This window comes from Zingiber officinale, chromosome 3B, assembly GCF_018446385.1.
Source record: "Zingiber officinale cultivar Zhangliang chromosome 3B, Zo_v1.1, whole genome shotgun sequence".
Taxonomy (NCBI): domain Eukaryota; kingdom Viridiplantae; phylum Streptophyta; class Magnoliopsida; order Zingiberales; family Zingiberaceae; genus Zingiber; species Zingiber officinale.
In genome coordinates this window covers 70,859,495-71,147,852 of record NC_055991.1, presented here as the reverse complement: position 1 = coordinate 71,147,852, position 288,358 = coordinate 70,859,495, and the positions used below count along the sequence as shown (strand labels likewise).

The 288,358-nt window shown below is 39.6% G+C and overlaps 1 protein-coding gene across 1 annotated transcript; it reads left to right on the top strand.

The window, feature by feature from the left end:
• The first annotated feature begins 225,275 nt into the window (after positions 1-225,275).
• LOC121968349 (probable WRKY transcription factor 40) lies at positions 225,276-227,511 on the top strand. The gene is made up of 4 exons (XM_042518773.1): positions 225,276-225,509; positions 225,834-226,178; positions 226,267-226,383; positions 226,820-227,511. The coding sequence occupies exons 1-4, from the start codon at positions 225,435-225,437 to the stop codon at positions 227,156-227,158; spliced, it is 876 nt and encodes a 291-aa protein (XP_042374707.1). The 5' UTR covers positions 225,276-225,434; the 3' UTR covers positions 227,159-227,511.
• The last annotated feature ends 60,847 nt before the right edge of the window (positions 227,512-288,358 follow it).

Below are 288,358 nucleotides of genomic sequence, written 5' to 3'. Positions count from 1 at the left end.
TTATAACAAAATGCCTTGGCATTTATTCAAACACTTAGTGTGCTTTTAATCCTAAACTTCTGGAATTTTAGGATCAATTTAAGACCTTGGTCTTTTCTTACTTATAATCACTCATAACCCCTAAAAGAGTTTAATAGAACACTATATGCATGAAAATTCTAGAGTTTCACAGAATAAACACAATTATTAATACTTGCTGTGAAAGTAAAGAGGAAATACAGTCTTTTTAAACATGTTGTACAAGAAGACCATTATCACTACGTAAGCATGCTATGAATGTAAAAACAATTCCATCTACAATAGGAAGCTATCTAAAGTAAGCATGCTGCAGCCACCATTAGACAATAGGATTGTTCGGGTTTCATAAAACTATAAAATTCCTTAAGCAAAATCTACAATGTTATACTTATCAAAAATCTGCGTACATTACTTGTAAAAATCTGCACTTAATGGGTCAACTCTTCTAAGCTGTTTCCAACAAGGCAAAGCATGAGGGAAAAAGGTAATTACTCAGTATTGGCACGGAAAAACTAAAAAACTAAGCTACAAATAGGCTGTTAGAAACTAAACAATTTAAATTGAGTTTCATGGCAGCAAAGGGAATTACACAAGAGAAAAGGAGCTACTGCTGCCTACCTCATGCTAAACAAACAACAATCAACCAAACCAACCTTAATTCCCTTCTTTGAGGTGCACGACAGCCACATCAATCCAACCAGAATTAACTAAACTACATGTTCAAATTTCTTAAAATCATATAATGAATGCTGTGCTAAAATCCCTAAAACTAAGGGAGCAATTCCTCCTGGAACTGTGGCATGGCAGGTAACCAAAAGGAGCTAAATGCTCCTCACACCTATCCTCTTTCGTGTTCTTTTCCTCCATGAAAACCAGGAACCATCAAGTAATAGACAACCACTATTAATATCTATATATGTTGGCAGTTTAATTAGCAAAACAGCTTTCATGAATGCCATACATAGCACAAAACAGACCAAATTAAACTTGCTGAAGACTTAAAACAAAACTATATAAACTGATTCATTGCTTCAGCAGAATTGCAAGGAAGAAAGAAAAAGAAGCTTGCAAAATCTAATCTGAAACCTCAACCCACGGTAGAACTTCAAAGTTCAATCCTTTCTCACGGCATACCCAAAAAAAACACAAGGAAAACACCGAACCGAACTCAAACAACTCTTACCGCAGGTGAGTAGCGACTTACCCTTGCTTTTAGGACTTACAACCGTATGGGAAAAGGCTTCTAGGGTTTTCGGCAGTGAAGATCTCGGCGATCCCTTCCTATCCGCGTGTTCTCCTTGACGAGGAGACCACGAATCCGTGAACGACTCCCAAAAAGAAATCCTCGTCGGCCGCCGAAAGTGGAGCCCTAACACCGGCTTTGGTTTCGCCCAAGCACAAGTCACCGTCGCACGCAAAAGAGGAGAGGAACGGGATTAGGGTTCGGGAAAAACCTAAACCCTTTTCTTATAACTAGGGTTTTTTATATTACTATACCTTAAATATTATTCCCTCGTTCCTTAATTAACACCACCCGCCGGCACACTTGGTTGACTACGTTTTCGTTGAAACCCTTGGTCATGGTTTCGAATCCTCAGCCGTGCCTTTTTATTCCAATTTATTTCCAATTTCTTAACTACTGCTTAAATATATTTCACTTCCTAATTTACCAGTAATGATCGCCAGCACACTTGGTCAGTCGGGTTTTGACCGAGTCAAAGGTCGCTGGTTCAAACCTTGGCTTGGACATTTTTTTGTCAAAACTTCCTTCGTTTAGTAAAAATACCAAACGACCTCCAAAAATTACATAAAAATACTCTAAAAATTCCCAAAAATCTCTAGAATATTTTAAAAGCATTTCAAAATCTTTTTTAAAGATATTTAGAACTCGAAATAGGGAAAAATGGGTCGTTACAGTATGAATAGAGACATACCTATAAGTTAAGGTCGCCTTGATAATTGTGTCAAGATGAGATCATTTATGTAATGATCGAAGTAAATGAACCCACCATTTACTAAACCTATTGAAAGCTTAATTGGAATTTATATATTGAATTCAGGATTAGACATTAGGTATGTCTAGATCGAAATCTGTACGATGTTAAAATTTGAGAAAAACATGCACTCTTTTTAGTAAAGAGAATTGCATCGTAGCATGTGATTCATACCACATGTGCTATGACAATAATAAGGATAGTAGGAGAATGAATCCCTGTTTCTCTACTATGTGAGATCTTTGAGATTATAAGTTAATCTCAGTTTTTGACCTTAGTGACTATTTAGCTGTATGACTATAAATGCTATGTGCCACCAAGACAAAGAGGCTATGTGTCATTATGACGATGTCTCTAATTCATTGCTCAAAGAGTGGCTATGTAAGGTGTAACAATCTTCTTAGCATCTATCGCTCAATGTGCTTGTTGTCCCACGAACCATTTCCCTAAAGTATGAATTGAATGTTCTTATTTAGTCTTTGTGACTAATTAGTGTTTTGGTCTGGCCTTCGTATAGTCTATGTGACTTATTTGGTCTTTATGACCAATTAATATTTGGCTTTGACCCTGTGACATGATCATCTTGTAGTCTATGTGACTAGATAACCTTTATGGGTTGACTTGGATGAGTAGAAGATGTTGGTGTTAAGAAGGTGAAAGGGTGCCTCTTCCCCTTCACCTTCCAACCCTTTGTCATTCCTCCATTAATGGAGGTAGAGGAAGATGAAGAGTCATCTTCCTCTATAAAAAAAAAGGCATCCAAGGCAAATGGTGCACAAGAGAGAAAGGAAGAGGGGGCTTGCTGTGTGCGAGGTTCGAGAAAGGGCTTGCCCCATATCGAAAAGGTCTCTGTGCAAGGTTCATCTATGTGAACAAGATTGTAAGTGGGCAAAGAAGAATATTCAAGATTGGTTTGTCCAATCTCGCAAGAGGGATTTGGTTTGTGAACCATGAAGAGCTTTTCAATTCTGTGATCGTTCTTCCGTCAGCAAGTCTTGTCGACGTCGATTGCAGATCTATAGGAGATCACTGTAAGTGTTTACTATTTTTCATGCTTTAGAACTGTCAACAGATTGTTGGTATCCCATGGTAGTTTTGATGTGATCAACCAAAGACATGTTAGGTCTTGTTGGTGTTTAACTCTGTGTCTAAGTGTGCAAGAGCTTAGGAGCACAAGAAGTCGAGCGGAAGACGCGACTAGCAAGAAGGATGGTACGGGAGAGAGCCGACGGGCTCGGTGCATCTGAGGGATGACGTACTGTGGAAGAGTACACCGGCGGACGAGAAGGATGCGCGTGACGGTCCAAGGGACGAGAAGTTGGAGCGGAAGGCTGCTCAAGGAGAAAGTCAGAAAATGGGTCCGGGTGAGCCCTATTTGTTAGAGTGTATACTAAAAGCCTAGCTTTTGGTATAAACATTAATCTAGAAATAAGAATCACATTGGTCAAATGTCTACATTTATGATAAATGTAGTTGCTCAATTAATTTATATTGTAGATAACATGGTGTGTGGTGTCACATACAGAAGATCATGTTATCGGTTCCTTATAAATTATAAACAGTAGCTCACGACCAAGATGGAAAGGAATAAACCATTGGAAGGTCGTAGTGTAATTAGGTATTAGTTTATCTTAACTATATGATTACACTAGTACACTTAGAGTGTATTGAGTAGGACCATTTGAGGTCGTTCCTTTTATACTGACTTTATAAAAGAATAAAGACCTCAATTATTATGGAAGTGTGTGCTCTTAATCCTAATATAATAACAAGCACATATATTTGATATTTATTTCTTTAATTTATCAATGGGTGAGATTTAGTTCGATAAATCAATAAACCCGATAAGTTGGAAAATGATATCACTTATAGTGTGTGTTGTTGATTATAGAAGGAAACTGTGTCCTAGTGATCTAGGTTGAGAATGTCCCCAAGAGGAGCTCATAAGGATTGTCATGTTAAACCCTGCAGATGGACTTAGTCCGACATGACGATGAAGTTGAGTGGTACTACTCTTGGAGCTAGATATTAATTAAGTGAGTTGTCAGTAACTTACTTAATTAGTGGACATTTGTTATCTTAAACACAGGGAGACTAACACACTCATAATAAGAAGGAGCCCAAAATGTAATTTGGGATTGGTGCGGTAGTTCAATAATAGTTCTTTAGTGGAATGAATTATTGTTGATGAAATTAAGTTGTGTGTTCGGGGCGAACACGGGATGCTTAATTTCATCGGGAGACCAAAACCAATTCCTCCTCTCGGTCCCTATCGTAGCCTCTAGTATATTGAGATTTATACCCACCGCATACCCACCTTCTTACCCATCCAATGGGGCCGGCCAAGCTAGCTTGGAACCCAAGCTAGGGCCGGCCAAGTCCAAGTGGATGAGCCATGAAGGTGGCCGGCCAAAGCATGGGTCCCAAGCTTAGGTGGCCGGCCACTAGAATATTAAAAAGGATTTTATTAAAATTATTTCTTATGTGGATATCATGATTTTAAAAGAGAGTTTAAAAAATTAAAAATTTCCTTTTATAGCTTTCAACAAAAGATTAAGAGAAGAGATTAATCTCTTTCCTTATTTGTAATTTAAAAGGATGGTTTTAATTTTTGATAAAAAATTTCTTTATTTGTAAATCATCTACATGTTTAAAAGAGAGTTTAAAATTTGAAATCTTTCCTTATTTGTTGATTAAAGGAGGATTTTAAATTTTAAGAAAACTTTCCTTTTTAATTATGTTCATGATTTAAAAGAGAGTTTAAAATTAAATATTCTCTTTTATAAGTTTCTACAAAAGATTAAGAAAAGATTTGATATCTTTCCTTATTTGTAGATTAAAAGAGATTTTAATTTTTAGAGATAACTTTCTTTTTATCCACATGTTTAAAAGAAAGATTTTAATTTATTAAATTTCCTTTTTATAAACCAATCATGAAGGGATTAAATTATTGGAGAAATTTTATAAATTTCTGGAGACAAATTAGGAAGTTTTAATTAATTAAAACTCTCCTTGTTTGTAGCTTTGGTGTGGCCGGCCATGTAAATTGAGAAAAGGAAAATTGTTTTTAATTAAATAAATTTTTCCTTTTCATGGCAAAAGAATTAAGGAAGTTTTTAATTAAATTTCCTTATTTGCCAAGACCAAGGATTATAAAAGAGGGGGTAGAGAAGGCTTTTTGGGTGAACAACCTCTATTATTTCTCTCTCTCTTTTCCTTGGTGTTGTGGCCGGCCAACCTCTCTTCCTCTCTTCCTCTTGGTGGTGGCTGAACCTTCTCTATTTGCTTGGAGCTCTTGTGGTGGCCGGATACTACTTGGAGAAGAAGAAGAAGAAGGAGAGAAAGCTTGTATCCCTTGGAGCTTGGTTGGTGGAAAAAGATCTTCATCTTTTGGAAGCTTTGTGCTTGGCCGAAACTTGAAGAAAGGAGAAGAAGGTGCTTTGGTGGATTCTCATCTCGGAAGATCGTTGCCCACACAACGTCCGAGGTTAGAAGAGGAATACGGTAGAAGATCAAGAGGTCTTTCTAAAAGGTATAACTAGTATTTTTCTTTCCGCATCATACTAGTTATTTTTGGAAATAATACCAAATACAAGAGGCTTACGATTCTAGTATTTCGAATATGTTTTTCGAAGTTGTGTTCTTTTGTTTTATTTTTCCTTGTGATTTGATTGTTCTTTTCGGTTAACCTAAAGTTATTTTAGGAAATTAAATATTAGATTTCTATAAAAGGTTTTGTCTAGTCGGTGGTGGTTGCTCCCATATCCAAGAAGGCCATGTGCCTCGCCACGTCAGTACTGGGAACCAATTATGGAAATTAATATTTAATGGAATTAATAACTTAAGGTGATTTGGGTCGAACGTGTTAAGTTCCGCAGGAGATCCAAGTCAAAACCTAAAAGAACAAATAGATTAAGTTTTGGATCAAACGTGTTAAGTTCCGCAGGCGATCCAAAATTTAATTTAAAAGAACACATGGTAGCTAGGAAAAGGTTCAGACCTTTGTACAAAATTTTTGTACAGTGGAACCTCTAGGCTTTCCGAGTAGCAACCAACACTATTCTGGATAGCTGTGATCACCCATGCGATTGGAGCAGTAGAAGAGTGAAAGGAGGCTAGAAATGATGCTGGAGACGCCTTCAAAGGGAATTGAAGGTGCCTCCAAGGCATCTGCGCCATGCCTCCGCTCCTCATTGTGGAAGGCGCCTTCCATGGCTGGAAGGCGCCTTTGATGAACAGTACGAAAGCGCCTTCCAGCCTTATGGAATGGACCTTCGACAAGTCAGAAGTGAACGTTGGTTAGAATAAAACTTTATCCTCGCTTGCCTCGCTGGAGGCGCCTTCGAGCCCTATGGAAGGCGCCTTCCAGCTACGGATAACTTTTCATAGGGGCTATAAAAAGACCCCTGGACCTAAGAAATAGTAGAACAACTCTTGTAATCATTTCCTAGCAATTGTCTGAGTTTTTCATGAGTGTAAGAGACTTCTCCACCTTCAAAGAAGGAGACTTTTTAGTGCGCTTACCTGCCTTGGATTAATAACCATCTAGGTTGTAACCAAGTAAATCTATTAAGCTCTTTAAATTATTAGTTGTTCATTTCTACTCATTCTAATTGTGATATTGCTACTAATCTAAGTTGGAGAATGAGAAAGGTTCGTCTAATTTTTGTTTGTAGGGCTATTCAACCCCCCCCCCCCCCCCCCCTTCCTAGTCGTCCGCTATCGGGACCAACAACAACAACCCTATAAAAGAGGATTTCATGGTAGATTTCAAATGTTGATTCTTGTAGGTTTTGAGGGGAAGTGTTGTTGTATTCTAGACCTTCAAGAGACATTCTAAAGTAACCACAATATGATCAAAAGTTAAGATCTTTTGTGTAAACTTATTTATTTTGATTGCATTTGATATCATTTGTATATTTGTGTTTGGCTTATATTGTTTTATCTTAACATGATTGTAAATGATTTCTTTTCCTATAGAAGGTGTCCAAGTAAAAAAAAACATAGTGGTGATACCGCTAGGATGCTTGGCCATGGAGTAGGAATTGGTGGTTTCGAACCATGTAAAAATCAAGGTGTCATTCTTATTCTGTTTTGTGTTTGTTATTTGTATTTTCCACTATGTGTTAATCTCTTCATAGACGAGGACAACGAACATGAACATAGTGAATCACTATTCACCCTCCTCTAGCAACGTCGATCCCAACACTATGAACCCTTTGGTGGTATTAGTAAATATGACAAGTCTAAGCCCTTTAATGAGTTTATGTTAAATTATCTTAAAATTGTGAAAATTTTAAAAATCCACATCTCTCGATCTAGATTATGGAATTATGTCTTAGTACATGGTTACACTCAAGAGGCTCTAAAAGTGTAATGGTCTTGGTTTGAAATGATTCTAATGTTCCTAAGACCATTAGTATGTTTTGATCAAAACTTATTGATGACATTACAATGTTCAAAATTTTAAATATTGATATGGTCAGAATAATGGGAGTATTATGAACGCTTTTATGGTGTTGGTGAGTAAGCATGATAGATCTAAGCTCTTTAATAAGCTTGTGTTAATTGTTTTAATGTTGTGAATATTTTCAAAATTCACATCTCTCAATCTAAGTAGTGGAATTGAGATTTGAGGTTATAATTACAATCAGGAAATTATCGGGAGTGTAATGATATTGGTTTGAAACAATTTTGATATTTTTAAGATTATCAGCGAGTTTTTGCCAAAACTCATTATTGATTTAGACATCTCAAAATTATTTTTAAATCAAGTTCATTGCATTCTTTAAATCATCTTGAATGTTATTATGCCCTTAGATATAGATTTCATAGCCTACATGGAGAGTTATACATTTTTAAATTGATTCAATTTTGAGATATTTTAAAAGTTGTGTAATCGTCCGATCATAAAATGGGAGCACAGAAAGTTTAGCAATCGACTGATGAGTTATAAGTAGTTGACTATAGATCATAAATTGAGTACAATAATTTAGGAATTTATTGGTGAACTCGACTATCATATAACAGTAGACTAATAATTATAAATTGAGCATAATAAACTTAACAATTGACTTATAAATTGGACTATTGCATAGTAATTGATTGATAATACATCATCTGATTGGTTTAGTTAATTGTTCTCTTTACGGAGTATCCAGTTGGTTAGAGAGTGATAGATTTACTATAATGGGATTGAAATTAATTTCTGGAGGATATATGTCTTTGGAAAAAAAATTCCTCCCACTCTATAATCACTTGACAGTCGATCAAAAATTGATTATATGATTTACATTCCTTTTGTATAATTTAAAAATAGATTATAAAAAATTTCTATAATGAATATAATTATTTTTTACTATACTAAGTACGGTGGTGATTGTTTCTAATATTTAAAAATGATTATATATTTTAATAAATATAAAAGTTGAGTAATTTTTTTGAATATTATAAAAATTTGCTTACTTATAATATAAAAAATATAAAACTGGTGGGTTCGGTATTGTGAAATTAATCGATATGAGTTTCATTGATTCGACGTTTCATTAGTTTGTAAACAAATCTCACCCGTTTATTCAAAGCTGGGACTCACAGAAGAGCATCAAAGCCTCTGGGTTCACTGTGCGTGTGCGACCATTAAATACAATGACGCACAACATGAGCTCACGTACCACTAGACAAAATAGAAAAATAATCCTCGCCTCTGTCCAGCTGCCGGAAATATGTGCTCCATGGAGAACGCTAGCCAATCACTATCTGTCTGCTGCGGGACCCACACAGTTCTACCTCCCTGAGACACGGATAGAGTCGTCCTCCCGGTTCCCGAGGCTGTCGGAAATGACGCAGCGTACGATTTTCCGCTCAATCAGAAGTCGACAAGTCAAGCGACGGGAAACGCCATTAGCCGACACGTGCTTACCGTTACGCATTGTGCAAGAGTAGGGTCGAGAGAGTGTAGTAGTAGAATTGTAGAACCCTAACGTTGGACGAGACGGCGGAGGCGATGGAGCGAGCGGCTCTCGATCTCTTCGATTCGAATTGGTTTCTTCTTCGTCTCGATCATCCTCCTGATTTTTCAGCTTTGGTTTTTTATTTTTAGTTCACGAGGTTTCGTTCGTGGCGTCGTCGAGGGGATCGATCGGGTTGACAGAAGAGAGTGAGCACGTAGCGGCAATCGGTGGGTCGCTGGCGCTCTGATGCGTGCTCACTGCTCTGTCTGTCATCGCAGGCGATCTGCCCGGCGTTGCTCGGTCCTGATCAATGATTGCCTCGGAGAAGTGTTCAGCCACCGGATCGGGGCGAACGATAGGAAAGAAACGAGCTTGACAGAACAGAGCTGCAGAGCATGCAGAATCCCCTCCCTTTTCTCATTTTATTCAAAATTTGATTCTTTTCTGATGTCACGTCTACGGAGGGGTTTCATCTTTTTTTTTTTTTTTGCTATTTTAGGTGCAAGTGGAAGAGGCAAACTTAATAGGGGTACCGTCGCGCCAAGGAGCGTGACTTTTGAGATGAAGCTTAGTTCCCGCTTCGATTTCCCTGTCTTCATCCACTTTCCCGATTATGTAATTACATCCCTCCTCCTCTCTCTCTCTCTCTCTCTCTCTCTCTCTCTCTCATATGTTACAGTAGATATGGGGCCGGATCCAGGGGTCGTTAAGATGGTGATTCCACTTTTTACAATGTTACAGTATATATGCCCGTGTCTGTGCCTAATGTGCCACTACTTGTTTCTGTTTTTTTCTCATTAGATGTACAATTTGCTCTTGTTCCCATTTCGGCAATTTACCATAAGATGTACGTGGTATACTGTATTTATCAAAAGGAGCATCACCGTTTGGTATTTACCAAAAGACGTAGGTAAGTGATGTGTAATACTGAATATAACCCTCCCGTCAATCTCCTCTGTTCAGTCGTCATTTCCTAGGCATCCGAACTACATTTTTGAATAACTTTGATTTTTAAAAAATAAATTCGATCATTAGTGTACCTCCCTCCTTCATGACATGCGAGTGCAGCTCTCTCTTGTGAAATCCTAGTTTAGTGACCTCGAGTGTTTCTTAAGCGGCATCAAGCATTTCAGTTCAATTAAAAATCAGGATTGTTCGCGAGCCACCAGTGAAGGTTTCTAGGGTTTACGTCAATCATCTAGTATCATAATGGCGCAAAGACGTTGATCGGGTGTATCATCATCCTCTCCACATCAATTAGCTGTAAATGTTATCATTTTACAAACTCTGTGATCTTGAGAAGCAGAACTAGTATGATTTAAATTTTTTTATTTTTATAAAGTATAGGGTTCAGTTGATATTGGTCAGAAACTGCATTGGAACAGTATCCTCGGTCACTTTAAAAGTTTTTTTCAAGCATCCACGAAAAAAGGCACGCATGAAGGGTCTGTTATTTTACATGACTGACATATAGTGCTGATCAAACAGTCACCATTTCATATTTTTTTGGACATAGAAGATATGCAGCACATCAGTGGGATTTTGGTAAATATATTTCAAAATTGGGATTCAAGTAGTCAAACCTTTAGATTCGCATGTACAATTTATAATTTCATATTTTAATCACAAAATAGTTGCATGGTAAAATTTAATTTTTGCTAAACCTGGGCCTGATACGATGTCGTATCAGGCCTAACGTGTGCTTGATATGGCATCGTATCATGTCCACGGTGTTCCTAATACTTTTGTATGTGTTGTTAGAAGTCTAATAATAATTTAACTTGGTCAGGTGTTCCGGTTGGCTTCACAAGAGGAGACGTTTCATTGCTGCTTGGTACTGCAGACCGAGGAGCTTCAGTTCCAATGAATTCAGCTAAAGCATCTGGTGGCCTCTTTCTAACTTACTTCTCAAACAAAAAAGAAGCTACTAGATCAAGAATTGAGGAGTTGCTTAAATTTTATGACAATCGCGTTGAAGGCGAAGATGATGTTTTATTATTTTGTAAATTCTATATTTTGTATATATTTGTTTGTGTCTTATTTTCTTCTAGTACATATAAGGTCCCGTTATGTCTTATAGATATAGTAGATGATTTTGAGAATCTTGATAGATTCAACTAGGTTGAAGCAATCCATGAATTTATGACTCCACAATTACCTAAGATTGGAGACATATTTTCATCAACTGAGAGACAAAACAATCTAACACCAACCTCCCTTACATAAAGGGATTTGCTGGTCTTTTGGCAATAAGTGTATAATTTATGTGAAATTTATTAATATTTTGCGGACATTTTTAAATAGTTAACCCTTGTGATGGTGAATCAGGCATGGTTTTTGGAGCATGTTCCAATCCAAAAATCATACAAAATAAACAGAGCAAGAATAAATAAGTGGAGGAATATTCCTTCACATATTAGTAAGGTGAGGGAATTGATTAACCAAGTCTCATCTGAAGAGGTAAATTTTGAATACTTTGACTATAGTTTGGTTAAAAAGTCTTATTTTAACATGTGATTTAATATTCTTACAGGTTGTGATTGACCTAATCCCTAACCAAGATGAAAAATCATTGGTTGAGAACCTTGATGGCGTTGATGACAGTCCACATGCAATGGAGGCATCACAAATTGAAGTCACTGAAGGAGGAAGGCAGATTAATAAGGAGTGTTGTAATTGTATTATTCAAGCAAACAGAATTAAAGAGCTAACAATGGAGAACATGCAATTGAAGGAGAGGGTGAAAGAATTACTTAAAATAGTTGAAAATAAAGGCATGGAATCTCAATATAGAGAGCCTGTAGACGATCGTCAAATTGAACCTGTAGGTGTTACAACAAGAAGTAGGAGAGGATGTGACAGAAGTCGCTATGATTATAGGGATACTCCAATTGATAGTCCATTGTGGCTCAAAACTTTACCTAAGAGGCAGCGTAGAAATATACAAATAAGTGAACCTGCGGAGAAAGTTACAAGTCTAGGAGAAGGAAAAAAGTTGTCAAAGAATCTGATGTTGTGGGCAAGGGGAAAGGAAAATTTGATTTGGATGAAATGGAAGAAGAAATTAATATTGTACAATTGATGGAAGACAAATCTGATGAAGAGGCAGAGAATGATGTAGATATGTTTGCCAAATATGACAAAATGAGGAAACAAGCCATTGCTGTAAGACGATATCTGCAAATTTCATTATAATTTGTTAGATGTAATGGATTATCTAATTGCCTTTTTTGTTTGTGTGCATAGTATGTGAAGAAGTAATTTAAGTCTTCCAAGAAAAAAAAAACAAGACGAAGAGGTGGCGTACTTGTTAAAAGCCTTGGAGAAAATAAAGTGTGTAAATTACATAGTTAATTAGTCAAGACTATTATATGCTTCTCTAATTACATAGTTGAGCTAAGGTTATCAAAATTAAATTTGTAAAAATAATCTCTGATTTGTTTAATTTATAGGTTTACAAATGATATAGTTTGGGAGGAACCACCCTTTTGTTTAAATTTGTATTCCCTTTTATCTCGTGTGAATGAAGAGATGTTGACAAGAGGGGATGTAATCGACACGTATTGTAAAATTCTATTTAGGGGGGCATTCCCGTCTGGAGCACATACAACAAGTCAATATATTGTTCAATATTCTTCACAGTAAGGAATTGATTTGAGTATAGTAAAAATTAGAATTCTTTTTATTATTTGGTTATGTATGTATGACTTTGCATATTTGTAGTCATTAATGAAATCATCAAGTAAGTTTGCCTTCCAACACGTGATAAAGACAGATAGAGGAGATGAAGAGATAAGGTATATTTTTATACCTTTGTGCAGTGATAATGCACACTTTCACTTGCTGCTGGTGGACACCAAATAAATGACGTTCAATCAGTACAATTCTCTAGCAAGTGGAAGTAAATACAAATATGAATTTGAAGCAGCGATGAGCATCTAATAATAATGTGTATGGTTGTATTCTAATATAAATGCTAGTTGATAGAAAATGGAAATTTCCTCTTCAATCTTCAGGTATCAGATTTTAAACTATATAGTCGTGAGCACGTTGCTGCTATTGATCCAAACTTGGAAAGGAATTATGCGTTCGATAAATGGGTCTCTCGCACAATAGAATGTCCACAACAACAAGCAAGGTAAATCGAGCACAGAGTGTGAATATAAATTATTGATAAAAAAATATTGACCATAAAAATGTTGTTGTTATTTATAGCGTTGATTGTGGCTTCTTTGTGATGTAATACATTCAATGACTCCTATATGATATGAAGATGAACTTCAAACAAGGAGACATGAAAAAGATTAGAATTGATGTAATGGTATCAATTTTGAGGGATAAGTATTTTAAAACATTGGATTAAATATCTATAGTCTTGTAAGGCAAAAACTTGTATAGAATGTAAATGAATTTATTACATAGTGTAGGTAGTTTAATATCTTTGTATGTAGTCTTTGTTGTATAATACAGTGGTATGTAGTATATGAGAAGATTATAAATTGTCACTGGAATATTAATAATATTGCATAGTGATTAGTCAAATATAAGTCACAATATACAAAATGCGATGCTGGTGCTTATCAGTGGAAAGAGACATAATGTATATAAGTTATACTGCACACCATTTCTATCTTCTCAAAACTAAAAACATGGTAACGGTTGGGATTGTTTAAAAAATCAAATAGGCTCGGGCCAACACTGGGTTTCAAGAGCACAAGGTCACTAGGTTCCGTGCCAACTGGCACGGAGCAATACCTTCTTAGACATGGTGTATAAATACGTTTTGACACCAGAAATACCTTATCCCCAGTCAGATCTTCACAGGGCCTCCACTGATGGACTTAGACACCTCTGATTCGACCCATTTCAGTTCGAGTGGTATTATGGAGATGCAAGGACTCCAACTCTACTGGCAAATCCTTATTTAAAGCTCTATAGGTGTTTAGAAAAAAATAAAATATAATCAGCCTCCGTTGGGCCTGATATGCTTGAATGTCAAGCCCAACGTGGGCCTGATATGAGTGCATATCAGGCTCAACGTGGGTCTGGTATCGTATCGTTTCATAAAACTTGATTCTATCTCCCCCTAATATAAACTCCAAACATTCTAACAGGGGCCTGATCAAAAACATAAAATAAGATCAATTTTAAAAGGTGCTTACATAGGGTTAAAAAGAAAAGATGTGCATTGTTCCGTGCTAACTGGCACGGAGCAATACCTTCTTAGAAATGGGGTATAAATATGTTTTGACACCAGAAATACCATATCCCCAATCTGACCTTTACAGGGAACGTGATTTCAGGTAAATCCAAGTAGGGGAGGGTCATCAGTGGGTTTTGGTCAAAACCCACTGATGGACCTAGACACCTCTGATTCGACCCATTTCAGTTCGAGTGGTATTCTGGAGATGCAAGGACTCCAACTCTGCTGGCAAATCCTTATTTAAAGCTCTATAGGTGTTTGAAAAAAAATTAAAATATAATCAGCCTCCGTTGGGCCTGATATCCTTGAATATCAGGCCCAACGTGGGCTTGATATCGTATTATTTCATAAATCTTGATTCTATCTCCCCCTAATATAAACTCCAAACATTCTAACAGGGGCCTGATCAAAAAAATAAAATAAGATCAATTTTAAAAGGTGCTTCCATAGGGTTTAAAAGAAAAGCTGTGCACTGTTCTGTGTCAACTAGCACGGAGCAATACCTTCTTAGAAATGGGGTATAAATATGTTTTGACACCAGAAATACCTTATCCCTAGTTAGACCTTCACAGGGAACGTGATTTCAGGAAAATCCAAGTAGGGGAGGGCCATTAGTGGGTTTTGGTCAAAACCCACTGATGGACCTAGACACCTCTGATTCAACCCATTTCAGTTCGAGTGGTATTCTGGAGATGCAAGGACTCTAACTCTGTTGGCAAATCCTTATTTAAAGTTCTATAGGTGTTTGGAAAAAAATAAAATATAATCAGCCTCCGTTGGGCCTGATATGCTTGAATATTAGGCCCAACGTGGGCCTGGTATCGTATCATTTCATAAAGCTTGATTCTATCTCCCCCTAATATAAACTCCAAACATTCTAACAGGTGCCTGATCAAAAAAATAAAATAAGATCAATTTTAAAAGGTGCTTCCATAGGGTTGAAAAGAAAAGTTGTGCACTATTCCGTGCCAATTGGCACAGAGCAATACCTGTAGGAACGTTGCGGCCGGCTAGGAGGGGGTTGGATATCCTGTAAACACAAAAAGACAAACCCTCCTCGAACTCTTTAAACTAACACTTGCATATATAAAGTAAGCTGATAAATTAAAAGCATAAAGAAAAAGCGAGGCACAAAAGGTTTACTTGGTTACAACCGATGTGGTTGTTAATCCAAGGAAGATTAAGCTCACTAAAAACTCCTTTAGGAGGAGAAGTCTCGTACAGAAATGTAGTGCAGAAAATAGAAGCTAAACTAGAACTGAGGTGCACAAGTGTTTGGAATTACAATTTAGAGTTCATTGAAAAGCTTCTGGACCAAGACAATATTTATAGCCTTGGTCGGGGTGCCTGGAAGGGTTCCGGGCGCCCTGGGGGGGATAAAACTTATCCCCCAACATTCAGATCGAGTCAAAACTCGATCTGGTCAATTTTACTGCTCAGGGCGCCCCGGAGGGCTCCGGGCGCCCCGGACTGCTCCGGGCGCCCCGGAGGCCAAAGTCAATAGTTATTGACTTTTTCGTCCGGGACTTCTTCTCTGGTTCAGTCCCGCCTCGATCCGGTTCTTCTCCTTCGGATCCTCTCGCTTGGGTGATCTCTGCCATCCGAAAAAGGGCTCACCCGAACCCAACTTCCGGTCTTCTCGAGCAGCCTTCCGCTCCGACTTCTCGTCCATCGGAATCGCTGCGTGTTTCCTTCTCATCCACCAGCGTACTCATCCGCAGTGTTCGTCCCTCGGTCGCACCGCGTGCCGACCTTCTCGCTAGCTGCGTTTCTTGCTCCCCGAGCAATCTTCCGCTCCGTTTTTCGTCCCTCGGAACCACCGCACGCTTCCTTCTCGTCCACCGGGGTACTCTTCCGCAGCGCCTCGTCCCTCGGACGCACCGCGTGCCGTCCTTCTCGCTAGCTGCGTCTTCCGCTCGAGTACCTGTGCTCCTAAGCTCCTGCACACTTAGACACAAGGTTAAAACAACGCAGGACCTAACTTAACTTGTTGATCATACCAAAACAACCTTAGGGTTCCAACAATCTCCCCCGTTTTGGTGTGATTAACCCAAGTTAAGCTAGGGTTACAAATAGACATAGAATAAAAATAATTTATTGCAATAACATGCAACATGATAGAAAATATTGAATTTCAAAATTTTTAAATTTTAATTTTCAATTTTTTACCTCCCCCTAGACTTATACTTTCCCTTCTCCCCCTTTGATCACAATAAAAATGGGGTTTCAAGAAAAACAATCTAAGGGTTTCACACTTAGAAAAAATTATAGAAATCTATTTCAATGTTTTTCGGAGAAAAAATATTTCCAAGTTAAAGGGAAAAAAAAATTCTAAGTCAAAGAATGACTTTTGAAAATTTTCTAAGTTTTCACCAAAAATAAATCTTTCTAAGCCCAAAAATTTATGCAAGAAAATTTAAGAAAATTGATAGCATTAAAAAAAATTTTCTATGCATTTATTTATTTATTTTATACTGATACTTATATCAGCAAGTTTTAAATTTCCATTTCAATTTTTCATAACTTCTCAAATTACACTTTTTCAAATTTAAAGCCACAGATATTAAACATGCAATAATTTATATCATGTAAATTTCTATTATTTTTTGAATTTCAACTTCACAAAAATATTCAAATAGCATAGATTTTAACTTGATAAAATTTTTCAACAATATAAAAAATTCTTTCGGCAATGTGCAAAATTCGTTCGAAAGAATATTTTGTAATTTGCAAGAATTTTTTAACAACAAAAATTCTAATTTACAGGAATCTATTAACAATAGATTTCTTAATCCGAAACACCTTTTCGGTGACTCAATTTCTAAATCGTAAAATTCTTTCGAGAGAATAATTTGTAATTCAAAAAATTCTTTTAATTTGCATAATTCTTTTGTCAAAATATTTTTTAATTTGCAAATTTCTTTTGATAATATTTCTAATTTGCAAGATAAATTTGACAATTGATTTTCTAATTCAAAAAACTTTTTCGGTAATTCAATTTTTAAATCGCAAAAATCTTCAGGCAATTTTTCTATTGAATTAACCGGTTGTTCAGAGGGTAGAGACCATACCTTACTTACCTCGTTAGCCATTGGTTCTCCCCCTGTTGAATTAATTTCTTCCGAAGATTCTCCCCCTTCATCGATCTCGGGATGTACTTCGGCTGTTGGGGCTGTCTCGGTAATTTCTTCCGTCTCGGATTCTTCTGATGACGGCTCGATGTCTATTGAGGGGACGGCTTCAATTGGTTATTCGTAGAGTTTTAAGAACATTTCCCAAAGTTCTTTTGCGCTGTTGTATTCGCCAACTCTGTCAAAGTCTTCGTTTGGTATTGCGGTTAAAATGTGAAACTCTGCCCGACCGTTTGCCATTGACTCGTCACGTTGCTTCTTGTTCCATAGGCGTAGATCGAGTTCTTCTCCATTCATTGTCTTTGGTGCTTCATAACCTGTTTTCATTATTAGAGAAATACCAATATCAGAGTTAAGAAATATCGTCATTTGTTGCTTCCAAGAAGCAAGCTCCCCCTCGAATGCTGGTGGGTAGTCGCTAGCTCCGGCCATTGCTTTGTTGCTTCAGACGACGGTTAGTCCTTCTGAGGTCTCGACTCTGATACCACTTGTAGGAACGTTGTGGCCAACTAGGAGGGGATTGGATATCCTGCAAACACAAAAAGATAAACCCTCCTCGAACTCTTTAAACTAACACTTGCATATATAAAGTAAGCTGATAAATTAAAAGCATAAAGAAAAAGCGAGGCACAAAAGGTTTACTTGGTTACAACCGATGTGGTTGTTAATCCAAGGAAGATTAAGCTCACTAAAACTCCTTCAGGCGGAGAAGCCTCGTACAGCAATGTAGTGCAGAAAACAGAAGCTAAACTAGAACTGAGGCGCACAAGTGTTTGGAATTACAATTTAGAGTTCATTGAAAAGCTTCTGGACCAAGGTTATATTTATAGCCTTGGTCGGGGCGCCTGGAAAGGTTCCGGGCGCCCTGGGGGGATAAAACTTATCCCCCAACGTTCAGATCGAGTCAAAACTCGATCTGGTCAATTTTACTGCTCAGGGCGCCCCGAAGGGCTCCGGGCGCCACGGAGGCCAAAGTCAACAGTTGTTGACTCTTTCGTCCGGGACTTCTTCTCTGGTTTAGTCCCACCTCGGTCCGGTTCTTCTCCTCCGGATCCTCTCGCTTGGGTGATCTCTGCCATCCGGAAAAGGGCTCACCCGAACCCAACTTCCGGTCTTCTCGAGCAGCCTTCCGCTCCGACTTCTCATCCCTCGGAATCGCTGCGTGTTTCCTTCTCATCCACCAGCGTACTCATCCGCAGTGTTCGTCCCTCGGTCGCACCGCGTGCCGACCTTCTCGCTAGCTGCGTTTCTTGCTCCCCGAGCAATCTTCCGCTCCGTTTTTCGTCCCTCGGAACCACCGCACGCTTCCTTCTCGTCCACCGGGGTACTCTTCCGCAGCGCCTCGTCCCTCGGACGCACCGCGTGCCGTCCTTCTCGCTAGCTGCGTCTTCCGCTCGAGTACCTGTGCTCCTAAGCTCCTGCACACTTAGACACAAGGTTAAAACAACGCAGGACCTAACTTAACTTGTTGATCACACCAAAACAACCTTGGGGTTCCAACAATACCTTCTTAGAAATGGGGTATAAATACGTTTTGACACCAGAAATACCTTATCCCCAGTCAGACCTTCACAGGGAACGTAATTTCAGGTAAATCCAAGTAGGGGAGGGCCATCAGTGGGTTTTGGTCAAAACCCACTGATGGACCTAGACACCTCTGATTCGACCCATTTCAGTTCGAGTGGTATTCTGGAGATGCAAGGACTCCAACTCTGTTGGCAAATCCTTATTTAAAGCTCTATAGGTGTTTGGAAAAAAAATAAACTATAATCAGCCTCCGTTGGGCCTGATATCCTTGAATATCAGGCCCAACATGGGCCAGATATGAGTGCATATCAGGCCCAACGTGGGTCTGGTATCGTATTGTTTCATAAATCTTGATTCTATCTCCCCCTAATATAAACTCCAAACATTTTAACAGGGGCCTGATCAAAAAAATAAAATAAGATCAATTTTGAAAGTTGCTTCCATAGGGTTGAAAAGAAAAGCTATGCACTGTTCCGTGCCAACTGGCACGGAGCAATACCTTCTTAGAAATGGGGTATAAATACGTTTTGACACCAGAAATTCCTTATCCCCAGTCAGACCTTCATAGGGAATGTGATTTCAGGAAAATCCAAGTAGGAGAGGGCCATCAGTGGGTTTTGGTCAAAACCCACTGATGGACCTAGACACCTCTGATTCGACCCATTTCAGTTCGAGTGGTATTCTGGAGATGCAAGTGTTGGTGCAAGCTGCACCAGAATCAATCCTGAGTTTTGATGTTGTCAAAGGTTCAAATTAAATCTTGTTATGATCTAACAAGTTAACTGAGTGTGCAGGATGTTTACTCAACCGGGAAAGCCCTAGCTGGAGGCTAGGCAGAAAAGTCTTAGCAGATTGTGGAACCCAGGTGCAAATCCAAGCAGGTCAAGGGGACCCAATGCTTGGTGGTATGATCGAGAGGTCTGGAGGGCCGAAGATTGAAGGAAAGTCCTGGGGAGCCAATCAAGGCTAAGTGAAAAGTCCAAACTAGATCTGGAGGATCAGAATTTGGCAGGTGGGTTGAGGTAAACAAACTGGAGGAGCGACAGTGAGGTCGGGTTCCCGAAGGGAACAACCTTAGGTCGCTGATCCAACTGAAGAAACCGGGAAGGTTTCCAAGTTGAGATCAAGACAGTTCTACTGTCTATATTACTCATGCATTATATTCCTGTGCTAACATTTGTTTTGCAGGAATATTGTTTAAACTCTGTTTTGCAGATTCGGCCTAATCGGTCGACCGAACAGGAGGATCGGTCGACCGAACCAGCTTAACTCAGACCAGAGATCAGATCAGACAAAACTAAGCCCAAGTCAGATCAAAGCCTGATCGGTCGACCGAACTGTAAGATCAGTCGACCGAACCATGATGACTCAGCCTAGCCAGTTCATCAGCACTGATTAGCAGCAAAGGAAAGAAGGGCTGATCGGTCGATCGAACCATTAAAGATTAGTAAATGCAGAAGATTGAGCCAGCTTCGGACTTCAGCCAGAATGGAAGGGAGCAGGTTCGGTCGACCGAACAGAGGGATCGATCGACCGAACGTCCAAAATTCTTATAAAACATGCTCCAAGCCAGAAGTGAAAACAACAACTTTTTGATAAAAAATTCCTGCTCTGTGAACAACTCGTCTTCATCAGCTCAGCAAGCTACTGCATCCTAAAGTGTCGACCTAAGCTCCATCTACAATTTCGTTGTCGATATATTTTAATTAAATCTTGCATTGTAATTTCTTTTAAAGCAAGATAGTAGTGTGTTACTATCTTGCTCCATTGTACGATTCACTTCTTTCCGAGAATTTCGGGAAGAAGGATTATAGTGCCTTGCTCACCGGTGCGGTCAAGGACCGCGAGCCTTCGAGTAGGAGTCGAGCTAGACTCTGAATGAAGTAAATAACCTTGTCTCATTTATTATTTCCGCTGCACGACTTTGATATAAAAGAAAAGAAATAGTTTTTAAAAGGAGCGATATTCACCCCCCTCTATCGCTTCAAATGATCTATCAATTGGTATCAGAGTGGGTTAGCTCTGAAATTTCTTAACCGTTTTTCAATGCATTTTTAAAAACTTTTTCTCTTTTCTTCAATTTATTTTCTTTTAGAATATTTTTTTCTTCAAACACTACTAATCCTAAGACGAAAGTCTTGGAATTATTTTTGTTCTTTAACTTTTTTTTGCAAGGATGTCGAACTCATATCAAGAAGGCTATAGTACGGTTCGACCTCCACTATTCAAAGGAGAGAATTTCAGTTACTGGAAGAATAGGATGGAGTGCTACTTAAAGTCCGACATTGAGCTTTGGTTCACAGTCTTGAAAGGCTATACTCCTCCAATGAAGGACGGAACAATCCTAGAATCAGAAGAATGGACACCTCAGATGATCAAGAAGGCACAACTGAACTACAAAGCAATCAATACCATTCAGTACGGACTCACAATGGATGAGTTGAATAGAGTTGGTCCCTACGACAACGCCAAAGAATTATGGGACTCGATAGTCAAACTACACGAAGGAACAGACGACTCAAAGGTAAACAAACGAGATCTACTTTTAAATAATTTGTTAAATATAAAAATATTTCCTGGAGAGACGGCCTCGCAACTACACGCCCCGACTGAAGGACATCCTCAACAGTCTTCACCTGATCGGACACAATCTCGAAAATCATGACACTATAAGGTACGCTCTGAACGCCTTTCCTAGGAATACTTTGTGGGCATCAATTGTAGATGCTTATAAAGTATCTAAGGATCTTTAAGTTCTTAAGTTAGACGAGTTATTCTGTGAATTAGAATTACACGAGCAATCTAACATGAGCCATGGCGAGAAAGGTATTGTTTTGTATGCAGGATCGAGCAAGGAAACAAAATCTAAAAAGAAGATCGAGTCAGAAAGAGAACCAGACTCAGACTCAACAAATGAAGAAGAATTAGTCAACATGGTCCGAAGTTTGTTGACTAAAAAGAAGTTTAGAAGAAGCTCCAAAAAGACTCCACCAAACCAGATCCAAAACAAATCAGAAATGATTTGTTATGGATGCAATAAGAAGGGGCATTTCAAAAATGAATGCCCAAATCAGAAAGAAGAAAGACCCAAATCGACAAGACGGAAGAAGGCTCTTCAAGCGACATGGGACGAAACTTCTTCCGACAAATCTGACTCGGAGCAAACGAAGCACTCGAGTCACCTTGCATTTATTGCAAGAAATGAAGATTCCGAGTCTGAGTCCGACGAAGAATACGAGCCCGAGATCGACCTCGATTCCGAGAGAAGCCCCGGATCGGAAGATCCGAATATGGTAACGATTTATTCAAAGTCAAATTTACTTAAAGTAGTTAAATGTTTGTTTAAAAAATTAGCAAAATCGGAAAAACAAAATAACTTGTTACTTAAGGAAATAGACCACCTTAAGCAACAAGTTAACTTGAGTGACTCGACTAACCGAGTTCAAGTCGGAACTTCAACTCAAGTTGAAAAACTTGAGGAAGAAAATTCTGATTTGAAAGGTCAAGTTGAGCGACTCAAGAAAACGTTGGAAAGGTTCGAAATGGGATCCAAGTGTCTAAATATGGTACTTGGATCGCAACGAGCCGTGTACAACAAATCGGGGCTCGGTTACAAACCAAAACAAACAAACAAATCATACTTATCCTTAATCAGTCAAAATACTAGAAGGCAAGTCCAAGCATGGGATCAAACAAAACAGTTAATCAAACCAATTAAACCAAATTTCTACTTGGTTCCCAAGAGTCAAGTCCATTACTTAGATAGACCTTATCTAAGCTATGATTCAGGGGGAGCAACTAGAAAAACAATCCAACCAACTTAATTAAAACAAACTCAATACTTAGGATTAGGATTATTAGAACGGTTAGATGAAAAAGGTTTACCAAACCCTACAACATAGCACCGGAATGGATTGAGATGATAGTACGTCAAGGAAACTTTGTCGAAGGCATGTCTAGGCTGAATATGAAATTCTACTTGGTGCACTAGACTTAGTGGATCTGACCGAAGCTACCCCAGTCAAACATGGGCTAGTTAGACCAAAATTTAGTATTAAGTTTTTGAGCGGGAACAGTTTGGAAAGCCTTCAGCAAGTGGTCTAATGATATTCAAGTAGGCCGTATGTCTCGCCACTGAACTGAAAGTTTATTCTTAGGACGCCTGCTTGATTAACCCAAAGCTAAGTTTGAATCTAACATGGGTTCAATAACCTCTTTCAATAAATTCAAAATCTAATTAATTCAAAACTTAATTAAAATTAATTCGAAACTTAACTAAATTAATTCAAAAATTATTTTAAACTTATTAAAAATTATTTTAAAATTTATTTAAAAAATTATTGAAAATTATTTTAAACTTATTAAAAATTATTTTAAAAATTATTCAAAAAAATATATTTTAAACTTATTAAAAATTATTAAAAATTATTTTAAACTTATTAAAAATTATTTTAAAACTTATTAAAAATTATTTTATTAGAAATTATTTTAACTTATTAAAAATTATTTTATTAAAAATTATTTTAACTTATTAAAAATTATTTTAACTTATTAAAAATTATTTTAAACTTATTAAAAATTATTTTAACTTATTAAAAATTATTTTAAACTTATTATAAATTATTTTAAACCTATTAAAAATTATTTTAAACTTATTTTAAATTACTTTAGAACTTATTAAAAATTATTTTAAACCTTTTAAAAATTATTTTAAAACTTAATTAAACTTATTTTAAAAATTTATTAAAAATTAATTAAAAACTTAATTAAAATTATTTAATAATAAAAAAAATTATTTAAAAGTTCCGTCGACCGAACAATTGGTTTGGTCGACTGAACCCTGTTTATGGCACATAAAGACTGATTCAATTATTCGGTCGACCGGACCGGTTTATCGGTCGACCGAAAACATAAAATCTCATCCGTTCAACTGCCCTTCACCTTCCCTCTATCTGTGCCAAAATTAAAGTATCGGTCGACCGAACTGTTTTATCGGTCGACCGAACGTCTGCTCACCGGTCAAAAGGACGAGAGATTTAAGGAATCGGTCGACCGAACCCTTGATCGGTCGACCGATCATCTTCTATATAAGCAGAAGCGGGCAACCCTCACAACTCATCCAAATCCATTCCTCTACTCTTCTATCTCTTATACTATTCGCCGATTCCAGCCTCTTACCATCCGAAAATACCTCGGTAACTTCCTTTTATTCTATTCCTTTTAATATTTTTGCGCAAGTTACTTATTGCATTTTATTTCTTATAGTGAGAAAAGTAGAGCTATTGCACAAAGAGAGGCTAACTCTCTTAATCCTAGCCAAGATGCTAGGTTCTCTACCGAAGAATTGCGTCTATCTTTTCCTAATAAAAAATTTAAGGTTATAAGTACTCGTTGTTTGGATCTCCAATTCTATCAAACCTTTTGTCCTGAGGTCATAGAGATCAATCAACACTATCAACTTGATAGCATCATCTTTTGTAGACATGCATACAATCCTATTCTCTGTTCGGAATTTTACCACAACTTGTGCGAGCTTGACCCCCATCACTATAGGACTAGGGTCTCCACTAGAGATATGTTATTTGATCTGGACATGTTCCTTCGATTTCTACGGATCCGACCTTCGGTCAACCGTCTCTTTTTTAGTGCGTCCCTTCCAAATCCGTTACCTGCTCCTTTCTCTCATCTGACTCTAGACCTCATGTATGCTGACTTCTTTGAGGGACCTCGTCCTAAAAAGATGTCAACTGTACCCCTTAGTCCAAGAGACAACGCTTTTTATAAGATGATCGTGTCTTGCATTTATCCTTTATCATCTGGAGATCAGGGCATTTTGCGTCCAGTTCATCTTTTTCTGATGTACGCCCTTAGACATAGACTAGACTTTGACCTAGGCTACTGGGTATTCAGATCTATCATTTACTATTCAGGGTACAACACTTCATTTAAGGTTCATATGATTCAGTGTCATGTTCTCACTCTTATATTGCCAATCTCGGAGTAGGGGTTCATCGAGGCGAGTTGATTGAGTTGTCTGACTTTGATCTTGTCGGGGTTAGGCAATTATCCTTGGCTGGGATTAAGACAAGCGCCGAAGGGCTTGTGTACAAACGAACACATCCACACTACATCCCACCAGCTGTCGACGATCCTATTGATGAGGATGATCCGGTTCCCGTTACTGCGCCTCCTCCTGTGGTCATTGATCCTGGATTTGCCATGACACCCTTCTTCGATTTTCCTCAAAGCAGTTCATATGCTCCTCCTTCTCCTCCAACTAGTGACTTCTTTACCCGTCCGCGAGATGATATTTCCAGTCGCTTTGACTCCTTGGAAACAAAAATGGATGATCAGTACAGCTCTCTTCAGGGACAAGTTGCTGATTTTTGTCAAGAGATGATAGAGCGTACTGATGCTTTACAGAAGGAGCAGCAGAGGATTTTTGATTATCTGAGAGATGATGAGGACGAGGATGAGTGATTTAAGGATATATCTTTTGTGACTTATTGTATCTATTACTTAACTTGAATTATGACTATGCTTAATCTTCAGTGTTTTTCAATCTTTTGTAGCTTTTGATAAATTTTGTAGAATAGGTTCTTTGATTTTGAAAATTACTACCGAGTTTATTTTTCAAATTTATTTTTGTAAAAATTCCAATTTAAATTTTTTCAAAATTCTTTGAAACTATTTTTCATTTTATGAAATAGCCTAGGTTTTACCGTAGAATTGCATGATCCTATAGTTCTAGGAGCCAGCATCTCACAAGCACAGTAGGATCCCTTGTTTGATAACTTAGAATGAGTGAGATGCTTAGGTCCTAGCCCTAGATTTCAGATGCTTATGTCAGTGCATCGCTATAAATCTGGGCTTTAAATAACAAACATTGATCAATTTGAGTTGACTAGTAAGTAAAACCTTGCTAGTTATAAATGCTCAAATTGACCAACCTGAGTCAAATTGCTACTATCTTGTGATAGCTAGCCTTGGACAAGGGTTGGACATTTCATCATAAGGACAATTTTTCCTTAGTTTTTCTATACTCATGCTTGGACTTTAGGAATTTGTCAATTTTAGGGGGAGCTTCAAAACAAGATTTTTTAAGCTTATATTATTTTTTTAGTAACCATTTTCAAAATATATTAAAAAAAAAATCATTCTTTTCAAAATATTTTTTAAACTTCATTCTTTTCAAAATATTTTAAAATGTTATTTTCAAACTATTTTAAAATGTTATTTTCAAAATATTTTTTCTAAAAGTTTTTTTTTATCTTTCAATATATTTTAAATTGTTTTTCAAAATTCAAAGTATAATTTTTCATAATGTTGTTTAAAAATTTATTCTTTTCAAAATATAAAATGTTTTAATTTTAAATATCTTTCAAATTTAAAACATTAGTAAATGTTTTCAATTTCTTGACTTAGTATATTTTTAGTAATGTTTTTCAATATATTAGTAAATTCTTTGATAAGTCTATTCAAAATTTACTTGGTTTTTGGTTCTGCCCCTATTTTTAATGTGTGTCAAAGGGGGAGAGATAGTGAATTCAGGGGGAGTTAGTTAATTCAAAGGGTGAATTAAAAGTTAAATTGCTTGTTTATTTACTTATTGCATATTTTTAAACTTAACTTTGAACCTTGGTTGCCAAACATCAAAAAGGGGGAGATTGTTGGTGCAAGCTGCACCAGAATCAAACCTGAGTTTTGATATTGTCAAAGGTTCAAGTTAAGTCTTTTTATGATCTAACAAGTTGACTGAGTGTGCAGGATGTTTACTCAACTGGGAAAGCCCTAGCTGGAGGCTAGGCAGAAAAGTCTTAGCAGATTGTGGAACCCAGGTGCAAATCCAAGCAGGTCAAGGGGACCCAATGCTTGGTGGTATGATCGAGAGGTCTGGAGGGCCGAAGATCGAAGGAAAGTCCTGGGGAGCCAATCAAGGCTAAGTGAAAAGTCCAAACTAGATCTGGAGGATCAGAGTTTGGCAGGTGGGTTGAGGTAAACAAACTAGAGGAGCGACAGTGAGGTTGGGTTCTCGAAGGGAACAACCTTAGGTCGCTGATCCAACTGAAGAAACCGGGAAGGTTTCCAAGTTGAGATCAAGACAGTTCTACTGTCTATATTACTCATGCATTATATTACTGTGCTAACATTTGTTTTGCAGGAATATTGTTTAAACTCTGTTTTACAGATTCGGCCTGATCGATCGACCCAACAGGAGGATCGGTCGACCGAACCAGCTTAACTCAGACCAGAGATCAGATCAAACAAAACCGAGTCCAAGTCAGATCAAAGCCTGATCGGTCGACCGAACCGTAAGATCGGTCGATCGAACCATGATGACTCAGCCTAGCCAGTTCATCAGCACCGATCAGCAGCAAAGGAAAGAAGGGCTGATCGGTCGACCGAACCATTAAAGATCAGTAAATGCAGAAGATCGAGCCAGCTTCGGACTTCAGCCAGAATGGAAGGGAGCAGGTTCGGTCGACCAAACAGAGGGATCGGTCGACCGAACGTCCAAAATTCTTATAAAACATGCTCGAAGCCAGAAGCAAAAACAACAACTTTATGATAAAAAATTCCTGCTCTGCGAACAACTCGTCTTCATCAGCTCAGCAAGCTACTGCATCCTAAAGTGCCGACCTAAGCTCCATCTATAATTTCGTTGTTGGTATATTTTAATTAAAACTTGCATTGTAATTTCTTTTAAAGCAAGATAGTAGTGTGTTACTATCTTGCTCCATTGTACGATTCACTTCTTTCCAAGAATTTCGGAAAGAAGGATTATAGTGTCTTGCTCACCGGTGCGGTCAAGGACCGCGAGCCTTCGAGTAGGAGTCGAGCTAGACTCCGAACGAAGTAAATAACCTTGTCTTATTTATTATTTTCGCTGCACGACTTTGATATAAAAGAAAAGAAATAGTTTTTAAAAGGAGCGATATTCACCCCCCCCTCTATCGCTTCAAACGATCTATCAGCAAGGACTCCAACTCTGCCGACAAATCCTTATTTAAAGCTCTATAGGTGTTTGGGAAAAAAAATAAAATATAATCAACCTCCGTTGGACCTGATATGCTTGAATATCATGCCCAACGTGGGCCTGGTATTGTATTGTTTCATAAAACATTAAATATCCTTAGTCTTGTAAGGCAAAAACTTGTGACATCCTGTGACACTAGAATATTAATTATATTGCATAGTAATTAGTCAAATATAAGTCACAATATCCTGTGACATCCAAATTGTGATGTTGGTGCTTATCAGTGAAAAGAGAGATAATGTATATAAGTTGTACTGCAGACCATATCTATCTTCTCAAAACTAAAAACATGGTAACGGTTGAGATTGTTTAGAAAATCAAATAGGCTCGGACCAACACTCGATTTCAAGAGCACAAGGTAGGCTTTGAAATTTGAATTAGGCATGTAAATATGGAACACCAATGTAACTAAGTTATGAGAAAAAAAAAATTGGTTCTTAGTCCTGAAACTGCAAGAAACACATGGTGTTCCAAATGATACGGACAAAGAACTTCTTAGTCCTGAAACAGCAAGAGGCACTATTCTGTTCCAACTGGCACAGAGCCATACCTTCTAATCTATGGTGTATAAATTCTGTTTGACACCATATATACCATCTCCCCACCAAGACCTTCACAGGGGACTTGATTTCAGGTAAATCCAAGTAGGGGAGGGCTATCAGTGGATTTTGGTCAAAACCCATTGATGGACCTAGACACCTCTGATTGTACCCATTTCAGTTTGAGTGGGATTCTGGAATTCCAAGGACTCCATCGGTGCTAGCAAATAATGGTTTAAAGCTCCATAGGTGTGGTGGAAAGTGATGGAAAAAAAATCAGGCACCGTTATCAGGCCCAACGTGGGCCTGATATGAGAGTATATCAGGCCCAAAGTGGACCTGGTATGGTATCCTTTCTTATAAATTTATATTATCTCCCCCTTTCTATAAACTCAAAATGTGCTACCATGCTCCTTATCGAAAAATAAAAAAAATAAAATTAGAAGGGGCTACCATAGGGTTTAAGTCTATAGCATGGCCATAAGTGGAATATGTGTCAACTGGCACGGAGTCATACCTTCTAATCCATGGTGTATAAATTCTGTTTGACACCATATATACCATCTCCCAACCAAGACCTTTACAGGGGACTTGATTACAGGTAAATCCAAGTAGGGGAGGGCCACCAGTGGGTTTTGGTCAAAACCCACTGATGGACCTAGACACCTCTGATTGTACCCATTTCAATTTGAGTGGGATTCTGGAATTCCAAGGACTCCATTGGTACTAGAAAATAATGGTTTAAATCTCCATAGGTGTGGTGGCAAGTGATGGAAAAAAAATCAGGCACCGTTGGGCCTGATATGCTTAAATATCAGGCCCAACGTGGGCTTGATATGCTACCATATCAAGCCCAATGTGGGGCCTGATATTAAAGAGTATTATTTCAAAATAATAATAATAATTAATCTTACACATAAATCGAGTCGGTTAAATTTAAAATAAAATAATGGGATATCAGGCCCAAGTTTCAATCTGCAAAAGCGCACACTCTCCTGCTTGGGTTGTCATCTTCTTCTCGAAGCCATTCTACGCAACTCCGTTCGAGGCGTGACTCTACCTTCATCGGCGCTCGAGAATCAGTTTCGTACGTAGATCGGTTGCTCATTTAGTTATGCTTTCTATAACCGTTTAACCTAGGGTTTGTGTTACTGTTATGTGCATGTTAGAATAAGAGCGTAGTCGTTATTACGGGATCTAAGAGTTGTTTTTCTTGGTGTGGTTATACAGTAGCTAGGTTTGCAATGGCAACAAAAGAAGCGTTGACAAGTGTGAGTGTTGATCGACCAAATTATCCAAGTTATGTCAACAGAGGAAGATCTAAAAGAATGAACTGGAAAAGTACCATTTGCCACTTCAGAAAGTTTATCTCTTCTGTTAACCCGACTGCAGAACAAGAACAGAAGATTCGAGGCACACCTTTTTCGTGGATCCTCGATCTCCCTGATAGTTCTTTTATAAGAGCTCAGGTACAAAATATGTTTGATAATTGGGATCATGAGGAAAAAAACTTTATTTTCCATGGGAAGAAGCTCAAATTTACAAAGGTAGATGTGAGACTGATTCTTGGCCTACCCGACAATGGAGAGATAGTTCGTCTCGATTTAAATGAGGCTTCAAGCGCACTGTACAAGGAGTTTTTTCGAGATTCAGATTGTTCTACCAGACATTTGGAGAAACTGATTAAGAAGTCGAGATCAAATGACAAGCTGTACTATCAGCTGTATATCCTGTATTTTTTTGCAACTATTCTGTTTTGTGGGAGTAGCAATGTTCTCAGAATACCTATGCTCTCTCTAATTGACTGTGTAGATGATTTTGACAACTTAGCTAGGTTTAACTGGTGCAATGCGGTATACAGTTTCATGGCTCAACAATTAGACTCCATTGGATTGGAGCTTACATTAAGACCAAAACCACAGGTTGCTGATGCAACGCCCAAGGCCCCCTTGCTCAAGGGGTTTCCAAATATATTGGTTGTAAGTCTGATTACATATATATCACGATATTTGTAAAGATTATGAATTATTTTTATAATCATATTATAGGAATGGGTGTGTGAGCACATCAGCATTATTGATCCAGACCATCTAGAAAAATTGCCAAGAATACTACGGTGGAGGTGGCCTAACTATCATGTTGACACAGTAAAAAAAATGATAGACCGTGTAACTACAGATAAAATTTTAGTAGATTTAATTCCGACAGAATCAGAGTTGGATTTACTACCAAACCGGCCTCAGCCAACTGAGTCTCTTGAGTTGGTTGGGCAAGGATCTTTACAGCAAGCCGAAGAAGGTCTACTGTAGTGTGACGATACGATAGATTGTATTTTGTGCAAGGAAAAGGATAAAAAAATTGATAGTTTAAAGCAAGAATTACATAAAGCTACTCAAAGTTTGGAGGAAGCTAATAAAAACCTGGCAACGGTGATAGAAGAAAAGGATAGTCTAGTAGCAGCAAAGGATATTGTGATTGCTGATATGGAATCTATGCTTAAAGAAAAGGATCAACAAATAAGTGAACTACGTAAGGAACGGGATACGAGTGGCACCAAGGCTGACACTATAAATTCTGACGTGGATAACAGAATTTTAAATGTAAAAGACAAAATCATCGCCGATACCGAAAATAAGATTAAAGAGCTCCAACAAGTCATACAAAGCATATCAGGGGAGCCAAGAGCATCAGAAGGCATAGACCCTAATCTGCCTATAATTCCAACTAATTTTCGGGTAGGCCCCAAAAGAAAGAGAACTCAGAGAAGTTTGATATCCGAATGCACCAAAAAAAAAAGGCAAACAACATGTTGTTACTATCGAACCAGATGCTCCTGCACCATCAAAGACCGAGGATACAAGTTCATCACAGCTAGAAACAAAATGTCATGAACTGAACAAGGTCAAAACCAAAATATTGAAGGTACGATCGAGAGTAGGTAAGTTGTTATTTTATAAACCTTAATGACATAGAAGTATTTTAATTATCTCAGCAAGCGAAGACATTTTTAAAAAAGAGTAAAGATGGTGTGATAGCTGATGCATTATTGAAGCTCAGACAGTTAAGGTAACGTAGTTGCTAGCCTAAATACTTAAACCACATGTCAACGAAGGATTATTATTGGAGTTTAATGATATTTTTTATACTTTTAATTTATTAAATACCATTGACTGTATCCTTGTGTGTAGGGTGATGGTGCAACCAATATGGACAAATGATAATTTCTCTTTAGATTGCAATCTTTTATGACGATATTTGATTGGATGCAATACACCAATGAGGATTGCATAAATGTTTATTGGAATATTCTTGCTAATGAAGCCAAAAACTCTAACTCATCGTACCACCCATCCATATTTTGTGGGGTTGGATTCCGAGTATGTCCCTTATCTCATTATAAATTGTTTATAATGCAGTCACCTAAATAGCTCTATTATTTGCATAGGACTTGTTTGGAATGATGCACGTGGATGCATTGAAACAAACTGCAAAAACTGATGAGGACAAGGACATTAGATATATTTTCTGTCCTCTAAATAACCAAGATGATCATTGGCATCTAATGGTCATGGACCTGGAGGAAGGTCAAATAATTCATTATAACTCTCTTGGTACCACAGAAAATTACACTTCTGTTTTTAATCAAACTGTAAGTAATAAATTTCTTATATCCAATAATCATTGGTTATGTATTAATTACTATGGTTTGATATTTGTAGGTGTTGTTTTTTAAGGAGCTAAACTGGTCATACTATCACAGATGGCATAAAGGTTTAGGACCTTTCTCCAGGAGAGAGTATAAAACAATTCAAGTTAATGACCCCATACAAAGCAAATCGTAAGTATTTGTGTATGTTCCATAATAATTGGATTTGGCTTTTTTATGATGGATTGTGCTTTTGTTTTATAGGTTGGATTGTGTTTTTTTTTATAAAGCGCTATGCAGAGAGTTTGATGTTCCAAAGATCTGCTGACTTTGTACAAGCTGATATGAGAGCTTATAGATTTAGACTTGGACATAAAATCATGTCTGACAAAAACATTAAACTATAGATACTGAACAATTGTAATATACTATTCTTGTAATGATTTACTATTTGTGTAAATTAAAATTATGGTGAATCAATTTATTTTATTTTAATTTTTTTTTTATAAGGAGCATGGTAGCATATTTTGAGTTTATAGAAAGGGGGAAATAGTATCAATTTTTAAGAAAGGATACCATACCAAGCCCACGTTGGGCCTAATATTCAAGCATATCAAACCCAACGGAGGCTGATTATATTTTATTTTTTTCCAAACACCTATAGAGCTTTAAATAAGGATTTTCTAGCAGAGTTGGAGTCCTTGCATCTCCAGAATCCCAGTAGAACTGAAATGAGTCGAATTAGAGGTGTCTAGGTCCATCAGTGGATTTTGACCAAAACCCACTGATGACCCTCTCCTACTTGGATTTACTTGAAATCATGTTCCCTGTGAAGATCTTGGTGGGGAGATGGTATATATGGTATCAAAACGTATTTATACCCTCTGTCTAAGAAGGTATAGCTCCGTGCCAGTTGACACGGAACAGTACACAGCTTTTCTTTTCAACCCTATGGAAGCACCTTTTAAAATTGATCTTAATTTATTTTTTTGATCAGGCTCCTGTTAGAATGTTTGGAGTTTATATTAGGGGGAGATAGAATCAAGCGTTATGAAACGATACGATACCAGGCCCACGTTGGGCCTGATATGCACTCATATCAGGCCCACGTTGGGCCTGATATTCAAGCATATCAGGCTCAACGGAGGCTGATTATATTTTATTTTTTTCCAAACACCTATAGAGTTTTAAATAAGGATTTTCCAATAGAGTTGGAGTCCTTACATCTCTAGAATACCACTTGAACTGAAATGGGTCGAATAAGAGGTGTCTAGGTCCATCAGTGGGTTTTGACCAAAACCCATTGATGGCCCTCCCCTACTTGGATTTACCTGAAATCACGTTCCCTGTGAAGATCTTGGTGGGGAGATGGTATATATGGTGTCAAAACGTATTTATACCCCCTGTCTAAGAAGGTATAGCTCTGTGCCAGTTGGCACGGAACAATGCACAACTTTTCTTTTCAACCCTATGGAAGCACCTTTTAAAATTGATCTTATTTTATTTTTTTGATCAGGCCCCTGTTAGAATGTTTGGAGTTTATATTAAGGGGAGATAGAATCAAGCTTTATGAAACGATACGATACCATGCCCACGTTGGGCCTGATATGCACTCATATCAGGCCCATGTTGGGCCTGATATTCAAGCATATCAGGCCCAACGGAGGATGATTATATTTTATTTTTTTTCAGACACCTATAGAGCTTTAAATAATGATTTGCCAGCAGAGTTGGAGTCCTTGCAACTCCAGAATCCCAGTAGAACTTAAATGGGTCCAATCAGATGTGTCTAGGTCCATCAGTGGATTTTGACCAAAACCCACTGATGGCCCTCCCCTACTTGGATTTACCTGAAATCACGTTCCCTGTGAAGATCTTGTTGGGGAGATGGTATATATGGTGTCAAAACGTATTTATGCCCCCTGTTTAAGAAGGTATAGCTCCGTGCTAGTTGGCACGGAACAGTGCACCTCTTTTATTTTTCAATGACCGAGAACTGCTGTCCTATCTTATTTTGCAAGGATTACTACAATCCCTGTCCTATCTTATTAACTCATTTATATTTCACAACATATTTACGTGACTTTGAAATTACTAACTCATTCCTGTTGAATTGAAATGTATCGCATTTTTATTTTACACAATGGAGATATGGTGTGAAGTATTATTTCTGCCTTACAGGTGATGGTTTACACTTCTCATACATACAATAACACTGTAACACAAAATAAATACTCCATAAACCTATATAACAGAAACATCACTTTCCACAACTATTTTTCTTACAATCCTAGATATGTACTTCATACAAAACATATGCCTCAACTCCTCCAATTTACAATTCAGTCAATAACCAGGGGTTGGCGGCATTCTACAGGTCCTCCGATTATGGCCCAGTTGTTTGCACCTGCTGCATTTGATTTTTACCTTCCCATTATGTTTCGACTCGATCCTTGCCTTCTTTCACCTACCAGGCTGCACAAGGCTACGGGGATATAGCACTATAATGTTGTTTACTCCCCTAGGCCAAAATTCCTTGCTTCGACAGGGGTAAATACGATCCATGTATGTCGTTTTCTAATTCTGTGAATGAAAATAATGCTCACAATATGGGTGTATATCCATGTTCCGGTGAATTATGACGGCAATTGCATGTGAGCAAGGCAATCCTGAAATTTGAAACTCCCCACATTTACAATATTTTCTCTCCAAATCAACAATGTATGAAGCACCCCATGTCTCTACTTCCATTTCGGATTGAGAGTAGGGGTGGATTTTATATCGTTTGACTTTCTCCCTCCTTGATTCCATTTCTTTGGTAGCATGAGGTGTCAACCCAACATACCATTTCGACGCTTCCTCCCTATGGTTAAAGAACCATTGAGCTACCTTTCTTCTGGTATTATCAATTAACCTGTTTATGGGAAGTTCACGCGTCTCCTTGAACAAAGCATTTAAACTCTCTACGCAATTGGTGGTTAGCATTATGTACCTTCTGCCACTAAAGTGTGCATTAGCCCATCTTTTAGGGTCAATGTTCTGAAGCCACTTTTGAGCATCTGGATGTTTTTCAAGCATGGACTGCATTATGATATCATATTGTAGTGTTGTGTTTGCTCAAGCTGCTGCCCAAAACAACCCTAAACCTAACCTACTGGCAGTATCTGTTACCATATTGCAAGACATGTGGTGGCAACAAAAAGCATGATGGGCAGTAGGGTAGACTTTCCTAACTGCTGATATAATGTCACGATGTCTATTTGATACTATACTCATTGACTTTGGATCAACATTAAAGAATCTCTTCGTATGATTCAGAAACCACTCCCATGCAGACCCACATTCAACTTCAGCGATTCCAAAGGCTACTGGGAGGACATTGTCATTAGCATCTATTGATGTAGCCATCAACAACACACCCGGATATTTGCCTCTTAGGTGTGTGGCATCAATTCCAATTAATTTACGAAGATAAGACCTGAATACTTTTCTACAAGCTCCAAAACCCCAAAAACAGCGTTGGAACTGATTATCCCCATTCCTGTGTAGTGCCACATAGGTTTCAGGATCCCTGACTCTTAACTCACGCAGATATAGTGGAAGATCTCTATATGCTTGGTCATAATCTCCAACAACTTTATTCATCGCTTTCTCTCGAGCTATGTATGCTTTTCTGTAGGATATGGTCACTCTGAACCTAGCTTTTATATCTGCTATAATCATACTTGGCTTGTATTGTTCATTAGCAAGAAATTGCTCTTCAACAAAAGAAGCTACAAAGGATGAAAAGCATGCTTGATGATCATCACTTTCCCTAATGGTGCCACATTGGTGTTCCTTTATATATTTCGTAACAATGAACTTTACATCCCCCCGGGCAACTACTCTCCACTTACACGGTTGATTGAAGCAGACAGCTTTTACTTTATTCTTCCGAGTGTCAACTGGGTTATATCTCATATGTTTAACCATGACATGCTTCACAAGTTCATTCTTGAACTCTTGTCGAGACGGAAATATCTGTCCTACAAAAAATTTATGCTGATCTGTTGCCTCTTCAATTGGCCTTTGGAGCAATCGAGAATTTAGAATATATGGATCATCAGCTATTGGAAACTCCTCCTCTAAGTCACTGTACTGTTCTTGAGATATTTTATATTGTTTAATCTGCATATCATCAGCAAAAAATTCTTATACATCTGTATTGCATTGCATTTCCTCTCCATTTTGGTTATAATACCCTTCCTCCTCACTCCAAGTAGGCTCATAGTAATCAACAAGTGTTGCACACGGGTTCAGAACCTCATCTTCTTGAATACTAGCTTCTTCATTTAGATCAAATGTGAAATTACTTCTTGTATTTCTATTTGTGTTAGGTACACAACTATACTGCGAAGATGATGGAATATTTGTTTTAGATACTTCTCCTACATTAGCTACATGTCCAATGCTAGAATTTACATCAAGAGTATTCCATATCTCAGAGAGAATTTCTTCAGTTATATGATCATCCCTGATAAATAAATTACAAACTAATTTAGTAATTTTGCAACTACATAATCTATTGCTGTAGTTAAATTACAATTTTGCTCAAACTAGGAAGGGTTGAGCGAGGAAAAGAACTATCTAATGTAAAAGCAAAATTTTAACCACATAACACGTTGGACCTGATGTCGATGATATCAGGCCCAAGGTGGGCCTGATATCATAGATATCAGGCCCCTTTTGAAGCAAATACTTCTTGTAAACTAGGACCACCACTGACTAAACCCTAAACCATAAATAAAAATTTTTTAGCCCAACTAAACTATCAACGTCAGAAACTAACAAGACTTAAATCGATTAAGTCTTCTATTACATCATAATTCAGGTGTTGTTGAATATTTATTCCCCACGTAACCAAAATAAATCATAACAACACTTTTTCCCGCCATCCTTCCCACCAATACTGTCATATTTATTTACCATCACTACCCTAATTTACAGTAAAAAAAATTAATACATACATGTCTAAATCTTTAAATGTGTGCTTCTACTAATTTTCCTCTTGCAAGAAGTTTGTCATTCTCGGCTGACATTCTTAACTTAATTTGTCCTTGGTCTCCTCTAGCAACTCTTACGCCATTATGCCATAAACTTAACTGGTGTATTGCAATCCCGCCAATCAGCACGAACAGTAATGGCAAGCGCAGGGTTCATATTTCTTGCAAGTTTATAACACCACGCAGAGAGATGGAGGGAGAGAGACGGTAAGAAGACGTGCATCCGAACCACAAAATATTTTTCAATTCTAATTTCGGCTTGAATGCTTGGAAAATTGTGTTTGAAAAAGGCGGTTGTCAGGTTAGCCAGAGGGGTAATCTGGGAATTGATTTTTGTAAACTGTACCTTTTGATAAATACCAAACGGTGATGCGTCTTTTGATAAATTTAATATACCACGTACTCTTTATGGTAAATTGCCGTTCCCATTTTGTTCTTGTTAGGTAATCTGTTGCTTTCTCATTTCTGAAGACCTTGCGTCTTTGCTGGGTTAGAAAAATAACCATTTGTTGCTGCAGAGAACGTACACATTGATAAGCGAAACCTTAAATTTGAGGCGCTTTCTTGATAATATGGGATGGCAAAACCCAAACTTAGGTACACGTTCCATGCTTAATTACTTAGACCAATTGCTGTGAGTTTATTGCCTGGAGTTGAGGTGATTGCATTATGCCTCTTTATCTAAATATAAGTTGAGTTATCTAATTATAGAAACTTCAGCGTGAAACTTAGCTTAATGGTGATTTAGCACTGAAATTTTGACAACTTTAGTAGTTAGATTAGTTTGTGTGAGGAACTTAGCTACGTTAAATTACTAGTATATAAACCTTTAGCATATGTGTTTGTCTTGCTTTTTGTCTGATATTGATATCATCTCGAATTGTCCATTTATATTGCTTATTTCCTGGTTGTAATTTGCATTTGATCTCTACTCAGATTGTTTGCTTTTTCATATTTTTACCACAGTGTTTGGGATAGATCACACTACTTACATTCTTTGTTAATTTTCCCACTTAATCAACATGGTACGGAGAATTCCATCAATGATTTGGTTAATTTAGCTTTGTCTCATGGGGAAACTGAAATGCATCTTGGTCTCCCTTTTAGAAGATATAACCCTAGCTAGCAGAATGGGGTTCTTTATTAGGGTATATGCACCCTTGTATGTTCCATATAACCTACCTGATATGGAACAGAATAATTAAAAATATAATTTATTAGGTGAACAAAATATGAGAAATTTAAATGATATATATTTTTAAAATTTTCATTTAACTTTGTTGAGAGTTTATATATGTAAATTCATATATCACATCAGATATTCAGATCAATAGGCCATCTAAATAAGTTGGACGGAGGTACATGGAGTAGCTTAACTAATGCATACAATTCAACCAAGATAGTATAGCATTTATGACTACACAGTGTATTCATTTGTTTTAAATTTTGGGGGAAAAAATGTATTGCTACCGTAGTAAATTGTCCTAATTTCAAACTACGGAAAATCATATCATTTTACATACTTCTCATTTCATCTCTATGAATGAAGTAAAAAGTGATTTTGCCTCACCCCGAGCGTGAAATTGTATAACAATTTGAGAATAATTTCTAGATTTATGAGAATAAACCAAACTCATATAATTAAGTGGATTTCATTTCCATTCTCATTCTACTTTATTATCAAACTTATATACATAGTCATTCTCATCATTTAACCAAACGTCACCTTAATATTCAGAGGAATGAATCCCGAGAGAATCAACCTTTGTCAAATAAAGTAATTCTGTCACCTGAGTACAAACTCGACTACAAATTGTATATGTAGTTGATATCCAATAATAATATTTCTTATACTTGATCTCTTTCAGTAATCTTGTAAAAATCACAATAGTCTTAGCTTTGTTGTATATGTTTGTGTTTTTTATTGGGCATCACTCTGATCAATATAAAGCATAGAAGCTAACTCTTCTTTGTTATAGTTTTAGAGGCATTTTGCCATTGAATTGTTAAGGTATTGTAGTTGCATTTATTTAATCTGTATCTTTTTCTAGTGCTTTAGTTATTCCAACATCAACATTAATTTTGGTAATTCTAAACAATAAGCATGTACTTTTGATCTGCTCGGGTAAAATTGATTTCCATGTTTTTGTAGGAATGATTTTCTTCATCATCGACCTTCAATTGGTAAGAAGACGTTATTGTTTTCATTTTATTTCTTTATCAATTTTGCAGTCGTCATGTTTCATATATGAGAGTTTTCTGAAAAATTCTTACTTCAACTCTATCTTTAGATTTAAGAGTGATGAAAATTGATATTGAAATTCTAGTTCTTATGCTACGAATCATAAAACATGAAAAAATATATTCACTATCATATTGTAGCATTATTTAATGTAGTCCCGTGAATATAGAAAACTCAATCCCATATGTGTGGAATAGTAGAGCACTTAAGGGAATAACATCAAAATACATCAAAATTCGAATTCAGGATGAATATTTTGAAGGTCGGCCTATAAGTATGCATATTTTGTTCTCTGGACTTATCTAATATGTGAACCAAGGAGGAAAATTGTTTATCTCTAGGATTAATCAAGTGGTACATCTGAATTATAAAAGAATATATATAATTTTTTAAAAAAATATGTCCATTCAAGAAAAGTGAATATGTTGAAGGACCATGTTCCTTTTATTTTTTCTTTGATCTGGCCGTTTATAACACTAGAAAAAGAGGCTATTTGGGACGAATTCTATGATGAAATTAAAAAAATCATCACAAAAAATATTTCTGACAAAAAAAATTTCCTTACAAATAAGGCATCCCAAATTTTGCGACAAAAATATGTAAATTTGTTATCAATTCTATGACAATTTTTTCACCAAATATGTTGTAATTTTACAAAAAAAATAAAATTTATCATAAAATTACCAATTACAAATCTGTGATGAAATTCTCTTGTCATCCCAAATTTAGAGACAAACGATTTTTGTCGCAGGTTTGACAATGAAAATCCATTCATCGCAAGTCTAGGACGAATGGTTTCATTGCAAATATGCATATTTGCAATGAATACGGATTTGTCGTCAATCTGCTAATTCACTAAATCTGTGATAAAAATACGATTTGTTGCAGATTTGGCAACAAAAATAGGATTCATCGTAGATTTTGTGACAAATCCATGGCTTCGTTGCAGATTTTGTGACGAATCCACAGATTCGTCTCAGACACAAATTCTGTGCCGAATCCACAGATTCGTCACAGATTATGTGACGAATCCACGTATTCATCATCAATTCTATGACGAATCCATGGATTTTTCGCAAAATTGGCGGCGAATTTGTGGTTTCATCGCAGTATTATGATAATTTGGCGGAAAAAAGTTTTTGTCGCCAAATTTGTCTTAAAACGCTACTATTTTGGCTAGATTCTAGTCATTTTTGTATTCTACCATGTTAATACAATACATCATATCCAAATATAAACTTGTTTATAACACATTCTATTTATATACATCCAACATAGGGGTGCAAATAAGCCAAGCTACTCATGAGCGGCTTGATCAAAACTCGACTCGAGCTCGAAGTTGACGGAGCTCAAGCCGAGTACAAATTTGATCGAGCTCAAGCTGAGCTCGAGGAAGCTTGATTAGAAATCGATTTGAGCTCAACCTAATTATTACTAGCTCGGTGGCTTGTCGAGCCAAATGAGCCAGCTGTAATAATATATATTTTTCTTTTATATATATATATATATATATATATATATAAATTCGAGCTTGAGCTCAACTCTACCGGCTTGAGCAAGCTCAAGCTCGGGCCGAGCCAATATAAATCGTGTTGAGCCGATCTGAGGTTAGGCTGACTTGAGCTCGGCTTGACTCGGTTACATCCCTAATCCAATACATCCTATTTAAAATACACATCACATCTTATTCACAACATACACATTCTATTTATATTCCAAACCAAATCTACAATCATACAAGTTAAAAATAAAATTTGTCAAAATGAAATCATACAAACAAGTCAAAAGAAACATATCAAATTTGAAATCATACAAAGAAGTCAAAAGAAAAATATCAAATCCATACAAGTCATGGTATCGAAAAATATCTAACATTCTCCAAAAAGTTAAACAAGTCAATCCAAATGAAAATATTTGATACATAAACATCACCAAATTATCTTCTTCTTAATTGACAAAAACTTTCTTCTCCTTCTATTATTATTTTTTTTTTGCATCAAAATAAACAAACAAAAGGTATCATTTATAACTAGAAAGAAAATCCTATAAACTAAAATAAAACTTAATACTTATTTTCTCTGACATAGATTTTCAATTTGTACTAGCTTGTCATCACCAACCTTGTTTGAAATAAATTAACAATATTAATCAAAAATGAAAGATTGGTAATCAAATAATTAATATTCAAAAATACTAATTATATAACAAATAACATTCAAACATAAAAAATCATGAAGAACTATCATCACTATCATCGTCGTCACCATCACCAAAATCGGAATGGAGCGGAACTTAACTAAAGATGTCACATTATGAAGTCATGTTGTCAGCACAACTAGCTAATTTCATGATCCCTTTGCAATATTTGTTGATCCATTTGGGCCATTTGTTGATTCCTTTGCAATATTATCTCCTTCAAATGGCTAATCTCTTTAGTCAAGTTATTTATTTGAGCCCTTACTGCTAGTGGGGTGGAATAAGACGTACTAGTAACTTTATGGGTTTTGCTCAAAGAACTCATTCCCAATATCCTTCCCCCTTTAGGGCCCCCCCACTTGCCTCCAGCCATAACCTAATATTATTGCCAATAGATGGCTCAGATCCATTAGTATCATCACTGGCCTGTAAGTATCTTTGTTCTAGCTCTAGCTCATCATATTTATCCTATATTTTTAAAATGCATATAATATTAAGAGATAACAAGTACATAACTAATAAAATCTAATTTATAAATTCAGATCAAATAAATATTCATCCAAACCTTTATTGCTTTAGTTCTATCTCACCTCTAAGTCTTGCCTTTTTTCTTAAATGTACGAATGAAAGTATCTATGAATGCATACTCCTTCCCCATTTCTTTGGTCTAAAAAAATATGGTTAGAAATAATAAAATAGTTTTAAATAGATTAAAAAATAGTGAGAGAATTAAAATATTATCAATCTACGTGTATGATCATCGATATTAATAGAGCCTCTCATATATATATAGTAGATGAGTCTCCGGAATTATAAGCTTGATTCATTCTATTATGTTGTCCTTTGTTTGCTCTCCTTAGTTGCCCAAACATTAGAGATTCTGGCTCAATTTTCATCGGTGATGCAGAGTGTTTTTCTCCCCTATTCTTAATATTATGTAGTAGATGTGATCGTCACATTTTTCTTAAATATTTCCATCCCTTCAATGGTCCAAATTGAATGCTTGTTGAAATGAAAAAAAATAATTAATTATATATTCACTTTAATTTCATATATAAACTGAAAGGGATATATCTTAAATTCATTCCATCATAGCTCTTTAGTGGGTGTTGGAGTGCTTTGTATATGTCATTGAAACATCTCCCTAATAGTTATTCACTATTCTATTAATATCGTGAATAACCTGTACAGAATTTACAAATCTATCATTACAAACAAACAATGTTAAATAATTAAGATAGTTGAAAAAATAATTTTTTTTTTATAGTATTTACAAATCTCCAAGTGGGACTATAAACTCTCGAGAGTCTATAAACTCAGCAGCTGAGTTTCTGGCCAAAATAGGAAGATGCATGGTACTGGTGATGGTATTAGCGATAGTGAATAAGAAGGTGATGGCGAAGGTGCATGAGAAAGTCCTGCCTGATCAGGTGGCGTAGGTACAGGGTAGGTACTGAATCCGACTGTCCCTGAGAACTCCGTTGAAAGATGTTCTCAAAATTCAAATATAGGATAAAGTAAATTGCAAATTTGATGCATAATGAAGAACATTAAAAAACTTATCATATTTACTAATAAATAAAAAAATGCGCGAAAGAAAATACCAAGATGTTACCTTTAATCACCTATAAGAAAAAATACAGTACATTAACAGATAAAATATATAAATTTAAGAATAAGACAGTATATAAACAACTAATTGAGTTATTAGTTTGGAAAATTTGCAGATTAAAACTAAATTTACTTGTAAAAAAAGAGTATCATATATGAAAATAAAATATGATAATTTTTGTCATATTAAAATAACAAAACTTAACCATCGTCAAAAATCAAAGTCCTCATTGTCATTCTCATCCTCATCCTCATCCTCGTTGTCCTTGTCCTCCTCCTCTTCATCATCATTCTTATGAATTTTACTTGCATCCACATTTATTACTAATCCATTGGGATCTCATAATGTTGGAATAATATATTCCTCGATCTGAAATGTACTCGTAACTTTCTCTTGCTGATATACAATATCTTCCCAATGTTCCTCAATTTGTTCCCATGATTTCATTTTACAAATAGCCCACCATTCAATTTTGTCATGTTTCAAACTAGGATATGAAGTATAGAATACATGAATCGCTTGTTGTGATAATACAAATAGTTCATATCTTTTATACAATCTCTTATGATTTATTTCAACTAAACTATACCATGGATGCACTTTCATCCTTTAATAGAGTCAAACCAACGACATATGAATAAATAACTCATATTTCTGAACCAGAATATTCTACTTCTATACACTATATGAAAATGGACACTATAAGGGTCACAGCCTGCATGACCCTTATGCACACATAGGTGTAGACATATTTATTTCATTTACTTCTTACTTCATCATGCTAAGATTGATTATAATACTGATTCTTGATTGATACTACAAATTAAAATATTAACAAAAATTTATAGGTCAATACAAAATGACTTAATATTTCATTAAGAAGAAATTAAACTTCTTCACTATGGACTATGGATTAAAAACAGAATATATTGAAATTAACCAATAAAAATAGTCTGAAAACAGTTGCGGTAATTATATTCTACAATATTCTGATAATAGAATGTACAAATATTTGTTGCAGAAAGAATAATAACGTTTTGTCATTTGATCTGCAAAAAAAAACGAGAAGTTATACATATTAGGCAAAAAAAAGTTTATGTTGTTTTAAATATATTTTACTCATGCTAGATTTATAACTGACTATCATAAATTTCTTGAGGTAAAAAACACAACATGAATCATTCAATGACCCAGTTACCTTTTATTTCTCTTGTTTTTTTATCTTCATGTAATATATGTCATTTAATCTTTGTACTAGAGTTGGATCAAGAAATTTTTGTACCCCAGTATAGTGGAATTAAAGATATTAAGTTTTTTTAATAAAAACTTTAATAATGGACCTTTTAATTATTACTTTAATAGAGTATTGAGTTGTCCCCTATTTGAGCCTCTATCATCAATGGGCACCATGTAACTCAATTTCTGTATCCGCTGTCCCTTTACAAAAGCAATAAAGAGATTAATGTCTACAGCAAACATTTGTTAATAGATCATTTACTGTCAAATAAATATAGGGTAATATTAAACGCATATTAAATACACATTAATTAGATATATCAAGCAATCTGATTTTTCAAAAGAAAAAAAATAAAAAATAAAATATGCAGAGTTACTCTCAGGCATATAAAGTCATCTAGAAGAAAATTAATAATATAATACAGAGATTTTAATGCCAACCATTTAGAATTTTGAAATAAATATTAGTAAGACTATCAAATGTAATTATTCGAGCTAAATGTAGACAGATAACTCTCGTATATATGTATAGGCACCATTTTCCACTTACATATGATGTCTATTGTAATGAGTGAACTTAGAAGATGGTTTGACGGTCAAGGCCAAGATAATGTGATGATTAAAATTAGGGTGATATGATAATTAAAGTTAAGGGAAAAGAGTATTCCCCACCTGACTTCGTTGTTGGCCCAGCGCTAAGGCTTTCATATCCAGCCCGACCGAATTACAAGTCATTTGGCAGAGGCCGACTGTCCCTTAAACCGGTCGAATATAAGGGATTTAGTGCTTTTACTTTTGAATTGAAAGATAGCGTGTTTGGACATTTAATAGCCAACCGGGTTTAAAGATGATCGGCCTTTTAGGTCGGCCGGAATATTTGACCCACCTCACAATCAACCAGCCATAGGTATGGTCAGAATAAAGGTCGGCCTCCCTTGTAACACCCCAAATTTCATGATTTAGAGTCCCAAAAGATCTTATTAAAATCTAGAAATGCTTTAGAAAAATTCTAGAGATTTTTAGAAATTTATAGAATATTTTTATGTAATTTTTGGAGGTCGTTTGGTATTTTTACCAAAAGAAAGAAGTTGTGACAAAAAAATATCCAATCCGAGGCTCGAACCGGCAACCCCTGACCCAAGCAAAATCTAACTAACCAACTGGGCTAGCAATTGTTACTTAATCAAATAATGGTCGAAATTGTACTTAAGCCGTAGTTAGGAAATTGAAATTAATTAAAATGAAAAAGGGCGCTGCGGGGGAATCAAACCAGCGACGGTTTGATTTGATCAAACGTGGATGACCAGGTGATCCAACGGGAATTTCGTAATAAGAAGGAAGCGAAATAGTCTTAAGCTGTAACAAAAGTATTAGGTTATAAAAGGGGAATAAGAGGATGTTGATTTGGCCCGTGACCGAAAAAAAAAAACCCTCTTCTTCTTCTCTCGCTCGCGACAACAGGGCTCGGGCAGAAACAAGCCGGAGCTAAGCTCCTCTCCGGCGGCCGGCGAAGGGCAAGTCCCGAGAGTTCTTCACCCCCTTAAGACCCTCTCGTCAAAGGGAAGCCGTGGGCACAAGAGGGGTCGGGAACTCGAGCCAGCCGAAACCCTAGAAGTTCTCCTCCTCCGGTTGTGAGACCAAGAAGTCAAGTGAGTTGCTACTCACCTGCAGTAGGAGTAGTTCCAAGTTTTGATTTGTTTTCATGGCTTTCGGATTTTAGGTTGTAGAGATTTTTGGTTTTATGCTTACTGCCGTGAGTTAGATTTCTGAAGCATGTAGTAGTAGTTTTGGATTTTGTTCCTTCTTGACTTCAAGTTATGTTGTAAAGTTTGTTGTCTCGAAACCTTCTGCCGTGAACCCCAAAGAAGAAAAGATGATGGTTAGTATAGATTGAGCATGTAGCTTTGTGTTTCTTTTTGTGAATTCTTGCAGAATAGTTAGGAAGGAGTTTTTGTTTTGTTTTTCCCTGCCGTGGTATTGAGCATGAAGAACAGTTATACCTTCTTTCCCTTACTGTGGCATTGAGCATGAAGAATAGAGTATTGAGCATGTATTTTCCTTCATGTTGTTACCCTAATGGTTTCTATTACTAATAGATTTAATAATAGAAGAATGGTTTTCCATGCTAGACGAATGCTAGATGAATGTTACAGAAGCTCTTATTATGTTTAATTTCTGTTTAAAGTGTTCGGAGTTCTTGATCATGAGGTTTTAAGCATTGTACCATGTTATTTTTAGGCATTTCAGTTTAGTATGGCATGCATATTTTATTAAGTTATAATGCAGAATCTAATTAAGTTAGTATGCAGAATTGTGTTAGCTTAATATGCAGCATTTTAGTGTGCTGAACATGTGCAGATTTTTAGATTCCTTGCTATTGGAATAACATGAGCAGATTTTTATAAGTATAGTATGCAATGTTTCAATTGTTTTTAGTTCTTTTTAGTATGAGATAGTTTTATGCTTTTAGGTTGCTTGTGACCTTAAACAGATTCAGTTTTGTTGGTTTAGCATTGGAATAGCTAGAGATTATTGAGTAGTATGCATTCTTTGCTCTCTTTCTTTATCTCTGTTGTAGCAAGATTTAAGGTTTTAATTCCAACAAGTTTTAGATTTAGTTTAAGCTTGTATGATATGCAAACTTTCATAAGTATTGCTTGCAGATTTTAGATAAGCTTAGTATGCAGATTTTAGATAAGCTTAGTATGTAGATTTTGATAAGCTTAGTATGCAGATTTTAGATAAGCTTAGTATGCAGATTTTGTTAAGCTTAGTATGCAAATTTTAGATAAGCTTAATATGCAGATTTTTGTTAAGCTTTGCATGCAGATTTATGTTATGCTTTGTATACAGATTTTTGTTTAAGCATTTCAGTGTTAGAATTTGTTTAAACATTTCAGTTTTGTAAGAGACATTCTTTTATAAGAAAAGTATAAAAAAGATAAAGAAAAGTATAAGAAAGATAAAGGAAAGAAAGAAAAAGGCCAAGGCCTTAAGTAGATCCCAAAGTCAAGACTTTAGGGATTTTGGCACACAAGGTGCTTATTAAAATGCCAAGGCAATATATATTAGAAGTATTAAAAGATAACAAGTATTTTACCTTTATCAGTGGCACTGTACTGGACTCTCAGATGTCCTTGGGTTGGGCTCCCATAGTCGTCCCTAGGTTTAGATAACCTAGTATGCAGGACTCTCAGTAGTCCTTGGGCTGGGCTCCCATAGTCGGTCCCTATGTTTAGATAACCTAGTAAACCCTACTAGATTCGGGACCAGCTATCTCGGGTCTAGTTAGGGATGCGCGCATAGCAAGTACAGTTGCCGGGCCCAAAAAGAAGTTGATTATTATTTTGAAGTATTATAAGTATGAGTTTTTGAACAAACAAAATAAGTTTCACATAAGTATAAAAGTATAAAAGAATAAGTTTAGAACAAATGAATTAAGTTTCACTTTGTTCTAAAATCAACAAGTTTAGTTTCCTTTTATGCTAGCATGTTAGTTAGATTAGCTTACTGTTCGTTGCTATTAGAAGAGCATGAGTAGCTTTATATGTTTAGCACTTCAGTATGTTTGTTTATTTACTAGTAGATGAGCATGAGTAGGTTTCCTTTTGAGCATTCAGTTTTAGTTTTCAGTATATTCACATGCATATCGAGTTTTTGTGAGTTAGATAGCGCTTACTAAGCATTTTGCTTATAGATTGCATTTCCTCTTACTGCAGATACAGGAAAAGAAAAGTTTTAGCAAAGGAAGGCGACAAGGAGGTGCGGATGAATGTGTGATGCCAGGACTATGGAAGAGACTTGGGACGTTATTAAGTTTTCCGCATTTTAGTCATTAATAAACATTTGAGGTTGTATTTTATATTCATGTCATTTGAGATTATTTTTGTTTAGATTGCATGGAGATGAGTTCTGTTTAATAAGTAATTATTTTGATGTTTGTCATTTATTTAACTGCGTGAGTGATTGATATATATTCCAGCCGCCTGTGGCTGATGTATATTATGTATGTATGTCAGTTTAAGGTTACCGGTACAGGTGAGACTCTGTCGAAATTTTTCGGTAGGGTTTCCTTGTGATTTTAATCATACCGGTTAAGTAGAGTTAGTAGTTAAGTAATGGTCACTCTTAGGTAGTAGTAGTAGTAAGAAGGGTGGTCGTTACATCCCTGATGCTCATAAATCTCTCTATGCATGCCCGGCTAAATAAAAGGTCGGCCGGGCTTAAGGCACTTAACTTCATATTGACTCCCCCAAACGGATTTCCAACATACACAGTTTATCATATGGATTCTTGAACGGATTTCCAATACGCCCAATGCATCATATTATTCTCCGAACGGATTTTTAATAGCATTCAATATATAACAAAGCAGCTTAATACGAGGACAGACACAAAGACGGTTGGTCTTATAGGTCGGCCGGGATATACTTAGTCGATAACATGAGTAGAAAATCCTAATAATCTGTCAGAATAACAACCATATATCAAAGAATATTCTGCTAGAACCTTCTTCAAGAATTATTGTGTCTCTCATCAGCCGACCACTTATAACAACATATTCCTTCAACGGCCTCAGCAACGACATAACCTATAAATGATAAAAGTGGTATACATATAAGTAAATGGAAGATTCCTTGACCCTCCAGCTATCATGTTGATATTACCTCGAGAGGCATTACTGTAGTTTTCTTCATGCCGAGCGGAGGGTTGTTCTTGATGCACTCGAGCGGATGCTTGGGCCTGCTCGGCCTGGAGATGTAGGTTTCCCTGCTTTGGCTTGGTCGCCCGATACTCAATCTTGAGTGGGCTATTTTGTACATGTCGTCAGTTTGGGGCTAGTGAATGCCGACAATATCTAGGGTTATCATTTTTTCGATTCCGCAGAGTATAACAATCTTCCATATTGTGAGTGGTTGCCTGATGATACGTGCACCACTTTTATGGAACTTCCTGAGGAACCTCCACATGTTGTATAGCTTGCGACCTCGATTCTTGATGATGATATTGAGGACCTATTCGAGGTCCTTTGGGTGGAGGGGTAGGTAACGCTGGGCGCTCGGTGGCTAGAGCAAGAGCGGGTGTAGTACCCTCCTTCTTTCGGGTAGCCTAGGTTTCTTCAACATTGATAAATTCAGTTGTCCGCTCAATCAACAGATCAAAATTGGCTGGAGGTTTTCTAATTAGATCTTGAAAGAAATCATTATAAGCGAGTCCCTGAGAAAAGGCACTCACTAAAATCTCTGTAGTAGCCGTGGGAATATCTATAGCCACCTGATTAAACCTCTTGATATATGCTCGAATGGTTTCTTTGGGCCCCTGTTTAATGGAGAAAATGCTCCAAGGGATTTTGTGATATCGCCTGTTGATGGAGAAGTGGTAAAGAAATACTTTGAGGAAGTCCTTGAAATAGCGAATATCTGGCAGCCGTTTGAACCATTGTTGGGTTGATCCACCGAATGTAGTGAGATACATTCGACACTTAACGTCGTCCGTAAATTGTTGAAGGAGGCAGCATTCTCAAACTTGAGGAGATGGTCTTTTGGGTCAGTTATCCCTGAATACTCTCCTATATTTAGATTCTAATAATGTTTTGGCAATGGATTGTTGAACACCCATTGAGAGAATGGGGTGATGATCCGCTCCAAGGAACTATCGCTTGCTATGACCTTTCACTTGCACTTATCCTGCATAGGTGTTTCTCCAGAAGATTCCTGGAGTGCTCTTCCTTGGCCCAACTATTTAAATGGTGTACAAAAAAGTGCTCGAGGGTGACAAGTTGGCAAGAGGGGTGCTGGAATCAAGTGAACAGGGTCTTCCTCTTGAACTCCTCTTCACTTTGATGGACTGTTGTTGATGCTACCAGATTGGTGGTGGCAACTACCAAAAGTGTTAGATTGTTATTGTTGTTGAAGTAGTTTTTGTGCTCTAGTGTTGGTGAGCAACTCCAGATCTTCTTGTGTTAAGGTGACGATGTTGAGTTTTCCAGCCTCCTCCATCTCGTAGATTTAGATTTTGGCGAAGATTTCTACAGACGACGCCAAATTTGATCCTGTCTGAAGGTTAGGGAGATGGCGTGCTAGCTCTAGTCGATGATTTGTTGACGAATAGAAGACTTTTTGAGATCTAAAGAAACTCCGCAATGATCCTCCGCATAATTAGATGATCTAATAAAACATCAGTGACCTAAGACCGGGGCGGGGATCCCTGGCTAGGCTCTCCAACATTTAATTCAGTCTCTTCTCAAGAAGCTGGAAGAAGAACAGTAGGGGAAATGCTTTTGTGAAAGTAGGGCTCAAATGCAGATGTTTGCGTACCTTGCAGGCGAAGAAGATCCCCCTTTTTATACCACCTCACATAACCTCCACGATCGTGAGATGATCCTCGGTCCGTTAGAGTTTGTTAGAAGATAGAAAAAGTACAACCTGGGCATCGTGTAAATAATTCTTCGAGGAGTCTTTCATCTACCCCAGATGTACCTCTTTTGTCGTTTGTAACTTAAACCTTTTTTGATATCATTAGAGGAGAAAGCCGTTATAAGTAATTCATCAATGGGAAATAGAATAGCTTTCGAAGAAGGTTCCAAAGAAATATTCCCCGATAATTTTACTAGGCTGTTAGAATATTGTTGACTGCTTATCCGTTAGATATATCTCGATCAGTCATCAAGCCATTCACTTGATCAGAATGTATTCTGTTGAACATATTTAGGACGATCCTTAAGATGATCGCATGCTTAGAATATCTTTTGCTGCATGTATCTCAGTCGATCCATTAGGACAGCTATATTACTTGCCCTTGTGTCCATCTATTCTATTACACTACAAAGATCTATTCAAAAACTAATATAACGTCCAGGGTATGTCAAAGATTCATTCAGGAAATCATGTGGTAAATCATGTATAACATGGAGTAATTTATATTCGGTCAACCTTTATCCAGTCAATTGATTATGTAGAATCTCCTGACGATAAGGGTCCTTAATTCCTCCTAGTATGTTCGGGCGGGCACATACAGAGAGTCTCATGTTCGACCGGTCCTTGCCCGGCCAGTCTTCTACTGAGAGCTTTATGAAGTCAAGTGCTTTTGGACCCGGTTAGACCTTGTCCAGGCGGGCACATATAGAGAGTCTTATGTTCGACTGGCCCTTGCTCGACCAGTCTTCTACTGAGAGCTTTATGAAGCCAAGTGCTTTTGGGCCCGACTGAACTTTGTCCAGGCGAGCACATATAGAGAGTTTCATGTTTGACTGGCCCTTGCTCGACCAGTCTTCTACTTAGAGCCTCATGAAGCCAAGTGCTTTTGGGCCCAGCTGAACTTTGTCCAGACATGCACATATAGAGAGTCTCATGTTCAACTGGCCCTTGCCCGACCAGTCTTCTACTGAGAGCTTTATGAATCCAAGTGCTTTTGGGCCTGATCGGACTTTGTTCCGACTAGACTCCTTTAAACCTGTCCATCCATTTATCACTTGGAGTGTATTATTTCGTTAATTATTACCATAATAATCCGATAGTCCTTACCTCCGACCAGGATTACAACTGATTAACATTACACAAACGTCCTACCTTAGGGTCATATGTACAGGTCCCGAGATCCTTGCATTTGAACGGTCAACAGAGCCAAGTGTAGAATATTCCTTTATCTTGACTTTGACTAACGCATCATCTCCTGGGCCCATTTGATATAACCCATATCACCCCATCTTCCATCTTCTCAGGGTAAAAGAAATAATAGAAAAGATGAGCACTCAAAGGATGGCACAAAATAACTATTCTGGTAAAGATACAGAAGGAGTTAGGCCCCAATTAGGACAAAGGAATGCGGAAATATTATGATATTTCAGAGAAAAAAAGATGAATGGGAAAACATTGTCTGCTTATCATGTGATTGTGGAAGAAAGTGACATATCCCGGAGGTGGACGATTAAGATGATCATTACCATTAGGGAGTATTAGGGCATGGTTATCTGGAATCCTGTATATGGTCCTTTGGTGAGATAAGGAAACGTTACTAAAACTATACTCTATGGATCGATAGCAAGGAATACAGGAGAAGGAAGACCTTGTTGCCATCACAGATCGATGCTAAAATGATAGTAAAGAACCAAAGATAGACCGGTGAATGTGCAAGCAGCGGAAGAAGCTAAGAACTTACTCCAATATAAAATTTCAAGGAACTTGAAGCAGAAGTGAAGACTAAGGTTAGCGGACACAAAAACATGATTGTATAAAATGATGAGGGCCCTTCCACCATATTTATATAAGATAGCGATTAATCGGAACCCTTGGGATGAGATCAATTAAGAAGTGGAGAAATACTATTAGTTGTCCTATCAAGCTCGCATTACGAGGATGGAATAAACATTATGCTGGAGATAGGCGGTTGTTCTTCTTTGCCAAAGGTCACATTACATTAATTTGATATAACCTCGGAGATAAAGGTATTCTCTAGGATTGGAAGGTCGAGGCTGACAAGGTGTGTCTAGCATTTAAAAGACGTGTTGATAATTAAAGTGAGGATCTCATTAAAGATCGGTCATAATTTTTATTTTTTTGTCCACGTGTACAACAAACCAAACCAAGAGTTGGTCACATAATGCTGTAATCCAGTTGGTCGAGATCACACCTCCTTCGACTAGACTTAAAGAGAGGATTAATAATATAGGAGTATTCCCCAAAGGTCACGTGGCCAAGAAGGTCAATAATTGAGCTAGGATGGGAGCCAGGGTTAGCAAGGCCCGACTCTCGACTATGCTTGACTCCCAACTCCCGGCTACACCCAACTCCTGACAACGCCAGACTCTCAACTCCCGGCTACACCCTACTTTTGACTCCTGACTCTCGACTATGCTCGACTCTCGACTCCCAGCTATGGCTAACTTTTGACTTTCGACTCCCAACTACAGCTAACTTTTGACTTTCGACTCCTGGCTATGCCCAACTATCGACTCCCGACTTCGCCTGACTCCCAGATACACCTGATCCCTAGCTTTGAGATGCCATCGATTCCCGATGATCCTCAGACGAACTGTTATGAATGTTGGCATCATGGCAAAAGTGGTGGAAATAAATGGGCAATGATGACCCTTCTTCATCGAGAGCTTACTTGAGTGTCGGAGTGACCTCATCGGAGAAGTCCCTCGCCGTCACTCTAACCCACTTTCTTTAAGTATTCTTCCTCACAGCCTCCCCATCACCCTCCTAGCAGCCACTAAAAGCAGTGCATTACCGGTGAGTTAAACGTTTCTATTCTCAGCCAGGATCAATAACCAACATCAAAAATTCTTAGAGATAATTAACCATGAAGACTAACACATCGAAGGGAGTTTACAAATGTGGTGGAGATGTTGTGGGCTGTGGATGGATGAAGCATTCTTGTTTGGATCCGGATGAGGGAGCTTTGGACAAGTTGCTTTAGATAGGGGTTGTAGGTGAAGCTGTGAATGGATAGAAGAATAAGGAGCTGTCGACGGTTGGATGTGGATGGTAGCCTCTGATTAGGAAGGGAAACCCATTTCCTCAGATGGAATGGAGGCGTGCTTGGATGGAAGTTGAGATCTCTGGCTTCTTTCCGGTGTTAGAAAACCCTGAAGCTTTGTGAAAGATAGCTTGTGGGTGGTTGATGGCAGCTCCGACGGATGGATGTGGATGGATAGAGAAGGGAATCCCCTTACCCCGATGGTGGCATGAGGAAGATGGAGCTCCGATGGTGGCTTGCTGTGTGAGATTTGGATGGAGGAGGCATTGATAGAGAAGGAAGGTTTTAGGTGAGATGCTTGAGGAAGTCAGTGGGATGAGATCTTGATTTGTTATGTTGGAAGAAGGATGCCTGAGATTGCTGCATTCCTTTCCTCTTTAGTGAACCGGATCGGGAGGGAGGGTGAACCACCCAATTAAATTGAACCTAATCAAATTGAACTGGATTAAAGGTTTGAACCATTGATGGCTTGAGGAATTGAACCAACTCTTAACTTGTGATGTGCAAACCAATCCAATCAAGTTGAATATTATGAAAATATTAATATTTAGATTCACGATATATATATATACGCACACATCAATAATATAAAAACATAATTAAAATTTAATATAAAACTCATTTTCAATTCAAACAATTTGGAAAAAATAAAATAAAATCTAGATCTAATAAAAACGAAGGGCAATAAATAAAATGATAGCTCAATAATTTATAACAAAATAGAATATCACTAGCTTATATGTTTAGAAACATACAAGATACAACACCCAACATCCAAGTTTAGCTAGTTAAAAGTTTAGCTAACATTAAATTTCACAGTTCAGAAAAACAAACAAATAAAAATAAAAAAGTTCATACTCTCATTTCACTTCAATCTTCCATATTCAATCTTTCATTATATTTCCCAGTTCAAAAAAAAATAGTTCAACTACCAACAATCTTTCAGCAGCAGCAATTTACTAATAACGTACATTTCCTAACAATCTTTCAATAGCAACAATTTTCCAAAAACATACATTTGCCAAAACATACATTTACCCACAAAGAAAAACAGTTCAGCTACCAGAAAACTACAAAAATTGATGAAAATAAAAAGTTCATACTTCTACCTCTCTTCAATCATCCAAGCATTTCCAAGTTCTGTTACTAATAATTTCAGTTAGCAAAAAAATACAAAAGCTTAATAAAATTAAAAAGTTTGATATATCTGTAAGCACCTCAGAATAATTTTAATGTGACCAAATAAATTAAGTTATGTCCTATATTTTTAATGCCTTGTATCTGAATGTGTAGGGACTTAAGAACATAAGAAGTAGAGTAAAAGACGTAACGAGCAAGAAGGATGACACAGAAAGTGAGCCGATGGATTTAGTGCATCTAAGAAACGAAGAGATATGAAAGAGTACATGATAAAGTCATTTTCTTGTCTTGAAATGATATCAAAAGAATTTAAATACTGAACCCCTTTAACTACACTAATACAGTATAGAAATGACTCAGGGTGTCTCCCAACAAATGCAACGATAATATATAGTAATATAGAATTATATGTTATTCATATTTTTAGGAGTTTTTAATATGAAAATAGGGGTTTGAGTTTTGATTCTAAATTTAACAAATAAAAAGTAAAGCAAGTAGGAAACTAATCTAATACTGGAATAAAATCTAACTAAGTGTCAATAATTAATCCACAATGCATTGTCACTCTACGCTATTGGTTTCACCATCAACATAATTAAACTAAGGAATGAAATAGCAAAACATTAAATAAAATTTACTCTAGTAAATGAAAGACATGCAAGTAATGAAAATTAAGTCTAACTTAACTACAATTGCATAAACTAAAAGGGCAACATGAAGTAAAGCATTAACGAAACCTAAAGCATGTAACAAAACCTAAACTAACCTATCCTAATTGCATTTAATCAAAACTAGAACCTAACAAAATTGAAAGAAAAGGGAAAAACAAGAATTAAACAAACTAAAATGCATCAAATTGAATCAAACTATTTAAATAGATATTTCACCGAACATGTGACATGCATGAAACAAATGAAGCAAGATTAGTGCAATTCAAACATGGAAAATCAAGTTCAATACAAACATTTAATAAAAATTAGCAAACATCAACAATAAACATGAAAGAAACTAAGTATCCCAACCACAATCCACACATCCACTTTCAATACCAAAGACTGCCATCGTTATCACACAAAGGCCCAGAGAAAGAACTCCTAACTCTAGTGAGTAGTAGCACACTACCGGATTGCTGCTTGCTTCGACAACGATTAGGATGATATGAATCCTCTAATGAAGAAGCCCTCCGCTAGAAGTTGACTGGAGATGGAGATGGACTGCCACTGCTGCCTCCTTGCTCTGCCGCCTGAACCCCAAATAGTGAAGCTGTTGGAAGGAAGCTGGATGGTGGAGATCACACCGGAGAACCCCTTCGGTGAGGTAAAGTTGGTCGGAGCTTGCTGCCACCATCAAACCTTGAAGACCTAGCTTTTGCAACCCGCTATGGAGTTTGAGGAAAGAAGGTAAACACCAGAGAACCCCGTTAGTGAATTGAGCTTGACCGAGGGAATCATCACTGTCGCTTGCTGCCGCCGCTAAGAGATGGTTGCTGTCATCGTTGCTTGGAACTGAATAGAGGAATGGATTGTGGATGGCCGACTGGAAATAGTGAAGAAAAGTGGAGAAGTCACCCAATAGAGATGAGGTGAAAGGAAGAAGAAGAAGAAGAAGAAGAAGAAGAAGAAGAAGGTGAGGGAGGTGCTGTGTTCATGCCCTGACAAAAAATGCGAGGAAGAAGAAGCGTGGTCTTCTATGTTCGTCCGTGAGAGGAGTAAAGAAAGGGTTTTTCTCCTCCTTTAATTTGGGTCATCCAATTTGATGAAATCTTGGCCATTTGATTAAAATGATGAAGGGGATCTACATCTGAGCCGTTAATCTTGAGATTAAATTGATGTTGATTTCCTCTTTAGATCTGATGGTCCACATAGCTTCAGATTTGGATGGAGGGCTAGATGACTTAGATTTGAATGAAGAAATAAGATCTCTTTAGATCAGGATCAACTGTTCATATTGATTCAGCTTGATCTCCTCCGTTTGACCTCCAAATCAAGTCAAATTCAATCTGTTCAGACCATAATTCATGGCTCTTTGCGTTTCCTACAAAATCATATTTTATAATTAAGTCCAAAATAGGTTCCTACTCGTAAAACATAATATCAATGTGAAATTAAGCATATGAGAAGGTAAAACATGCTAAGTAAAAGAGTCGAAATAATGTATCAAAATACTCGTTATCAACTCCCCCCCTATTCTTGCTTGTGCCAAGCAAGTGAACAAAACAAGAAAATAACTAAGATGCATTCCCCTAGTAATTCTCAATTATGATTAGAAAATAGTAAAAGAAAGTTACCTAGGATTGTCAAATACAAATGGCCCAAGCAATCTTGGATTCAATTCATACACTAATTAACAAACATGATAATTTCAATACATATTAGATAAATTGAGACTGATAACAAAATAACCTCACAAGGTAAGTAATAGTGGCTCTCCTCTCATATACATGCAATAATGGAGCTCACTCAAACTACTAATGGTTCATGCACTACCATATGCTTGCTTTGCTTCTAATCTCCACCACTATATTACATAAGAGTGCACAATAAAATAATGAAGTCATTAATTATGTGATAAAAGAAACATGAATCAAATCAAATGATAGTATAAGAAAAGGAAAGAGGAAGATAAATCAAGGTAATGTGGAAGACATAGATATAATGAAATGCTACATAAATGAGTACAAGAAAACAATGTCCAAAAGATATTTCATCCAAATTTCCAAACTAGATTTTCACAACTCAATAAAATGTGAACAACCTCTACTATAGGTTTTTAATAAAAATCCACTCATGATATACAACAATATTTTAATATCGCTATAATGACAATTGTCACTCATAAAAAATTCTATCCCAAATATAAAATAGCACATGTCAAAACATTTTCCTTTTTCTATTTTTTTCTTTTCTTTTTGTTTTGTTTTGTTTTGTTTTTTTTCTTTGTTTTTCAATTTCTGTATCCTTTGTTTTTTTTCATTTCTTTTTTTCCCCTTTTTTCAATTCTGTTTCTATTTTTTTTGTTTTTTGTTTAATTCTTTTACCATGTTGTGCATTTTTCCTATACATCATCATCAATAGCTAAAATAATATAATAATAGCATGGTTTACCTATGATGATCAAGCATGATTTACCTATATCTCTCCTAAATTCTACTAAGTTATTTCTCTCCCCCACACTTAAACTTTTAGCTGTCTAGGGCAAAACACTCATCATGCAACATCCAAAATATCCACATCCAAAAGATAAATAAAGGAAAATAAATGGAAGAGAGAAACAAATGATATGATGGATGATATGAATTTTATTCAAGAAACATGTGATAACCAAAAGAATGAAGAAAAGCAAGTGAGATAGCCTTCATAAAAATCATGCAATCCTATGATAATGTAGTCTCGAAAGAATTAAGAAAGTTCTAGAGTAACATTAACCACAAATGTATCACACATCAATGGAAATAATAGGCTTACAAATATCCTCACTAGGTCAAAATTATCATCTCAATATACTAACATGAAATCCATTACCAAGTTATAACCACATGCAGTCCAAGAATCCAATCATGATAATAAATTTATTATCACTAGGTCAAAATTTAACTACCTTTTATAATTTCTAAGATGTTAAAAAGAGTGCATAGGAAATTTATTATGAAAACTGACAAGATAAATTAAAAATAAACTACTAAAAAGAAGCAAATAAAACAAAGAAATATATTCAAGCAAAAAGAAAAAGAGAAGGTGAGATGGAACATACTCCTCTGAACATCTGGTGGTCAGAGTTGATTCAGTTCTAGAAGCCAATCTAGAAGTGGAATGATTATAGGTGAAGTGAGACTTGCTCGCTTCACCATCGACTCCTTAAAAATTTGCTCTGGTGGCCAAAGACGGTTCAGTTAGAGTATCCACTCCAGAAGCTTTATTATTACATACAGTGTTAGGTCTTTCTTCAATTGGTAGAATGCATCCTTACGTTATTGATCACAAATAAAATGTATGTAGAAATTTTGTGCACTAAAAAGAAGATGTAATTCCTGCACACATGATGTATAAGATGGACTAGAAACAATATCAATATCAATAGAATATGAATCAAAAGATGTGTCACATTTAATATAATCAAAATGAATTACCTCCATGAAATTTTCTAAAGATTCTAAAGAAATATTGACCTTACCATCCTGATAGGTTCCTGGAGGCTCTAGAATAGTAATGTGGCATTATCTTGATCAGGTAAAGGTATTCTAGGGTCATCCCTACACTTCCATAGTCAAAAAGTAGAATAATAGGCTCAACTGGTGGTAGAATAGTCAAAGAAAATGATTCTTGGATCTCCCCTACACTTCCATTGTCATCAACAACACCTGCAACATCAAGACTATCTGGAACAACAATATCATCAACAAGAATATTATCAGGATTAACTACAACATCATGCTACAAAAAACTAGAAGAGTTATGCAAAATAGTAGAATTAAAGTCAGAAATATCACAAACTCTGCAATCCATCTCCTCAGGAATTGATGTAGTAGGCCCATCTGATAGCAATTGTAACTATGTCGATGAATGTGTTCTTGGCTATAACGTGTTTCTTGATGTTGCCAAAATTGTTATGACTACTCCCTAACATACTGCTCAGGCTAATGGTACTAAAAATAAGGCTGACAATACTGGGGTCACTTAGAAGTCCCTTGTTGTGTGTTCTCACACCCGAATCTTACCTGCTGATGGGTCTGATAATACTGAGGATCAGGTTGTTGATACTAGATCCTGGTTGGAAATACACTAGCAAAGGAATGAACATCTTTAGCAATTATTGGTCTAGTCCCAAACTATTGATAATTTACAGTCATAATCTCAATAAGTTCTCTGGCTTGAGTAGATGTCTTGTTAACTAGAGTCCCTCCACTAGCTGCATCAACCATACTCCTGTCCATAGGAAGCAATCCCTCATAGAAGTATATAATCAATAGTTGATTGCTAATCTAGTGTTGAGGGCAACTAGCAATAAGTCCTTTAAATCTCTTATAATATTCTTGAAATGGTTCTCTTGTGAATTGTTGGATTCCACAAATACTTCTCAAAATAGTTGTGATCCTAGAAGCACGAAAGAACCCTGCCGAAAATAATTTCTTCATCTCGAACCAGTTGGAAATAGAGTTGGGTGGGAGACAATACAACCAATCTTTTACTGAATCCGTAATGAGAATGGAAATGCTCTAAGTCTAACATCATCTCCTGATACACCAAGTGGGTTCTATGTAGAGCAAACTATATCCAATTCTTGTAGATGTCTATTGGGATCTTCACCAGATAGTCCATGAAACTTCGGTAATAAATGTACAATAGTCCATAACTCAAAGTCTACATCCAAATCAGAATAATAAATGCAGAATGAATCAACTAACAAGTCTAGTGCCCAAAACTATTTGAGTCTTTCCAGTGTTGTTTTCCATGTTACTCATCAAATCTGAGGTCCTGATCACATTGAAATTTTGGAACTGCTAATAACTCATAGGAGATTTCCTGGTCTTACCTGAAACACTCATACAAATACAATCAAAAGACACAAGAATAATAAAGTCCTTAACAATATTTTAAATTTTTTTTACAACAACCAAGGAAATAGAAATAAGAGAGAAAATAAAAAATAATCCTAAGATCACCAGACACCGCTACATCATCCCCAACATCAACGCTAATTTGATAAAGTCATTTTTTTATTGTGGAATAATATCAAAAGAATTTAAATACTAAATCCCTCTAACTACACTAATGCAATATAAAAATGACTCAGGTCGTCTCCCAACGAATGCAATGATAGGATAGTAATCTAAGATTGTATGTTATTCATATTTTTAGAGGTTTTTAATATGGAAATAGGGGTTTGGGTTTTGATTATAAATCTAACAAATGAAAATCAAAGTAGGAAACTAATCTAATGTTGGAATGAAATATAACTAAGTGCCAACAATTAATTCACAACATATTGTCACTCTACGCTATGGGTTTCACTATCAACACAATTAAAATAAGGAATGAAATAACAAAACATTAAATGAAATCTACTCTAGTAAATAAAAGACAATGCAAGTAATGAAAACTAAGTCTAACCTAACTACAATTGTAGAAATTAAAAGGGCAACATGAAGTAAAGCATTAACAAAATTAGCATGTAACGAAACCTAAAACATGTAACAAAACCTAAACTAATCTATCATAATTGTATTCAATCAAAACTAGAACTTAACGAAATTGAAAGAACAAGGCAAAACAAGAATTAAACAAATTAAAATGCATCAAATTAAACCTAACTATTTAAAGAGACATTTCACCGGATATGTGACATGCATGAAACAAATAAAGCAAGATTAGTGCAATTCAAACATGGAAAATCAAGTTCAATACAAACATTTAATCAAAATTAGAAAATATCAACAATAAATATGAAAGAAACTAAGTATCCCAACCACAATCCACACATCCACTTCCAATACCAAAGACTACCCTCGTCGTCACACCAAGGCTCAAAGAAAGAACCCCTAACTCTGGTGAGTAGTAACAACCTGCCGGATTGCTGCTTGCTTCGATAATGATGAAGATGATATGAATACTCCAACGAAGAACCCCTCTGCTGGAAGTTAAATAGAGATGGAGATGGACTGCCATCGCTGCCTCCTTGCTCTGCCGCCTGAACCCCAAATGGTGGAGCTGCCAGAAGGAAGCTAGATAATGGCGATCACACAGGAGAACCCCTCCAACAAGGTGAAGTTGGTTGGAGCTCGCTGACACCATCGAACCATGAAGACCTAGCTTTTGCGACCCACTATGGTCAGCCTCTAGGGTTCGAGGAAAGAAGGTAAACACCGGAGAACCCCGTCGGGGAGTTGAGCTTGACTGAGTCAATCATCACTATAGCTTGTGTTAGGACCCTTGGCGGCCGGCTAGAGGGGGGTGAATAGCTCCTGCACAAATCAAGTAAACAAAAACCTTTCTCGGATTTATAACTTTATAAATTTAACACTTGCATAAGTATAATAAAGAAACTAAAAGGAAAGAGGCACCGAGAATTTACTTGGTTACAACCAGGGAGGTTGTTAATCCAAGGAAGTAAAGCGCACTAATTTCTCCTTCAGGCATAGATGTCTCTTTATAGCAATGAAAGCATAGAAACGATGAAGCTAAAAATAAATGAAAGCGTCTACAAGTGTTGCTTGAGTATTTCTAGTTGTTGTTAGGTTCTGGGAGCAGGGCTACTTATATAGCTCTGTTTGGGGTTCCTGGAAGTGTTCCAAGCACCTGGAATGGGATAAAAATTTATCCCTGATGCAATGTTCAAACGCTACATCGAATTGACTAAGAATTGAGTTCTGGGCGCCCCGGACTAGCTCCGGGTGCCCCGACCTGGTCCGAGCACCCCGAGCCCCAAAAGTCAGCCTTTTGCTTACTTTTGGTCCTAGCCTCCTTCTTCGGATCAGCTCACCTTGGTTTGGGTCTTCCGCTCTGGCTCCGCTCGCTTAGGTCATTTCAGCCATCCGAAATAGGGTTCACCCGGACCCAACTTCTGGTCTTCTTCTCAAGCAGGCTTTCGCTCTGGCTTCTCGTCCCTCAGAATTATCACATGCTTCATTCTCGTCCGCTAGCATACTCTCCAGTAGCTCTTCATCCCTTAGACGTACCGAGCCTGTCGGCTCTCTCTCGTGCCGACCTTCTCACTAGCTGCGTCGTTTGCTCCTCGAGTAATCTTCTGCTTTGGCTTCTCGTCCCTCGGAAACACCACATGCTCCCTTCTTGTCCGCTGGTGTACTCTTCCGTAGTACCTCGTCCCTTAGACGCACTTAGCCCGTCGACTCTCTCCTGTGCCGTCCTTCTTACTAGCTGCGTCTTTTACTCGACTTCCTGTGCTCCTAAGTTCCTGCACACTTAGACACATGGTTAAACACAACAGGACCTAACTTAACTTGTTTGATCACATTAAAACTACCTTGGAGTACCATCTCCCCCTTTTTGATGTGAACAACCCAAGTTAAGTTAGGGTAAACCAACATAAAGTAAAAGTAATAAATTTTGCAATAAAGTGCAAAAATTGAAAAAATTATGCTACCTTCCCTTAGAATTAATCTTCCCTTCTCCCCATTTGATCACATAAAAAATGAAGTACCAAAAAAAATCTAAAGGTAACTTTTCAAAAAATTTTAAGTCGTTTAACAACCAAAATTCTGAATTTATAAGGTTAAAATGACTTTAAAAATTTTGGTCAATTTTAGACACAAGTCCAAGAGAAAAAAAATCGAAATTGAAAGCCTTAAAATAATTTTGGAATTCTTGAAATATTTTCTTAAAAATGTATAGAGCATGTATTTTGACAAAAGAAAATATATTTTCAAGATTTATAATTTAAAAATTCTTAAAAAGTTGTATTTAGATAAAAAACTCAAAAAACTTTTTAGAAAAATTTCTTAGATAGCAGGGATAACTCTTGAAAATTTTGAATATCAAAATTTAAATGTTGAGATTTTTCTATAGATGAATATTGAATTCCTCTTTCAAAAAATAGGATTTACAAGTTAAAACTCATGAGGATTTTTGTAAAAAAAAAATATTAATTCAAGCATAATTTTGGAATCCAAAATAGATTCCTTCCTACCGGATTAACAAGAAATTCTTTAGGTACATATTTTCTTGACAATTTTTTGATTTGTCCCTTATGATATTTAAATTTCCAATTTAGTCCATTATAATTTCTAAAATTTGAAGCAGAGACTTGTGAACATGCAGAAATTTGTAAGGTTTGTATTTGCTCCTTTAACATTTTATTTTCTATTTTTAGTTTGTTGAAATCCTCTAATCAACAAGCTATTGCTAAAGTTCTTTGTAACTCATTATTTTCAGTTAATAATTTTTTATTTTCTATTTTAAGTTTGTAAGAATCTTTCGACAATATTTTTATAAATTTAAACAATTGGTCAGGAGGTAGAGACCATACCTGACTTACCTTGTAGACTTTTGATGCTCCCCTATGGAGCTGCTTTCTTCTAAAAACTCTCCTCCTTTATCGATGCTCATCTGCGATAAGCTTTCTGTGTCCTTAGGAAGGAGTTCGGCTATCAGGGCTATCCCGACAATTTCCTCGGTCTCAGATTCTTCTGACGATGGCTCGGTGTCCATCGAGGAGTTGGATTAAGCTTCAATTGGTTCTTTGTAGAGCTTCAAGAACTTTTCCCAAAGTTCTTTTGCACTTTTGTATTTTCTGACTCTATCGAGGTCCTGGGCAGGTAGAACACTCAGAAGGCGGGACTTAGATTTACCATTTTCCATAAAATCATTACGTTGCTCCTCAGTCCATTGATGCTCCTCAAGTTCTTCTCCTTCTTTACTTTTTGGGCATATTAAAACCATACTCAATTGTTATATAAATATTAAAATCAGGTTTAAAAGAAACCTCCATTCAACGTCTCCAAAAAGAAAACTCCCCCTCGAATACTGGTGGGTAGATGCTAGCTCCGGCCATTGTTTTTGCTTCGATTGACGGTTAGTCCTCCTGAAGCGTCCTTTCTCTAATACCACTTGTTAGAACCCTTGGCGGCCGGTTAGATGGGGGTGAATAGCCCCTGCAGAAATTAAGCAAACAAAAACCTTTCTCAGATTTATAGCTTTATAAATCTAACACTTGCATAAGTATAATAAAGAAACTAAAAGGAAAGAGGCACCAAGAATTTACTTGGTTACAATCGGGAAGGTTGTTAATCCAAGGAAGTAAAGTGTACTAATTTCTCCTTCAGGTGGAGAAGCCTCTTTACAACAATGAAAGCATAGAAACAATGAAGCTAAACAAAATAAAAGCATCTACAAGTGTTGCTTGAGTATTTCTAGTTGTTGTTAGCTTCTGGGAGTAGGGCTGCTTATATAACCCTACTCGGGGTGCCTGGAAGTGTTCCAGGTACCTGGAATGGAATAAAACTTTATCCCTGATGCAAAGTTCAAACGCCACGTCGAATTGGCTAAGAATTGGGTTTCGGGCACCCGGAAGGGTTCTGGGCGCCCCAGACTGGCTCCGGGCCCCCTTAGCCCCAAAAGTCAACCTTTTGTTGACTTTTGGTCTGGGCCTCCTTCTTCGGATCCGCTCGTCTCGGTCTGAGTCTTCCGCTCTAGCTCCGCTCGCTTGGGCGATTTCGTTCATTCGGAATAGGGCTCACCCGAACCCAACTTTTGGCCTTCTCCTCGAGCAAACTTTCACTCCGACTTCTCATCCCTCCCAATCGTCGCGTGCTTCTTTCTCATCCACTAGTGTACTCTTCCGCAGCTCTTCGTCCCTCGGACGCATCGAGCCCGTCGGCTTTCTCCCGTGCCGACCTTCTCGCTAGCTGCATCTTTTTCTCTTCGAGCAATCTTCTGCTTTGGCTTCTCGTCCCTCAGAAACACCGCACTTTCCCTTCTCATCCGCCGGTGTACTTTTCCGTAGTACCTCGTCCCTCAGACGCACTAAGCCCGTTAGCTCTCTCCCGTGCCATTCTTCTCGTTAGCTACATCTTTTGCTTGACTTCTTGTGCTCCAAAGTTCCTGCACACTTAGACACAGGATTAAACACAACTAGACCTAATTTAATTTGTTTGATCACATCAAAACTACCTTGGGGTATCAACAGCTTGCAACCACTGCCAAGAGATGCATGCTGTCACTGCCACTTGGAACTGAGCAGAGGAATGGACTATGGATGGCCGGCTAGTGGTAGTGAAGAAAAGAGGAGAAGCCGTCGGCTGGAGATGAGGAGAAAGAAAGAAGAAGAAGGTGAGAGAGGTGCTGTGTTTGTGCCCTAGCAAAAAATGCAAGGAAGAAGAAGCGTGGTCTTCTATGTTCATCCGTGAGAGGAGTAAAGGAAAGAGTTTTTCTCCTCCTTTAATCTGGGCCATCTGATTTGATGAAATCCTGGCCATTTGATTAAAGTGATGAAGGGGATCTACATCTGAGCCATTAATCTTGAGATTAAATTAAGGTTGATTGCTCTTTAGATCTGATAGTCCACATAGCTTTACATCTGGATGGAGGGCTGGATGGCTTAGATTTGAATGAAGGAACAAGATCTCTCTAGATCAGGATCAACGGTTCATATTAATTCATCTTGATCTCCTCTGTTTGACCTCTAAATCAAGTCAGATTCAATCCAATTAGACCCTAATTCATAGCTCTTTGAGTTTCCTACAAAGTCATATTAAAAAAATGATATTTAATTATACAATTATAGGGAATTTATAATTAAGTCTAAATAGGTTCCTACTAGTAAAACATAATATAAATGCGAAATTAAGCATATGAGAAGATAAAACATGCTAAGTAAAAGAGCCAAAGTAATGCATCAAAATACTCGTTATTCACTAGTGGACTGAGAAGGACACGCGCAGAGCATCCGAGGGACGAGCAGCCGGGGAGGAAGCTTGCACAAGGAAAAGATTAGAGTTGGATTTAGATGAGCTCAACTCTGGATGACTGGAGCATCACCCAAGCGAGCACGAGGAAAATAATAGTCAATGCTGAGATTGACCATTTGGATGAACAGTACTCGAGCCATCTCAGATTGGATAGGAGACACCTCAAATGTCTAGCATAGTAGCTATTGTAAAAGAGACTTGAGCCATCTCAATTGATTGGAGGTGCCTCAGATGAACAGTAGCTGAGGCCCCTCCAGATGATCGAAGGCGCCTCCAATGCCGTAGAGACATTACGTAGCCATTGCAACATGGATAAATTTTTATCCACATGGAGGCACCTTTGATGACATTGGAGGCACCTCCATTGCCATGTCATCAACTATTACTTGTGACCAGAACACTATAAATAGCACCCTAAAGTAAGGAGTTCAATAACACACTAAGAATCAAATTTTGTACTTACTTTCTGAGCTTCTAACTGCTATAAGGGGATTCTCTGCCTCCGACTATTGTCGAAGGAGTTTTTCTTTTAGTGCTTTCATTTTCCTTAGATTAACAACTACCTAGGTTGTAACCAAGTAAATCTCCTGAGTCCCCTTCTATTTTATGTATTTATTTGTTTTAATTAATTGTGTGTCATTGCAAAGTCCGAGAACAAGAGAAATTTCATTTGATGTGTAGATCATCTATTCACCCCTCTCTAGCCAGTCCACCGATCCAACGACTTTCACCTCTTCAATCTATGCAAAACATCACAAGATAAAAATGTATGAGTGTTACACATATTAGTAAACTCAAATATAAAATACTAAAATTTCTTGGTATCCTATAGAATTAACATATCTTCAAGATCTAGGAATAAATTTCTCAAATAAATTTCATTTAAACGAACATTACTATAGTTAAATGTTGTGCTTAAATATGTAAAATTGTAAACTCCAAAAGTTATCAAAATCAATAATATTCCACTGAAAATAATGTTTAACAACTTCTATTTTTTTCAAAAAAAAAAAATAAAATGAGCCGAGAGATTAAAATAACAGCAAGTAATTTCTTCTAAAAAAATGATGCTAGAGACTCCAACCTAGAGTAATTCTTGTTAGTATTAGTCCTAGTACCAATTATGAGATGATTGTAAAGGACTCCTTTTATATTATATTTAATTATTAATAAAGGTAAAGTTGGTTATTATATTTACTTCAATTCAGTGTCAAATGAATAAGTATAATAATATCCAAGAGTAGGAGGTTCTAATCTACAACATATCAATTGATTGAATTGATAGTAAAATATTATAGATATACGTAGAACACTACTCTTAACTATTCCTAGTCAAGCATTAATATACAAGGACAATATCAATGCATTGAGACTAGTATGTAAGTCAATGGATGACTTAATCTCACAAGTCATGGATATGAGATATCAGGTTGACACATGTGTATATATTAGAGAATATGTATTGAATGACCCGCTATGAGAATATTTCATGGATCATTAAATGAGTGTCATAAACATTCACATGTGACTATTAGTATGAATAGTCCTTAAACCTGAAGTTACTACAGTTCCCTACATAAGGAGTTGTATACTTTGGTATCGACAAATGTCACCTGTAATAGGGTAGATCATAAAGTCGACCACTGGGTATGCAATAAGTTATGCGGAGGGATGTGAGTGATGTAGATGGGATATATCCCTTCCATATAACAGAAATGATATCTATGGGCCTCTTGATTAGTAGGACACAAGAATGCATGACCATGCTTAAATGAGTCAATATGTGATATTGAGCTTATTTTATTGAGTGAGTCTATTTAGAGATCAAGAAATACAAAGATTGATAAGATGATGCCACACTCTATGCCTCATTGATCAATTTAGATATTAAGGATAAAAGGATTGAGTCATACAAGATAATAGCCACAGAAAGGTTAAGTCAAATCTCAACATTCTTGTCACTTGGGTAGCAATGATGCCTTGCTAGATGCCATTTATTGCTTATGTATCTAAATATTGATTTGCATACATTACTAACGTTACAAGAACCTATTGGGTCATACACAAAGAACAAGTCAATGGAGATAGATTCATATGATAGATCATTGGATTAAATGTAATTCAAATTAGACTCAATTGGATCCAACTATTGGATTGAGTCCAATTTGAATTAGACTTATTGAGTCAATTGGATTGATGATTAATGAGTTGAACTTATTAAGTGATTTCATGAATTTGAATTCATGAACAAAGAGGAGTGTACAACTTGAATTACTCATGCATTGGATGCATTGGATGAAGAGTAAAAAATTTGAATTGCTCATGCATTGGATTCATTGGATGAAAATAAATATTAATATAAATAAAGGCAATTGACATTAAGGCATAAGACAACTTCATTGTGGCAAAAGGCGAATATGCTCGCCCCCAACGCCTCCGCCAACTCGTCCCAGGGCCAACACGGAGGAGGTAAATCACAGACGGCTACTAGCCTTTGGAATAGTGACTAGCAGACATAAGACAACTTCATGAATCTATAAAAAGGGGATTTTGGATTCATTTTCATGATGAGTTTTTCGTGTTCTTGCTCTTCTTCCTCCTCCTCTCTTCACTTGACCGACACTTTCAAGAAGAGTTGCTAGCACAACCTTTGATTATTTCATTCTCCACTTTGTGAGTTTGTGAGACAAACGAGGCTTGTTCGTGTGGATATCATAAAGGCATGACCACTTGATCGCGCTAAGATTTGCATCTAAAGAAACATTGTTGTCAGGATTATGAAGGGCATGCAACAAAGGTATAAATCCTTTTTCATGTAGAAACTTAGTATATGGTTTTATTTTGCATGGATCTTCTGGATAGGAACTAGATATTTTTCGCTGCGCTTTCACGTGTTTAGCGCCCTAGTTCCTTACAATTTTATGCTTCAATCAAAAAATGAGATAAATAGAGAAGAGAAAGAAGGGACTTACGTCTCACATTTTACCTGATTAGAATGTCGAGGGCTTGAGGTAGAGAAAGAAGCTTGTGTGTGGTCTCCACTTTTTAGATCCCGAGTTCCCAACTATTAGAAGCATCGTCACATGAACAACTTCTATTTCATCAAGAAATCAAATGAATATATAAATTAAAGTAAACAACAAGTAATTTTTTTCTATGAAAAAAAAGAAGGAAAAAAAAATTGAGAATGATGTTGGAGTAATCCTATACTTCAGCAAAAAAAAAAGAGAGAGAGAGATTGAGAAGAGAAAAAAGGGACTTACATCTCAGATTTTCCCTAATTAAGAACATCGAGGCACAAAAAAAAGTTCGCGTGTGATCTGTACTCTTTAGATCCCAAGTTCGTGACCTCTACAAGCACGATCGTACGACCTTAGTCCTCGACGCGATTCTACCTTCAGCTTTTCATTGTCGGCTCATCATCTTCAAGGCTTTAGCCTACTTCCACTCGTTGATGTTTACAGCGACGGCGTCGAAGGCTCGAAGCAAGGGCTAAGGTTTGTAAAAGTTAGGGTTAGAGTCTTTGATGGTTAATAAAAGGAGCAAATAGTAATGGATGGGTGATGACTTAACCCATTAACCCGTTGAATCAATAAGTTATATATAAAAAATAATTATATAATAAATTAAATAAAAGTTCACGAGTGGCCCTCAAACACTTGAACAAATTATTGTAGATTCGAATTCGACTCAAAATAATTATCGAACATGTTCGAGTTCAGCTCAAGCTCAATAATTTCAAATACGAATCAAATATTGTTCTAACCTGTTTGAAAAGCTATCGGGCTGGCTTAATTTGTTTGTACGCCTAATTGTGAACCACCTTGGATGATGAACCAAATCTTCTCCTTGATGAACCCCTTCAACACATGAACAAATCTGCAATTGAACCATGTTGATGAACTGACTTCTCCTTAACTAACCTTGGGTTCAATTGGTTCAATTCTAGTCTATCGCAAGTTCATCTTTAATTCTCTATGATACGGTGCATGGTCGTGGGGTCAGTAAGATGATGTGGGTAGGAGTAAAGACCACAGGATGGTCAGAAGTCAAGCTTACGTGGAGGTCAGAGGTCTAGCTCCCATGGAGGTCAGAAGTCAAGCTTGCGCGGCTGTGGTTAAAGTCTCAGTTGACGTGGCAGTCAAAGGATAGGATTACAAGTTGGACCAAACCCAACCTCGATAACAATCAAGAACAGGGCTCACCGGCCGGGTACAGCTGAGAACTGGACCCACAGGCCGGGTACAGCTGAGAGCTAGACCCACAGGCCAGGTACAACTAAGGAGTGGGCCCACAGGCCAGATAAGGGCACAGAAGGAAAGGCCTCAGGCGAAACACAAAAGGCCAGGATATAGACCTGTCTTACAGGTCGGGAAGTATAAATCAGGGATAACAACCGACAGAAGCAGGTCGGAACACAGACCTGGCGTACAGGTTAGGACATACGAACCATGGATAACATAAGATAGAAGTAGGTTGGGATACAGACCTGGCGTACAGGTCGGGACATACGGACCATGGATAACAGCAGATAGAAGCAGGTCGGAATACAGACCTGGCGTACAGGTCGGGACATACGAACTATAGATAACAGAAGATAGAAGCGGGTCGGGATACAGACCTGGCGTACAAGTCGGGACATACGAACCATGGATGACAACAGATAGAAGTAGGTCGGGATACAGACCTGACGTACAGGTCGGGACATACGAACCATGGATAACACGAACCATGGATAACAGCAGATAGAAGCAGGTCAGGAAACAGACCTGGTGTATAGGTTGGGACATACGAACCATGGATAACAGCAAATAGAAGCAGGTCGGGATACAGACCTGGCGTATAGGTCGGGACATACGAACCATGGATAACAACAGACAAAAGCAGGTCGGGATACAGACCTAGCGTACAGGTCAGAACATACAGGCCATGGATAATAGTGGACATAAGCAGGTCGGGATACAAACCCGGCGTATATGTCAGGACGTACAAGCCATGGATAACAGTGGACATAAGCAGGTTGGGATACAAACTTGGCATACAGGTCAGAACGTACAAGCCATGGATAGCAGCGGATAGAAGCAGGTCGGGATATAGACCTGGCATATAGGTCGGGACAAATGAAGTTAGACACAGTTGGGAAGCAGGGATAAACATAACCGAACTAAGGTATATAGGGCGCGACACGTAATGCCAATAAGAGACAAGACTATTTCGGGTTTGCAATAGGAGATGTATAAGACAGGGTTCAAAACACAGGTCTGGAGGCGACGTCAGATCGGGATTAGCAATATATCAGAATGGGGTTAGCAAGTGTAAAGGTCTAGCATAGCAATCATGAGCGGAGGACGACAGGCACTACAGGACAAGCAAGCAAGGGAATCGTAACTGCTTGTTAGAGAATAATCAGTGTGTCAGGGAATATGCTAACAGTCGAGGCTCATTACCCCTTTGGTTCTGTCACCAGCCTATGAGGAGGTGCCACGTGTCATTCACTGCCAGACAAAGCCTGACAACCGACATTCCCTGACACCCGCCAGGTCCCAGAAACATCCATTGTAGTATAAAAAGGGATGCTTTGTCCCTTATGTAGGTACGCTCACTCGTCATTTCTCACTAGTCTTTACTTTTCGTCCTTTCTCTGTATTTTCCGAGGAAAAAGTGTTAGTTAGAGCCCTAGAGCCGATCATATGATGATTGTATGGACTCATGTATATCATATTCTTGTATATATATTAAGGCATTTGGTTTTTGGTTATTATGCTTATTTGTATTAGTGCCAGATAAAATAAGTATAGTAACATCCTTGAGTAGAAGGTTCTTACCTATATCAATCGATTGGTTGAATCGATAGTGAGATGATATAGGAAACACTACTCTAAATCATTCCTAGTCGAGTATTAACATTCAGGGACAATGTTAATACAATAAGACTAGCATGTAGGTCAGCTCGATGACTTGATCTCACAAGTCATGGATATAGAGATATCAAGCTGACACATGGGTATGCATTAGAGAATGTATACTGAATGATCCGCCATGAGAAAGTATCATGGATCGTTATATGAGTGTCATATACTTTCTCATGTGGCTATTAGTCCTTTGACCTGAAGTCACCATGGATCCCTACATAAGGAGTTATGTACTTTGGTTTCGTCAAACGTCACCCGTAACAGGGTGGACTATAAAGGCGATTACTGGGTATGTAATAAATTATGCAGAGGGATGTGAGTGATGTAGATGAGATCTATCCCTCCCATATGACGGGAGCGACATCAATATTCTTGATAGAGTTAGACCACGAAGTGGATGGCCATGCCCAAATGAGTCAACATTAGATGTTGAGCTCATTTGATCGAGTGAGTCTACTTGGAGTTCAAGATTTAGATTGATTAGAGGATGACACGGTCTATGCCTCACATTGATCAATCTAGATGTCTAGGATAGAAGGACATTGTCATATATTGTGAGGAGTCACAATTAGTAGTCACAAGGTGATGTTGGATCTCGACATTTCTTGTAACTTGGGTAGCAATGATGTATTGTTAGATGCCGCTCATTGCTTATGTTTCTAAAGGAGTTTAGAAACATTGCCAACGTTACAAGAACCTATTGGGTCACACACAAAGAAGAAGTGGATGGAGATTAGGTTCATATGATGAACCAATTGGATTAGGTTCATATGATGCACCAAAGATTGAATTCAAATTAGACTTATTGAGTTAGACTCAATTAGATTCAATTGTTGAATGAGTCTAATTTAAATTTGATTCATTGAGTCAATTTATATTAATGAATTGAGATTCATTAAATTGAAATTGACTTGAATCAAAGGTTGGATTTAACTCAACAAGGAAGAAATTGGTCAATTTTGACTTGACCAAATGGAATTTGAAACATCAAGTTTGACTTGATGTATTGCCACATCATAAGGATGGCTCATCCTTGCCACATCACCTCCACCTCATGAGGTATGCCACCTCATGGGGGTTACACTCTTCCCTTGGGTTTTAATGTGGCCGGCCACATTAATGAAGGGGGTTACATTGTGTGGCCGGCCACACTAATGGTAGAGGGGTTTTGATTTTGTGGAGTTATGTGTGCATTCATTCTATCTTCTTCTTCCTTGCTTCTTCCCTCTCTTGGCTGCTGTTGCCGTGACTTCTATGGTGAGGAGAAGATGGTTGAGTGAATCCAAGAGCAAAGGAAGGGTGAAGGTCACAAAGGAAGGATAATACTAGTGAGTGTATAAGATTTCTTTTTATACCTTCTTCTTTTCTTCCTTTCCAATCCCATTCGAGAGCTCTAGAAAGTGCTAGCACACTTGGGGCTCTCTTCTCCATCCTTTGAATGTGAGAGACACTCCTTGTTCGTGTGGATATCATTAGAGGAGTGTCTACGTTGACACTCTCGAGATCCGGCGTACCGTTGGACGAGCGAGATTTGCGAGGGCACGCTTCAAAGGTATAAATGTTTTCCCTTTGTAGATCTACTGTAGATCAACGTTTTGAAACTCGTACTTGTATTTCGTTCGGTTTTCCTTGCACGGATCTACGGCTTTGGGTGATTCGGGGTTTCCGCGACGCGAAAAGCGGTTTTCGCGGCCCGAAAAACCCAACAGTGGTATCAGAGCCACGTGCAAGGCTTGTACGAGTTTGATTTTTGGTTTTATGAAAACTAAAGTTTCTATAATTTTCTGTAAAATTATTATTTTATAGTTTTTATGGGTAATTTTTCCGTAGAAGCGAAGTACAAGTGTCTCGGCACTTGTAGGCTTCGGCTACCGGAAAGATTTTTCCAAAACGGCTTCGTTTTGCCCCAAATCCGTTTGGGACAGCGGGCTTGGGTGCCATTAGATCACAAAGGAGCAACTCACGATGGTTAGATCGTGGGTAGGTGTATTTCCCCTAACCCCGCAAGGGGATTTGCTCCGCGATTGCACCCGAAATCGCTAAAAACGAACCCGTCGGGAAGATTTTTTTCCGAAACGGCAATGTCTCGGCCCAAATCATTTTGGAACAGCGGGTTTAGGCGCTGTTGGATCGCAAAGGAACCCTCGCGATGGTTAGATCGCGGGTAGGGGCGCTGCCCCTGGCCCCGCAAGGGGATCCGTTCCGCGATTGCGCCCGAAATCGCTAAACGGGTCCGCCGGGAAATTTTACTCGTAAAAATTATAAAAATTAATTTTAAAATTATAGAAAATTATGAAAATATATAATTTTTAATTATATATTAATTTTGTGATAGTCACGGCCCAAAAACCCAATATGATTGGATTGTGTTGTAATTCATAATACGGCCTGCGTGCCGTTATGTGTTTGCGAGTGTTGTATTATATTCGCGACCTGCGCGTCGTGCCTTCTCTTATATTCTTGTTGTAAATTAGATTTAGACTCGAATGTAACTCGAGTTTCAAATTGTAATGTACAAATTGGAGCGGTGGAGGGTCCACACGAGACGGAGTTCCGAGGCGGGCACGAGCAACACAAGGTGGTCAAAGGGAGGAGCTTGGAGAAGCTGTTGACCCTAGGTTGACCAATCGATCTTCTCATTGGCATGAGAAGATCGTAGTAGGGCCATGACTAAATCACAAATAGATTAATTAGTTAATTGCTTATGTATATGATGCATGTTTAATAAGTAATTAATTAATTAGTGCCTTACGATTAGATTAGATCTAAGTCGTGCACATGATGCACCCTTGCGATTAGATTAGATCTAAGTCGTGCACAAGATGCATCCTTTTCGATTAGATTAGATCTCGATCGAACCAACTCTAAATGTCTAACCGTGCCGTGATACCTATCACTACCTCGATCACATGTATTGTTGAATCTGCCAAAGCAGAGCAATACATATTATCTTGGTAGGGTACGGAGGGACAATCTTGGTCCCGCCTATCAACGCATGGGTGAATACAAACTCAATTAGATTGAGTATTCCTAGTTGCTCGGTTAGATCGAGTCAACTATAGGCATTCTTCCAACGGTTGGAAAATATAGGTCAAAATCACATCTATATAAACTCTCGGGCGTATTAGCCAAAGCTAACTCGAGTTTTATTATAAATGCGGATATTGATTTTTTAAACAAGAGTTGCATAGAGATGTAATTGGTAATCGTTACCTACCGATCATACTAAGCCTTGGGCGTATTAGCCAAAGCTAACTCAAGGGTTAGTATGATGTGGATCTTGTCCCACAAGAATTATAGAATTCATTGGGAGCATCATTTAATTAAATGACTAATTAAATGATTTTAAAAGAATATGATATTTATTTCTACATTTATTTCTGTTGTAGAATATCCATGACGTCGAATACGAACACTTTCTCTCTGCGATCTGTCCTTAAGAAGGACAAGCTCAACGGAGCAAATTTCCTGGACTGGTACAGGAACCTGAGAATAGTTCTCACTCAGGAACGTAAACTGTACGTTCTGGAGCAGCCCATTCCGGAGGATCCTCCTGCCACTGCCACGCGAGTTGACCGGGATGCTTACAAGAAGCATCAAGATGACGCATTAGATGTGTCCTGTCTAATGCTCGCAACCATGAACTCTGAGCTTCAGAAGCAACATGAGTTGATGGGTGCTTACGATATGGTTGCACATCTTCGTCAACTATATCAAGGACAAGCAGGGCACTGGAAGAGGAACTTCACAGGACACCTGGAAGATCTTAACAAGAAGAGAAATAAGATTTCTACTTCAGGTATAAATGTTATAGAAGTCAACCTCTCTATTTCTTCGTCGTGGGTATTAGATACCGGATGTGCTTCGCACATTTGTACTAATGTACAAGCACTGAGAAATAGCAGAGCATTGACAAAGGGCGAGATAGACCTACGAGTAGGCAATGGAGCACGGGTTGCTACTGTTGCTGTAGGGACTTATTTTCTATCTCTGCCCTCTGGGCTTATACTAGAGTTAGACGATTGTTGTTATGTGCCTGCATTGACTAAAAACATTATATCAGTTTCTTGTTTGGACAAGAAAGGATTCTCGTTTATAATAAAGAACAAATGTTGTTCTGTCTATTTAAACGATATGTTCTATTGTAGTGCACCTCTGATGAACGCACTCTATATTCTAGACCTTGAGAGCTCTATCTATAACGTTAGTACTAAGAGGTTCAAATCGAACGATATGAACCACACCTATCTCTGGCACTGTCGCTTAGGTCATATAAATGACAAGCGCTTATCCCAGCTCTATAAGGATGATTTGCTGGACTCATTTGATTTAGAATCATATGAGATATGTGAGTCATGCCTACGAGGCAAGATGACCAAGACTCCCTTTAGTGGGCACAGCGAGAGAGCGACTGATCTGTTAGGACTCATACATAGTGATGTATGTGGCCCTTTCAATGTCGCGGCTAGAGGCGGTTATAGATACTTCATCACATTTACTGATGACTTCAGTAGATATGGTTATGTGTACTTGATGACACATAAGTCCGAATCCTTTGAAAAGTTCAAAGAATTCAAGAATGAAGTACAGAACCAGCTTGGCAAAAGTATTAAAATACTTCGATCAGATCGAGGTGGTGAATACTTAAGCCATGAGTTTCGTGACTATTTAGCTGAGTGTGGGATTCTATCCCAACTCACTGCTCCTGGAACACCACAGTGGAATGGTGTATCTGAAAGGAGGAATCGTACCCTATTAGATATGGTACGATCTATGATGAGTCACACAGATCTTTCGACATACCTTTGGGGCTATGCTCTAGACATGGCAGCTTTCATTCTCAACCGAGTTCCATCCAAGGCCTTGATAAAAAAACCATATAGGATATGGACTGGGAGAGATGCCCAGGTGTCTTTCATGAGGATTTGGGGCTGTGAGGCTTACGTACGACGTCAAGTCTCAGACAAATTAGGACCCAAATCTGACAAGTGCTATTTCATCGGATATCCCAAGGAAACTAAGGGATATTACTTCTACATTCCCAGTCAGCACAAGGTAGTTGTGGCAAAGACTGGGGTCTTTCTAGAAAGGGACTTTGTTTCTAGAAAGACTAGTGGGAGCGCGTTCGATCTTGAAGAAGTTCAAGATGCGAACAATAGCACTGATGCCTCGATGGAAGTTGAACTGGAACCACAAAGTGTTGTGGATGATGTTGTTCCACAAAGAGTTGAGGAACAACAACTAGTTCAAGTAGACATACCTCTTCGCAGGTCTGATAGGGTACGTCGTCAGCCTGAGAGATACTCATTTCTCTTGTCTGACCATGATGACATTGTGCTCATAGAGGATGAGCCTACCACCTATCAGGAAGTTATGATGAGACTAGATTCCGAGAAATGGCTAGAGGCCATGAGATCCGAGATGGAATCCATGTACACCAACCAAGTATGGACTTTGGTTGATCCACCTGAAGGGGTAAAACCCATTGGGTGCAAGTGGGCCTTTAAGAGAAAGACTGACATGGATGGACTTATCTATAAGGGTCGCTTGGTAGCTAAAGGTTCAAGCAGATTCATGGTATTGACTATGATGAAACCTTTTCTCCAGTAGCGATGTTTAAGTCCATTCGGATCATGCTTGCTATTGCAGCTTACCACGATTACGAGATCTGGCAGATGGACGTCAAAACCGCGTTTCTGAATGGAAACCTACTCGAGGATGTGTACATGACACAACCTGAGGGTTTTGTAGATCCACAGCATACTAGCAGAGTATGCAAGCTGCATAGGTCCATTTATGGACTAAAGCAAGCTTCTCGGAGCTGGAATCTTCGATTCGATGATGCAATCAAACAGTTTGGTTTCATCAAGAATGAAGATGAGCCTTGTGTCTACAAGAAGGTTGTAGGGGATATAGTTGTCTTCCTCATATTGTATGTGGATGACATACTACTCATTGGGAAGGACATCCCTTTGCTTCAGTCTGTCAAGACCTGGCTAGGGAGTTGCTTCTCAATGAAGGACTTAGGTGAGGCATCCCGCATTCTAGGGATACAGATCTATAGAGATAGATCTAAGAGATTGCTTGGCCTAAGTCAGAGTACATACATTGACAAGGTACTCCTACGGTTTGCCATGCAGAACTCCAAGAAGGGATTTCTGCCGATGTCACATGGCGTGAGTCTTTCGAAGACTCAAGGTCCCTCTTCTAGAGAGGAGAGAGACCGCATGGATCAGATCCCTTATGCCTCAGCCATAGGATCGATCATGTACGCCATGCTATGTACTCGACCTGATGTCTCGTATGCTTTGAGCATGACGAGCAGATACCAGTCAGATCCAGGTGAAAGTCACTGGATAGCGGTCAAGAATATTCTTAAGTACTTAAGAAGGACTAAAGAATATTTCTTGATATATGGAGGCAATGATGAGCTAACTGTAAAGGGTTACAGTGATGCCATCTTCCAGACCGATCAGGATGATTACCGATCACAGTCAGGGTTCGTGTTTTGCTTAAATGGTGGTGCTGTGAGCTGGAAGAGTTCGAAGCAGGACACAGTAGCTGATTCTACAACAGAGGCCGAGTATATTGCTGCATCAGAGGTAGCAAAGGAGGCAGTTTGGATCCGCAAGTTCATCACTGAACTTGGGGTGGTTCCTAGCATCGCTGACCCAGTTGAGCTCTATTGTGACAACAATGGAGCTATATCACAGACCAAGCACATACTACGGCGCTTCCATCTCATTCGAGAGATTATCGATAGAGGAGATGTAATGATTTGCAGAGTACCTACAGAGGCTAACATCGCAGATCCCTTGACCAAGACTTTGGCACAGAGGAAGCATGATGGTCACACTAGGTCATTAGGCCTTAGAGCCTATACTGATTGGCACTAGTGCTAGTGGGAGATTGTTAGTTAGAGCCCTAGAGCCGATCATTTGATGATTGTATGGACTCATGTATATCATATTCTTGTATATATATTAAGGCATTTGGTTTTTGGTTATTATGCTTATTTGTATTAGTGCCAGATAAAATAAGTATAGTAACGTCCTTGAGTAGAAGGTTCTTACCTATATCAATCGATTGGTTGAATCGATAGTGAGATGATATAGGGAACACTACTCTAAATCATTCCTAGTCGAGTATTAACATTCAGGGACAATGTTAATACAATAAGACTAGCATGTAGGTCAGCTCGATGACTTGATCTCATAAGTCATGGATATAGAGATATCAAGCTGACACATGGGTATGCATTAGAGAATGTATACTGAATGACCCTCCATGAGAAAGTATGATGGATCGTTATATGAGTGTCATATACTTTCTCATGTGGCTATTAGTATGACTATTAGTCCTTTGACCTGAAGTCACCATGGATCCCTACATAAGGAGTTATGTACTTTGGTTTCGTCAAACGTCACCCGTAACAGGGTGGACTATAAAGGCGATTACTGGGTATGTAATAAATTATGCAGAGGGATGTGAGTGATGTAGATGGGATCTATCCCTCCCATATGACGAGAGCGACATCAATATTCTTGATAGAGTTAGACCACGAAGTGCATGGCCATGCCCAAATGAGTCAACATTAGATGTTGAGCTCATTTGATCGAGTGAGTCTACTTGGAGTTCAAGATTTAGATTGATTAGAGGATGACACGGTCTATGCCTCACATTGATCAATCTAGATGTCTAGGATAGAAGGACATTATCATATATTGTGAGGAGTCACAATTAGTAGTCACAAGGTGATGTTGGATCTCGACATTTCTTGTAACTTGGGTAGCAATGATGTATTGCTAGATGCCGCTCATTGCTTATGTTTCTAAAGGAGTTTAGAAACATTGCCAACGTTACAAGAACCTATTGGGTCACACACAAAGAATAAGTGGATGGAGATTAGGTTCCTATGATGAACCAATTGGATTAGGTTCATATGATGCACCAAAGATTGAATTCAAATTAGACTTATTGAGTTAGACTCAATTAGATTCAATTGTTGAATGAGTCTAATTTAAATTTGATTCATTGAGTCAATTTATATTAATGAATTGAGATTCATTAAATTGAAATTGACTTGAATCAAAGGTTGGATTTAACTCAACAAGGAAGAAATTGGTCAATTTTGACTTGACTAAATGGAATTTGAAACATCAAGTTTGACTTGATGTATTGCCACATCATAAGGATGGCTCATCCTTGCCACATCACCTCCACCTCATGAGGTATGCCACCTCATGGGGGTTATACTCTTCCCTTGGGTTTTAATGTGGCCGGCCACATTAATGAAGGGGGTTACATTGTGTGGCCGGCCACACTAATGGTAGAGGGGTTTTGATTTTGTGGAGTTATGTGTGCATTCATTCTATCTTCTTATTCCTTGCTTCTTCCCTCTCTTGGCTGCTGTTGCCGTGACTTCTATGGTGAGGAGAAGATGGTTGAGTGAATCCAAGAGCAAAGGACGAGTGAAGGTCACAAAGGAAGGATAATACTAGTGAGTGTATAAGATTTCTTTTTATACCTTTTTCTTTTCTTCCTTTCCAATCCCATTCGAGAGCTCTAGAAAGTGCTAGCACACTTGGGACTCTCTTCTCCATCCTTTGAGTGTGAGAGACACTCCTTGTTCGTGTGGATATCATTAGAGGAGTGTCTACGTTGACACTCTCGAGATCCGGCATACCGTTGGACGAGCGGGATTTGCGAGGGCACGCTTCAAAGGTATAAATGTTTTCCCTTTGTAGATCTACTGTAGATCAACGTTTTGAAACTCGTACTTGTATTTCGTTTGGTTTTCCTTGCACGGATCTACGGCTTTGGGTGATTCGGGGTTTTCGCGACGCGAAAAGCGGTTTTCATGGCCCGAAAAACCCAACAAAAAGTACCTGATTTGAGCGTCAGAGGACCTGACCCGGGGACTTTTTCCCTGGTTTCTGGTTTCTAACGACTCGTGGGCTCGTCTGAGTGTGCGCAGAGCCGTATTGTCATCATCCTGGTCATCTTCCTTTGTCATCCGCCCGTGCGAACCTTTTCGAGGGGTGCCAGGTAGATTAGACACCGCGGCGACTTTCCGTCAATTTCCAGTACACCAAGGCCCGCCTCCATCCGACTCTGCTTCCGGACGGGATCAAATTTGGCGCCGTCTGTGGGAACACAACTACCTATTCCGGAATGTGAAGATGGAGGAGTCTGGCCGCATCAATGTCACCATGACCGCAGGAGAATATGAACTCTTAAAGGAGGCCAAGAGGCGAGTAGCCTCCGAGAAGCAAGCGACCGTCTCGCGACCACGCCAAGCTCCTGCCGAAGCTTCCAAGGATCCCATCCCTGTTTCAGATCAGGGTTCTAAGAGAAAACATCCCGAGGGGTTTCCTCAGGTTCCTTATCGCGAGATTGACTTGGGGTATTATTAGCCAGGACCCCATGGCCTCAGCCTTAAGAAAGAACAACCTCAAGCCTCTATGGCTGAGAGTTCCCTACCCAGAGACTCGAGGAAAGGGAAGGCTCTCATCATAATAGAAGTATTCCCGGAAGATCCAGACGAGAGAGTACCTTTCTCGGCCAGGATTCTGAACGAAAAGTTACCTAAGGGCTACAGGGCTTCGTCGATCGGGGAATATGACGGTGTAACACCCACGAAATTATAAGATAGGTATATGAATGTTATTTTCCTTAAAGCATAGAAATAAAAAGAATAAGGGAAAAAGGAAAATGAAAAAAAAACAAAAGAAAATCTAGAATAAGAAGAGGTGAGGTCAAGGATTGAACCTTGAACCTCCCACACTTGATGGAGATAAATTGATGAATGATAACCATTAGGATAAGGAGAAGTAATTGGATAGAAAGGAATGAAAAATGTAGTTAAAGGAGAAAAGAAAACTAAGCAAAAAGAACAAGAGAAAACCAAGTTGCTTACTTTCTTTTCCCTCTTGGTTAAGAAAAGGAGCAAGCAAAAGAAGGATTTACTACTTCCCTTCCTCTCTCTATTTTCGTGGGAATTAATGGAGTGGGGGAAAAGAGGAGTTGAGGGAGTGAATGAGGACATGTTTCATGGGCAAGGAAATAAATAGATTGGGAGAAGAAAAAATAAGGGATTAAATCATTTTTCCTCCTTCCTCTTGCTTCTTCATTCCTCACCGAACCAAGAACTCTCTCCATCTCCTTTGTCCGAGAGCTAAGCCAAGCTTCTCTTCAAGAAAACCTAAGTTAAAGAGGAGACCTTCAAGTTCTAGCCCTTACAAGCAAAGGAAACAAAAGGAGGTACAAGAAGAAGAAGCTTCCACCTTCCTTATCACCTAGAACACTTTTCTCTCTAAGGAAAACCACAAGCGAAAGGATGTAAGTTCCCCTCACCTGTGGTACAATAGCTCTTATGTTTTCTATGAAGATTCGGTCACATAAAAAGCGAAGAAAACATCATGAAGAAATTCTAACTAAGATAAGACCAAAGGAAGGACCTAGAGAATGAAAGGACCTAAAATTAATATGCTTGATATTTCTCTTGTAGCATGTATTTTATTGTAAGGATTTATCTATGTTAAAAATGTTTGGTAGAACTTAGATTCATGAGTATTCGGCCATGGTAGAACTAAGGGCCTAGGAGAGCTTTAATTTAAAACTAAGTATGCCAAGATCTCCTTAAGAGAAGATATGAAACTATTATGATATGCCCATGATTATATGTTAAGTTAAACTCTATTTCATGTCCATGAAGGTTTAGTTAGGTTTGGATTTTTAAAGCCTAGGAGAATTTAAAACAAATCTAAGATGCTCATGATCTCCTTGATGAAATGTTATGTAGCTAATCTAATGTGCTTATGTTTATTATTGTATGGAAATTAAATTCATGCTCTATATCATTCGTCCACTTCATGATTTAGGGCTTAGGAAACTTAAAATCTAACTCAACTATGCTCATGTTATTCCTTGATATATTTGCTATGAAGGTTGTTTAAGGTTCTCATGCTTTTAGGACACTTGAACCTAAATTTTAAGCCCTATAACATTCGGCCATTACATGATGTAGGACTTAGGAAACTTGGAACTTAACTCAACCATGCTCATGTTATTCCTTGATATATTTGCTAAGAAAGTTGTTAAGGTTCTCATGTTTTTAGGGCACTTGAACCCTAATTTGAAGCCCTACAAGTTTCGGCCACTTCAAGATTTAGGGCTTAGGAAACTTAGAACCTAACTCAACTATGCTCATGTTATTCCTTGATATATTTGCTATGAAGGTTGTTTAAGGTTCTCATGCTTTTAGGACACTTGAACCTAAATTTTAAGCCCTATAACATTCGGCCATTACATGATGTAGGACTTAGGAAACTTGGAACTTATCTCAACCATGCTCATGTTATTCCTTGATATATTTGCTATGAAAGTTGCTTAAGGTTCTCATGTTTTTAGGGCACTTGAACCCTAATTTTAAACCCTACATGTTTCGGCCACTTCAAGATTTAGGGCTTAGGAAACTTAGAACCTAACTCAACTATGCTCATGTTATTCCTTGATATATTTGCTATGAAGGTTGTTTAAGGTTCTCATGTTTTTAGGACACTTGAACCTAAATTTTAAGCCCTATAACATTCGGCCATTACATGATGTAGGACTTAGGAAACTTGGAACTTAACTCAACCATGCTCATGTTATTCCTTGAAATGTTTGCTATGAAGGTTGTTTAGGGTTCACAAGCTTGAATGATAGTTTTTAACCCAATGTATGCTTGATAAGGTTCGGCCATGATAAGTTGTAAGTTTAAGTAAACTAGAACTCTACCTAAACTTGCTCATGATAGTATAAGAAATGATGCTTACTTAGGGTTCACATGTTGGGATGAAGTTTTACCAAAAACCCAACCTATATGGTTCGGCCACTAAAAGACATTAGGGTTAGAGATCGAATTATGTTTTCCATGTATCTTATATGCCATGATTTTGAGATTTCTATGCTTCTATGTTTAATTATGCACACTTATGATCTATACATGATGGAAACTCTTATGCTATGGTGTGTATTATTTATGATGAAGCTATGTGCAAATTTATCCATGATATATGTGATGAGCTGTGTGCCCAATTTATGCATAAAATATATGATGTGCTGTGTGCCCAATTTATGCATAAAATATATGATGTGCTGTGTGCCCAAATCTTTACATACCATTATGATGAGTTGTGTGCCCAAAAGTCTATATGGTATGATATGATAAGTGACACGATGTACAAGAAAAGATAAGAACCATGATATGTAAAAACATGCTATTTTACTTTATGTATGGCTTGCACCAAGGGTGGGCTCCATAAGCGCCCCGGGGTCGATGGACTAAGAAACGGGCCTCGTTAGGGATGTGCTCCTAAGTGCCCCTAGGTCGATGGACTAAGAAACGTGCCTAGTATGTATGCCTTGTAGGGTTCAAGACTTGCTACCTTGGACCTACATAGGACGTGCGCATTTATGTATGTGGTACAAGCCGGGGCCCTAATTATGTTAAGATTATGTTTAAGCATGAATATTATAAGTTTTCAAAGGACATATTGCATATGTTTTCATGATGCATGTTTATGAATTCACCTTGCATATACCTTATGATTATGCCATGATATTTATGATGATGTTATGATATGTCAGGGTGCAATTGATGATTATGTTATGTTATGCCATGATACCTTACGCTTATGTTATGTTATGCCATGATACCTTACGCTGATGTTATGATATGCCATGATATGCTGCATGATATAATGAATTGTCTCCATGTGTTATGTCTTGTGACTTTGATATGTTATACGGTTTTTGTGAGTAGGAAAGGAACTTACTGAGCCATGAGTGCTCACAACTTACTTTCTTGTACCACAGATAAAGGCAAGGAATGGATGAACTAGGGGAGCAGCAGGAGGGGCTAGAAGGATGTGTGTGGTAGTGTTGGCTAAAGGAGAAAGACCTGCTTTTGTTTAATAAGAACTATGCCTAGTTATGTTACTGCTTTATGACTCCATGACATTTAATTTTGTGTTTGGCATTATGACTTAAAAATCATGTTAAGTATGCTATGTGGTGTTATATGTCTAGGTGATTAGTCATGTTGATTTTAAAGAAAAGAAAAGTTTTTAATTTCTATAAATAAGACTTCCGCTGTAGCAAGTAGTTATGTATATGTATGTGTAAGTAACCCTCGTCACCTTAGCAGGAGGGGCGGGGCGTTACAGACGGGAGCAAAGACCCAGGGGATCATCTACGTAAGTTCAAGAATGCAGCCCTGTTGCATCAATATAGTGATGCTGTCAAGTGTCGAGTTTTCTTGAATACTTTAGCTGGCTCGGCACTAAAGTGGTTTGATGGGTTACCACAAGGATCCATCACCTATTTCCTGGATTTTAAGATGACCTTCCTACGCGTTTTGCAAGCAGCAAAAAATATCAGAAGACGGACCATTGCCTTTTAGCTCTTAAGCAAGGGCTGACCGAGCCTTTAAGAAGTTATATGAACCGTTTCAACCAAGTGGCCCAGGACGTCCCCACCGCCACTTCAGAGATTTTGATGAGCGCTTTCTCCCACGGATTAGGAGAGGGAGAATTATTTAGAGATCTCATAAAAAATCTCACTCGAAATTTTGATGAGATGGTGGAAAAAGCCGCTTGCTATATCAAAGTAGAAGAAGCACAGGCGGCCTGGAGGAAAGCTGAAAGACCACCTCCATCTATCAATAAGCTGGAAAGAAGGGTGCCTCAACCACCTTCTCAACCTCTGTCGTGCGCTCGGGAAGCCAGACCTACCTTCCATCCTGGGCCGGAGGTTAGATCGACCCCCCGAGTCGCAGCTGTGCACGCTCCCTGACCTGGACCGTGGAACACTCGGTATTGCACCTATCATCGATCTCGTACTCATGATACTAATCATTATTTCTAGTTCGCTCGGGACTCCAAGCGGGCTGCAGAGTTAGGCTTACCGCCACCCGAGCTAGCCCCTCAAGTACTCAAGATGATGGAAGAGCAGCGAGCCGCGGCTGGACAGGCCGGGCAACCCCGCCCCGACCTAGCGGGACCCAGTACTCATCAACCCAGTCGGGTGGGAGAGCCGGAGGTAGTACGGGAGGCCGAGAATAGAGGCAACGCTGTCGTTCGAGAGATTGGCATGATCTCTGGAGGGTCAACTGATGGAGATTCGAGAAGAGTGTGCAAGTCTCATGTGCGTCGCTTGGAGGTCCACACTGTTGGATGCAGCCAGGAGTAGGCTTCTGGCCCTGTCATCAGCTTCGGGCTAGCATACCTGGAAGGTTTGGAGCTGCCTCATGATTATGCCCTTATCATTAAGGCCATTATCTCCAACAGCCGAGTGGCTGGGGTTTTCGTTGACACCGGTAGCTCGGTTAATATTCTGTTCAGAACTGCATTTGAGGTGATGCAGATTGATGCCACTGAACTCCAGCCTGTGGCTACGTCTCTATATGGATTTACAGGCAATGAGGTGAAGCCAATGGGTCAGATTAAGCTGGCCATATCCCTGGGCACCGAGCCGTTGGTACGCACTAGGAGGAGCATTTTTATAGTGGTTGATTCCCCCTCCTCTTATAACACCATCTTGGAAAGGCTCGTCCTGCATGAATTTAGGGCTACTGTTTCTACCTTCCATCAAAAATTAAATTTCCCGTGGGCGAGCAGGTCGGGGAAGTCAAGGGAGAGCAGAGGGTCTTTCGCCGATGCTATATTGATATGGTATGGGTGGAGGCTAGGAAAAATCAAAGGATGCAAGATGGGGGCGTCCTTGCTGTCCAAGAAGAGCCTTTGCCTATGGCAGAAGAACCCATCCCCTGGGAGGAGGTGCAACTATACGCTGAACTACCTGAAAGTCTGACTCACTTAGCAAGCGACCTTCTGATGGATCGAAAGCACTAGAGGGGGGGTGAATAGCGCTCGTGGCTATTTCGTTTTTCGAAATCGTAAAAGCTTGTTCAGAAATAACGCAGCGGAAAGTAAATAAGTGGACACGAAGGATTTACTTCGTTCGGAGCCTTATGACGACTCCTACTCGAAGGCCCGCGATCCTTGATCGCTTCCGATGGGCAACAACTATAATTCGTAAAATCTATTACAAGCTAAGTACAATTTAAGCAGTAAATAATATTGTACCGACAATAAAAGGACTAAAACTGAAGCTCCGGGTTGTCGTTGCAGCACCTCTGAGTTGAGACGTTAGCAGCTTGTCGCACGTAGATTGCTTAGAATATTGTTGTCCTTAAAGCTGCACCTCAACCCTCCTTTTATATGAGGTTCCGGGCGCCTGGGACCTTTCTGGGCGCCTGGAGTGTGACGTGGCCAGCCAACCAGGTTGCTCCACGTCGCGAAGTCGCGCAGGGGATAAAAGTTAGTCCCGGGCACCCGGACCTCCTTTTTCCAGGAGCCGCTTCTCCTGCAAAACAAGGTTAGTCCGAGCAATTGCATACCCTGCAAGACAATGTTAGAATCTGATAATTCATAAGTGAAAAAGAGCTGACAGTCTTCGGACTGTCCGAGTCTAACTTCGGATTTCCAACCGGAAACCCTAGGTCGACCTGACGCCTACTGTTCCCTCTACGGGGAACGCGTCATCACCTACTCCCCTCAGGAGAGATTACCTGATGCCAGTCCGGTCCTCCAGACCGACTGGACTTTCCGCCTAGGGTTACCACCCCCTAGGACCTAGGGTTACCGCCCCCTAGGGTTTTTCTCCACCTAGGGTTACCACCCCATAGGACCTAAGGTTGCCGCCCCTTAGGGTTTTCCTCCACCTAGGGTTACCGCCCCCTAGGACTAAGGTTGCCGCCCCTTAGGGTTTTCCTCCACCTAGGGTTATCGCTCCCTAGGACCTAAGGTTACCACCCGTTAGGGTTTCCCTCACATAGGGTTACCGCCCCCTAGGACCTAAGGTTACCACCCCTTAGGATTTTCCCTTTGCCTAACCGCAGCTAGGACTTTCCTGAAACACTTATTCAACACGTTAGATCACCACAAACCTTAACTTTGAATCCTTTGCCATTATCAAAACTCAGGTTCGATCGTCGGATGCTTCCCGCACCAATACCTTCCTCCTCCTCTCAAGGAAGAGTTAGTTCAATGCTTTATCCGAAACCGAGATGTCTTCGCCTGGTCTACAGAGGAGTTACCTAGGGTCAAGCCTGAGGTAGCAGAGCACAAGTTACATCTACTGCCGAACTCCTGACCGGTCAAGAAAAAGAAAAGAAATTTCTCAGCCGCCCAGAATAAAATAATCAGAGCCGAGGTGGATCAGCTCAGGAAGGTAGGGCACGTTCGAGAAGTGCAGTTCCCATCCTGGCTCTCTAATGTGGTCTTAGTGAAGAAGCCCAACAATAAGTGGAGAGTATGCATAGACTTCCGAGACCTCTACCCAGCTAGTCCCAAGGATTGCTATCCTTGTTGGGATTTACAAACCCCAAAAACCGCTTTTTGCGTTGCGGAAACACCGAAATCCCATGCCACCGGATCCGTGCGAATATTAAATTTTCATGTACGTGTTTTCTAATCCTAGATATACTTTAGATCTACATGGTTAGGAGTTTATACCTTTGATGCGAAGCCCTTACTTATCCCGCTCGTCCAAGAAGATGTCGGATCTCAATGGTATCAAGTGAACACCCCTCTATGTGTATCCACACGAACAATTAGGTGGAGAAAAAAACCTTAGAGTGTTCTAGCACTCTTTGAAGGTTTCGGCCAAGGAGGAGGAGAGGGAGAGAAGAAGAAGCAAGGAGGAATAATGATCGATAATGAAAATAAGAGTAAAAAATGGCTTAAGTATTTTCATCTAATGAAAATACTTAATGCTCATTAACACCATTAATGAGCCTCATTAATGAGCCTTAATGAGTATTTGATATTCTTCATTAAATGGCCATTTTGAAAATCATTCAAAATTTGAATCTAAAATTCAAATTGAATTTCATTTATCATTGAATTCAAAATTCAATGAATATCATCATTAAGCCTCACTTGAGTTTAACTCAAGTCTAGCCTCACTTGAGTCTAACTCAAGTCTAACTCAATCGAGTTTTACTCAATTAATCTAATTTAGATTACTCTTAATCCAATTTGGTTCATCACATGAACCTAATCCTCTTCGTTCATCAAATGAACCTAATCTCCATCTAATTGTCCTTTGTGTGTGACCCTATAAGTTCTTGTAACGTTGGCAATGCTCCTAAACCCATTTAGAAGCATAAGTAACGAGCAGTATCTAGCAACACATCATTACTACCCAAGTTACAAGAATATTGAGATCCAACATCACCTTGTGACTACTAATTGTGACTCTTCACAATATATGACAACTGTCCTTCTATCCTTGACATCTAGATTGATCAATTTGAGGCATAGATCGTATCATCCTCTAATCAATCTAAATCTTGAACTCCAAGTAGACTCACTATAATCAAATGAGCTCAATATCTCATATTGACTCATTTGGGCATGGACATGCACTTAGTGGTCTCACTCTATCAAGAATAACGATGTCACTCCCGTTATATAGGAGGGATAGATCCCATCTACATCACTCACATCCCTCCACATAATTTGTTACATACCCAGTAATCGCCTTTATAGTCCACCCATTTACGGGTGACGTTTGACGAAGCCAAAGTGTGTAACTCCTAATGTAGGGAACCATGATGACTTCAGGTCTAAGGACTAATAGTCATACTAATAGCCACATGAGAAAGTATATGACACTCATATAACGATCCATGATACTTTCTCATGGCGGGTCATTCAGTATACATTCTCCAATGCATACCCATGTGTCAACTTGATATCCTTATATCCATGACCTGTGAGATCAAGTCATCGAGTTGACCTACATGCTAGTCTCATCTCATTAACATTGTCCCTGAATGTTAATACTTGACTAGGAATGATTAAGAGTAGTGTTCTCTATATCATCTCATTATCGATTCAATCAATCGATTGATATAGATAAGAACCTTCTACTCAAGGACGTTATTATACTTAGTTATTTGGCACCAATACAAGTAAGTATAATAACCAAAACAAATGCCTTTATATACATAAGAATATGATACAATGAGTTCATACAACAATCATCATATGATTGGCTCTAGGGCTCTAACTAACAATCTCCCACTAGCACTAGTGTCAATCAGTGTAGGCTCTAAGGCCCAATGACCTAGTGTGATCATCATACTTTCTCTGTGCCAAAGCCTTGGTCAAGGGATCTGCGACGTTAGCTTCTGTGGGTACTCTGCAAATCTTCACATCTCCTCTATCGATGATCTCTCGAATGAGATGTAAGCGCCGTAGTATGTGTTTGGTCCGCTGGTGTTAGCGAGGTTCCTTAGCCTACGCAATTGCTCCATTGTTGTCACAATAGAGCTCAACAAGATCTGCTATGCTAGGAACCACCCCAAGCTCAGTAATGAACTTGAGGATCCAAACTGCCTCCTTTGCTGCTTTTGATGCAGCAATATACTTGACCTCTGTTGTAGAATCAGCGACTGTGTCCTGCTTCGAACTCTTCCAGCTCACAGCACCACCATTTATGCAAAACACGAACCCAGACTGCGATCGATAATCATCCTGGTAAGTTTGGAAGCTAGCATCACTGTAACCCTTTACAGCTAGCTCGTCATCGCCTTCATATATCAAGAAATATTCTTTAGTCCTTCTTAACTACTTAAGAATATTCTTAACCGATATCCAGTGACTTTCACCTGGATCTGACTGGTATCTGCTCGTCATGCTTAAAGCATACGAGACATCAGGACGTGTACATAGCATGGCGTACATGATAGATCCTATGGCTGAAGCATAAGGGATCTGATCCATGCGATCTCTCTCCTCTCTAGAAGAGGGACTTTGAGTCTTCGAAAGACTCACACCATGTGACATCGGCAGAAATCTCTTCTTGGAGTTTTGCATGGAAAACCGTAGTAGTACCTTGTCAATGTATGTACTCTGACTTACGCCAAGCACTCTCTTAGATATATCTCTATAGATTTGTATGCCTAGAATACGGGTTGCTTCACCTAAGTCCTTTATTGAGAAACAATTCCCTAGCCAAGCCTTTACAGACTGCAGCAAAGGGATGTCGTTCCCAATGAGTAGTATGTCATCCACATAGAATACAAGGAAGACAACTGTGCTCCCAACAACCTTCTTGTAGACACAAGTTTCATCTTCATTCTTAATGAAACTAAACTGTTTGATCGTATCATCGAATCAAAGATTCCAGCTCTGAGAAGCTTACTTTAGTCCATAAATAGACTTATGCAGCTTGCATACTCTGCTAGTATGCTGTGGATCTACAAAACCCTCAGGTTGTGTCATGTACACATCCTCGAGCAGGTTTCCATTCAGAAACGTGGTTTTGACATCCATCTGCCAGATCTCATAATCGTGGTATGCTGCAATAGCAAGCATGATTCAAATGGACTTAAACATCGCTACTGGAGAAAAGGTTTCATCATAGTCAATACCATGAATTTGCTTGAAACCTTTTGCTACCAGACAACCCTTATATATAAGTCCATCCATGTCAGTCTTTCTCTTAAAGATCCACTTACTCCCAATGAGTTTAACGCCTTCAGGTGGATCAACCAAAGTCCATACTTGGTTGGCGTACATGGATTCCATTTCGGATCTCATGACTTCTAGCAATGACTCAAAATCTGGTCTCATCACAGCTTCCTGATAGGAGGTAGGTTCATCCTCAATGAGCACAATGTCATCATTGTCAGACAAGAGAAATGAATATCTCTCAGGCTGATGACGTACCCTATCAGACCTGCGAAGAGGTAGGCCAACTTGAACTGGTTGTTGTTCCTCAACTCCTTGTGGAACAACATCATCCACAACACTTTGTGGTTCCAGTTCAACTTCCATCGAGGCTTCAGTGCTATGGTTCACATCTTGAACTTCTTCAAGATCGAACGTACTCCCACTAGTTTTTCTAGAAACAAAGTCCCTTTCTAGAAATACTCCAGTCTTTGCCACAACTACCTTGTGTTGATTGGGAATATAGAAGTAATATCCCTTAGTTTCCTTGGGATATCCAATAAAATAGCACTTATCAGATTTGGGTCCCAGTTTGTCCGAGACTTAACGTCGAACGTAAGCCTCACAAGCCCAAATACTCATAAAAGACACCTGAGCATCTCTCCTAGTCCATATCTTATATGGTGTCTTTATCACTGCCTTGGATAGAACACGGTTGAGTATAAAGGCTGTTGTGTCCAGAGCATAGCCCCAAAGAGATATAGGAATATCTGTGTGACTCATCATAGACCGTACCATATCTAATAGGGTACGATTCCTCCTTTCGGATACACCATTCCACTGTGGTGTTGCAGGAGGAGTGAGTTAAGATAGAATCCCACACTCAGCTAGTTAGTCACAAAACTCATGGCTAGGGTATTCTCCACCTCGATCTGATTAAAGTATCTTAATACACTTGCCAAGCTGGTTTTGTACTTCATTCTTGAATTCTTTGAACTTTTCAAAGGATTCTGACTTATGTGTCATCAGATACACATAACCATATATACTGAAGTCATCAGTAAATGTAATGAAGTACCTATAACCTCCTTTGGCAACGACATTGAAAGGGCCACATACATCACTATGTATAAGTCCTAACAAGTCAGTCGCTCTCTCATTGTGTCCACTAAAGGGAGTCTTGGTCATCTTGCCCAGTAGGCATGACTCGCATGTCTCATATGATTCAAAATCAAATGAGTCCAGCAAACCATCTTTACGGAGCTGGGATAAGCGTTTGCCATTTATATGACCTAAGCGACAGTGCCAGATATAGGTTTGGTTCATGTCATTTGACTTGAACCTCTTGGTACTTATGTTATAGATAGAGTTCTCTAAGTCTAGAATATAGAGTTCGTTCATCAGCGGTGCACTACAATAGAGCATATCATTTAAATAAACTGAACAATATTTGTTCTTTATAATAAATGAGAAACCTTTCTTGTCCAAACAAGAAACTGATATAATGTTCTTAGTAAGAGCAGACACATAACAACAATCATCTAATTCTAGTACAAGCCCAGAGGGAAGAGATAGAGAGAATAAGTCCCTACAGCAACAACAGTAACCCGTGCTCCATTGCCTACGCGTAGGTCCACCTCGCCCTTCGTCAATACTCTGCTATTTCTCAGCGCCTGCACATTAGTACAAATGTGAGAAGCACATCCGGTATCTAATACCCATGATGAAGAAATAGATAGATTGACTTCTATAACATATATACCTAAAGTGAAAGTCTCACTTCTCTTCTTTTTAAGATCTTCCAGGTAAACTTTGCAGTTCCTCTTCCAGTGCCCGGTCTGACCGCAGTGGAAGCAGGTAGCATCCTTGGCAACCCCTCCTTTAGGTTTCAGTGTCTTGCCTTTGCCCTTGGCTTGGGACTTTCCCTTACCTTTAGGCTTGCCCTTGCCCTTATGTTTCTGTACCATCAGAATGGAGTTGGGCTTAACCTTCTTAAGGTTGAGCTCAACAGTTCTTAACATGCTAAGCAGCTTAGGCAGTGGTTTGTCAATTTTGTTCATGTTGTAATTCATGACAAATTGACCGTAGCACTCTGGCAAGGACTGCAAGATCAAGTCAGTGGCCAGCTCTTGGCCAAGTGGGAATCCCAACCTCTGTAGGTTTTCTATGTACCCAATCATCTTGAGTACATATGGGCCTACGGGAGTCCCATCTTGCATCTTGCATTGAAACAGTGCCTTAGAGATCTCGAATCTCTCATGCCTAGCTTGTCCTTGATATAGTTGACAAAGATGTTCAACCATATCATAAGCACCCATCAACTCGTGTTGCTTCTGAAGCTCAGAGTTCATGGTCGTGAGTATGAGACATGACACATCTAATGTGTCATCTTGATGCTTCTTATAAGCATCTCGGTCAGCTCGCGTGGCAATGGCAGGAGGTGCCTCGGGAATGGGTTGCTCCAGGACGTACAGTTTTCGTTCCTGTGTGAGAACTATTCTCAGATTCCTGTACCAGTCCAGGAAGTTAGCTCCATTGAGCTTGTCCTTATCGAGGACAGAACGCAAGGAGAAGTAGTTCGTGTTTGACGACATGACAATCTACAACAGAAAAATGCAGAAAATATCATATTCCAATTATCATTTAATTAGGCCTTTAATTAAACGATGCTCCCACTGAATTATAAAACTTTTGTAGAATCAAGTCAGGGATGTGGTCAAACCACACTTACTAGATTCTAACCAACTAGCTATAATTTTTGTGCGACAAGATCCACATCATACTACGCCTTGAGTTAGCTTTGGCTAAATCACCCAAGACTTAGTATGATCGGTAGGTAACTAATTACCAATTACATCTCTATGCAACTCTTGTTTATAGGATCAAGATCCGCATGTATATTAAAACTTGAGTTAGCTTTGGCTAAATCACCCAAGATGTAATATACATGTGATTTTGTCCTATCTTCCAACTATTGGATAATGCCTACAGTTAAATCCGATTTGATTAGTTATACTCAATCTAATTGAGTTTGTCGTCACCCATGCGTTGATAGGCGGGACCAAGGTTGTCCCGCCGCACCCTACCAAGATAATATGCATTGCTCTGCTTTGGCAGATTCAACAACAACATGTGATCGAGGTAGTGATGGGTATCACGGCATGGTAGGCATTTTGAGTTGACATGATTTAGATCTAATCTAATCGTTAATGTGTATCATATACGTGATTTATGTTGGTTGCTACTCGGAAAGCCTAGAGGTTCCACTGTACAAAAATTTTGTACAAAGGTCTGAACCTTTTCCTAGCTACCATGTGTTCTTTTAAATTAAATTTTGGATCGCCTGCGGAACTTAACACGTTTGATCCAAAACTTAATCTATTTGTTCTTTTAGGTTTTGACTTGGATCTCCTGCGGAACTTAACACGTTCGACCCAAATCACCTTAAGTTATTAATTCCATTAAATATTAATTTCCATAATTGGTTCCCAGTACTGACGTGGCGAGGCACATGACCTTCTTGGATATGGGAGCAACCACCACCGACTAGACAAAACCTTTTATAGAAATTTAATATTTAATTTCCTAAAATAACTTTAGGTTAACCGAAAAGAACAATCAAATCACAAGGAAAAATAAAACAAAAGAACATAACTTCTAAAAACATATTCGAAATACTAGAATCGTAAGCCTCTTGTATTTGGTATTATTTCCAAAAATAACTAGTATGATGCGGAAAGAAAAAAATACTAGTTATACCTTTTAGAAAGACCTCTTTATCTTCTACCGTATTCCTCTTCTAACCTCGGACGTTGTGTGGGCAACGATCTTCCGAGATGAGAATCCACCAAAGCACCTTCTTCTCCTTTCTTCAAGTTTCGGCCAAGCACAAAGCTTCCAAAAGATGAAGATCTTTTTCCACCAACCAAGCTCCAAGGGATACAAGCTTTGTCTCCTTCTTCTTCTTCTTCTCCAAGTAGTATCCGGCCACCACAAGAGCTCCAAGCAAATAGAGAAGGTTCGGCCACCACCAAGAGGAAGAGAGGAAGAGAGGTTGGCCGGCCACAACACCAAGGAAAAGAGGGAGAGAAATAATAGAGGTTGTTCTTTAATGAAGCCTTCTCTACCCCCTCTTTTATAATCCTTGGTCTTGGCAAATAAGGAAATTTAATTAAAAACTTCCTTAATTCTTTTGCCATGAAAAAGAAAAATTTATTTAATTAAAACCAATTTTCCTTTTCTCAATTTACATGGCCGGCCACCATCAAGCTATAAACAAGGAGAGTTTTAATTAATTAAAACTTCCTAATTTGTCTCTAGAAATTTATAAAATTTCTCCAATAATTTAATCCCTTCATGATTGGTTTATAAAAAGGAAATTTAATAAATTAAAATCTTTCTTTTAAACATGTGGATAAAAAGAAAGTTATCTCTAAAAATTAAAATCTCTTTTAATCTACAAATAAGGAAAGATATCAAATCTTTTCTCAATCTTTTGTAGAAACTAATAAAAGAGAATTATTAATTTTTAAACTTTCTTTTAAATCATGAACATGGTTAAAAAGGAAAGTTTTCTTAAAATTTAAAATCCTCCTTTAATCAACAAATAAGGAAAAATTTCAAATTTTAAACTCTCTTTTAAACATGTAGATGATTTACAAATAAGGAAAGTTTTTACCAAAAATTAAAACCATCCTTTTAATCTACAAATAAGGAAAGAGATTAATCTCTTCTCTTAATCTTTTGTAGAAAGTTATAAAAGGAAATTTTTAATTTTTAAACTCTCTTTTAAAAACATGATATCCACATAAGAAATAATTTTAATAAAAATCCTTTTAATATTCTAGTGGCCGGCCACCTAAGCTTGGGACCCAAGCTTTGGCCGACCACCTATAATGACTCCACCTTGATCTTGGCCGGCCCTAGCTTGGGTTCCAAGCTAGCTTGGCCGGCCACCTTGATGGGTAAGAAGGTGGGTATGCGGTGGGTATTAATCTCTATATACTAGAGGCTACGATAGGGACCGAGAGGAGGAATTGGTTTTGGTCTCCCGATGAAATTAAGCATCCCGTGTTCGCCCCGAACACACAACTTAATTTCATCAATAATAATTCATTCCACTAAAGAACTATTATTGAACTACCGCACCAATCCCAAATTACATTTTGGGCTCCTTCTTATTATGAGCGTGTTAGTCTCCCTGTGTTTAAGATATCGAATGTCCACTAATTAAGTGAGTTACTGACAACTCATTTAATTAATATCTAAGTCCAAGAGTAGTACCACTCAACCTTATTATCATGTCGGACTAAGTCCACCTGCGGGGTTTAACATGACAATCCTTATGAGCTCCTCTTGAGGACATTATCAACCTAGTATCTCTAGGACACAGTTTCCTTCTATAATCAACAACACACACTATAAGTGATACCATTTCCCAACTTATCGGGTTTATTGATTTATCGAACTAAATCTCACCCATTGATAAATTAAAGAAATAAATATCAAATATATGTGCTTGTTATTATATTAGGATTAAGAGCACACACTTCCATAATAACTGAGGTCTTTATTCTTTTATAAAGTCAGTATAAAAGGAACGACCTCAAATGGTCCTACTCAATACACTCTAAGTGTACTAGTGTAATCATATAGTTAAGATAAACTAATACCTAATTACACTACGACCTTCCAATGGTTTGTTCCTTTCCATCTTGGTCGTGAGCTACTGTTTATAATTTATAAGGAACTGATAACATGATCTTCTGTATGTGACACCACACACCATGTTATCTACAATATAAATTAATTGAGCAACTACATTTATCATAAATGTAGACATTTGACCAATGCGATTCTTATTTCTAGATTAATGTTTATACCAAAAGCTAGGCTTTTAGTATACACTCTAACAATTTAGATCTAATCTAATCGTGGTGCATCATATATGCGATTTAGATCTAATCTAATCGTTAAGGCACTAATTAATTACTCTACTCTAGCATGCATCACATACACACACACAAGCAATTAATTAAATTGTGATTAGTCATGGCCCTACTACGATCTTCTCAAGCCAATGAGAAGATCGGATGGTCAACCTTGGGTTAACAGCTTCTCCAAGCTCCTCCCTTTGACCACCATGTGTTGCTCGCACCCTCCTCGTAACTCCTCCTCGTGTGGACCTTCCACCGCTTCAATTTTTGTACATTACAAATATGAAACTCAAGTTACATTCGAGTCTAAACTATTTACAATAGGAATATAAAATAAAGGATAGCACGACGCGCAGGTCACGATCATATACAACACGCACAAACACACAAAATGGCACGCAGGCCATATTATGAATTATAACATAATTTTTTTCAATCGAATTGGGCTTTTGGGCCATGACCATCACAAAATTATACATAATTCTAAATTATGTATTTTTCATAAATTTTTATAATTTTTACTACTATTTTTACAATTTTATGAGTCAAAATTTCTCGGCGGTCCCGTTTAGCGATTTTCGGGCACGATTGCAGGACAATGCCCCTTGCGGGGTTAGGGGCAACACCCCTTCTCATGAAATGAATATCATGAGTGTCCTACGACGATCTTACAGTGCCTTAAGCCACTGTCCCAAAATGATTTGAGCGAAACCTTGTCCAAACACTTGTTGCTTCGCCTATACGAGAAAAATACTCATAAAATCTATAAAAATTATAAATATACAGAAACTTACAGATCTGAATGTTTTTCATAAAAACAAAAATGAAACTCATATACGCTTCGCACGTGGCTCTGATACCACTGTTGGGATATACGAGCCGTAAAAATCGATTTTTGCCTTGCGGAAACCCCGAAATCCCAAGCCACCGGATCCGTGCGAATATTAAATTTTCATGTACGTGTTTTCTAATCCTATATCTACTTTAGATCTACATGTTTAGGAGTTTATACCTTTGATGCGAACCCCTTCGCTTATCCAGCTCGTCCAAGAAGATGTCGGATCTCAAGGGTGTCAAGTGAACACCCCTCTATGTGTATCCACACGAACAATTAGGTGGATAAGAAACCTTAGAGTGTGCTAGCACTCTTTGAGGGTTTCAGCCAAGGAGGAGGAGAGGGAGAGAAGAAGAAGCAAGGAGGAATAATGATCGATAATGAAAATAAGAGTAAAAAATGGCTTAAGTATTTTCATCTAATGAAAATACTTAATGCTCATTAACACCATTAATGAGCCTCATTAATGAGCCTTAATGAGTATTTAATATTCTTCATTAAATGGCCATTTTGAAACTCATTCGAAATTTGAATCTAAAATTCAAATTGAATTCCATTTATCATTGAATTCAAAATTCAATTAATATCATCATTAAGCCTCACTTGAGTCTAACTCAAGTCTAGCCTCACTTGAGTCTAACTCAAGTCTAACTCAATCAAGTTTTACTCAATTAATCTAATTTGGATTACTCTTAATCCAATTTGGTTCATCATATGAACCTAATCCTCTTGGTTCATCAAATGAACCTAATCTCCATCTAATTGCCCTTTGTGTGTGACCCTATAGGTTCTTGTAACGTTTGCAATGCTCCTAAACCCATTTAGAAGTATAAGTAACGAGCGGTATCTAGCAACACATCATTACTACCAAAGTTACAAGAATATTGAGATCCAACATCACCTTGTGACTACTAATTGTGACTCTTCACAATATATGACAATTGTCCTTCTATCCTTGACATCTAGATTGATTAATTTGAGGCATAGACCGTGTCATCCTCTAATCAATCTAAATCTTGAACTCTAAGTAGACTCACTATAATCAAATGAGCTCAATATCTCATATTGACTCATTTGAGCATGGCCATGCACTTAGTGGTCTCACTCTATCAAGAATAACGATGTCACTCCCGTTATATAGGAGGGATAGATCCCATCTACATCACTCACATCCCTCCACATAATTTGTTACATACCCAGTAATTGCCTTTATAGTCCACCCATTTACGGGTGACGTTTGACGAAGCCAAAGTGTGTAACTCCTAATGTAGGGAACCATGGTGACTTCAGGTCTAAGGACTAATAGTCATACTAATAGCCACATGAGAAAATATATGACACTCATATAACGATCCATGATACTTTCTCATGGCGGGTCGTTCAGTATACATTCTCCAATGCATGCCCATGTGTCAACTTGATATCCCTATATCCATGACTTGTGAGATCAAGTCATCGAGTTGACCTACATGCTAGTCTCATCTCATTAACATTGTCCCTAAATGTTAATACTTGACTAGGAATGATTAAGAGTAGTGTTCTCTATATCATCTCACTATCGATTCAATCAATCGATTGATATAGATAAGAATCTTCTACTCAAGGATGCTATTATACTTAGTTATTTGGCACTAATACAAGTAAGTATAATAACCAAAATAAATGCCTTTATATACATAAGAATATGATACAATGAGTTCATACAACAATCATCATATAATTGGCTCTAGGGCTCTGACTAACAATCCTCTGCTCCAGATCGATCAGATGGTGGACTCAACTGCCGGTTGCGAAAGGATCTGTATGTTGGATGCTTACCAGGGGTATCATCAGATTCCTTTAGCGGTGGAGGACCAAAAAAAGGTTAGCTTCATTACGGCTAATGATACATTCTGTTATACTGTCATGCCCTTCGGTCTCAAGGATGCAGGAGCCACGCACCAAAGGATGATGGACAAGATCTTCCAAGAGCAGATCGGGCGCAACGTGGAGGTTTATGTGGATGATATATGTTGGAGTGTATACTAAAAGCCTAGCTTTTGTAAATATTTATTTTAGAAATAAAAGAATCACATTGGTCAATATCTTGATTTATTTGTTTAATGTAATTGTTCAATTAATTTATATAGTAGATAACATGGAGTGTGGTGTCATACTCAGAAGATCATGTTATCGGTTCTCTATAAATTATAAACAGTTGCTCACGACTAAGATAGAAAGGAACAAACCATCAGAATAGTCGCAGTGTAATTAAGTATTAGTTTATCTTGACTAATAAATTACACTGATACACTTTAAGTGTATTGAGTAGGACCATTTAGGTAAGTTCTTTTTGTACTGATTTAGTAAAAGAACTAAACCTTAGTTATTATGGAAGTGTGTGCTCTTAATCCTAATATAATAACAAGCACATATATTTAATATTTATTTCTTTGACTTATCAAAGGGTGAGATTTAGCTCGATAAATCAATATGCCTGATAAGTTGAGAAATGATGTCACTTATAGTGTGTGTTGTTGATTATAGAAGGAATCTATGTCCTAGTCATCTAGGTTGAGAATGTCACCAAGAGGAGCTCATAAGGATTGTCATGTTAAACCCTGTAGGTGGACTTAGTCCGACATGACGATGAAGTTGAGTGGTACTACTCTTGGAGCTAGATATTAATTAAGTGAGTTGTCAGTAACTTACTTAATTAGTGGGCATTCGTAATCTTAACCACAGGGAGACTAACACACTCATGATAAGAAGGAGCCCATAATGTAAATTGGGATTGGTGCGGTAGTGCGATAATAATTCTCTAGTGTAATGAGTTATTATCGTGAACTTGAGTTGTGTGTTCGGGGCAAGCACGAGATACTCAAGCTCATCGGAAGGCCAAAACTAATTTCTCCTCTAGGTCCCTGTCGTAGCCTCATTATAGCCTCAAGTCCATCCAAATATAAGGCTCTTCTTGGTGTCCAAGAAGGGGGCCGGACCATTGCTTGGTGACCAAGCAATGGCCGGTCACATCCTCTTATAGGGGCTGGCTCTATTGCTTGGTGACCAAGCTTGTAGGGGCCGACCAATATTAATTCAAATAGGAGAGTTGTTTTGAATTTTTAAAATCTTCTCTTTGTAGAAAACTATAAGTTTTAAAAGAGAGAATTTAATTTTTAAAACTTTCCTTATTTGAATTTGGCCACATGTTTTAATAGAGAGTTTTAAAAGTTTTAAAACTTTTTTTTTTTAACCATCCTCATGGTTTAAGAAAAAAAGGGAGATAAGTTTTAAAATTAAAATTTTCTATCATCATGTTAAAAAAGGAAATTTTATAAGAGAGTTTTTAAATTTTAAAACATGGTTTTAATTTTTAGAAACTTTCCTTTTTTAACTCCTACTTTAGGAAAGAGAGCTTGTAAAATTTTATAAGAGTTTTTCTTGTAAAATTTTATGAAAAAATAATTCCTTTTTCCTCTTGATGAGGTGGCCGACCACCTTGCTTGGTGCCCAAGCAAGGGGCCGGCCATAATAAAAAACATAAAATCATCACAAAAATTAATTTTGGTGATTGATTCAATCAAGAGGAAAGAAAAGGAAAAATTAAAAGGGAAAAGGAAAAACTCTTGGATGATTTTATTTTTGTAAAAAGTTTTTCCATATCTGCCTTGGGCAAGTAATATAAAAGAAGGGGTGAGGGGGTTTCATGAGAGACAATTCTTATTCTCTTGCTTGGAGATCATCAAGTGGCCGGCCCTCCCTCTCTTCTCTCTTTTCCCTTTTGCTCTCTTCTCCTTGGTGGTGTTGGTGGCCGGATTTTAGAAGAAGAGGAGAAGCTCTTTTGGGTGGTGTTCATCTTGGACGATCGTCGCCCACACGACGTCCAAGGCGAGGCGAGGAATACGACAGAATATCTCGAGGTCATTAGCTTACAAAGAGAAGGTATAACTAGTAGTTTTCTTCCGCATCATACTAGTTATTTTCTTTGTAAGAATTCTAAATATAAGAGGCAATTAGATCTAGTTTTTCAAAATAGTTTTTCGAGTTTGTGTTTTCTTCTTTTTCAAATTTGTGATTCGATTGTTCTTTTTGGTTAACCTAGATTTATTTAAGGAAATAAATATTAGCTTTCCTTAAAAGGTTTTGCCTAGGCGGTGGTGGTTGCTCCCATATCCAAGAAGGCCATGTGCCTCGCCATGCAGTCCTGGAAGCCAATTTTGGAAATTAATATTTATGGAATTAATAACTTAGGTAGATTTGAATCAATAGTGTTAAGTTTCGCTTGCGATGCAAATCTAAACCATTAAGAACTGATAAGTTAAATTTGTAATCAATGATGTTAAGTTCCATCTGCGATTCCTAATTTAACTTCTAAAGAACACAATAGGTTATTTAAGGAAAGGTTCGACACTTGTACAAAATTTTTTTGTACAGTGGAATCTGTACGTTTTCCTAGGACTAACCAACAATTGGTATCAGAGCTAGGATTTGCCTCTGTGTATTTTTAGAATTCAAATAGGTTATGCACATGTCATACATAATTTAGGCAGGATAATAGTAGGATGTGCTAACTCTTTGGTTGCAGGCTCCAACTATTATGGCATATAGATATTGTGTGTGATTGAACCCTTAGACATGTCAAGGGCATTATTTGTGTGCATGATTGTATGTATCAAATACAGCAGGACCTGTATTATTTTTAGAATTTTATTTTTTGTTCGATCTAGAATATATGTACATTCCCTCGTGGAATATAGGATCGATACATGTAAAATTCTATTTTTGTCGCGGATCGGATTCTTGCGAGGCGTGGTACTTTTGGAGCACCAGAGGCGCAGCGGAATAAGAAGAAAGATGGATGCGATGACTCGACCCGATGGTGGTGGCTAAAGATGGCAGCAGCTAGGGTTAGAGCACATGGAGGACAGTAACAGAAAAAAGGCCATAATAGTTGGAAAATAATTTCCATATTTATTGCTTTTATTTACTGTGATGTGTGTGTATGCATTTGATGTATGCTAGGATAGTTTAAAATTCCTCACTTTAAATAACTAAGTGGGAGAGGGATTTATTTTAGTAAATTCCACGGTCTCCATTACTAGTTTGTAAGTGATGCAAACAAACTTGCGCGTTGGCTCTGAGTGCCTTCCTCCATATCGGATGAGTTTGTTTGCGGATCACTAGATCAAACTTCCATTTTGGATGACTATACGAAATTAATTAAGAGCGTGTGATCTTCCCTATCAGAAAGGGCACAATCTTATTAATGGACTTAGTGTCAAGTAATGGTATACACTTAGGCACGTCTAATAGTATTCTCCCCATCGGAGTCACTGCTATTATTTGTGTGACCAAAGGAAACCAACTATTAATTTTATTTGTCAAAAAGTTAGGTTGACAAGATAATAAAATTAATGGAGTACACCCTCCTTTTACAAATGTTGAATTTGTATACGTCCACACTATCGTGGCATACAAAATTCACGGTGTTTTAAGGTGTTGGTTAATTTAAAATAGTATTATTTGAGGAATCAATATTATTCTAAATTTAGAGTCCTGACCAAAAGTTATTTTTGTGATTCTTAGGATGACTTTCAACCCACTGGCCATTATACTGAAAGAAAACAAACTTACTGAACCCAACTATATAGATTGGAAAAGAAACCTGGACATTGTCCTTACTGCTGAAAGCTATAAGTTTGTACTGACTGAGGCTTGCCCTGATGCACCTGACGGTGACTCTACCCCAGAGGAGATTGAGTATCATAAGAAATGGGTAAAAGCTGATGAGATGGTGCGGTGTTACATTTTGGCATCAATGTCAAATGTATTGCAACATCAGTATCAAGATTTACCAACATCTTATGATATAATGAACAATCTCAAAGAACTCTTTGGGCACCAGAGTCGGACTGCTAGGCAAGAGGCAATGAGAAAGCTAATGATAGCGACCATGTCTGAGGGGACACCCGTAAGGGATCATATCCTCAAAATGATGGCTTATCTGAATGAAATACAAGTCCTTGGAGGAGATATCGATGGGGAAACCCAGGTCGATATAATTCTCTAAACGCTACCCAGAAGTTTTGAGCAGTTTCGCTTGAACTATAACATGAACAAAAGAGAGTATACATTGGCGGAACTTCTGACAGAACTATAGGCAGCAGAAGGAATATTTCGTCACAGTTCTCAGATTCACTATGCTGAAAATGGTTCTATTTCTAAGTCGAAAGGCAAGAAGAAGAAGAAACAGGTCTTTTCAGCAAAGAGAGTGAATAAACCTCAGGGACAAAAAGCTGGAATGAAGAAGCCGAAGGGCAAGTGCTTCATCTGCAAGTAGACAGGGCATTGGAAGGCAGACTGCCCATATAGGAATCAGAACAATAAAGGTATATCTCATGCTCTAGTAGTTGAAACATGTTTAGTGGTGTTATCTACCAGAACCTGGTGTGTAGATACGGGAGCCATTGATCATGTCCGCAATTCCTTGCAGGGGTTCCAGGAAACCCGACGACTATCTGAAGGAGAGATTACTATCTACATGGGCAATGCTATTAAGGTGGTGGCTGTTGCAGTGGGAGACGTCTACTTATCATTTGATAGGAATAGAAAATTGGTTTTAAGAAATTATCTTTATGTACCTAGTTTTAGAAAGAATTTAATTTCAGTTTCTAAACTGTTTTTGGATGGATATTCAGTTTCCTTTAGTAACAATGTGGTTATAAAGAGAAATAAAGTGATTATCTATTCTGGTGCATTGGTTGGCAATTTATATACTTTAAATCCAATTTCTCCCACAAAGCAAAATATGAAAATTAATAACACATCTTCTAACTCTAATAAAAGAAAAGAACTTCGGAAATGAACCAAACGTATCTTTGGCATCTAAGGCTTGGTCGTATTAACTTAAGTAGGATTCAAAGGCTTGTAGCCGATGGACTCTTGGGTCCATTAGAGTTGAAAAACTTTCTAACATGTGAATCCCGCTTAAAAGGTAAAATGACCAAGAGACCTTTTAAGGCCAAGGGGTATAGAGCCAAAGAAGCGTTAGAATTGGTTCATTCTGATTTGTGTGGTCCTATGTCTATCCAGGCTAGAGGTGGTTTTGAATATTTTGTCTCTTTTATAGATGATTATTCAAGATATGGATACATTTACCTGATGCGCCGCAAGTCTGAGTGCTTTGATAAGTTCAAAGAATACAAGGCTGATGTGGAGAAACGTCTAGGTAAAAGTATCAAGACACTACGGTCTGATCGTGGTGGCGAATACCTCTTAGGAGAGTTTAGGAATTACTTATCAAAGGCTGGGATTCAATCTCAATTGTCTGCACCTGGTACACCCCAACAGAATGGTGTGGCAGAACGAAGGAATAGGACTCTTATGGAGATGGTTAGATTGATGATGAGTTATTCAGAATTACCAAATTCGTTTTGGGGATACGCTCTGGAAATGGCAGTGCACATTCTAAACTTACTAACCTTCTAAATCAATATCTTCTACTCCCACAGAATTGTGGAATGGGCAAAAGCCTAGTCTAAGACATATTCAGATTTGGGGTAGTCCAGCACATGTGCTGAAACCAGACACTGATAAGTTAGAATCTCGTACAGAAGTTCGTGCGTTTGTATGTTATCCCAAAGGAACGAAAGGTGATTTATTTTATAGTCCTAAAGACCAGAAGGTCATTGTTAGCACCAATGCCCAGTTTTTAGAGGAAGACTATATAATGGATCATAAGCCTAGTAGCAAAATTGTTCTAGAAGAACTTAGAGAGGCCACGTCTACTTCAGTACCAACAGTATAAGATGAAGTACCACAAGAGACTGCAACACGTGTCACACATGATACACAACCACAGACGGTGCCTCGTCGTAGTGGGCGGGTCGTAAGGCAGCCTGAGAGATTCATATTTTTGGGAGAGTCTTCGGACTTGATCCCGGGTAAACATGAACCTGATCCCCGGACATATGATGAAGCACTCCAAGATATAGATGCAGTATCTTGGCAAAAGGCAATGAATTCTGAAATAGAGTCTATGTACTCTAATAAAGTCTGAGAGCTTGTAGAACCACCTGATGGTGTAAAAGTCATTGGATGCAAGTGGATCTACAAAAGGAAAAGGGGGACAGATGGGAAGGTAGAAACCTTCAAAGCAATGCTTGTTGCTAAAGGGTACACTCAGAAAGAGGGAATCGATTATGAGGAGACTTTTTCGCCGGTAGCTATACTTAAGTCTATCCGGATACTCTTATCCATTGTCGCTCATATGGATTATGAGATTTGGCAAATGGATGTCAAGACAGCTTTCCTTAACGGAAATCTTGAAGAAAACATCCATACGAAGCAACCAGAAGGATTCATTGAAAAGGGCAAAGAGCATCTAGTGTGCAAGCTCAATCGGTCCATTTATGGACTGAAGCAAGCTTCAAGGTCTTGGAACATCCGGTTTAATGAAGTAATCCAGTCATATGGATTTATTCAGTGTCCGGATGAATCTTGTGTGTACAAGAAGTGTAATGGAAACGTGGTGGTATTTCTTGTATTATACGTAGATGATATTTTGTTAATTGGCAACAATGTCAAGGTATTATTGGATGTAAGGGTATGGTTGTCCAAACAATTTGATATGAAGGACTTAGGAGAATGTGCACACATTCTTGGGATCAAAGTTATAAGGGATCACAAGAAAAGAATGTTGTGCCTATCTTAAGCTTCATACATAGATACAGTCCTTATTCGTTTTATCATGCAGAACTCCAAGAAAGGTTTCTTACCTTTTAGGCATGGAGTAGCCTTATCTAAAGAGATGTCCCCGAAGACATCAAAGGAGATGGAGGAAATGAAGGCAGTTCCTTATGCTTCGGCTGTAGGAAGTCTTATGTATGCAATACTGTGTACGAGACCTGATATCTGTTTTGCCGTGAGCATGGTTAGCAGATACCAGAGTAACCCTGGACAAGGACATTGGACTGCTGTAAAGCATATATTGAAATACCTTAGAAGGACTAGAGATTATATGCTAGTTTACCAAGCAGACGATTTGCTCCCTGTGGGTTACACGGATTCAGACTTCCAATCAGATAGGGACAACAGTAAGTCTACATCAGGCTATGTGTTTAGTCTAGGAGGTGGAGTCATTGCATGGAGGAGTGTTAAGCAGAAATGCGTCTCAGACTCAACCATGGAAGCTGAGTATGTGGCAGCCTCTGAGGCAGCCAAAGAAGCTATATGGCTCAGGAACTTTCTAATGGACTTAGATGTGATTCCTAGTTTGCCCAAGATCATCATAATTTATTGTGATAATAGCGGTGCAGTTGCAAAATCGAAGGAACCACGAGCCATAAGGCAAGTAAACATATATAGCGCAAGTACCACCTGATACGAGACATCGTCAAGCGAGGAGAAGTTGTCGTCGCCAAGATTGCATCAGCAGATAACCTGGCAGATCCTTTCACTAAGGCCCTTCCGGCGAAAGCTTTTGATCGGCATGTGGAGGGGATGAGAATCAGATGTATGGCAACAGATATGGCAGCTTAGTCTTTTAGTATAAGTGGGAGATTGTTGGAGTGTATACTAAAAGCCTAGCTTTTATAAATATTTATTTTAGGAATAAAAAATCACATTGGCCAATATCTGTATTTATTTATTAAATATATTTATTTAATTAATTTATATAGTAGATAACATGGAGTGTGGTGTCATACTCAGAAGATCATGTTATCGGTTCTCTATAAATTATAAACAGTTGCTCACGACTAAGATGGAAAGGAACAAACCATCAGAATAGTCGTAGTGTAATTAAGTATTAGTTTATCTTGATTAATAAATTACACTGATACACTTTAAGTGTATTGAGTAGGACCATTTAGGTAAGTTCTTTTTGTACTGATTTAGTAAAAGAACTAAACCTTAGTTATTATGGAAGTATGTGCTCTTAATCCTAATATAATAACAAGCACATATATTTAATATTTATTTCTTTGACTTATCAAAGGGTGAGATTTAGCTCGATAAATCAATATGCCCGATAAGTTGGGAAATGATATTACTTATAGTGTGTGTTGTTGATTATAGAAGGAATCTGTGTCCAAGTCATATAGGTTGAGAATGTCCCAAAGAGGAGCTCATAAGGATTGTCATGTTAAACCCTGCAGGTGGACTTAGTCCGACATGACGATGAGGTTGAGTGGTACTACTCTTGGAGCTAAATATTAATTAAGTGAGTTGTCAGTAACTTACTTAATTAGTGGACATTCGTAATCTTAACCACAGGGAGACTAACACACTCATGATAAGAAGGAGCCCATAATGTAATTTGGGATTGATGCGGTAGTGCGATAATAACTCTCTAGTGGAATGAGTTATTATCGATGAACTTGAGTTGTGTGTTTGGGGCGAGCACGGGATACTCAAGCTCATCGGAAGGTCAAAACCAATTTCTCCTCTAGGACCCTGTCGTAGCCTCATTATAGCCTCAAGTCCATCCAAATGTAAGGCTCTTCTTGGTGTCCAAGAAGGGGGCCGGACCATTGCTTGGTGACCAAGCAATGGCCGGCCACATCCTCTTATAGGGGACGAGCCTATTGCTTGGTGACCAAGCTTGTAGGAGTCGGCCAATATTAATTCAAATAGGAGAGTTGTTTTGAATTTTTAAAATCTTCTCTTTGTAGAAAACTATAAGTTTTAAAAGAGAGATTTTAATTTTTAAAACTTTCCTTATTTGAATTTGGCCACATGTTTTAATAGAGAGTTTTAAAAGTTTTAAAATTTTCCTTTTTTAACCATCCTCATAGTTTAAGAAAAAAATGGAGATAAGTTTTAAAATTAAAATTTTCTATCATCATGTTAAAAAAGGAAATTTTATAAAAGAGTTTTTAAATTTTAAAACATGGTTTTAATTTTTAGAAACTTTCCTTTTTTAACTTCTACTTTAGGAAAGAGAGCTTGTAAAATTTTATAATAGTTTTTCTTGTAAATTTTTTTCAAAAAATAATTCCTTTTTCCTCTTGATGAGGGGGTCGACCACCTTGCTTGGTGCCCAAGGAAGGGGCCAGCCATAATAAAAAATATAAAATCATCACAAAAATTAATTTTGGTGATTGATTCAATCAAGAGGAAAGAAAAGGAAAAATTAAAAGGGAAAAGGAAAAACTCTTGGATGATTTTATTTTTGTAAAAAGTTTTCCTTATTTGCCTTGGGCAAGTAATATAAAAGAAGGGGTGAGTGGACTTCATGTGAGACAATTCTTATTCTCTTTCTTGGAGATCATCAAGTGGTCGACCCTCCCTCTCTTCTCTCTTTTCCCTTTTGCTCTCTTCTCCTTGGTGGTGTTGGGGGCCAGATTTTAGAAGAAGAGGAGAAGCTCTTTTGGGTGGTGTTCATCTTGGAGGATCGTCGCCCACACAACGTCCAAGGTGAGGCGAGGAATACGACAGAAGATCTCGAGGTCATTAGCTTACAAAGAGAAGGTATAACTAGTAGTTTTCTTCCGCATCATACTAGCTATTTTCTTTGTAAGAATTCTAAATACAAGAGGCAATTAGATCTAGTTTTTCGAAATAGTTTTTCGAGTTTATGTTTTCTTCTTTTTCAAATTTGTGATTCGATTGTTGTTTTTGGTTAACTAGATTTATTTAAGGAAATAAATATTAGCTTTCCTTAAAAGACTTTTCCTAGGCGGTGGTGGTTGCTCCCATATCCAAGAAGGCCATGTGCCTCGCCATGTAGTCCTGGAAGCCAATTTTAGAAATTAATATTTATGGAATTAATAACTTAGGTAGATTTGAATCAATAGTGTTAAGTTCCGCTTGCGATTCAAATCTAAACCATTAAGAACAGATAAGTTAAATTTGGAATCAATGATGTTAAGTTCCGTCTGCGATTCCTAATTTAACTTCTAAAGAATACAATAGGTTATTTAAGGAAAGGTTCGACACTTGTACAAAAATTTTTTGTACAGTGGAACCGGTACGTTTTCCTAGGACTAACCAACAACATACTCATTAAGTCTCCGTTAGCAGTGAATCTGATCAAGGATGTGGAGGAAACCTGCTAGACTCTCCGGCAATATGGGCTGAAGCTGAACCCATTGAAATGTTTGTTTGGGGCTAGAGGAGGAAAGTTCTTGGGCTACCTAGTAACCAAGCGGGGAATAGAAGCTAATCCAGAAAAAGTTCGGGCACTACGTGATATGCAAGCTCCCCAGAATTTAAAGGAAATGCAGAAGCTGATATGCAGAATAACAGCCCTGTCAAGATTTATTTCCGGATCTGCAGACCGGGCTGCTCCTTTCTTCAAAGTGCTCAGGAAGGCCTCCAAGTTCCAATGGGATGAAGAATGTACCCGAGCTTTTGAGAGCTGAAGAAGTATTTGGAGGCTCTGCCATCTTTATTCAAGCCGGTCATTGGAGAACCATTATGGGTCTACTTATCTGCCACCCCCGAGGCCGTAGGGGCTGTGCTTGTTAAAGAACATGATAATGTACAACGACTAGTGTATTTCTTCAGTCATCTATTAAAAGAGGTCGAGTCTCGATACACGACCCTTGAAAAGTTACTTTATGGATTGGTCCTTATGGCTCGGCGGTTAAGACCTTACTTCTTAGCACATCCTATCACAGTTCTGACCAATAGCACCATGGGAAGAGCCCTGATTAATGTAGAAGTTGCAGGTCGGCTTATCAAATGGCCGACGGAGTTAGGGGAATATGACATACAATACCAGCCGCGCATAGCCATCAAAGCACAGGCCTTGGCAGATTTCTTAACAGAAATTTATCAGACCAACTCTGAAGAAACCTGGAAGGTCTATGTGGATGGGTCGACCACTCATCAAGGAAGCGGGGTTGGGGTCTTGTTGATATCTCCCCAAGGGGATATACTCCAATTGGATGTCCGATTGAATTTCCGAGCCACTAACAATGAGGCAGAATATGAAGCTTTGTTGGCAGGACTGCAGGCAGCTCGGCACGTGGGGGCTCCTCGGGTAATCATTTACTCAGATTCCCAGCTAGTAACTTAGCAAGTGGCCGACAACTTTATGATAAATTGTGATAAATTACAAGTATACCGGGAAGCTTATGAGAAAATGAAAGAAGAATTTACAGAAATCACAGTAACCAAGATCCCCAGGGCGGAGAATGAGAAGGCAGATGAGCTAGCAAAGATGGCCAGTTCCTTAACCACTTGGGTGTTGGATCGGTCAACGACGCAAACTTTCCTTATAGCTCAGATAGATTTGCAAAACAATAGAGAAGCAACTATTGATTGGCGGGCACCCATGATCAGCTACCTTAGGCAGGGTATCTTACCAGCTGACCCAGAGGAATCATGGCTGGTCAGGAAGCAAGCCCATGTTTATGTCATGATCGGGGATCAGCTATACAAGAGGTCCTTCTCTAGACCCTTACTCAAATGCCTGGGTATGGAGGAGGCGAACCAAGCCTTACAAGAAATACATCTGGGATGCTGTGGCAATCATGTAGGCGGTCGGACATTATCTCACAAGGTACTCCTGGCCGGGTATTTCTGGCCTACTTTACAGAGGGATGCTCACATGCTGGTAAATACCTGCCTGTCCTGCCAAAAACATCAAAATTTAACACATCGACCGATGACTCTGCTAAGAACATCTATAGTCTTGTGTCCTTTTGATCAATGGGGCATGGATATTGTGGGACCATTTCCGATAGCCCCAGGCCAGAAACGCTTCTTACTGGTAGCTGTGAATTATTTCTCTAAGTGGGTAGAAGCAGAGGCCCTGGCCAAGATTACAGAAAATGCGGTCATCCAATTTCTATGGAAGAATATTCCACACAAACTAGTATCAGAGAATGGGAGGCAATTTCAAGGGCAAAAAATCCAGGCCTGGTGCAAGGGATTTGGCATAACGCAAGCCTTCACTTCAGTGGCATACCCGCAAAGCAACGGTCAGACCGAGGTGGTCAATCGGGAAATAGTACGAGGTCTGAAGGTTAAACTGGATTATGTGGGAGGTAACTGGGTGGAAGAGTTGTCAAGCATCCTATGGGCTTATCGTATAACACCCCGAGAAAGTACAGGTCTGACACCATTCCATCTAGTTTATGGGAACAAAGCGGTAGTGGCCATAGAGATTGGAGTACCATCAGTCAGGAGGACATTATATGATAAAGGAAATGCAGAACGGTGACTGGCTGAGCTGGATCTCATCAGTGAAATCCGCAATAGGACAGTAGCCCGACTGGAGGCTTACCGACAAATAATGAGGTAAAATTATAACAAAAGAGTAATTCCTCGATTCTTTGGGGAAGGAGATCTGGTCTGGAAGCAAGTTAAGCCCATGGGGGACGTGGCCAAGTTAGCACCCCAGTGGGATGGGCCTTACAAAATCATCAAAAAATTGTTGTTCGGAGCTTATTATTTACAAGATAACCAGGGCAAGAAGTTAGATCGACCATGGAACACTAACTACCTGCGACCTTACAGAGTTTAAAGAAGCATATAAAGGAGAATTGGCCGGGCTGGGACATGTTTGACAGACCGAGGTAACAGGCCGAGGCAAAAAGTAGACCAGACAGTGCAGTAAGAGGATATGTTAGAGCGGCAATTGTATATCCCAATATTTCTTTCGACAGACTAAAAAAGTTTAGCAAAGTAAACCTCAAAGTGCAAGTGGATGTGCATTAAGAAAAATAATAAAGTATTTCATAGGAAGTCATTAAATCACATTATGTACAGACAGTTAGTGACGATCATTTGAAAGGAGCAAAGATATCATTCAGAATCTCTTTAAGGATCCGGTCATGATCTAAAAACTCAGCAGGAAGAGCTGACTTTAAGTAGCCCTGTTCATAAAGTTATCGCAGAGCCCCAGCCGCACCATAGATGACAGATGTTGAGAAACGTTGTCCAACTTGTGTACAAAACTCTGGAGAACGCAGGTACAGGTCGCGGCTCTGTTTGCAGTGATCATTCTCCCCTTCCTTATAAACAGTCAGGGATGTAGATACTCCTTCTGCAGTAGCCCGGGCCTGAGCCAGTTCAGTTCGGACGACCAGAAGTTCTGCTGCCTGAGATGCCAATTGGGCTGTTTGGGATTCCAATCTTTTGCTTTGCTCCTGTGCTAGGGTTTCGGCGACACGTAGCTTCTGGGTCAGCTGGTCAATGGCTCGTTGATGCACCAAAGCTTGTTGATCCATGTGTTGCTGGTGCACGACATCAACCTAGCATTTTTCTTCTTGAAGGTCTTTAAGCTTGTGGTTAGCCCACGCCAAGGATACTTCCAGATGGGTCTTCCTTTTGGTCAGATCCTTTATTTCGGCTCTCAGGGCATGACTAGTTTGCGTAGGGTCATTTAATTGAAGCTCCAACACTGTTACCATGTCCCGTAGCACCTTATTTTGGTAATGAACAACATGGAAGGATTGATTTATTATCAGGGACTCTGCACAGGCCTGGACATAAAGGAAACATCTGATAAGATCGGGGAGGATAATAGCTGTGGTAATCAATCATGGAAGCTTACCTTGATATACAGCTCAGAGAATCTATCCATCTAGGTAGGGGGCGAAAAGAGTTCCATTTGCTACATACTTTCTTCCCATAAAGTGACAAAACGACCTTTCATTGTGAGGGAGCTGGTGGGAACATCCTACCTTGACCTTAATTCAGCCTTAGATGGGGCAGTAGTACGATAATGGTGATGAACAGGTGGTGGTGGCTGTGAAGGCCCGGCAGCTGAGCCAGAAGGCCCAGCAGTTGACCCAGAAGGAGCTGAAGGGGGCATATGAGAGGGCTCTGGAGGTGAGGTAGTTGATGAAGGGTGATGTGATGGGCTAGCTTCGGTGCTCTGATGCTGTTGCGAGGTGGAAGGTTGAGCTAGCGGAGGCTCGGTCGGAACCTCAGGTGGAGCAGGAGGAGCATCTGCCTGGCTCGGGATAGGAGTAGTGGTTGCAATAGGAGGCGAAGGAGGAGTGGTGGTTGCAACAGGAGGCGAAGGAGGAGGAACAGCGGAAGGGCCGGAGTCTTGGCTAGGATTGGGGGCCCTGCGGCGAAGTCTCTGAGGCAAAGGCTGGTCATCCGAGTAAGAATCTTCGGAAGGTAGCCAAACCCTACGCCGAGAGGAAGAAGGGGCATCACGACTCAAGCGGTCGTTTACAGAACGTGCCCGACGAGCCCTACTGAGAAGCTTCTCTGAAGGCAGGGCTGGCGTAAGTGACGTTGGCTGATCATTGACCGCGGCCACGACCAGTACTGGAGGGTGGTCGGGAAGGATTAATTGATTGAAGAGGCGTCAGGGTGAAGGGTCGGGCTGTAGGCGAGGCCCGGGGACGAACAGGGGCGGCAAGCCGGGATGTAGGTGCAGTCCTGGGACGAGCGGGACGAGCAGAGGTGGCAGGTCGGACAGTAGATGAGGCTCTGCGAGGAAAATGGGGTCGGGGATTTGCAGGGGAAGGCACACCGACATGGGTCAAAGTCGAGTAGGGGAGCGATCTCCTTTCTAAAATAACTCGACCGCGCCTCATTATCTCCATATCACTTATAAGAAGAGGCTGAACTTCTGAGGCATGGGTTAACACATCAGCTGCATAAGATAGAGTACGGGGTCAGCTACAGTAGGTAAAACAAAATGCATAAAGTTATAAAAGAACCAAAAGAGAAGCTTACCCAGGGAGTGGGTGTTTCAGAAGTAAGATAGCTCAGACGGAAATATGCAACAATTCCTCAGACAATAAGCGCGTTAAGTTTAGTTGCCATCCTGCCAAGCAAGATGAAGCCTCTATATAGGAAGTATCAAGATTAAAATCCCCTAGTGGCGGGTTCAAGGGAAGTGACGACTGCCATTGTAGAGGTCATTCTACCTCATGGGGAAATTGAATGAAGAAGAACTTGTTCCTCCAGTCCGTTCCAGAAGGCTGTAGGGGTGAGAAAAAAGCAGTCCGAAGGCGCGGCTGGAAGCGGAATGAGCCATCTTCCTGTTGCCGAAGGGTGAAGAAGCAGTGCAACAAATGGGCAGACCAAGATAGCTCGCATACGTCGCAGAGTACTACAAATCCACAAAGAAGCCTTATAAAATTTGGCGTCAGTTGTCCCAGGGGAATTTTGAAGTGGCGACACACATCAGAAAAGAAGGGGTGAAGAGGAAGACGAAGGCCGACCACAAATTGTTCTTTAAAGAAGGTGCAATATCTATCAGGAGGAGCAAAAAATTGGTGTACTCCGGTGGGAATGATCACATGTGCGTTATCCGCAACTCCATAGGTATATCGTAGATCATCCCGGTCTAGTTCATTGAAAGTGGATGAGCCAGGAAAGTACATCGCCGCCAAAGAAGACAGATAAGAGGAGGATGCCATGTGAAAAGAAACAGAAGGAGAAGAGATCAAGAGGGAAGCTATCGACGCAAAAATAGAGATTCAGGAGTAGTAATGGATTCAGGCGGGAAGAAGAAGAAGACGTGAAAAGTCTGGAGGCAAAAGCAAGAGGAGATTATTTATAGTCGCTGGGTGGAGGGGAAATTTAGTCAGGTATCATCCACCGGTCCACAATAATTGGCGGGAGCAAAGAGGGCCGATGGATCTTCTTTGAAAATAACGCCCAAGGGTATATCTGGAAAAGTATCGGCACGAAGTACGAGGAGATGGATTTCGGGAAAAGACGCAACAGTTATAAGTGTCTTATGATCTCTTAATCCTCGCTTTCCCGATCTGGTCTTAACCTTCATTTTCCCGCTCTGGTATTATCCGGTACTGGATTAAGGCGGAAAGAACAAACCGGGGTGTGTGGCTGAGCCAGGGCGGTCAGCAGAAAAAGGTAAGTTAAACAGGTCGGGGTAGAAAACGCAGACCTGGGTGATTTGCTAAACCAAGTTGAGCCAAGGTGGTCGGCAGAAAAAGGCAAGGTAAATAGGTCGGGGTAAAAAAGGACATCCTGACCGGGGCTAGATAAAACTTGAACCAGAGGATCTAAGTACACCTCCATATTGCCACGGTTCATATCGGTCAGGAAACATACAAGGCAATTGATAAGAAGCTAATAAGCTAAGGAGAGATCAAAAGCAAGCAGTCATATCATAGCATAAGAAGGTTAAATAGTCCAAGGCAAAGATAAATCCGAAATTACAGACAAATAGTGTGAACGAAAGTTTGGCAGTCTCATTTTTACATCACAATTCAGCATCAGTAGGAGATGAGTGGAGGAGAAAGAGGTCGTCGTCATCCTTGAAGGATGGATACGACCCGGTAGGAAGCTCGTTCATCAGGCAAGCAGCGCCCAAGAAGTTTTCCGAAGGGGTGGAGCGAAGCAGATCTTGCTCAAACATTTATCGAGCTCCGTCGGCCACGCCACAGCATATCATAAGGTTCATCAAACCTCCTATCTTCCTCAAAAAGAAAGGAGATGAGACGTAGGATAACCTATACTCTCTCAGACGATCAGCTTCACCTACCTGATAATTTGCCAGCTCTGCCCGGGCCTTCTCAGCATCGGCTTGGGCCAAAGACAAATCTTTTTGACTCTGGAAAGCATCCTCCTGAGCCTTCAAAAGATTGGTCTGCAGTGATTCGATTGTAATTTAGCTGGCCTCCCAACGACTTTGGATGGCCTTCTCCCAGGCGGCACTGGAAGCTAGTTGACCCTGAACATCTGTTAAGCTTTTCTGAAGAGTCTCTTGGGTTTTTTGTAAACTCTTCAGATCAGAGGCTAGAGTGGCCAACCGGGCGTTCTTCTCATCCAATTCGACCACTAACGAGCGACGTCGCTCCCCCTCAGAGGCCAGTTTGGACTCGCTCATCTTCAGAGCTGCCTCCAAGGTCTTTATTTTGTCAAAAGCTGCGTGGGAGATGTTTTGGGGGGACTCTACAGACTCCCCAATCAATCAAAGATACCTCGCCAAGTCCCCGAGGGTCGAGTTGAGCGGATAGCGAGGTGTAAGAGGCAGCTCCAATTCTTGAAGGCGAGCCTTCAGCACCTCATGCTCCCTCTGCAAGTTGGCTGCATATTGGATCGCACTCAAACTGGCAGAGCAGGCCTGCATAAAACAAAGGAGGAGTTATAAGGAATTCCAGAGGAAGAGCCCTGGGAAAAGGGGGCTCACCGAAATAAGATGGTGAGAGGATTGGTCCAGCCCCTCCATCGGCAGATTGTTCCAAAATTTCCAGTTGCCTGACCGCCAGGACGTGGCTAACTCGCCCTGCAGCTGAACCAGGCCAACAGTGGGAGGAACCTCTTCTGCAGCTTCTTCAGCGGCATCGGGCTCGGTGGAGGAAGGCAGGCGCCAAGAGGTGGTGAAGGCATACTTTTTGGGGATTTTCCTCTGGGATCGAGAGGTGGAGGCCGGAGTGGCTGCAGGAAGTGAGGCGGACACAGTTGCAGAGCTCCCGGGCTGGTCCATTATGGGAAATGGGAGCTGTCCAGGAGAGAAGGCCTGAGCGGGAAGAATGGCCTGCTCGGGAGACAGAGCTCGAACGAGTGTCGGGGTTGATATTCTGGGCGACAGGGTGGGAACCTCTGGGCAAAGAGCAATCTCCCAGTCGGGCGTAACAGCCTTGGCCTCTGAAGATTGAGAGGCTGTGGATGAATGTTGGCTAGGAGGAAGAGGCGAAGGAGACGCCTGAAACGCAGGAATAACCCTCTTCCTTTTGCGCTGAAGGCCTAGTCGTTTAGCAGGGGGTGGAGAAGCAGCTCACTCTTCTTCGGCCTGCTCTAAAGTGGGCAGATCTTCCATTGAGGCAGCATCCAAGGGAAGAGGTTGGGCGTCTTCCGCCTGGGCCGGCGCCGGTGGGACAGACTGTGAGGCAGAAGGGGCAGATTGTAAGGCAGCTGCCAAGCCCTGTTTGAGATCCAAGCTCAGGGCTTTCAAAACGGACAGAGATTGTTGTTTCATATTCGAAGAATAGGTCCAGAGCAGCAGCCTCTGCAAAGTGAAAGAGAGACCTCAGTTAGCGAAGAATAGAAAGAAGGAAAACAAGGTCTTACCTAACGGAGCCCCTATCTCTGCCTGAACTGGGTTGAGCCCGAAAGAATACAAAAAGCCTTCCAACAGTAATATAGACAAGCGAACGCTCACGCCTTGAAGTTTTTCTGAAGTGGCATCGCAGGAAGATTGATGTTGGTGCACAGGGAGGTTAGTAGGAATGTCAGAGCACCATTGGGTGGGCTCGATCAAGGGCTCAGGTAGTCTAATAAAGAAAAAGTGAGATTTTCAACATTTGTTGGAAGAAGGCATGTTAGAAAAGAACTTATAACCAGGTCTAGCTTGCACCATAAATACCCCTGGCTTAGATCGTTTGAAGAAATGAAAATGGTGAAATAACTGAGTGGTCAAGGGGATTTGATATATGCGACACAGAATGACGGTGCCACATATAGCTCTGAAGAAGTTGGGAGCAAATTGAGAGGGGCAGATACCAAAATATTGGCTCAGGGACGAGACAAATGGATGTATGAGAAAACGAAGGCCTTCTAGGAGTTGATCCTTGAAAACAATCATAAAGCCTTCAGGTGGGAATGCAGGATGTTCGCTGGGTGTGGGGACACGAAGTTTGTAATCCTCACTAAGTCTCAGGTTAGACCGGATCACGGACAGGTCATAGTCGTCTATGTCAGAAATGTAATGCGAATACCAAAAGGAGGCCTTACCGTCCGCCATTATCAAGGTGAGGAAGGTTGAAGAAGAGGTCAGTCGAAAGGGGGAAGAGCACCAAGCGTAAAGAGTCGAGAAGGGGAAGGGCTGAGACACCAGAGACAGCAAAACCATGAGGCAACGAAGGAAGTCAAAACGCTCAAGGCAACGACGGCAGACTGCCTTTAGGGTTTATAAAGGGGGTTTTCCTAGGGAATATAGAAAGATGAGTCGAGTATATTTTTGGGTAAAGCGCCCAAGGTCGTTCGATCACAGAACGACATGCTCTTATGGGAAGTCATGTACAAAAAGGAGTGGAGTCAGCGGCGTCATACGACATAAGCAATAAAGGCGTGGGACAGGTGTCACCCCCCTAGGAAGCATATTAATGATGGACGTGATAAGAAAATCATGAGATGAAGCAGGAGTACGGAAACGTCTGCCACGCGATTTTCTCGGGAAGCGGCAAAAAAAATTTGCGGGAAATAAATTCAAATGTGGTAGGGCCACAAGACATCCTTTTCCCGAAGGCTGAGTAAGATTTTAATATATTTTATCTTCACAGTACGTCTGATAATGTATATCTCTTGACTGCAGACAAGGTCAAAGCAGTCCCTTCAAGTAATCCCTAGTCGGGAACTCACTCCCAGGTCGGCAACATCTGTTCCCGAACAGGCTTCCTTAAGAAGTCTCGGTCGGTTATTCCAGACTCTCTCCCCAGTGCGAGTTATAAGTGAGCAAGACCCTCACGCCCAATGACCTTCCCGGTCGGTTGTCCCAGACTCTCACCTCAGTGCGAGTTATAAGTGAGCATGGCTCTCATGCCCAACGACCTTCCCGGTCGACTGCCCCAGACTCTCGCCCCAATGCAAGTTATAAGTGAGCTAGGCTCTCACGCCCAACGACCTTCCCGGTTGGCTGTCCCAGACTCTCGCCCCAGTGCAAGTTATAAGTGAGCAAGGCTCTCACGCCTAACGACTTTCCCGGTCGGCTGTCCCAGACTCTCGGCCTAGTGCGAGTTATAAGTGAGTAAGGCTCTCACACCCAACGACCTTCCCGGTCGGCTGTCCCAGACTCTCGCCCCAGTGCGAGTTATAAGTGAGCAAGGCTCTCACGCCCAACGACCTTCCCGGTCGGCTGTCCCAGACTCTCGCCCTAGTGCGAGTTATAAGTGAGCAAGGCTCTCACGCCCAACGACCTTCCAGGTCGGCTGTCCCAGACTCTCGCCCCAGCGCGAGTTATAAGTGAGCAAGGCTCTCACGCCCAACGACCTTCCCGGTCGGCTGTCCCAGACTCTCGCCCCAGTGCGAGTTATAAGTGAGCAAGGCTCTCACGCCCAACGACCTTCCCGGTCGGCTGTCCCAGACTCTCGCCCCAGTGCGAGTTATAAGTGAGCAAGGCTCTCATGCCCAACGACCTTCCCTGTCGGTTGTCCCAGACTCTCGCCCCAGTGCGAGTTATAAGTGAGCAAGACTCTCACGCCCAATGACTTTCCCGGTCGGCTGTCCCAGACTCTCGCCAAGTGCGAGTTATAAGTGAGCATGACTCTCACGCCCAACGACCTTCGTGGTCTGTTGTCCCAGACTCTCGCCCCAGCGCGAGTTATAAGTGAGCATGACTCTCACGCCCAACGACCTTCCCGGTCGACTGTCCCTGACTCTCGCCCCAGCGCGAGTTATAAGTGTGCATGGCTCTCACGCCCAACGACCTTCCCAGTCAGCTATCCCAGACTCTCGCCCCAGTGCAAGTTATAAGTGAGCATGACTCTGACGCCCAATGACCTTCTTGGTCGGTACCTTTACATTCGCCTGAACAAAATACAACACGACTTATTCTCGTGCATCACCGGTCGGTAAGCCATACCTCCATTATTTATGCTAAAATGAAAACTGGCAGGCATATTCTCAAATATCTTAGCTTCTCAAGTCTTTTGCTCTTCTGGTAAGAGGTAAGAAGAAAGTGGAGTAACCAAATTATTCCTATTATTTTTGCTAGAAATATTACAAGAATGCAGGTGTTTTATAAAGACACAATGATATGAGAACAAAGGGACATGGAGCCAAAAAACATATTTTATTTAATTAAAAGGGTGAACATTCCCTCTTTAAGGGTTTACATTGCTGCTGGATCCAGAGACTTGATCCTTTCTAGCCAGATGAGCTTGAGCTCTAGTTAGATCTTCCTTAATAAGATCGATGACGCGCTTCAGTTGCCCAATAGTCTCATCTTTAATCCGTTCTTCCTCTTTCAGGAGAGCCACCTCATCCTCATGTTTCATTTTCAAATAAATAATATAGTGAACCTGTCTCTGGAAGTCCGATTGAGCTTTAAGCTGGAGAGCAATTTCGGCCTGGGTTCTGGATTTGGCGGGCAACCAGAGGTTTTCCATTTCATGAGTAAGGGACGCTTGAAGATCTTTGCTCGCAGTCATCTCCAGTAAGGCTTCTTCTTTTTGAGCCAATAACTCCATCAGATGGGCAATTTGCTGAAGCGCAGAAGCAAGTTCGCTGGATTCTGTTACAGATTCCATGGAGGCTTGATGCTTTATTAACAAGAGGATAGCTTGAGGTAAAGAGGAGAAGGGTATGCTCGGACCTTTTATAAGGAAGAAGAAGGTGAAGGGATTTCCTCGGAACTTGAGCTGACGCCTGGAAAATAGTGCAGCATTTATAGGAGAAGAATAGGCTCGGAAATTGAAGAGTCAATATACACATAGAACAATCTCGTTTATCTCCTAGGACGACGAGAAATTCTGAAAAAGATAAACGGAAAACAGGTCGGCAGAGGACGCGGGAACTAGATCAGGTAACAAAAGGACTTGGGTCTAGTCAGTCGGACTAGAGCCTCCTTCGACTAGACTTGAGGGGGAGGCTTGTGATACGGTGCATGGTCGTGGGGTCAGTAAAATGATGTGGTTAGGAGTCAAGACCATAGGATGGTCAGAAGTCAAGCTTACATGGAGGTCAGGATGGTCAGAAGTCAAACTTACATGGAGGTCAGAGGTCTAGCCCCCATGGAGGTCAGAAGTGAAGCTTGCGTGGTTGTGGTCAAAGTCTCAGTTGACGTAGCAGTCAAAGGATAAGATTACAAGTTGGACCAAACCCATCCTCGATAGCAATCAAGAACGGGGCTCACCGGCCGAGTACAGTTGAGAACTGGACCCACAGGCCGAGTACAGCTAAGAGATGGACTCACAGGCCAAGTACAGCTAAGGAGTGGGCCCACAGGCCAGATAAAGGCGTAGAAGGAAAGGCCTCGGGCGAAACACAGAGGGGCGGAATACAGACCTGGCGTACAGGTCGGGACGTACAAGTCATGGATAATAGCGGACAGAAGCAGGTCGGGACACAGACCTGGCGTACAGGTCGTGACATACGAACCATGGATAATAACAGACAGAAGCGGGTCGGGATACAGACCTGGCGTACAGGTTGGGACATACGAACCATGGATAACAACGGATAGATGCAGGTCGGGATACAAACCTGGCATACAGGTCGGGATGTATAAGTCATGGATAATAGCGGACATAAGCGGGTTGGGATACAGATCTGGCGTACAGGTTAGGACATACGAACCATGGATAACAGCGGACATAAGCGGTTGGGATACAGACCTGGCGTATAGGTCGGGACATACGAACTATGGATAACACGAACCATGGATAACAACAGATAGAAGCAGGTCGGGATACATACTTGGTGTATAGGTCGGGACATACGTGTAACGCCCCGCCCCTTCCTGCTTAAGCTGACGGGGGTTACTTATCTTTTCTTCTTAAAATAGCGGAAGTCTTATCTATAGCATATATTTTTTTTTTCTTTAAACCTTTCTTTTATTTTTTTTTAACACATCATCATCAACTACCTATCATATGAGTCACATAACATGCTTAACATAACTTAAACCATAATACTAAAGAGCATGATGAAGTGTCATAGAGTTGTAAAGGAAACAACATGAACATAATTCTTATTAATTAAAAGCAGGTTTTCCTCTTTAGCCAAGTCACCACTACACACGTCCTTCTTGCCCCCCTCTTGCTTCTCCCTTAGTACATCCATTCTTTGCCCTTATCTGTGGTACAAGGAAAGTAAACTGTGAGCACTCAAGGCTCAGTAAGATCCTTTCCTACTAAAAAAAAACGTATAGCATAAATAAAGCTTCAATGCATAAAGCGTAAAGACAACTCATCATATCATGTATAGAAGCATCATATCATAACATAATCATATGGTATCATGGCATATCCTCATAAAGTCATAAAATGCATTCTAGCATAACATGATCATGATCATAACATATCAAAACATAATCATAAGGTTCATCCTAACATAACATAACATAATCATAGGCATCATGGTATATCGTAACATAATCATAATGTGTTATGCAAGATGACTTTCAAAAACATGATTCATGCAATAGTATATGCAACATGTTCTTTGAAAACTTATTTCATACATACTTAAACATAATCATAACATAGTTAGGGCCTCGGCTTGTACCACATACATAAATGCGCGCGTCCTATGTAGGTCCAAGGTAGCAAGTCTTGAACCCTACAAGGCATACATACTAGGCCCGTTTCTTAGTCCATCGACCTAGGGGCACTTAGGAGCCCATCCCTAATGAGGCCCGTTTCTTAGTCCATCGACCCCGGGACGCTTATTGAGCCCACCCTTGGTACAAGCCATATAAAGTAAAGTAGCATGTCATACATATCATGGTTCTTATCATTTCTTGCACATCGTATTTCTTATCATATCATACCATATAGAATTTTGGGCACACAGCTCATCATAATGGTATGTAAAATTTGGGCACACAGCACATCGTAAATACATGTATAGTTTGGGCACACAACTCATCATAAATAGCATGTAAACTTGGGCACACAGCTCATCACATATATCATGCATAAATTGGGCACACAACTCATCATAAATAACACACAGCATAGCATAAGAGTTTCCATCATGTATAGATCATAAGTGTGCATAATTAAACATGGAAGCATAGCAATCTCATAAACATGGTATATAAGGTACATGGGAAACATAATTAGCTTTCAAACCCTAATGTCTTATAATGGCCGAAACCTATAAATTAGGTTTTAGGTAAAAACCTCCATACCAACATGTGAACCCTAAACAAGTATTATTCCATATACCATAAGAAAACATCATGAGCATGTTTAGGTAGAGTTCTAGGTTTCTTAAGCTTACAACTTATCATGGCCGAATCTTATCAAGCATACATTGGGTTAAAAATTATCCTTCAAGCTTGTGAACCCTAAACAACTTCCATAGCAAATATTTTAAAGAATAACATGAGCATAGTTGAGTTAGGTTCTAAGTTTCCTAGGCCCTAAATCATGATGTGGCCGAAACTTGTAGGACTTAAAGCTAGGGTTCAAGTGTCCTAAAAGCATGAGAACCTTAAACAACTTTCATAGAAAATATTTCAAGGAATAACATGAGCATAGTTGAGTTAGGTTCTAAGTTTCCTAAGCCCTAAATCATGATGTGGCCGAAACTTATCAGGCATATAACCAAATTTCCATGCAACAAATAAACATAAAACATTTTCATATCATTTCATCAAGAAGGTCATGAGTATCTTAGACTTGTTTAACTCTCCTAGGTTTCAAATCTAAACATGGCTGAACCTTCAAAGACATGAAATATAATTCAACTTAACATACAATCATGGGCATATCATAATAGCTTCATATCTTATCTTAGGGAAAACATGGCACGCTTAGTTTTAAGTTAAAGCTCTTCTAAGCCCTTAGTTCTATCATGGCTGAATATTCATGAGCTTGAGATGAAGTTCCAATCCACATAACAAGTAGGAGAAAATGTTAACAATACCATTATCATAGGGCATCTATCATAAGAACAAAGGAGCATGTTTTAATTTGAGGCTTAAACTTACCTAATCCTTTTATTCTTGCTTGGCCGAAAATCTAGGACCATGGATCTAAGTTCTACTAAACATTCTAGCATAGAAACATGGGATAAATCCCTACCATAAATTACATATTTCAAGAAACATATTGAGCATGTCAAAAATTTAGATCTTTACATTCCCTAGGTCCTTCCCTTGGTCTTATCTTGATTGAAATTCTTCATGAGGTTTTCTTAGATTTTTTTCTTTTTATGTAACTGAATCTTCATAGACCAAACAAGAGCTATTGTACCATAGGTGAGGGAAACTTACATCCTTTCGCTTGTGGCTTTCCTTAGAGAGAAAAGTGTTCTAGGTGCCAAGGAAGGAGGAAGCTTCTTCTTCTTGTACCTCCTTTTGTTTCCTTTGCTTGGAAGGGCTAGAACTTGAAGGTTTCTTCTCGGAAATTAGCTTTCTTGGAGAAGAACTTAACTTAGCTATTGGAATGAGGAGAGGGAAGGGTTTCTTGGTTCAGTGAAGAATGAAGAAGGGAGAAGGAGGAAGAAGAAAAAGAATTTAATCCCTTGTTTTTCTTCTCTAAACCTATTTATCCCTTTGCCAAATGAAACATGTCTTCATTCATTCCCTCAACTCCTCTTTTCCCCCACTCCTTTAATTCCCACGAAAATAGAGAGAGGGAGGGAAGTAGAAAATTCTTCTTTTGCTTGCTCCTTTTCTTAACCAAGAGGGAAAAGAATGTAAGCAACTTGGTTTTCAATTGCTCTTTTTGCTTAGTTTTCTTTTCTCCTTTAACTAAATTTTTCATTCCTTTCTATCCAAATATTTCTCCTTATCATAGTGGTTATCATTCATCAATTTATCTCCATCATTTGTGGGAGGTTCAAGGTTCAATCCTTGACCTCACCTCTTTTTATTCTATATTTTTATTTTTTTTTATTTTCCCTTTTCTCTTATTCTTTTCATTTCTATGCTCTAAGGAAAAATAATATTCATATACATATCCTATAATTTCGTGGGTGTTACAATACGAACCATGGATAACAGCAGATAGAAGTAGGTCGGGATACAGACCTGGCGTACAGGTCGGGACATACGAACCATGGATAACAGCAGACAAAAGTAGGTAGGGATACAGACCTAGCGTACAGGTTGGAACGTACAGGCCATGGATAATAGCGGACATAAGCAAGTCGGGATACATACCCGGCGTACAGGTCAGGACGTACAAGCCATGGATACGTAGATGGACAAACGTATAGGTCGGGATACAAGCCATGGATAAGGAGGATATATGGATCGAGATAGAAAGTTGAGACAGGCATACAGGTCGGGACAAACAAAGTTAGACACAGCTGGGAAGCAGGGATAAACATAATCAAACTAAGGTATACAGGGTGTGACACGTAATGCCAATAAGAGACAAGACTGTTCCGGGTTTACAATAGGAGATGTATAAGACAGGGTTCAAAACACAGGTCTGGAGGCGACGTAAGATCGGGATTAGCAAGATATCAGAACGGGTTTAGCAAGTGTAAAGGTCTAGCATAGCAATCACGAGCGGAGGATGTCAGGCACTACAGGACAACCAAGCAAGGGAATCGTAACTGCTTGTCAGAGAATAATCAGTGTGTCAGGGAATATGCTAACAGTCGGAGCTCATTACCCGTTTGGTTCTGTCGCCAGCCTAAGAGGAGATGCCACGTGTCATTCACCGCCAGACAAAGCCTAACAGCCGACATTCCCTGACACCCGCCAGGTCCCAGAAACATCCGTTGCAGTATAAAAAGGGAAGCTTTGTCCCTTATGCAGGTACGCTCACTCGTCATTTCTCACTAGTCTTTACTTTTCATCCTTTCTCTGTGTTTTCTGGGGAAAAAGTACCTGACTTGAGCGTCGGAGGACCTGACCCGGGGACTTTTCTTTGGTTTCTGATCTCTAACGACTCGTGGGCTCGTCTGAGTGTGCGCAGAGCCGTATTGTCATCATCCTGGTCATCTTCCTTCATCATCCGCCCGTGCGAACGTTTCCGAGGGGTGCCAAGTAGATCAGACGTCGCGACGACTTTCCGTCAACTTCCAGTACACCAAGGCCCGCCTCCATTCGACTCAGCTTCCGGACGGGATCACTCTACAAGACAATATTCACATTTTTAGATATAATGCCCTAAATGTAGGAAGAATTGTATCTAAATTTAAAATATATTCAAACTCATAAAACATGATATGAATCAACATTTAACAATATGAGAGGATAGAAACGTCAAGTATAATAGCCAAAATAATATGTCAAAATGTTGATTATGAAGCTTCCAGGGTATAATGGTCTTAATTTGAAGTAATTCTGATGTTTTTAAGGTCATTAGCGAGTTTTAGCCAAAATTCAGTTAGGATCCTATAATGTTCAAAATTTCAAAATATTGATATGGTTGGAACCATGAGAATTCTAGAAACTCTTTGGTGATATTGGTAAATAAGTATAGAAGGTTTAAGCACTTTAATAAGTTTATGTTAAATTGTCATACTATTGTAAAGATTTTAAAAAGTTATATCTCTTACTTTAGACTATGTAATCTAGGTTTGAGGGCATAATTACACTTAGAAAGTTTGAATGTAAGTCTTAGTTTAATGTGATTCTAATGCTCCTAGAACAATCAATAAGTTTTGATTAAAATTTGCTAATGACCTTTGATAAATCAAAAATACTTAAAATTAAATTCATTGCATTTCTTGCATAATCTTGAGTGTAACCATGCCCTTAGATATAAATTGCATAGCCGAGAAAGATTGGTGTGATTTTTTAAAATTGACACAAGTTTGAAGTATTTTAAAAGTTGTGTAATGATGTCATATAATGGGAGCACAAAAGTTTAGCGGTCGACTAGTAGTTTAGCCGTCGCTTGCACTTCAACGGATGAAGGATGAAAAATTCAAATGGCTCCTGAACTTAAGAGTACATAGCACATGATCAATCAAGCAGTGCTATTGATAATATGGTAACCATAGGCACATAAATACGAATGCTTCAAATTTAAGTTTCTTTATATATTATCTTTCCCTTTCCAAATTGACTCAAATCTTGGTCTGCCCTCATTTGGTTTCTAGTCTATACATATCTCTCAATCGGCCCATCAAAGTAAGGCCTTCACCAGCTTATCTATGGCATATAATATATAAGATGTTAGACATATCTATGGCATATATAATCTATTCTAATCCAGTTAAAAGAAATTGATATAAACAATCAATAGTTATTGATTCACCATTACTAACAATTAACTTGAAGGTCTCATAAAGCAAGCAAACTTGACAACTGAATGATGCGTCATACTTTTCCAATGTATACAGGTAATAACACTAACCTTCTTCCCTCGCTCGCCTTCCCTCGCTCGTCTTGGATGACCATGTACTTTGACACCCCATGATATAATCCAGTTGGTGCAATATATCTCTTCAGGTTTGAACTGTTTTAAGAAAACAGAGATCATTTAGCACATATCAGGCAAAGAGAAAAAGGACCAAAGAAATGCTCTGCAAGTTGAACTCATTGCAACATAAAAAATGATTATTCTTATGTCAGGTGTCTTTTACACCATCCATCCTAGATTATATGAAAGGAGATAAATCATAGGGGTAATTTATAGTCGATCGTCAAGTGACTGGAGGGTGAGAGAAATTTCTTTTCCAAGGATATGTGTTCATTGAAAATTGATATCTTATCCCATTATAGCATATATACTATCCTCTAACTAATTAGACACCCCATGGAAACTCTGCAAGTTGAACTCATGCTTCATGAGGTAGTGTATGATTTATACAGAACTGATAGACTGAAAAGCAAAGGGGAAATGACCAACAAGTTGAAATCATGCTTCATGAGTTGATTTATATAGAACTGATAGAAAAAACGAAGGGGGAAAGGACCAACTAAACCAATCTCACTTATTCCTTGGTGCACCACTGTTCCTAATTAAGAGTAGTAAGAAAAAACGTATAAACAATCAATTTGTTGCACAGATGTCAATATATTGTTATTGCAAGATCTACAGTTAAAGGAAGCAACAACTAGAGGCAGTGAAGAGAAGCTCATCAACGTTGACGGCCAAAGAAATCGCAGTAAACATCTAAAAGAACCAAGTCTGCTAAGAAATGAAGTTTTAGCGAACTTATCTAGTCCTACACCTAGCAAAATTAACGATCCCTTCCCGCGAAAGTGACTAACAAATACAAGCCCTAACTTCCCGTATGCAAGACCAACTGGCTTTCTCAATGAGCGAACTCGCCAACGGAACCAAAGTTCCAGCAAACTGTTGAGATCTCTCACATCAAACAAGGAAGTTAATCTTAAAACAATCCTTATAATTTGTTGTCCGAGATATTAGGAAAAATTATTGAATTGATATTATACAAAATCATTTCTAATTTATCTGTTAAGATGACATGAGCGGATAATCTCAGGTTACCAGTGGAGCTGGTTCTTCTTGTTGGATTTTTCAGGCCGCGAAAACTGTTTTTCGCGTCGCGGAAACCCCGAATTACCCAAAGTCGTAGGATCCGTGCAAAGAAAAATTTCGAAAACACGAGTACGAGTTATTAACTACGATCTACAGTAGATCTACAAAGGAAAAACCATTTTACCTTCGATGCGTGCCCTTGCAAAATCCCGCTCGTCCAAGGTACTTGTCGGATCTCCAAAATATCAAAATAGATACTTCTCTAGTAATATCCACACGAACAAGTAGTACTCTCTAGCACTCAAGGATGGAGAAGAAAGACCCCAAGTGTGCTAGCACTCTCTCTAGGGCTCTCGGATGGGAATTGGAAAGGAAGGAAAAAGAGGAGATGCAAAAGAATCTCATAGACTTACTAGTGGTAACCTCCTTTGTGACCTTCACCCTTCCTTTTGTTGGAACCCACTCAAAAACACCTTCTCCTCACCATTGATGTCACGGCAACAACTAGAGAAGGAGAAAGAAGAGACCAAGGAAGAAGATGGAATGAATGCACACAAAATCAAAAACCCCCTTCACTAATGTATGGCCGGCCACACAATGTAACCCCCACATTTAATGTGGCCGGCCACATTAAGTGGTATGAGTGTGTAACCTCCATGAGGTGGCACACCATTATGAGGTGGTGATGATGTGGCAAGGATGTGTCATGCCATGTAAGATGAGTCAACCTACATGATGTGGCAATGCATCAAGTCAAACTTGATGTTTCAACTTCCACTTGGTCCAGTCAAACTTGACCAATTGTCTTCCTTGTTGAGTTCAATCCAACCTTTGATTCAAGTCAATTTCAATTTAATGAATCTCAATTCATTAATATAAATTAACTCAATGAATCAAATTTAAATTAGACTCATTCAACAATTGAATCTAATTGAGTCTAACTCAATAAGTCTAATTTGAATCCAATCTTTGGTGCATCATATGAACCTAATCCAATTGGTTCATCATATGAACCTAATCTCCATCCACTTGTTCTTTGTGTGTGACCCAATAGGTTCTTGTAACATTGGCAATGTTTCTAAACTCCTTTAGATACATAAGCAATGAGCGGCATCTAGCAATACATCATTGCTACCCAAGTTACAAGAAATGTCGAGATCCAACATTACCTTGTGACTACTAATTGTGACTCCTCACAATATGTGACATTGTCCTTCTATCATAGACATCTAGATTGATCAATATGAGGCATAGACCGTGTCATCCTCTAATCAATCTAAATCTTGAACTCCAAGTAGACTCACTCGATCAAATGAGCTCAACATCTAATGTTGACTCATTTGGGCATGGCCATGCACTTCGTGGTCTAACTCTATCAAGAATATTGATGTCGCTCCCGTCATATAGGAGGGATATATCTCATCTACATCACTCACATCCCTCTGCATAATTTGTTACATACCCAGTAATCGCCTTTATAGTCCACCCTGTTACGGGTGACGTTTGACGAAACCAAAGTACATAACTCCTTATGTAGGGATCCATGGTGACTTCAGGTCTAAGGACTAATAGTCATACTAATAGCCACATGAGAAAGTATATGACACTCATATAATGATCCATGATACTTTCTCATGGCGGGTCATTCAGTATACATTCTCTAATGCATACCCATGTGTCAGCTTGATATCTCTATATCCATGACTTGTGAGATCAAGTCATCGAGCTGACCTACATGCTAGTCTTATTGTATTAACATTGTCCCTGAATGTTAATACTCGACTAGGAATGATTTAGAGTAGTGTTCCCTATATCATCTCACTATCGATTCAACTAATCGATTGATATAGGTATGAACCTTCTACTCAAGGACGCTATTATACTTAGTCTACTTGGCACTAATACAAATAAGTATATTAACCAAACAAATGCCTTTATTAATATACAAGAATATGATACAATGAGTCCATACAATCATCAAATGATTGGCTCTAGGGCTCTAACTAACAATCTCCCACTAGCACTAGTGCCAATCAGTATAGGCTCTAAGGCCTAATGACCTAGTGTGACCATCATGCTTCCTCTGTGCCAAAGCCTTGGTCAAGGGATCTGCGATGTTAGCCTCTGTAGGTACTCTGCAAATCTTCACATCTCCTCTATCGATAATCTCTCGAATGAGATGGAAACGCCGTAGTATGTGCTTGGTCCTCTGGTGTGAGCGAGGTTCCTTCGCCTGTGCTATAGCTCCATTGTTGTCACTGTTGGTTTTTTCGGGCCGCGAAAACCGCTTTTCGCGTCGCGGAAACCCTGAATCGACCAAGCCACGGATCTCATGCAAGGTAAAACCGAACGAAAATACGAGTACGAGTTTGAAAACTTTAATCTACAGTAGATCTACATAAGGATAAACCATTTATACCTTTGTAGCGAAGCCCTTCGCAATCCCGCTTGTCCTTGGTTCGCCGGATCTCAAAAGTGTCAAAGTAGACACTTCTCTATTTGTATCCACACAAGCAAGAGATGGAGAAGAAACCTTAGAGTGTGCTAGCACTCAAGCAAGGTCTCGGCAAGAAGGAGAAGAGGGAGAGAAGAATTGTGAGCAAGAGGAAGAAGATGAAATCAATTAGCCTTGAATGAAAAATAAAACATTCATCTTTACACTCAAAGTGGCCGGCCACATTAAACCTTGTAACCCCCATGGAATATCAAGAGTCACAACTCTTGGTAACTCCCATGAGGTGGCATTTGGTCAAGTCAAACTTGACCAAATGAAGAGGCCTTGATGATGTGGCATTGGTCAAGTCAAAGTCAAGTCAAAAACATGACTCTTCATCTTCCTACTTAAGTCAAGTCAAACTTGACCACTTCTATCCCTTGGTTGATCTAATCTAACCATTGGTTCAAGCCAATTTTAATTTAATGAATCTCTATTCATTGAATTAAATTAATTAAATGAGTCTAAGTCCAAATTAGACTCATTTAACACATGAACCAACTTGAGTCCAACTCAATTATCCTACTTTGGATTACTCTTAATCCAATTTGGTTCATCATATGAACTTAATCATTTAGGTTCATCAAATGAACCTAGTCTCCATCTGTTTGCCCTTAGTGTGTGACCCTATAGGTTCTTGTAACATTGGCAATGCCCCTAAACCCATTTAGGAGCATAAGTAATGAGTGGTATCTAGCAACACATCATTACTACCCAAGTTACAAGAATGTCGAGATCCGACATCACCTTGTGACTACTAATTGTGACTCCTCACAATATGTGACATTGTCCTTCTATCCTAGACATCTAGATTGATCAATGTGAGGCATAGACCGTGTCATCCTCTAATCAATCTAAATCTTGAACTCTAAGTAGACTCACTCGATCAAATGAGCTCAATATCTCATATTGACTCATTTGGGCATGACCTTGCACTTAGTGGTCTCACTCTATCAAGAATACCGATGTCACTCCCGTCATATGGGAGGGATAGATTCCATCTACATCACTCACATCCCTCTGCATAATTCATTACATACCCAGTAATCTCCTTTATAGTCCACCCAGTTACGGGTGACGTTTGACGAAACTAAAGTACATAACTCCTTATGTAGGGATCCATGGTGACTTCAGGTCTAAGGACTAATAGTCATACTAATAGTCACATGAGAAAGTATATGACACTCATATAACGATCCATGATACTTTCTCATGGCGGGTCATTCAGTATACATTCTCTAATGCATACCCATGTGTCAGCTTGATATCTCTATATCCATGACTTGTGAGATCAAGTCATCGAGCTGACCTACATGCTAGTCTTATTGTATTAACATTGTCCCTGAATGTTAATACTCGACTAGGAATGATTTAGAGTAGTGTTCCCTATATCATCTCACTATCGATTCAACTAATCGATTGATATAGGTATGAACGTTCTACTCAAGGACGTTACTATACTTATTTTATCTGACACTAATACAAATAAGCATAATAACCAAAAACCAATGCCTTTATTAAGAATATGATATACATGAGTCCATACAATCATCAAATGATTGGCTCTAGGGCTTTAACTAATAGTCACAATAGAGCTCAACTGGGTCAGTGATGCTAGGAACCACCCCAAGTTCAGTGATGAACTTGCGGATCCAAACTGCCTCCTTTGCTGCCTCTGATGCAGCAATATACTCGGCCTCTGTTGTAGAATCAGCTACTGTGTCCTGCTTCGAACTCTTCCAGCTCACAGCACCACCATTTAAGCAAAACACGAACCCCGACTGCGATATATAGTCATCCTGGTCGGTCTGGAAGCTAGCATCACTGTAACCCTTTACAGCTAGCTCATCATTGCCTCCATATATCAAGAAATATTCTTTAGTCCTTCTTAAGTACTTAAGAATATTCTTGACAGCTATCCAGTGACTTTCACCTGGATCTGACTGGTATCTGCTCGTCATGCTCAAAGCATACGAGACATCAGGTCGAGTACATAACATGGCGTACATGATCGATCCTATGGCTGAGGCATAAGGGATCTGATCCATACGGTCTCTCTCCTCTCTAGAAGAGGGACCTTGAGTCTTCGAAAGACTCACGCCATGTGACATCGGCAGAAATCCCTTCTTGGAGTTCTGCATGGCAAACCGAAGGAGTACCTTGTCAATGTATGTACTCTGACTTAGGCCAAGCAATCTCTTAGATCTATCTCTATAGATCTGTATCCCTAGATTGCGGGATGCCTCACCTAAGTCCTTCATTGAGAAGCAACTCCCTAGCCAAGTCTTGACAGACTGAAGCATAGGGATGTCCTTCCCAATGAGTAGTATGTCATCCACATACAATATGAGGAAGACAACTATGTCTCCTACAACCTTCTTGTAGACACAAGGTTCATCTTCGTTCTTGATGAAACCAAACTGTTTGATTGCATCATCGAATCGAAGATTCCAGCTCCGAGAAGCTTGCTTTAGTCCATAAATGGACCTATGCAGCTTGCATACTCTGCTAGTATGCTGTGGATCTACAAAACCCTCAGGTTGTGTCATGTGCACATCCTCGAGTAGGTTTCCATTCAGAAACGCGGTTTTGACATCCATCTGCCATATCTCATAGTCATGGTAGGCTGCAATAGCAAGCATGATCCGAATGGACTTAAACATCGATACTGGAGAAAAGGTTTCATCATAGTCAATACCATGAATCTGCTTGAAACCTTTAGCTACTAAGCGACCCTTATAAATAAGTCCATCCATGTCAGTCTTTCTCTTAAAGTCCCACTTACACCCAATGGGTTTCACCCCTTCAGGTGGATCAACCAAAGTCCATACATGGATTCTATTTCGGATCTCATGGCTTCTAGCCATTTCTCGGAATCTGGTCTCATCACAGCTTCTTGATAGGTGGTAGGCTCATCCTCTATGAGCACAATGTCATCATGGTCAGACAAGAGAAATGAGTATCTCTCAGGCTGACGACGTACCCTATCAGACCTGCGAAGAGGTATGTCTACTTGAACTGGCTGTTGGTCCTCAACTCCTTGTGGAACAACATCATCCACAACACTTTCTGGTTCCAGTTCAATTTCCATCGAGGCATCAATGCTATTGTTCGCATCTTGAACTTCTTCAAGATCGAACGCGCTCCCACTAGTCTTTCTAGAAACAAAGTCTCTTTCTAGAAAGACCCCAGTCTTTGCCACAACTACCTTGTGCTGACTGGGAATGTAGAAGTAATATCCCTTAGTTTCCTTGGGATATCCGATGAAATAGCACTTGTCGAATTTGGGTCCTAATTTGTCTGAGACTTGACGTCGTACGTAAGCCTCACAACCCCAAATCCTCATGAAAGACACCTGGGCATCTCTCCCAGTCCATATCCTATATGGTGTCTTTATCACGGCCTTTGATGGAACTCGGTTGAGTATGAAAGCTGCCATGTCTAGAGCATATCCCCATAGATATGTCGGAAGATCTGTGTGACTCATCATAGATCGTACCATATCTAATAAGGTACGATTCCTCCGTTCGGATACACCATTCCACTGTGGTGTTCCAGGAGGAGTAAGTTGGGATAGAATCCCACACTCAGCTAGATAGTCACGGAACTCATGGCTAAGGTATTCTCCACCTCGATCGGATCGAAGTATCTTAATACTCTTGCCAAACTGGTTCTGTACTTCATTCTTGAATTCTTTGAACTTTTCAAAGGATTCGGACTTATGTGTCATTAAGTACACATAACCGTATCTACTGAAGTCATCAGTAAATGTGATGAAGTACCTATAACCGCCTCTAGCAGCGACATTGAAAGGGCCACATACATCACTATGTATGAGTCCTAACAAATCAGTCGCTCTCTCGCTGTGCCCACTAAAGGGAGTTTTGGTCATCTTGCCTCGTAGGCATGACTCGCATACCTCATATGATTCAAAATCAAATGAGTCCAGCATACCATCCTTATGGAGCTGGGATAAGCGCTTGTCATTTATATGACCTAAGCGACAGTGCCAGAGGTAGGTTCGGTTCATGTCATTTGACTTGAACCTCTTGATATTTATGTTATAGATAGGGCTCTCAAGGTCTAGAATATAGAGTCCGTTTATTAGAGGTGCACTACAATAGAGCATATCATTTAAATGGACAGAACAACATTTGTTCTTTATTATAAACGAGAACCCTTTCTTGTCCAAATAAGAAACTGAAATTATGTTCTTAGTCAAGGCAGGCACATAACAACAATCATCTAATTCTAGTACAAGCCCAGAGGGAAGAGATAGATGATAAGTTCCTACAGCAATAGCAGTAACTCGTGCTCCATTGCCTACTCGTAGGTCTATCTCACCCTTCGTCAATGCCCTGCTATTTCTCAGCGTTTGTACATTAGTACAAATGTGCGAAGCACATCCGGTATCTAATACCCACGATGAAGAAATAGAGAGGTTGACTTCTATAACATGTATACCTGAAGTAGAAATCTTATTTCTCTTCTTCGTAAGATCTTCCAGGTATTCTTTGGAGTTCCTCTTCCAGTGCCTTGCTTATCCTTGATATAGGTGACAAAGATGTTCAACCATATCGTAAGCGCCCATCAACTCATGTTGCTTCTGAAGCTCAGAGTTCATGGTTGCGAGCATAAGACAGGACACATCTAATGCGTCATTTTTATGCTTCTTGTAAGCATCCCGGTCAGCTCGCATGGCAGTGGCAGGAGGAGCCTCCGGAATGGGCTGCTCCAGAACGTACAGTTTACGTTCCTGAGTGAGAACTATTCTCAGGTTCCTGTACCAGTCCAGGAAATTTGCTCCGTTGAGCTTGTCCTTCTTAAGGACAGAACGCAGGGAGAAAGAGTTCGTATTCGACGTCATGGTTATCTACAACAGAAAATTTGCAGAAATAAATATCATATTATTTTAAAATCATTTAATTAGGCCTTTAATTAAATGATGCTCCCACTGAATTCTATAATTCTTGTGGGACAAGATCCACATCATACTAACCCTTGAGTTAGCTTTGGCTAATACGCCCAAGGCTTAGTATGATCGGTAGGTAACGATTACCAATTACATCTCTATGCAACTCTTGTTTATAAAATCAATATCCGCATTTATATTAAAACTTGAGTTAGCTTTGGCTAATTCGACTGAGAGTTAATATAGATGTGATTTTGACCTATCATTCCAACTATTGGAAGAATGCCTATAGTTGACTCGATCCAACCGAGTAACTAGGAATACTCAATCTAATTGAGTTTGTATTCACCCATGCGTTGATAGGCGGGACCAAGATTGTCCCTCCGTACCCTACCAAGATAATATGTATTGCTCTGCTTTGGCAGATTCAACAATACATGTGATCGAGGTAGTGATAGGTATCACGGCACGGTTAGGCATTTAGAGTTGGTTCGATCGAGATCTAATCTAATCGAAAAAAGATGCATCTTGTGCACGACTTAGATCTAATATAATCGCAAGGGTGCATCATGTGCACGACTTAGATCTAATCTAATCGTAAGGCACTAATTAATTAATTACTTTTTAAACATGCATCATATACATAAGCAATTAACTAATTAATCTATTTGTGATTTAGTCATGGCCCTACTACGATCTTCTCAAGCCAATGAGAAGATCGAATGGTCAACCTAGGGTCAACAGCTTCTCCAAGCTCCTCCCTTTGACTATCTTGTGTTGCTCGTGCCTGCCTTGGAACTCCGTCTCGTGTGGACCCTCCACCGCTCCAATTTGTACATTACAATTTGAAACTCGAGTTACATTCGAGTCTAAATCTAATTTACAACAAGAATATAAGAGAAGGCATGACACGCAGGTCACGAATATAATACAACACTCGCAAACACGTAACGGCACACAGGTCGTATTATGAATTACAACACAACCAATCATATTGGGTTTTGGGCCATGACTATCACAAAATTAATATATAATTCAAAATTATATATTTTCATAATTTTATATAATTTTAAAATTAATTTTTACAATTTTTACGAGTAAAATTTCCCGGCGGTCCCGTTTAGCGGTTTCGGGCGCAATCGCGGAACGGATCCCCTTGCGGGGCCCAGGGGCAGCGCCCCTACCCGCGATCTAACCATCGCGAGGGTTCCTTTGCGATCCAACAGCGCCTAAACCCGCTGTCCCAAAATAATTTGGGCCAAGACATTGCCGTTTCGGAAAAATCTTCCCGGCGGGTTCGTTTTTAGCGATTTCGGATGCAATCGCGGAGCAAATCCCCTTGCGGGGTTAGGGGCAGTACCCCTACCCACGATCTAACCATCGTGAGTTGCTCCTTTGCGATCTAATGGCACCCAAGCCCGCTGTCCCAAACGGATTTGGGGCAAAACGAAGCCGTTTTGGAAAAAACTTTCCGGTAGCCGAAGCCTACAAGTGCCGAGACACTTGTGCTTCGCTTCTACGGAAAAATTACCCATAAAAAACTATAAAATCATAATTTTACAGAAAATTACAGAAACTTTAGTTTTTCATAAAACCAAAAATCAAACTCGTACAAGCCTTGCACGTGGCTCTAATACCACTGTTGGGTTTTTCGGGCCGCGAAAACTGCTTTTCGCGTCGCGGAAACCCCGAACTACCCAAAGCCGTAGGATCCGTGCAAAGAAAAATTTCGAAAACACGAGTACGAGTTATTAACTACGATCTACAGTAGATCTACAAAGGAAAAACCATTTTACCTTCGATGCGTGCCCTTGCAAAATCCCGCTCGTCCAAGGTACTTGTCGGATCTCTAAAGTATCAAAATAGATACTTCTCTAGTGATATCCACACGAACAAGTAGTACTCTCTAGCACTCAAGGATGGAGAAGAAAGACCCCAAGTATGCTAGCACTCTCTCTAGGGCTCTCGGATGGGAATTGGAAAGGAAGGAAAAAGAGGAGATGCAAAAGAATCTCATACACTTACTAGTGGTAACCTCCTTTGTGACCTTCACCCTTCCTTTTGTTGGAACCCACTCAAAAACACCTTCTCCTCACCATTGATGTCACAGTTGTTAGGACCAAAAGTAGCTAGAGGGGGGGGGGGGTGAATAGCTCGTCGTGCTCGCTCGGTGCTCGACGTTGCTTGTTTCTTCAAAGATATGGCAGCGGAAAATACACAAACAATCACACAACGCTAACACGGTTGGTTTTCTTGGTATCCACCTCACAAGAGGTGACTAATCCAAGGATCCACACCAACACACACACCCTCCACTAATAAAACTCTCCTTTATGGTAACTACCAAGGGCGGAGAAGCCCTACAAGACTCAATACAAGAAGAGAGGGAAAGGATACAAGAAATACAAGCTTACAATGAGTATAAACCCTAACCCTAGCTTCTCTTCTTGGCTTTGATCCGCCTCTTGACTTGGAGAACTTCCAAGATCCTTCAAGAACTGGCGATCTGAGCTTTGTGAGTGTTGTGGAGGAGCTGGCGAGAGATCTGGAGTGAATCGGTGAAGAGATGCCGAAGGAATCGTGCGCCTGCGGCCTTTATCGATGCCAACGGTCGGATCCCGATCGATTCGAAAGTTCCCAATCGATCGGGGAGGCTTTGGATCGATCCACGGATCGATCCAGAGCGCCTCTGTGCTCTTGGAAAAATGCCTGGATCGATCCAGCGCTTATCGCGCGAAGCAGCCGCATCGCAATCGATTCACTGATCGATTGGGACATCTGGATCGATCCACTGATCGATCCAGAGGCTTTCTGTTCGCTAGGAAAGGCCTGGATCGATCCACTGATCGATCCAGTGCTTGGTTTTTGCCCAAAACCAAGTCCTAAGCCTCTCAAACCAACATCCGGTCAACCTTGACCCGTTGGTACATCATGCCTAGCATCTGGTCACTCCTTTGACCTGCTAGGACTTCCCACCAAGTGTCTGGTCAATCCCTTTGACCCACTTGGACTTTTCTATTCATGCCAAGTATCCGGTCACTCCCTTGACCTACTTGGACTTCCATCAGATGTCTGGTCAATCCCTTTGACCTATCTGTATTTCCTCGTGCCAAGTATCCAGTCAATCCTTTGACCTACTTGGACTTCCCAACACCAGATGTCCGATCATCCTTGATCCATCTGGATTTTCCCTTGCCTGGCTTCACTCACCAGGACTTTCACCTAGCTTCACTCACTAGGGTTTTCCATCTGCCTAGCTTCACTCACTAGGACTTTCACCTGGCTTCACTCACCAGGATTTTCACCCAGCTTCACTCACTAGGGTTTTCCATTTGCCTAGATTCACTCACTAGGGCTTTCACCTGGCTTCACTCACCAGGACTTTCACCTAACTTCACTCACTAGGGTTTTCAATCTGCCTAGCTTCACTCACTAGGACTTTCCTTCTGCCTGGCTTCACTCACCAGGACTTCCATTCTACCTAACATCCCAGTTAGGACTTCCCAGTCAAGTATATGATCAACCTTGACCTACTTGACTCTTCTTCAATCAATTTCTTATTGTCAAACATCTAAACTCAAACCAAGACTCAGCTTGGTCAACCAGGTCAACCTTGACCTGAGGAATGTTGCACCAACAATCTCCCCCTTTTTGATGTTTGACAATACCACAATAACACTTACAATACCACATGTAAGTTAGGCTAATCCTATAGCCTCATTCTTCATGCCACTAGGTAATGAACACATAAATTAAGCTCTTCATTCTCCCCCTAAGAGGGCACACTCCCTCTAGGCAATGAAAGCCTAACTTACACCCACTCACAGGTCCTTTCATTCTCCCCCTATTGGCACACATCAACCCATCTTTGGGCACACATAAACCCATGCCCCAATTTTGGGTACACATCAACAAATCCATTTGTTGACGACTCTCCCCCTGAAGAGTTGCTCATCGTTGTTCACAACATCACTCGTTGTGATCAACACGATAATGAAGGTCTCATACCCTTCATTTATCCTTAACTTCTCCCTCAATGTAGACAAATACCCAACCTTGAGTATTTTCTAACCACTTGAGTTCCCACTTGAAATAATGAGGATATCCACTCCCCATTTCAAGTTCAAAAAGCTCATACATGAGCATTTTCTTTAAAGAAGGTTAACCACCTTCCAAGGTTCATGAAAAATAAATTTTTCATGTCTTTAAAGAGTCCCTCCCCCTAAAGACATGGTGGTAACTTCTGTCATTGCACCAACAATGACTTGGAATCCCTAAACCTTTAGGAAACCCAAATTTAGAAGTTTTGAGGTTCAAGTACTCAATATTTGAAACAAACCTCAACCTAAACTTCAATGAAGCCTTCCTTAACCAATCCATCCTTGTTTTCACATGAAAACACCCTTTGTATGTATACAAATGTATTTTAGGGGTTTGGAATGGTTACCTAGACTCAAAGAGGTTCAAAGATGCTGAAATCAGGCCTTCCCAGCCAAAATCAGCAACTTGGATCGATTGGAGTTGGGTTCCAATCGATTGAACCTATCTGAATCGATCCACTGATCGATTCATACTCCCTGGATCGATCGGCTGATCGATCCAACGAGCTTCTGCTCGTGGGAGACTTGCCTTCTGAATCGATCCACGGATCGATTCAGGCACTCCAATCGATCCATGGATCGATCGGAGCTCTGATAGTTGCTGAAATTCCATTTCAGTCAACTTCAGAAAACCCTAAAAAATTCTACAAAAATCCAAAAATCATGAAATTTCGTGGAGACATTATTTAGGGCATACTTAATCATGGAAAAATAGTTTTCTATGAAAATACATTAAATTTTCAAAGATTGACACAAACTTGAGAACTTGCAAAAACTTTAGTGTTTTCTTCAAGTTTGTGTCTAACTATTCAATGGTGATTACTATCAAAAGATAGCCTTCACCAAGGTTTTACAAAAACATTTAAAAACAATTTCAAAACCAATATCCCATCATATTCCTTGGGCATAATGCACATGACTTGTACATTAGCTTTCCCAATGATGGGAAAACACATAACTATGTGTTTTGATGAATTTAAAACTCAAAAGAATGCACTAAATCAACATCTTGAGCTTTGTTCATCATCCTAACATCTCACTTGTATCTAATGTGCACTAAAACACATACAAGTCACCTTATAGTCTTTGTGAGATTTAGATTTTTGGTTTTGTCCTAATCTAGGGATCATGCATATCTATCTATCTAGGGATTTTAGAGATATTAGACATCCACCTAGGATGTCACTTGTTAATAAGTGTTGTTAAATACCATTTGTCCTTAATTACAAGGAATTAAACTAATGCATGATAATGTTATGGCATACATCAAAATTAAAATAACTTTCAAAAGAAAGATTCCTATAACTACATGATGTATGAATATCATGACATGGTATTTTTGGATTTTTCATGATAAGTCATGAATGTAAAATACAAATTAAAATAAAATATGATGTCATGGCATATTATGGGCAAACACTCATGGCAAGGTTTAGCATAAATAAAATACCTAGATCAACTATCTAAGTATCCTTAAAATCTTAGCTAAACTTACAACTTAAACCTAGATTGCCCTAAAGTACTTCATGAAAATGCCAAAGCCTAAATTGGCATTTCTACTTCCCTTGATTAATTTATGCCAGTCGAAATTAAGCATATCCTCAAATGTTGGCATATTTCATTTTTCACAAGAGTAGCACTTTTAAATCAAGGCCCGGATTGCCTTAAATTTCCTAAGAACATATCAAACTCCCAATTTGGTAGTTCTTATGAATTTCCCAATATGTGCCATTTTAAGATAAAATCAGTTTTCCACCACTAGGCACATTTTACTCTTTCAAGGAGTAAATAATAATTTCATTTCATTTTCAAAGGTTAACAAAAACCTTGAAAATGCTCCTTGAGTGTCAATTTCCTCAAAGTTGGGTTAACTACCCTTCTAATCGGAGTTGACATGCTCTAACCCATCTATGGGGTAGAGAAGATACTCCTAGGAACCCAACACCTATTGGTGCTCCTTGGATGCTCTAGGTACTCACTTGGGATAACTTCCCTAGATACCTTCCTAGTGACCTTGTTGGGCTTCTTAGAAGCCTTGGTCACATTTTCTAGGTCAACTCTAGGGATAGCCTCCCTTGTGACCTTGTTAGTGACTTTCTTAGACTTCTTAGAAGTCTTAGTCACTTTGGTTGCAAAAATACTTCTAGGGATATCTTACCTTGTATCTTTGACTTGACCTCTAGACTTAGGGTTTGTTCCATAGCTATATGGAACCCTATGATAACTCGGCACATCCCTTTTAGCTTTGGGTTTGTATCCCAAACCTCTATGGCCATTGGATGGCTTTTGTACCCCTAAACCTAGGTTATGCTCATTTTGCCCTTTTAGGATATTTTCCATCCTTTTTAGGGTCTTTTCCATTTTATCAAGTCTTGATCTCAAGACTTGATTTTCTATCATTAAATCCTTAGATTTTGATTTTTCATTACACCCATGAGCATTTTTGTTTTTGGGCTTGTATCTATTATCCTTAGTGTTCTTGCCCAAGTGTCCATCTACCTTCCTAACCTTAGGTTGGGTAGTTTTAGCATGTAGGGCCACATGCTTTTCCTTAAAGCCCTCATACTTTCTATTCTTATGGTAAATTGCATTAAAATGATAAAAATTTGAACTATCATGCTTTTTACCATAATGTAAAGGGGTAGGCTCAATAAATGTTACCTTCTTCTTTACCTTGAAGGCTCCCCCTTGACTAGTGCCTCCTTGAGCCTTGACCACCTTCTTCCCTTTGGGGCATTGACTTCGGTAATGCCCCTTTTGATTGCAAGAAAAGCATATAATATGCTCCTTGCTCTTCTTTGTGTTGGGGATGATCTCCTTGGGCTTCACCTTGCCTTTTTGTGCCACTTGGCCCTTCTTCTTGGCCAATTTAGGGCACTTGCTCTTGTAGTGCCCATGTTCCCTACACTCAAAGCATATAATATGTTTTTTATTATTAATAGAAATATTTATACCTTTGCTTGTAGGGGTGGCATTTTCTTTGGATCCGGAGGTAGAAGCTTCCTCTTGATCGGACCTTGATTCTCCTCCATTTGATTTTTCTTGACTTGCGGAGGTAGAATCTTCTTCCTCCTCTTTGTCTCTTGACCCCGGATGTAGAAGCTTCTCCTTCTTCTTGATCCGGCGTCACCAAGGATTGCTCCCCCTCAATCCTAGAGGTGGAGGCTTCATCAACTTGAATATGAAACAAGGAGTATGCTCCCTCCTTGTTCCCTTCGTTGCATTCCCTTGAGGATGAAGCTTCTTGGATTTCCTCTTCTTCGAAGGTTGAGCATCTCTCAATCTCGGAGTCCTCCTCTTGGTCTTGCTCCAAAGAGTCACCCTCTCTGGATTCTTCATGATCTTGTGCAGTGGAGGGGATCTCTTCATGAAGCTTGGCCAATTTGCTCCATAATTTCTTTGCATCTTCAACTTCTCCAATTTTCTCCAAGATGTTGCTCGGCAATAGATTGACCAAAAGCTTGGTCACTTTGTCATTGGCCTCACATCTTTGGATTTGTTCTTGGCTCCATTTGCTCCTTTTGAGAACTTTGCCCTTTGAATTCCTTGGAGCCTTAAAACCTTCCATTAGAGCAAACCATTGCTCTATCTCCATCATAAGAAAATTTTTGATTCTTGATTTCCAAGAATCGAAGCTTGTGGATGTGTACGGTGGAGCCACCCTTGTGTCAAATCCAAGTCCATCTTGGAATTGCATCTTGAAGTTGAGCTTCTTGAAATCTTTGACTTTGACAATTTTGCTTCAACTTCTTCACCCTCTAGCTTTTCTTGATATGCTTGACCCTTCCGGCGATGATTCCGGTGAAGAGCGGCCTCGCTCTGATACCACTTGTTAGGACCAAAAGTAGCTAGAGGGGGGGTGAATAGCTCGTCGCGCTCGCTCGGTGCTCGGCGTTGCTTGTTTCTTCAAAGATATGGCAATGGAAAATACACAAATAATCACACAACGCTAACACGGTTGGTTTACTTGGTATCCACCTCACAAGAGGTGACTAATCTAAGGATCCACACCAACACACACACCCTCCACTAATAAAACTCTCCTTTATGGTAACTACCAAGGGCGGAGAAGCCCTACAAGACTCAATACAAGAAGAGAGGGAAAGGATACAAGAAATACAAGCTTACAAGCTTACAATGAGTATAAACCCTAACCCTAGCTTCTCTTCTTGGCTTTGATCCACCTCTTGACTTGGAGAACTTCCAATATCCTTCAAGAACTGGCGATCTGAGCTTTGTGAGTGCAGTGGAGGAGCTGGCGAGAGATCTGGAGTGAATCGGTGAAGAGATGCCGAAGGAATCGTGCGCCTGCGGCCTTTATCGACGCCAACGGTCTGATCCCGATCGATTCGAAAGTTCCCAATCGATCGGGGAGGCTTTGGATCGATCCACGGATCGATCCAGAGCGCCTCTGTGCTCTTGGAAAAATGCCTGGATCGATCCATGGATCGATCCAGCGCTTATCGCGCGAAGCAGCCGCATCCCAATCGATTCACTGATCGATTGGGACATCTGGATCGATCCACTGATCGATCCAGTGCTTGGTTTTTGCCCAAAACCAAGTCCTAAGCCTCTCAAACCAACATCCGGTCAACCTTGACCCGTTGGTACATCATGCCTAGCATCTGGTCACTCCTTTGACCTGCTAGGACTTCCCACCAAGTGTCTGGTCAATCCCTTTGACCCACTTGGACTTTTCTATTCATGCCAAGTATCCGGTCACTCCCTTGACCTACTTGGACTTCCATCAGATGTCTGGTCAATCCCTTTGACCTATCTATATTTCCTCGTGCCAAGTATCCAGTCAATCCTTTGACCTACTTGGACTTCCCAACACCAGATGTCCGATCATCCTTGATCCATCTGGATTTTCCCTTGCCTGACTTCACTCACCAGGACTTTCACCTAGCTTCACTCACTAGGGTTTTTCATCTGCCTAGCTTCACTCACTAGGACTTTCACCTGGCTTCACTCACCAGGATTTTCACCTAGCTTCACTCACTAGGGTTTTCCATCTGCCTAGCTTCACTCACTAGGGCTTTCACCTGGCTTCACTCACCAGGACTTTCACCTAGCTTCACTCACTAGGGTTTTCAATCTGCCTAGCTTCACTCACTAGGACTTTTCTTCTGCCTGGCTTCACTCACCAGGACTTCCATTCTACCTAACATCCTAGTTAGGACTTCCCAGTCAAGTATCTGGTCAACCTTGACCTACTTGACTCTTCTTAAATCAATTTCTTATTGTCAAACATCTAAACTCAAACCAAGACTCAGCTTGGTCAACCAGGTCAACCTTGACCTGAGGAATGTTGCACCAACACTAAGTGATAGTGTTGGTATTGTCAAACATCAAAAAGGGGGAGATTGTTGGTGCAACATTCCTCAGGTCAAGGTTGACCTGGTTGACCAAGCTTGAGTCTTAGTTTGGATTTCGATGTTTGACAATGCAAGGTTGATTGAAGAAGAGTCAAGTAGGTCAAGGATGACCGGATACTTGACTGGGATGTTAGGAAGAAGGAAAGTCCTAGTGAGTGAAGCTAGGCAGGAGAAAAATCTTGGTGAGTGAAGCCAGGTGAAAGACCTAGTGAGTGAAGCTAGGCAATTGGGAAAGTCCTGGTGAGTGAAGTCAGGCAAGAGAAATCCAGATGGGTCAAGGTTGACCAGACATCTGGTGAGAGTCCAAGTAGGTCAAAGGGATTGACCGGATACTTGGCAAGAAGAGAAAAGTCCAAGTGGGTCAAAGGGATTGACCAGACACTTGGTGAGAGAGTCCTAGCTGGTCAAGGGTGACCGGATGCTAGGTCTTATGTACCAACAAGTCATGGTTGATTAGATGTTGGTTTAGGGGGCTTTGGGCTTGGTTTTGGGTAAAAACCAAGATCTGGATTGATCAGCCGATTGATCCAGCATGTTTGGATTGATCCGTGGATTGATCCAGCAGGTTTGGATTGATCCGTGGATTGATCCAGCAGGTTTGGATTGATCCGTGGATCGATCCAGCAGGTTTGGATCGATCAGTGGATCGATCCAGAAGATTTGGATCGATCCACCGATCGATCCGGTGAGTCCCCGCGAACAGAACCCCTCTGGATCGATCGGTGGATCGATCCAGAGGTCCCAATCGATCAGTGGATCGATTGGGACGCTGCTGCTTCGCGCGATAAGCGCTGGATCGATCCGTGGATCGAGCCGTGGACGATCCGGATCATCCGTGGATCGATCCAAAGCCTCCCGATCGATTGGGAGCATTCCAATCGATCGGGATTAACCGTTAGCGTCGATTTAAGCCGCAGGCGTTCATTTCCTTCACCGATTCATTCCAGATTCATCACAGCTCCTCCCCAGCACTCTCTAAGCTCCTCACCGCCAGTTCTTGAAGGTTCTTGGAGGTTCATCCAAGTCAAGAGGCGAGTTGCAACAAGAAGAAGAAGAAGCTAGGGTTTTTACTGCATCTCTTGTAAGCTTTTGCTTATTCTTTACTACCCTTTCTTCTACTTGTATTGAGAGTCTTGTAGGGCTTCTCCGCCTTCGGTAGTTACCGAAAAGGAGTGTTTATTAGTGGAGGTGTGTGTGTGTGCGTGGATCCTTGGATTAGTCACCTCTTGTGAGGTGGATACCAAGTAAAATCCTATTATTAGCATTGTTGTAGTTTGTTTCTTTGTATTCCGCTGCGCATCACTTTGAAGAAACAAGCAACGAAGCACGACGAGCACACGCGAAGCTATTCACCCCCCCTCTAGCTACTTTTCGGTCCCAACAACGGCAACAACTAGAGAAGGAGAAAGAAGAGACCAAGGAAGAAGATGGAATGAATGCACACAAAATCAAAAACCCCCTTCACTAATGTGTGGCCGGCCACACAATGTAACCCCCACATTTAATGTGGCCGGCCACATTAAGTGGTATGAGTGTGTAACCTCCATGAGGTGGCACACCATTATGAGGTGGTGATGATGTGGCAAGGATGTGTCATGCCATGTAAGATGAGTCAACCTACATGATGTGGCAATGCATCAAGTCAAACTTGATGTTTCAACTTCCACTTGGTCAAGTCAAACTTGACCAATTGTCTTCCTTGTTGAGTTCAATCCAACCTTTGATTCAAGTCAATTTCAATTTAATGAATCTCAATTCATTAATATAAATTGACTCAATGAATCAAATTTAAATTAGACTCATTCAACAATTGAATCTAATTGAGTCTAACTCAATAAGTCTAATTTGAATCCAATCTTTGGTGCATCATATGAACCTAATCCAATTGGTTCATCATATGAACCTAATCTCCATCCACTTATTCTTTGTGTGTGACCCAATAGGTTCTTGTAACGTTGGCAATGTTTCTAAACTCCTTTAGATACATAAGCAATGAGCGGCATCTAGCAATACATCATTGCTACCCAAGTTACAAGAAATGTCGAGATCCAACATTACCTTGTGACTACTAATTGTGACTCCTCACAATATGTGACATTGTCCTTCTATCCTAGACATCTAGATTGATCAATATGAGGCATAGACCGTGTCATCCTCTAATCAATCTAAATCTTGAACTCCAAGTAGACTCACTCGATCAAATGAGCTCAACATCTAATGTTGACTCATTTGGGCATGGCCATGCACTTCGTGGTCTAACTCTATCAAGAATATTGATGTCGCTCCCGTCATATGGGAGGGATAGATCCCATCTACATCACTCACATCCCTCTGCATAATTTGTTACATACCCAGTAATCGCCTTTATAGTCCACCCTGTTACGGGTGACGTTTGACGAAACCAAAGTACATAACTCCTTATGTAGGGATCCATGGTGACTTCAGGTAAGGACTAATAGTCATACTAATAGCCACATGAGAAAGTATATGACACTCATATAACGATCCATGATACTTTCTCATGGCGGGTCATTCAGTATACATTCTCTAATGCATACCCATGTGTCAGCTTGATATCTCTATATCCATGACTTGTGAGATCAAGTCATCGAGCTGACCTACATGCTAGTCTTATTGTATTAACATTGTCCCTGAATGTTAATACTCGTCTAGGAATGATTTAGAGTAGTGTTCCCTATATCATCTCACTATCGATTCAACTAATCGATTGATATAGGTATGAACCTTCTACTCAAGGACGCTATTATACTTAGTCTACTTGGCACTAATACAAATAAGTATAATAACCAAACAAATGCCTTTATTAATATACAAGAATATGATACAATGAGTCCATACAATCATCAAATGATTGGCTCTAGGGCTCTAACTAACACTTCTAAGCTTCCGGTGGTCCGAGTCATAGAGTCGATGCGGTATGTAGTAGAATCGGAGTCGATCATCGGAAAATGAATTCACCGAGTAAGATGTCGAGGCCTACGCTCAATGTAGTTTCCTTAAAACAGATTCCCCCATTTCCGGCTGTGTTTCAAGGTTCTCTCAAGTCGTCTATTTTCTAAGATACAATGACAGAACCATGCACACAACTAAGCACTAGTTATTCATGGCGACCTAAGAATATACCTGAGTGCTATCACAAGTAGTTCAATCAAATGGATACACGACAGAGAGTGTTTTTGTCTGAGAATATGGGTGGACAGAGATTTGCTTCCTGCTTTTCCTCTAGCTCTCACTTTCGCTTATCTTTCACTACTCTCTACTTTGCTCAAGATCCAGTCTTCTCATATAAGAACTTCCACAATTGCCTGCAATGAATGACCAAATTATGGTCATTTAATACTGAATTTAATATCATCATTAATGGATCTAATGTCTTCATTAATGTCGAGACTTTATAGAATAATTATTAATGGACTTAATATCTCCATTAATGTCGAGACGTTACAAAATCACCAATAATGAGTTTAATGTCGCTATTAATGTCAAAACGTTATGGAATCACCATCAATTTCATATTAATACTTCCGTTACACTTTTGAACAGGTAGCAAAAAGATATTCAGTTAGCAAAACGTTGATTCATTCTTTTGGACAAATTTTAATTTGCCTCAGTTGATCCGACATTCGACGTGCACAGGTCGTGTTCACACATGAGTCAACTTGGTTCAGTGCAAATTCGGGCCCTAGATTTACACCCTCTGCGCACCCATGTGTGTGAGAGAGCTTCTCCCAATGCATATATCCACAACATCAATGCATGTGCTATAATTTAAACCAACAATAAAGCCAAAAGATTTCTAATGTGGGACAAAAAACTCATGCATAATAGAGTCTTTTCTTCTCCACCTATTTATTCCATTCACATTTCCAACATAATCAAACAAACACATTTGTAAAACAGACTGCCACAAAAGAAGTAAGGTTCTAATCGTCTTCATGCTCTTCTGTTCATAAGATCAATGAAAAGTAGAAAGACTGGTGCCCCCACGGACATGACACAGTGGCTAAGGCATAGCAGAACTAAAGGAAGCACCACAATTTGATCCTCTATTGGGACATGTGCTAGCACTAAATTTAATAGAAAAATTTGGACTAGACGACTGTGGGCCAAAATACTCATGGGTGGAAAAAGTGCATGAGTTTACTTTCACAAGAGAAACACCGATTTGGAGTTAGATGGTCTTACAGGAACGATAAAAACTGCAGGGGTCTACTACCAATGACTTACTACAATGCCTTCGTGATTTATCCTAGGGACTGATAGAAAACTTTCATGGGATTAGGCCAATCACCTTCAGGATTAGTTGGATCATGAGAATTAGACACCTGGTTTATCAAAAAAAGAAAAAAAAAAAAGAGGATCAAGATGAGATGTGACCTCGGGGAAGGTGGGGCTCTAGGGCCCAGATGCTACTATTGTGCCCGAGGATGGTTGCAGCCTTGAGCTACTAGCCATCAATGTCGCACAGAAGATGGGTGTCGATGTATATGTTTGCCACGACACTTCTCTTCTCCCTCTTCTCTTACACCCAACCTCTACCTTGGTCGTAGCTAGGTCACACCCGATATCGCTGCGAGAACGCGGTGACCTTGCTGCAAGAACATAGCGACCTCACTGCAAAAATACAACGACCTCACTGCGAGGTTGCAGGCCTTCATCGTCATGAGACCATAAACTTTCATCACCACGAGGTCACAAGGAGCCAAGACATCTTCATCACCATGAAGCCATAGGCGGCCAAGGGGCGACCTCACAGCAAGGCAATCGGCGGCCAAGGGGCAACCTCACAATGAGGACACTAATGGCCAAGGGGTGACCTCACAGTGAGGTTGCAGGCGGTTGGGGTGTGACCTTTGCTTACATGCCTGACGACTCTTTTCTATGGAGAAAGGGAGACTGAAGATGGGAGAGAAGAGACATGAGAGGATAAAGTAAGTGGGAGAATTTTGGGAAAATAAGAGAGGGAATTAGCCACTGAATATTTTTCGGTAGTTATTTTAGCTATGAAAATTAATTCAGTCGCTAATTTAGCACCGAATTATAATTCAGTCACTATTTTATTGACGGAATTAAATTAATTCCATCACTAAATTAGCGATTGAAAGTGATGGAATATTAATTTTATCTCTAAAATAGTGTCCAAATTAATTTTCATTGATAAAATAGTGACAGAATTAATTTTTATCATTAATTAGTGACTTAATTAATGTTCAATCATGTAGGATCGGAGAAGCGCTAGAGGGGGTTAATAGTGCGTTTCACTTTTTTGAAAACACTCAAGAATACACAAAGGAATTATACAAACACAAAAATAATGCTAAGACACTTTATTTTTACTTGGTTCATAGCCTGATGACACTAATAGTCCAAAGCTTGCCCCCACTTAGTGCTTTCGTTGGACAATTCAGTAATAGCGTGAAGACTTATAAAAAGATATTGAATTCAAAGTACAAGTAAATAAATAATTATACTGACGACTTAGACTTGAAGATTGAGTATAGTCGTCGGTGTAGTGTTTCGGTGTCATAACAACATTTCAGAGCAGCTCAAAAGTTTTTTGATCATAGAAGAATTCTTATTGAAGGTTGTTGGTCGAGGCTATTTTTATAGGTTATTCGAGTTGCCTGGATCCCTTCTAGACATCTCCACTGAGGCCTATCCGATTCACCTTCATCACCAACTTATCCACCTTTAGGCTCCAGGACCACTTCCGGGCACCTGGACCACTGATGTGGTGACACCTCTTCAAAACTTTATCGTGGTAGAGTCAATGTAGGTCCCATGTAGGCTGGCTAGGGGGGCGGGAGATGAATAGCCCACAATTAAAGTTAAAAAATTTCTCTTGCTTTTAAAATTAGCAAGGACAAAACACACATTAATTAAAATAAAATGTGTTAGAACCCTAAGGTTGTTTTGGTGCGATCAACAAGTTAAGTTAGGTCCTGTGTTTCTAACCTTGTGTCTAAGTGTGCAGGAGCTTAAGAGTATAGGTACTTGAGCGGAAGACACAGCTAGCGAGAAGGACAACACGTGGTGCGTCCGAGGGACGAGGCGTTGCGAAAGAGTACACCGGCAGACGAGAAGGAAGCGTGCAGTGGTTCCGAGGGACGAAAGTCGGAGAGGAAGATAGCTCGGGGAGCAAGAGACGTAGCTAGCGAGAAGGTCGGCACGGGGTGCGACCGAGGGATGAAGACTGCGGATGAGTATGCTGACGGACGAGAAGGAAACACGCGACAATTCTGAGGGATGAGAAACCGGAGCGGAAGTCTGCTCGAGAAGACCGGAAGTTAGGTTCGGGTGAGTCCTCTTCCGGATGGTAGAGATCACCCAAGCGAACGAAAGACTCGGTCTAAGGTTAACGGAGCCGGAGCAGAAGACCCGGGCTGAAAAAGTCAATGGGGTTGACTTTCTCGCCCGGGACACCCGGAGTTGACTTTTGACTAGATCGAGTTTTGACTCGATCTGAACATTGGGGGATAAAGTTTATCCCCCCAGGGCGCCCGCAACCCTTCGGGGCGCCCCGACCAAGGCTATAAATACAGCCTTGGTCCAGAAGCTTTGGTACAATTAGAACGAACTCAAGAATTGTAATTCCAACACTTATGTGCTTTAGTTTAGAGTTGAGCTTCTGTCTCTGCCCTTCAAAGTTGTAAGAGGCTTCTCCGCCTAAAGGAGTTTTTAGTACTTCAGCTTCCTTGGATTAACAACCTCCCCGGTTGTAACCAAGTAAATATCTTGTGCCTCTTTCTTTCTATTTTATTTATCTGCTTATTTATTATGCAAGTGTTAGTTTAAGAGTTTGAGAAGGGTCATTTTTATTTTTGTGTTTGCAGGCTATACAACCCCCCCTTCTAGCCGGTCACCAACAGTCCTACAAGTGGTATCAGAGTCGAGGCGCTCTTGAAGGACTAACCGCCGACTGAAGCAACAAAACGATGGTCGGAGCTAGCGTCTACCCACCAGCATTCGAGGGGGAGTTTGCTTTATGGAAGCAACACATGAAGGCATATCTAAACACAGATTTTGGTATTTCATTAATTATGAAATTTGGTTATGAAGCACCAAAGACAATGAATGGAGAAGAAATCAAGAAATATCTCTGGAACGAGAAGCAACGCAATGAATCAATGGCAAATGCTCAGGCTGAATTTCATCTCCTAAGCGTAATACCAGATGAAGATCTCGACAGAATTGGAGAATATAAAAGTGCAAAAGAAATTTGGGAAAAGTTCTTGAACATCCATAAAGACCAGCCGAAGTCGAATCCAACTCCTCGATGGACACCAAGTCACCATCAAAATATTCCGAGAATGGGGAAACTGTCGAGACAGCTGAACTCCAACCCGAGGACATAGAGAGCTCTTCCCAGATGAGCATCGATGAAGGGGGAGAGACTTCAGAAGAAAGTAACTCAACAGGGGGAGAATCAACAGCTGACAGGGTAAGTCAGGTATAGTCTCTACCTTCTAAACAATTGGTTTAATCAATTGAAAAGTTGCCTGAAGATTTTTGCAAATTAGAAATTGAATCATCGAAAGAGTTTTTCATATTAGAAAATCTTCTGTTGAAAGAATTTTGTAAATTAGAAGCATTTCCAAAAGATTCTTGCGAGTTACAAAATACTTCGTCGAACGAATCTTGCAAATTAGAAACATTGTCGAAAGATTGTTTACCAATTATTTTGTTGAAAGAATTTAGAAAATTAGAACCACTGCCAAAAGATTCTTGTGAGTTACAAAATACTTTGTCGAACAAATCTTGCAAATTAGAAACATTGCCGAAAGATTTTTTACCAATTATTTTGTCGAAAGAATTTTCTACATACTTAATTTTGTTTACTTTAAATCTGGAAAATTATGATTTGAGAAATTATGATATACTAAAATGGAAATTTAGATATCATAATGATATTAAAGAAATGGCAATAACTTGAGAACAATTTCTTTTTTAAAATAAAAATAAATAAATAAGTATTTTTGCCTAAGTTAAAAGTTATTCTGAAGTTGGAAATTTCTGCTTAAATTTTTACTTAGATTTTTCAAAAATATTTGTTTTGCCTAAGTCAAAATTGTTTTTACTTAAAGCAATACTTAAATTTTTTTTTTGAGACTGCCTTTATGAAAATTATTGCAAAAAATTTTCAAATTTCCCAAAATTTTCTAAGTCTTAACCCTTAGATTTTTCTTGCAACCCCAATTTTTTATGTGATCAAAGGGGGAGAGGAAAAGTATAAGTCTAGGGGAGGTAGACCAAAAAGTAGACCAAAAATAATTTTTTTTATCTGTTTGCACTTAATTGGAAAAATTTGTTAGTTTACTTTTTTAATGTCTATTTTTACCCTAGCTTAACTTGGGTTGATCATGTGAGATCTCGAAAAATTTAAATAATAAGGTTATTTGGGAAATAGCCTTATAAAATTTTTCCGGAATTTTAGGAATTTTCTGAGAAGTTTTCGGAGCTCGTACGAGGGTTTTGAGGGGATCAATTACGGGTACGGATAAAATCTATTTGGAATACCCATTTAAGTGACGAAAAGTTTTAATATAAATACTTTTCTTTTCTTATTTCTTTTCCCCAAACCTATCGCCGAACCCGAGCTTCTCTTCTTCCCCGTTCCCTTTCTCTGTTCTCTCCCTCTCTCGCGGATGAAGCAAATCCGATGGACTTCCGGCGATCGTCGACCTCGACCCAGGGGAGCAGTCGCCAGTACAGATCCGGACGTTGGTGATTTTCTCCAGCCCTAGGTGAGAGTGCTGATATTCTCTCGGCGTTGTCGGCGCAGATCAGAGCTCAGAGCATAAGGGTTCCGATCCCCTCCTCCTCTGGTTTCCTTCAATCTCCGATTTCTTTCTTCCCAGCCGAGTCTGCCGATCCTTTTCTTCCCCAATCGACGCCACTGGATCGACTCGGTGCCAACCGGATCGTCGGCGAGGGGCTTCTACCGGAGGTTCGAGATAGGGGCTAGCTTCACCTGAGTCATATTCCTTGCATAACCATGCCCTAGATCTCCTCTGGCAGCTCCGATTAGTCATCGCGAAGGCAAAGGTGTGCCCTAGCCGTAATCTTGAAGGTAAGGCATCGCCGATTTTTATTGATGCGATTGATTCCAATCTTGATCTCACCTTGATCCGAATGGTAGGGGAGAAATCCAGCAGGGAGGCTGTGTGTTCTGGAGGTGATCGATAGAGATCTTAGACCTTATCTTCCTTGCTGCTGATTAAGGTCACGATTAAGGTAAGATTAGGGTGTGTGATCTTTGATTTCCATGGTTTGATCTACTATTTGATCCAAATGAATCTACTAGTGCGGTGAAGTTCTGGATTGTGAGGTGAACCCAGCAGAGAGGATCAGTAGACTGTGAGCTGTACTGTTCTGTGAATTCATCAGTGAGGGGTTGTTGAGGTGAGGATATGTTCCAGAGGTGCTTCCTTGCCGGCAGCACACAAGACCAGCATCAACAGTAGCTTGATTGAGGTATGTGTAGGAGTAATTGATACATGTATTGATGAATTAGGGATGAGTTAGATCACATTGATTAGTGTAATGTTGTAGGTGAATTATTCTAGATGAATTAGGTTTATGTGTTGATAGGATTTCCTAATCTAATGGGTGATTAGGGATTAGGTAACTAATCCTAATCGACCATTGGATTTAGTTAAGTAAGTTGTGATTATGTTGATTAGGGTTTTGCCCTAATTTGTTATTAGGGATTTTATTTAGCTATTCTTTTGGATTTAACTAAATAAAATATATATATTATTTGACACAGGACTCTGATTCGAGACAGGCGTCTCGACCTTGGATTTGACGTGATTGTACCTTCTATTTGAGGCGGGTACCCTCTGACTTATCTTTTGATAATGTCTTATGATATGTGTAGCTTATATATATACTTACTAGTTGTAGATAGTAGATTATTCTCTCTCTTGGTCTTAGCTAGTTGATACCTATCACATGCTTCATCTGCTAGTTGCTTTACTTTAGGATTGGATATTTTTATCTCTTGCCATGTGTATATATGTTCATAGAGATGCATATCTATAGTGCTCTACTCTACTGGATTCGTTGCTTTACATGTGTGATACATACTCTTGGATTCATGATACTTACATCATTGTTATATGTGATTTCTTTGGATTTATGCTATTTATTATCATTGTTATATATGTGTTTGTCTGTTTGGCTTCTACACATATGGAGGAGGATATGTTCAGGTATGATATACTGTAGTCGCATGCACCATATCGCATGATTGCATGCTGGACGATTGACGACTCCATTATTGTTGAGCTCGTCGGCCGGCTACATTGACCTGTGCACCACGTGACCACTGCATGGGTAGTGGCACAGCACACAGGGTGTGTAGGTTGCTCGGTGGTGCTCCGCTGGAGGCTCCACTCATGTGTAGTGTGATAGGCAGTGTGGTAGCACACCGGGGTCCCTCCCCGTCATTGTGTACCGGGAGATGAGAGCATTGCGCTCCCTCCTATAGTTGAGGTTGGAGGATAGGTGTACTCCGGTGCATCCCGTCCACTCGGTCACTCTTCCGGGGTAGTGACGACAGAGTGCACGGGGTCACAGCCCTACCCACGCGGTCTCACCATTGTGTGTGAGATGCTGACTGGCGTCAGGGGTGACCATGTCATATTGCATCATATGCACAGATTGCATTTATTGTGATTATTGCATATTGGATTATGCACTTGGGTGAATGCATATGATTGACATGCATACAGGATACATGCGTATTTGCTCTGACTATCTTTATCTGTGTATGTCCACAGTCATTCACCCGAGCCTCGCAGGTGAGTACAGTTTATTTCAGTTATGCATTTCTTATATTCTTGCAGTAGATTGTATTTCATGCTTATTGTTGGTTACTGCAGTTTATTTAGTTATGCATACCTGTTATACTTAGGAGACTGTACTATATATGTATACTATTAGGATGCTGTACCGTAGGATGGTTGCTGGTAGTTATATGTTGCTGTACATATCTATTGGATTACCTGCTGAGTTCTTTGAACTCACCCCGTTGTTACTATTTTTCAGGTTGAGGCTGTCGGGAGATATTCCAGTCGCTAGCCCCATTATCGCGAGGATTTTCTTTGTCGGATTATATGTTGCTTTTGCATCTTATATACTTGTATTGTGGGTTTGTGTTGTGGACTTTATATCGAACACTTGGGTTTACTACTTTTGGTTTTCCGCTGCGGATATATTTTCATTACTTCGTGGATTTTGCCTTTCCTCGTTGTAGTGGAGTAGGATGTTTACATACATCTTCGAGATTCTATATCGTCTTTTCTTATTAAACTGCGTGGATTGATTATATGTTGAACTGTGTGGAATGTTGATATAAACTGCGTGGTTTGTTTCTTATTTGTATTGTATTGTTCCGACCGTGTGTGGCCGAGGTATAGATATATGTATTCTGGATTCATATTGTCACCCGTACAGGGGAGATGCTGTCGAAATTTCTTCGGACAGGGACTACCTGGGGCATGACAATTCTTTTGGTATCAAAGCAGGTCACGAGACTTGCTAGGTATTCTGGATTTTCGGGATTTTATCTGATACCAATTTATTTGGTATCAGAGCAAGGTACACGATACTTGCTCTTCGTTTTGGATTTTCGAGGTTTATCTGATACCAATTTATTTGGTATCAGAGTATCATTTGCGATACCGGTATGTTCTTACGAGTTTTACGTGCTTATCTGGATATGTTCGGATTTTGCGAATTTCCGTCGATTTTCTCGTTTCGGAATTTCGACGTATTTTGACGAGGTTTTATTGGTTCTATTTGGGGGCTAAGCAGCGACAGGACATCTCCAGACGGCAAATAGGTAAAACAGGTAATTTTATAGTTTTTATACCTGTAGTGATATCTGGATAACATTTTTTTTTTTTACATATATGATACGTGTTCTAGTACTTAGACGTGGTCGCACATGTATGAGGGCGATCGATTCTCTAGAGACAGTCTCCAGAGAGTTCTGTTAGGGTTGAGCCTGTCCGTCAGGGATAGACTCCTCAGGGTATTGTGACCACGTTAGACTGTCAGATCCTGACGGTTCCGACTTCAGAGGTACCTACCTCGCCTTTACCGCCAGTAATACCTACAGGGTACTCGACACTTTCTCTAGCCGTACCTACTGCGTACTCGGTACCACCACAGACATCTGTGTTGGTTACTACATACTCGGTACCTGCACCAGCAGTACCGGTTACATCTTACCCGGTACCGCCCATCGTACCTTTAGTCGTCCCTACTTATACCTACTCTGTAGTTCCACTAGTGGTTCCTACCCTGTTTATGTGGCAGCACCAGTGGTACCTCTTCCAACCTATCCATCAGTACCACCCATCAGATCAACTCCAGTGATTCTGCCCAGTACCGCAGCGATATCTACGGATATGGTTGTGGCACGAGCATGGATCCCAGCCTTGGCGGAGTTGGTAAAAAGCCAATTCACGCTATTTCGCGGGGAGACTGATCCGAGCGTGGCTCAATCTTGGATAGAGTCTATGGAGCGGACATTCTTTTACATTGCCTGCTCCGAGTGGGAGAAGGCTGAGCTGGCTGCTTACCACTTATGAGACGGGGCAGAGATCTGGTGGAACACACAGCGCTCGATTATAGGCGAGCAGCATGTTATATATACGAGATTTAGAGAGGCATTCGAGAGTCAATGTTTTCCCCGGGCGTATCAGATGACACGTCGGCGGGATTTCCTGAGTCTTCAACAGAATAACCACTCAATGATGGAGTATAATGCCGAATTTAACCGGTTGGCCAGATTCTGTCCTGAGTTGGTTGCCGATGACAGATCTCGTATGCTTCAGTTTGTCCAGGGACTGGATGAGCATCTTCAGGTGTAGATTGACGATTTTGGTCATTCATCATATACAGAGGCTCTGGATAGAGCTCTTATGATTTAGGCAGCTCAGTAGAGAGCAAATACAGATAAGAAAAGAAAGCAAACTGATCGGACTTCCGGATGGATCCAACAGCCACAGACTACTGGGCAGCAGTAGAGAAATCACCCTCATATGGGTCAGAGTACTTCTGGGTCATCTGGTCGACCCCAGAAGTCAGGATGCTGTTCATCAGGATGTTCCCGGTCTTCTCAGCAGAACCGGAAACAGTCTACTGGTGACTCTTACTGCACTTGATATGGATCCCCAGATCACATCACCTCTGCAGGCACCCTGGGACAGTCAGTTTGCTATTATTGCAAACTGCCTGGGCACTTGAGCCAAAACTATTCGCTGAAGGCTCAGCATGTAGCGTCCGGAGTTTCTGTTCCGAGAGGACGGTTTAGTCAGTCGAGGAGATCCGCAGTTTCTTGGGCTTGGTTGGATATTACCGACGATTCGTTGAGGGTTCTCCAGCATTGCTATGTCGTTGACACGTCTGACCCGGAAAGGCGTGAAGTTCACGTGGTCAGAGGCTTGCGAGACCAGCTTCCAGGAGTTGAAGCGGAGATTAGTATCAGCACCAGTTTTGGTTTTACCTTCTGGTGATGACGGATTTGTACTTTACACAGACGCATCTCTTCAGGGCTTGGGCGCTGTTTTGATGCAGCACGGTAGGGTAGTCTCCAATGCTTCTCGTCAGTTGAAGGAGCATGAGAAGAACTACCCAGTACATGATTTAGAGCTAGCTGCTATTATCTTTGCTTTGAAGATTTGGCGACATCATCTTTATGGTATTACTTTTGAGATTCTTACTGATCATAAGAGTCTCAAATATATTTTTACACAGAAGGAACTCAATCTCCGACAGAGGAGATGGATGGAGTTCCTGAAGGATTATGATTGTACTATTAGCTACCATCCGGGTAAAGCTAAGGTGGTTGCTAATGCACTTAGCAGGAAGTCCAGAGGGACTTTAGCTTATCACCGAGTTTTAGTCACGGACTTGATTCAGGGATTCTCCGAGTTGGGCCTTGAGGAGCAGGGATGGACAGAGCAGGGTATTTTGGTTACCATGGTTGCTCAGTCGTCGATCAGGACGAGGATTCGAGAGGCCCAGGCCGGAGATCAACATTTACAGTTCATTAGTAGCCATATAGCTTCCGGACAGCAGACCGAGTTTACACGCGATGATGAGGGGATTGTTTATTTCTGAGGTAGATTATGTGTACCTCAGTCTCATCCGGTCATGGAGGAGTTACTTCAGGAGGCTCATCGTTCTAGATTTGCTATCCACCCAGGTGGGACCCGTATGTATCGTGATTTGAGGCGTTCCTATTGGTGGAACGGTATGAAGAAAGACATCGCGGAGTTTGTAGCCAGATGTCTTGTCTGTCAGCAGGTGAAGGTTAAGCACCATAGACCTGCTGGATTATTTCAGAGGATCCCTATTCCAGAGTGGAAGTGGGAGCACATTACTATGGATTTCGTGGTTGGTTTGCCTAGGACTCGTCGAGGCCATGATGCGATTTGGGTAATCGTTGACCGATTAACCAAATCCGCACATTTTATAGCGATCCGGAAGACAGATTCTCTGGATCGATTAGCTGAGTTATATTGTCGAGAGATTATCAGATTGCATGGAGTTCCGTTGAGCATTATATCTGATAGAGACCCACGGTTCACGTCCCGATTCTGGCAGAGTCTGCAGCAGGCCTTGGGCACACAGCTCCGTTTCAGTACAGCATTCCATCCGCAGACAGATGGATAGTCAGAGCGGACCATTCAGACTTTGGAGGACTTGCTGAGGTCTTATGTCATGGACTTCGGAGGCAGTTGGGAGGACCATCTGCCCTTGGTGGAGTTCGCCTATAACAACAGCTATCATTCGGCTATCCAGATGGCACCGTTTGAGGCGTTTTATGGTAGACCTTGTCGGACACCCACCCTTTGGGAGGAGGTTGGTGAGGCTCAGTTGGTAGGACCTCAGAGAGCTCAGCAGGATGCAGAGTTAGTTCGCACTATCAGACGGAGGATGTCAGAGGCTCAGGACCGTCAGAAGAGTTATGCTGATCAGAGACGGAGACCCCTGGAGTTCTCCATTGGTGATTATGTATTTCTGAGAGTTTCACCTACGAAAGGGGTGAAGAGATTTGGTCTTCGAGGTAAGCTAGCTCCACGATATATTGGGCCATTCCAGATCTTGGAGAGGATTGGAGCAGTAGCTTACCGTCTGGCGCTACCACCATCTCTAGCTGGCATTCACGATGTATTCCATGTATCTATGCTGAGGAGATACGTATCCGATCCGACACATGTTCTGTCAGACATATCAGTTCCTATTCAGCCTGACGTTACTTACGAGGAGGTTCCGGTACGGATTCTGGACCATAGAGAGCGTCAGTTGCGGAATAAGACGGTCCGACTGGTTAAAGTCGGATGGCAGCATCATTCTGACGAGGGGGCTATATGGGAGTTGGAGGATACGATCCGAGCTTGATACCCTCATCTTTTTACTTGAGGTATCTGGGTTAGAGTTTCTTTCAGCATTTATACTGTTTGGTTATATCCTAGTGTTTGCTACTGGTTATAGCGAAATTTGGGGACCAAATTTTTATTAGTAGGGGAGGATGTGAGATCTCGAAAAATTTAAATAATAGGGTTATTTGGGAAATAGCCTTATAAAATTTTTTTAGAACTTTAGGAATTTTCTGGGAATTTTTCGGAGCTCGTACGATGGGTTTTGAGGGGATCAATTACGGGTACGGATAAAATCTGTTTGGAATACCCATTTAAGTGAGGAAAAGTTTTAATATAAATACTTTTCTTTTCTTATTTCTTTTCCCTAAACCTATCGCCGAACCCGAGCTTCTCTTCTTCCCCGTTCCCTTTCTCTGTTCTCTCCCTCTCTCGCGGATGAAGCAAATCCGATGGACTTCCGGCGATCGTCGACCTCGACCGGGGAGCGATCGCCGGTCTGATCCGGACGTTGGTGATTTTCTCCAGCCCTAGGTGAGAGTGCTGATATTCTCTCGGCGTCGTCGGCGTAGATCGGAGCTCGGAGCATAAGGGTTCCGATCCTCTCCTCCTCTGGTTTCCTTCAATCTCCGATTTCTTGCTTCTCAGCCGAGTCTGCCGATCCTTTTCTTCCCCGATCGACGCCACTGGATCGAATCGGTGCCAACTCGATCGTCGGCGAGGGGCTTCTACCGGAGGTTCGAGATAGGGGCTAGCTTCACCTGAGTCATATTCCTTGCATAACCGTGCCCTAGATCTCCTCTGTCAGCTCCGATCAGTCATCGCGAAGGCAAAGGTGTGCCCTAGCCGTAATCTTGAAGGTAAGGCATCGCCGATTTTTATTTATCCGATTGATTCCAATCTTGATCTCACCTTGATCCGAATGGTAGGGGAGAAATCCAGCAGGGAGGCTGTGTGTTCTGGAGGTGATCGATAGGGATCTTGGACCTTATCTTCCTTGCTGCTGATTAAGGTCACGATTAAGGTAAGATTAGGGTGTGTGATCTCTGATTTCCATGGTTTGATCTACTATTTGATCCAAATGAATCTACCAGTGCGGTGAAGTTCTGGATTGTGAGGTGAACCCAACAGAGAGGATCAGTAGGCTGTGAGCTGTACTGGTCTGTGAATTCATCAGTGAGGGGCTGTTGAGGTGAGGATATGTTCCAGTGGTGTTTCCTTGCCGGCAGCACACAAGACCAGCATCAACAGTAGCTTGATTGAGGTATGTGTAGGAGTAATTGATACATGTATTGATGAATTAGGGATGAGTTAGATCACATTGATTAGTGTAATGTTGTAGGTGAATTATTCTAGATGAATTAGGTTTATGTGTTGATAGGATTTCCTAATCTAATGGGTGATTAGGGATTAGGTAACTAATCCTAATCGACCATTGGATTTAGTTAAGTAAGTTGTGATTATGTTGATTAGGGTTTTGCCCTAATTTGTTATTAGGGATTTTATTTAGCTATTCTTTTGGATTTAACTAAATAAAATATATATATTATTTGACACAGGACTCTGATTCGAGACAGGCGTCTCGACCTTGGATTTGACGTGATTGTACCTTCTATTTGAGGCGGGTACCCTCTGACTTATCTTTTGATAATGTCTTATGATATGTGTAGCTTATATATATACTTACTAGTTGTAGATAGTAGATTATTCTCTCTCTTGGTCTTAGCTAGTTGATACCTATCACATGCTTCATCTGCTAGTTGCTTTACTTTAGGATTGGATATTTTTATCTCTTGCCATGTGTATATATGTTCATAGAGATGCATATCTATAGTGCTCTACTCTACTGGATTCGTTGCTTTACATGTGTGATACATACTCTTGGATTCATGATACTTACATCATTGTTATATGTGATTTCTTTGGATTTATGCTATTTATTATCATTGTTATATATGTGTTTGTCTGTTTGGCTTCTACACATATGGAGGAGGATATGTTCAGGTATGACATACTGTAGTCGCATGCACCATATCGCATGATTGCATGCTGGACGATTGACGACTCCATTATTGTTGAGCTCGTCGGCCGGCTACATTGACCACTGCATGGGTAGTGGCACAGCACACAGGGTGTGTAGGTTGCTCGGTGGTGCTCCGCTGGAGGCTCCACTCATGTGTAGTGTGATAGGCAGTGTGGTAGCACACCGGGGTCCCTCCCCGTCATTGTGTACCGGGAGATGAGAGCATTGCGCTCCCTCCTATAGTTGAGGTTGGAGGATAGGTGTACTCCGGTGCATCCCGTCCACTCGGTCACTCTTCCGGGGTAGTGACGACAGAGTGCACGGGGTCACAGCCCTACCCACGCGGTCTCACCATTGTGTGTGAGATGCTGACTGGCGTCAGGGGTGACCATGTCATATTGCATCATATGCACAGATTGCATTTATTGTGATTGTTGCATATTGGATTATGCACTTGGGTGAATGCATATGATTGACATGCATACAGGATACATGCGTATTTGCTCTGACTATCTTTATCTGTGTATGTCCACAGTCATTCACCTGAGCCTCGCAGGTGAGTACAGTTTATTTCAGTTATGCATTTCTTATATTCTTGCAGTAGATTGTATTTCATGCTTATTGTTGGTTACTGCAGTTTATTTAGTTATGCATACCTGTTATACTTAGGAGACTGTACTATATATGTATACTGTTAGGATGCTGTACCGTAGGATGGTTACTGGTAGTTATATGTTGCTGTATATATCTATTGGATTACCTGCTGAGTTCTTTGAACTCACCCCGTTGTTACTATTTTTCAGGTTGAGGCTGTCGGGAGATATTCCAGTCGCTAGCCCCATTATCGCGAGGATTTTCTTTGTCGGATTATATGTTGCTTTTGCATCTTATATACTTGTATTGTGGGTTTGTGTTGTGGACTTTATATCGAACACTTGGGTTTACTACTTTTGGTTTTCCGCTGCGGATATATTTTCATTACTTCGTGGATTTTGTCTTTCCTCGTTGTAGTGGAGTAGGATGTTTACATACATCTTCGAGATTCTATATCGTCTTTTCTTATTAAACTGCGTGGATTGATTATATGTTGAACTGTGTGGAATGTTGATATAAACTGCGTGGTTTGTTTCTTATTTGTATTGTATTGTTCCGGCCGTGTGTGGCCGAGGTATAGATATATGTATTCTGGATTCATATTGTCACCCGTACAGGGGAGATGCTGTCGAAATTTCTTCGGACAGGGACTACCTGGGGCGTGACAGATCACATCAAAAAAGGGGAGATTGTTGTAACCCCAAGGTTGGTTTGGTGTGATCAACAAGTTAAGTTAGGTCCTGTGTGTTTCTAACCTTGTGTCTAAGTGTGCAGGAGCTTAGGAGCACAGGTACTCGAGTGGAAGACGTTGCTAGCGAGAAGGCTGACACGTTGTGCGTCCGAAGGACGAGGCACTGCGGAAGAGTACACCGGCGGATGAGAAGGAAGCGTGTGGTGGTTCCGAGGGATGAAAGCCGGAGCGGAAGATTGATCGGGGAGTAAGAGACGCAGCTAGCGAGAAGGTCAGCACGGGGTGCGACCGAGGGACGAAAACTGCGGATGAATATGTTGGCGGACGAGAAGGAAACACACGGCGATTCTGAGGGACGAGAAGCCGGAGCGAAAGTCTGCTCGAGAAGACCGGAAGTTGGGTTCGAGTGAGCCCTATTCCGGATGGCAGAGATCACCCAAGCGAACGAAAGACTCGGTCTGAGGCGAACGGAGCCAGAGCAGAAGACTCCGGCTGAAAAAGTCAATAGGGTTGACTTTCCCATCCGGGGTGCCCTGAACATACCGAGGTGGCCGGAGTTGACTTTTGACCGAATCGAGTTTTGACTCGATCTGAACGTTGGGGGATAAAGTATATCCCCCCCAGGGCGCCCGAAACCCTTCAGGGTGCCCCGACCAAGGCTATAAATACAGCCTTCGTCCATAAGCTTTGGTACAATTAGAATGAATTCAAGAATTGTAATTCCAACACTTGTGTGCTTTAGTTTAGAGTTGAGCTTCTGTCTCTGTGCTTCAATGTTGTAAGAGGCTTCTCCGCCTGATGGAATTTTTAGTGCTTCAACTTCCTTGGATTAACAACCTCCCCGGTTATAACCAAGTAAATATCTTGTGCCTCTTTCTTTCTGTTTTATTTATCTGCTTATTTATTATGCAAGTGTTAGTTTAAGAATTCGAGAAGGGTCGTTTTTATTTTTGTGTTTGCAGGCTATCCAACCCCCCCCCCCCACTTCTAGCCGGCCGCCAACGGTCCTACAAAATGAATGCATAAGTTTACTTGGTTACAATATGAGTAGTTGTTAATCCAAGACAAATATAACCTTACTAAATAGAACTCCTTCGATGAAAGTGGAGTAGTCTCTTACAAGTGTTGAAAGCTCTAGCAACTAAATAGAAGATTATATATGCTAAAATGAGTGTGTTATTTTAAACATCGAGGACCAGGGCTCTATTTATAGCCCAATGGTCGCAACTAGCCATTTGTTGAAGTGTCACTTCCCGAACACCTAGATTCGATTTGAGTGCCTGGACTTGGTTGTCTCAATCCACTCCACAATGACTCTTCATCAACGACTTATCGGTTCCCAAGCACCTAGACCCGATCTGGGCGCTTGGTGTCGGCTGACATGGACTCCAGTTCTAATCCTTGTTGCAACGTCTTGCTGATGTGGCCTGAGACATCTCAAGTGCTTGGACCTCGTCTAGGCGCCTGGAGTTCGGGAACCTGTACCTAGTCTAGGCACCTGAACACAGTCAACTCAAGTTGACTTGTCTAGTCAATTGAATGATCTTCCAAGTGTCCAGAGTTGAGCTCACCAGAACCCAACTCCGACCTTTTCCTCGAGCAGTCTTCTTCCCTGACTTCTCATCCCTAGAAGCGTCACACGCATCCTTTTCATCCGCTAGTGTACTTTTTCACAACTCCTCATCCCTCAGATGCACCGATCTCGTCTCAATTCTCGTGTCATCCTTTTCACTTACTGTATCTTCCACTCGGTTTCTTGTGTTCCTAAGTCCTTGCACACTTAGACACAAGGCCTAATTTAACTTGGTTGATTACATCAAAAATCACCTAGGGTACTTATAATCTATCCTATACCTGCGCCTAGATGCTGACGTGTGTCGACTAATCAAAGGGTGCCACCTTATCCTACTGTGAGCCTAAGTGATTAGAGCACTTGGATCCTCTCCAGGAATTAGATCATTTCTAGGTGCCCGGATCAACTTAGGGCACCTGGACCCATTTCAGGTGCCTTGATTAACACTTTCAGGCCTGGACCCAGTTTAGGTGCCTTGATTAACACTTTTAGGCTTTTAACTTTTGCATATTATAGAGTTAACACAACAAATAAATAATATAAAAATAAAATAGTTTGATAGTCTTTGAACTGTCTGGTCCTAACTTTCAGATTTCACTAAAATTCTAGGTCAAACCGATGCCTACTGTTCCCTCGACGGAAAACACGTCTTCGCCTACTCCTCTCGAAAGAGTTTACTTGTTGCCAAACATCCTACCCTCTTGACCCGTTTCAATTTTGTTCAGCATCTGATCTTAACCTTTGAGACTTCCCACTAGACGTCTAGTCCTTGACTCGTCTAGACTTCAACCTGGTATTCACGACTCCAGGGCTTCCCACCAAGTGTCCTTGAGCGGTAGGACTTATGCTCGACGTCCTTGATCTGCCAAGACTTCTGTCTAGGTCACTTGACTAGGACTTCCTTATTCAATCTACTTGACCAAGATTTTTTTGCCTAATCCACTCGACCAGGACTTCTTGTCCAATCCACTCAACCAGGACTTCTTTATCTAGCCTCAACCAGGACTTTCTTGCACACTTAGTTAAGCTCGTTAAATCATAATAACCCTTGACTTTAAACTTTTGATAATATCAAAATACAGATTTAATTGACTGATGCTTCTAGCACTAACATATCACTAATTTAGTGATTAAATTTAAATTTAGTCGTTAATTTGGTTGTTATTTATCCATTTTCTTGTATCAAAGGAAAAATCTTTTTTTAGACCTATTTATTCAATTATTAGCTACCTCTAAAAAAATTATATATTATTGCATGGACTAGAGACTTCAAGTCTCTAGAATTGCTTCCCTCAACATAACATGTAATTAAGTAAATAATTAACGAATAATGTACTATGAGAAGCAATGACGGAGGTTGTTCGGATGATCTACCCAGACTGTGGGCCACGAGTGTCGACAGTAATGTCATCATCCCAGACTAGCCGTCGATGCTGACATCATCACTCAGGGCTAGCCATCAATGCTGATGTCATGGCCTTGAGCTAGTTGTCCCTTTCTGACATTCACTACAAAAGACCAATGAATTAGGGATGAAATTTAGGGGCAGATACTTTTCATCCCAAATCGGCAACAAATTTAACGATAAAATAAAAATTCTTCCCCAATTAGCAACGAACTTTGCAACCAAATATTTTTATCCTAGAATTAGAAACAAATAATATTTTGTCACAAATGTCGTTAGCAAATTGTAACAAAATTTAATTTTCATTCCAAATTTTGCAACAACCAAAATATTTGTTGGAACTTTTGCAATGAAAATGATATTCATTGCAAATTCTACGAAAAATTAATAATTTGTTGCATATTTTGTGATGAATTAAAAATTAGTCGTAGAAATTTAATATTTTAACGAAGCCAAATTTGAGACAAATCTAAGATTCGTCCCCAAATTTGGGATGAATCCAGGATTCATCTCCAAATCTAGGACTAATCCATGGATTCATCCCTAAATCTGGGTTGAATCAAGGATTTGTCTTAGAATTAAAAAAAATAGAAAAGAAAAAAGAATTGGAAGGCATAAATATGGACCTAGAGATATTAGAATTTCATGAAATAAATTTCTAAGTGTTCATATTATTCTCCTGATCAAAGAAATATCCTCATCCATAATTTTAATCTAATATATTGAGTACAGTGAATTTAAATTGAATTTGACCTAATTTGAGTTTAAAAAAATTACCACATTCAATATATTATATTAAAATTATAGATGAGGATATTTCTATAATTAAGAGAATAATACAAACACATAGAAACTTGTTTTATGAAATTTTGACATCTCTAGGTTTATATTTAGGACTTCTGATTCTTTTTTTTTTTTTTTTTATAATTTTGGGATGAATCCTGGATGTGTTCATATTATTCTTCTGATCAAAGAAATGCCCTCATCTATAATTTTAACCTAATATATTGAGTGTAGTGGTTTTTAATATGAATTTAACCTAATTCATGTTAAAAAATAATCACATGAAATATATTAGGTTAAAATTATGGATGAGGATATTTTTTTAATTAGGAGAATAAGAGGAATATATAGAAATTTGTTTTATAAAATTCTAATATCTCTAGGTCCATATTTAAGGTTTCAGACACATATACGAATATGCGTTCAACATTAATTTTCTTAATTAATAGTAAACTAAATATATTTCACTAAATATAGAACTAGATGTTAGAGTGTATACTAAAAGCCAAGCTTTTTGTAAACATCTATTTTGAAATAAAAGAATCGCATTGGTCAAATGTCTACATTTATTTAGTAAGTGTAGTTGTTCAATTAATTTATATTATAGATAACATAGTGTGTGGTGTCATACACAGAAGATCATGTTATCTGCTCCTTATAAATTATAAACAGTAGCTCATGACCGAGATGGAAAGGAACAAACCATTAGAACAGTCGTAGTGTAATTAGGTATTAGATTATCTTGACTATATAATTACACTAATACACTCTAAGTGTATTGAACAGGATCATTTAAGATAAGTTCTTTTTATACTGACTTAATAAAAGAACAATACCTTAGTTATTATGGAAGTATGTGCTCTTAATCCTAATATAATAACAAGCACATATATTTAGTATTTATTTCTTTGACTTATCAAAGGGTGAGATTTAGCTCGATAAATCAATAGGCCCAATAAGTTGGGAAATGATATTACTTATAGTGTGTGTTGTTGATTATAGAAGGAAACTGTGTCTTAGTAATCTAGGTTGAGAATGTCCCCAAGAGGAGCTCATAAGGATTGTCATGTTAAACCCTGCAGGTGGACTTAGTCCGACATGATGATGAGGTTGAGTGGTACTACTCTTGGACTAAGATATTAATTAAAGCGAGTTGTCAGTAACTCAATTAAATTAATGGGCATTCGATATCTTAAACACAGGGAGACTACGACACTCATGATAAGAAGGTGTTGAAGTGTATACTAAAAGCCTAGCTTTTGTAAACATTTATTTTTGAAATAAAAGAATCACGTTGGTCAATATCTGCATTTATTTATTAAATGTAATTGTTCAATTAATTTATAAAGTAGATAACAAGGAGTGTGGTGTCACACTCAGGAGATCATGTTGTCGGTTCTCTATAAATTATAAACAGTTGCTCACGACTAAAATGGAAATGAACAAACCATCAGAATAGTCGTAGTGTAATTAAGTATTAGTTTATCTTGACTAATAAATTACACTGATACACTTTAAGTGTATTGAGTAGGATCATTTAGGTAAGTTCTTTTTGTACTAACTTAGTAAAAGAACTAGACCTAAGTTATTATGGAAGTGTGTGCTCTTAATCCTAATATAATAACAAGCACATATATTTAATATTTATTTCTTTGACTTATCAAAGGGTGAGGTTTAGCTCGATAAATCAATATGCCCGATAAGTTGGGAAATGATATTACTTATAGTGTGTGTTGTTGATTATAGAAAGAATCTATGACCTAGTTATCTAGGTTGAGAATGTCCCCAAGAGGAGCTCATAAGGATTGTCATGTTAAACCCTGCAGGTGGACCTAGTCCGACATGACAATGAAGTTGAGTGGTACTACTCTTGGAGCTAGATATTAATTAAGTGAGTTGTCAGTAACTTACTTAATTAGTGGGCATTCGTAATCTTAAACACAGGGAGACTAACACACTCATGATAAGAAGGAGCCCATAATGTAATTTGAGATTGGTGCGGTAGTGCAGTAATAACTCTCTAGTGGAATAAGTTATTATCGATGAACTTGAGTTGTGTGTTCGGGGCGAACACGGGATACTCAAGCTCATCGGAAGGCCAAAACTAATTTCTCCTCTAGGTCTCTGTCGTAGTCGCATTAAAGCCTCAAGTCCATCCAAAGAAAGGCCCGTTTTGGTGTCCAAGAAGGGGGCCGACCCATTGCTTGGTGACCAAGCAATGGCCGGCCACATCTCCTCTTAATAGGGCCGACCCTATTGCTTGGTGACCAAGCATGTAGGGGCTGGCCACAATTATTTCAAATAGGAGGGGTGTTTTGAATTTTTAAAATCTTCTCTTTGTAGAAAACTATAAGTTTTAAAAGAGAGATTTTAATTTTTAAAACTATCCTTATTTGAATTAGGCCACATGTTTTAATAGAGAGTTTTAAAAATTTTAAAACTTTCATTTTTTAACCATCCTCATGGTTTAAGAATAAAAGGGAGATAAGTTTTAAAATAAAAATTTTCTATCATCATGTTAAAAAAGGAAATTTTATAAGAGTTTGTTTAAATTTTAAAACATGGTTTTAATTTTAGAAACTTTTCTTTTTTAACTCCTACTTTAGGAAAGAGAGCTTGTAAAATTTTATAAGAGTTTTTCTTGTAAAATTTTATAAAAAAATAATTCCTTTTTCCTCTTGATGAGGTGGCCGACCACCTTGCTTGGTGCCCAAGCAAGGGGCCGGCCATAATTAAAAATATAAAATCATCATAAAAATTAATTTTGGTGATTGATTCAATCAAGAGGAAAGAAAAGGAAAAATTAAAAGGGAAAAGGAAAAATTCTTGGATGATTTTATTTTTTATAAAAAGTTTTTCCTTATTTTCCTTGGGCAAGTAATTAAAAGAAGGGGTGAGGGGGCTTCATAAGAGACAACTCTTATTCTCTTGCTTGGAGATCTCTTGGTGGCCGACCCTCTCCCTTCTCTCTTTCCCTTTGCTCTCTTCTCCTTGGTGGTGGTGGTGGCCGGATTTTAGAAGAAGAGGAGGAGGCTTTTGGGTGGTGTTCATCTTGGAGGATCGTCGCCCACACGACGTCCAAGGCGAGGCGAGGAATACGGCAGAAGATCTCGAGGTCATTAGCTTACAAAGAGAAGGTATAACTAGTAATTTTCTTCCACATCATACTAGTTATTTTCTTTGTAAGAATTCTAAATACAAGAGGAAATTAGATCTAGTTTTTTGAAATAGTTTTTCGAGTTTGTCTTTTCTTCTTTTTTGAATTTGTGATTCGATTGTTCTTTTTGGTTAACCTAGAGTTATTTAAGGAAATAAATATTAGCTTTCCTTAAAAGGCTTTGCCTAGGCGGTGGTGGTTGCTCCCATATCCAAGAAGGCCATGTGCCTCGCCATGCAGTCCTGGAAGCCAATTTTAGAAATTAATATTTATGGAATTAATAACTTAGGTAAATTTGAATCAATAGTGTTAAGTTTCGCTTGCGATTCAAATCTAAACCATTAAAAATAGATAAGTTAAATTTGGAATTAATGATGTTAAGTTCCGTCTGCGATTCCTAATTTAAATTCTAAAGAACACAATAGGTTATTTAAGGAAAGGTTTGACACTTGTATAAAAAAATTTTGTACAGTGGAACTGGTACGTTTTCCTAGGACTAACCAACAGAAGGAGCCCAAATGTAATTTGGGATTGGTGCGGTAGTGCAATAATAGCTCTCTAGTGGAATGAGTTATTATTGATGAAATTGAGTTGTGTGTTCGGGGCGAACATGAGATACTCGAGCTCATCGGGAGGCCAAAACCAATTTCTCCTCTAGGTCCCTGTCGTAGCCTCAATAAACCCTCAAATTCACTCATGAAAAGCCCATCTTGGTGTCCAAGAAGGGGGCCGGCCCACGGCTTGGTGACCAAGCCATAGGGACATCCACTTCCTCCTCAAAGGGGTCAGCCCCTTGCTTGGTGCCCAAGCAAGAAGGGGGTCGGCCACATAATTCAAAGTATGAGGGGTGTTTTGAATTTTTAAAATCTTCTCTTTGTAGATATCTAGAAGTTTTAAAAATGAGATTTTAAAATTATAAAACTTTCCTTATTTAAATTAGGCCACATGGTTTAAAAGAAAGTTATAAAAGTTTTAAAACTTTCCTTTTTTAACCATCCACATGGTTTTTTAAAAAGAGAGTTTTAGATTTAAAACTTTCCTTTTTTATAACCATGTTAAAAAAGAAAATTTTAAATGAGAATTTTTAAATCTTAAAACTTGTTTTAAAATTTTCCTTTTTTAAAACATCCATATTAGGAAATTAAAAGAGAGCTTGTAAAATTTTATAAGAGCTTTCCTTCTTTGCTTATAAAATTTTTACAAGATATCTTTTTCTTCTTTTAAGGGCCGACCACCCTTGCTTGGTGCCCAAGCAAGGGGCCGACCATTATATCAATCAAGAGGAGAAAAAGGAATTAAAAAGGAGGAAAGGAAAAACAAGAGGAAGATTTTAATTTTTTGTAAAAATCTTTCCTTATTTGCCTTGGGCAAGTATTATAAAAGAAAGGGAGGAGAGGCCTCATGATACATGAATTCTAATTCTCTTGATATAGGTAAGAACCTTCTACTCAAGGACGTTATTATACTTAGTTATTTAGCACCAATACAAGTAAGTATAATAACCAAAACAAATGCCTTTATTTATATACAAGAATATGATACAATGAATCCATACAACAATCATCAAATGATTGGCTCTTGGGCTCTTACTAACAATCTCCCACTAGCACTAGTGCCAATCAGTGTAGGCTCTAAGGCCTAATGACCTAGTGTGACCATCATGCTTTCTCTGTGCCAAAGCCTTGGTCAAGGCATCTGCGATGTTAGCCTCTGTGGTTACTCTAAAAAATCTTCAGATCTCCTCTCTCGATAATCTCTCGAATGAGATGGAAGCACCGTAGTATGTGTTTGGTCCGCTGGTGTGAGCAAGGTTCCTTAGACTGTGCTATTGCTCCATTGTTGTCACAATAGAGCTCTATGGGATCAGCTATGCTAGGAACCACCCCAAGCTCAGTAATGAACTTGCGGATCCAAACTGCCTCCTTTGCTACTTCTGATGTAGCAATATACTCGGCCTCTATTGTAGAATCAGCAACTGTGTCCTGCTTCGAACTCTTCCAGCTCACAGCACCACTATTTATGCAAAACATAAACCCTGACTGCGATCGATAATCATCCTGGTCGGTCTGGAATCTGGCATACTGTAACCCTTTACAGCTAGCTCATCATCGCCTCCATATATCAAGAAATATTCTTTAGTCCTTCTCAAGTAATTTAGAATATTCTTGACCGCTATCCAGTGACTTTCACCTGGATCTGAATGGTATATGCTCGTCATGCTCAAAGCATACGAGACATCAGGACGAGTACATAGCATGGCGTACATGATAGATCCTATGGCTGAGGCATAAGGGATGTGATCCATGCGGTCTCTCTCCTCTTTAGAAGAGGGACCTTGAGTCTTCGAAAGACTCACACCATGTGACATCGGCAGAAATCCCTTCTTGGAGTTCTGCATGGCAAACCGAAGGAGTACCTTGTCAATGTATGTACTCTGACTTAGGCCAAACAATCTCTTAGATCTATCTCTATAGATCTTTATGCCTAGAATGCGGGATGCTTCACCTAAGTCCTTCATTGAGAAACAAGTCCCTAGTCAAGTCTTGACAGACTGTAGCAAAGAGATGTCTTTCCTAATGAGTAGTATGTCATCCACATACAATATAAGGAAGACAACTGTGCTTCCAACAACCTTCTTGTAGACACAAGGTTCATCTTCATTCTTGATGAAACCAAACTGTTTGATTGCATCATTGAATCAAAGATTCCAGCTCTGAGAAGCTTGTTTTAGTCCATAAATGGACCTATACAGCTTGCATATTCTGCTAGTATGCTGTGGATCTAGAAAACCCTCAGGTTGTGTCATGTACACATTCTCGAGCAGGTTTCCATTCAGAAACATGGTTTGGACATCCATCTGCCAGATCTCATAGTCATGGTATGCTGCAATGGCAAGCATGATCCGAATGGATTTAAACATCGCTACTGGAGAAAAGGTTTCATCATAGTCAATATCATGAATTTGCTTGAAACCTTTAGCTACCAAGCGACCCTTATAAATAAGTCCATCCATGTCAGTCTTTCTCTTAAAGACCCACTTACACCCAATGGGTTTTACCCCTTCAGGTGGATCAACCAAAGTCCATACTTGGTTGGTGTACATGGATTTCATCTCGGATCTCATGGCCTCTAGCTATTTCTCAGAATCTGGGCTCATCACAGCTTCCTGAGAGGAGGTGGGCTCATCCTCTATAAGCACAACGTCATCATCGTCAGACAAGAGAAATGAGTATCTCTCAGGCTGACGATGTATCCTATCAGACCTGCGAAGAGGTAGGTCTACTTGAACTGGTTGTTGTTCCTCAACTCCTTGTGGAACAACATCATCCACAATACTTTGTGGTTCCAGTTCAACTTCCATCGAGGCTTTAGTGCTATTGTTCACATCTTAAACCTCTTCAAGATCGAACGTACTCCCACTAGTCTTTCTAGAAATAAAGTCCCTTTCTAGAAATACCCCAGTCTTAGCCACAACTACCTTGTGTTGTCTGGGAATATAGAAGTAATATCCCTTCGTTTCCTTGGGATATCCAATGAAATAGCACTTGTCGGATTTGGGTCCCAGTTTGTCCGAGACTTGACGTCTAACGTAAGCCTCACAACCCCAAATCCTCATAAAAGACACCTGGGCATCTCTCCCAGTTCATATCCTATATGGTGTCTTTATTACAGCCTTAGATGGAACTCGGTTGAGAATGAAGGCTGCTGTGTCTAGAGCATAGCCCCAAAAATACATAGGAAGATTTGTGTGACTCATCATAGACCGTACCATATTTAATAAGGTACGATTCCTTCTTTCAGATACACCATTCCACTGTGATGTTTCAGGAGGAGTGAGTTGGGATAGGATTCCACACTCAGCTAGATAGTCACGAAACTCATGGCTAAGGTATTCACCACCTCGATCTGATCAAAGTATCTTAATACTGTTGTCAAGCTAGTTTTGTACTTCATTCTTGAATTCTTTGAACTTTTCAAAGGATTCTGACTTATGTGTCATCAGGTACACATAACCATATCTACTGAAGTCATCAGTAAATGTAATGAAGTACCTATAACCACCTCTAGCAGTGACATTGAAAGGGCCACATACATCACTATGTATAAGACCTAACAAGTCAGTCGCTCTCTCACTGTGTCCACTAAAGGGAGTCTTAGTCATTTTGCCTAGAAGGCATGACTCGCATGTCTCATATGATTCAAAATCAAATGAGTCCAGCAAACCATCTTTATGGAGCTGGGATAAGCATTTGTCATTTATATGACCTAAGCGACAGTGCCAGAGATAAGTTTGGTTCATGTCATTTGACTTGAACCTCTTGGTACTAATGTTATAGATAGGGTTCTCAAGGTCTAGAATATAGAGTCCGTTTATCAGAGGTGCACTACAATAGAACATTTCATTTAAATAAACTGAACAACATTTGTTCTTTATAATAAATGAAAAACCTTTCTTGTCCAAACAAGAAACTGAAATTATGTTCTTAGTTAAAGCAGGCACATAACAACATTCATCTAATTCTAATACAAGCCCAGAAGGTTGAGATAGATGATATGTTCCTACAGCAACAGCAGTAACCCGTGCTCCATTGCCTACACGTAGGTCTACCTCGCCCTTCGTCAATGCCCTGCTATTTCTTAGCGCCTGCACATTAGTACAAATGTGAGAAGCACATCCGGTATCTAATACCCATGATGAAGAAATAGATTGATTGACTTCTATAACATAGATACCTGAAGTGGAAGTCTCACTTCTCTTCTTCTTAAGATCTTCCAGGTAGACTTTGCAGTTCCTCTTCCAGTGCTTGGTCTGACCGCAGTGGAAGCAGGTAGCATCCTTGGCGACCCCTCCTTTGGGTTTCAGTGCCTTGCCTTTGCCCTTGGCTTGGGACTTTCCCTTACCTTTAGTCTTGCCCTTGCCTTTGCCCTTTTGCACCATCAAAATGGAGTTGGGCTTAACCTTCTTAAGGTTGAGCTCAGCAGTTCTTAACATGCTGAGCAGCTCAAGCAGTGGCTTATCAATTTCGTTCATGTTATAATTTAGAACGAATTGACTATAACTATCTGGCAAGGATTGCAAGATCATATCAGTGGCCAGCTCTTGGCCAAGTGGGAATCCCAACCTCTGTAGGTTTTCTATGTACCCAATCATTTTGAGTACATATAGGCCTACGGGAGTCCCATCTTGTATCTTGCACTGAAACAGTGTCTTAGAGATCTCGAATCTCTCGTGCCTCGCTTGTCCTTGATATAGTTGACGAAGATGTTCAACCATATCATAAGCACCCATCAACTTGTGTTGCTTCTGAAGCTCAGAGTTCATGGTCGCGAGCATAAGACATGACACATCTAATGTGTCATCTTGATGCTTCTTGTAAGCATCACGGTTAGCTCACGTGGCAGTGGTAGGAGGTGCCTCTAGAATGGGTGCTCCAGAACATACAATTTACGTTCTTGTGTGAGAACGATTCTCAGGTTCCTGTACCAGTCCAGGAAATTTGCTCCGTTGAGCTTGTCCTTGTCAAGGACGGAACGCAGGGAGAAAGAGTTAGTATTTGATGTCATGGTTATCTACAACAGAAAAATGTAGAAAATAAAATCATATTCTATTAATCATTTAATTAGGCCTTTTAATTAAATGATGCTCTCACTAAATTCTATAATTCATGTGGGACAAGATCCACATCATACTACGTCTTGAGTTAGCTTTGGCTAAATCGCCCAAGACTTAGTATGATCGGTAGATAACTAATTACCAATTACATCTCTATGCAACTCTTATTTATAGGATCAAGATCCGCATTTATATTAAAACTCGAGTTAGCTTTGGCTAATACGTCCAAGAGTTAATATAAACGTGATTTTGACCTATCTACCAACATTTGGAAAATACCTATAGTTAAACTCGATCCAATTGAGTTAACTAGTTACTCAATCTAATTGAGTTTTACTCACCCATACGTTGATAGGTGGGACAAAGATTGTCCCTCTGCACCCTACCAAGATAGTATGTGTTGCTATGCTTTGGCAGATTCAACAACAACATGCGATCGAGGTAGTGATGGGTATCACAACATGGTAGGCATTTCAAGTTGACGCGATTGAGATCTAATCTAATCGACGAGGTGTATCATATACGCGATTTATATCTAATCTAATCGTTAGGGCACATCATGTACGCGATTTAGATCAAATCTAATCGTCAAGGTGTATCATATACGCGATTGATCGAATCGAATCGTTAAGGTGCTAATTAATTACTTATTCTAGCATGCATCACATATACACACACAAGCAATTTATTAAATATTTTGTGATTAGTCACGACCCTACTACGATCTTCTCAAGCCAATGAGAAGATCGGATGGTCAACCTAAGGTCAACAGCTTCTCAAGCTCCTTCCTTGACCACCTTGTGTTGCTCGCGCCCTCCTCGTAACACCGTCTTGAGTGGATCTTCCACCGCTCCAATTTGTACATTACAAAGGTGAAACTCAAGTTACATTCGAGTCTAGAAACTATTTTACAACAGGAATATAATAGAGGACGGCACGACGCGCAAGTCGCGAATTAAGTACAACACGCACAAACACAAAATGACACGCAGGCCATATTATGAATTACAACACAATTTTTCCAATCTAATTGGGTCTTTTGGGCCATGACCATCACAAAATAATACATAATTCTAAATTATGTAATTTTTATAAATTTCTCTAATTTTTCTTACAATTTTTACAATTTTTATGAGTAAAAATTCCCGGCGGTCCTGTTTAGCGATTTTCGAGCGCAATCGCGGAACGAATCCCCTTGCGGGGTCAGGGGCAGCACCCCTACCCACGATATAACCATCACGAGTGTTCCTTAGTGATCCTATAGCACCTTAGCCCGCTGTCCCAAAATGATTTGGGGCGAAACCTTACCGTTTCGGAAAAATCTTCTCGATAGTCGAAGCCTACAAGTGTCTAAACACTTGTACTTCGCTTCTACGAGAAAAATACCCATAAAAACTATAAAAAAAACATAAAATCATAGAAAGATACATATCTGTAATTTTCATACAAATACAAATTAAAACACGTACGCGCTTCGCACGTGGCTCTGATACCACTGTTGGATTTTTCGGGCCGCAAAAACCGTATTTTGCGTTGCGGAAACCCCGAAATTCTCATGCCACGGATCCGTGCGAAGAATAAAATTTTGTAAAAATTTCACGTACAAGTTTCTAATCAAGATCTAAACTAGATCTACAAATAAGAAGATCGTTACCCTTGATGTGAAGCTCTTCGCGTAATCCCGCTCGTCCAAGGTTCGCCGAATCTCGAGAGTATCAAAGTAGATACTCCTCTATGTGTATCCACACAAGCAAGAGATGGAGAAGAAACCTTAGAGTGTGCTAGCACTCATGCAAGGTCTCGGAAATGGAGAGGAGAGGGAGAGAAGAAAAACCTTGAGAGGAAGAAGAAGAAATGAATTCACTTCAATGAAAACTAATCCATTCCACACTAAAAGTGGCCGGCCACTTCATTGCTTGTAACCCCCATGGAATATCAAGAGTCAAGTCTCTTGATCTCCTCCATGAGGTGGCATTTGGTCAAGTCAAACTTGACCAAATGAAGAAGCCTTGATGATGTGGCATTGGTCAAGTCAAAGTCAAGTCAAAACTTGACTCTTCATCTTCCTACTTAAGTCAAGTCAAACTTGACCACTTCTCTCCCTTGGTTGATCTAATCTAACCATTGGTTCAAGTCAATTTTAATTTAATGAATCTCTATTCATTGAATTAAATTAATTAAATAGGTCTAAGTCCAAATTAGACTTACTTAAAACATGAACCAAATTGAGTCAAACTCAATTAGCTCAATTTGGATTACTCTTAATCTAATTTGGTTCATCACATGGACCTAATCCTTTAGGTTCATCAAATGAACCTAATCTCCATCTAATTGCCCTTTGTGTGTGACCCTATAGGTTCTTATAACGTTGGCAATGCTCCTAAACTCATTTAGAAGCATAAGTAATGAGCGGTATCTAGCAACACATCATTACTACCCAAGTTATAAGAATGTTGAGATCCAACATCACCTTGTGACTACTAATTGTGACTCCTCACAATATATGACAAGTGTCCTTCTATCCTTGACATCTAGATTGATTATGAGGCATAGACCGTGTCATCCTCTAATCAATCTAAATCTTGAACTCCAAGTAGACTCACTCAATCAAATGAGCTCAATATCTCATATTGACTCATTTGGGCATGACCATGCACTCCGTGGTCTCACTCTATCAAGAATATCAATGTCACTCCCGTCATATAGGAGGGATAGATTCCATCTACATCACTCACATCCCTCTGCATAATTTGTTACATACCCAGTAATCGCCTTTATAGTCCACCCAGTTACGGGTGACGTTTGATGAAGCTAAAGTACGTAACTCCTTATGTAGGGAACCATGGTGACTTCAGGTCCAAGGACTAGTAGTCATACTAATAGCCACATGAGAAAGTATATGACACTCATATAACGATCCATGATACTTTCTCATGGAGGGGCATTCAGTATACATTCTCCAATGCATACGCATGTGTCAACTTGATATCTCCATATCCATGACTTGTGAGATCAAGTCATCGAGTTGACCTACATGCTAGTCTCGTCGCATTAACATTGTCCCTGAATGTTAATACTTGACTTGGAATGATTAAGAGTAGTGTTCCCTATATCATCTCACTATCGATTCAACCAATCGATTGATATAGGTAAGAACCTTCTACTCAAGGACGCTATTATACTTAGTTATTTGGCACCAATACAAGTAAGTATAATAACCAAAACAAATGCCTTTATTTATATACAAGAATATGATACAACGAGTCCATAGAACAATCATCAAATGATTAGTTCTAGAGCTCTAACTAACAATAACCACCTCTGGCAGTGACATTGAAACGGTCACATACATCACTATGTATAAGTCCTAACAAGTCAGTTGCTCTTTCACTGTGTCCACTAAAGGGAGTCTTAGTCATCTTGCCCAGTAGGCATGACTTGCATGTCTCATATGATTCAAAATTAAATGAGTCCAGTAAACCATCTTTATGGAGATGGGATAAGCGATTCTCATTTATATGACCTAAGCGACAATGCCAGAGATATGTTCGGTTCATTTCATTTTACTTGAACCTTTTGGTACTTATGTTATAGATGGGGTTCTCTAAGTCTAGAATATAGAGTCCGTTCATCAGAGGTGCACTACAATAGAACATATCATTTAAATAAACGAAATAACATTTGTTCTTTATTATAAACGAAAAGCCTTTCTTGTCAAAACAAGATATTGATATGATGTTCTTTGTAAGAGCAGTCACATAACAACATTCACCTAATTCTAGTACAAGCCCAGAGGGAAGAGATAGATAGTAAGTTCCTACAGCAACATCAGCAACCCGTGCTCTATTGCCTACTCATAGGTCCACCTCACCCTTCGCCAATGCCCTGCTATTTCTCAGTGCATGCACATTAGTACAAATGTGAGAAGCACATCCGGTATCTAATGCCCACGATGAAGAAATAGAGAGATTGACTTCAATAACATACATACCTGAAGTAGAAATCTCATTTCTCTTCTTCTTAAGATCTTCCAGGTATACTTTGCAGTTCCTCTTCCAGTGTCCGGTTTGACCGCAGTGGAAGCAGGTAGCATCCTTGGCAACCCCTCCTTTAGGTTTCATTACCTTGTCTTTGCCCTTGGCTTGGGACTTTCCCTTACCTTTAGGCTTGCCCTTGCCTTTATGCTTTTGCACCATTAAAATAGAGTTGGGCTTTACCTTCTTAAGGTTGAGCTCAACAATTCTCAACATGCTTAGCAGCTCAAGCAATGACTTATCAATTTTGTTCATGTTGTAATTCATGATAAATTGACTGTAACTCTCTGGTAAGGATTGCAAGATCAAGTCAGTGGTCAGTTCATGGCCAAGTGGGAATCCCAACCTCTATAGGTTCTCTATGTACCCAATCATCTTGAGTACATATGGACCTACGGGAGTCCCATCTTGCATCTTGCACTGAAACAGTGCCTTAGAGATCTCGAATCTCTCATGTCTTGCTTGTCCTTGATATAGTTGACGAAGATGTTCAACCATATCATAAGCAGTCATCAACTCGTGTTTCTTCTAAAGCTCAGAGTTCATGGTTACGAGCATGAGGCATGACACATCTAATGCATCATCTTGATGCTTCTTATAAGCATCTCGGTCAGCTCGCATGGTAGTGGTAGGAGGTGCCTCCGGAATGGGATGTTCCAAGACGTATAGTTTTCTTTCTTGTGTGAGAACGATTCTCAGATTCCTATACTAGTCCAGGAAATTAGCTCCATTGAGCTTGTCCTTGTCAAGGACAGAACGCAGGGAGAAAGTGTTCATGTTTGTCGACATGGAAATCTACAACATAAATAAAGCAGAGAGTAAATATCATATTCCATTTATCATTTAATTAGGCCTTTAACTAAATGATTCTCCCACTGAATTATAGGACTTTTGTTGAATCAAGTCATGGATATGGTCAAACCACACTACTAGATTCATACTATTGGGCTATAATTCACGCGGGACAAGATCCACATCATACTACGCCTTGAGTTAGCTTTGACTAAATCGCCCAAAACTTAGTATGATCGGTAGATAACTAATTATCAATTACATCTCTATGCAACTCTTGTTTATAGGATCAAGATCCTCATTTATATTAAAACTTGAGTTGGCTTTGGCTAAATCGCCCAAGATTTAGTATAAATGTGATTTTTATCCTATCTTCCAACCGTTGGAAAATGCCTATAGTTATACCCGATCCAATTGAGTTAAGTAGTTATACTCAATCTAATTGAGTTTGTACTCACCCAAGCTTTGATAGGCGGGACCAAGATTGTCCCTCCGCACCCTACCAAGATAATATACGTTGCTCTGCTTTGGCAGATTCAACAACAACAAATGATCGAGGTAGTGATGGGTATCAAAACTTGGTAGGCATTTCGAGTTGACTTGATTAAGATCTAATCTAATCATGAATGTGTATCATATACGCATTAAGGCACTAATTACCCTACATTAGCATGCATCACATACACACAAGAAAATAATTTGTGATGAGGTCATGGTCCTACTACGATCTTTTCAAGCCAATGAAAAGATCGGATGGTCAACCTAGGGTTAATGGCTACTTCAAGCGTCACCTTTTGACTGCCATGTGTTGAAATCACCCTACTCGTAACTCCTACTTGAGTGGACCTTCCACCTCATCATTTTGTACATTACAAATATGAAACTTGAGTTGCATTCGAGTGTAAAATCTATTTACAATAGGAACATAAGAAGGGACGCACGACGCGCAGGTCACATATCATATACAACACGCACAACACAAAAAATGACGCGCAGGCCATATTATGAATTACAACACAATTCTATCCAATCAAATTGGGTTGTTGGGCCATGATCATCACAATATCATACATAATTCTAAATTATGTATTTTACATAAATTTCTATAATTTTACTACTATTTTTTATCAATTTTATGAGTCACAACTTCCCGGCGGTCCCGATTAGCGATTTTCGGGCTCTATCGCGAGACAATACCCCTTGTGGGGTTAGGGGCAGCGCCCCTTCTCGCGAAATGAATGTTGCGAGTGTCCCAAACTGATCTAAAAGTGCCTTAAGTCGTTGTCCCAAAATAAAAATAAATTTTTTTAGGCGAGACCTTGCCGTTTCGGAAGGTTTTTCTTGATAGTCAAAGCCTACAAGTGTCCAAGCACTTGTTGCTTCGACTCTACAAGAAAAATACTCACAAGATCCATAAAATTAGAAAAATTGTAGAAACTTATAGATCTAAAATCGTTTCCATAAAATAAATACAAACATGTACAAGCTTCGCATGTGGTTCTGATACCACTGTTAGCAAATTTGAGCCGCAAAAATTATTTTTTGCGTTGCAGAAACCCCGAAGCTAGCCGCGGATCCGTGCGAAAATATATAAAATAATCTTGTACATGTTTGTCTACACTAGATCTACCTTAGATCTACATGAAAAGAGTGTTACCCTTGTAGCGATGCCCTTCGCTTATCCCGCTCGTCCAAAGGTTGCCGGATCTCGTAGAGTGTCAAGTGAGCACTCCTCTACACATATCCACACGAACAAAAGGTGGAGAGAACAACTTAGAGTGTGCTAGCACCCTTGAGAAGTCTCAGCAATAGAGGAAGAGAGGGAGAGAAAAAGTAGAGAGGAAGAAGAAGAAGTGAATGAGCACACAATGCAATTCATTCACACACCTCAAGTGGCCGGCCACTTAATGGAGGTTTAATACCTCCATGGAACACCAAGAGTCATGGCTCTTGGTCTTCCTCATGAGGTGGCACACAATGATGTAGCCTTGATGATGTGGAACATCATCATTGGCCGACCCCCATGCCAAGTCACAATGAGGTGGCATTTGGTCAAGTCAAAATTAACCCTTCATCTTCCCTCTCAAGTCAAGTCAAACTTGACCTTTTTATCTCCCATTGTTGATCAAATCTAACCTCTGATTCAAGTCAATTTAATTTAATGAATCTCTATTCATTGAATTAAATTGACTCAATAAATCATAGTCAAAATTAGACTTATTCAACACATGAATCAAATTGAGTCCAACTCAATTAGTCTAATTTGGATTACTCTTAATCTAATTTGGTTCATCATATGAACCTAATTCTTTTGGTCCATCATATGAACCTAATCTCCATCAATTTCCCTTTGTGTGTGACCCTATAGGTTCTTGTAACATTGGCAATGCTTCTAAACCCATTTAGAAACATAAGTAATGAGCGGTATCTAGCAACACATCATTACAACCCAAGTTACAAGAATGTTGAGATCCAACATCACCTTTGTGACTACTAATTGTGACTCTCACAATATGTGACAATGTCCTTCTATCCTTGACATCTAAATTGATCAATTGAGGCATAGATCGTGTCATCCTCTAATCAATTTATGTCTTGAACTCCAAGTAGACTCACTCTAATCAAATGAGCTCAATATCTCATATTGACTCATTTGGGCATGACCATGCACTTAGTGGTCTCACTCTATCAAGAATCATGATGTCACTCCAGTCATATAGGAGGGATAGATCCCATCTACATCACTCACATTCCTCCGTATAATTTATTACATACCCAGTAGTCGGCTTTATAGTCCACCCATTTACGGGTGACGTTTGACGAAGCCAAAGTATGCAACTCCTTATGTAGGGAACCATGGTGACTTTAGGTCCAAGGACTGATAGTCATACTAATAGTCACATGAGAAAGTATATGACATTCATATAACGATCCATGATACTTTCTCATGGCGGGCCATTCAGTATACATTCTCCAATGCATACCCATGTGTCAACTTGATATCTCTATATCCATGACTTGTGAGATCAAGTCATCGAGTTGACCTACATGCTAGTCTCATCGTATTAACTTTCTCCCTGAATGTTAATACTTGACTAGGAATGATTAAGAGTAGTGTTCTCTATATCATCTCTTTATCGATTCAACCAATCGATTGATATAGATAAGAACCTTCTACTCAAGGACGTTATTATACTTAGTTATTTGGCACCAATACAAGTAAGTATAATAACTATAAAGAAATACCTTTATAAATATATAGGAATATGATACATCGAGTCCATACAACAATCATCACATGATTAGCTCTAGGGCTCTCACTAACAATTCAGTATACATTCTCCAATACATACCCATGTGTCAACTTGATATCTAATATCCATGACTTGTGAGATCAAGTCATCGAGTTGACCTATATGCTAGTCTCATCGCATTAACATTGTCCCTGAATGTTAATACTTGACTAGGAATGATTAAGAGTAGTGTTCTCTATATCATCCCATTATCAATTCAATCAATCGATTGATATAGATAAGAACCTTCTACTCAAGGACGCTATTATACTCAGTTATTTGACACCAATACAAGTAAGTATAATAACCATAAATAAATTCCTTTATAAATATATATATATATATATATATAGGAATATGATGCATCGAGTCCATACAACAATCATCACATGATCGGCTCTAGGGCTCTCACTAACAATACGCTCTGGAAACAACAACTCACATTCTGAACTTGGTACCTTCTAAATCAGTATCCTCTACTCCCACAAAATTATGGAATGGGCGAAGTCCAGTCTAAAACATATTCAGATTTGGGGTAGTCCAACACATGTGCTGAAAGCAGATGCTGATAAGTTAGAATCTCGTACAGAAGTTCACATGTTTGTGGGTTATCTTAGAGGAATAAAATGTGGTTTATTTTATAGTCCTAAAGACCAGAAGGTCATTGTTAGCACCAATGCCCAGTTTTTAGAAAAAGACTATATAATGGACCACAAGCCAGAAGTAAAATTGTTCTAGAAGAAATGAGAGAGGACACATCTACTTCAGTACCAACAGTACAAGATGAAGTACCACAAGAAACTGCAACACGTGTTACAAATGATGCATAGTTACAGACAGTGCCTCGTCATAGTGGGAGGGTTGTTAGGAAACCTGAGAGATTCATGTTTTTGGGAGAATCTTCGGACTTAATCCCGGGTAAACATGAACCTGATCCCCGGACGTATGACGAAGCACTCCAAGATAAAGATGCAGTATCTTGGCAAAAGGCAATGAATTCTGAAATAGAATCTATGTATTCTAATAAGGTCTGGGAGCTTGTAGAACCATCAAATGGTGTAAAAGCCATTGGATGCAAGCGGATCTACAAAAGGAAAAGAGGGACAGACGGGAAGGTAGATACCTTCAAAGCAAGGCTTATAGCGAAAGGGTACACACATAAAGAAGGAATCGATTATAAGGAGACCATCTATCCGGATACTCTTATCCATTGCTGCTCATATGGATTATGAGATTTAGCAAATGAATGTCAAGACAGCTTTCCTTAACGGAAGTTTTGAAGAAAACATCCATATGAAGCAACCAGAGGGGTTCATTGAAAAAGGCAAAGAGCATCTAGTGTGCAAGCTCAATCAGTCTATTTATGGACTGAAGCAAACTTCAAGATCTTGGAACATCCGGTTTAATGAAGTAATCCAGTCATATGGATTTATTCAGTGTCCGGATGAGTCTTGTGTATACAAGAAGTGCAACGGAAACGTGGTGGTATTTCTTGTACTATACGTAGATGACATTTTGTTAATTGGCAACAATGTCAAGGTGTTATCGGATGTAAGGGTATGGTTGTCCAAACAATTCGATATGAAAGACTTAGGAGAATGTGCACACATTCTTGGGGTCAAAGTCATAAGGGATCGCAAGAAAAGGATGTTGTGCCTATCTCAAGTTTCATATATAGATACAATCCTTGCTCATTTTATCATGCAAAACTCCAAGAAAGGTTTCTTACCTTTTAGGCATGGAGTAGCATTATCTAAAGAGATGTCTCCAAAAACATCAAAGGAGATGGAGGACATGAAGGCAGTTCCTTATGCTTCGGCTGTGGGAAGCCTAATGTATGCAATGTTGTGTATGAGACCAGATATCTATTTTTCCATGGGCATGGTTAGCAGATATCAAAGTAACCCTGGACAAGGACATTAGACTACTGTAAAACATATATTGAAGTACCTGAGAAGGACTAGAGATTATATGCTAGTTTACCAAGCAGATGATTTGCTCCTTGTGGGTTACACGTACGGATTCAGACTTCCAATCAGATAGGGACAATAGTAAGTCTACATCAGGCTATGTGTTTACTTTAGGAGGTGGAGCCATTGCATGGAGGAGTGTTAAGTAGAAATGTGTTTCAGACTCAACCATGGAAGCTGAGTATGTGGTAGCCTTTGAGGCAGCCAAAGAAGTTGTATGGCTCAGGAACTTCCTAATGGACTTAGATGTGATTCCTGGTTTGCCCAAAATCATCACAATTTATTGTGATAATAGTGGTGCAGTTGCAAACTTGAAGGAACCATGAGCCCATAAGGCAAGTAAGCATATAGAGCGCAAGTACCACCTGATACGAGACATCGTCAAGCGAGAAGAAGTTGTTGTCGCCAAGATTGTATCAGCGGATAACCTGGCAGATCCTTTCACTAAAGCCCTTCCGGCGAAAGCTTTTGATCGGAATGTGGAGGGGATGAGAATCAGATGTATGGCAATAGATATGGCAGCTTAGTCTTTTAGTATAAGTGGGAGATTGTTAGAGTGTATACTAAAAGCCTAGCTTTTTGTAAACATCTATTTTGAAATAAAAGAATCGCATTGGTCAAATGTCTACATTTATTTGCTAAGTGTAGTCGTTCAATTAATTTATATTGTAGATAACATGGTGTGTGGTGTCACACACAGAAGATCATGTTATCAGTTCCTTATAAATTATAAACAGTAGCTCAGGACCGAGATGGAAAGGAACAAACCATCAAAACAGTCGTAGTGTAATTTGGTATTAGTTTATCTTGACTATATAATTATACTAGTACACTCTAAGTGTATTGAACAGGACCATTTAAGGTAAGTTCTTTTTATATTGATTTAATAAAAGAGCAAGACCTTAGTTATTATAGAAGTGTGTGTGCCCTTAATCCTAATATAATAACAAGCATATATATTTAGTATTTATTTTTTAACTTATCAAAGGATGAGATTTAGCTCGATAAATCAATAGGTCCGATAAGTTGGGAAATGATATTACTTATAGTGTGTGTTATTGATTATAGAAGGAACTGTGTCCTAGTAATCTAGGTTGAGAATGTCCCCAAGAGGAGCTCATAAGGATTGTCATGTTAAACCCTACAGGTGAACTTAGTCTGTAAAATACCGAAAATAGGCAAATGTTAATAAAGGAATTTTTCCGGAATATTTGGAAATATTTCGGAAATGTTTCGGAGCTCGTATGGACGAGTTAACGGGGACAAGAATGGGGTCCGGAAAAACCTGTTTAGGCTACCCGATTTAAGCGAGGAAAAGATTATATATATATATATCCTTTTCTTTTTATTTCTTTATTTCTTTTCCTCTGCTTTTGTCGCCGAACCCGAGCCGTCCCGCACCCCTTTCCTTCTTCTCCCCGCTGCCGCCGCGCGCCTTCTCCTTCGGTGCCCTAACCGCCGGCCACGGCGGTTCCTCCCTTTATCTTCTCCTATTCTCGATAAAGCCGAGCTATTCTCCTCGGTCCTAGTTCTCCGACCGATTTCTCCTCTCGGGCTTGCGACCCCCTCGTTTCTCTCCTTCACGGTGCACAACTTCAACCAAGGGCAGAGCCGAGCCCTAGTTTCCCGATCGCCAGCCACTCTCCTCGGCCGATCCTCTGTGCCGGCAACCGAGCCATAGCGCCGACTTCTTCCCGACGCCTTCTCTGCCCGAAGTCGATCACCTTTTCCTCGCTTGCCCTAGCGAGCCCTCCTCCACCGACTTCTTCCACTGTGCCGAGCCCTAGCATTGGCCTCCTCCACTGAGCCATGCCCTAGATTCACCGCCGGCCACCTCTGCCCTAGCCTCTTCACCGCTGCACACTGCCGCCCCAGTTGCTGATGCCCTCACTGATCTCTCTGTCAGTTTGATCAAGCCGACACCGTGGTTCCATTTTTCTGTGTCGTGTCTTAGCAGTGATTGAAGGTGAGGGTTTAGAGTTGGTTTTTCCTTTTTGTGCTTTGTTTTGTGTTCTACCATGAGCAGTACTATGTTGGGTGGTCTCTGATTGTAGGGTCCTGGTCTCCAACAGCGGCTACTCCTTTTGGCGGCACTATCCCTAATTGTGGATTAATAACAGTGGCTGTGAGAGTATTTAAGGTTTATTGGGTATCTGGATTAAGCATTTGCTTAGTTGTAGAACGTAGTGTACTTGATTTTTGTTAGATGATTATTCATGTGTCGGTTGATTAGGTTTATGTGTTTTTGGAATTAGGGTTTTTGCCCTAATTTAGGGTTAAAGAATTTATTTAGCTATTTATAGGAATTTAGCTAAATAATCGTATATGTTTGGTATTACAGGACTTTGACGCGAGACGAGTATCTCGGAGTCAGATTTGGACCATTTTATCGGAGGCGGGTACTTTTGACTTTTTGTCTTTGATATGCTTAGTAATGAAATTAACATGTTGCATTAATTGTGTTTCTTATCTGTTTCGGTTAATCACTACCCAAATCTTGGTACGTGCTTGATTGATTGATTGATTTGCATCTCATGTATATTTTACCTTTTTATACATGCTTATAGGGGGTAGTGATATACCATGCTTCACCATGTTCAGGACCTAGGTTTTTATACCTTCTGTGTACCTTTGATTCGATATGATTCGTTGACCTAGGGTGCACTTTTCTATATATATGGATTAGGTCAGGATGTTTATCTGGTTATTGCCATGCATCATTTGCATGATTGCATGCTGTGCGATAGTCTGCTCCATTATTGTTGAGCACATTGCCAGTTACATGGATCTGCACACACCACCACTCATGGGTTAGTGGTCGATTCTGGCAGAGTGTGTTGCAGCAGGGACTCTGTTAGGCACCGTTGGTCCGCTCATGGGTAGTGTGACACAACGTGTTATCCGGCAGGGATTCCTCCCCGTCATCGTGTACCGGGAGTTGAGAGCATTGCGCTCCCCCATCTATGATTTGGGGTAGGAGGATAGGTGTACTCCGACAAACATCTCGTCCACTCGGTCACTCATCAGGAGTAGTGACGGTTGTCACAGCCCTACCCACTCGGCCTCACTTTTGTATGAGATGATCGACTGGCGTCAGGGGTGACCAGGACGCATCATTGGCATCATATGCATGATGCATTTATTGCTTGTGTTTGTGGTTGCTGCATTTATATGCTGCATATTGTTTGTATACCTATGTTTGACATGCATACAGGATCCCTATACCACTCGGACTGTTTGACCTTATACTCAGGACCTGGTTAGTACAGTATTCTCCTGTTTACTTCAGATGCATTTTTATCTTTCTTATCAGGAGACTGTACGCATGATTAGTGCTAGGTGTTATTTCTTTACTTTGCATATCAATTGTACCTGCTGAGTGTTGGACTCACCCCGCCTCCATTGTTGTTATTTTCAGGTTGATGCTGTCCGGAGGGAGTTCCAGTCGCTAGTCCTCACTGCACGTAGTGTTGGTCCCTGCAGACCTCGAGGATATGTTTGGTTTTCTTTGGTTTCTTTTCTGTTCTAGACTGTTTTGAACATGATATGTTTTGGATTATTCTGCTTATGGATATTGTATGGATTTTATTATTGCGATGGATTTGGATTTGGATTTTATTCTACTACATGCTTGCCTGGATGGCAGAAGAGGTGAGTTCGTCGGATTTGAGCTTTACGAGGAGTAGGGTGGATTTCGAGTCAGAGTATTATTTTTACTGTTTAAATATCTTAACTGCGTGGTTGTGACAGCCAGAGGCTGAATAAATTATATATAACTGCGTGGTGATGTTTTATTTTGTTGTTATTATTCCAGCCGCCTGTGGCTGAGGTATTTGTGAGATCTAGAAAAGTTTCAGATTGTCCACCGTACAGGGGAGATGCTGCCGAAATTTCTTCGGACAGAGACTCCTCTGGGGCGTGACAATTTAGTGGTATCAGAGCACAGTTATACGATCTTTTGTTTTCGTATTTTGGATGTTTGGGATAACCTGATACCAATTTATTTACTTGGTATCAGAGCGCCAAGTTTGGCGATACTTGTTGGATTTTTGTATTATGGATTTTCAAGATTTATCTGATACCAATTTATTGGTATCAGAGCGGGTTATGATACCTGCTTTTGGTCTTCTGGAGATTTATCAGATACCTGTTGTTGGTATTCTGGATATTTGGGTTAGCCAGGTTTGCGAGTCAAACTGAGCATTTTCGGATTTTCGATATGGTTATGTTTCGGATTTCCCTTTCGGATTTCCGGTGATATTCTCGTTCGGAATTTTGAGGTCAAAAATTGGGGACTGGACAGCGACGGAACATCTCCAGACAGCAAATAGGTATGATGTTTATTTTATGATAGTTATGACATGTATTAGCACTTTATCTTTAGTACATGTCTGGTTGCTGTAGCCCATATTACATGTGATGGGTTAGCCACTGATCTTGCTCGACCCTAATAGAGATCAAGGATTATAGTCTCTGGTTATTTTATATATTTTACCACCAGTAGTTTTAGTTTTTGTTACTACTAGTTGGTTCGAAGATGGAGGCACTTACCAGCCTCTATTATTGTTAGCTGGCTAATGGATGATACCTACATATTCCTGTTGACTTAGCCAGTAGAGTTTTTATACTCGTATCTTTTGGATAATAGGGTATCCGATTCGATGAAAATTGGCATTGGAGAGTTATCATGTTTGATCATTGTTGAGAATGATTTGAGGTTGAGGGATATTGGAAGATCAGATATTGTGATGTGTTGATTTCTAATGATTTATGAGAGTAAATGTTATGTGGTTGTTTGATGATCTATTAGTGGAAAACTATTTTGATGATCTATTATTTGGGTTGTTGTTGATGGTGACATAGTGAGTGTCATGTATGATATTCACAGGTTTGATGTTTATAGTTGGTGATCAGATTATTAATCGGGTGCTAGAGAGTTTACGGTTGAGTGTGCCCATGGGATTTTAATATATCTGGTTAGTTGTGGTTAATTAACAGGATGATAAAATTGATATTTGTTTTCTCTGATATTGGACTATGTGGATAAATAATGATTTGATGTTTTGAATGCTAACTTGCTCTCATGTGGAGTAGAGACTGATTCATCTGATATTATGTGGGTTGATATTTTGAGGATAAAAATGAGAGTGTCTTGATGATCTTGAATTCTGACTTTATCTTTTGGGTCGTACACATTTATGCATATGGTATTATGTGGTTGGATATACCTTAGTTGCTTGTAGAGGATTAAGGTATTTTTGATTAGTTAGTAGATGAATGATTTAGTTTTTGTTGGTTGATCAGTAAAGGATTGCCATACTCTATTTTTAGAGGTTCGAACCTTTAGGTTATTTATGCTTAGTTATGTATTTAGAGCACATTTGAGTACATGTTTTGTACTGACATGGAAAGGACTGATTTAGCCATATATCATTATCGGCCTGGATTGGTTTAGAGGATCGATGTATCCTAGTACGTGAAGACTTTGACCGTGGACTATATATACCTGGTGGGATAACTTAGAGGGTGCATTGGGATATGTGACCCCACTGATGTAAGGAAGTGTAGAGCAAATTGCTCAACACTTATCGGATATAATCGTTACTAGTGTATACTGGGAGAGTACATTTGGATTTATGATGATAAAATTTTTTCCCATTAGATATAGTCTTGGTAGTCTATGATATTGACTTGCAATGTTATACCATGGTGTGTATATCTTTCTTGTTCCGATACCAGTTCCTTTGAACCTAGAGCAGGGATGTTACTGGATGATTAGGCTGCTTTATTTTGGGTTGCTTTTGATTGATGTATTCATGCTTGATACATATGCATGAATTTTGTTTAGATATACCCGTAACCCATGAGTGTTGGTAGCATAAGGTTGGTCTCTTTGATTGAGCTGGTATGCTGATTTTGCATGTCTATGTTGGATGTATATTATGATTGTTATGTGTTGTAGGAGTCCTGTGGTAGACTGTCCATTTGCAAGTAGTATATGTATCCATGTTCTGATATGGTTTGAAAGTTCCTTGTGGATTATAGATATGTAGTTCGGTGTATGTATCTGGATGTATTATTGAAGATATCTTGTTGATTAAATTCGAGATGTAGTATAAGTACATCGGTGGTGTTTTGATGGAGGCATTTTGTCGATTTAATCTGAGTTGGGATATGTACATATGTGTTTGGTGTGGTATCTGAGGTAACTTTTTGATTATGTTTGATTTGTGAGTGCACCTGGGTTTAGTATGCTTTATTGGAAGTATATGTTGGTTATACTCTTGGCATAGGTGAAGATATGTCATGTGAGTGTTGTTTGAGGTGTATTGTTGATTTTACCTACATTGATTTTGCACACGTGTTCGGTATGTATTGTTGGAGGTATCATACTGATTATACCTGAGTTGTGAGTATGTTTGGTGTATAATAATTGGAGGATTTTGTTGATCATACATATGTTGTGTGAGCATGTGTGCTAGGAGTATACATTGGTAGCAGTATGATGATTCTACTTATACTGAATGCAGAATGTGGAGCGACTGCATTATGTCATTTGTTGAATTAACCCATCAACTAATTTTCCTATCAGTGGATGACCCACTAGGATGCTGATAGAGTTGATGATGGATTTGATTAGTTACTAGGTTGTTATATCCTAGGCTAACCACAGCGAATTGTGGTAGAGAGATCTTGTACAGTCTCTAGCTGGATAGTTAGGTGCCTTAGGGTACTTAGGTATTGTTTTGTGGTGGAGCGTTGCTCCCACATATCACGGATTGCTGGTAGCGGAGCATTGCTCCTATATTTATTGCAGATACATATTTCAGATTATTTGTGGTGGAGTGTTGCTCCCACATATTGAGGATTTCCTGTGGTAGAGCGTTGCTCCCACATATGTGGTGTTTCCTGTGATGGAGCGTTGCTCTCACCCTGGAGGATTTATTCTTTGGTGATTTATGTTATTGATGATCAGATTTTTCGATTTATTATCGGAGATCTTATGGATAGGAATGTCTGTGATACGGACATTATGTGTCTTGGTTTTTGCCATATAGGCTTACAGTGCCTTAGATGTTTTCAGGGACTCGATGATCCTGGTATGTCGAGGATGTTTGGATAGGTTTCCATTATCTTTGTGGACGATGTTGTGATCTATTACGGATCCGAGGTAAGTCACGTACACTACCTTTGCATAGATCTAGAGATGATTCGACGGGAACATCTATATGTGATTATCAGTAGTGCTGGTTTGGATTGTCTTTTGTTATGATGTTTGGGACACACGGTCACTAGTAGGAGTGTACCGTGGTTCCACATGAGATAGAGGTTGTTACCGTTGGGAGCAGCCGAAATCAGTGAGGGAGATCCGCAGTCTTTTGTGACTCGCAGGATATTACAGACCTTTCGTCGAGGGTTTCTTTCGCATAACTATGCTACTTTCACGCGTGACCATGAAAGGCATGAAGTTACTTGGACTGAGGATTGCAAGACCAGCTTCTAGGAGCTGAAGCGGAGACTAGTGTCGACTTTGATTTTTGGTTTTTACCTTCGGAAGAGGACGAATTTGTCCTCTACACCGACGTGTCTCTACAGGGTATGGGTGCTGTTCTGAGGTAGCACGGTAGAGCATTCTTATATGCTTCTCGATAGTTGAGGGAGCCTGAGAAGGAAATACTCAGTTCATGATCTGGAGTTGGCCGCTATTATTTTTGCCCTGAAAATTTGGCGGCAGTACCTCTATGATATTACATTGAGATTCTCACTGACCATCGGAGTCTCAAATATCTGTTCACTCAGAAGGAACTTAATCTTCGACCGAGGACATAGATGGAGTTCCTGAAGGATTATGATTGTACCATTAGCTATCACCGGGGAAAAGCTAATGTAGTTGCCGATGCACTTAGCCAGAAGTCCAGAGGGACTTTAGCTTGCCACCGAGTTGTGGTCACAGATTTGATTCAGGATTTCTCTGAGTTAGACATTGAGGAGCAGGGACAGACAGAGCAGGGTATTCTTGTTACGATGGTTGCTCAGTCGTCGATCAGGAAGAGAAGTGTTATGTCAGAGGCATAAGACTGCCAGAAGTGTTATGCTGACCGGAGTCGGAGACCCTTAGAGTTCTCCATTTGCGATCAGGTATTTCTGCGAGTTTCATCCATGAAAGGGGTGAAGAGATTGGCCTCAGAGGTAAGCTAGCTCCGCGATACATTGGACCTTTCCAGATCTCGGAAAGGATTGGAGCAGTAGCTTATCGGTTGGCACTATTGCCGTCCTTGGCAGGCGTTCACGCCGTATTCCACGTATCTACGCTGAGGAGATACGTACCCGATCTGATATATGTGTTAATAGATAATCTCAGTTCTCCTTTCAGCCTGACGTCACCTATGAGGAGGTTCCGGTATGGATTCTAGACCGGAAAGAACGTCAGTTGCGGAACAAGACGATTCGGCTGGTTAAAGTCAGATGACAGCATCATTCGGGCGAGGAGGCTACTTGGGAGCTCGAGGATACTATCCGAGCTCGATATCCCCATCTTTTCACTGGAGGTATGTGATTTATTTACCGTTCAACATTTATACTCTATAGCTGTTGTTAGTACTTGCTGATGGTAGATAACGAAATTTGGGGACCAAATTTTTATTAGTGGGGGAGAATGTAAAATACCGAAAATAGGTAAATGTTAATAAAGGAATTTTTCCGGAATTTTGGGAAATTTTTCGGAAATGTTTCGGAGCTCGTATGGACGAGTTAACGGGGACAAGAACGGGGTCCGGAAAAGCCTGTTTAGGCTACCCGATTTAAGCGAGGAAAAGATTATATATATATATCCTTTTCTTTTTATTTCTTTATTTCTTTTCCTCTTCTTTTGTCGCCGAACCCGAGCCGTCCCGCACCCCTTTCCTTCTTCTCCCCGATGCCACCGCGCGCCTTCTCCTTCGGTGCCCTAACCGCCGGCCACGGCGGTTCCTCCCTTTATCTTCTCCTATTCTCGGTGAAGCCGAGCTATTCTCCTCGGTCCTAGTTCTCCGACCGATTTCTCCTCTCGGGCTTGCGACCCCCTCGTTTCTCTCCTTCACGGTGCACAACTTCAACCAAGGGCAGAGCCGAGCCCTAGTTTCCCGATCGCCAGCCACTCTCCTCGGCCGATCCTCTGTGCCGGCAACCGAGCCATAGCGCCGACTTCTTCCCGACGCCTTCTCTGCCCGAAGCCGATCACCTTTTCCTCGCTTGCCCTAGCGAGCCCTCCTCCGCCGACTTCTTCCACTGTGCCGAGCCCTAGCATTGGCCTCCTCCACTGAGCCATGCCCTAGATTCACCGCCGGCCACCTCTGCCCTAGCCTCTTCACCGCTGCACACTGCCGCCCCAGTTGCTGATGCCCTCACTGATCTCTCTGTCAGTTTGATCGAGCCAACACCGTGGTTCTATTTTTCTGTGTCGTGTCTTAGCAGTGATTGAAGGTGAGGGTTTAGAGTTGGTTTTTCCTTTTTGTGCTTCGTTTTGTGTTCTACCGTGAGCAGTACTATGTTGGGTGGTCTCTGATTGTAGGGTCCTGGTCTCCAACAGCGGCTACTCCTTTTGGCGGCACTATCCCTAATTGTGGATTAATAACAGTGGCTGTGAGAGTAGGTAAGGTTTATTGGGTATCTGGATTAAGCATTTGCTTAGTTGTAGAACGTAGTGTACTTGATTTTTGTTAGATGATTATTCATATGTCGGTTGATTAGGTTTATGTGTTTTTGGAATTAGGGTTTTTGCCCTAATTTAGGGTTAAAGAATTTATTTAGCTATTTATAGGAATTTAGCTAAATAATCGTATATGTTTGGTATTACAGGACTTTGACGCGAGACGAGTATCTCGGAGTCAGATTTGGACCATTTTATCGGAGGCGGGTACTTTTGACTTTTTGTCTTTGATATGCTTAGTAATGAAATTAACATGTTGCATTAATTGTGTTTCTTATCTGTTTCGGTTAATCACTACCCAAATCTTGGTACGTGCTTGATTGATTGATTGATTTGCATCTCATGTATATTTTACCTGTTTATACATGCTTATAGGGGGTAGTGATATACCATGCTTCACCATGTTCAGGACCTAGGTTTTTATACCTTCTGTGTACCTTTGATTCGATATGATTCGTTAACCTAGGGTGCACTTTTCTATATATATGGATTAGGTCAGGATGTTTATATGGTTATTGCCATGCTTCATTTGCATGATAGCATGCTGTGCGATAGTCTGCTCCATTATTGTTGAGCACATCGCCAGTTACATGGATCTGCACACACCACCACTCATGGGTTAGTGGTCGATTCAGGCAGAGTGTGTTGCAGCAGGGACTCTGTTAGGCACCGTTGGTCCGCTCATGGGTAGTGTGACACAACGTGTTATCCGGCAGGGATTCCTCCCCGTCATCGTGTACCGGGAGTTGAGAGCATTGCACTCCCCCATCTATGATTTGGGGTAGGAGGATAGGTGTACTCCGACAGCATCCCGTCCACTCGGTCACTCATCAGGAGTAGTGACGACAGAGTGCACGGTTGTCACAGCCCTACCCACTCGGCCTCACTTTTGTATGAGATGATCGACTGGCGTCAGGGGTGACCAGGACGCATCATTGGCATCATATGCATGATGCATTTATTGCTTGTGTTTGTGGTTGCTGCATTTATATGATGCATATTGTTTGTATACCTATGTTTGACATGCATACAGGATCCCTATACCACTCGGACTGTTTGACCTTATACTCAGGACCTGGTTAGTACAGTATTCTCCTGTTTACTTCAGATGCATTTTTATCTTTCTTATCAGGAGACTGTACGCATGATTAGTGCTAGGTGTTATTTCTTTACTTTGCATATCAATTGTACCTGCTGAGTGTTGGACTCACCCCGCCTCCATTGTTGTTATTTTCAGGTTGATGCTGTCCGGAGGGAGTTCCAGTCGCTAGTCCTCACTGCACGTAGTGTTGGTCCCTGCAGACCTCGAGGATATGTTTGGTTTTCTTTGGTTTCTTTTCTGTTCTAGACTGTTTTGAACATGATATGTTTTGGATTATTCTGCTTATGGATATTGTATGGATTTTATTATTGCGATGGATTTGGATTTGGATTTTATTCTACTACATGCTTGCCTGGATGGCAGAAGAGGTGAGTTCGTCGGATTTGAGCTTTACGAGTGTAGTGGAGTAGGGTGGATTTCGAGTCAGAGTATTGTTTTTTACTGTTTAAATATCTTAACTGCGTGGTTGTGACAGCCAGAGGCTGAATAGATTATATATAACTGCATGGTGATGTTTTATTTTGTTGTTATTATTCCAGCCGCCTGTGGCTGAGGTATTTGTGAGATGTAGAAAAGTTTCAGATTGTCCACCGTACAGGGGAGATGCTGCCGAAATTTCTTCGGACAGAGACTCCTCTAGGGCGTGACATAGTCTGACATGACGATGAGATTGAGTGGTACTACTCTTGGACTAAGATATTAATTAAAGCGAGTTGTCAGTAACTCAATTAAATTAATGGACATTCGATATCTTATACACAGGGAGACTAACACACTCATGATAAGAAGGAGCCCATAATGTAATTTGGGATTGATGCGGTAGTGAAATAATAGCTCTCTAGTGGAATGAGTTATTATGAATGAACTTGAGTTGTGTGTTCAGGGCGAACACGAGATACTCGAGCTCATCGAGAGGCCAAAACCAATTTCTCCTATAGGTCCCTGTAGTAGCCTCAATAAAGCCTCAAATCCACTCATGAAAAGCCCATCTTGGTGTCCATGAAGGGGGCCGGCCCATGGCTTGGTGACCAAGCCATAGGGCCGGCCACTTCCTCCTCAAAGGGGTCGGCCCCTTGCTTGGTGCCCAAGCAAGAAGGGGGTCGGCTATATAATTCAAAGTATGAGGGGTGTTTTGTATTTTTAAAAACTTCTCTTTATAGATATCTACAAATTTTAAAAAAGAGATTTTAAAATTATAAAACTTTCCTTATTTAAATTAGGCCACATGGTTTAAAAGAAAGTTTTAAAACTTTCCTTTTTTAACCATCCACATGGTTTTTTAAAAAGAGAGTTTTAGATTTAAAACTTTCCTTTTTTGTAACCATGTTAAAAATGAAAAGTTTTAAATCTTAAAACTTGTTTTAAAATTTTCCTTTTTTAAAACATCCACATTAGGAAATTAAAAGAGAGCTTGTAAAATTTTATAAGAGCTTTCCTTCTTTGCTTATAAAATTTTTACAAGATATCTTTTTCTTCTTTTAAGGGATGACCACCATTGCTTGGTGCCCAAGCAAGGGGCCGGCCATTATATCAATCAAGAGGAGAAAAAGGAATTAAAAAGGAGGAAAGGAAAAATAAGAGGAAGATTTTAATTTTTTGTGAAAATCTTTCCTTATTTGCCTTGGGCAAGTATTATAAAAGAAGGGGAGGAGAGGCCTCATGATACATGAATTCTTATTCTCTTGCTTGTGCTCTCTCTTGTGGCCGGCCCTCTCCCCTTTCTTTTCCCCTTGCTCCCTTTTATTCCTTGGTGGTGGTAGTGGTGGCGGCCGAATTCTAGAGAAGAAGGAGGAGCTTTTGGGTGGTTTTCATCTTGGAGGATCGTCACCCACTCGATGTCCAAGAGGAGGCGAGGAATACGGCAGAAGATTAAGAGGTCATTGCATACAAAGAAAGGTATAACTAGTAATTATTTTCCTGATCATGCTAGTTTTTTTTGTATGAATTCTAAATACAAGAGGCATATGATTCTAGAGTTTCGAATTTGTGATTCGAGTTTGTGTTTTTTTTATTGTTTTTCGAATTTGTGATTCGATTGTTCTTTTTGGTTAAAACTAGAGTTATATAAGGAAAATAAATATTAGATTTCCTTAAAAGGCTTTATCTAGGCGGTGGTGGATGATCCCATACCCAAGAAGAACTAGTGCCTCACCATGTAGTCCTGGAAGTCAATTTTGGAAATTAATATTTAATTAAATTTATAACATAGGTGGGTTTGGATCAATAATGTTAAGCATCGTTTACGATCCAAGTCTAAACCATTAAGAATAGATAAGTTAAATTTGGAATCAATAATGTTAAGTTCCATTTACGATTCCTAATTTAATTTCTAAAGAACACAATAGGTTGTTTAGGAAAGGTTCGACACTTGTACAAAATTTTTGTACAATGGAACCGGTACGATCTTCCTAGGACCAACCAACATTAGAAGTGTCAGAATTTTATGAAAAAAGATTCTATGCATTCATATTATTTTCCTAATCATTATAATATCCTCATCCATAATTTTAACCTAATATACTGAGTGTTGTAATTTTTAACCTGAATTTGACCTAATTAAGATTAAAAAAATCACCACTCTCAATATATTGGGTTAAAATTATCGATGAGGACATTTCTATGATTAGGAAAATAATACAAACATATAAAAACTTATTTCATGAAATTCTGACATCTCTAGGTCCAAATTTAGAGCTTCCAATTATTTTTTTTGTTTTTTAAAATTTTTAATTCTTGAACGAATCCAAGATTCGTCCTAGATTTACAAAAATAAAAAAAAGAAAAAAAATCAAAAGTCTTAAATATAGACCTAGAGATGTTGAAATTTCTAAAAATAAGTTTTTATATGTTTGTAATTTTCTCTTGATGATAGAAATGTCCTCATCCATAATTTTAACCTAATATATTGAGTGTAGTGATTTTTTAACCCGAATTTGACCTAATTCATGTTAAAAAATTACCACACAAAATATATTAGGTTAAAATTATAGATGAGAATATTTTTATGATCAAGAGAATAATTTGAATATATAAAAACTTGTATCATGAAATTCTAACATCTTAAGTTTCATATTTAAGGTTTCGGACACATATATGAACATGTGTAAACATTAACTTTCTTAATTAATAGTAAACTAAATATGTTTCACTAAATATGGACATAGAAGTATAAGAATTTTATGAAATAAGTTTTTATATATTCGTATTGTTCTCCTGATCATTATAGTATCCTCATCTATAATTTTGACCTAATATATTGAATGTGGTGATTTTTTAACACAAATTTGGTCAAATTAAGGTTAAAAAAATCACCACTCAAAATAGTAGGTTAAAATTATGAATAAGGATAATTTTATGATCAAAAGAATAATATGAATACATAGAAACTTATTTTATAAAATTCCAATATCTTTAGGTCCATATATAGGACCTCCGATTCATTTTTTTTCTACTTTTGCAATCCTGGAACGAATCTTGGATTTGTCCTAGGATTATAAAACTAAAAAAAGAATCAGAAGCCCTAAATATGGACCTAGAGATGTCAGAATTTTATAAAATAAGTGTCTATGTATTCGTATATTTCTCCTAATCATAGAAATGTCCACATCCATAATTTTAACCTAATATATTGGGTGTGGTGATTTTAACCCAAATTTGACTTAATTCATTTTGATAAATCATCGCATGAAATATATTAGGTCAAATTTATGGATGATGATATTTTTATGATTAGGAGAATAATACAAACAAATAAAAACTTGTTTCATGAAATTTTGAAATCTCTAGATCCATATTTAAAGTTTCGGATACATATACGAACATGCATTGAACATTAACTTTCTTAATTAATAGTAAACTAAATATGTTTCGTTAAATATGGACTTAGAAGTATCAGAATTTTATAAAATAAGTTTCTATGTGTTCGTATTATTCTCCAAATCATTATAATATTCTTATCTATAATTTTGACCTAATATATTGAGTGTGATGATTTTTAACATAAATTTGGTTAAATTCAAGTTAAAATATCACCATACTCAAAATATTAGGTTAAAATTATGAATAAGGATAATTTTATGCTAAGGAGAATAATACAAATATATAGAAATTTGTTTTCATAAAATTCTAACATCTCTAAGTCCCTATATAAGGCTTCTGATTTATTTTTATTTTATTTTTATAATTCTAGAATGAATCATGGATTTGTCCAAGATTTGGAGATGAATCCATGGTTTCATCCCAGATTTGGCAATGAATCCAAGGATTCATCGCTAATTCTGGGATAAATTCAAGATTTGTCCCAAAATTATAAAAATAAAAAAAATAAAAATAAATCGAAAGCCCTATATGTGGACCTATAGATGTTAGAATTTCAATAAATAAGTTTCTATGTGTTCGTATTTTTCTCTTGATCATCGAAATATTATCATTTATAATTTTAACCTAATATATTTCATGTGGTGATTTTTTAATATGAATTAGGTTAAATTTGGATTAAAAAATTACCATACTCAATATATTAGGTTAAAATTATGGTTGAGGATAATTCTATGATCAAGAGAAAAATACGAACTCATAGATACTTGTTTCATGAAATTTCGACATCTCTAGATCCATATTTAGGGTTTCCGATTTTTTTTTTTTTCAAATCTGGGATAAATTCATGGATTCGTCCCCAAATCTAGGATGAGTCCAAGATTCATCCAAAAATTGTAAAAAAAAAAAAAGTATCAAAAGCCCTAAATATAGATCTAGAGATGCTAGAATTTTATGAAACAAGTTTCCATGTGTTATATTTTTCTACTGAACATAAAAAATATGTTCATTTATAATTTTGACCTAATATATTTCATATAGTGATTTTTTAACATAAATTAGGTTAAATTAATTAAAAAATCACCGCACTTAATATATCAGGTTAAAATTATGGATGAGAACATTTCTATGACAAGGAAAAAATTATGAACACATAAAAACTTGTTCATGAAATTCTAACATCTCTATGTCTATATGTTAGGCTTCCGATACTTTTTTGTTTTTGTTTATTTTTGCAATTTGGGGGTGAATCTTGGATTCGTTCCAAATTTTAGGACAAATCCATGGATTCATCCCAGAATTGAAAAAAGAAAAAGAAAAGAAAAAAATAATCAAAAGCCCTAAATATGGACCAAGAAATATCAGAATTTCATGAAATAAGTGTTTATGCATTTGTATTTTCCTCCTGATCATAGAAATATCCTCATCCATAATTTTAAACTAATATATTAAGTGTGGTGATTTTTTAACCTAAATTTGACCTAACTCATGTTAATAAATCACTACATAAAATATATTATGTTAAAATTATGAATGAGAATATTTATATGATCAGGAGAAAAATACAAATATATAAAAACTTATTTAATGAAATTCTGACATCTCTAGTGTTGGGGATCGGACGACCGGCTTGAAGGGGGGTTGGATAGACGGCGCCCCCAAATCGTTGCTTCCTACGTATTCGTTAGCACAGCGGAATACAAAGAATACAAATACGAATACTAAAGATAATCTAAAGACAAGGAAAGAACAAGCAAACCAATGACACGTTCGTTTAACGTGGTTCGGAGATTAGGGCTCCTACTCCACGGCTTGTCCTTGAGGTGGACGATCCCGATCCTTCGGTGGATTACTCCCCGGCAAACTCCGGCTAGCTCACGTAGCTCCTTGTGGGTGGAGAAACCTCACCACAACCCTCACAAGAACTCTTTTGACGCTAGGGCACAAGTAGACTACTAATAGAGATTAACCACCTCTATTTCGTCAACTCAAACCAAGCTCCCAAGCTTTGGTTTTATAGGCCACGGGTTGGAAAACCCCGCCTACCAGTCGACTGCTAAAACATGCAGTCGACTGCCCTCTGTGGAAATTCGACCGTTACATCCCAACGGCTCGATTCCACACATTCTGTTCCCAGCCAGTCGACTGCCCCAGTCGACTGCCAAAACATGCAGTCGACTGCTACAGTACTGCTACAGTAGCGCTACAGTACTGCTACAGTAGCGCTACAGTAAAACCCTAAAAACTAGGATTTTACTCCGAGTACAATCTCTCGTGCACTCGTACCCTCACCCTTATGACTCACTTGATTCTTCCTTTGCAGCTTTGACCTTTTGCCTTCAAGCCTACTTCCTTTGGCTCTCGTCCCTCGGATGCATTCAAGCCCGCGGCTCGTCCCCAATGCCATCCTTCGCGTATGCCTCGAAGTCGCTTCCCTCGGCCCTTGTCCTCGCTGCCTTGTCCACGGTCCCTCGGATGCTCCATCCTTCACCGGACCCGAAGCCATCAACCTGAGTCACATGTGTATCCTGCAAACCTGCACAACTCAAATACACATATCAAATACAAGGGTGAACCTAACTTAAACCCTTTGCCCAAACACCAAAACACATGGTCCCGCGGACCATTGGGATTGCTCCAACAATCTCCCCCTTTTTGGTGTTTGGCAATACGTTTAAGTTAGGGAAAACATATAGCAAATAAACATGCTAAAACAAATGGACTTACGTTGCCAAGGCTACACACTTGGACTTACACCGCCGAATGGACTTACGATGCCAAGGCTACACACTTGGACTTACAACGCCGAATGGACTTACGTTGCCAAGGCTACACACTTGGCAACCGCCGAATGGACTTACGATGCCAAGGCTACACACTTGGACTTACAACGCCAAATGGACTTACGTTGCCAAGGCTACACACTTGGCAACCGCCGTAACAATGCACAGGGCTTTTTAAGAACCTATCCCAAGGCTCCCCCTACACTTAAGCTCCCATTGAGCTAGGATTTTCCACATAAGGCTTTTGAAGGACCTATTCCAAGGCTCCCCCTTTACCTAAGCTCTCCATTGAGCTAGGATTTTTACAACGGGCTTTTTAAGAACCTATCCCAAGGCTCCCCCTACACAAAGGTACTTTCAGGTTTTCCTAACTAAACCTTACTTCTCCCCCTTTGCCTAACATCCAAAAAGTTCTCCAACAATATCCCAATTATTGAAAACTTGTCATCCAAATGACCCTAAACTCATGTATGTATCACCCATGGATCCCATACATCTATATGAGCTGACCCGGTCAAAATCTAGTGCTGAAAACACTTTCAGACTGGTATCAGTCGACTGCAAGAAGTACCAGTCGACTGCACCCATGAAAACGAGCTTACAGAGACATTCTGTGCTCGTGAACAGTGTTACCAGTCGACTGGTACACTATTCATGAAAAAATCAGCCTTTTCTGGCCAACTTCAGAAATGCGCCAGAAATTCCACAGACCTCCAAAAATCTCCAAATTTTGTGGAGAGGTCTATTATATCAATATCTACTTGGGAAAACTATATATAAAAATATATCTATCACCAATCCCAAGATTGACACAAAACACAAAACTAGCTAAAAAGTTCAATTGAACCTTGACCTAAAGTCCTAGTTTTGGCTTCCTCTTGATGTATTTGCCCATACCAACCCACAATGCATCCCTAGCATTGGTTTATATGGCATCTATACTTCCAAAACCAATTATCATGCAATATGACCCCAATTGTCATATTTCTTGCATGAAACATAAACCATGTGTGCCAATTCCCTAGGTTTGAGACTCAAGTCCGTCTCTAAACCACTTGGCACACTCCATGGCTCCTCTAGACCCCCAAGTAGAACCCACCTGAGATCCATTGGCCATGGGTCCCAAATTGACTCTTTGAGCTCCCCCTAGAGCTCTTAGCCTTAGCCACCTCCCTAGGTGACTCTTCCACAATGGCTAGGCCACATCGGTCCACCCCCGGTGACACTTGGCCTACAAACGTAACTTTCTTAACCTTGGACACCTTATCCTTGGTTAATTTCTTCTTACCATTAAATGACTTTCCCTTGCCATTAATTGACTTCTCCTTGCTATAGTCATATGCAACCCTAGCATAAGACTTTCCCTTAGCCTTGGAGACCTCTCCCTTGCCATGATCATTTGCCACCCTAGCATATGAACTCTCATTGGCCTTGGAGGGACTAGATCGGTATCCCAAGCCCGATCTATCATTATTGGGTCTTTGGCTACCCAACATCATCCTTAATTCCTTAGATCCAACATTGAATCTCTTAAGGAATTGTTCCAACTTATCAAGCTTTCCCCTTAAAGCTTGATTCTCCTTCTCTAGGTTTCTAACCCTAGAGTTAATTTGTCCAAATTGGACATTCCTAGACATACCCTTCCTAGGCATGTGTCTCCCCTTCTTGGGATTAATGCCTTGGGTCTCCATTACCTTCTTCTCCTTAGGTAATGAGAATTTAACGTGTCTAGGTCTATCATGTATAAGTCTCCTAGGGTTATGATCTACATGTACCCTATTTCTATCATGATATTTAAAACCAAAATTTTGCATGGGCATATAATGATTAACATTATTTTTCCTAGCATGCATGGAGGAGTTTAAATTTGACTTCAAATTTAAATTAGGGTTTACCTTACCCTTTACCTTTGGAGCTCCCCCTTGACATGAGCCTCCATTCTTCCTCCACTTCTTCTCCCACATCTTCAAATGCGCCAACTTCTTGAGATCTTTCTTCTTTGGGCATTTGGTGTGGTAGTGCCCTATTTCACCACAAGTGAAGCATCTAATGTGCTTCTTCTCCTTCTTCTTCTTGGCACCATCATTTCTACAACCCACATTAGTATTCAAATCAACTTGAATGGGTTTAGAATTTACCTCTTTCTTACCCATAGGACATCTACTCTTGTAGTGTCCCTTCTCATTGCACCCGAAGCAAGTGATATGGTCCTTTGACTTCACTTCGGTGGAGGTGCTTGCTAGGTTGACCACTTCCAAGACCTCTTCTTCATCCTCTTCACTTGTCTTGGATTCTTCTTCAACCTTTGAGGATGTAGATGATGACTCATCTTCCTTTTCCTCCTCGGATATTGAGCGTGACTCAACTTCCGTTTTCTCCACCTCCTCTTCTTGAGCTACTAAACCCAACTCCTTGGGCTCCACATCCGATTGGTCCTCCTTCTCCTCTTGGACCACTTCATCACTTTCTTCGGATTTTTCTTCTTCTTCTTGTGTAGACAAAAATTCCTCCCATGGAAATTTCTTCACTTTACTCCACAATTCATGGGCGTTCTCATATTTACCTACACCACTTATCACATTAGGAGGCAATAAACCAATTAAAATTGCTATTACCTTTGAGTTTGCCTCCGATCGTGAGGTTTGCTCCTCCGTCCAATGTCGTGTTCGGAGCTTCTTCCCTTTCTTGTCTTTAGGGACTTCAAACGGCTCTTTGACCACCAACATGGTGTCCCAATCCGTGTTGAAGAAGACCTCCATCTTCATCATCCAATACGTGATGTCCCATAAGCCTCTACCTTCAAGCTTTGGCGGTTCTATCAAGCCGGTCATCTTGTGCTTCCTTGGCGGTTAGTCCAACCGGAGAGCGTCCTTGCTCTGATACCACTTGTTGGGGATCGGACGGCCGGCTTGAAGGGGGGTTGGATAGACGGCGCCCCCAAATCGTTGCTTCCTACGTATTCGTTAGCACAGCGGAATACAAAGAATACAAATACGAATACTAAAGCTAATCTAAAGACAAGGAAAGAACAAGCAAACCAATGACACGTTCGTTTAACGTGGTTCGGAGATTAGGGCTCCTACTCCACGGCTTGTCCTTGAGGTGGACGATCCCGATCCTTCGGTGGATTACTCCCCGGCAAACTCCGGCTAGCTCACGTAGCTCCTTGTGGGTGGAGAAACCTCACCACAACCCTCACAAGAACTCTTTTGACGCTAGGGCACAAGTAGACTACTAATAGAGATTAACCACCTCTATTTCGTCAACTCAAACCAAGCTCCCAAGCTTTGGTTTTATAGGCCACGGGTTGGAAAACCCCGCCTACCAGTCGACTGCTAAAACATGCAGTCGACTGCCCTCTGTGGAAATTCGACCGTTACATCCCAACGGCTCGATTCCACACATTCTGTTCGATGCCAGTCGACTGCCCCAGTCGACTGCTACAGTACTGCTACAGTAGCGCTACAGTAGCGCTACGGTACTGCTACAGTAAAACCCTAAAAACTAGGATTTTACTCCGAGTACAATCTCTCGTGCACTCGTACCCTCACCCTTATGACTCACTTGATTCTTCCTTTGCAGCTTTGACCTTTTGCCTTCAAGCCTACTTCCTTTGGCTCTCGTCCCTCGGATGCATTCAAGCCCGCGGCTCGTACCCAATGCCATCCTTCGCGTATGCCTCGAAGTCGCTTCCCTCGGCCCTTGTCCTCGCTGCCTTGTCTACGGTCCCTCGGATGCTCCATCCTTCACCGGACCCGAAGCCATCAACCTGAGTCACATGTGTATCCTGCAAACCTGCACAACTCAAATACACATATCAAATACAAGGGTGAACCTAACTTAAACCCTTTGCCCAAACACCAAAACACATGGTCCCGCGGACCATTGGGATTGCTCCAACATCTAGGTCTATATACAAATCATTTTTCATCCCAAATTTTGAGATGAATCTGTGGATTCATCCCATATTTTGGGACAAAATTTGGGACGGAAATGATTCGTCGTAGATCACCAGAATTAGCAGATTGGCAACGAATTCATTTTTGTAAATCTACGACAAAAATCGATTGTGTTGTGAAAATTGGGATGAATCTTTAGATTTATCCTAAATTTCGGGACAAAATTTAGAACGAAAATAATTTGTCATAGATTACCCGAATTAGTAGATTGGTGATGAATTCATTTTCGTTGCTAAATCTACGACAAAAATCGATTTTATTGCAAAAATTGGGATGAAATCAAATTTTCGTAGCAGAGTAGCATATGAGAATTTTGCGACGAATTTTGTTTTTGGAAATTTTGCGATGAATTTTGTTTTTGTTGTAAAATTGACAACGAATTTGACGATAAAATTTAAATTCGTCGTCAAATTTGGCGTCGAATTTGGATTTTTTTTCATCGTAGAACCTGGCGAAGATAATTTTAGGACGAAAAAATTTTCATCATAAACTGTCCCAAAAATTTTTATGACAAAAATATTTTATAAATTCATTCCATTAACCTATTCTTTTATAGTGATTTTTTTTTTATTTTCTTTCATTGTAAATTTCTTCATAACTGTCATTGTCATTGCTCAGCCGCCTATGAGAAGACTATGCAATGTGTAAATTTGAGAGAAAGATAGTTAATCTTTAAATTTAAAATGAATCGAGTGAAATTTCTAATCGGTTCGATCGTACAGATAAAGAAGGACCAACTTAAAATTCAAGATAAAATTATTTCTATGCTCAAAAAACTGATTGTAAGCCATTCTACATATTCTTAATACCAAAATACTAACTGTTTGAATTATTCAACACAGGAAACAACATTCAGGACTTTCAATATCATTTATGACTTTAGGTTTCCTTGCTAGAAAAGTAAATTTATTGAATTATTCAACACATAAGTCAATGCAATTTCTGAAGAGATTTTAAAATATTAAAGAGTATTTTAAAAAAAAAGATAAACGTGTAAGGAAAAAAATAAAAATTTCCTAGTCATAAATGATGAAAATCCTACGTTGTCAATGGAATAAACGACAAAATTTAAAAGGAATTCTCTTTACATAAATCATCTAAAGACCACGCCATTCCATTTTTAATATTCAGATTACTCCTACCCGAGAAGCCCAAATGCATGAAAATTAAACATGTACCCATGTTGTAACCATTGCCATTCACAACTACTGTCCCGTGTGTAGGATGCAACGAAAAAGTACCAAATTATTATTAGGTATTCCTAGTTTGATGCTAGTAATAATATATTTATAGAAATTTTTTCTTTAAATGTGGTGTATAACTATGAGATATTAGGCCTCTGATCTATTTATCATAAGCGTTTCTTAATTTATCCTGACAGTCAATGAAAAATTTCTATGAAACTGGACCGATTGCCCTAGATTCGATGTTACTTGATTTAAGTACAATTCAAAGTACTACAATCTTATAACAATGCTATAATAACTTATGTGGTGGACAAAATTCAGATCCTCTAGTCCACAATTCTTGGTCTTTTCTTGGTTTCTTCCACAATTTACACGTCAGATCATGATCGAAATTCGACCAAAATTAACTGTGATCTCCTATAGATTCTCGTCTTCCCACCTAAGTTATAGTTTTGGTTTGAACCACGCAGTCGAAGGCCCCCGACAGTGGATGGACTATATGGTGCTGAGAAAGGGGCGGCCCGCCCACCATCGGTGGCCTCCGACCATTTAACTCGACTCAAAACTATAATCTAGGTGAGAAGGTGAACCTAGAGGAGATCACAATCAATTTTAGCCTGATTCCAATCGCGATCCGATGTGCACATTGTGAAAGGGACCAATAAAGGACTAAGGATTACGGACCAAAGGATCTATAATGAACTCCTAATTAGATAACGAGGGTTCAAATATCACTCAACTACATTGCACCTGAGGAGTTCGAATTACTTATAATATTGGACTATCTATCAGTACCTATCTGTGCTTCCTAAGTTACCCTGATTGTCAAGATTAGTACAACATTATAACAACTATGATTAATACTTAATATAAAATTCTATTAAGTAACACTTATGTATATATTGTAGTAGTTATGATTTATAATTATAATATGCAATTGATTAGCATGACTATAGTTGAATAGATCTCGTATATATACATGTTCATAACTATTACAATATGAAGTCGACCATTGTTACTTGAGCTGAATCAGATCTCACATGTACCAAGTGTATTCGTCTTGTACCATAATGTTATAGTAATTACGAATCAAAACTGTTATAATATTATAACGGTTACAATTAATATTCACTGTAACATACACATTGATGATCAATAATATATTATAATTGTCACGCCCCAGGTAGTCCCTGCAAGAGAAAATTTCGGCAACATCTCCCCTGTACGGGTGACAATATGAAATTTCCTACAATACCCTCAGGCTCACATATACATCGGCCAACACGGCCGGAACAATAATAATATATAACAGTACAAATATAGCAAACATCCGCGTAGTTTTATAATGAAAACTAAACATAAGCACAGATAAGGAAAACATCGCAAAAATCCTACTCAATTACACTCATAAAGCACAAAACCGATATCCAACTCAACTACACTCATAAAGCAAAAAACCGATATCCTACTCAACTACACCCATAAAGCATAAAACTGATATCATCCAAACAAAAACCCCTCAATAACAAGGGATCGTACAAAATCCAAATTCTAGCAGATACAAGTCTGAAACATAGTCTAGCATAATAAGAAAAACCAAAGCAAGGATCCAAAGTGGAAATCCTCTCAACTTGGAGGGGGACTAGCGACTGGAACTCCTCCGGACAGCCTCAACCTGAAAAGAGTAATAACGAGGTGTGAGTCCAACACTCAACAAATACCTAGTTGACATGCATAGTAAACTATAACAAATAGCAATAACTATGCGTACAGTCTCCTGATACAACATATAGAAAGTGCAAAACTGTAAGATAAGGAGTAACTGTACTAACCAGAATCTGGGTATAGGAATATCAAGGCCGACAGACCCAAAGTATCATAAATCCTGTATGCATGTCAAACAATGCATCCATCCAATATGCAGCATATAAAGTGCAACAACCACAAACAATAAATGCAAATAATTCATATGATGCCAATAACATGTCCTGGTCACCCCTGACACCAGTCAGCCATCTCACACATGATGGTGAGACCGAGTGGGTAGGGTTGTGACAACCGTGCACTCTGTCGTCACTACTCCTGATGAGTGACCGAGTGGATGGGATGCTGTCGGAGTACACCTATCCTCCTACCCCAAATCATAAGTGGGGGAGCTCAATCCTCTCATCTCCCTGAGACAATCCAGTGGAGGGACCCCTGACGTGCTACCATGCTGCGTCACGATACCCATGAGTGGACCAACGGAGCACTGACAGAGCCAGAACTACACTCTGTCTGATATACCACTAATCCGTGAGTGGTGGTGTGTGCAGGTCCAAGTAACTGGCGATGCGGTCAACAATAATGGAGTTGTCAACCGCTCAGCATGTAATCATGTAAGATGGTGCATGTCACTAAGCCGGCAAATATCCTAATTCTATCCCTCTCCATATAATGTGTACCAAAATATGTGGATCAAACAATATGATCTAGGTACACATGTCAAGTAGGGTATCTAACCAGTCCAGTATATCATAAAACATGGCATGTCACTACCTCTATAACATAAATAATAAACAGGTAACAACAATACATGCTCGGAATAAATAGTGACATGTCGATGTAGATATAATCATAATTATTACTACTTGTTAAAATCTACTAAACATATCAACAAGACGTATCAAAATAGATAGGTCAAGGTACCCGCCTAAAATAGAAGAGTATAATCCGATCCAAATCCGACGTCAAGATGCTCGTCTCGAATCAAAGTCCTGCGTCAAACAATATATAAATATTTTATTTAGCTAAATTCATAAAAATAGCTAAATAAAATCCCTAAGACTAATTTAGGGTAAAACCCTAATCACATAACCTCAATTTACCTATTAAAAGCTAACAGTTAATTAGGGTTAGTTACCTAATCCCTAATCACTTATTAGATTAGAAATCCAAAACCTAAATTCAATTACACATGAATCTAAAACATGCTCAACCACATGTACTACTCTAAATTCAATTAACCAGCTAGTTATCCAATTATCCCTAATTCAATGCATAAACCTAATTCATCAACATGCATAACCATCTAGAAATCAAATCACACCATGATCTACAACTAAGATCAATTTCTCTACTCCTTACCTCAAATTCAAACCTCTGCTCTTGATACAAAACCACTGGTGATGCTGGTTTGAGTGCTGCCGGCAAGATTCACCATTGGTAACAAGCTTCCCTGCTGGAATCTTCCTCCCGTAAGGTCAAGAGGAAATCAACGGTCCACTTTCCGTTGATCCTCAACCATAGATGGTTGCTGCCGGAAGAAGACTCCACCACCAGATTACCTCAACAATCCACGCCTCTGATGAGCAAGGGAAAAATATGAATCGATCACACAACATCTCAACAACCCACAGGGTACATTGCTTACCTCCAAGATCCGGCTAGGGCACGGCTTGGCACAATCAATCAAGCATAAAGCTCAGCACTGGTATGCGGTCGGAGAAGGTGGCGGTAGCATAGAGGGAAGGGAGGTCTGGCGAATCAAATCTAGGGCTCAGCGATGTGCGGAGAGGCTAGGGCACAACCTCGGTGCAGGGAAGATGGCGTGAAGAGGATGAGAAGCAGATATGTGGAAGAGAAAAGGAGAGACTTGCCACTGCCTTTGTACCGGAGGAGAAAATAAAACGGACGGCGGAGGCGGTTTTGGGAAGAAGAAGAAACGGCTGGAGTGTGGCTCGGGCACGCAGCGCGAATCAGGGAAGAAACGGTGATAGGAAGGCGTGGGTTCGGCGGGGTATCAGGGAAAGGCAACGGGGAGAAAGGAAATAAAAGAAAAAAAACAAAAAGAAAATAAACTTTTCCTCATTTAAATGGGGTAACCTAAACAGACTTTCCCGGGACCCAGTTTTTATCCCCATAACCTAAGCCATATAAGCTCCGAAAAATTTCTAAAAATTCTGAAAAATTTTCTTATGGTTATTCGCCATTTTTCGGTATTTTACATTCTCCCCCACTAATAAAAATTTGGTCCCCAAATTTCATTATCTACCATCAGCAAGTACTAACAATAGATAGAAAGCATAAATACTGAACAAAAAATCCACATACCTCATGTGAAAAGATGGGGGTATCGAGCTCGAATCGTATCCTCGAGCTCCTAGGTAGCCTCCTCGTCCCAATGATGCTGCCATCCGAATTTAACCAGCTGGAAAGTTTTGTTCCGCAGCTGACGCTCCTTTTGGTCCAAAATCCATATCGGAACCTCCTCGTAGGTGGCGTCAGGCTGAGGGGAAATTGGTATATCAGATAGCACATGAGCTCAGTCTGCTATGTATCTCTTCAGCATAGATACATGAAATACGTCGTGCACGCTTGCCAGAGTCGGTGGTAGCGCCAAGCGATAAGCTATTGCTCCAATCCTCTCCAGGATCTGGAAAGGGCCAATGTACCGCGGAGCTAGCTTACCTCTGAGGTCAAATCTCTTCACCCCCTTCGTGGGTGAAACTTGTAGAAAAACATGGTCGCCAGTAGAGAACTCCAGGGGTCTGCGTCTCCGATCAACATAACTCTTCTGGCGGTCTTGCGCCTCTGACATCCTCCGTCTGATAGTACGGACCAACTCTGCCTCCTGCTAAGCTCTATGAGGTCCCAACAGCTGGGCCTCCCTAACCTCATCCCAGAGGGTGGGTGTCCGACAAGGCCTACCATACAACGCTTCAAACGGTGCCATCTGGATAGCCGAATGAAAGCTATTGTTGTAGGCGAACTCTACCAATGGCAAATGGTCCTCCCAACTGCCTCCAAAATCCAATACACAAGATCTCAACAAGTCCTCTAGAGTCTGAATGGTCCGCTCTGACTGTACATCTGTCTGCGGATAGAAGGCTGTACTGAAACGGAGCTGAGTGCCCAAGGCCTGCTGCAGACTCTGCCAGAAACGAGACGTGAACCGAGGGTCTCTATCTGAAATAATAGTCAAAGAAACACCATGTAATCTGATGATGTCCCGGCAATACATATCTGCCAATCGTTCCAGGGAATCAATCTTCTGGATCGCTAAGAAGTGCACGGATTTGGTTAATCGATCAACGATTACCCAAATCGCGTCATAGCCTCGTCGTGTCCTAGGAAAACCCACCACAAAGTCTATGGTAATGTTTTCCCATTTCCACTCAGGAATATGAATCCACTGAAGTAATCTGGCAGGTCTCTAGTGCTCAACCTTCACCTGCTGACAGATAAGACATCTCGCTATAAATTCCGCGATGTCTTTCTTCATACCGTTCCACTAGTAGGAACGTCTCAAATCTTGATACATGCGGGTTCCACCTGGATGGATCGTAAATCGAGAGCGATGAGCCTCCTGAAGTAGCTCTTGTAAGACCGGGTGAGACTGAGATACGCATAATCTGCCTCGAAAGTATATAATACCCGCCTCATCTCGTGTGAACTCGGTCTGCTGCCCGAAAGCTATCTGGCTGCCAATAAACTACAAATGCTGATTACCGGCCTGGGCCTCTCGGATCCTCGTCCTAATCGACGACTAAGCAACCATGGTAACCAGAATACCCTACTCTATCTATCCTTGCTCCTGAAGGGCCAACTCGGAGAAACCTTGAACCAAGTCTGTGACTGAAACTCGGTGGCAAGCCAAAGTCCCTCTAGACTTCCTGCTGAGTGCATCGACAACCACATTAGCTTTCCCCGGGTGGTAGCTAATGATATAATCGTAATCCTTCAAGAACTCCATCTATCTCCTCTATCAGAGATTAAGTTCCTTCTGGGTGAAAATATATTTAAGACTCTTATGGTCAGTGAGAATCTCAAAGGTAATACCGTATAGATGATGCCGCCAAATCTTCAGAGCAAATATAATGGCAGCCAACTCCAAATCATGAACTGGGTAGTTCTTCTCATGCTCCTTCAACTGTCAAGAAGCATAGGAGACTACCCTGCCGTGCTGCATCAGAACAGTGCCCAAACCCTGAAGAGATGCGTCGGTATAGAGCACGAATCCATCCTCTCCGGAGGGTAAAACCAAAACTGGAGCCGACACTAATCTCCGCTTCAGCTCCCGGAAGCTAGTCTCGTAGTTTTCTAACCAAGTGAACTTCACGCCTTTCCGAGTCAGGCGTGTCAGCGGCATAGCGATACGCAAGAAACCCTCGACAAACCGTCTGTAATATCCAGCTAGTCCCAGAAAACTGCGGATCTTCTGAACTGATTTCGGCTGCTCCCAACTAGTGATAGCCTCGATCTTCTGAGGGTCTACTTAAATACCTTTGCTAGAGACCACGTGTCCTAGAAAACCGACTGAAGATAACCAGAAAGCGCACTTGCTGAACTTCGCATATAGACAATGTCGTCGAAGAGTCTCCAAGACTATGCGAAGATGTTGTGCATGCTCCTCCGCGGAACGCGAGTAGATCAAAATGTCATCGATGAAAACGACAACGAACTGATCTAGATACTCCAGAAAAATACTGTTCATCAAATCCATAAATACCGCTGGAGCATTGGTAAGCCCAAATGGCATTACCAAAAACTCATAATAGCCGTATCTAGTACGAAAAGTTGCCTTCTGAATATCAGATTCTTTGACTCTTAGCTGATGATATCCAAATTACAGATCAATCTTAGAATATATTGAGGTACCTCTGAACTGATCAAACAAATCCTCAATCGGCGATAAGGGGTACATATTTCTGATGATCACTGCATTCAACTGTCTGTAATGATGCACAACCTCAGAGTACCATCCTTTTTCTTGACGAATAGTACCAGAGAACCCCACGGAGAAACACTAGGGCGAATGAATCTCCTATCCAATAACTCTTGGAATTGGACCTTTAGCTCGTCTAACTCTTTCGGTGCCATACGATATGGAGCTTTCGATGCTTGCGCAGTCCTCGGAATCAGCTCAATAGCAAACTCCACTTGCCTTTGAGGAGGCAAGCCTGGTAGCTCATCAGGAAATACATCGGGATACTCTCAGACCACCGAAATGTCTGAGAGCTGGGAACCTCTGCTGTTGTCAGTATTAATCAAAGACAGAAGAAATCCCTGACAGCCATGTGACAGCAGCTTCTAAGCTTGAATCGTCGAAATGATCGATATGCCATCGTCCTTGATTCCAGTGAAATCCCACGAGGGTTGGTTCGGAGGTCGAAATGTGACAACCCTCGTCTGGCAATCAACCGTGGCATTATATGCAGACAACCAATCCATGCCAAGGATAATGTCGAACTCGACCATTTCCAGCACTAATAAGTCAACCATAAGTAACATATTGTCAAAATATAACGGGCAACCTCTGACCTCCTGAGTGATGTCTAATGTATCACCGGACGGTAGGGAGACGGTCAGTCGCTGCGGTTAACGAGTAGGTAGTCTACCAATTTCCCGCATAAAGGTACGGGATATAAAAGAATGTGAGCTACCAGTATCTATCGGCATATTAGCAGATAAGGCATAAATGGAAATCATACCGTGGAAAATGGACCCGTCGGCTCGCTGCACATCCTCTCTGGTGACCGCATGAATACGCCCCATCTCATGCGGAGGAGAAGGTGGTAGCACTACCAGCGGCTGCTGCATCTGGGCAGGAGCCTGCCACTGAGATGGTGCTAGATACTGTGCCAGAGAAGTCTGAGAGGGTTGCGACTGATACTAGACCGGCAGTTGGGGCTGTGACTGGTACTGGACCAGTGGTTGTGCTGCCGTTGGTACTAAACCAGTGGCTGAGGCTGCAGATACTGGACTAGGGGCTGGGGCTGCAATTGATATGGAGGTCCCACAACAGAACTCTGTGGTACCATAAGGGCACTGGAGTGCTCCTGTCCATACATGTCATATGCAACTACGGCAGGGGGAGCTGTCCTCTGCTGACTATGTGAATATTGGGCTCTCTGCCCTCCTTGCCCAGTCCCTGACTGACTGTGCTGTCCTCCATGAATAGCAACCCCGGAAGCCGTGTGCTGAGCCATCAACGAATAATCTCGTCTCACGTGCCCAGGCTGTTTGCAATAATAGCAAACTGGTTGTACCAAGGAGCAGGCTGAGGTGACGTGGTCTCTGGACCCATATCTAGTGCAGAGAATATCGCTGGCGGGCTGTTTCCGGTTCTGTTGTGAAGACCGGAAACGTCCTGATGAAGATCACCCAGACTTCTGAGGCTGACCAGAAGCCCCCGAAGTACCCTGTCCTGACCGACTGCGACCACTCTGCTGCTATCCAGTCGCCTGTGTCTGCTGGATCTATCCTGATGTCTGACCCGTTTGCTTCCTTTTCTTATCCGGATACACTCTCTACTGAGCTGACTCTATCATTAGGGCTCTGTCCAGTGTCTCTATGTAGGATGAACTCCCAAAACTGGCAAGCTTTACTTGCAGATGTCCATCCAGTCCCTGAAAAAACTGATGCATACGGGAATTATCCTCAGCAACTAGTTCTGGACAAAATTTGGCCAACCGATTAAACTCGGCATTCTACTCTGTCACCGAGCAGTTATTCTGCCACAGACCTAGAAAATCCTGTCGGCATGTCATCTGATATGCCCGTGGGAAGTAGCGTCTCTCAAAAGCCTCTCTGAATCTGGCCCAGGTGATGTTCTGCTCACTTATGATGGAACGCTGCATATCCCACCAGATATCAGCCTCGTCTCGTAAATGGAAAGCAGCCAACTATGCTTTCTCCCACTCAGAGAAAGTCATGTAGAAGAAGGTCCGCTCCATGGTCTCTATCCAGGACTGGGCCACACTTGGATCAATCTCTCCTTGGAAGAGTGTGAATCGACTCTTCATCGACCCTGCCCATGCTGGGATCCGAGATCGTGCCGCGACAATATCAGTGTAGGGGTAAGGATCGTCGTGGGAACTGACGGAATCCCTGGAGCTGGTGTTATAGGTAGTACCGTTGGATAAACCGGGGAAGGTATCCCCGGTGCTGCTGCATAAACTGGGGCAGGTGCGGGGTATGCCGGTGGTACCCCTGGTGGTACTGTATATACGGTAGGGGTGGGTACAACGGTTACAGCCGAGGTAGGTACCTCTAAAGGAGCCATCGAGGTCTGGGAGCTCGACGCGCCCGTAGTATCCTGAGTCTGTTCTTGACCGACAGGCTCAACCCTAGTAGGCATCTCTGGCGACACTGTTGCCAGGGACTCCAACGTCCTCTTACGTGGTCGTCCTGCACCACGTCTCGGCACGGAAGCACATGCACCTCGTCTCATATCTAATAAGCTATCACTCAGATATTACTACAAGTAACAAAATTTTAAAATTACCTTTTTACCTATTTATCGTCTGGAGATGTTCCATCGCTATCCAGTCCCCCTTTATCACCTCAAAACTTAGAAATGAGGAAATCCATACAAATCCAAAACAGAATTCTGAAACATAATCATAACGGAAATCCATATAAATCCGAAAATAAATACCCAAGTTTACTAGCAAACTTGGGCTAGCCTAAAAATCCATATGAATCCAAACATACCCAGTTTGACTCGCAAACTTTGCTCTGATACCAAATAAATTCTCACGTCCCAGGTAGTCCCTTTCAGAGAAAATTTCAGTAGCATCTCCCCTGTACGGGTGACAATATGAAATTTCCTACAATACTCTCAGGACCACATATACATCGGCCAACACGGCCGGAACAATAATAATATATAACAGTACAAATATAGCAAACATCCACGCAGTTTTATAATGAAAACTAAAGATAAGCATAGATAAGGAAAACATCACAAAAATCCTACTCAACTACACTCACATAAAACACAAAACTGATATCCTAATCAACTACACTCATAAAGCACAAAACTGATATCCTACTCAACTATACCCAAAAAGCACAAAACCGATATCATCCAAACCAAAACCCATCAATAACAAGGGATCATACAAAATCCAAATTCTAGCAGATACAAGTCTGAAACATAGTCTAACATAACAAGAAAAACAAAAGCAAGGATCTAAAGTGGAAATCCTCGCACCCTGGAGGGGGGCTAGCGACTGGAACTCCTCCGGACAACCTCAACCTAAAAAGAGTAATAACGGGGTGTGAGTACAACACTCAGCGAATACCTAGTTGACATGCATAGTAAACTATAACAAATAGCAATAACTATGCATACAGTCTCCTGATATAACATATAGAAAGTGTAAAACTGTAAGATAAGGAGTAACTGTACTAACCAGAACCTGGGTATAGGAATATTAAGGCCGTCAGACCCAAAGTATCATAAATCCTGTATGCATGTCAAACAATGCATCCATCCAATATGCAGCATATAAAGTGCAACAACCACAAGCAATAAATACAAATAATGTATATGATGCCAATAACATGTCCTGGTCACCCCTGACGCCAGTCAGCCATCTCACACATGATGGTGAAACCGAGTGGGTAGGGCTGTGACAACCGTACACTCTGTCATCACTGCTCCTGATGAGTGACCGAGTGGATGGGATGTTGTCGGAGTACACTTATCCTCCTATCCCAAATCATAAGTGGGGGAGCTCAATGCTCTCATCTCCCTGAGATAATCCAGTGGAGGGACCCTTGACGTGCTACCACGTTGCGTCATGCTACCCATGAGTGGACCAGCGGAGCATTGACAAAGCCAGCACTACACCCTGTCTGATATACCACTAACCTGTGAGTGGTGGTGTGTGCAGGTTCATGAAAGTTACGATGCGTTCAATAATAATGGAGCTGCCAACCGCTCAGCATGTCACCATGTAAGATGGTGTATGTCACTAAGCCGAGAAATATCCTAATTCTATCTCTCTCCATATAATGTGTACCAAAATATGTGGATCAAACAATATGATCTAGGTACACATGTCAAGTAGGGTATCTAACCAGTCCAGTATATCATAAAACATGGCATGTCACTACCTGCATAACATAAATAATAAACAGGTAACAACAATACATGCTCGAAATAAATAGTGACATGTCGATGCAGATATAATCATAATTATTACTATTTGTTAAAATCTACTAAACATATCAACAAGACGTATCAAAATAGATAGGTCAAGGTACCCGCCTCAAATAGAAGAGTATAATCCGATCCAAATCCGACGTCGAGATGCTCGTCTCGAATCAGAGTCCTACGTCAAACAATATATAAATATTTTATTTAGCTAAATTCATAAAAATAGCTAAATAAAATCCCTAAGACTAATTTAGGGTAAAACCCTAATCACATAACCTCAATTTACCTATTAAAAGCTAACAGTTAATTAGGGTTAGTTACCTAATCCATAATCACTTATTAGATTAGAAATCCAAAACCTAAATCCAATTACACATGAATCTAAAACATGCTCAACCACATGTACTGTTAGTTAGAGCCCTAGAGCCAATCATTTGATGATTGTATGGACTCATTGTATCATATTCTTGTATATTAATAAAGGTATTTGTTTGGTTATTATACTTATTTGTATTAGTGCCAAATAAACTAAGTATAATAGCGTCCTTTAGTAGAAGGTTCATACCTATATCAATCGATTAGTTGAATCGATAGTGAGATGATATAGGGAACACTACTCTAAATCATTCCTAGTCGAGTATTAACATTCAGGTACAATGTTAATGCAATAAGACTAGCATGTAGGTCAGCTCGATGAATTGATCTCACAAGTCATGGATATAGAGATATCAAGCTGACACATGGGTATACATTGGAGAATGTATACTGAATGACCCGCCATGAGAAAGTATCATGGATCATTATATGAGTGACATATACTTTCTCATGTGACTATTAGTATGACTATTAGTCCTTAGACCTGAAGTCACCATGGATCCCTATATAAGGAGTTATGTACTTTGGTTTCGTCAAACGTCACCCGTAACTGGGTGGACTATAAAGGCGATTACTGGGTATATAACGAATTATGTAGAGGGATGTGAGTGATGTAGATGGGATCTATCCCTCCCATATGACGGGAGCGACATCGGTATTCTTGATAGAGTGAGACCACTAAGTGCATGGCTATGCCCAAATGAGTCAACATTAAATGTTGAGCTCATTTGATCGAGTGAGTCTACTTGGAGTTCAAGATTTAGATTGATTAGAGGATGACACGGTCTATGCCTCACATTGATCAATCTAGATGTCTAGGATAGAAGGACAATGTCACATATTGTGAGGAGTCACAACTAGTAGTCACAAGGTGATGTTGGATCTCAACATTCTTGTAACTTGGGTAGTAATGATGTGTTGCTAGATACTGCTCATTACTTATGCTCCTAAATGGGTTTAGGGCATTGCCAACGTTACAAGAACCTATAGGGTCACACACTAAGGACAATTAGATAGAGATTTGGTTCATACGATGAACCAAGAGGATTATATTCATTTGATGAATCAAATTGGATTAAGAGTAATCCAAATTAGGCTACTTGAGTTAGACTCAAGTTGATTCATGTATTTAATGAGTCTAATTTAGATTATGACTCATTAGATCAATTTAATTTAATGAATTAGATTCATTATATTAAGTTGGCTTGAATCAAATGGTTAGATTAGATCAACCATGAGAGAGATTGAGTCAAGTTTGACTTGACTAGAGAGGAAGAGGAAGAGTCAAGTTTGACTTGACTCTTTGCCACATCATGAGTGAGGTGGCAAGATGTGGACCAATAGTGTTGCTCCACATCATCTTGCTTTGCCACCTCATGGAGGTTACAAGCCTCCATTGCATTTAATGTGAGTTAGCCACATTAAATGAGTGGAGGTTACTCATTTGCCACATCATTGTGAAGTGGCAAGATGTGGACCAATGGTAATGGTCCACATCTTCATGATGTGCCACATCATAGGAGTTACAAAACACCTCTTAATGACTTCACATTAATTGTGATTAATGTGGAATGGGAGTTACACTCCATGGAGTGGCCGGCCACACAAAAGTGGTGAATGAAATTTGATTTTATTCAAGGCATTATTCACTCCTTTCTTCTTCCTCAAGCTCTCCCTCTCCCTCTCCTCCTTGCTTGGCCGAATCTCACTAAGGTGCTAGCACACCTTTGTGTGAGGTTTTTCTCCACCTACGTGTCCGTGTGGATACTTCTAGAGGACCGACGCTTGATGGTCTAGAGATCCGGCAACTCCTTGGACGAGCGGGAACGCGAAAGGGCACGCAACAAGGGTAAAGCTCTTAACTTGTAGATCTAGGAGTAGATCTAAAAAGGTTTTTGAAACTCGTACTCGTAATTTTTCGTTCGGCTTTCCTTGCACGGACCTACGGCTTTGGGTGATTCGGGGTTTCCGCGACTCGAAAAGCGATTTTCGCGGCCCGAAAAACCCAACATGTACTACTCTAAATTCAATTAACCAGCTAGTTATCCAATTATCCCTAATTCAATGCATAAACCTAATTCATCAACATGCATAACCATCTAGAAATCAAATCACACCATGATCTACAACTAAGATCAATTTCTCTACTCCTTACCTCAAATTCAAACCTCTGCTCTTGATACAAAACCACTGGTGATGCTGGTTTGAGTGCTGCCGGCAAGATTCACCATTGGTAACAAGCTTCCCTGCTGGAATCTTCCTCCCGTAAGGTCAAGAGGAAATCAACGGTCCACTTTCCGTTGATCCTCAACCATAGATGGTTGTTGCCGGAAGAAGACTCCACCACCAGATTACCTCAACAATCCACGCCTCTAATGAGCAAGGGAAAAATATGAATTGATCACACAACATCTCAACAACCCACAGGGTATGTTGCTTACCTCCAAGATCCGGCTAGGGCATGGCTTGGCACAATCAATCAAGCATAAAGCTCGGCATTGGTATGCGGTCGAAGAAGGTGGCGGCAGCACAGAGGGAAGGGAGGTCCGACGAATCAAATCTAGGGCTCGGCAGTGTGCGGAGAGGCTAGGGCACAACCTCGGTGCAGGGAAGATCGCGTGAAGAGGACGAGAAGCAGAGATGGGGAAGAGGAAAGGAGAGACTCGCCACTGCCTTTGTATCGGAGGGGAAAATAAAACAGACGGCGGTGGCGGTTTTGGGAAGAAGAAGAAACGACCGGAGTGTGGCTTGGGCACGCGGCGCAGATCAGGGTTAGAAACAGCGATGGGAAGGCGCGGGTTCGGCGGGGTATTGGGGAAAGGCAACGTGGAGAAAGGAAATAAAAGAAAAAATGAAAAAGAAAATAAACTTTTCCTCATTTAAATGGGGTAACCTAAACAGGCTTTCCCGGGACCCAGTTTTTATCCCCGTAACCTAAGCCATGCAATCTCCGAAAAATTTCTAAAAATTTTATTATGTTTATTCGTCATTTTTCGATATTTTACAATAATAGTTATCAACTTTAGTTTCTATAATGAGGGAAACAATGTCCCTTAGTCATGGTATCGCGGTAAGATATCTAGATTGTCATCTAGGTATTCGCGGTTCGAACTCTAGTTATGACGTATTTGTAAAAAAATATTTCTCTTGTGAACTTCCTGATTTAACCTAATGGCCGATGGGAAATTTTTACGGGGCCGGATACGATTTATTATTATTTTATTTTATTTACAACGAGGGACGGTTCAAGTAATAAACAAAGATGAAATATTATTTTGATGATTAATTAAAAAATGTCATTTAATAATTTCAATAAAAAATAGATACTGAATTCATGGATAAAGTTGGTTGCTGGGTAAAAACTATCGCTCGCATTTTCGATTTACTCGGCGGGCAAAGGCCGCCTAAAAAACATAGACGCTCTTTTAATTTATTTTACCCATGAATAAAATACAAGACTTGCTTGACTTCCTTTTAAAAAGGTCCCTGGGGTCGAGTCATCTGCAATTGCCATTCAATTGCATGAGGAAACGGTGCAGACGAAATAACTAAAATAGGACTAATTCTAAGTCACGCAGATATTTTTGACTTATCTTGACATTATGAATTTGGATGGGAAACTTGAATTAGAGAAAGCAGCTTGTGCCAACAACAAACCATCAAGACATGTTCCTTCCAATTTCCGGTGAAAACTGACCCTTCCTACCTCTTTGACAAGCATATCAAGATGAGAGCAATGCAAGTCTATAAAAAGATCCTCATCCTTAAATCCTAAATCCTAAATCCCAAACCATCTATTAGTTTGCTCTTCAATGGATCACGAATGGACCAATCCATCCACACTTAATCTCGATCTCAACATTGGACAATCCACTGATTTCATATCTGTGAGTATTTAACTGCATGTTTATAACTCTTCTTTTTCTTTTTATTCTTCTTTGTAAGTTTGTTTTATTTATACAATTGTCTACTAATCATTTTGTTGTTGTTGTTGAATATAATTCGTATATTTTGTACATGAATATTGACAAGCTGTATTTATTCACTTATATATATTGAGTGAACATAAATAAATGTTTACCGAAATGAATACAATTTACAACCTGCCTTTGTAAATTGCTCTATTGATTGGAAAGAATCGGTAGAACAAAGGCATATCATGACTACAATCGCTAACTGTTTGTTATATTGTGTTTCACGGTTGGACTTAGGCTGGGGGTTTGAAAACCAAGTTGAATGAATTAAACCAGGAGAAGAAGAGGCTAATCAACATAATCGAAGAGATACACACGGCACGTGCAGCTAGCCATGGTCAGTTAATGGACATCACAAGTTTACCTCTAGCTGAAAGCTCATTTTCAATGGCAAGAAAGAGGAAGATGGAAAGCACTGAAATGAACACATGCAATGGTGGCTCTTCTGCTGATAGAATTCTTGGAGTTAGAGATCAGAGCAAGATCGATTTATGTGGACATTCGTGCAAAAGATTTAGAGAAGATGGCAAGCCCTATGCCCGCACGACTTATACAATAGTTGATGCATCCGATTCAAGCCTCGTGAGTAATTTTGATTAAGACTCAACTCGATCGATCGAAAAGTCTTCTTTGTATAGGGGACAGTTATCTCATGTTCTGTTCCTTTCAGATGGTGAGAGATGGTTACCAATGGAGGAAATATGGCCAGAAGGTCACAAAAGATAATCCATCTCCGAGAGCTTACTTTAGATGCTCTTATGCCCCTTCTTGTTCCGTAAAGAAGAAGGTACTAGATGGATGATTTTCTCTCTGATAGGTTGTTGGTAATACAATTTAAATTTTATATTAAAAATATATAAAAATAAATCATAAATTTAAAAAATAGAAGATATCTTTATTGATATAAAAAATTTTAAGTAAAATTTAAAAATAAATTTATGAGAGTTTAAAAAAAAATAGATAATATTATATCATTTCAAAGATATATAATTTTTTTTAATTCTAACGATTCAAAAGTGGACCGATAAATATTAATAGAAAAATATCATTCCTTTAAATCAAGAACAATAATCACATCTTTATCTTATTAGTGTCTATAAATATTTATAACAAATGTCACTTTGATTTTTTTTAAATAACAATAACTAAATCTTTATTTTACATGGATCTTCTCGATAGCAAAATTTATACTGAATTCGTTACTTGTAAGTTGCTTCCATCAGGTGCAGAGGAGTGCAAAGGTCAAGACAGTGTTGGTAGCTACTTACGAAGGCGAGCACAACCATTGCCGGCCTTCACCAATCGGCATTACCGGAGCAATGCATGAGGACGCATCACATCCCTATTTTCTATCTCCCACCTCTTCAGACTCGACAATTTCTCTCGATCTCAAACGCCAAGGACTATACTCAAACGTTCATGATAAGGACACCGAGTTAGTTGAATTCCAAAGGGTTGTAGTCGAGAAGATGGCCTCGTCACTGACCAAGGATCCAAATTTCACGGCAGCACTTGCAAGTGCAATCTCGGGGAGAATTCAGCATATGCAAGTTCAAAATTAAGCTCTTCGGGCATACAACATCGTCATCCACTAGCATGCTTGCTTTCTTCACAGTGACTTCGATCGATAGCATAGTCATTTGTTTAACAAATTCACAGGTCATTGCGCTATCAAAATCTTATGGAGATGTTTGCAATTTCTTTTACAAGGATGGCAGTTTAGGAAACTGCAGGTTGGAGCAAAATAAAGGCAAGGTTCTGAGAGAAATTTGTTGTGTACGATAGAATCGGCTATTCGCTACGGTTAATGCTGCAGTAGTTTCTTTCTTTTATTTTATTTTAATAATCCTGTAGGACATTCGCCCATTCTTTCTTTTACTTTTCTGTTTGTTGATGGTGGTGCAACTTTAGTCATTGTCGTATGATTTACAGGTGTTTCTATGTTGCCTTCTTGTAGTTTGTAGCTTCTTTAAATACTATGATGTGTCTCAAATCCGTTGACCTGCTGGACACTAGTGATTACGTTTTTGGCGATCCCTGCGTGGGATAACATGGATCAGAGGGCACGAGTGGAATATGGCAAAATCACTCGGACGCTTACACATAATAATAAAAAATAATTTCAAATTGACTTAATCGATTAAAATTAATTATATTTGATATGATAATCAAAATCAATATTACAATTAAGATCATGATCTGCCCAAAAATCAGAGAGATAGATGCTGAAGACGTGACGTTCTTGTTAATCTCCGATGGACTTCGCTTCTGTCTGTAACACAAGCAGCATCAGTGTCGAGCCAGAGAAGGAGTCCCGACGATGACTCTTCGACGCTCAAGTCAGTCTCCGGTGAAGCAAGAAGAAACAAGAAACAAGAAGTAAGAACTGTAGCGTAACAGTAGAAATCGCGAGAGAAGCATACCTTCACCGATGCCTGGACCCCCTTTATATAGAACCCTGGGAGCACGCATACTTCCCAAGGCGAGTTCGTATCTCAAAGCTTTCCCTGAAAAGACATGTCAGTAAAGTGTCCCTGACACAGTACCTTAACGGGCCGAACATATCTCTGAAGTGACAGTGAAAGCTTCCGCCGTACGATCTTCTGTCTGACTCTGCCGCCTGTCAGCGGCACTAGCTCCCAAATAAATGTCGAAGGATATCTCGCTATGTCTGTTGCTTGGTTGAGCGGAACGGTCGCTCGGCTAGAATTCTGTTATCCCTGCGTTGTCTGCTATCACGCCGAGCGGGATAGCCGCTTGGCTAAAAGTCCACCGTCCTAGTGTTGTCCGTTGTCGAGCTGAACGAGGTAGCCGTTCGGCATGAAGCCCATTGTTCATATGCTCGATTGCTGGGCCGAGCGGGATAATCGTTCGGCGAGTAGTTCACTATTTGCGTGATCAGCTGCTGTCGAGTCTACTGTTAAGCCGAGCGGAGGAGCCGCTCAGCTCAACTTCTGTGCGCCCCTTGGGCGTCGATTTGATTACTCAGTGCCAAAGATGGTGGGTCGGTGCTTAATCCCCCATCGACGTATGCCTCGTCCGACCGGCCAACACCATCCACCCATTGACCATCTTGACTTTAACCTCCACCGTGGTAACAGGGTGGGGCTCCTCCTAATCACCGCATCACAAGCCTCCCCTTCAAGTCTAGTCGAAGGAGGCTATAATCCGACTAACTGGACCATTGTGTGAGCAGCTTCCCTCCCAATAGGTCTTCGTCACTTTATGGACTCCGATCAGGATAGGCCCGATCCTCGCCAATCAGTCTTTTGAAGCCTGCCGCTCACCCACAAGCACACTCCCTCGATCTGATCAGACGATCAAAGGTTTGCATTTACAAACTTTTTCCTCGAGCTATCTCGGGCGAGCGGGGTCGAGCTGACGTCACCTAGATTTCTTGGGAATCGTGCAAATCCCTACGCATTAAGGCTAAACGCGTTTCCATGCCGCTATTAAATGCCGACCCGTGATGATACGCCACGTGTCGCGCTCGCCGCTACCGCACGCCTGACGTGATAGGCATGATGTGACATTTGGTAATTTGAATTCAATGGTGAGATCTTGCCCTAGGTTTCTACGACATAGATCAGACGGCTCTGGTCGGTCGAGCCCGATCCTTATAAACTCATTGCGTCGCTTCTCTCGCATTCCGCGTGTGAGTTCTTGGCGCTCGAGTTCCTGCTTCCTTCGCATACTTCAACAATCTTCGGTGCTTCTTCTCCGGTGAACTCGGTTTTTTCGGTGACACTTCTCCTGTAAGCTCTCTTCCTATCACGCCTATCTTTAATCCTTTTTTGGCATTTCTCCCTATTCCGGCGACATTCTTGCGACCCTTTTGCATCTTTTCAATCGCATTTCTTCTGTTTTGCGTCTATTTTTGTGATGGCCAGCTCTTCACAGCTGTCGGCCTCCATCCCTAGGCTCTGGTACACCACCATGGAGTCCAGGTTCGATGAGAGCGACGCTGAGGGCCTTAGGCACACTTTTGAAATTCCGCCTGACCATGAAATCATTCTGCCTTCCTTGTTCGATCGGCCAAATACCCCGTCGGCCGACTGCATCTATCTATTCAGGGACTATTTCACCGTTGGTTTGTTATTTCCCATTCACTCCTTCATTCTCTCCATCTGTAAATACTTCCGCATTTCCCTTCCCAAACTTGTGTCGAACTCTTTTCGTTTGCTGTGCGGCGTCGTTGTCTTGTTCCAGCTGCACGACATCCTGTTGGATCGAAAGCACTAGAGGGTGGGGGTGAATAACGCTCGTGGCTTTCACGTTCATTTCGAAAAACTTCAATTAAATACATAGTGGAATAATAAAACATAAACACAAACGGCAAGGGTTTTACTTGGTTCGGAGCCTGTGACGACTCCTACTTCAAGGCTCACGCTTGTTGAGTGTTTACTTCGGGCAATCACTATCAATTCGGAAGTTACAATTTGAAGTACAATATAAATGAAAAACTTATACCAACAAACAAGGAATTAGTAAACTTGAAGCTTCTGGTCGTCAGAGTCGAGTTGTAACTTTATCGGATCGTCCTTTGAGCAGCACAAGGAAGAAAGATTGCGTTTTCAGTTGTGTATTTGTTGCTGCTCGAACTTGGCTTATATAACCTATGGAAGGCGCCTCTAACCACATGGAGGGCGCCTCCAACCCCGCCGAATTCGCAGTGTCGATAAGCCCCACGTCGCCTACTGCTTATCCGCCTGAGGGCGCCTCCAAGCTCATGGAGGGCGCCCTCTACCCAACGTCTAGAGTAGCTCTAGCTCCATGGAGGACGCCCTCTGCCCTGCAGCATGGAGGTCTTCGACTAGTGCACTCGAGGCATCTCCAAGCTCCATGGAGGGCCCTCAGGTACTGTTCATCCGAGGCTTTACATCTTTTTCACTCCGTGCAAGATCTGTTAGTCTAAAATACAAAACATATCTTGAAAAATAGACTTAAGCACAATAAGATTAGATTAAGATAAATATTTGACAGTCACTGGACTGTCGGTTCTGACTTCGTATTTCCATCCGGAAATCCTTGGTCGAACCGACGCCTACTGTCCCCTCATCGGGGAAACACGTCCTCCCCTACTCCACTCAGGAGAGTTTACCTGTTGCCAGTCCGGTCCTCTAGACCAACTAGACTTTTGCTTAGCACCCGAGGCTTCCGGTCTTCATGCTGGACATCCGCTCCACGACCCGCCTAGACTTCCACCCGGTTCGTGACACCATGATTTTAACCTAGTGTCCCTACCTCTAGGATTTTTGCCCGAAGCAGTCGATTTGCCAAGACTTTTCACCTAAGGTTACTATCCCTATGACCTAGGGTTACCGCTCCGTAGGGTTTTCCACCTGCCTAACCGCAGCTAGGACTTTTCTTCACCTAGGGTTACCACCCCCTAGGATTTTCCACTTGCCTAGAATCCACTAGGACTTTTGCCTAAGACAACTTAGGACTTTCCTGCGAGCTCAATCAAACTTGTTAGATCATAAGACAACTTAACTTTAGACCCTTTGACATATTCAAAACTTAGGTTCGATCGTTTGATGCTCCCTGCACCAACAATCTCCCCCTTTTTGATTATGACAACCTGATTCAAAATTAAGTAAAACATAACTGTAATAAAAGTAGTTTATGCAAGAGTAAGAGCATATGTAAAACAAATTTTATATAACATTTTATAGAACAAAAACTCCCCCTTATGCTTTCTTAACTTAATGCTTTCTTAACTTAACTTTAACTATTCTCTTCCCCTTTTACATAAATAAAAAAGGATATAAGTAGAGAGAACTATGTAAAAAAAACTAATTTTTAATCTGTTTAACTTGAAGCTCCCCCTAGAGGGTAGCACGCCCCCCCCTTTTTTTTAAAAAAAAAAACTTAGCTAAATTCTTAGATTTTTAAGAAACTTTGTCAAGTACCTAGCTTTTGAAAAAGGATTTTGATAAAAGGCATAGCTAAATACTTTAGCTTTTAAAAAGAAAAAAAAAACATAGCTAAGTACTCTAGCTTTAAAAAAGAAAGAAAAAACATAGCTAAGTACTCAGCTTTAAAAAAATTTGATAAAACTTTGTTAAGTCTTTACCTTTAAAAAGATGTTGATAAAATCTTAGTTTTGATAAAGGACTTAGCTTTTCAAAAGATTTTGATAAAACACTTAGCTTTAAAAAGATTTCCTTCTAAAAATACTTAGCTAAGAAAACAATTTCTTTGAAAAATATTTAAAAATATACTTTATCAAGTACTTAGCTTTTGAAAAGACTTTTAAAAAAAACTTATTTCAGTACATTGAAACTTAGTGAAAAATACTTTTTCAAAAACTTATTTTTCTAGATACAAAAATATTTGAACTTGATGAATTATTTAATGTTTATTTTAAAAATAAATTCCCCTTTAAAAAAAACTTTAACTTAAAAAAAAATTTAATTTTGAAAATTTTGAAAAAGAATTAATGCTTTTAACTTTCTTTCACATCCCCTTAATTAGTGCCAAAAATATTTTAGGGTGTCCTAGAAACCATGCATGAAAATTCAAAGTAAAAATACAAGTTGAAAATTGAAGTAATTATTTATTATCCTAATTTTCTATTTCACCCTTTCTAAGTTATCAAACATGTTTAGCTTATGAATTTGTGTGAGATAAACTTAAGTTAATTTTCAACTTAATTTTAAGTTTATAAATATTTAAAGATATGTTTGAACTTAAATTTAGATTTCAAAAATATTAAATTTTAAAAAATATTTAAGTTTGATTTAGAATTTGAATTTCAGAAATATTGAAATTGAGATTTAAAAACTTAAGTTTGACTTTTGAATGAGTATGAATTTCAAAATTTAAAATATAAGTGTAAAATTAAAATTTAAGGATTAATTATCATTTGCAAATAATCAAGATTTTGAAGGCTAATTATACTTTGAAAATCAATTAACATTAACACTTTGAAAATTAATTAAATTTGAAAGTTAATTGATATTTGAAACTTAATTAGATATGAAAGTTAATTACTTAAACTTTTGAAATTAATTAAAGTTTTATAATTAATTAAAATTTTGAAATTAATTAAATTTTTGAAATTAATTATAGTTTAGAAATTAATTAAGAATTTAGAAATTAATTAAGTTTTTGAAATTAATTAAGTTAAGTTTATTAAGTTGAGTTAAATTTATTAAGTTGAATTAAATTTATCCTAAGTCCACCTCACCCTTTTCTAAATTGTCAATCAAGGAACCTTATGGGTTATTATGAGATGGTTAATTTTATCTTAAATTCAGATTGCAATATAAGGATTGATTTATATTTTAGTTAGACTCAGGTTTTATAGTTAGCTAATTAAATATTTATTTCGATGATTGACTTCCAAACTGTGGCGAGGCACTAGGCCTTTTTGAGATGATCCACCACTTCTAGACAAAGTATTTCAAATAAATTGAGGGTTTAATTTCTTTACAATAACTCCTAGGTTTAACTACTCAAGTGTAAATCAAGCCTAGGTCCTTATCTAGCCTAGTCTAAGCATGTTTAATAAAAACAGTAAAAGAAACCATCAAACAAATCTATTTATTAATAAAAATAATCTTTCTATTGGCTTCCCCTGGATCATAGCCTCAATAAGGTCTATCAAGGTAATAAATTTGATCATTAGGAATCCAATATTGGCCAAATCGAACTTGATCAATCAAGTTCGACTTGGGGACCCATGCTTCGACTATGTTTCTATTTTATCGATTTACTAATGATAAGTAAGATCTAAATCTTTGTTTGGCCTTGTATTCTAGTTTAGTTGTATATGCCCCTTTATTTTCCAAGAATTAGGTCAAGATTCTTAGAACCCAAGGTGAAACGTTCCAATGTTCCCTTAAGTTCCTTGACTTGATCATTCAGACTAAAATTTTCTTTCTCAAGTTATTGAACCTGAGTTGAAGTTCCAGTTTGAATAGGTTCGGTCAAGGAGTTTGGGCTAGTCACTTCCTTAAGAGTTGTTACCTCCTTTTGGAGTGACTTGACTTGAATATTTGACTTAGCTAATTTGTGCATTAAATAGTTAATTAAATTATATAGTTTATCTACTTGAGAAGATCTTACAGTGGTGTTTGGCCCTTCGAAAATGGATCTGTGGCTTAATTCAGACTCGACTTCAGATTCACTCTCGACTTCAGACTCGGAGTAAGTTTCGGCAACGTACGCTTGTACCGGTAGAGCGAGGAAGCTTGTCTGCTTGTGTTCTTCTTCGTCGGACTCTTTAGAGGACTTAGACCACGTTGCTTTCAAGGACTTCCTTCTTCGTTGCTTCTAGTTCGGACAGTCCGGCTTGTAGTGTCCCTTCCAGTTATAGCCGTAGCAGGTAACTCTAGATTTGGCCTTCGTGTTCGATTGAGTCACCTTCTTCTTCTTTAGTTCTTTCTGAACTAGTTTGACTAGTTCGGTGATGATTTCATCTTCGAGATCCGATTCATCTTCTGAGTATGATTCATTTTTGGACTCGGGTTCAGTTCTGCGCTTTGCTTTTGGTTCCTGGGTTCTTCTCGTACCTACAATCAAAGCAATACCTTTCTCAACTGGACGTGCATTAGTCTGTTTGTGCAATTCAAATTCTGAAAATAACTCATCTAACTTAATTGATGAAAGATCCTTGGATACTTTGTAAGCATTTACCATGGATGCCCACAAAGTATTCTTCGGAAAGACGTTGAGTGCGTATCTTATTATGTCTTGATTCTGCATCTTTTATCTGATCCTATGGAGTCCGTTCAGCAGGTCTTGTATCTGCACGTAGAGTTGGCTAGTTGTCTCACCTTCCTGAATTTTTATGTTATATAACTTATTTAAAATTAGATCACATTTACTTACTTTCGTATCGGAGGTGCCTTCGTACAGCTCGATTAGCTTCTCCCATAGTTCTTTTGCGCTTGAGAATGGACCAACTTAGTTCAACTCTTCCTTTTGTTGGTTGGTCCTAGGAAGATCGTACCGGTTCCACTGTACAAAAATTTTGTACAAGTGTTGAACCTTTCCTAAACAACCTATTGTATTCTTTAGAAATTAAATTAGGAATCGCAAATGAACTTAACCTTATTGATCCAAATTTAACTTATCTGTTCTTAATGGTTTAGACTTGGATCGCAAATGATGCTTAACATTATTGATCCAAACCCACCTATGTTATAAATTTAATTAAATATTAATTTCCAAAATTAGGTTCCAGGACTGCATGGCGAGGCACTAGTCCTTCTTGGGTTTGGGATCATCCACCACCGCCTAGACAAAGCCTTTTAAGGAAATCTAATATTTAATTTCCTTATATAACTGTAAGTTTAACCAAAAAGAACAATCGAATCACAAATTCGAAAAACAAAAAAAAACACAAACTCGAATCACAAATTCTAAACTCTAGAATCATATGCCTCTTGTGTTTAGAATTCATACAAAGAAAAACTAGCATGATGCGGAAAATAATTACTAATTATACCTTTCTTTGTATGCAATGACCTCTTGATCTTCTGTCGTATTCCTCACCTCCTCTTGGATGTCGTGTGGGTGACGATCCTCCAAGATGAACCCCACCCAAAAGCTCCTCCTTCTTCTCTAGAATTCGGCCACAACCACCACCAAGGAATAAAAGAGAGCAAGGGGAAAGGAAAGGGGAGAGGGCCGACCACAAGAGAGAGCACAAGCAAGAGAATAAGAATTGATGTATCATGAGGCCTCTCCTCCCCTTCTTTTATAATACTTACCCAAGGCAAATAAGGAAAGATTTTTACAAAAAATTAAAATCTTCCTCTTGCTTTTCCTTTCCTCCTTTTTAATTCCTTTTTCTCCTCTTGATTGATATAATGGTCGGCCCCTTGCTTGGGCACCAAGCAAGGGTGGTCGACCCTTAAAAGAAGAAAAAGATATCATGTAAAAATTTTATATGCAAAGAAGGAAAGCTCTTATAAAATTTTACATGCTCTCTTTTAATTTCCTAATGTGGATGTTTTAAAAAAGGAAAATTTTAAAACAAGTTTTAAGATTTAAAACTTCTTATTTAAAATTTCCTCTCTCTTTTTAAAAAAATCATGTGGATCGTTAAAAAAGGAAAGTTTTAAAACTTTCTTTTAAACCATGTGGCCTAATTCAAATAAGGAAAGTTTAATAATTTTAAAATATCTTTTTTAAAACTTGTAAATATCTACAAAGAGAAGATTTTAAAAATTCAAAACACCCCTCATACTTTGAATTATGTGGCCGACACCCTTCTTGCTTGGGCACCAAACAAGGGGCCGACCCCTTTGAGGAGGAAGTGGTCGGCCCATAGCTTGGTGACCAAGCCATGGGCCGGCCCCCTTCTTGGACACCAAGATGGACTTTTTATGAGTGGATTTGAGGCTTTATTGAGGCTACGATAGGGATCTAGAGGAGAAAAATTGGTTTTGACCTCCCGATATGCTCGAGTATCCCATGTTTGCCCCGAACACACAACTCAAGTTCATCAATAATAAGTCATTCCACTAGAGAGCTATTATTGCATTACCGTACCAATCCCAAATTACATTATGGGCTCCTTCTTATCATGAGTGTGTTAGTCTCCCTATGTTTAAGATATCGAATATCCATTAATTTAATAGAGTTACTGACAACTCGCTTTAAAATATCTTAGTCCAAGAGTAGTACCACTCAACCTCATCGTCATGTCGGACTAAGTCCACCTGCAGGGTTTAACATGACAACCCTTATGAGCTCCTCTTGGGGACATTCTCAACCTAGATTATTAGGACATAGTTTCCTTCTATAATCAACAACACACACTATAAGTAATATCATTTCCCAACTTATCGGGCCAATTGATTTATCGGGCTAAATCTCACCCTTTGATAAGTTAAATAAATAAATACTAAATATATATGCTTGTTATTATATTAGGATTAAGGGCACACACTTCCATAATAACTAAGGTCTTGCTCTTTTATTAAATCAGTATAAAAGAACTTACCTTAAATGGTCCTGTTCAATACACTTAGAGTGTACAAGTGTAATTATATAGTCAAGATAAATTAATACCTAATTACACTACGACTGTTCTGATAGTTTGTTCCTTTCCATCTCGGTCGTGAGCTACTGTTTATAATTTATAAGGAACTGATAACATGATCTTCTGTGTGTGACACCACACACCATGTTATCTACAATATAAATTAATTGAACAACTACACTTAGCAAATAAATGTAGACATTTGACCAATGCAGTTCTTTTATTTCAAAATAGATGTTTACAAAAAGCTAGGCTTTTAGTATACACTCTAACAATCTCCCACTTATACTAAAAGACTAAGCTGCCATATCTGTTGCCATACATCTGATTCCCATCCCCTCCACATTCCGAACAAAAGCTTTCGCCGGAAGGGCCTTAGTGAAAGGATCTGCCAGGTTATCCGCTGATGCAATCTTGGCGACAACAACTTCTTCTCGCTTGACGATGTCTCATATCAGGTGGTACTTGCGCTCTATATGCTTACTTGCCTTATGGGCTCATGGTTCCTTTGAGTTTGCAACTGCACCACTATTATCACAATAAATTGTGATGATTTTGGGCAAACCAGGAATCACATCTAAGTCCATTAGGAAGTTTCTGAGCCATACAACTTCTTTGGCTGCCTCAGAGGCTGCCACATACTCAGCTTCCATGGTTGAGTCTAAAACGCATTTCTACTTAACACTCCTCCATGCAATGGCTCAACCTACTAAAGTAAACACATAGCCTGATGTAAACTTACTATTGTCCCTATCTGATTGGAAGTCTGAATCCATGTAACCCACATGGAGCAAATCATCTGCTTGGTAAACTAGCATATAATCTCTAGTCCTTCTCAGGTACTTCAATATATGTTTTACAACAGTCCAATGTCCTTGTCCAGGGTTACTTTGATATCTGCTAACCATGCCCACGGTAAAATAGATATCTAATCTCGTACATAGCATTGCATACATTAGGCTTCCCACAACCGAAGCATAAGGAACTTCCTTCATGTCCTCCATCTCCTTTGATGTCTTCGGAGACATCTCTTTAGATAAAGCTACTCCATGCCTAAAAGGTAAGAAACCTTTCTTGGAGTTTTGCATGCTAAAACGAGCAAGGATTGTATCTATATATGAAGCTTGAGATAGACATAACATCCTTTTCTTGTGATCCCTTTTGACTTTGGTCCCAAGAATGTGTGCACATTCTCCTAAGTCTTTCATATCGAATTGTTTGGATAACCATACCCTTACGTCCGATAACACCTTGACATTGTTACCAATGAACAAAATGTCATCTATGTATAGTACAAGAAATACCACCACGTTTCCGTTACACTTCTTGTATACACAAGACTCATCCGGACACTGAATAAATCCATATGACTGGATTACTTCATTAAACCGGATGTTCCAAGATCTTGAAACTTGCTTCAGTCCATAGATAGACCGATTGAGCTTGTACACTAGATGCTCTTTGCCTTTTTCTATGAACTCCTCTGGTTGCTTCATATGGATGTTTTCTTCAAGACTTCCGTAAAAGAAAGCTGTCTTGACATCCATTTGCCAAATCTCTTAATCCATATGAGCAGTAATGGATAAGAGTATCCGGATAGACTTAAGCATAGCTACCGGTGAAAAGGTCTCCTCATAATCAATTCCTTCTTTCTGAGTGTACCCTTTCGCTACAAGCCTTGCTTTGAAGGTTTCTACCTTCCCGTCTGTCCCTTTTTTCCTTTTGTAGATCCACTTGCATCCAACGACTTTTACATCATTTTGTGGTTCTACAAGCTCCTAGACCTTATTAGAATACATAGATTCTATTTCAGAATTCATTGCCTTTTGCCAAGATACTGCATCTTTATCTTGGAGTGCTTCGTCATACGTCCGGGGATCAGGTTCATGTTTACACGGGATTAAGTCCAAAGATTCTTCCAAAAACATGAATCTCTCAGGTTGCCTAACAACCCTCCCACTACGACGAGACACTGTCTATAACTGTATATCATTTGTAACATGTGTTGCAGTTTCTTGTGGTACTTCTGTTGGTTGCTACTCGGAAAACCTAGAGGTTCTACTGTACAAAAATTTTGTACAAAGGTCTGAACCTTTTCCTACCTACCATGTGTTCTTTTAAATTAAATTTTGGATCGCCTGCGGAACTTAACACGCTTGATCCAAAACTTAATCTATTTGTTCTTTTAGGTTTTGACTTGGATCTCCTGCGGAACTTAACACGTTCGACCCAAGTCACCTTAAGTTATTAATTCCATTAAATATTAATTTCCATAATTGGTTCCCAGTACTGACGTGGCGAGGCACATGGCCTTCTTCGATATGGGAGCAACCACCACCGACTAGACAAAACCTCTTATGGAAAGCTAATATTTAATTTCCTAAAATAACTTTAGGTTAACCGAAAAGAACAATCAAATCACAAGGAAAAGAAAAAATAAAAGAACACAACATCGAAAAACATATTCGAAATTCTAGAATCGTAAGGCTCTTGTATTTGGTATTATTTCCATAAATAACTAGTATGATGCGGAAAGAAAAATTACTAGTTATACCTTTTAGAAAGACCTCTTGATCTTCTACCGTATTCCTCTTCTCACCTCGAACGTTGTGTGGGCAACGATCTTCCGAGATGAGAAATCACCAACCACCTTCTTCTCCTCCTAGCTAGGTTCGGCCAACAATAAGAAAGCTTCACCAAGGAAGAAGATCAAAACACCAACCAAGCTCCAAGAGATGCTAGCTTTCTCTCCTTCTTCTTCTTCTTCTCCAAGTAGTATCCGGCCACCACAAGAACTCCAAGAGGGATGAAGTATTCGGCCACCACAAGAGGAAGAGAGGGAGAGGATGATGGCTGGCCACAACACCAAGGAAAAGAGGGAGAGAAAATAATAGAGGTTGTGTCTTGTGAAGGCACCCTCACCCCTTCTTTTATATTCCTTGGCCTAGGCAAATTAGGAAATTTAATTACAATAAAATTTCCTTAATTCCCTTGACATGATTTAATTGAGAAAAATAAAATAATATTTCCCCAATTAATCTCTAATGGCCGGCCACCTCATGTAGAGCAAATAGGATAATTTTAATCAACAATTAAAACTTCCTTATTTGTCTTTGGAATTTTTTTTTTAAAATAAAATTTCCTTTTAAAATCTCTTCATGGTTGATAAAAAGAAATTTCCATAATTTTAATTTTATCAACATGTGAATAATTTTAAAGAGAAAATAAAACATCTCACCAATCTACAAATAAGGAATGAGATCTAATCTCTTTCTTTAATCTTTTATAGATCTTTTACAAGAGAGATATTTTAATTTAATTATATTTAATAAATTATTTCTTCCACATAATAAAAATTAAAATTAAAATTCTTTTTTAATTTAATTTGGCCGGCCCCCACTAGCTTGGGTTCAAGCTAGGGCCGGCCACCCCAATTTATACCTAGGCCGGCCCTAGCTTGGTTCCCAAGCTAGCTTGGCCGGCCCCCTATTGGTGGGTATAGAAGGTGGGTATAGGTGGGTATAGTACTCTATAAATAAGAGGCTACGATAGGGACCGAGAGGAGGCTACGATAGTACCACTCAACCTTATCATCATGTCGGACTAAGTCCACCTGCAGGGTTTAACATGACAATCCTTATGAGCTCCTCTTGAGGACATTATCAACCTAGTATCTCTAGGACACAGTTTCCTTCTATAATCAATAACACACACTATAAGTGATATCATTTCCCAACTTATCGGGTTTATTGATTCATCGAACTAAATCTCACCCATTGATAAATTAAAGAAATAAATATCAAATATATGTGCTTGTTATTATATTAGGATTAAGAGCATACACTTCCATAATAACTGAGGTCTTTGTTCCTTTATAAAGTCAGTATAAAAGAAACGACCTCAAATGGTCCTACTCAATACACTCTGAGTGTACTAGTGTAATTATATAGTCAAGATAAACTAATACCTAATTACACTACGACCTTCTAATGGTTTGTTCCTTTCCATTTTGGTCGTGAGCTATTGTTTATAATTTATAAGGTACTGATAACATTATCTTCTGCATGTGACACCACATACTATGTTATCTACAATATAAATTAATTGAACAACTACAAATAAATGTAGACAATTTGACCAAATGTGATTCTTTATTCATAATGAATGTTTACAAAGCTTAGGCTTTCAGTATACACTCCAACAATGTAACGCCCACCCTTCTTACCCTAGGGCGGCGCTACGTTCGTACATGCTTCAGTTATACTATGGCAGCGGAAGAAAAAAAAAATTTTCTTTTTAAATATTCATTTTATAAGCATGATATCACAGATTAAATGTGCATATGTTGATTCTATAACTAATCATATTAATTTGTCCGGATCGTTCTTTGCCGAGCCACCACCACACACATCACTATCTGCTCCTCCTGTTGCTCCTCTAGCTCATCCAGCTTCTTTATCTGCGGTACAAGGAAAGTAAGCTGTGAGCACTCATGGCTCAGTAAGTTCCTTTCCTACTCACTAAAACCGAAAATCATCGTATATTAATATCATGCGTAGTATCATAAGCATACGACATACAAGGGTATCATATTCATATCATGACATTATATCATCAGATAATTCAAGCACATATGTAGGCAATGCATCATGAATTTGAAAGCTTATACTTATAAGTACTTGAAATTCATATCATCATTAGAGGGGATCCCGGTTTGTACCACATACATAATGCGCGCGCTTCTTAAGTAGGTCCAAGGTAGCAAGTCTTGAACCCTACCATACATACATACTAGGTCCGAGTCTTACTCCATCGACCTAGGGCATTCAGAAGCCCATTTCTGACGAGGCCCGAGTCTTATTCCATCGACCCCGGGGCGTTTACGGAGCCCACCCTTGGTACAAACCATACAAAAATAATTTATCATGCATAACTATCATATCATATCCCTAACAATCTTTCATGCATTTCATTTTTCATTTCTTTTCATTATGTATAGCATTTCCTATGCTATCACATATCATGACATTTACATAACATAAATTTCATTCTTTTCTCATTATGTATAGCATTTCCTATGCTAACACATATCATGGCATATACATAACATAAATTTCATTCTTTTCTCATTATGTATAGCATTTCCTATGCTATCACATATCATGACATATACATAACATAAATTTCATTCTTTTCTCATTATGTATAGCATTTCCTATGCTATCACATATCATGGCATATTCATAACATAAATTTCATTCTTTTCTCATTATGTATAGCATTTCCTATGCTATCACATATCATGACATATACATAACATAAATTTCATTCTTTTCTCATTATGTATAGCATTTCCTATGCTATCACATATCATGGCATATACATAGCATAAATTTCATTCTTTCTCATTATGTATAACACTTCCTAGGTTCCTTTCCCTTATTTTTTTTTTATTTTCAATTATCTTCTAAACAAGAAAACAAATACATGATCCTTAACATTTCATAGGGAGAACCTCGTACTAGTTGGGTAAAACAATAATTTCCCTAGCCTCTTAAAACTATTTTTGGCCGAAATTCTAGGGTTAAGTACTCCTTTGATCAAGCATCATATAGGTGTAAAAACATGAAGAAGATCCCTTTTCCATGGCATAGAAAATCTATCATGTAGTGTAGACTTAGTTAAACCTCACTAGATTTCGAAAGCTCTTCTTAACCGAATTTTCTCAAACTTGTTTCTAGGTTTTAAAATCCTCATAAAATCTGAAAAATATATAAAAAGCCTTGTACCACAGGTGAGGGGAAGCTTACCTTCTTCGCTTAAGTTTCCTAGAGTTGAGAACTTGCTTGGACCTTTCTTCCTTGCTTGCTTTGCTCGGCACCAATGGAGGAGAGGAGTGGCTAGGTCTTTTGGTGGAGAGGAGGAGGAAGAAGAGGCTTCTCTTTCCTCTTGTGTTGCTCGGCAACAACAAAAGAGAAAGAGGGAGAGAGTGAAGAGGAAGAAGAGGTTCTTCCTCTTGTGTTGCTCGGCAACAAGAAGAAGAAGAGAGGGAGAGGTGAGTCTCGGCACAAAAGGGAGGAGAGGAGGAGAATGAGTGGGGGATGAAGTTGAAGTCACCCCTCCATGCCTATTTATACTAAAATGAGGGGAGGAAACTTGACTTGATTCATCCTCCTTATTCATTTCTCCCCTTAAATGACAAGAATATTCTAGAGAAATGCCTTTTGAGTTCTCTCTTTTCTTTCCCTTAATTTCTCTCTTTTCTCTCCTTTAATTAAAATTCCTATCTCTCCTCTTACAATATCCTCTCCTATCCCACTTGGTTAACACATGCATGCATCCACAAGAGAACCAAGGATCAAAACTTGTTTATGTATATTTTTATTTCTTTTTACTTCCTTTTCCTTTTAAGTAGAAAGAATCCTTTCTTATTCTTAACTACTTAATCCTTTCTCTCCTTATCAATAATTCTCCTATCCCCTTTGGTATCCTATACATGTTCCTTACAAGAGATCCAAGGTTCAATCTCTCTTCTAACATTTTATTTTCTTTTGTACATAATAATTCGTATATTACTATATTATGCATTATGCATAAATATTTCATACATATATATATTATCTCATATTTCTTCCTTTTGTCCATATTAATTCCATACATTTTAAATCATGCATAGATGATTTATATTCTCAACTTTATTTTTCTTTCATAAAGTTTTAATCATCTAAATCCATCTTAATATTTAACTTAGAATATTTACACCTTCTTTTCATTCGTACTCTCATTATCCTTACTTTCTTATCTAGGCTTTCTAGGGGTGTTACAATCTCCCCTACTTATTGAAAGTTCGTCCCCGAACTTAGAATGACAATTTCTGCTCAGATTCCCTTAGACGTTGGTGGAGCTTCTAATCTCCCTTGACTCATTGAAGGTCCCTCAATTGAAGTCTGCAGTTGGTGTAACCTTGCGGGACCACCTTGATTCAGAACATACTGTGGTGCTTTAGTTTTGGTAGGGCAGTCTCTAGATAGATGTCCTTCCAGTCCACAGTCGTAGCATTTAATTTTGCCCTTACGACAGTCTTTTGCTTTATGACCCTCTATCCCACAGTTGTAGCACTTATTAGTGCCCGTACGACATGTCCCTGGATGTTTCTTCCCACATGTATTGCACTGAGAAAACTTGAGCTGCTTGTTGGACGGACCAATCTCAGTGTCATTCCGTCGTTTTCCCTTTCCGCCGTGGTTCCCTTTCCAGTTGGCCTTAATATTTTCCAGTTCTTCCATCTGAGCTTGCTTCTTGTCCTTGCCTAGTGCCTTCAGGTAGTGTTCGGTATTCAGGGCACTGCTAATTAACTCTTCTGTGGTCCGCGGTCTGTTAACTCCGCCGGCCACATTAAGTGCTATCTCGGGTCTGAGCATCTTTAGCATAAGCCTGACCCTTTCTCACTCCGTCCTAACTAATTCCGGGCATAATCGTGCCAGGCGGTTGAATCTTTTCATCGCTTCTTCCACCGTTAGGTCACCTTGCCGAAATTCGGTGAATTCATCATAGTGCCTACTTGTCACCCGAGTGTGGAAGAATTCTTCGAAGAATTCCGTCTCAAAATCTGCCCAACTCATTTGGTTCACTGGTCTTTTCACTTTCACTCTGTCCCACCACATTCGGGCATCTCCTGTGAGACAGGAGGATACGCATTTGACCTTTTCATGCTCAGGCCAGTCCAATAGTTCTATTATGCTCTCCATTGTCTTAAACCAAGCTTGTGCGTCCCATGCTTCACAATTTCCAGAGAATTTCTCTGGCCTCAGTCTTTGCCACTGGATCAGATACGCTTCTTGACGAACTACCGGTGCCAGATTCACTGATGGTACCGGTGCTGCTACCGGCTCCGGTTCAACTACTGGTATGGTTGTCGTATTATTCTGATTTGGGGTAGCAGGATTCCCTTGTTGATTCATCATGGCAGCAATCATCTGTTGCTGTTCCGTAAGCTGTCGTTGTAGCTCAGTAACTACTTGTGCCCAATCAGGTGGAGGTACGGTCTCCTCCGTTCTGGCATTTCGTCTTCTAGTCATACTTATTTTCCTAAATGATAACAAGATTAGTCTAAGTTATCATTTATGCATGAATATCCTAACATATCATGTCTAGGTTTCATGCCATGTTTGAGTTTGAGGTATTCTTTCTTAGGTTGTCATATCATCTTTAGGTTACCTTACCATTCATACGCGTCAAGATCTAGCCGATGGTATTATCATTCTTATGCTTAAATTGATACCATTTCTACTCTTTTTATTCATCAAAAGCTTTTATTACATAACTTCTTCTCTTAAAAGGCCAGGTAGGTTGCGACTACTCCTGCCATAAAGGACATGAGAGCAGTAGTCATTATCAACCCAACCTGTATCGACTTGCCCAGATCATCCTGGGGTGGATCAGGCATTATCGGAGGTTGAATCTCCGATGCCTCTTCCGGGTCGATTATTGTCTCTTCATCCATTCCCTCGTCTTCTTCAACATGTTCGTCCAGTTCCATCGGGTCTTCATTTAGTTCTCCCTCGAGGTTGTTCAGTCCCCACTCGAAGTCTATTATATCGTTGGGGTTGAAACCCATTTCCATGTATTCAGCAAGGTTAAATTCATCCTCGACCATCTCAGGAAACTCATTCTCTCCTTCATAATATTCCATAATTTCTGCATCTTCATCTTCATTATCGTCCGAATTCCATTCCTCGATTTCCTCGAGATCCTCCTCTCCGAACTCGCCGTGTTCCGGAGATTCCGAGTCGCTCACATAGTTGTTGAAGTATTCCAGCATATCGGGTTCATCCGCGAACTCAAGGTATTCGCCAGAATATTCCACATCCTCGGGATCGTATTCAAACGGGATATAGTCCAATTCTACAAGATTTTAAGGATTCATTATTCCTCTTATGTTATAGCCTAAGGTTCTTGTATCTAGGCTACCATTCATGCATCTTAGAATATCACCTACTTATCCTCATGCACCATTCTCTAGGGTATAGTTTAAGGTATCCTTCCTAGGCTACCATTCATGCATCCTAGAGTATCATACAAATATTTGCATATAAATAAATTAAGCAACTGTACTTACTTGGAGCGATAGGAAGGAGCTTGATGTGTGTGTAGTGAGTTGGCAAAATTTGGCTCTGATACCACCTGTAACGCCCACCCTTCTTACCCTAGGGCGGCGCTACGTTCGTACATGCTTCAGTTATACTATGGCAGCGGAAGAAAAAAAAATTTTCTTTTTAAATATTCATTTTATAAGCATGATATCACAGATTAAATGTGCATATGTTGATTCTATAACTAATCATATTAATTTGTCCGGATCGTTCTTTTCCGAGCCACCACCACACACATCACTATCTGCTCCTCCTGTTGCTCCTCTAGCTCATCCAGTTTCTTTATCTGCGGTACAAGGAAAGTAAGCTGTGAGCACTCATGGCTCAGTAAGTTCCTTTCCTACTCACTAAAACCGAAAATCATCGTATATTAATATCATGCGTAGTATCATAAGCATACGACATACAAGGGTATCATATTCATATCATGACATTATATCATCAGATAATTCAAGCACATATGTAGGCAATGCATCATGAATTTGAAAGCTTATACTTATAAGTACTTGAAATTCATATCATCATTAGAGGGGATCCCGGTTTGTACCACATACATAATACGCGCGCTTCTTAAGTAGGTCCAAGGTAGAAAGTCTTGAACCCTACCATACATACATACTAGGTCCGAGTCTTACTCCATCGACCTAGGGCATTCAGAAGCCCATTTCTGACGAGGCCCGAGTCTTATTCCATCGACCCCGGGGCGTTTACGGAGCCCACCCTTGGTACAAACCATACAAAAATAATTTATCATGCATAACTATCATATCATATCCCTAACAATCTTTCATGCATTTCATTTTTCATTTCTTTTCATTATGTATAGCATTTCCTATGCTATCACATATCATGGCATTTACATAACATAAATTTCATTCTTTTCTCATTATGTATAGCATTTCCTATGCTAACACATATCATGGCATATACATAACATAAATTTCATTCTTTTCTCATTATGTATAGCATTTCCTATGCTATCACATATCATGACATATACATAACATAAATTTCATTCTTTTCTCATTATGTATAGCATTTCCTATGCTATCACATATCATGGCATATTCATAACATAAATTTCATTCTTTTCTCATTATGTATAGCATTTCCTATGCTATCACATATCATGACATATACATAACATAAATTTCATTCTTTTCTCATTATGTATAGCATTTCCTATGCTATCACATATCATGGCATATACATAGCATAAATTTCATTCTTTCTCATTATGTATAACACTTCCTAGGTTCCTTTCACTTTTTTTTTTTATTTTTTTTATTTTCAATTATCTTCTAAACAAGAAAACAAATACATGATCCTTAACATTTCATAGGGAGAACCTCGTACTAGTTGGGTAAAACAATAATTTCCCTAGCCTCTTAAAACTATTTTTGGCCGAAATTCTAGGGTTAAGTACTCCTTTGATCAAGCATCATATAGGTGTAAAAACATGAAGAAGATCCCTTTTCCATGGCATAGAAAATCTATCATGTAGTGTAGACTTAGTTAAACCTCACTAGATTTCGAAAGCTCTTCTTAACCGAATTTTCTCAAACTTGTTTCTAGGTTTTAAAATCCTCATAAAATCTGAAAAATATATAAAAAGCCTTGTACCACAGGTGAGGGGAAGCTTACCTTCTTCGCTTAAGTTTCCTAGAGTTGAGAACTTGCTTGGACCTTTCTTCCTTGCTTGCTTTGCTCGGCACCAATGGAGGAGAGGAGTGGCTAGGTCTTTTGGTGGAGAGGAGGAAGAAGATGTAGGTCCCTTTGGAGGCCGGCAAGAGGGGAGGGGTGAATTGCCCTACAAAAATAAAACCAAAAACCTTTCTCGGATTTCAACCAATTAATAGATACTTGTAATTTAAAAGAAATAGAGACTAAATAAAAGCAATTAAACTGAACACAAAGGATTTACTTGGTTTGCAATCAGGAGATTGCTAATCCAAGGAATGTAAGCGCACTATGATGATCTCCTCTGGGCGGAGTAGCCTCTTTACAACGTTGACAGCACAAATTAAAATGAGAGCACAGAGAAAGTGAATTACGAGTTTGATGAAAACTCTGTGCTAACCAGTGCTATATTTATAACACTGGTCGGGGCGCCTGGAAGGGTTCCGGGCGCCCTGAAGGGGATAAATTTTATCCCCCAACGGTCAGATCGTGATAACCTGCGATCGGGTCAAATATGAACCTCCGGGCGCCCGGAATGGTTCCGGGCGCCCGGAGGTCCGGGCGCCTGGAATAGATCCGGGCGCCCGGACCAAGCAAGTCAACACAGGTTGACTTTGGTCCAGGCTCTTCACTCCGGTTCAGCTCGTCTCAGTTCGGCTCGACTCGGTCCGGGTCTGTTCGCTCCGGCTCCGCTTGCTTTGGGTGATCTCGGCCTTCCGGAATAGGGCTCACCCGAACCCATGTTCCGGCCTTCTCCTCGAGCAGCCTTCCTTCCCGGTTTCTCGTCCCTCGAGCGCCGCGCACGCTCTTCTCGTCCACCGGTGTACTCTTCCGCGGACACCTCGTCCCTCGGACGCACCGAGCCCGTCGGCTCTCTCCCGTGCCGTCCTTCTCGCTAGCCGCGTCTTCCGCTCGACTTCCTGTGTTCCTAAGCTCCTGCACACTTAGACACAGAGTTAAACACAACAGGACCTAGCTTAACTTGTTTGATCACATCAAAATACCTCGGGGTTCCAACAATCTCCCCCTTTTTGATGTGAGCACCCCAAGTTAAGCTAGGGTAACATTTATGCAATAAGAATAAATTAAATTGCAATTTAGTCCAAAAGATTTTGCCAATTTAAACTATGTACCTCCCCCTAGACTTAACATACACTTCTCCCCCTTTGTTCACATACAAAAATGGGGTTCTTTCTAATAAGTCTAAGGTAAAAATTCAAATAAAATTCTAAGTACTACATTTTTTCAGAATTTTTCCATAAGTAAGAGAGAATTTTTCCATAAGTGAACATTACATAAGTAATAACTTGTTTGATACACTTACAAAAAAAATTCTAAGTGAAACATTTTTAGAAAAAAATATTTTCAAAACTAAATTGAATAACTCTTTTTAAAACATTAAATAATTTAAGTTAATGCTTTTTCAGTTAGTCAATTAAACCTTTCATTTCGATACTTGGCTTCCAGGTCGTGGCGAGGCACTAGGCCTTCTTGGTTATTGGAGCAACAACCACTTCCTTAGACAAAACCTCATAAAGAAATTAGTTGTCTAATTTTCTTGCTGAAAAATACTAAGTCTACTTATTAACTTTCTAAATTAAACAAGCTTTCGGAACCCAATAAAGGTTTCTACCTACAGGGTTAATCAAATATTTCTTTGGTATATAGGCCTTTGATATATTTCTAATTTGACTTGAATGAAATCTATAATACCAATTTAGACCTCTATAATTTCTAAAAGTAGAAATATTTGAACCATTTGATTTTTTCAATCTTTCTATTTCTTCTTTTAGTTTTTCATTTTCAATTTTCAATTTATCACAATCCTCTATAAGACATGATTTTGCTAAAATTCCTTTTGATTCCAAAATTTCATTTTTTAATTTGGCATTTTCTTTTTCTAATTTATACATGGATTTAGTCATTGCCTTAATGCCAGAGTAAAGTTGATCAGGGGGTAAGAGACATACCTCACTTACCATATCAGACTTAAAGCCTGAATCTCCCCCTGCTTCGCTGCCTTCATCCGAGGTCGCTCCCTCTTCATCGTTGCTCGATTCTGATATACTCTGTCCATCGTAGCTTGCCATTAGTGCTATCCCGGCGTATTCTTGAGCTTCTGATTCAGATGAAGAAGTGTCGTCCCAAGTTGCTTTTAGGTTGTGTTTCTTGGGAGACTTCCTTTTGACCTTTTTGAGTTCTGGGCAGTCTTCTCTTATGTGTCCCTCCTTCTGACACTGGTAGCATCGCACCTTTCTTCCACCTTTTTGATTCTTTCTATTCTGCATTTTAAATTTATTAGATCTAAAAAACTTTTTAAAATTTCTTACCATGTGCGCTTCTTGATCGTCTTCGGAGTCTGACTCGAGTTCATCCTTCTGAGTTACGTTTAGCGCCATAGTCTGGGTTGTATCCTTTGTCGTTCCTGCACATCTAGTTTCGTGTAATTCAAGAGTAGAAAAACATTCCTCTAATGTACTTACCTTTAGGTCCTTTGAGATGTAGTAGGCGTCGATGATTGACGTCCACTCTGGAGTTCTGGGAAAGGCGTTGAGTGCGTAGCGTAAGACGTCCCGATTTGTTACCGTTTCACCGAGGTTCTCGAGACCAGTAACTAGTTCTTTTACCTTTGCATGTAGACCAGCTACTTTCTCACCTTTCTCCAAGCGTATGTTCATCAGTTTGTTTCGGAGGATGTCCCTTCTAGCGAGCTTCGCTTCGGACGTGCCTTCGTGGAGTTCTAAGAACTTCTCCCAAAGTTCTTTGGCTGACGAGTAGGTTCCGATGCGGTTGACTTCCTGAGGTGGTAACACGCTTAGCAGATGATGTTCCGCACGGCTGTTTGCTACCGACTCATTCTGCTCCTTCTTCGTCCAGTCACTCTCTTCTTTTTCTTTTCCATCTTTATCCATTGGAGCTAAAAAACCATATTTCATAATAAAACGAATTTCAAAATCGGTTTTTAGGAATACCTCCATTCGGCGCTTCCAGTCTGCGAAGTTCCCCTCGAATTTTGGTGGAACGATGCTTGATCCGGCCATCTTGTTGCTTCGATCGGCGGTTAGTCCTCCTGAAGCGTCCTGGCTCTGATACCACTTGTAGGTCCCTTTGGAGGCCGGCAAGAGGGGAGGGGTGAATTGCCCTACAAAAATAAAACCAAAAACCTTTCTCGGATTTCAACCAATTAATAGATACTTGTAATTTAAAAGAAATAGAGACTAAATAAAAGCAATTAAACTGAACACAAAGGATTTACTTGGTTTGCAATCAGGAGATTGCTAATCCAAGGAATGTAAGCGCACTATGATGATCTCCTCTGGGCGGAGTAGCCTCTTTACAACGTTGACAGCACAAATTAAAATGAGAGCACAGAGAAAGTGAATTACGAGTTTGATGAAAACTCTGTGCTAACCAGTGCTATATTTATAGCACTGGTCGGGGCGCCTGGAAGGGTTCCGGGCGCCCTGGGGGGGATAAATTTTATCCCCCAACGGTCAGATCGCGATAACCTGCGATCGGGTCAAATATGAACCTCCGGGCGCCCGGAATGGTTCCGGGCGCCCGGAGGTCCGGGCGCCTGGAATAGATCCGGGCGCCCGGACCAAGCAAGTCAACACAGGTTGACTTTGGTCCAGGCTCTTCGCTCCGGTTCAGCTCGTCTCAGTTCGGCTCGACTCGGTCCGGGTCTGTTCGCTCCGGCTCCGCTTGCTTTGGGTGATCTCGGCCTTCCGGAATAGGGCTCACCCGAACCCATGTTCCGGCCTTCTCCTCGAGCAGCCTTCCTTCCCGGTTTCTCGTCCCTCGAGCGCCGCGCACGCTCTTCTCGTCCACCGGTGTACTCTTCCGCGGACACCTCGTCCCTCGGACGCACCGAGCCCGTCGGCTCTCTCCCGTGCCGTCCTTCTCGCTAGCCGCGTCTTCCGCTCGACTTCCTGTGTTCCTAAGCTCCTGCACACTTAGACACAGAGTTAAACACAACAGGACCTAGCTTAACTTGTTTGATCACATCAAAATACCTCGGGGTTCCAACAGAAGAGGCTTCTCTTTCCTCTTGTGTTGCTCGGCAACAACAAAAGAGAAAGAGGGAGAGAGTGAAGAGGAAGAAGAGGTTCTTCCTCTTGTGTTGCTCGGCAACAAGAAGAAGAAGAGAGGGAGAGGTGAGTCTCGGCACAAAAGGGAGGAGAGGAGGAGAATGAGTGGGGGATGAAGTTGAAGTCACCCCTCCATGCCTATTTATACTAAAATGAGGGGAGGAAACTTGACTTGATTCATCCTCCCTATTCATTTCTCCCCTTAAATGACAAGAATATTCTAGAGAAATGCCTTTTGAGTTCTCTCTTTTCTTTCCCTTAATTTCTCTCTTTTCTCTCCTTTAATTAAAATTCCTATCTCTCCTCTTACAATATCCTCTCCTATCCCACTTGGTTAACACATGCATGCATCCACAAGAGAACCAAGGATCAAAACTTGTTTATGTATATTTTTATTTCTTTTTACTTCCTTTTCCTTTTAAGTAGAAAGAATCCTTTCTTATTCTTAACTACTTAATCCTTTCTCTCCTTATCAATAATTCTCCTATCCCCTTTGGTATCCTATACATGTTCCTTACAAGAGATCCAAGGTTCAATCTCTCTTCTAACATTTTATTTTCTTTTGTACATAATAATTCGTATATTACTATATTATGCATTATGCATAAATATTTCATACATATATATATTATCTCATATTTCTTCCTTTTTCCATATTAATTCCATACATTTTAAATCATGCATAGATGATTTATATTCTCAACTTTATTTTTCTTTCATAAAGTTTTAATCATCTAAATCCATCTTAATATTTAACTTAGAATATTTACACCTTCTTTTCATTCGTACTCTCATTATCCTTACTTTCTTATCTAGGCTTTCTAGGGGTGTTACAAACAATCTCCCACTTATACTAATGACTAAGCTGTCATATCTTCTACCATACATCTGATTCCCATTCCCTCCACATGCCGATCAAAAGCTTTCGCCGGAAGGGCCTTAGTGAAAGGATCTGCCAGATTATCCGCTGATGCAATCTTGGCGATGACAACTTCTCCTCGCTTCACGATATCTCGTATCAGGTGGTACTTGCGCTCTATATGTTTACTTGCCTTATGAGCTCGAGGTTCCTTCGAGTTTGCAACTGCACCGCTATTATCACAATAAATTGTGATGATTTTGGGCAAACCAGGAATCACATCTAAGTCCATTAGAAAGTTCCTGAGCCATACTGCTTCTTTAGCTGCCTCAGAGGCTGCTACATACTTTGCTTCCATGGTTGAGTCCGAAACGCATTTCTGCTTAACACTCCTCCATGAAATGGCTCCACCTCCTAAAGTAAACACATAGCCTGATGTAGACTTACTGTTGTCCCTATCTGATTGGAAATCTGAATCCGTATAACCCACAGGGAGTAAATCGTCTGCTTGGTAAACTAGCATGTAATCTCTAGTCCTTCTCAGGTACTTTAATATATGCTTTACCGCAGTCCAATGTCCTTGTCCAGGGTTACTCTGATATCTGCTGACCTTGCCCACGGCAAAACAAATATCAGGTCTCGTATATAGCATTGCATACATAAGGCTTCCTACAGCCGATGCATAAGGAACTGCTTTCATGTCTTTTATCTCCTTTGAAGTCTTAGGAGACATCTCTTTAGATAGAGCTATTCCATGCCTGAAAGGTAAGAAACCTTTCTTAGAATCTTGCATGCTAAAACGAGCAAGGATTGTATCTATATATGAAGCTTGGGACAGACACAACATTCTTTTCTTGCGATCCCTTATTACTTTGATCCCAAGTATGTGCGCACACTCTCCTAAGTCCTTCATATCAAATTGTTTGGACAACCATACCCTTACGTCTGACAATACCTTGACATTGTTGCCAATCAACAAAATATCATCTACGTATAGTACAAGAAATACCACCACGTTTCCGTTACACTTCTTATATACACAAGACTCATCCGGACTTTGAATAAATCCATATGACTGGATTACTTCATTAAACCGGATGTTCCAAGATCTTGAAGCTTGCTTCAGTCCATAAATGGACCGATTGAGCTTGCACACTAGATGCTCTTTGCCTTTTTTCAATGAACCCTTCTGGTTGCTTCATATGGATATTTTCTTCAAGACTTCCATTAAGGAAAGCTGTCTTGACATCCATTTGCCAAATCTCATAATCCATATGAGCAGCAATGGATAAGAGTATCCGGATAGACTTAAGCATGACTACCGGTGAAAAGGTTTCCTCATAATCGATTCCCTCTTTCTGAGTGTACCCTTTTGCAACAAGCCTAGCTTTGAAGGTTTCTACCTTCCCGTCTGTCCCTCTTTTCCTTTTGTAGATCCACTTGCATCCAACGGCTTTTACACCATCAGGTGGTTCTACAAGCTCCCAGACCTTATTAGAGTACATAGACTCTATTTCAGAATTCATTGCCTTTTGCCAAGATGCTGCATCTATATCTTGGAGTGCTTCGTCATATGTTCGTGGATCAGGTTCATGTTTACCCGGGATCAAGTCCGAAGACTCTCCCAAAAACATGAATCTTTCAGGCTGCCTTACAACCCTCCCACTACGATGAGGCACTGTCTGTGGTTGTGTATCATGTGTGACACGTGTTGCAGTCTCTTGTGGTACTTCATCTTGTACTGTTGGTACTGAAGTAGACGTGTCCTCTCTAATTTCTTCTAAAACAACTTTGCTACTGGGCTTGTGATCCATTATATAGTCTTCTTCTAAAAACTGGGCATTGGTGCTAACAATGACCTTCTGGTCTTTAGGACTATAAAATAAACCACCTTTCGTTCCTTTGGGATATCCTACAAACACGCGAACTTCTGTACGGGATTCTAACTTATCAGCATCTGGTTTCAGCACATGTGCTGGACTACCCCAAATCCGAATATGTCTTAGACTGGGTTTTCGCCCATTCCACAATTCTATGGGAGTAGAAGAAACTGATTTAGAAGGTACTAAGTTCAGAACGTATACTGCTGTTTCCAGAGCATATCCCCAAAACGAATTTGGTAATTCTGAATAACTCATCATCGATCTAACCATCTCCATAAGAGTCCTGTTCCTTCGTTCTGCTACACCATTCTGTTGGGGTGTTCCAGGTGCAGACAATTGGGATTGAATCCCGGCCTCTGATAAGTAATTCCTAAACTCTCCTAAGAGGTACTCGCCACCACGATCTGACCGTAGTGTCTTGATACTTTTACCTAGTCGTTTCTCCACATCAGCCTTGTACTCTTTGAACTTATCAAAGCACTCGGACTTGTGGCACATTAGGTAAATGTATCCATATCTTGAATAATCGTCTATGAAAGAGATAAAATATTCAAAACCTCCTCTTGCCTGGACAGACATAGGACCACATAAATCAGAGTGAACCAACTCTAACACTTCTTTGGCTCTATACCCCTTGGCCTTGAACGACCTCTTGGTCATTTTACCTTCCAAGCAGGATTCACAAGTTGGAAAATTTTCCAACTCTAATGAACCCAAAAGTCCATCGGCTATAAGCCTCTAAATCCTACTTAAGTTAATATGACCAAGCCTTAGATGCCAAAGATATGCTTTGTTCATTTCCGAAGGTTCTTTTATCTTATTAGAATTAGAAGATGAGTTATAAATTTCCATGTTTTGCTTTGTGGAAGAAATTGGATTTAAAGTATACAAATTGCCAACCAATGCACCAGAAAAGATAATCACATTATTTCTTTTAATAACTACATCGTTACTGAAAGAAACAGAATATCCATCTAGAAATAGTTTAGAAACTGAAATTAAATTCTTTCTAAAACTGGGTACATAAAGACAATTTCTTAAAGCCAAATTTCTATTTCTACTAAAAGATAAGTAGACGTCTCCCACTGCAACAGTTGCCACCTTAGTAGCATTGCCCATGTAGACGGTAATTTCTCCTTCAGATAGTCGTCGGGTTTCCTGGAACCCCTGCAAGGAATTGTAGACATGATCAGTGGCTCCCGTATCTACACACCAGGTGCTGGTAGATAACACTGCTAAACATGTTTCAATAACTAGAGCATGAGATATACCTTTGTTTTGGTTCCTACAAGGACAGTCCGCCTTCCAATGTCCTGCCTGCTTGCAGATGAAGCACTTGCCCTTCGGCTTCTTCACTCCAGCTTTAAATCCCGTACTCTGAGATTTATTCACTTTCTTTGCTGAACCAGCTTGTTTCTTCTTCTTCTTTCCTCTCGGTTTAGAAGTTGAACCATTTTCAGCATAGTGAATTTGAGCATTGTGACGAAATAATCCTTCTGCTGCTTGAAGTTCTGTCAGTAGTTTCGCTAATGAATAAATCCTCTTATTCATATTATAGTTCAGGCGGAACTGCTCAAAACTTCTAGGTAGCGTTTGGAGGATCATATCGATCTGGGTTTCCCCATCAATTTCTCCTCCAAGGATCTGTATCTCGTTCAGATAAGCCATCATCTTTAGGATATGATCCCTCACAGGAGTACCCTCTTGCATGGTGGCTGTCATTATCTTTCTCATGGCTTCTTGCCTAGAAGCCCTATCCTGATGACCAAAGAGTTCCTTGAGATTGTTCATAATATCATAGGCTGTTGGTAAATCTTGATGCTGATGTTGCAATACATTTGACATTGAAGCCAAAATGTAACACCACGCCATCTCATCTACTTTTACCCATTTCCTATGATATTCAATCTCCTCTTGGGTAGATTCACCAGTAGGTGCTTCAGGGCACTGCTCAGTCAGTACAAATTTATAGCTTTCAGCAGTAAGGACAATGTCCAGGTTCCTTTTCCAATCTATGTAATTAGGTCCAGTAAGTCTATTCTGTTGAAGTATGATGGACAGTGGGTTGAAAGTCATCCTAAGAATCACAAATAACTTTTGGTCAGAACTCTAAATTTAAAATAATATTGATTCCTCAAACAATACTATTTTAAATTAACCAACACCTCATAACGCCGTGAATTTTGTATGCTACGTTAGTGTGGACGTATACAAATTCAACATTTGTAAAAGGAGGGTTTTAACCCATTAATTTTATTATCTTGTCAACCTAACTTTTTGACAAATAAAATTAATAGTTGGTATCATTTGGTCACACAAATAATAGCAGTGACTCCGATGGGGAGGATACTATTAGATGTGTCTAAGTGTATACCATTACTTGACACTAAGTCCATTAATAAGATTATGCCCCTTCCGTTGGGGAAGATCACACGCTCTTAATTAACTTCCTATAGTCATCCAAAAATGGAAGTCTGTTCTAGTGATCCACAAACAAGCTCATCCGTTATGGAGGAAGGCACTCAGAGCCAATGCGCAAGCTTGTTTGCATCACTTACAAACCAGTAATGGAGACCATGGGATTTACTTAAAAATCCCTCTCCCACTTAGTTATTTATAAATGAGGAATTTTAACTATGCTAGCCTACTAAACTTTTAAACTAACATGCACACACAGCACAATATAAAAGCAATAAATAGAAAATCTAATTTTCAACTATTATGGCTTTTATCTCTAGTTGTCCTCCATGTGTTGTCATCCCAAGCTGCTGCCATATTTGGCCACCGCTACCGGGTCTAGCTGTCGCATCCATCTTGCTCCTTGTTCCGCTGCGCCTCTGGTCCTTAGAAGGTTCCACGCTTTGCAAGATTCGATCCGCGACATAAATAGAATTTTACATTTTTGATCCTATATTCCATAAAAGGAATGTACAATTATCTAGATCAAAAATAAAATCCTAATAAAACTAAATACAGCTCCTGCTGTATTTTAATACAATCATGCACACACATATAAATGCCCTTGACATGTCCAAGGGTCCAATCACACACATAATAACTAAAAGCCATAATAGTTGGATCCTGCATCCACAAAGTTAGCACATCCTACTATTAAACTGCCTAAATTATGTATGACATGTGCATAATTAACCTAATACCAAATACACAGAGGCAAAACCCTAGCTCTGATACCAATTGTTGGTTGCTACTCGGAAAACCTAGAGGTTCCACTGTACAAAAATTTTGTACAAATGTCTGAACCTTTTCCTAGCTACCATGTGTTCTTTTAAATTAAATTTTGGATCGCCTGCGGAACTTAACACGTTTGATCCAAAACTTAATTTATTTGTTCTTTTAGGTTTTGACTTGGATCTCCTGCGGAACTTAACACGTTCGACCCAAGTCAGCTTAAGTTATTAATTCCATTAAATATTAATTTCCATAATTGGTTCCCAGTACTGACGTGGCGAGGCACATGACCTTCTTGGATATGGGAGCAACTACCACCGACTAGACAAAACCTCTTATGGAAAGCTAATATTTAATTTCCTAAAATAACTTTAGGTTAACCGAAAAGAACAATCAAATCACAAGGAAAAGAAAAAATAAAAGAACACAACATCGAAAAACATATTCGAAATTCTAGAATCGTAAGCCTCTTGTATTTGGTATTATTTCCATAAATAACTAGTATGATGCGGAAAGAAAAATTACTAGTTATACCTTTTAGAAAGACCTCTTGATCTTCTACCGTATTCCTCTTCTAACCTCGAACGTTGTGTGGGCAACGATCTTCCGAGATGAGAAATCACCAACCACCTTCTTCTCCTCCTAGCTAGGTTCGGCCAACAATAAGAAAGCTTCACCAAGGAAGAAGATCAAAACACCAACCAAGCTCCAAGAGATGCTAGCTTTCTCTCCTTCTTCTTCTTCTTCTCCAAGTAGTATCCAGCCACCACAAGAACTCCAAGAGGGATGAAGTATTCGGCCACCACAAGAGGAAGAGAGGGAGAGGATGATGGCCGGCCACAACACCAAGGAAAAGAGGGAGAGAAAATAATAGAGGTTGTGTCTTGTGAAGGCACCCTCACCCCTTCTTTTATATTCCTTGGCCTAGGCAAATTAGGAAATTTAATTACAATAATATTTCCTTAATTCCCTTGACATGATTTAATTGAGAAAAATAAAATAATATTTACCCAATTAATCTCTAATGGCCGGCCACCTCATGTAGAGCAAATAGGATAATTTTAATCAACAATTAAAACTTCCTTATTTGTCTTTGGAATTTTTTTTTTTTAAAAAAATAAAATTTCCTTTTAAAATCTCTTCATGGTTGATAAAAAGAAATTTTCATAATTTTAATTTTATCAACATGTGAATAATTTTAAAGAGAAAATAAAACATCTCACCAATCTACAAATAATGAAAGAGATCTAATCTCTTTCTTTAATCTTTTATAGATCTTTTACAAGAGAGATATTTTAATTTAATTCTCTTTAATAAATTATTTCTTCCACATAATAAAAATTAAAATTAAAATTCTTTTTTAATTTAATTTGGCCGGCCCCCACTAGCTTGGGTTCAAGGTAGGGCCGGCCACCCCAATTTATACCTAGGACGGCCCTAGCTTGGTTCCCAAGCTAGCTTGGCCGGCCCCCTATTGGTGGGTATAGAAGGTGGGTATAGGTGGGTATAGTACTCTATAAATAAGAGGCTACGATAGGGACCGAGAGGAGGAATTGGTTTTGGTCTCCCGATAAAATTAAGCATCCCTTGTTCGCCCCGAACACACAACTTAATTTTATCAATAATAATTCATTCCACTAGAGAACTATTATTGAACTACCGCACCAATCCCAAATTACATTTTTGGGCTCCTTCTTATTATGAGTGTGTTAGTCTCCCTGTGTTTAAGATATCGAATGCCCACTAATTAAGTGAGTTACTGACAACCCATTTAATTAATATCTTAGTCCAAGAGTAGTACCACTCAACCTTATCATCATGTCGGACTAAGTCCACCTGCAGGGTTTAACATGACAATCCTTATGAGCTCCTCTTGATGACATTATCAACCTAGTATCTCTAGGACACAGTTTCCTTCTATAATCAACAACACACACTATAAGTGATATCATTTCCCAACTTATCGGGTTTATTGATTCATCGAACTAAATCTCACCCATTGATAAATTAAAAAAATAAATATCAAATATATGTGCTTGTTATTATATTAGGATTAAGAGCATACACTTCCATAATAACTGAGGTCTTTGTTCCTTTATAAAGTCAGTATAAAAGAAATGACCTCAAATGGTCCTACTCAATACACTCTGAGTGTACTAGTGTAATTATATAGTCAAGATAAACTAATACCTAATTACACTACGACCTTCTAATGGTTTGTTCCTTTCTATTTTGGTCGTGAGCTACTGTTTATAATTTATAAGGTACTGATAACATTATCTTCTGCATGTGACACCACATACTATGTTATCTACAATATAAATTAATTGAATAACTACAACTAAATGTAGACAATTTGACCAAATGTGATTCTTTATTCATAATGAATGTTTACAAAGCTTAGGCTTTCAGTATACACTCCAACAACTTCATCTTTTACTGTTGGTACTGAAGTAGACGTGTCCTCTCTCATTTCTTCTAGAACAATTTTACTTCTGGGCTTATGGTCCATTATATAGTCTTTTTCTAAAAACTGGACATTGGTGCTAATAATGACCTTCTGGTCTTTAGGACTATAAAATAAACCACCTTTCGTTCCTCTAGGATAACTCACAAACACGCGAACTTCTGTACGAGATTCTAACTTATCAGCATCTGCTTTCAACACATGTGCTAGACTACCCCAAATCTGAATATGTCTTATGTAATGACCCGCCTCCTACTAACTATGCTGTAAGGCCGGATTGTCACATTATACTGTGCTAAACTATAAGGTGCGGAAATCTGGGCTGAATAAAATCTTACTCTGCTAATGACTATTACAGCCTGTAAGATTAGGTTCAAAGACCTTTCCATTGACATACATACACTAGGGAAGGAACCCATACTTTCTATTTGCTCAAAAGACTGAATTGAGACCCTTCCAGCTGAAATTAGACACTCTAATCGATCGGCTTATCGATTGGAGTCATCTGATTGATCCACTAATTGATTCAGCGGCTACTGTGCATGGAAGAATTTATGGATCGATCGGCTGATCGATCCAGCTATGGCTAATCGATTCAGTGTGCTACTGTGCACAGAAGAAGCTATGGATCGATTGACTGATTGATCCAACTATACCAATAGATCCAGCGATCGATTCAGAAGCTCTCTGTTCGTGAGGCTAATTCCCCGGTCGATCCAGTGATCGATTCCAGAGCTTACTGTTTGCGGGAATCTGCTCTCAATTGATCAACCGATCGATTGAGGTCCCTCCAATCGATCGGTCGATCGATTGGAGTTTCTGATTTCGCTGTAGAACTCTGATTTCAGAGCTCGATCATACACAACTCAATATAATAAACCTAAAATGCCTAGAGAACATTGTAATTAGTCTTCACTAACATTATGCATGATTTACTACTCATCAATAAGCTAGCTAGTGTCCTAGGCATGGCATAAGCATGGTTTCACAATTCAAAATTCTTAAACATTCTAAAAATGCATAAACATTAAAAAGAACAAAAGGTTCTAATTCTTTAAATTTGCTAGTTCCCAAGGGTCTTCATTCCAAGTTCCTGCCCACACACATCTTTGTAGCATTGTCCTCCAGCCTCCGCTAATCCATTCTTCCTTTACCTTTATCTGCAGTATAAGGAAAAGAAGTATCTGTAAGCTCGAGAGCTTAGTAAGAAACCATCTACCCCACAAAACATGCATACGATGCAATTTATGCTTTTAAAACATGCTATTTGAAATATATGCTGAACATTGCTAAACATGGATTCTAAAACATGGCATAATCACATACGATACATGGCAATCATAGCTAAGCATAAAACCATCATGTGGATTCATAAGAACTATACTGAAATAAAAGCTAAGCTACACTACTGCTAACTGATGCTAAGCTGCTCTGTATTCACATAAACTATGTTGTGAAGTGTTTGAAAGTTATTTATCATAAATTGATGAAAATACATATTCATGCTGCTGATGGGCCCGGCAACTGTACTTGCTGTGCGCGCATCCCTAACTAGATCCGGGGTTGCAAATCCTGAATTTAGTAGGGTTTACTAGGTTATCTAAACCCAGGGACGACTATGGGAGCCCAACCCAATGGACATCTAGTCCAATACAGTACCACTGATAAAGTAAAATACTGAACATAGCTAATAATTCTTGTCTTGCTTTTTACTAGGTTGTCTAAACCTAGAGGCGACTATGGGTGCTCACCCATTGGACCGTAGTCCCATATAAGCTGAAACAAGACTGAACATGCTGTAAAAATGCTTCTATTTCATTTACTGAGCTATTATAATGCCTATGGTGGCATTTAACTGAGCTACACATTTTATCAACCATATGGTGTGCACTAGTTCACACCCTTCATACTAAAATTCTGCATACGACTAAACTAATGTAAAAAACTTCGAAAAGAGCTACTTATACTGCAGGTGAGGGGTTTCTTACCTCCTGCGCTAGATTTCTTACGATTCTAGTCGCTAGTTTTTCGATGGAGACAATTCCCTTGACGATCCTCTTGTGTCTACGTTCTCCTCTTGCGGAGAGGAACGCCCTCGTATCGGAGTCGTTGCCGGAAGGTGTTCTTGGAACCCTTGGGACGGAACCCTAGTCCTTGGGGGCTTGGTGGGCCGAGAGGAGGAGAAAGGAGAGGGGTTCGGCGGTGAGGGTTTGGGGGAGAGGAATTTAACGATTAAAATTAATCAATCCCCACTTAAGTCTCCTATTTATATTAAGTGTTTAATTCGGCCAACTTAAATATAAATATAATTGGTTCCCTCATCTTTCAGCATGACCCTGCTGGGTTCACTTGGTTACTAGAGTCCTCTATAAGGCATAGAGCCCATAGGTCTCGGGTTCAACTCTCGCCTAGATTTTACGTTTCTATTTGTTTTTGCTACTTCCGCTACTCTAAAAATTCCATAAAAATATCCTAAAATTCCAGGAAAATAATAGACTATTTCTAATAATTTATTTGGAAATTTTCAGGCATTACATCTTAGACTAGGCTTTCGCCCATTCCACAATTCTGTGGGAGCAGAGGATATTGATTTAGAAGGTACCAAGTTCAGAATGTGTGCTACCATTTTCAGAGCGTATCCCCAAAACGAATTTGGTAATTCTGAATAACTCATCATCGATATAACCATTTCCATAAGAGTCATATTTCTTCGTTCTGCCACACCATTCTGTTGGGGTGTACCAGGTGCGGACAATTGGGATTGAATCCCAGCCTCTGATAAATAATTTCTAAACTCTCCTAAGAGGTATTCACCACCACGATCAGACCGTAGTGTCTTGATACTTTTACCAAGACGTTTCTCCACATCAGCCTTGTACTCTTTGAACTTATCAAAGCACTCAGACTTGCGGCGCATCAAGTAAATGTATCCATATCTCGAATAATCATCTATAAAGGAGACAAAGTATTCGAAACCACCCCTTGCTTGGATAGACATAGGACCACACAAATCAGAATGAACCAGTTCTAACACATCTTTGGCTCTATACCCCTTAGCCTTAAATGGTCTCTTGGTCATTTTACCTTCTAAGTAAGATTCACAGGTTGGAAAGTTTTCCATCATTAATGAACCCAAGAGTCCATCAGCTATAAGTCTTTAAATCCTACTTAAGTTAATATGACTAAGCCTTAGATGCCAAAGATATGTTTGGTTCATCTCCGAAGGTTCCTTTCTCTTATTGGAATTAGAAGATGTGTTATTAATTTCCATTTGTTGCTTTGTGGAAGAAATTGGATTTAAAGTGTATAAATTGCCAACCAATGCACCAGAATAGATAATAACCCTATTTCTCTTTATAACCACATTATTATTAAAAGAAACAGAATATCCATCCAAATACAGTTTAGAAACTGAGATTAAATTCTTCCTAAAATTGGGTACATAAAGATAAATTTTTAAAACCAAACTTCCATTCCTATCAAAAGATAAGTAGACATCTCCCACTGCAACAGTCATCACCTTAATAGCATTGCCCATGTAGACGGTTATCTCTCCTTCAAATAGTCGTCGGGTTTCCTGGAACCCCTGCAAAGAGTTGCAGACATGATCAGCGGCTCCCGTATCTTGACTGCTTGCAGATGAAGCATTTGCCCTTCAGCTTCTTCATTCCAGCTTTTGGTCCCGTACCTTGAGGTTTATTCACCTTCTTTGCTGAGACAACCTGTTTCTTCTTCTTCTTGCCTTTCGAGTTAGAAGTAGAACCATTTTCAGCATAGTGAATCTGAGAATTATGATGAAATAACCCTTCTGCTGCCTAAAGTTCTGTTAGTAGTTCTGCCAATGAATTCATCCTTTTATTCATATTATAGTTCATGCGGAATTGTTCAAAACTTCTGGGTAGCGTTTGGAGAATTATATCGATCTGGGTTTCCCCATCAATTTCTCCTCCAAGGATTTGTATTTCGTTCAAATAAGCCATCATCTTTAGGATATGATCCCTTACGGGAGTCCCTTCTGTCATGGTGGCTGTCATTAATTTTCTCATAGCTTCTTTCCTAGAGGCCCGATCCTGGTGACCAAAGAGATCCTTGAGATTGTTCATTTTATCATAAGCTGTTGGTAAATTCTGATGCTGATGTTGCAGCACATTTGACATTAAAGCTAAAATGTAGCATCGCGCCATCTCATCTGCCTTTACCCATTTCCTATGATTCTTAATCTCCTCTTGGGTAGATTCATCATTAGGCACATTAGGATAAACCTCTATCAGTACAAACTTATAACCTATTGATTCCTTCAGCAGTTAGGATAATGTCCAGGTTTCTTTTCCAATCTATATAATTTGGACCAGTGAGTTTGTTCTCTTTCAGTATAATGAACAGTGGGTTGAAAGTCATCCTAAGAATCACAAATAAACTTTGGTCAATACTCTAAATTTAGAATAATATTGATTCCTCAAACAATACTATTTAAATTAACCAACACCTCAAATCACCGTGAATTTTGCATGCCACGATAGTGTGGACGTATACAAAATCAAACATTTGTAAGAGGAGGTTTTATCCATTAATTTTATTCTTGTCAACCTAACTTTATGACAAATAAAATTAATAGTTGGTTTTCCTTCGGTCACACAAATAATAGCAGTGACTCCGTTAGGGAGGATACTATTAGATGTGCCTAAGTGTATACCATTACTTGACACTTAGTCTATTAAATAAGATTGTGCCCCTTTCGATGGGGAAGATCACACGCTCCTAATTAATTTCCTATAGTAATCCAAAATGGAAGTTTAATCTAGTGATCCATAAACAAACTCATCCGATATGGAGGAAGGCACTCAGATCCAATGAGCAAGTTTGTTTGTATCACTTATAAACCAGTAATGGAGACCGTGAAATTTATTAAAAAAAATCCCTCTCCCACTTAGTTACTTAAGGTGAGGAATTTTTTAACCTAGTAAGTACATATCACACCCATAACAGTAAATAAAAGCAATAAATATGAAAATTATTTTCTAACTATTATGGTCTTTTCCATCACTGTCCTTCGCGTGCTGCCAGCCCTAGGGTTCATGCCGTCAGGTCCATCAAGCTTCCTTTTTCCGTTGCACTTTTGGTCCTCCAATAGTACCACGCCTTGCAAGGATATGATCCGCGATAAAAATAGAATTTTTACATATATCGATCCTATATTCCAAAAAGGAATATACATGTAATCTAGATCGAAACAATAATGTAAAATCCTAATAACTAATACAGCTCCTGCTATATTTAATATTACAATCATGCACATACAATAAAATGCCCTTGACATGTCCAAGGGTCCAATCACACACAATATCTGTAAGCTATAATAGTTGGAGCCTGCAACCACAGAGTTAGCACATCCTACTATTATCCTGCCTAAATTATGCATGACATATGCATAATTAAACTAAAAATAAACACACAGAGGCAAACCCTAGCTCTGATACCAATTGTTGGTTGATCCTAGGAAGATCGTACCGGTTCCACTGTACAAAAATTTTGTACAAGTGTCGAACCTTTCCTAAACAACCTATTGTGTTCTTTAGAAATTAAATTAGGAATCGCAAATGGAACTTAACATTATTGATTCCAAATTTAACTTATCTATTCTTAATGGTTTAGACTTAGATCGCAAACGATGCTTAACATTATTGATCCAAACCCACCTATGTTATAAATTCAATTAAATATTAATTTTCAAAATTGGCTTCTAGGACTGCATGGCGAGACACTAGTCCTTCCTGGGTATGAGATCATCCACCACCGCCTAGACAAAGCCTTTTAAGGAAATCTAATATTTAATTTCCTTATATAACTCTAGGTTTAACAAAAAAGAACAATCGAATCACAAATTCGAAAAACAAAAACACACAAACTCGAATCACAAATTTAAAACTCTACAATCATATGCCTCTTGTGTTTAGAATTCATACAAAGAAAAACTAGCATGATGCGAAAATAATTACTAGTTATACCTTTTTTTGTATGCAACGACCTCTTGATCTTCTGCCATATTTCTCGCCTCCTCTTGGACGTTGTGTGGGCGACGATCCTCCAAGATGAACACCACCCAAAAGCTCCTCCTTCTTCTCTAGAATTCGGCCACCACCACCACCAAGGAATAAAAGGGGAGAGGGCCGGTCACAAGAGAGAGCACAAGCAAGAGAATAAGAATTGATGTATCATGAGGCCTCTCCTCCCATTCTTTTATAATACTCGCCCAAGGCAAATAAGGAAAGATTTTCACAAAAAATTAAAATCTTCCTCTCATTTTTCCTTTCCTCCTTTTTAATTCCTTTTTCTCCTCTTGATTGATATAATGGCCGGCCCCTTGCTTGGGCACCAAGCAAGGGTGGCCGGCCCTTAAAAGAAGAAAAAGATATCTTGTAAAAATTTTATAAGCAAAGAAGGAAAGCTCTTATAAAATTTTACAAGCTCTCTTTTAATTTCCTAATGTGGATGTTTTTAAAAAGGAAAATTTTAAAACAAGTTTTAAGATTTAAAACTTCTCATTTAAAATTTCCTCTTTTAACATGGTTACAAAAAAAGAAAGTTTTAAATCTAAAACTCTCTTTTTTAAAAAAACCATGTGGATGGTTAAAAAAGGAAAGTTTTAAAACTTTTAAAACTTTCTTTTGAACCATGTGGCCTAATTCAAATAAGGAAAGTTTTATATTTTTAAAATATCTTTTTTAAAACTTGTAGATATCTACAAAGAGAAGATTTTAAAAATTCAAAACACCCCTCATACTTTGAATTATGTGGCCGACCCCCTTCTTGCTTGGGCACCAAGCAAGGGGCCGACCCCTTTGAGGAGGAAGTGGCCGGCCCATGGCTTGGTGACCAAGCCATGGGCCGGCCCCCTTCTTGGACACCAAGATGAGCTTTTCATGAGTGGATTTGAGGCTTTATTGAGGCTACGACAGAGACCTAGAGGAGAAATTCATTTTGGCTTCCCGATGAGCTTGAGTATCCCGTGTTCGCCCCGAACACACAACTCAAGTTCATCAATAATAACTCATTCCACTAGAGAGCTATTATTGCACTACCGCACCAATCCTAAATTATATTATGAGCTCCTTCTTATCATGAGTGTGTTAGTCTCCCTGTGTTTAAGATATCGAATACCCATTAATTTAATTGAGTTGCTAACAACTCGCTTTAATTAATATCTTAGTCCAAGAGTAGTACCACTCAACCTCATCGTCATGTCAGACTAAGTCCACCTGCAGGGTTTAACATGACAATCCTTATAAGTTCCTCTTGGGGACATTCTCAACCTAGATTACTAGGATACAGTTTCCTTTATAATCAACAACACACACTATAAGTAATATTATTTCCCAACTTATCGGGTCTATTGATTTATCGAGCTAAATCTCACCCTTTGATAAGTTAAAGAAATAAATACTAAATATATGTGCTTTTTATTATATTAGGATTAAGAGCACACACTTCCATAATAACTAAGGTCTTGTTCTTTTATTAAGTCAGTATAAAAAGAACTTACCTTAAATGGTCATGCTCAATACACTTAGAGTGTACTAGTGTAATTATATAGTCAAGATAAACTAATACCTAATTACACTACGACTGTTCTGATGGTTTGTTCTTTTCCATCTCGGTCGTGAGCTACTGTTTATAATTTATAAGGAACTGATAACATGATCTTCTATGTGTGACACCACACACCATGTTATCTATAATATAAATTAATTGAACAACTACACTTAGCAAATAAATGTAGATATTTGACCGATGCAATTCTTTTATTTCAAAATAAATGTTTATAAAAATATAGGCTTTTAGTATACACTCTAACACCTTTGTTAGACCACATTAAAGAGTACACGTTGCTTTGGCGTTGTCCTCGATCTTCTTTATTATACTTGCGTCCCAGTTCTCGCATGATACTTGTTTTCCCGTGCCGTCGAGTGGGAGTGAGATGCCGATTTTGATGATTATCCATATCTCGAACTAGGTTTGGAGGTAGGACTCCATTCGACCCTTCTAGTAGTCGAAGTATTCACTGATGAAGAGCGGTGGGTTGTGCTATAGTCTTCTTGATGAGCCATTTAAGAGGAAACTCTCGTACACAAAAGTAAAAAAGAACCAAATATTCCAAGATATTGTCTTGGATTAGTAGTGCGGGAGAAAAATAGAAATATTAATATTTTTTTAAAAAATAATAAAATATTTAAAAAATATTATTACAAATTTTTGAAAATGTGATATTTCGCTAATACCGACAAAAAATGAAAAGATGAAAATGATTTTTTTTAAAAATAGTTTTGGAGGGAAAAACGAAAGGTGTAAGGTTTTATTTTTGGAAAAATAGACGAAAAAGCAAAAATTGCTCAAATAGTAGTTTTACCGATTCAGAGCGACCCCGCTTTAATACCAATTGTTGAATTGAAAGCGCTAGGGGGGAGGGGGTGAATAGCACTCATGACTTTCATGTTCGTTTATGAAAACTTCAATTAAATAAGCAGACGAATAATAAAACACAAACACAAACGCCAAGGGTTTTACTTGGTTCGGAGCTTGTGGCGACTCCTACTCCAAGGCCCATGCTCATTGAGCATTTACTTCGAACAATCACTATCAATTCGGAAGTTACAATTTGAAGTACACTATAAATGAAAAGCTTATACTGACAAACAAGGAATTAGTAAACTTGAAGCTTCTGGTCGTCGGAGTCAACTTGCATCTTTATCATATCGTCCTTTGAGCAACACATGGAAGAAAGATTGCGTTTTTAGATGTGTATTTGCTGTTGCTCGAACCTGGCTTATATAGCCTATAACTTAGGACTTTCCTGCGAGCTTAATCAAACTTGTTAGATCATAAGACAACTTAACTTTGGACCCTTTGACATAATGAAAACTCAGGTTCGATCATTTGGTGCTCCCTGCACTAACACATCCCTCTTATCCCTTGGGTCTTTCATTATTTTAATTATCCTAAGCAATCTGAGCCGAGAACTTTCCTTTCCAATCCCAAGTCGGTTTAGTGTTTTTTGATAAAATGTCGACCTCCAATAAATATTGGCAAGAGTACTTCTTTTTTATGTGTCTTCCCGAGTGATCAAAGTTTTTGACCCACTAGCAGCTCGAAGTGGTGCCTCAGCCCCCACTGAAGAGTTAAAAGAGTCGATCGGACTACTTGAATGTTGTGGCAATACTAGCCAGTCAGAAGTACGATTGTTAGGATGTATACTAAAAACTTAGCTTTTTGTATGAACATTTATTTTGAAATGAGAATCACATTGGTCAAATGTCTACATTTAGTAAAATGTAGTTGTCCATTTAATTTATATTGTAGATAACATGGTGTGTGGTGTCACACAGAAGATCATGTTATCAGTTTCTTATAAATTATAAACAGTAGCTCACAACCAAGATGTATTAAGACAAACCATTGGAATGGTTGTAGTGTAATTTGATACTAGTTTATCTTTACTATAAAATTACACTAATACACTATATGTGTATTGAGCAGGACTATTTGAGGTTGTTCCTTTTATACTGACTGCATAAAAGAATATAACCTCTGTTATTATGGATGAGCGTACTCTTAATCCCGATATAATAACAAGCACATATACATAGTATTTATTTCTTTAATTTATCAATGGATGAGATTTATTTGTTAAATCAATAGGCCCGATAAGTTGATAAATAATATTATTTATATGATGTGTTGTTGATTATAGAAGGAAACTGTGTCCTAGTTATCTAGGTTGATGATGTCCCCTTGAGGAGCTCATAAGGATTGCCATGTAAACCCTGTAGGTGGACTTAGTCCGATATGACAATGAAGTTGAGTGGTACTACTCTTAGAGCTAGATATTAATTAAATGAGTTGTCAGTAACTCATTTAATTAATGGACATTCGATATCTTAAACGCAGGGAGATTAATGCAATCATGATAAGAAAGAGCCCATAATGTAATATGGGATTGGTGCGGTAGTTAAATTATAACTCTTTAGTGGTATGAGTTATTATTGATGAACTTGAATTGGGTGTTCAGGTCGAACACAGGAAGCTCAAGCTCATAAGGAGGTCAAAACCAATTTCTCCTCTCGGTCCCTGTTGTAGCTGTTGGTGCGGGAAGCATCCGACGATAAAACCTGAGTTTTGATAATGGAAAAGGATTCAAAGTTAAGGTGTGTTGTGATCTAACAAGTCTGTTAAGTGTTTCAGGAAAAGACCTAACCGTAGTTAGGCAAGGTAAAAACCCTAGGGGGTGGTAACCCTAGGTCATAGGGGGTGGTAACCCTATGCGGAAAGTCTTGGTGGGTCGAGTGCTTCAGGCAAAAGTCCAGTCGATCTGGAGGATCGCACTGTATCAAGTAAATCTCTTGAGTGGAGTAGGTGAGGACGCGTTCCTCATAGAGGCAACAGTAGGCGTCGGGTCGACCTATGGCTTCCGGTTGGAAATCCGAAGTCAGACCTGGACAGTCCGGAGACTGTCATTATATTTTGTTATCATATTTACTGTTATTTTGTGCTAACTTTGTTTTGCAGGGTATGTGTTTGGGACTAACACTTTTGCAGGACCAAAGGAGCACAAGTTAACCTTGGATGAACAGTGTCCGAGGCGCCTCCATGGAGCTTGGAGGCGCCTCGGGTGCGAGCCAGGAAAAGCCAGCGCAGCAGACTAGAGGCGCCTTGAATGAAGCTCAAGGCGCCTTGGACAGAAGGTTGAAGGCGCCTTGGAGAGGCTGAAGGCGCCTTAACTCAGATAGAGTTCGATCAGGTCTATGTTGATCCACGCGTGCGACTCGGCGGGATGGGGGCGCCTTGAATGGCTTTCAAGGCGCCTTAAACACCCTTTATAAGAGGGTTTCGACCAGCAGCTCAAAACAACTCACTCCAAGCAATCCTTCTACGACAAGCTGCTAACGACACGATCCCGAAGTGCTGCAACGACCCCCCGATGACCCGGAGCTCTGAATCTTCAGTTATTCATATTGTCGTCGGTATAATTTAATTATTTCTTATTGATTATTGTACTTCACTTGTAATTCTATTCGAGCTATTAGTTGTTACCCACGGAAAGCGATCATGGATCGCGGGCCTTCGAGTAGGAGTCGATCTAGGCTCCGAACGAAGTAAATTCCCCTGTGTCTCTGTGTTTGTTATTTATTCCGCTGTTTGTTTTAACTCCGATAGTTTTATGAATCGAACAAAATAGCCACGAGCGCTATTCACCCCCCCTCTAGTGCTTCTCGATCTAACAATTGGTATCAGAGCGAGGTCGTTTTGAATTGGTGCAACCACCATTCAAAACAATTTTTCGTGGTAGTTTCAGATTTTCGGAGTCAATTAGAATTTAGCTTTATAGCTATATTCTAATTCTTTTCTCGAATAGGTTTTTGCTCGAAGTTGGAGCAACACCACTCGAGATCGTTTTCTTTTAAATACTTCCTGCATTGCTAATCCAGGACCATGTCCTGGAATTTTCTTATCGTTTATTTTCTTCTTTGTTGATCTAAAATGACCCAACAAGAGGGTTATAGCACTGTCCGTCCCCCGCTCTTCACCGGAGAGGATTTTGGTTACTGGAAGGGCAGAATGGAGAACTTCCTGAAGATCTAGTTCGAAACGTGGATGATTGTCAAGACTGGTTTGGATCTGCCAACGGATAAAGATGGCAATCCTACACCCTGTGAGGATTGGGAACCTGCATTAATCAAGAAGGTGGAGGCAAATGCCAGAGCAACTTGTACCCTCCAGTGCGGACTAACAAAGGAGGAACTAAACCGTGTCGGTCCATTCTCAAGCGCCAAGGAGCTATGGGAGAAGCTGATTGAGCTTCACGAAGGGACCTCCGATACCAAGGTAATTAAAAGAGATCTTTTACTTAATAAATTATATAATCTGAAAATGCAGGAAGGTGAGACGACAAGTTCACTGCACACAAGAATTCAAGACATCCTCAATTCTCTCCACGGAATCAGGCAAAAGGTAGAGAATCGGGACGTCATAAGGTACACACTAAACTTGTTTCTGAGGAGCACATTGTGGGCATCAATGGTAGATGCCTACAAAATCTCCAAGAATTTATCTTCAATAAAGCTAGATGAATTATTCTGTGAGTTTGAATTACATGAGCAGACTAATGCACAGCCAACCGAGAAGAGGGTTGCTTTGATTGTCGGTACCAGTCGAACGCGCGAACCGAGATCACGACGAAGAACTGAACCAGAGTCAGAAGAAGAACCCAACTCAGATGATGAAGATGAAGAACTAACAATCGAGCTCATGAACCTTGTGAAGAGACTCTACAAGAAGAAGAAAGGCTTCAACAAGAAGGACCTAAAGAAGGCAGTCCAATCCAAGGAGGCCCAACCAAATTCTAAGATAAAGTTCGAAGTGATTTGCTACGAGTGCAACCAGAAGGGACACATCAAGGCCAACTGCCCGAATCAAAAGGATGCAAAGAAGCAGAGAAGGAAGAAGGCCTTAAAGGCAACATGGGACGAATCTTCCTTAGATGACGACGACGACGAACTCGATCAGACGAGTTTACTTGCGCTGATGGCCCGGGACCAGATTGACGAATCCGAGAGCGAGATTGAGTCAGAGGCCGAGTCCGAGCGAAGCCACGGATCCGTATCCATTTCCGAAGGGCCCAATTCCTCTGTAAGTATCCCTCGACTCAATAACTTAGTCAACTATTTATTACGAAAATTAGCTAAGTTGAATCTTAGAATTAAGTCACTTCTAAAGGAAGTAGCTGCCCTTAAAGAAATGACTGACTCCAAATCTTTGATTGAACCAGTTCAGACTGGAAACTCAACTCAAGTTCAAGAACTTGAAGAAGAGAACTCCAGTTTGAAAACTCAAGTCAAGGATCTGGAGAAAACACTAGAACAATTTTCTTTAGGTTCCAAGAATCTTGAGCTAATTCTTGGGACACAAAGAGCTATTTACAATAGAACTGGTCTAGGATTTAAACCAAAAAGAAAATATAAATCCTACTTATCTCTTGTAGAAAGAACAAATAGAAAAACAGTCCAAGCATGGATCCCCAAGTCCAAATTGATTAATCAAGTTGGACTTGGTCAATATTGGATCCCGAATGATTAAATACACTACCTCGATAGACCATATTGAGGCTATGATCCAGGGGGAGCAAAAATAAAAACAATATTAATAAAATGAACATAATTTTAAATTCAAAATTCAAAATTCAATTAAAAAATTCAAAATTCGAAAATAAATTAAAATTTGAAATTAAATCAAAAATTCAATTAAAAATTAAAAATTAAATTAAAATTCGAAAATAAATTTTAAATTCGAAATTAAATTCTAAATTCAATTAAAAATTTGAAATTAAATTAAAATTCAAAAATAAATTCAAAATTCAATTAAAAATTCAAAATTAAATTCAAAATTCAAAATTCAATTAAAAATTCAAAATTAAAATTAAAATTAAAATTATAAATTCAATTAAAAATATAAGGAGGATCCATAATAGCTGGCACTCGCAACTAAACTACCAGACTGGGTAATTGAACTTAATCTATCCAAAATGGGTAAACAAGAGTAGAGTACCCGGCAGGGTAATTAAGGTTAGATAAAATGGGCTAGGTTTAACTTGACCCACGGTACTAGTGAAGTTTTTGGATGATAGTACGTTAGGGAAGCTTAGGCATCGCATGTCCAGGAAGATATGGCTTCGACCTGGTGCATTTGGCCAAGTGGAACTAACCGAAGCTACCCTTAAATGGATCCTAACTAGTTAGATCAAGGTTTAGTATTAAGTTCAATGGGTAGGACTATTTGGAAAACCTCAAAGGCATGGTTACTTTAATGAGTTCCTTGTGACTCACCATAGTCCAGAAGTTTATCCAAAGAATGCTTACTTGTTGAACCCAAAGCTAAACCTGAATCTAACACAAAATTAAACATAATCCTATACTTGAACCTCAATTCATCTTACAAAAATTATAAGAGTCCCTGATTGAAAATTTGGATCAGGTGAGATGACTAAGGAATAGAAATTCAAAATTAAATTCATAATTATAATTAATTGAAATTCAAAATTAAATTCATAATTAATTCAAATTCAAATTCGTAATTAATATTATTTTTCCAAATAGAAAATAAATTCAAAATTATTTGAAAAATCTTTTAAAAATCATTTTAAAAATCTTTTAAAAACTTAATTTCAAAATTACTTTCAAAATTATTTTAAAAATATTTTAAAAACTTAATTTCAAAATTATTTGAAAAATATTTTAAAAATATTTAAAAAATTATTTAAAAAAATGTTTTTAAAACTTAATTTTAAAATTATTTGAAAAATCTTTTAAAAATTATTTTAAAAAATTTTAAAACTTAATTTCAAAATTATTTTAAAAATCTTTTAAAAACTTAATTTCAAAATTACTTTCAAAATTATTTTAAAAATCTTTTAAAAACTTAATTTCAAAATAACTTTCAAAATTATTTTAAAAATTTTAAAACTTAATTTCAAAATTATTAAAAAAAATCTTTTAAAACTTAATTTCAAAATTACTTTCAAAATTATTTTAAAAATCTTTTAAAAACTTAATTTCAAAATATCTTTCAAAATTATTTTAAAAATCTTTTAAAAATTTAATTTCAAAATTATTTGAAAAATCTTTTAAAAAATCATTTTAAAAATGTTTTAAAACTTAATTTTAAAATTATTTTAAAATTATTAACTTCAAAATAAACCTAAAGTTAGATCTTTGTTTCAACAAATACAAACTCAAGCTTAATCACTTCACTTTCTTTTCATCAAATAGAGTCCAATTCAAACAATTTATGTGTAGGAACATAAAGAATCGGATAAGTGGATGTTAGATAGTGGATGCTTCAGACACATGACTGGAGATAAATTAAAGTTCACAAAGCTCAAACTAAATAATTTAGGGTCTGTTGCATTCGGCAACGACGACAAACTTAAGGTAATCGGAAGAGGTATCATCGAACTTAGTTCCGATTTAATTATTCGAAAAGTTCTATTAGTTGAAAACTTCAATTTTAATCTTCTAAGTATAAGCCAATTGTGTGATAGTGGATACTTAGTTACCTTTGACAAATCTAGTTGTTTAGTTAAAAATATTGAAAACCCTGAAATCACACTTAAAGGGCTTAGGAAAAATAATATGTACTCAATCGATCTACCCACTTCCTCAATAAAGTGTTTTCTTGTCACACCCCGGGGGAGTCCCGGTGCGAAGAAAATTTCGGCAGTACCTCCCCTTTACGGCTGACAATCTGAAGCATTTTACAGACACAATATACATTAGCCACATGCGGTTGTAATATATACACAACCACGCAGTTAATAATCTCAGCCTACACGGATGGACAAATATAACAACAACCACGCAGTTATATATATTTTCATCAGCCCACTCGACTGAAATCAAAACCAACACAGCGGAAAAAAACAAAAAGACAATCCCATACAAAACAAAACAAAACACTGCTAGCCGGCTAGGCTTATACCACACAACAACACACCACTCCGGAAACAAAACCAAAACACAAGCTAGATACACAAAATACCAAAATACAAATGGACAACAGCGAAGACAGGTCTTCTGATGTGACATGGGGACCAGCAGGAAGGATGCTCCAAGCGACTCCATAAACAACCTGGTACCTAAAAAAGATAGTGTCCATGGGGGTGAGTTCAACAACTCAGCGAATACCAATAGACATGCCTAGTAAGATATATCTAACAGCAACAAACATGGAATACAGCTTCCTAATCATATATAGGAAAAATACAAAACTGAAAGGTAACTGAGGAAGCTGTACTCACCAGGAACTCCTATCCAGAACAAAAGGGTTGTCAAACCGAGAATGTCACAAATCCTCTATGCATGTCAAACATATGCAACCAACCAAATGCAGCAAATAAATGCAGCAAACACAAGCAATAAATGCATCAATGCGTATGATGCCAATGACATGGTCACCCCTGACGCCAGTCAGCCATCTCACACACAATGGTGAGACCGAGTGGGTAGGGCTGTGACAACCGTGCACTCTGACGTCACTACTCCTGATAAGTGACCGAGTGGACAGGATGCTGTCGGAGTACACACATACTCCTACCCCATATCATAAATGGGGGAGCGCAATGCTCTCATCTCCCGGTACACCATGACGGGGAGGGATCCCTGACGTGCTACCACGCTGCGTCACACTACCCATGAGCGAACCAACGAAACACCGACAGAGCCAAACTGACGTGCTACCACGCTGCGTCACGCTACCCATGAGCGAACCAACGGAGCACCGACAGTGATGTAACAGGCGATGTGCTCAACAATAATGGAGCAGACTATCGCGCAGCATGCAATCATGCGAATGGTGCATGATACTAAGCATGACAATATCCTGAACTAAATCCATATATATATATAAAATGTGTACCCTAGTACCAGTAAGTCAAATCCACAGATCTAGGGTATACAGGTCCTCTATGGTATAACAACCTAGGTCCTGAATATATCCACCTCCATAAAATATGTACCAACAATATACATGGATCAAAGCAAAAGGGTCTAGGTACACAAATCATATATGATATAAAAATATAGGTACACATGTCAAATAATAAAAATCTAGAATCTAGTCCTAAACCCAATAAAGCATGATATGCCACTTACTCTAGGAACTAAGGTACTCATGGTAATAATCACGAGGTATAAACATGGATATATAACAAGCGACAAAACAGAACATGCTATGGGTATCAAACCGTGACATACCAAAGACAAACATGATCATTGCTTGTAGCTATAAAATACTATGCATATCCAATTGACAATATCATAAAAGATAAGTCAAGAGGTACCCGCCTCCAAATCGAAAAGTCCAAACCAGAAGTCGAGATACTCGTCTCGCGTCAAAGTCTTGTGATATCAAACATAATGTCTTGTTTAGCTAATTTTATCATACCACAATTAGCCAAACTAAATTCTAATCCAATTTAAGAAGTTCTAAATTGGATCCAACTAATCCATCCAACACAATTAATGAACCCTAATCAACACATAACAATCTATTTCTTAATTCCAACTCATAACTAATTCAACCTATACATGATCAATAGCATAAATCAAATCCCTATGTCATACCTTAAAATCTATAGCCGTTCTTACTGCTGGATATACCCGTTGTCGGAGATTGGTTGTCGGAAACTGTGAATAGTTGCTGCGGAGAACACACAATCACTGTACCACAGCGATTAACCCATCATTCCAACACAAAAATAAAAATCCAAATACCCAATAAACCTTACCTACCTGATACCCCTTGTTTTCTCTCTGGCGGCGGCTAGTGGCGAAGCAGGAAGATCCGATGGTGAGGTATAGGTCTCGGTGAAGCCACTAGAGCTTGGAGTTTTGCCTTTGGTTGAAGACCAACTCGCTAGAGCGGCGGTGAACCAAGTCTAGGGCACGAGCGGAGGTGATAAGAAGGAGGCGTCGGCTGTAGAGGCGTCGGCTGTGCTGGTTTTCAGTGGCAGCACAGAGGGAAGAAGGGTGTCGGCTGTGGCAGCGGCTTGGGAAGCAAAAAGGAGGAGAACCGCCGAGCGGTTAGGGCACGGTCGCGACGGGAAAAGAAGAGGGGCGCGTGGGTTTTCGGCGAGGAAGAGAAGAAAGAAAATAAAGAAAAGAAAAATAGAAAAGGAAATTAAGAAAATAACATTTCCTCGCTTAAATGGGTAGCCTAAACAGGTTTTTCCCGGCCTCGTTTTTATCCCCGTTAACTCGTCCGTACGAGCTCCGAAAAATTCCGGAAAAATTTCTAAAAATTCCAGAAAATTCCCTTATTATTATTCTCTTTTTTCCGGTATTTTACATTCTCCCCCACTAATAAAAATTTGGTCCCCAAATTTTGTTATCTACCATCAGCAAGTACTAACAACAGATAAAGAGTATAAATGCTGAACGGTAATTAAATCACATACCTCAAGTGAAAAGGTGGGGGTATCGAGCTTGGATAGTATCCTCGAGCTCCCAAGTAGCCTTCTCGTCCGAATGATGCTGCCATCCGACTTTAACCAGTCGGATAGTCTTGTTCCGCAACTGACGCTCTTTTCGGTCTAGAATCCGTACCGGAATCTCCTCGTAGGTCACGTCAGGCTGAACGGAAACTGATATATCTGTCAGCACATGCGTCAGGTCAGGTACGTATCTCCTCAACATAGATACGTGGAATACATCGTGCACGCCTGCCAGGGACGGTGGTAGTGCTAGCCGGTAAGCTACTGCTCCAATCCTCTCCAGGATCTGAAAAGGGCCAATCTATCGCAAAGCTAGCTTACCTCTGAGGCCAAATCTCTTCACCCCTTTCGTGGGTGAAACTCGCAGAAATACATGGTCGCCTGCAGAGAACTCTAAGAGTCTCCGACTCCGGTCTGCATAACCCTTCTGGCGGTCCTACGCCTCTGACATCCTCCGTCTGATAGTACAGACCAACTTTGCCTCATGCTGAGCTCTATGAGGTCCCAACAACTAGGCCTCCCCAACCTCATCCTAGAGGGTGAGTGTCCGACAAGGTCTACCCTACAACGCCTTAAACGGTGCCATTTGGATAGGCGAATGAAAGCTGTTGTGGTAAGCGAACTCTACCAATGGAAAATGGTCCTCCCAATTTCCACTAAAAATCCAATACACCTGACCTCAACAAGTTCTCTAGGGTCTGAATGGTCCGCTATGACTGTCCATCTGTCTGCGGATAGAAAACTAGAGCTGAGTGCCCAAGGCCTGCTGCAGACTCTGCCAGAATCGAGACGTGAACCGGGGTCTCTATCCGAAATAATAGTCAAGGGACACCATGAAATCTGATGATCTCCCGGCAATACAGATCTGCTAATCGATCCAGTGAATCAGTCTTCCAGATCGCTAAGAAATGCGCGGATTTGGTTAATCGATCAACGATTACTCAAATTGCGTCATAGCCTCGTCGTGTCCTGGGCAGACTCACCACAAAGTCCATGGTAATATGTTCCCATTTCCACTTAGGAATAGGAATCCGCTAAAATAATCCGGCAGGTATCTGGTGCTCTGCCTTCACCTGCTGACAAACAAGACCTCTCGCTACAATTTACGCAATGTCTTTCTTCATACCGCTCCACCAATAGGAACACCTCAAATCTCGATACATACGGTCCTGCCTTGGTGGACCAAAAATCGAGAGCGATGAGCCTCCTGAAGTAGCTCCTGTAAGACTGGATGAGACTGAGGTACGCATAATCTGCCTCGGAAGTATATAATACCCTCCTCATCTCGTGTGAACTCGGTCTGTTACCCGAAAGCTATCTGGCTGCCTATAAATTGCAAATGATGATCACTAGCCTGGTCTCTCAGATCCTCGTCCTGATCGACGACTGAGCAACTATGGTAACAAGAATACCCTGCTCTGCCCATCCCTGCTCCTCAAGGCCCAATTCAGAGAATCCCCTAATCAAGTCCGTAACCACAACTCGGTGGCACGCTAAAGTCCCTCTAGACTTCTAGCTGAATGCATCGGCAACCACATTAGTTTTCCTCGGGTTGTAGCTAATGGTACAATCAAAATCCTTCAGGAACTCTATCCATCTCCTCTATCAGAGATTAAACTTCCTTCTAGGTGAACAGATATTTGAGACTCTTATAGTCAGTGAGAATCTCAAATGTAATGTCGTATAGCTAATGCCGCCAAATCTTCAAGGCAAAAATAATGGCGGTCAACGACAAGTCATGTACTGGGTAGTTCTCCTCATGCTCCTTCAACTGTCGAGAAGTAGGAGACTACCCTGCCGTGCTGCAGCATAACAGCGCACAAACCCTGTGGAGATGCGTCGGTATAGAGCACGAATCCGTCCTCTCCAGAAGGTAAAACCAAAATCGGAGCCAACACTAGTCTTTGCTTCAGCTCCTGGAAGCTGGTCTCGTAGTCCTTGAACCACGTGAACTTCACGCCTTTCCTGGTCAGGCGTGTCATTGGCATAGCAACGTGTGGAAAACCCCCAACGAGCCTCCGGTAATAACTAGCTTGGCAAAGGGAGTTGCGAGTCTCATGTATAGGCTATGACAACTCCCAACTGTAACAACCTCGATCTCTTGTGGAACCACGGTATACTCCTACTAGTGATCGTGTGTCTTAAACATCTCACAGAAGACAACGAAAATACGCACTACTGATCTTCACATATAGACGTTTCCGTCGAAACATCCTTAGATCTATGCGAAGATGGTGTACGTGATACACCTCAGATTAGGAATAAAACACCACGTCGTCAATAACGATAACGAATTCAGATCCAATATCATAGGGATACCCAAATTATCGAGTCCATGATAACATCTAGGGCACTATTAGCCTAAATGATAAAACCATGAACTTATAATGTTCGTAAATTAGACATCCTCAACCATAAGATCCCGGACAACAAGTCAGGAAATCTAATCACTAACGATATAAATCACCAAAGAATAGATCCTCCAGTGTGAGAGCAACGCTCCATCACACGAAATACTACATATGTGGGAGCAACGCTCTACCACAAGAAATCCTCAATATGTCGGAGTAACACTCCACTACAAATAATCCGTAACATGTATCTGCAATAAATATGGAAGCAATGCTCCGCTACAAGCAATCCGCAATATGTGGGAGCAAGGCATCATCCTAACTATACATAAGTACCCAAGGCACCTAACTATCCAGCTAAAGATTGCACGAGATCTCTCTACCACAAATCACTGTGGGTAGCCTAGGGTATAACAACCTAGTAAGCAAATCAAATCCATAGTCAACTCTATCATCATCCTAGTGGGTCGGTCACCCACTAATAAGAGAATTAGTTGACAAGGTAATATAACAAATATCATAATGTAGACTTTTAACATTCTACATTCAACATAGGTAGAATCTTCATGATGCTACCAACCATACATCTGGCACACGTGCACACACAACATATGTATGATTGACATAATCCTCCAATTAGTACACACCAAACATACTCACAACATAGGTATAAATCATCGTGATACCTCCAACAATGCATACCGAACCCGTGTGCATATATCAACATAGGTATAATAAACAATACACCTCAAACAACACTCACATGACATATATGCACCTATGCCAAGAGTAAAATCAACATAATACTTCCAATAATTCATAATAGACACAAGTGTACACTCAGAACAATCATATAATGAACAAGATACCTCGAATATTACATCGAACACATCTGCACAAATCACAACTCAGATTAAATCGATAAGATACCTCCAATAAAACACTTAAACACATGTGCACATTTCACAACATAGATTTAATCGACAAAATACCTCCAATAAAAAAATTAGACCACTAGGGTATAATCTATTAGAAACCCACAACAATCATAATTGGAAAAGTATACACACACTACATGCAATTAGACCGTCCATCATAACACTCCTACAACACTTAATAACCATATGTACACACCACATAGATATGCAGAATCAACATATTTAATCCAATCAACCTGATATTCCCTATGTTACCTTCTATGTTATCCAACAAGGTATATACAATCTAAAATTAACGTACCCATGGAATAGGATACATCGATCTTCTATATATTGACCAAACCGATAACGGTATACGACTAATTCATTCTTTTCCACGTCGGTACAAACCCTGTACTCAAATGTGCTCAAAATATCCAACTAAACACAAATAACCCAAAGATACGAACCTCTAAAAATAGAGTATGACAATCCCCTACTGATCGAACCAATAAAACTAAATCGATCATCTACTAACTAATCAAGAATACCTTAATCCTCCACAAGCAACTAAGGTATATCAATCCACGACTACCCAAATCAACATGTGTAAATCAGTTTTCTATTGACTGATCTAACCAGAGTACATTAATCATCTACCGATAAAAACTAACTAAAGTATATCAATATTCTATTGGCTGAGTCAACTAGAATATATAGTTACTAGTCACTACCTAGCTAATAATAGCATAGGCTGGTATGTGCCTCAATCTGCTATCCAACTAGCAGTAACAGAAGCTAAACCTACTGGTGATATGATATGGAAAATCACAAGAGACTGTAATCCTCGATCTCTATTAAAGTTGACCATGATCAGGGGTTAACCTAACACATAAAATATATGCTATATCAACTAGACAGGTACTAATAAAGAATGCTAATACTGTCACGCCCCGGAGGAGTCCCTGTCCGAAGAAATTTCGGCAGCATCTCCCCTGTATGACGAACAATCTGAAACTTTTCTACATCCTCATATACCTCAGCCACATGCGGCTGGAATAAAAACAATAATAAAATACAACCACACAAACATCCACGCAGTTTATATATAAGTAAACAAAACAGTAATACCACGACTCGAAACCAACCCTACTCCACTACACCCATAAAACACAAATCCGACAAACTCACCTCTTCTGTCGTCCAGGCAGGCATGTAGTAAAACATATTGAATAAAAATCCATCGACATCACAAAATCCATACAATGTCTATACCATCAACCAGAACAAGTTTAACATAATCTAAGTAAGAAAACAAAAAGACCAACAAAATCTTTGAGATCTACAGGGACTAGCAACTGGAACTCTCTCCTGATAGCATCAACCTGAAAAATAACAACAATGGAGGCGGGGTGAGTCCAATACTCAGCAGGTACAACTGATATGCAAAGTAGGGAAATAACATCTAGCACTAATCATGCGTACAGTCTCCTGATATAAAAGGATGAAATGCAACTGAAGTAAACAGGAGAAAACTGTACTAATCAGGACCAGGGTATAAGGACAAACAGTCCGGGTGGCATAGAAATCTTGTATGCATGTCAAACATAGGCGTCCAAACAATATACAGCATATAAATGCAGCAAGCACAAACACAAGCAATAAATGCATCATGCATATGATGCCAATGATGCGTCCTGGTCACCCCTGACGCCAGTCAATCATCTCACACACAATAGTGAGGCCGAGTGGGTAGAGCTGTGACAACCGTGCACTCTGTCATCACTACTCCTGATGAGTGATCGAGTGGACGGGATGCTGTCGGAGTACACCTATCCTCCTACCCTAAATCATAAATGGGGGAGCACAATGATCTCAACTCCCGGTACACGATGACGGGGAGGAATCCCTGCCGGCTACCACGTTATGTCACACTACCCATGAGCGGACCAACGGAGCCAAACAAAGTCCCTGCTGCAACACACTCTGCCTGAATCGACCACTAACCCATGAGTGGTGGTGTGTGCAGATCCATGTAACTGGCGATGTGCTCAACAATAATGGAGCGGACTATCGCACAACATGCAATCATGCAAATGGTGCATGACACTAACCACAAAATATCCCGAGCTAATCCATATATATATAAAAGTGCACCATAGGTCAACGAATCAAATCAAAGGTACACTGAAGGTATAAAACCTAGGTCCTGAACATGATGAAGCATGGTATATCACTACCCCTATAAGCATGTATCAACAGGTAAGGAATACATGAGATGCAAAACAAACAATCAACCAATTATGTAACAGGTATCGGGTAGTGATTAACCGAAACAAATAAGAGAACATAATTATTGCTACTTGTTAAATTCACTACTATGTATATCAAAGACATAAAGTCAAAAGTACCTGCCTCCAATAGGAATGTCCAAATCTGGTAATCGAGATACTCGTCTCATGTCAAAGTCCTGTGGTAAATCGTACAGTTTAGCTAATTTAATTATAAACAAATAGCTAAACAAATTCCTAATCCACCGACCATCTAGGGTTAGCTTCATTAACCCTTATTAACACATAAACAACTAATCACCCATTAACTCTATTCGTTCCACCATTCGGACCAATCCCAACTATCTTTTGATTCAATTTGTAGCAGTATGATAAAACAATGAATTGACCTCCAACAACTCATTAATTTCTAGAAGATTACCTGCTTGATCAGTGTCGGAGCACGTTCACCGCGGTAATGGTGACCGAACTAGTGCGATTTGGGAATTTGGCCAAGGCTTCATGTCGAACCAAATGAGAAGTCCATTACAGATCCTAGAGCTAGGGAACCAGCCGAAGCAAAGTATCTAGTGCAGCTATCCATGAACAGCCAATCCCTCGCCAGAGCTAAATTCCAACTCGAGCTTCCTCTCTGATGCAAATCTAGATGTTGTTGTGATGCGCGAGGAAGAAAATCTCATCACCAGGGACTAAGGGATGGGAAGTAGATCGAAGAGAATCAATTGGCAGCCGGTGGTGATTGCGGGCAGATCCACTAAGCTCTGCAAGGGCAGATCGGCGATGGTGGATCGTCGGCTAGGGCTCTGCTCAGTGAGACCTGTGGGCAGTAGACGTGTCAACCGACTCCTGGTGAGACCCCCCGGAAGATTAGGGCAGAGAGGGGTCGGCGTCGAGCGGTGGAGTCGGAAAGGAAATCAGGCTGCCGACGTTAGGGCAGAGGGAAGAGAAAGGATCAGTGCCCCGCGATGGAGAGGATCGGGATGGGCTCGGTCGGCGGTGGCTCGCACATCGCCGGCGCTTGGGCAGGGTAGAGGAAGGGAGGCGGCGTCGGCACGCAAGAGGAGAAAGGAAATAAAAGAAGAGGAGAAGAAGGAACTGCCTCGGAGCAGTTTTGGCATTGCACAGGTTTGCGGGGAAGAAGGAAATGGAGGAAATAAATAAAGGAAAACAAAAAGAAAAGAACATAAGAAAAGGAAAAAAAAAACTTTTCCTCATTCGGTGGGGTAGCCTAAATAGGCTTTCCCGGGCCCCGTTTCTATCCCCGTAAACTCGTCCATACGAGCTCCGAAAAATTTTCGAAATTTTTTCAAAAATTTCAAAAAATTACCTATTAAATATTCGCCAATTTTTGGTATTTTACATTCTCCTCCACTAATAAAAATTTGGTCCCCAAATTTCGGTATCTACCATCAACATATACTAACAACAGGTAGAGCGTATAAATGTTGAACGGTAAATTAAATCACATGCCTCAAGTGAAAAGGTGGGGGTATCGAGCTCGGATAATATCCTCGAGCTCCCAAGTAGCCTCCTCGTCCGTATGATGCTACCATCCGACTTTAACCAGCCGGATAGTCTTGTTCCACAATTGACGCTTCTTCTGGTCCAGAATCCGTACCGGAACCTCCTCATAGGTAACGTTAGGCTAAATAGGAACTAAGATATCGGTCCACACATGTGTCGAGTCGGATATATATCTCCTCAGCATAGATACGTGGAATATGTCGTGAACACCTACTAGGGACGGTGGTAGTGTCAGTCGGTAAGCTACCGCTCCAATCCTCTCCAAGATCTGGAAAGGTCCAATGCATCGCGGAGCTAGCTTATCTCTGAGGTCAAATCTCTTCATCCCTTTCGTGAATGAGACTCGTAGAACATGGTCACAAATGGAGAACTCTAAGAGTCTCCGACTCCGGTCAACATAACTCTTCTTGCAGTCTTATGCCTCTGACATCCTCCGTCTGATAGTATGGACCAACTCTGCCTCATGCTGAGCTCTATGAGATCCCCACAACTGGGCTTGTCGGATTCTCGTCCTGATCGACGACTGAGCAACTATGGTAACAAGAATACCCTGCTCTGTCTGTCCCTACTTCTCAAGGTCTAACTCGGAGAAAACCTGAATCAAGTCCGTGACCACAACTCGGTGCCAAGCTAAAGTCTCTCTAGACTTCTAGCTGAGTGCGTCGGCAACCATATTAGTTTTCCCCAAGTGATAGTCAATCGTACAGTCATAATCCTTCAGGAACTCCATCCATCTCCTCTGTCAGAGATTAAATTCCTTCTGGGTAAAAATATATATTTGAGACTCTTATGATCAGTGAGAATCTCAAATGTAATACCGAACAGATGCTGCTGCCAAATCTTCAAGGCAAAATAATGGCAGCCAGCCACAAGTCATGTACTGGGTAGTTCTCCTCATGCTCCTTCAACTGCCGAGAAGTAGGAGACTACCCTGCCGTGCTGCATCAAAACAGCGCACAAACCCTGTAGAGATACGTTGGTATAGAGCACGAATCCGTCCTCTTCAGAAGGTAAAACCAAAATCGGAGCCAATACTAGTCTCCGCTTCAGCTCCTGGAAGCTGATCTCATAATCCTCAATCCAAGTGAACTTCACGCCTTTCCTGGTCAAGCGTGTAAGTCGCATAGCAATCCGAGAGAAACCCTCAACGTATCTCCGGAAATATCGACCCAAACCAAAGAAGTTGCGAGCCTTCTCTATAGACTCCGTCTACTCCCAACGGTAACAACCTCTATCTCCTGTGGATCCATGGTATACTCCTTCTGGTGACCGTGTGTCTCAAACATCTCACAAAAGACAACCAAAATACGCACTACTGATCTTCACATATAGACGTTTCAGTCGAAACATCTCTAGAACTATGCGAAGATAGTGTACGTGATACACCTCAGATCAGGAATAAAACACCACGTCGTCAATAACGATAACGAATTCTGATCCAATATCCTAGGGATACCCAAATCATCGAGTCCATGAAAACATCTAAGGCTCCGCAAGCCCTAATGGTAAAAACCAAGACACATAATGTCCATATCATAGACATTCCTAACCATAAGATCCTCGACAATAAACAAATCTGATCACCAACGATATAAATCACTAAAGAATAGATCCTCTAGTGTGAGAGCAATGCTCCATCACACGAATACCACATATGTGGGAGCAACGCTCTACCACAAGAAATCCTCAATATGTGGGAGCAACGCTCCACCACAGCTAAATCTGTAATATGTATCTACATTATATATATATATATATATATATGGGGGCAATACTCCGCTACAAGAAATCCACAATAGGTGGGAGCAACGCTCCACTACAAACAATACATAACATGTGTGGGAGCAACGCTCTACCACAAACAATACATAAGTGCCCATGGCACCTAACTATCCGGCTAGAGACTGCACGAGATCTCTCTGCCACAGATCACTGTGAGTAGTCTAATGTATAACAACCTAGTAAGCAAATCAAATCCATAGTCAACTCTATCATCATCCTAGTGGATCGGTCACCCACTAATAGGAGAATTAGTTGACAGGGTAATACAACCAATAACATAATGTAGACACTTAACATTCTACATTCAACATAGGTAGAATCATCATGATGCTACCAACAATACACCAGGCACACGTGCACACACAACATAGGTATGATCGACATAATCATCAAATTAGTACACCAAACACACTCATAGCACACGCATAATTTAGTGTGATACCTCCAACAATACCTACCGAACTCGTGTGTATATATCAACAACTCAGATTAAATCGATAAGATACCTCCAATAAAACATTCAAACACATGTGCACATTTCACAACATAGATTTAATCGACGAAATACCTCCAATAAACAATCAGACATGTATGCCTAACCACTCGGGTATAATCTACTAGAAACCCACAATAATCATAACTGTACAAGTATACACCCACTACGTGCAATTTAAACCGTCTATCAAGAACTCCTACAACACATAATAATCATCTGTACATACCTCATAGATATGCAAAAATCAACATACTTAATCCAATCAACCTGACATTCCCTATTTTACCTTCTATGTTATCCAAATCCGACACAATACTCAACCATTTTCATCCAGCCTTAACATTGATGAAAAAAATTGGTTACATTTAACACTTCAATAAAATTTATATCCTCAATATCTGAAACCATTACTAATAATTCATATGGAGTTATATGATCAAAAATTTTGCCAGGATTCACAAACCAATCCAATCATAATCAACCGGATATCATGTTCCATACATGTATCCATTATAATTGTAATACTTGAAAGAAATCCATGCAAATTCGAAACCATCTAATACTAAACATAGGTTTAGTACATCTTTAGAATACTGCTTAGTTTTCCCGACTCATACACTGTTTAGAGACATTTTGCTTCATGGAAATTTTAATAAGATTATATATATTTGAGAAGAGAAATGAATTTCTTGTATAAACAAACACAACGGTCAACGTATCCACTCAGCAGACCCAGAAAAATTTTCAACTATAACAACCAAAGGCAGCACAACAAAAATCCTACCAGTTCATTGATCCATAATCCATACAGAACTATCCGAAGGGATCCAACTTTATAGACACCAGAGCAAGTAACAACTTGACCCCCAAATAAATTGTCAAATAACTAAATCAGTTCATGGGTCAATTCAACACTAATTACATCAACTCAAACTAGAAAATGCCAACCCACTTAATATCATATGTATAAATGTGTACGACCCAAAAGAAAAAGTTAGAATCAAGAACATCAAGACACCCTCATTTTTATCCTCAAAAATATCA

Coding starts and splice junctions, on each gene's coding strand:
- LOC121968349 (XM_042518773.1), top strand. CDS start 225,435: ATGGATCACGAATGGACCAATCCATCCACACTTAATCTCGATCTCAAC. Junction 226,179..226,266: donor ATGCATCCGATTCAAGCCTC/GTGAGTAATTTT, acceptor TGTTCCTTTCAG/ATGGTGAGAGATGGTTACCA. Junction 226,384..226,819: donor CTTGTTCCGTAAAGAAGAAG/GTACTAGATGGA, acceptor TGCTTCCATCAG/GTGCAGAGGAGTGCAAAGGT.